Raw genomic sequence first — 288,358 nt, 5'->3', positions numbered from 1 at the left:
AGTGTCACACCCTACTACACTCATGCAGTGGTCAGGACAGTCAGGTGTCGTCCAAGTTAATCCTCCATTAGTATGCCCCAACAATAATGTTATCCATACATCTCAGCATGTGCATCCCCGAGAGACATTCCAAAACTGGTTCCATGAGGACTGCATGACCACTCCCAATTAAACAGGCTATTTGGACAGGGTCAACAGACAGCAAACAGACACACATGTGACATATGTGTGAACAACATGACTAACTTCATGTGACGTGACGGCAACACACATGTATAGCATCATCATGTGTTTCCAATTTTCTGTCTAGCTATGGCGTCTGCATATGTAGGTATGTTGTTTCTACATGACGTACTCCCTGGCCATTATGACCAGTGGAGTACAAATGGAGCCGTTCACGTGTTGCTTTTCTGACACAAAGGCAACACTACATTACATGCAGCTACAGGCATCTGGTATGTGTTGCAAAAATGATCCATCGGACTGGTAGCATAGGTCTTCATACACATTCTGCAACAAATACACATTAGGACACATATGTATACCTTTGTAGCGCAGCATTTGAAACATTTTGGGACGCAGAGAGGGGGCGACTTAGCATAATACAAATAGATGTTGAATTTATAAAGCTGTCATTGCGTGTACATGTGTTGCAAGAATGGGGATTAATGTGTATAACCATGGGCCTAGGTTTCCCTGGCATTACACACACTCAGCTACTTATTTTGCAGATTCGCTAACAATCATCACATGTTCACACACCGATTTCTGTCATTCCCATGTAATTGTTTTTTACTCACCAACATGGCCACCAATCTGGAGTCCCAGGTGGTCCAGCAGGTCCTGTTCCCTGGTGATCAGATCTGCCCAGCGGTGCTTGAGTTGGTGTACATTCCTGAGACTCCCATAGACCCGGACCAGGTGATGGCGCACCTTCTCCCACCGGATTTTCCTGGCCTCCGTGTGATACCCCTGTATCACACGGCCCCCAGCTTCCAGCATTAGTGGGAGGAAATGGCTTACGAGCCATATGAACCCCCCCAATTCATCTTCCCCCATCCTGGACAGGCGAGGCCTACCTGACATATTGAGAGGGATAAGAATGTACCAACAAAATATAAAATATAAAGGGGGAAATGGGGAAAGGTAGAGGTGTGAAAGAAAAAGGAGAAGTAGAAAAATAGCCCAACTAACCCCCCAAACTATGCTACCCACAACAGACTCCCACTGACAATACAAACTATCACAGGTATAGACAAAATAACACTAAACAGACTGAGACAATGTGATACAACAATAATAGATGGACACTAAGACAAAATACAAGGCACACAGGACACTACAGCAGTAAAACACACAACAACACCTTTCACACAACCACACAGTCTAGAGAAATCTGAGACTGCAAAGTGAAAGTGAAAGTTACCTCCCAGTACAGATTTTGTAAACAGGATATCCTATTACATCACTTCCAGCATAAAATGGCCGCCGTTTTTATTTTCCCGTTATGCGTCATATTTTCACGCATACACAGTTGTGCGTCAATTTTTTATGACGCATTACAGTGCACATGATGCGGAGTGAAAAAATATGATATGAATATTAATAATTAATACTGTACATGAAATGACCAATATATTGTGCATGTAGCGTCAATGTCACCACGCATACATCATGGGCGTCGTTTTTTTTACACGTACAGTGGTGCACATGATGCGGAGTGAAAAAATATGTTATGAATATTAATAATTAATACTGTACATGAAATGACCAACATATTGTGCATGTAGCGTCAATTTCACAACGCATACATCATGGGCGTCGTTTTTTTTACACGTACAGTGGTGCACATGATGCGGAGTGAAAAAATATGTTATGAATATTAATAATTAATACTGTACATGAAATGACCAACATATTGTGCATGTAGCGTCAATTTCACCACGCATACATCATGGGCGTAGTTTTTTTTACACGTACAGTGGTGCACATGATGCGGAGTGAAAAAATATGATATGAATATTAATAATTAATACTGTACATTTAATGACCAATATATTGTGCATGTAGCGTCAATTTCACCACGCATACATCATGGGCGTCGTTTTTTTTACACGTACAGTGGTGCACATGATGCGGAGTGAAAAAATATGTTATGAATATTAATAATTAATACTGTACATGAAATGACCAACATATTGTGCATGTAGCGTGAATTTCACCACGCATACATCATGGGCGTAGTTTTTTTTACACGTACAGTGGTGCACATGATGCGGAGTGAAAAAATATGATATGAATATTAATAATTAATACTGTACATGAAATGACCAATATATTGTGCATGTAGCGTCAATTTCACCACGCATACATCATGGGCGTCGTTTTTTTTACACGTACAGTGGTGCACATGATGCGGAGTGAAAAAATATGTTATGAATATTAATAATTAATACTGTACATGAAATGACCAACATATTGTGCATGTAGCGTCAATTTCACCACGCATACATCATGGGCGTCGTTTTTTTTACACGTACAGTGGTGCACATGATGCGGAGTGAAAAAATATGATATGAATATTAATAATTAATACTGTACATGAAATGACCAATATATTGTGCATGTAGCGTCAATTTCACCACGCATACATCATGGGCGTCGTTTTTTTTACACGTACAGTGGTGTACATGATGCGGAGTGAAAAAATATGTTATGAATATTAATAATTAATACTGTACATGAAATGACCAACATATTGTGCATGTAGCGTCAATTTCACCACGCATACATCATGGGCGTGGTTTTTTTACACGTACAGTAGTGCACATGATGCAGAGTCAAAATTATTGTGGATGTAAATAATATTTTGAAGGCGAAATATCAAGACACATTTGGATACATTTGTATCTGACTCTGCATTGTGTGCACTCATGTACGTGAACAAATTATGACGGCCATGCTGTATGCGTAGAATATGGAGCAAATTTATCCAAATGTCTTCATGTGTTTAGCTTTGAAAAGGTGATTTGTCATGGTCAAACGGTGCGATGTGAGACACATTTGTGTTTGTATATGACAAATGTCCGTACTTTTATGTATAGACGGCCTTCACACTGTGATGTTTGGGATACGTTAACTAATGTATTGACCATATTTGACAACATATTTGGTGTAATTGCTGATGGCTATTTTGAAATGATGTTTTTGATACCATTATGTATTCCGTCTCCAAAATGTGCCCACCTTTATGATGGGGATGCTTTTATCTGTAGTCCTAACAGAGAGTGGGAGAGTCACTTTCAGTTTTTATGGGGCTGACCATGTCCCATTATGATTTTGTGTTTCATATATGTGTAGGACTTGTGACATGGAGGCCACACATGTGCCTTATGCATGTGTTTAGTTCACAAGTACATGATTCTTGTATGTTTTGGGGGTGGTAGAGGTGGAGTTAGGCCCCCAGCACCCTAGGATTTGACCATCCAGAATAGCTACTGTATCCATGGAGTATTTTTATCATATCATGGCAAACCTGCAGCAGCGGGCGAATGTAAGGCCATATGGTATGAATGACTGTTGACCATTCATTCATCTAATTAGCCCATTTGACGTTTGCAGTAATGATGATTTGGAGCTAAGTTGCATACCATTTTCATATGACTAAGTTTGCAAGACTCTCAGCGTTCACGATGTGATAATGCGAAGATTTTTTTGCTTGTCTGTGTCCCTTTCTGCATAAACTGGTTTAGTGTCATGTTACAATCTTCCTGCTAGGTTCAAACTGGGACACAACTGTGATGGTCTACTTTCAAATATTAGGTTGGTTGTATGACATATGTGTACATGTGTGTGGGAATGTGGATCCAGTATGACCTGTCTGTGTGTATGTTGTCACTGTAACTTCAAGGTCTCCTCCTGAGTTAGTGGCAGCTGATGTTGTTGCAATTGTGTATTGCTCACATCATACACTTGAGAGAAGCCATTGATGACATGTTCACGTACACATGGATGGTCCCACCCTGTCTCTGAACACGTGTGATGTGACTTTCAAATGATCTCCAATTTTGGGCTGGATGAGAAACTGTTTCAGTTGTTTGGATCCGGCATGTGTAATTGTCACATTTGTACTCTTGTTGGGCTCTGTGTATGGTAATGTAACATGTCACATCCTACCCTCTGTGCATACAGTTGTGATGTTTATTTTTGGTGTGATGAATTTTAATGGCATTCTTGATCAATGAGACGACATTCATCTTCAGCTATTTCAAACTAAAGGTGGTCAGAAATGAATAGGCCAAAGCATGATGTGGTGTTTGTTATCTGTGTTTATTACAAGTGTGGAATACAAGTGATTATAATAACTTAAGTAAAAAAATTGTTCACAAGCTGTTGGCGCCTACGCACTCCTGCTGCGATGTTAGGTTGTTCCCCCTCCTGTTGCAGGCCAGCATCCTCCTCATCATCATCCTCAGGCATGTCTGGGTCCAGTTCAAGGAGGGGAATGTTCCTTTTTACACAAATATTGTGTAATATGGCACGAGTGAGTATGATCTTGCAGACCATCTCTGGGGAGTATAGTAGGCTTCCGCCAGTGATGTCAAGGCAGCGGAACCTTGACTTTAGGATCCCAAAGGTCCTCTCCACAATGCTGCGTGTCCTCTTGTGGGCGTCATTGTATGCCCGCTCAGCAGCAGTATTTGGGTTCCCATATGGTGTCATTAGCCAAGGCTGGATGCCATACCCCTGATCAGCTGAAAGAGAAACACAGAATGGTATCAATTAGATGTAGGAGGCACTGTTGTACGTATCTTTGATGGCAGTAGTTGTGTTGTGTTGTCTGTGACTATTTTGTGTACTAATGTGACAACCTATGGTTGTTGGTGGAAACTTTGGCATTGTTTTTTTTCCTTGGCTGAGCAAGTGTTTGTTGTCTAACTGTTTGTCAGCAGGATGTATTGGTTTCTCACGTACAGTGTGCCCTCCCTTGCATTGTGACTTGTGACACAGGTGTCCGTGTGTCCTCACTGGGGGTGTGATGATAGTTCCATGCAGAGTTGAAACATGAAAGGGTATTAGGAACGTTCATATGAACATACCCAGCCCATCCCATCCCTTAAAAGTTATGCATTGTATTAGTGTACAGGTTATTGTGAGACTTCCAATTTGCAAGGTGACATTTAGGCAACCACAGTCATGAATGTCTTCACACTAAGCTGTGGAGTAAATTAAAATGTGTGAGAGGTTCAATGGTGACTTGTGACACATGGCTAGTGATGTGAGTACCTCAGTGTGTTCCTGTCTAGGTGTTGCTATTGTGGTGTATGTGTTGTTTATCCTAGAGGGTTTCTGTGCAGTGAGTATATAAGTAGATTTTTGTCCTTACCAACAAGTAGTCCATTGCCATACCGTCCATCCTGGAAGTGTTGGTTGATGGTGCAGTGACGAAAGATGAATGCGTCATGTACACTCCCAGGATATTTAGCCACAATGTTGCTGATCAGTCCTTGGTGATCGACTATGGCCTGCACGTTGATGGAATGTGTGTGCTTCCTGTTGCGGTAGAGGTGTTCACTCGCAGCAGGTGGCACAAGGCGTACGTGTGTGCAGTCGATTGCACCAAGGACGTGCGGAAAGCCACTGATGGCGTAGAACCCCTGTTTTGTTTCCTGCTGCTTCTGCACTGTGTTAGGGAAGCAGATGTGGCGGGGTGTCAGTCCAATGATGGCATCCAGTACTTTAGGCAGGAATGCAGAGAAAGATGGTTGTGAGATTCCACCAACCAGGGCACCAGTTGTCTGAAACGAGCCACTTGCCAGCAGGTGAAGTACGGCAAGCAGCTTTGTTTCGGTTAGGATAGTGCATGGAGTCACTAAAGTGGGGGCCAATTGCTGTTCAATATTTGTCAGCAGCTGCTGAATGGCCTGCCAGTTCAACCGGTACCTCTGGATGATGTCTTGTTCCCTGAGGCCATGCAGGGTTGTTCTTGGGCGGAATATCATCTCCTGCCTTCTGCGCTGTCTTTGGGGTCCCTGCTGTTGTTGTTGTGGCTGCTGTTGTTGCTGCAGGGCTCTGCGTCTACGTGCACGTTGAAGAAAAAGCACCTCCATGTCTCCCTGTTGCTGCTCTGCTGCTCTGCTGCTCTGTTGTTTGTTCTGTGTGTTCTGATTAAGTACAGGTGTGTTTGCCCCATTTTAACGCCTGCCCTGACCCAGGCGTTAAAAATTCACGCTATTCGTGCTTTGCGCCATTTTTTTGCGCCGCCTGCTGCGCGGGAGTGATTTTTGCCCTGGAGCATAAATACCACGCACCGCTATGTGCGTCTGTTTTTGGACGGGAACGTCTACCCTGCATGTCATTAACGCAGGGCGGGGTGCCGCTTCCAAAAACTGGCGCATATATCGCCATTTTCCTGGTGCGCCGGATCGGGCGTCAGGGTATAAATATGGGGCAAAGTTTGCGCTGAAAGTGCGTCAAAATTTTTGACGCACATTCGGCGCAAACGGAGTATAAATATGCCCCATTGTATCCTCACTGCCGTGCCCAACAACACGACCAGAGAAAAGAGAAATGCTATGGGAAGGCTCAGAAAAGGATGTGGACTGAGAGCCACCGGAAACATTCTGAGGAGCCAGACAGAGCCTTCGGCACACACGGCACGGGAATCATGAGGTTAGAGCGCCTGGCAGACGGAGTAGGAGGACATCATCCCAATGGGAGTCTCCCTCAGGAAGGACTGCCAGAGTGGGCTCTAAGATTAATCTGTTATCGGTGCAGATGTTAGGCCTGGGAAATAATGACTGCTATTGTTTAAATTGAAATACATCACACAACCAAGTAGATGCAAACCAGAGGAGTGAGGTGCAATATTGTTTCACAGAACTGTACATAATTGACAAATCGAGGCCAGAGTGGCAAAACAAATTCAAACAGCAGGAAATATTACTAAGCAAAAAACATACAGGGGATTGAAGTGTGGAAGAAACCAATAAAAGACCAACCAATTGGAGTTTCAAGCAAACGTTTATTCAAAGGGCTATTGGAAAAGGAAATAACAAAGAGTTGGGAGAATCGTATTTACTCTTCCCAATCATTCAGACAGAATGCCTAAAATGCTAAAAGAATGGGGAGAAAACAACATGCAGTGCTCAAGGAACATAATGTTAATAATTATAAAATATATGAAATTAGATTTTGACGGTAAACATGAACTCATCAAGGAGATGGAAGAACAAATGATTGCTCTGGTACAAGATGAGAAAACCAAACTAAGATTAGATGAACATAAAACAGAAATAGATGCCAGAAAAAAGAAGGAAATTTGTCAGAGATAAACAAGATATTTAAATGGTACAATTTTAACATTCACATAGAGATTTGGCGATCTGAAGAAACAATATATATAAGGGAAATCCTCAACAGAGACAATGAGTGAATTGAATGAAGATCAAAGTGAAGGAGAAACATCTTTAAACAGTGTGGTAAAAACAATTTTTTTAGAAAAAATTAAACTACTATATATCAACCATCACACATCCAGGGACAGGGGAAGAGGGCATAGGAGAGGACATGCCCAAAAAACACATAAAAACCCAAAGAGGTTGAAGGAAGAAAGTGGTATTGTTAGACCTGACAGCCTTAGAGTGGTCATCCCCCAACTTTTTGCCTGCCTCCCTCCTCTTTTTTGACACTGGTTTTGCTGGTTTTAGGTCTCTGCGCACTTTACCACTGTTAACTGGTGCTAAAGTGCATATGCTCTCTCCCTTAAACATGGTAACATTGGTTCATACCCAATTGCATATTTGATCTACTTGTAAGTCCCTAGTAAAGAGCAGTACAAGTGCCCAGGGACTGTAGATTGAATGCTACTATTGGGCCTGCAGCACTGGTTGTGCCACCCACATACGTTGCCCCTTAACCACATCTCAGGCCTGTCATTGCAAGGTCTGTGTGTGCAGTTTCAGTGCAACTTTGACTTGGCATTTAAAAGTACTTGCCAAGCCTTAAACTCCCCTTTTTCTATATATGTCACCCCTAAGGTAAGTCCTACGTAACCCAAATGGCAGGGTGCTATGTAGTTAATAGGCAGGACATGTACATGTGTGGTTTATATGTCCTGGTAGTGGAAAGCTCCTAAATTGGTTTTTCACTACTGTGAGGCCTGTTCCTTTCATAGGATAACATTGGGACTACCCTCATAAATTGCTTGAGTGGTAGATTCTGATAAGAAAGGGGTAACCAGGCCATATTTAGAATGGTCAGAATGGTAATAGAAAAGCATGCTTATTGGTGAGGTTGGATTTTATATTACTATTTTAGAAATGCCACATTTAGAAAGTGAGCATTTCTCTGCACTTAAAGTCCATCTGTGCCTTACAGCCTGTCTCCAATCCACATCTGGGCTGGGCTGGTTGACAGTTCCCTTGTGCATTTCACCCAGACAACCACAAACACAGGATACTCAGTCACGCCTGCACTCATCGGCATACTGAATGGGTCTTCCTGGGCTTGGAGGGTGGAGGGCCTAACACTTACATTTCAAAGGCTAGTGGCCTGCCCTCACACAATGGACTGCCAAACTCCCTACTTGGACAATGGCAGACAGACCTGTACTGGAAGGGGACCTAGTGCACTTCAAAACCACTCTTTGAAGTCTCCCCCACTTCAAAGGCATGTTTGGGTATATAAACCGGATCTCTGACCCCACCAAACTAGACACTTCTGGACCTGAACCTGCAATCTTTCAAGAGGAATTGCCTGACTGCCCAAAGGACTCATCTAGACTGCTTTGCTGTTGAAGAGTGCTGCCCTGCTGCCCTCTGATTTTGCTGAGAAGTGCTCTCCAAGGGTGTTGATTGAGCTTGCCTCCTGTTTTCTGAAGTCCCAGGGCCAAAAAGATTCATCTCTTCAGGAAACCCCTTGTACGCCAAACATTTATGCACAACCTGCCTGAAATGACGCATAGCCTGCCCTGTGATGAGAAAATTGGCGCACAGCTGAACCGGAATGGTGCAGCTTGACATCTGAGTGAAGAATCGACACAGCAACTGCCTTGCAGCCGGAACTTCAATGCACATCTCTACCAGATCAACACACAGCCAAACCGGAATGATGCAGCCCAACATCCCGAGTGATGATTCGATGTAGCCCTGGAGGTCCGACAAAAGATTTGATGCTTCGCCTACCAGATCAACGCAACACCTGTGACTTCGTCCCGCACGCCTAAGATTTCCACGCATCATCCCTGGGCATCAAAGGGAAACCTGCATTGCAGTGAGGAACCAAGACTGGGCACCAGAAATCGACGCAAAGCCCCTTGCAGCATGGAAAGAAACAACACATCATCTGTGACGCACCGGAAATTCCTAATCACTCCCTATTTTTGCATGCAACTCCTCCTCTGCAGTCTCCGTATGTGTAATTATTTATGCAAATCAGGTACATTTGTGATACCAAGAGACAACTGTTCATTTCTTAGAATTTAAACTCTTTTTAACCTTTCAAAAGTGACATTTCAACTTGTTATTATTGAATCTTTATTGTTTTGACATTAATTTAACCAGATAAATATTTTGTATTTTTCTAAACCTGAGTGGTGTAGTTATGTGGTGGTTTCACTGTGTTACTTTATGATGTATTGCACAAATAATTTACACATTGTCTTGTAAGTTAAGCCTGACTGCTCGCTGCCAAGCTACAGAGAGTGGACACAGGATAATTTGGATTGTGTGTGACTTACCCTGACTAAGATTGGGGTCCCTACTTGGACAAGGGTGTATACCTCTGCCAACTAGAGACCCCATTTCTACACAATATCAGGTACAAGAGCATCAGAAAACATAGAGAAAACCTCCAAATAGGAATCAAATTAAGTAGTGAATTTATCGGACTAACAGCCTACTGAGGATAAAGTAAAATTACTTAATAAAGGACATTCTGTCCTAAAAGACACTTTGATTATACTGATACTTAAATAGGCACCTATAAATTTATAAGGAAAGTGAAACTAGCAAAATTCTTCAAAAAAAAGAGGTGAAAAGACAGGAAATAAATATCAACAGAGGAAATAAGAAACAACACTAATTTGACAGTTCAACAAGCAGAGTATGCAAATACTTCTTTGAATTGATGCATGATATAGATGAAGACACACTCACAATGAAACAGGTATTAGAAAATCAAGATATTTGAAACGATAAACATAAACATACTCCTTTTATATCAAAATCTAACTTTTGTCGATGTCTGACTCTAGGGAATAAAATGTATATATTTTATGGCCTAGTAACAACTGAGCTTGAGAAACTGGAGAAAAAACGCAATGAAGGAAAAACTGAAAAATTGAACAATCAATGGGCATCAACCTTTGGAACATCTGAAACAATAGACATCCCTAATAATTAAACCAGCAGATAAATAGGGGAATATAGTCATCAAGAATAAAGGTTACTACCTACAAGAGGCATATCGACAATAAAATGATGTTGAGAACTACCGAAGGACAAAAGAAAGTCTGATCAATAGATTGACAATTGAATTGAATGAAAACCGTATGAAATGGAGTGACAAAACCCTAAACAATGATGATGAGTACCAATACTTTTTAATAAGCTTTCTGATTATCCGTACCATATATTTCCTACCAAATATACACAAAACCCTAACTAATACATCTAGCAGACCTATAATCTCAAGTTGTGGCTTCCAGTTTGAAAAAATGTCAAGATATGTAAGCTTCAACCTTGCCCAGTTGATGCCAACATTGAGCTCTTATATCAGGAATACAGGAGATCTTCTTAGGATGTGTGATGGCATGGCGTGGCAAGAAGAATATCTACTGTGTACAGTTGATGTTGTATCATTATACACTTCTATTGATATTGAAATTAGTTTAAATGTGGTGGAGTGTTTTTTGAAACAGCGCAATATTCAGGAACTTGAACTCTTGCGGATGCTTCTGAGCATGATAAAATTATGCTTAAAGAGTAATATCTTTTTATTTTAACATGAATTGTTCAAACAGGTACATGGAACAGCAATGGGAATGTCCTTCTCTCCATGCTATGCGAATCTCACAATGGGATGGTGGGAGAGACAAATAGCTTGGGTAAAGGGAAAAAAGCAGCATGTAGAGAAGGTAGTAACCTGGCTCAGGTTCATAGGTGACCACTTCATCATTTGAAGTGGAACATCTGAGGAATTTGTAACTTATTTCAATATGTTGAACAACAACAACTTTGAACACAGATTGACTTCCTGGACGTAAGGGTTTATGCAGAGAATAAACTAGAAACTACTTTGTATTGAAAATCTACAACCATGAACAGTGTTCACGATGTCAGTTTTTATCCACAAACATTAATCAAGAGCACTCCATACGGTGAGTGCCTTAGAGTGAGGAGAAGTTGTTCAAATGATGATGAAAGGAAATTGAAAGAAGTCCAACAGAGATTCCAAAGAAGGGGTGAGCCACAGATGTATATTAAACAATGGATGGATCATGCTAGATCCACAAAAAGAGCCAAGACGTTACTTGAGACTATAGATAAATACAGTAAAAAAAGAAGATCATTGTATATGACTCATACTCACATATAGCAAGGAAAGTACAGAAGTACAAAGAATTTTCAACAAACATTGGCAGCTTCTGAGTAATGACCAAGATATAGGACATTGATGGGCAGGAAACCCATGATCACATATAAGAAAGTAGCATCATTGAAAGACATTCTAGTGAGAAGTTACTTCTCCAATGTATCACACCAGATCTGATTGGATTAACCAAAAAATTGCTTTGTAAAATGCCAAAAATTTTAAGCATGTAAGATTGTCTTAAACAAAAAATAAATCAATGATTATAAGGGTCAAACAGTAATGATAAAGCAAAGGATTACGTATGATACTACCGTCATGGTATACGTCTTGGAATGTGAGTGTGGACTCAAATATGTGGGCAGTACAATCTGCACACTTAAGAAAAGGATACTGGAACATATTAGAGCTGTCCATAATAGGGATACAAGTTTTACCATTGTAAAACATCATGTGCAGGACCATGAGAGCATTTGGATGACCATGCAATATTATAGTAAAGCTAGTATACCCAATTATGACCCTAGTGGGGTGAGAACTCTTAAACTCCGTAGATTGGAATCTAGATTCAACATCATGTTACATACAAATACTCCACATGGCCTTAATGTGGATGAGGAAGTCCACTTGCATTTGTGACCACAATGCAAACTAGTATGAGTTTATATTACAGTATTCTGAAAACAACGAAAACATTCACATATAGAGGGGTAATGACAAGGGATGAAATGAGGGAAATATGTCATGCTAACCCTCACTATGTAAGTAGTGGAAAGAAAGAGGGGTTGTCTGGAATTTCAGAAACGTAAAATTCACTATAAACAGTTATTGAAGAGTGTGGTATTGGTTTAAATGTGAGTATTCCAGGGTACTAAACATGTAATAAGCCTCAGTAATAAAATGTAAATGTATGAACTATAGGTATAGGCACTGATCCCACATTTGGGATACATAAATTAGGACATTAACCCTGCAGCTGTGACGTATAACCAAAATTCAACTTGAATGCAATTGTATAGTGGTGAATATATAAATAATGGTTGTAGGTATATGGGTCAAAAAATATGAGTTCAGCTGGTGAAATACATAATGGCACACAAGATAAATCATACCCCCAACCAATAATAATGGGTAGAAGGCGATTTTAATTGAACAGATGCAAAAATCATGTGAACACAATTTGGTGAAATAGTGACTACATGATCCATTATTCTTTGGGAAAGTAATACCTTTTGTGTATATAAAGATACATCGATGATGGACTCACTCACAGTAAGAGAGAATTTTGCAGTTGAAACGTGAAAGTGGTTTGGTTTGGGTTTTACAAATAATGAAAGTAATGCAGAAAAGATTGCCAGGAGTGCGATGCATTTATATGTATATGTATATATGCAAACATCTTCTGGGTCTGGGTCTGGGTCACAGACCCAGAAGGTGGGTCAGAGAATCCATTGCAGTGTGCCAGCATTACTACAGAGGGCCTCATTAAATGTGGTTTGATTAACGCTCAGTCACTCACTAAACATAGCCTGAAAATTAGGGGACTTATTCTAGATGGAAACTAGGATTGTTTAATTTTTAACAAAGGCTTGGGGAAAAGTGGACTAAGATCCCCCCATTGTATCTGCTCTACCCTTGGGATATGGTGTTGCAAGAATGGGCAGACAGAATAAAAGGGGTGGAGGGGTGGCAATCTTTTTAAAAAATCCACTGAACTGTAGCCTTGTTCCATTATTAGAGAACCTTGATGTCTGCCAAAGTGCACATTTTAAGATTAAAGCTGGAAATGTACCAAAATTTAGAAGGGATATTGTTATACTGCCCTACTGGACCGAAGAAGGTGTTTCTGGAGATCCGGGCCCAAATTATTGAACCCCTTACCTTGTTGGATCAGAATATAATTCTTGGTGACTTCAACTTCCACTTGAAAGATAGCGAGGATAAAGATACCTCCACTATTTTAGACTTTATGTCATGTTTAGGATGGTCCCAGATGGTCAGTCCTCTCACCCATTTAGCCGGCCATACTCTGGATGGCATCTACACTACAACTAACACTCTCCTCATAGGGGAATGTAATGAACTAGATTGGACTGATCTCAGTTTTATCTCATTTGAGATAATTCAGAAGGGCTAAAATAAATCTTTTCACCCTCATATCACGACTTATAGGAAATGGGATCAGATAAAGAGTAGAGATCTCTCTGCCATCCTAGAGGCTAGTCAGAGAGGGCCTTCGGAAAGAACTGGCTCCCAAGTTGCTGATTTTAATACCTGGATCAAGGATGCAATTGACTCGGTGGCCCCTTTGAGGGCAGTTTATCGCACAAAGGGGACAAGAGAATCTGCCCCTCGGTTCTCTCCTGAATTGAAGACTCTCCTAAGGGACTGAAGAAGACAGGAAAGAAAATGGAAACTCTATCCTAACTTGTCGGAAAGCATTAAACTGAAGGAAACGAGAAATCAATAAAAATCAGCCATTAGACGGACTAAGACCGCTTATTTTTCTCATAAAAATTTAAATGCTGCGAATTCCCACCAAGAACTGTTAAAAACGGTTAAGATCCTTTCCACTACCTCTGTACCTCCAAGACTAGACAACTCACAATTCTTCTCTGATAGGATAGCTAGTTTCTTCAACGACAAGATCACCAAAATCCATTCCGGTTTTCAGGACTCTCAATTACCTTTGATAGACCATGACTCCTGCCTCTACCCAGAGCAGAGGGAGATTCCCGCGCTGGCGAATTTTACACCATTAACTTCTGAACAAATCAAGACCCTCCTATTTAGGACTCACTCAAGGTCCCCCGCCAACCTTTGTCCTCCTAGGGCGCTACAGCGGGTCTGTGACTCGGTATTAGGACCGTTGGAGAAGCTGTATGCAGAAGTTCTTGAACAGGGCGTGTATCCATCGGAATGGAAAAAAAACAATAATTGTTCCCATAAAAAAAAGTCTGCGGGGTGACCCATAAGACCTTAAGAATCTGCGCCCAATCGCTTTTTTACCCACACTAGCAAAAAGGTTAGAGAAACACTTAAATCAAGAGCTTACTTCTTACTTGACAACTCATGACTGCCTAGACAGATCCAACACGGGTTCCGGAAACATCATAGTATGGAAACTGCCCTGCTGGCGACTACTGACTCAATAAAAAAACAGGTGGATGAAGGTAGGCCGCAATCCTAATCCTGCTGGATCTGTCGGCTGCTTTTGATACCATCTCGCACCTTAGATTAACTGATTGTCCCTCCCAGGTTGGACTGAGAGGACCAGCCTTAAATATACTTACATCTTTCTTCCAGGATAGATCACTATTCGTAAAATGCAGTGATTATATTTCGGCTCCATTTCAGGTCTCCTGTGGAGTTCCATAAGGATCCTTTCTAAGCTTGACTTTGTTTAATTTGTATGTTGCACCTTTGGTGGACTTGTGCACTCTTTTGGATTTCAGGTGTCCTCCTATGCAGACGACACACAAATTATTGTTTCCTTTCAAGACAAGATGCGGGACATAGCCAAATGTAATGTATGGTAGAAGTAAAAAACTGGATGGACCGAAACTGGCTTAAGATGAATGGGGACAAAACCGAGATCATTATCTTTGGAGCCAATTCATCTATTTGAGATTCAAACTGGTGGCCTGTGTCATGTGGGACATTACCAGTCCCCTCGGCCATAGTTAAAAATCTTGGAATTGTCTGTGACTCTGCCTTAACTTTCAATATCCAGGTTAATACAATCACCAATTCATTCATTTGGATTATTAAGAAGCTTAAGAAAATCCTCCCTTTCAAACCTCAGGACCTTGAAGTAATGGTAGTTCTAGCCCTGATTGGATTGAGGCTGGACTACTGTAATGCTCTGTATCTTAAGATCAATCAAGCATCATCAAATAAGTTACATCTTATTCAGAATCAAAGTGTGCATCTGGTACTGGGTTTAGACAAGTTCACATTCACCAAAGAGAGTTTGAATGAACTCCATTGGCTACCGATTAGGAAGCACATTACTTTCAAAACATTGTGCTTGTCTCATAAGGCCCTTTATTTACATGGTCCTTACTCACCTCTTCCATCTATTAAGTGGTACAAGCCTCAGCGGCCCCTCAGATCAGCCGGTCTTAGGTTAGCCTATGCTCCTAGAACTAAGAAAGTGAAATGGGGGACAGAGCTTTCTCAGCAGCAGCTGGCAAACTATGCAATTCCCTCCCCCTTAAAATTAGGAATACTCCCTTTCTTTTGCTTTTTCTCAAACAAGTCAAAACGTGTCTGTTCCAGCCTTAATTAAGAGCAGCAGTAGAATCCTTGTTTTGCCTCCTTAACACTTTGATACCTCCGGTCGAAATGCGCTTTACCAAATACACTATACATACACACGTACTTTCTGGAAGCTTCTAAGGGGCCCGATTCCTGGGGGGGGTGGAGCGTGTGCCAACGAGCACACCGGCAAATAAACATCAGACTCTCCAAAGGAAATGAAATATGCTCACTCGAATTGTAGGTGAGAAGAGTTCACTCTGAAAACAGATGCATTTTGGCTGTCACCGCGGCCTTGATCACATACCCAATTAGCGTTCTACATCGTGTATGTACAACATGTAAACAGTGAAAACAGATATATCACAACACCTAATGGTAGGAACCATTTTAAAGTGGATACATATCCGATCACAAACTTTAGAAACTTGAAGCAAAATACAAATCATAACTGTAGTAACATTGAATTGACCTGTGTAAGTGTACATACACATTTAACAAATCCTAGTAGGACACGGCAATGTGTCCTCACTGTGAAAAACATATAAAAGAAGTGAACCCTTTTCAGTGCAGCCCAAATGGGCAAATATAATTCCCTGAAATATATCCTGCCTAAGTGTAAACACAAGCTCAACACATCCTAAGTAGGAAATGGTAGAGAGTGTAATCACAATGAAAAAATTGTTGCATTTCATTACAGCCCAAGAAGGCAAATATAATACTCTAAAAAAATCGTGATCATTAGCCCCCATTCTAAAAAGAAATACTTGTTAATGTTGTTCTAAGACCACATTAGTACAAACAGATAAAAATAGAGTCTTTTCATCCAAGGTATTCCTGTCGAGAAACAGAGAAAAAAGAAATATCTAAAACATCCAAATAATCCAGAAAGATACTGATTCTCAGGCACATTGCCACTAAGGGGGTGATTCTGATTCTGGCGGGCGGCGGAGGCCGCCAGCCAGAATTCCGCCCCCATTATACCGCTCCGCGGTCAGAAGACCGCGGAGGGTATTATGAGTTTTTCCCTGGGCTGGCGGGCGGTCTCCAAAAGACCGCCCGCCAGCCCAGGGAAAAACTCCCTTCCCACGAGGATGCCGGCTCGTAATCGAGCCGGCGGAGTGGGAAGGTGCGACGGGTGCAGTGGCACCCGTCGCGTATTTCAGTGTCTGCAAGGCAGACACTGAAATACTTTGCGGGGCCCTCTTACGGGGGCCCCTGCCCTGCCCATGCCATTGGCATGGGCACGGCAGGGGCCCCCAGGGGCCCCGTGACCCCCCCTACCGCCATCCTGTTCATGGCGGCTTTCCCGCCATGAACAGGATGGCGGTAGGGGGGGTCAGAATCCTCATGGCTGCGGAGCACGCTCCACAGCCATGGAGGATTCAAACGAGCAGCGGAAAGTCAGCGGGAGACCGCTGACTTTCCGCTTCTGACCGCGGCTGAACCGCCGCGGTCAGAATGCTCGTTGGAGCACCGCCAGCCTGTTGGCGGTGCTCCCGTGGTCGGTGGCCCTGGCGGCCACCGGCCGCCAGGGTCAGAATGACCCCCTAAATGTCCAAAGTCTTATTAATAATACTGCCCCAATGGGCAATAAATAAAATCTCCAGGCAGCGCACAAAGGAAAAATAATCCCACTTTCTTCTCCAATCCAAATTCAAAATATACACATTGAGGTTCCTACATTACCCCTGTGAAAGCAAAACAAAATTTAAAAAATCTTATCTGTGGATGAGTGCAGACCCTTGTGTACTTGATGAAAGGGTAGGGGACTCCTTCAGAATATTCCAGTGTAAGAGAATAACCCCTCCTTTAATTCTGTAACAACACAAGCACAGCACAAAAAGACAGAGTTAAAAATTATTACTAGCACTATATGCAGCAAGCCTGAAATACCTACTATAACAACAAGTCACTGTAAATAGGAAACATGTGTCGGGAGCACTGCTAAAGGAAATTGCAAACTCATTAGATGCACCCAGAACCATCTATACATGCATACACTGTGAAGGAAACATAACTGTAGATGTACTTCATTGAGATTAAGGCTACCAGGAGTCATTGTATTGAGATCAATAATCAGTTTTAACTCTCACTGCCTCATTTTCAGTGTTCGATTCCGCCCTTTGGGATTGTGTTTCACTTGCTTAACCGCATAAAATGCCAATTTAGTGCAGCCCCCATTATGTTTCTCTCGAAAGTGTCGGGGAACTGGATATTTGCTCTCACACCGATCAATGGCTCTGAGGTATTCCTGTACTATATCCTTCACTGCACATACTGTGCTCCCTACATATCTCAGTGGGCAAGGACAAACAAGGATGTAGATGACAAACTGGGAGCTACAGGTGAGGAATTACTTGATTTTGCAGGTTTTACTTAGAAGGTTTCATAATCTTTTTTTGGATGACTATTTCTACAGACTTTACATTGGCAGCAGGGAAAGAAGCCCTGAAGGCCATACTATTTTAAATCTTTTGTTAGGGTAATGCTGTGGTGAATAAGAGTCCTTAGGAGTCTGGGCCTTCCGGTAAGTTATCAAAGGTCTTTCCCCAACCTCTTTGCCAACAATGTAATAACTCTTGGGAATATCCCAATGTTTTACTAAAGTCTGTCTGATGCTACTAGAGTTCCTATTATATGTCAGTATGACCCTTTTTGAAATTTCTTTGTAGGTAGCCTATTGTTGATTAGGATGGCCCCTCTATCGACTTGTGATTCAAATTTCATGGCCTTGTTAAGATCTCATAAAGGATGTCTCTGTCCCTTAAATCTAGATACCATGTTTTCCATTTTTGCAAAAGGCTTCCTCTATACTACAATTTATTTGGCCCTGAGTAGTTCCCCGTAGAGAATACTCCACTTCAGACTCTCAGGGTGTCCACACTGGCCATAGAGAAGGCTGTTACCAGCTGTAGATTTTCTATGTAAACCTATCTGTACCTCTTCCTCTGCTACCTACACCAGAACATCTAAGTACTCAATCCTAGTACTGCTGATAGCATGCATAAACACTGGATTCAAGGGATTGTTGTTAGGCTTTGCCATAAATCTTTGGCATTATTTATAGATCCCTTCCAAATAATGAAAACATTATCAATATAACTGAGTCAGAGAATCACTTGTTCCAAGTCCTTAGCTAAGGAACCATAACTAAAGACCTGTTCCTCCTAACCATCCCAGGAAAGGGTTTGCAAAGGTGGGAGCAAAACAAGTTCCCATCCCTGTCCACTGGATCTGTCTGTACATATTACCATCAAAAAGAAAAACATTTTCCAGACAATGTCTTATCATGTCCACAATCATGAGTGTTTGATCCAGAAACCTGATGGGTCTAGTTCTCAGGAACTGTTTGCATGCTATAATCCCTGTCTATGATCAATAATAGTATAGAGGGAACTGTCATCAAGTGTCATAAGAAAGAAATCAGATTCCCATGGTATACTGTTGATTTTACCCAAAAGTCTTTAGTGTCCTTCATGTACGAGGGGCGATTCTAAACGAAATCCCTCAGTACTTCAACTATATATTTAGACACAATTTCAGGTGCGCTCTCCCTGGATGATATGAATCGCTCTGCCAGAAACATTTTTGGGGTCTTTATGTATTTTACAGAGCAGATAAAAAGTGGGGAGTTTTGGTAACTCTTTTCTCAAGAAGCACTATTCTTCCCAACTCAGTACCTCCTGGTCTTTGCATCTTTTTAATTTATCCCACAAGGATACTCAGTGTTGTGGTCTGAATCCTGAGTTTGTACTTTTCCAGACCAAGCAATCTTAGAAAATGCCTACTGTCAGGAATCCCCAAGTTGTCTCCTGCGTTATCTGTCAACATCCCCAGGGATTAGGGTTAAATCATATCTCTGTTCTTGGTTAAAAATGTGCTGGGTTACACAATTGGTTTTTATCAATGCCTGTTTTGCCAAGGCTTGTTTGCTAATGTTTGCTAATGTGAGTAGGTGTAGACATGTGCTTCTGATTGGGTGTGGTGACGTTATTTTCATCCACACGTAGAAACTCAACTGGTTTCCTGATTGGCTATATTGGGATACAGGGTGCCTGGCTGGACCGGACGGCAAGACGTGGCAGTGTTTTGTCTCTTTCTGTTCCACTTCCCCTTTCCTTTTGGGACACCTGCCAGGGCTTCTGTGTCCACCAGGCAGTGCAGAGAGGTGTTCCAGGAGGTTGGGGGCATACCATCGCCCCCGCAGACATCCTGCTTTTCAGGTGAGTGGCCCCATCACAACACCTACCAGTGTGGACGACATGTGAATCCTACACCTTGCAGTCCCCTGTAAAGTGTTCCGACACCCTAAACTGGTATGAGAGGTAGTATAAAGCAAATAAATTACAGGTTACAGAGAGACTATAGAGGGAAGAGAGACCGTTTTGGTGTTGCTTCCTTTCCCTATCACATATTTATGGGAAAAAGCTTTCGCATATCTTTTGCACCTAAAAAATAAAAAACAGTAATCTCTTGGGAAATGTAGAATCTGACCTGAGGCAGTGGCATAACAAAAGCCCCCACAGCCCCCATGGTGCGGGGAGCCGAGCTCCAGGGTGCCCCAGCTGCAAAGTACACTAGCCTGGGACCTCCCAAATGAATCCAGAGAGGGTGCCCCTCCATGTACTATGCAGGAGGTTTACTCAAGAGTTGTTACGCTATGGACCTGAGGATTCAACTTTCCTAAATAAAACCAAGGATTGAAAAGTTAGTCGCCAAGATGCAGCACCCACCTTCCCATTGACATTTTTTGATTTGTGCATAGTTTCAATATAAGATAAATATATCTTTAGGAATTTGAGTATTTCTTTGGTGTGTACTTGTTTGTGTATGCTAGGGAGGTGTATGCACTACAAGTAGTATCACTAAAAGTGGCATGTGCACAGTTACTAGTATAAATCCTTATTTGACACAGCTGACAGGATGTGCTGGGGGGAGGTGTGCCAGGTGTAGGAGGCCAGATATGAAAACATCCTCCCTCCTTGCATGCTCAAATGGATACTGGGGATTTGGGTGAGTGAAGTGATGCACAGTGGAGATTCATGATTCCTTGGTGGAAACGCAGATGGTGTCTGAGCTAGGTGGGTCCCTGGTAGTTCAGTGTCTTCTAGGTATGTGGCTGAGCATCTTGAAATTCTAGTGCAATGTAAATCTCTGAGGTGATCTGTGATGTATATGCCACAAGGTACGCTGAGTAATAGTCTGGCAGTGATGTGTTAGATATTTTGCCTCATATGTAGCAGATGAGCAGAGATGCTCTAGTAGAGCTTACTGGTGTATTACGGTCAACATGTGATGATGGGCTGGGTGATGGCTGTACATATGTAAGGAGGGAGCCATATGTAGAAATGCCTGATAATGCACATAAGGTGAAAATATAATATTGAAGTTTCATAGTGAGATAGGTGTCCAGGATGATGGACAAGTGTCTGTGGTGTCTGGTGATTGGAGAATTAGGGTTTTGGGCCTGAGCATTAAAAAGAGTGACGGTGTGATGGACAGTCTGAGAGCGTGGGGTATTTTGGTAGAATTCAAAATGCTAAGAAGTGTTTTAAGCATTTCTCCCCATCTGGCTGTGAGGTGCATGAAAATCATGTGGTCTGATTTTCAGGTTCCTTTTCTAATACACAAATCAGTGTCAAAGGTGTGTTTCAGGGAAGTCTTTTAGTAGTCTGTGCCTGAAATACTTTGTTGTATTCTTGGAGCAGTTAGGTGGGTAATTTATTTTTAAGGTTTTCAGGCCTGATTTAATAGCCTGTGGTAGAGTGATCTGCCCAGTGCTGTTGTTGGTTTGAGTGGTTATACCTGTGATCTCTCTTAGAGCCAGGTAGGTATCTCAGCTAGTGTGAGTGATACTTTTCTCAAGAATTCTCCTCTACCATTCCCCATATTTCAGGCAATTCTGTACTCTTGAATGCTTGTGTTCCAGCTAGGTAGCACTCCTCATATGCTGCAAGTCAGTGGATGGATAGTTAATTCATGGGAGTCTGCAATTCAATTATGGGTCTAGTGTGATTTGTTGTTAAAATGCTGGACAACTCCTACCTTCCTTTATAGTGTGTGCCCTCTTATTTAGGATGTGCTAGCAGTTTGAAGAAATTATATATTTTACTTGCACAGTTTGTATACTGATAGCCCTGTTCAATATCTGCAGATTGTATAGTGATAACCATCTTCAATATTTTCAGACTTAGGGTCTGATTTAGAGTTTGGCAGAGTGTTTTTCTCCATCACAAACATGACGGATATCCTACCCTCTGTAATTCAAGTTCCAGAGGCTATAATGGAATTGTAATACAGTGGACAGGATATCTGTCACATTTGTGAAGGGGTAATCCCCTCTGCCAAACTCTTAATCAGGCCGCTAAGGCGGTGTATGGGCACTTTGCCAAGTGTACTCTCAACAGGCTCTCACATTTGTTCTTGCAGAGTATAACAGATCATTGAGAGAGCACTTGGCCTGCAGGTCAGGTCATAAATCTCATGCAATGCCTCAATTCTGTATATTAGTAGCACCACTTTTTTTTGTTCCATTCATACCCTTTGTTAGTTAGGACCATGTGTCCATGGAAAAAGCTTTTTTTGGCTTGTCTATATCTTTGTTGCTGTTTGACGAATCTTCATAAAATGTTCCAAAAAAAGTGTTCCAGAGAATCTTGGGGGGTCAGAAAAAAGTGTGTTTCCCATTACAGTTCCCATAGAGATTTTGAACACATCTACAGCCTGACTTGCTGAACGGAATTCAACCAAATTTGACAGAAATGTAGATTTTGGTCTGGAAAAAAGTATTTTTATAAATCCGTTCAGTAATTTTTTAGATAATAAAAGAAAAAGAATTATCGATATCTGAAGCTGTGAAGGCTTCATGAATGCTCCTGATCTAGAGCTGATATCTAATTGGCTAGGAAGTGTTGGCAGCCATCTTGGGACTCAGCTTCAGATGAGTCCCAGAAAAAATGTAAGTAAAAAAGAAAAGGGGGCAGAGTAGGGACACCCTGACCCCTTAACTCTTGTGTTGGCGTCCTAGAGAGGCCCCACTGGGACAAACAAGTATTTTTTTTAAATGTCACTGAAAATTGTGGATGATCTGTGAATCTGAATTAAAAAAAAAAAAACAAGCGGGGGCAAAGGGAGGGGGCCACACAACCACCCTCTACCATTGAATAGTAGTAGGCCCCAGGGATGGGGTCCCTGAGGCTAAAATCAGCCAGGGGAGGGGGGCAATGCAACCCCACTCCTGGACACTGGCAATTTACCCACCGAGGTAGCACTTGCTAACTAACCAGTAGAATGTACTCCAGTTGGATATGCATTTTGTGGAAAACTGTGGACTCTTTTGAGATAAACAAGTAGGTGAGCTTCCATTTTGTCCATGGTGCTCAATTCACAGAAATTAAACCTCAGCAGAAAGCACCTGCAAATATAAACATAGCAGGTGCCCCAGTTGAAGCTCCACTTCTGGAACGGACAAATGATCCTAACTCCCTAGCTTGGCAAATGCAAAGCAAGTGTGTTTAGTTCTCAATTCCATATTGAAACACTTTCTGAAATCCTTGGTAAAGTTGAATGCATCTTTCATCTGTTGGAGTGCAATCTGTATGTGACTGTGATGAGTAAACTCTTTCTTGTCCTCTCCTGGTGACAGGAGAGTCCATGGTTCTCCCTTTCAATTGCTTTGAGTATGCAACTGTGCAAATCACCTAGGAGCTCGGCCCACTTGGCCCCGCCCCTTCCACCTTGGAAGTATGCATAGGTCGTCCTCCCTTTTGCCAGGATAATGGACAGCTTACCAAGGTCCCCCCAGAGCATTTTCCTCTGATTTTGGTGTGCATTCTGGATGCCAAGGAATATGAGGATAGCCGCACCAAACAATGAAGCACTTATGTCATATTGCTAAGAGGAAGGACCCTAGTTTGGTGGAAATTCACTTCTTTGTAGTCTTGTTGGCTTCTATATTTAAGGATTCATGTTATCACAGAATTCTGGAGAAAGACGCATGAGAAACAATAACATTGCCAAATGCACACAAGTTCACTGGAGACATTTTAACCATGGTCCATTACGCAGCTGTAGTGTAGAATAAACACAGGATTTATCCAACGAGGTTGCACTTAGCAACTAACCAATAGGAAGTACTTCCATTGGAGAGACGTTTTGTGCAAATTGTGGACTCTAGTTGGATAAATAGTCAGGTGCAGTTCTTTTGTGGCTGAGTCACTCAAGTAGCTACTGACACACCCACACAGATACTCACTCACCCACTCACAGATGCACTCAGACACTCACTCAGACACACATTCGCCACTCACAGACTCATGTACTTAAACAAAGACCCACTCAGACACTCACACACCCTATCATAGACCCACTTAGACACTCATGCACCACTCACAGACCCACTCAGAAATTCACGCACAAACTCACAGTCCCTTTCAGGTATTCCTACACCCACTCACAGACTCACTCAGGCACCCAGTCAGAGACTTAGGCACTCACTCACAGACCCACTCAGAAACTCATGCACTCACTTACAGATCCACTTAGACACTCACGCACCCACTCACAGACCCACTCAGAGACTGATGCATCCACTCACAGACCTAATCACTCATACACCCACAGACAGACCCACTCAGACACTCTCACAACCACTCATAGACCTACTGAGACTCTTATGCACACACTCACACACTCACTGTCAAAGATTTTAGGTTACAGTTAGGATATAAAATTAAAAAATCCTTTGAAATTCTATCAAAAACCAAAGGTTACAGGGATGTTATAGATAGGAAAGAACGTTATAAAAAATATAGAAATTCACTTACAGAAACAAAGGTTACAGGGCTGTTATAGTTGGGAAATAGCATTTAAAAAACCTTAGAAATCCACTGAAAAATCCCAGGGTTGGAGGATCACATTTCACTCATACAAAACTAGTGAAATTTAGCAGTTACAGTTACATGAGCTAACTATAATGGACGCCCCCACAATGCACTTCTTATGACCTCACATGTCACATCACTCAGGACATGATCAGAGACATCACTCATGACATCTAAAATGACATCATGGATGATATCACTGACGACATCATCCAGTGAGTGTGAGGGTTTTCTAAACGTTTTTGAGTGTTAAAGCATATATACCAAGGTATTACAAAAGTTAAAATAGTATACTTTCTGTACTACTAATGAGTGATACTATTTCTAACATGTATTATGTGAGTGACTGTGTGACTGTGTGTATCTGTGTGTGAGTGGGTGTGTGAGTGCGTGTATGGGTGTGGGAGTGGGTGTGTGAGTGCGTGTATGGGTGTATATGTAGGGATGTGAGTAGCTGTGTACGTAAGTGAGTGGCTTTGTGACTAGCTATATGGGTGACTAAGTGGAGATGTCAGTGGGTGTATGATAAAGTGAGTGGCTGTGTAGGTGGGTGAGATGGTGTGTGAGTGACTGTATGGGTGAGTGACAGCCCCTGCCAATTAAAAGCAAACACTCTGCTTCCAGCAACCGGGAACTGTCAAAATGCTCCTGCTTGCTAGAGGCAGAGTTTTCAACTCTTTCCCTGCCTGCAGCAATGCAGGCTGGGAAAGAGATGAAACTATTGCTCCCGCACACAGAGAGCTGCATTTTCATCAGCTCCCTTCATGCAGGAGCAATGCTGGATCCTGCATGAGGCTGGGAGCCGGATGGGACCACAGGGGCCTTGAGGCTCCACCTGTGGTCCCCGACAAGAAAAAAAAAACAATCAAAGTGTGTTTTTTCTGCAGTTCCATCTTGAAAAGTTATTAGATGAAGAAGCTTGAGGAAAAATAACATTGGCAAAGTTACAGACATACAAGATCACTGGAGACATTACCATGGCATCTTTTAAGCAGCTGTAGTGTAGGAGATGTATTCTATTGTATATATACCCAACAGGGTAGCACTTAGTAATTACTCAGTAGAAAGAACTCCAGTTGGATAGACATTCAGCACAAAATGGTGGACTTTTTTTGGATAAATATGCAGAGCAGGGTTCATTTTGGCATGATGTTCATTTGCCAGAAACCAAACATCAAAGGGAAGCACTTACAGATATAAATAAAGCAGGTGCCCAAGTTCAAGGTCCACTTCTATAAAGTACTAGTCATCCTTATTTCTTCTGCATGGTCAAGGCAAAGGAAGTGATTTTTCACTGCATTTTCACCTTGAAATGTTATCTGTAACCCTTGATGATGGTGTTTGCATCCCTGCTTTTTTGAGAGCTATATCTCCTGTAATGACTGCTATAACTGGGTTCTTTCTTCTCATGGGCTGCTGAGACCAGAGATCGTTTTGTCCCTTTGATAAACTACAAGTATGTAAGATGGCCTAGAAGACCCACCCTTTTGTTTCCACCCCATATACATTAGTGGTATGGAATGTCTTCCTGCCATTTTCCCAGGATTATGGACAGCTTACTAAAAGCACTCCCCAAGCACATTTCCCACTGATTTTGGAGATGTGTTGTTGATCCATAGAAATATGATCACATCTCCTCCAAACAAAGAAGCACTTAATGAGTGGCGTGGTATTGGGTGGTCATAGGGGGTAGGCTGTATTCCCTGCGGCCAACCCCCACCATGTATGGCCAAAGGCCGTGCGTTGCACAGGGTTGGGTGTTTGAAAGGGGTAGGCCGCAGGAACTATCTGCAGGTCAGGCCTTGTGGCCAATTTCCTCTGCCCATGGTTGGAGGCCGTGCTTGATGTGCAGTTAGGTGGCTATAGGGGTTGGTTGCAGGGCCTGGCCAGAAGGTAGGCCCTGTGGATAATCTTCACTGCGCACAGCTGAAGTCCATGCCTGGCACGGGGTTCAGTGGTTATATAGGGTAGGCCGCAATCCCCACCACACACAGCAAAAGGGCAAATGTGGTGCAGGATCAATATAGAGGTTGGGCCACAGGGCCAGGCTGCCTTCTAGGCCCTGCACAGCCAGGCCTTGTGGAAAACCCCTATCTGCATTGGTTGGATTAATGAAAAGTAATCAAAATGACTTTACATTAAAAAAAAAAATTTAAATTACACATTCACTGAAAAGGTTACAGGGATGTTATAGTGAGGAAATAGAATTACAAAAACAGAAATTATCTTAAAAATCCAAAGGTTACAGGGATGTTGTAGTTAGTTTCTGAATGTTCCTACACAAAACCATAGAAATTAAGCTGTTATAGTTAGAGTTATTTAAAGTAACTGTAACTTGTGCCCTAAGGTAACCATAACTTGTGCACTGCAAACTACCTCATATATTACATCATTCATATTATCATCTATGACATTATTGATAATATCACTGAAACATTTGTAATAAAACATTTTATGAGGAAACTGTGCATGGCGGGGCATGAGTTAAAGCTACCTTAGGGCATATATAGAGCCACTTCTAAAGTAGGCTCTAAACAGCCGTAGGGTGGGGTGCATTGCATTTAAAAAATGTTTTTACATGTACTGATTGTGAAAACACCTACATTTATTTCACTAATGTAAGGGCTATCACTCCAATTGCATAACATTGAGTTATCTTGATACACCTAATATGTGCTAACATTTGATTGGGAACAGATACGGGAATCAAGTTTGAACTCAAGTAAACTGTCATTTAACATCCTCCTTAAGGATAGAGTTGTATTTTAGGGCAATACTCTGAACATTCCTCTTTTAGAAAGTTGATATTTTCTTGCCCTAACCATTTGGTGGCTGCTGCCTGTCTTCTGGCAACTTGGTGTTGGCAGAATTGGCCATCCTTCCAGGATGGGTGGGGCAGAGTTGATCCTGCCAATGGAACCTGACACCAGACTTTTGCTGCCTCAGCCTACATGGAGCCTTTGCTGGGGAAGAAGAGAACTTTCCAGAACCAGATGTAGAGGTGGCCAGGATTTCACCCCTAATTCAAAGGATGGCACCTCCTGAACTAGTTCTTCAGTACACTTCTGGACCTGTGAATAATTTCATGAAGATGGCCTTGTACTTCAGGGGGCTGCTCCCCTGCTACTAACAGAACAGTGTCCTGCTGCTTGAGGCCTGCTTTGTTCCTCAGATGACTGTTCTGCTACTTAAGGCATGCCTTACTTCTGGAGAGAGAGATGACCATCTCCTTGAACTCCTTGCACCCTGGACTACTAGAGTGACTCCAAGGGCTAGTTAGTTGGCTTCTTGTGTAAACGATGTGGATATAACAAACTCCAGAGACCTTGAACACTGCAGTTGGCCTCTGCTGGAGTGAGTCCTTCCCCTCCCCCACCAAGTGGTAACCCTAGGACCTGGATCTTTGTGGTGTTGAAGAAGCTGCTCATGCCTAAACCTAAAATACTTCGAAAGGTTTTCACCAAAAAGTGCAAGGAGAACAGACAGAAGACTCATACCTACCTGCCAGTTGCTCTGCCCAAAGGTGCATTGCTGGTTGCCCCGACTTCAGGGTAGCTCTTGCTATGCTTTCTCTAAAGCAGTATATCCTGTTCAGCAGGACCTCCAAGCAGTGGTATCTGGCCCTGTGGAGCCCTTAGCCGCTATGACTTGCAAATTTATTTCACTGGAAATTTTCGGATTCCAAAAATGTGTCTAAGTCTGAAAATAAAAAATTGGCATAGGACTCGACAGTGGCAGGTTCCCCATCGACAACAATGACCTCCTTGGCCTGTAAATGCAGCTTCTCCCTCTAATAGCTTTTTCCTACCATAGTTAATAGCTTCATCGAGACCTCAACCAGCCTTCCCCAGTGTCAATGACTACTCCTCAGACACAGCCTGCTGCCCCACTAAACGCTACCTTCTCCTGGAATGGTTCTCAGGATATTTTCTAGATTCTAAGGTAAGCCAAATCTGGCCTCAGTTCATCTTGTGTAGTTTGACTTTACCTGCTCACAAACCAGACCAGATGCCCAGGATTGGACTTAATTTGCTTTTGCATCATTTTATTTATTAACCCCTTCGCTGCCAGGCCTTTTCCCCTCCTGTGCCGAGCCTTTTTTTGGCTATTTGGGGCAGTTTGCGCTTAGGCCCTCATAATTTTTTGTTCACATAAACTATCCACACTAAATTTACGTCCTTTTTTTCCAACATCCTAGGAATTCTAGGGGGACCCAGAGTTTGTGGATTCACCTGAAGGAGACCACGAAATTAGCCAAAATACAGCAAAAAATGTCAGTTTTTCAAAAAAATTGGAAACAAGGACTGCAGAAGAAGGCTTGTGTTTTTTTTCCCTGAAAATGTCATCAACAAAGGGTTTGCGGTGCTACAGTCACCATCTTCCCAGCTATCAGGAACAGGCAGACCTGAATCAGAAAACCACATTTTTCAACACAATCTTAGCATTTTACTAGGACATTCCAAATTTTTACTATTTTTTGTGCTTTCAGCCTCCGTACAGTTAGTGACAGAAATGGGTGTGAAACCAGTGATGGTCCCAGAAAGTTAAACATTTCTGAAAAGTAGACAAAATTGTAAATTCAGTATGGGGTAATTTGTGTAGATCCTACAGGGGTTTCCTAAGAAAATAATAACTGAAATAAAAAAATATTGAAATTGAGGTAAAAAAACAGCAATTTTTCTCCATGTTTTACTCTGTAACTTTTTCCTGTGATGTCAGCTTTTCAAAGCAATATTTCATTACATCTGCTGGACTCTTCTAGTTATGGGGATATATAGGGCTTGTAGGTTCATCAAGAACCCTAGGTACCCAGAGCCAATAAATGAGCTGCACCTTGCAATGGGTTTTCATTCTGTAACGGGAATACAGCAATTCATTTGTTGAAATATAAAGAGTGAAAAAAAGGTATCAAGAAAACCTTTGTATTTACAAAATGGGCACAAGACAAGGTGTTGAGAAGCAGTGGTTATTTGCACATCTCTGAATTCAGGGGTGCCCATAATAGCATGTGAATTACAGGGCATTTCTCAAATAGATGTCTTTTTTACACACTGCATTACATTTGGAAGGACAAAAAGGTAGAGAAAGACTAGGGGCAATTACACTTGTTTTGCTATTCTTTGTTCCTCCAAGTCTCCCGATAAAAATGGTACCTCACTTGCGTGGGTAGGCATAATGCTCGCGACAGGAAACGCAACATGGACACATATCATTTTTACATTGAAATCTGATGTATTTTTTGAAAAGTGCCTAGCTATAGATTTTGGCTCCTAGCTCAGCCGGCATCTAGGGAAACAGAAAGTGACAGAAAGTTCTGGAACCTGAGAGGAGCCACAAATTCATTTCCACCCAGTGTTCCCCCAAGTCTCCCCATAAAAATGGTACTTCAGTTGTGTGGGCTGGCCTACCGCACCTGCATTTTTGGTCCTGGGCTCATCAGCCATCTAGGGAAACCTACCAAACCCAGACATTTCTGAGAACTGGACACCCGAGGGAGTCCAGGGAGGTGTGACTTGCGTGGATCCAACAATGTTTTCTTACCCAGAATCCTCAGCAAACCTCAAATTTAGCAAAAAAATCAAATTTTTCCCACATTTCTGTGTGGGATCACCACACACGGACAAATTTCCCTCGGTCTCCTGGAAAATATGATACCTCACTTGCGTAGGTGGGTCAAGTGCCTGTGACAGGGAAGAGCCAAAAACATGTCGAAATTGAGAGGAAACAAAAGCTGGTCCAAAAGGGCAGTTTGAAAAAAAAAAAAAAAATTAGGCTGACAAGTGCAGCAGAATCTTTATTGGTATAGATGAGACAATGCTGGTTGGTAGGAATTTTGTGGATTCCTGCAGATTCCGGAAGGTTCCATCACAAAAATGTGGGTAAAATGTATGATTTCCAGCAAAGTTGGAAGTTTGCAGAGTATTGTGGGTAAGAAAATGGTGCGGGGTGCATGAGAAGCACACCACCCTGGAATCACCCAGATGTTTTGTTTTCAAATGTGTCTAGGTCTTGTGGATTTTTCTACATGGCAGCGTCCCAAAGTCCATAAAGTGCAGCCCTCACCATTCCAAGTGGGACGATTTTGAGAGTTAGCCAAGCTCTCATGGCCGAAATGTAAAACCAAAACCCAAAACAATCAAATGTCCTCTTGCTTGCCATGGGATAAGATGTTTTAGTGTGCGGGGGGAGAGCTGAAAGACGGTTACCCCCTTCAATTGGGGTGGGGGCATAATCAGGCCCATACTGATCGGTAGCCACCACCCCACTATTTTTTGTTTTTTAATTCCCTGGCATCTAGTAGACTTTCTGCCCCCGCCCAGGGTGTGGTTCGGGGGTAATTTCCACATCTGCCCACTGGTGGGCAGAACAACTTTGGCCCCATTTATTTGTGGTGGGGGCATGGCCAAAATAGGACAATCTGCCCCCAAGGGGGGCAGATACAACATTGATGTGCCCCCATGGGGAGCGACCTTTGCCCAAGAGGCTGCCCCCCCAAACAAAACGCACACACCAATCCCTGGTGCCTAAGTGGTTTCTGCCCTCCAGGGCGGATCGGCCTAATAGAAATAAGCCGGTCTGCCCCCAAGGGGAGCAGAAATGGCCTGAAATAAATTTCCCCCCCAGGGGAGCGACCCTTGCCTAAGGGGTCATTCCCCTTGCATGAAATTGGTGCAAAAAAATAAAAATCCCTGGTGTCTAGTCATTTAGGCCAATCTGCCCCCAAGGAGAAGAGAAATAGCCTAAAATAAATTTCCCCCCTAGGGGAGCGACCCTTGCCTAAGGGCTCATTCCCCTTGCGTCAAATTGGTGCAAAAAAATAAAAAATATCTGGTGTCTAGTCATTTAGGCGTATCTGCCCCCAAGGGGGGCAGAAATGGTCTAAATACAATTTGCCCCCCAGGGGAGCTACCCTTACCTAAGGGGTCGCTCCCCATATATAAAAAACAAAAGTAAACATAAACAAAAATATAACCCTGGTGTCTAGGGGTTTCTGCCCCCCAGGGGGCAGATTGGCCTAATTATATTAGACTGATCTGCCCCCAGGGGGGCAGAAAAGGCCTAAAATATTTTGCCCCCTGGGGAGCGGCCCTTGCCCAAGGGGCTGCTCCCCTTATGCGCAAGTATAAAAACAAAAAATCCCTGGTGTCTACTGGTTTCTGCTCCCCCTTGGGCGCAGATTAGCCTAATAAAAATAGGCTGATGTGCTCGTAGAAATGGGGTAGAAATGGTCTAAATACAATTTTCCCCCGAGGGGAGCGACCCTTGCCTAAGGGGTAGCTCTCCATCTGTAAAACAAAAACAAAATCCCTGGTGCCTAGTGGTTTCTGCGGCCTAATTAAAATAGGCTGATCTGCCCCCAAAGGGGGCAGGAATGGCCTAAAATAAATGTACCCTCCCTCCCCCCGGGGAGCGACGCTTGGCTAAGGGGTCGCTCCCCTCGGGTGAAATTGATCTTAAAAAAAACCTCCCTGGTGTTTAGTGGTTTCTGCCCCCCTTGGGGACAGATTGACCTAATAAAAATAAGGGTCTAAGGGGTTGCTCTCCACCTCTAAAACAACAAGAAGAAAAAAAAAATATTAGTGGTGCCTAGAGGTTTCTAATAACAAAAGGCCGATCTGCCCCCGGGGGTGCAGAAAAGGCTTTGAAAATAATTGCCCCCCTGGGGACCGACCCTTGCCCAAGGGGTCGCTCCCCTTATGCCAATTTCCTATTTGAAAATGATCCCTGATGTCCAGTGCTCATTTCGCTTCACGATCCAGCTGCTGATATGCTCTAAGAGACTTCAAAGAGAAGGAAATTCCTTTCCTTCCCTTTGAAGCCTCTCAGGCCCCCATCACATGATTAATCGCTTTGGAAGCTCGGAAGGTGGCCTCAGATGAGGTCAGTGCGTGATTGCACGCTGACGTCATCAGACGTCACTGGGTGGGGTGGAAGTGGAAGCGATTCCCCTTCCAGCCCTGCCATGTGGGTGGGAGGAAGCCCGCGGAGGGCGCACTAGCGATCCCTCTGAGCCCCGGTGCCAGGATGTGATGGTTACATCCTCGGCACAGGAGCATTGTGCGCGGGACATAACCATTACGTCCCCGGCACAGAACCGGATAAAAGTTTCTCTATTTAACTAATTGGTGGGGATTTGTCTTGTTCACGTTATTGTTGTGTGCTGCATTAACACTTAAGTGCCTCTGAGTTAGACATGACAGGTTTTGTGCTAAGCTACCAAAGGGTTAAGCACAGGTTAATTTAGTCGCTTTTGTGGTTCGCCCTGAAAAGGACTGTGGTTGTTGCTTGAGAAGGGTTTTCAACCCTGTTTATTACACTAGTTAAGTAATTTATTTTAGTAAAGTCATTATTGATTTGCCACACTAGGGACCTTAGAATCAATAATGATGAAGTTTGTTTCAGGAGGATTATTAGTGTTTGATAAAAGAGCACCCATGTTCGTATTACCTGATGACAGTAAAATGATGCAACAGTAGACAAAGTGTTACACTTACCCTCTTATGCAACACAAATTCCGAAAGAGCAGGTAGCTCATTTTACATCTTTGCCTAGCAATCTACTGATGACCTAAATACAGAACATTATAGTCTCCTATTCAAGGAAATCTTTAGAATCTACTAACATTGAATGAATCCCTGGCTTCCTAAAACATAAATCAGCTTTTTTCATCAGCACTTCTTAATGCCTGGACTCACTTTACTCAACTAGTCATAATGTAGTGTTAGTTAAGCAACATGCATATTTTTCTACTTTCTCTGCATATCAAATGATGAATCAACTTTATTGCACCAAGTGCCTTGAACAAGCCTTTGTCTTTTCAGACACCATAGCATGAACACATGTTGGCTGAGGTTTCGCTGTACACTAGCAACAACTTTATGTTTATTCACTCACATTGTGTATGGTTTGTACTGTAACCCTTATACTGTATCTGCAGGAGTGATAACTAATCCACGTCTGTGTAATCACAGGCCAACTGTGACTGGAAGGTATTGGTTTCTGTCAGTTTTGAGAACTGCCATCACAGTATTGTTCAGTCCTGAGAGAATGATTTATCGTTACCACATTTGAGATATCACCAAGTATAGGAGAAGATGGCAGACCGTAATAAATGGTGCCTTTCATGCAATGCAGAATGTTAAAATCTTCACAGTTCCTCAGAAAGGGCCAAATTTGCGGCATCAGATAATGTGCTACCCTGCAGCTACTAGACTAGAAGGTGAACATCCCTCTTGCAGGTGCAGGGAATTGAATGCTACATTTTGGAGAGTGCTTTAAGCAATATGGACCAGAAGCATCCAGAAAATATACTTCTAACATTTTGTCACCACACTTCTCAGTACTTGATTCCTGCCTCAGTATGGAAAATGCACTTGTGACCATCTGCAAAAATGATTGTTAGTTTTAGAAATTGTAGTAGCTTTTTACAATAAGCAATTGTACAATGTTGGGGGAAAATTATTTCTAAACTTGTTCAGGTTTAGTGGTGCATCGAGTCATGATTGATGAATTAATAATGTCATTGAAATTAGTTTACTGTCTCACGTTGAAATGTACTTGATACTGTGAAGTACTTTTGCTAAAAAAAATTATGATGCTGTTTATTTTAGTATGGATGCAGATTTGGGATATCTTTTAATTTTGCTCCTGTTCATTCCCTCTCTCAGTCAGTCCCACTGGAATTCGTCTCTCCTCTCCTTTCCATGGACCATCGAGTAAATGTTGTCAAATATTCAAAAGTGAGCATTGTTCTAGGAAGTGTATAATGTAAATGAAGCTTCCATTGTGTACCCAAAGTATCACATTCAATGACTTCAACTGGAAGTTTACCTGAATGCATGTTAATTCTATGAGACATTGTTTGAGAAACAATGCATTTTGTATTGACCATTTCAAGAGTGCAGATGCTGTGACAAGCGATGGCATATTTCGGTTACCTTAACAAATGAGTTAGTGTTTATGATATGATATTACATTGATGTTTCTGATTTGCCAGTATGACCTTAACCATAACCACGTCATGCTGAATTTTCAAAATCTGTTAATAGAATGTGTGATATGTGTATACAAACTCTTGGGCTTTAGTTTTAAGGGATTTGTTCCAATTTTTGCAGGGACTCATATTTTCAGTTTTTTTCCAGGGGGTCATTCTGCTCCTCTAGGAGACTGTCCATTTTGACTTGATTTTATCAGGGATGTTGTCAGTACTATTGACGAGCCTGACACTTGGGAATTTGACTAAACCTGTTTAGTTGGGGTTACGTTTTATGATTCTGAGATTTCATGGCATTGCTATATATTATTCTTGTATCGCATTTACAAAGACTTCTTTAATAAATCTACCTTTACCTTTTCTGATCTAGAACTCATTTATTAGTATTTCTTCATGTATTCTGTTTTACTCTGTTGAATTGTATGTTTTTCCCTGAGTGTAGTCTCTAACCGCTATTGAAGAAACCGGAGATGCATTAATTTGTTAAGAATTGGGGTGTTCAACGTGTTCGCAGTTTTCAGGAACCATTTTTTCGAAGCCAGTGTTCACCATGATGCCCAAACGCTTCTGATTTATTAAAACTAATCTGAAGCTGTAGCCTTTCCACCATAGGTGCTAGTAGTGAGGCTGCACAGTGGAATCTGCACCTCATTTTTCTCCCTAATAACTTTGTGATTTGAGAAGACTGAGAAGCCATGTATTGGAGCTGGATAGCAAACGCAATATGCTTTTGACATAACACATTGCTTTGTACTGTCTTGGAGGAGCTTCAATCCCATTAGTATACTTAAACTGAAGTATGAACACTGATAATGAATCAGGGCAAGCTTTACTAGCCTTTCATGCAACGCAATGTAGCAAGGCAACTTGCTGTGCTGCTTGAAAAAGGAAAGAGAAGAAATGTGCCATATCTACTAAGATATGGCGCACTTCTGCTCTCTCGTAGCTCTGGCGCACTTCAGGCAACAAAGGGCCAGCGCAGGCACATTTGCGCCATGGTGCATTGGGACCTGTGTTAAAAGGAGAATTGTTTGTGTGCAGGAAATGGCTCCTTCCTGCTCAATAACAATTCTCTTGAGGCCTTTCCCTCTTATTATGAGGAGAAAAAAATATGTTTCTCCTCATTACGCCATCCTCTGGGATGTGTTACGATTTCACACAATCTCATGTTTACAAAACTTTGCAAATCTGTGATTGTGTGAAATCAATGGGTGACTCTATAGCAACGCTCATGTTCCAACTATGGGATACCTCTCAGGTTGAAATGTAACACAATAATGCGTAAGCCACTGCATTGCGTTACATTGTTTTTCACAAAGCCACACAAGGCAGCACCAATCAAGCCTTGCATGACTTTGTTCATATCTACTAGCATTTTGCATCATGGCTGACCCACAAAAGTGGTGCAACCATGACGCAAACTGTTAGTAATTCATACCCTTTATCACTAATAAAAATATTAGTGGGAACAAGGCAACCTTCCTTGTTGCTTCTATGTATTTCAAAAGTGTCAGGGAGAAATACCCCACAATCTCTCTTGGCAGTTGGTTGGGTATATAATAATTTCAATTTTGAAATAAAGTGCTGGCCCGGTCCCACTCTTCTCAGCTTTCCGAAGAGGTAACTTCCTTAACGTTTTAGTGTGAAAATTACACAAATTACCTAGTGATAGCTCTGAAAATCCGTAGTGAATAAGAGAAGGTGCGCTGATGGCATGACAAAATATGGCTTGATACAAAATCCATCTATTCATCATGTACCGGATGTAGTAGTACTTTTGTGTTTTTGCACCTTGGCCAATATTTTGATGTCAGCATTAATTCGAGATATTGTCCAGTAGGTGATATGGTACATAGAGTCTTTCCTTGGCGTGAGAAGAAGGAAGATTACAACTTTTATAAAGTCAAGCCATGGTGAAACAGAGTCCTCAGTGTCTTCAAATATGTTATAGAGCAGCGTTGAGAGTTATGACGAGCACACTGTGGAACTCACCTCCTGAAGAGGCTGTCCGCCCCATGAGCTTTGCAAGACGGCCGATCTTTGATGATTTCTGGGATTTAATCACCTGTGATCACACTATTTGACAACAATCTAGAAAATTAAAAAAATAATTACAGATTTTGGGCCAGATGTATCATCACGGCCCTTTGCGAGTCGGAAATAGCGATTTTTAAGAAACCGCTATTTCCGACTCGCAAAGTGTCATGTATCACATTTGCGATTCGGTAATAGCGATTTCTTAAAAATCGCAAATGCTATTACTGAATCGCGAATTGCGATACTGGCCCCATTCGCAGCTAGGGGCCTGTTGGCCCATTTCTGCGAATTTTTTGCATTTCCAAAAATTTCGATTTCTGAATCAGAAATCACAATTTTGGAAATGCAAAATCCCAGGGTGCTGGGGGCCTAAGGCCCCCTCTGCTGCACTCCAAAAATGTTTTGGGGGACATGTAAGGTGCACACATGCCAAAAGGGCATGTGTGCTTTACATGTTCAATTTAAATATGCATTTTAAATGCATTTTTAAATTTTGCACCAGGTTACCACCTGGTTTCTTTTCATGGTATTTTGCATGTGCAAAATGCCATTCTGCAAAAAATTGCAATTTGAGATTTTTTGCTGCATCTCCTTGCGATGTGGATTTTACGAATCGCAAATTGCGACTCGCAAAACCAGGTCGCAACGCAAAAAATCAAAATTTTTGCGATTTCTTACTTTTGGTCTGCAGACCACTTTTTTGCATTTGCAAACGGCCAAATTTTGCGATTCGCACCTTTTGCGAGCGCAAACATTTTCATACATCTGGCCCTTAGACGCACCAATAAAGCCTCGTCAGAAACAGAATTGCCCTTATTGTCCAACTGGTCCAGCTCAGTAATGTTAACCGATTTGCCAATGCAAAACAGAGTTTATGGCTGATTTTTGAAGGCTGTCTCTTAATAAGTTCTGTTTCTGAGCTCCTCAGATTTTAGATGTCCAGGGAGGGTTGTGGGTGTGATCTAAAACCATATAAAGTATACATACTTAGAGTCACAACTACCATGGTTAAATAAACATTTGTATCATACTTCAAAGTTGAAATTAAAAGGCACCAAACATATCTGACTAAACAACTTAGGGGCATATTTACAAGAAAGTGTTGCATCAGTACTGATGCACCAGTTTTCTTGCATCACCCCTGCCTCACCTAACAACACCATGGGTGTGTCGTATTTAAACTATGGTGCACCATAGCAGTCGTTAGGCCAATAGCATCAGAGTTGTTTACTCTACTGTGGCACTTTGCTGCACTATTGTCAAAAATGTTGACACTAGTGCAGCAAAGTGCAGGGAGTCCCATAGGCCATTTTGATGCCTGTTCTGAGCAGACGTTAAAAATGACGACTAAAATAGCACAGTGACATTTTGTAGACTTTACAGCACCATTTTTGTGGGTCTCCCAAAGCCAGAATGCCCCCCCCCCTGCATACATTATGCCTGATGCTGGCATAATGTGTTGCAAGGAGGTGCAAAGTGGTGCAATGCAAGCATTGCACCACTTTGTAAATACGGCGTGGCAAAAATGCTTCCATAACACCACATTAGCATACAAAATGACGTAATGTGATGCAAGGAAGCACTAAGAGCCTGTATATATGCCTCCTAATGTGTTACTAAGCCCTGTCTGCATGCTTGGGAAATAAGAGGATATATGATACAAGTCTTTATTTAGGAAAAAATTATATGCATTTAGGGCATCAAAGTTGGACGTTTTTAATTACTTGAGGACTAAAAGAGAAATTAATAGGTAGAGAAATAATGAATTGAATTGTTCACAGGACAGGACCTCCTGCTCCTTTTAAAACCACCCCGCATGTCTTTCTTGCTAATGCTCTATAAGAATAAATAATCCACAATGACAAGTTACAGCATTCCAAAATTCCAGGCCCATATTTATACTCTGTTTTTGGCGGATCCGCGTTTTTTTTTTTAACGCAAATTCAGCGCAAACTTAACTCCATATTTATACTTTGGCGCTAGACCCGTCCAGCGCCAAAGTTATGGAGTTTGAATCATTTTCTGGACGTGAAAACCTACCTTGCGCTAATGACATGCAAGGTCCATGTTTCCCGTGCAAAAAATGACTCTAAGGCATGTGCGCCTTATTTATCCTCTGGTGTCAAAATGACGCACAGGAGGAGGTGGGCCTTAAAACTTGGTGCCCAGCCGGATTTGTGCCGTTTTTAATGCCTGGGTCAGGGCAGGCGTTACAGGACCTGTGGGCTCATTTCCATGGTGGGAGACCATGAAAGCAGTCCACAGGTGCCATTCCCTGCACCCAGGGACACCCCCTGACACCCTAGCCCACCCCTGGAGGACACCCATGGATGGGGGTCCAATCCATGGTGAGTGCAGGTAAGTGCAGGTAAGTATATATATATATATATCTTTTTTTAGGTGGCATGGGGGGCCTAACTTGGGCCCCCCTGCATGCCACTGTGCCCAATGGCCATGCCCAGGGGACAGAAGTCCCCTGGGCATGGCCATTGGGCAGGGGGGCATGACTCCTGTCTTTGCTAAGACAGGAGTCATTTCCACGGGGTTTGTGCATCAAAAAATGGCGCAAGTCAGGTTAGAGACAATATTTTTGACTCTAACATGACTTGCACCATTCTTTGGCGCTCAACCCCCAGTCTTCCCTTCGACTCCGCTGCCTGGTTACTGTCATTTATTTTGACGCTAACCAGGCCGCAGCGCCGGCTAAGGTCATTCCATAAATAAGGCGCCCGGCTGGTGCGTTGGAATGGCATTAACCGGTGGTAAACATGGGCCCAAGTCTCTGTAATTTTCGACATTACTGTTTATAGATAAGCAGTTGAATACACTATCTGCCTTACAACATGTTATTCTCCACGCCTACAGTTTGGGTACTAATTCTTACGATCTTGCACTCTTAATCATCGAATAGTTCAAGAACCTTAACAGTTCTAATTTTAAAGGGAATAAATATGCATCTCTTGATGGATATTATTTTTCATCCTAAAAGTTAAACCCACAAAACTTTTCTTAATTGTGTTCCAGATACAAGTCCTTCTCATCAAAGTATGTTTTTTTCATTGACAATTCTCAGCAAAGGACATTTCCATTTTTATTTTATCTCATTGTTACTAAGGGCCAGATGTAGCAAAATGCAAAAGTGCGACTTGCAATTTGCGAGTCCATCCGACTCGCAAATTGCAAGTCGCAATTTGCTATGCAGTACGGTGTCTCAGACACCGACTGCGACTCGCAATGGGGTTGCAATGACCCACCTCATCAATATTCATGAGGTGGGTCGCAATTTGCGGCCCCATTGCGAGTATAGGCACTCGCTAACATGGAGGCCTGCTGACGTCAGCAGACCTCCATGTTCGTGACCTGCTTTTAAATAAAGCATTTTTTTTTTTTTTAAGTGTAGCCCGTTTTCCTTACTGGAAAACGAGCTGCACTTAAAAAAAATCCGAAACCTTTAGTTTCGGTATTTTTTCAGGGCAGGGAGTGGTCCTTTGGACCACTCCCTGCCCTGAAAAAATATTTTTGGGTCCAGTCACAAACTGGAAGGGGTCCCATGGGGACCCCTTCCAATTTGCGAGTGGGTTACCATCCACTTGAAGTGGATGGTAACTGCGATGCCATTTGCGACCGCGTACGCGGTCGCAAATGGTATTGCATCCCACAGCGACTCGCAAATAGGAAGGGGACACCCCTTCCTATTTGCGAGTCGGAAATGCATATTGCGAGTCGGTAACGACTCGCAATATGCATTTCTGCATGGCAAACCCACGTTTGCGACTCGCAAACGGTTTGCTACATCTGGCCCTTAGTCTCCAGAAATAGATATATCGAGAAAAAGAGAACACATCAGTGTGCCGTTTTAGGCAAAGAATAGTTATCACATCATTTCAATGGTGCTGACGTCAAATAAGAAGTGGCTAAGCCAATAGGGTAGGTTACAACAGAAATTAATGTGCTTCGTTAGTGACTAGCTAGTTATGTTGATAGGTGAATGGGCACGCGTCAACAAGTTCCGATTGTTAGATAGATATGCGAATGCGAGAAGATTTATGAATAGAGAAATGTGAAGTGAAGAGACTGGAAGAGTTGTAAGGAGCACGGTGATGAGAGGCAGCCATTAAATAGGACAGGTATAAGAGGGAAACGTTGATAGTTGAGATAGTTGGGAAATAAGAGAAGGGAGTGGAGCAGTTAAGAGGAGAAGATGTGCCTCTTTTTCAGCAGTAGACAAGCTCCCGACACACAACGATCCTTTTCGTTCCTCTTCTTACACAGGAAAAAAAAATAAGCGCTAGGTGGGTGGAGAGGAGGAGATGAAGAATAGCAAGAGTGCGCTTTGTTTCCTTGACAGGAGTGTGTAGGGACAGACTTAATGAAAGCAGAAGTGTTTCATGCTGTCATGGTATATACGGGGAGATGCAGTGGGAGACCCTTTGCACAGCACCCCGATGTAAAATAGCAGAGAAACAGCATCTCATACGTACGCAAGGGGATTGCGTAGATGCTGGCGGTGCAATCTTCATAACAGAGAACAAATACATCAAAAACGGAAGTAATGTATTATGGATGACACAATACAATTCAGCATGAGATTCATTTTTTGGGCTCACTCACACATAGAAAGTGGAACCGCGCATGCAGCGGCCGGTTAAACTTTCACTGACAGAACAGGGACAGCACATCAGCGGGGCATTAATATTTCAGGACCCAGGCCTGTTACAGCTCAAGCTGCAGGGTAAATGTTCATTGGACAAGAAGATTGGCAACAGCAAAGGGACAGACAGGACACAAGGCAGCCTCACACAGTGAACAGGTTCTGCCTGATCAGCATTACAAGCAGCCCTCATACGCAGTATAGGCACTGAGATGGCATAAGCAGTACTATACAACTCCACTTACACAATAGATATAGCATGTGCACTTGTGCAGCAGCAGTTCCAATTTACCTCAAGAACAGGACAGACAGAGCCTTAGAGCAACAGTACTAACGTTTGATGCATAGCAAGAGCACAATTGGTGCCAACCAGTTAAGCATCCCATTCCCAGGCACATGATATGTACTACACACGCAGATTCCTTAGAAACCTTTCTCAAACAGGAAGAACAGTTCCTGTCCTAGCAGAAGCAGTGAAAAAAACTAATTCACAAAGAATACATATGGGCAGAGAAGCAGCATGAATCAGTTTGTTGATAAGTAAGGTTTTCAGTTTGCTAATCTTTAGTGCCACTGCCTTGGTGTCAATTGCCATATGACAGCACTTATTTTGATGCACTTTAATATGAATGAACGAATGGATCACTTTATTGCTCAATTACTTAAAAGCATTGCAAAATGCATAAAACAGACAAAATACAGTAAAAAGGCTTCAACCCTGATAAGTATGTATTCACTGAATGCATAAAACAGATAAAATGAGTTTATCCAGGTAGAAATACAGTAAAAAGGCATCAAATCTAACAAATATGTGGCCACCAAAGCATTTAAGACGCGACAGCCATAGACAAGCCTGATCCAATAGGCACATTTCCAACTAGAGTTATAAAGCAGTCATTGAACCAAGCAGCGATTGCACTGCTGCAGGGCATATTGAATTTATAAAAATACTGGACTGTAATAGCATGCTAAAACAGACGAGTATGCTACAAAGGATGGTGGCAGTATTGTGCTAATTATTAAGGTAGCAAATAACATAGAATCATGAGTACACATATATGGTGCAAGATAAGGGTGAACATTGCCGCCTTTGACAGTAGTGGTGGTGTTGTCGTTGATATGATGCCAAATGATAGTAATTCACTGTAAATTTGTATATAGGCACTGTGTCTGATGTCCTGAGGAGGCCAGAAATTAAAAGGCTGAAACGCGTCGACCATGTTTTGTAGGAATGTCTTGGTTAATTTTGGAGCAATGGAATCATTAAAATAAAATGGTATCGTCCACAATTACTGGGAGTTATTACCTCTGAAAGAAAACGATACCAAGCATCTTTACCTCATGATTCAAGACTGCTTGCCACAGGATGGTCTAGCAGCTTTATTGCTAAAAAAGACTGATTGCAGTTCTTTGAACTATTTGTTTTTAATGATAGTTTTTTTTCACTTTTGTGTTCCTTGTTATGTGTTTAATCGCAATAATTATATGGACCATATGTATTATAGTATTCACGCAAATCCACTTTTTGATATGAGTAGAAGAGGAGACACAAAAATACTAATAATTATTAAAAATAAATTTAGGACAATAATTGTCCACAATGATTAATTGACATTTTCATTGTTAATTTGTTAACAGATCCATTTATCCCCATTGTATATTGACAATGGTTTATTGAGTGGGCCTCCCCCTCCTTGGTTTGGACACCAAACCATTTAAGATACGACAGCCACAGACAAGCCTGATTCAATGGGCACGACTCCAACTAGAGTTATAAAGCAGTCATTTGAACCAAGCAGCGATTGCACTGCTGCAGGGCATATTGAATTTATAACAATACTGGACTGTAATAGCACCTGCCTGAAATCTCGGGGACTAAGTTATTCTATAAAAACTGTGAATGTAAAAGAACAAAAACACTGAGGAAGCAGATCAGCTGCCACGTGTAGTTCAATATTGTATTTTGCAGGGTAATACAAAATACATGGAGTCTGAAGTGTGGTGTGCAAAACCAAGATGTTTAGTGTGAACATTTGCTATTAGGCAGGAATCATGGTAGCCAGTTCTTCTCTGTGCATGCCATTAGTTTACATAGCCTCCTATGCCCTTTGTCCTTACTGGTTGGGACCCTATTTGTTGACAAAGGCTATCCCTTGTGGACCCTGTACTTCACGAAGGGCCCTACCTGCTTCTGATTGGAATTTGCAAAACAGGCTAGGCCCATCTGCGCCTCTGCACTGTACAAATGTGTCAGTGTCTTTTTAAATTTTCTCAGTAAGTGCTGATGGAATAAGGGTCCTAGAAGTGTGTGCTGCTGTTGTAGTATGCCAGGCGGGCAACATACGATGTGAGCTACAGATTCCATGTGGTATTTGCACAACCTGCACTGTTTCTGGATTCTGGTTGACAACTTTCAATGGAATCTGTATTTCCATACCAGAAGAGTTAGAAGCCACATCAGCAGTGTGCTCTTGAACGCACAATTTACAATGGCCGCTTTTAGATATGGTTGGCAGCATGTGGCTTTGTGTGAGTCTGCAAGGCCCTGTCCCCCTTTAATGTTCCTAATATAGGAAATATCTGCAGTCTTTGAGACCCTCCTCCCTTGTACTTTTAAGGATCTTCTCATACGTGCCATCATTATGAGGGTATCTTCCAAGTAATTTGGAACCATATTTAGGATGGCCTGTGCACACCTCAGATAATTTTCCCAGTTGCTGGTAATGTCTACAAAGATTGCTTTCAGCGCCCCACACAGGGACTCTGATTCCGCCTTAGTCATTTGATGATGGAATTTGATTATATCCTTTTTACTCTCTATGTCCATCTTCACCAGGTCTGTCAAAAATGTTTTTTCTGGTTGGGTAGGGTATGCACCTAAGCCAGGCAGAACCCTCCCACTCTAGCCAGGGCAGGGGAGTTACACGTCCAAGATAACCCCTGCTCACCCTCTTGGTAGCTTGGCACAAGCAGTCAGGCCTATCCAAGAGGCAATGTGTAAAGTGTTTGCAGAACACACGCAACACACGTGATGCACTATCCCCACCACAAAGGAAACACAACACCAAGTTATATGAAAATATACTCTATTGTACACAACGCAATTATTAGACCCAACACAACATGTCAGTAATATCCTGCTACCTTAGCAGTTGTCAGAACGTTACACATTAGTTACTCTGCAGAACTAGCAGTAGTTACATATAACACACAGGTTACTTAGTATTCTGCAACATAAGCAGTAGTCAGGAATCACATTACTACACAAATGCACTTGTCATAGAAGTATCATAAATGTCCATATCAGGAACATCATAAAACTTATGGCAAGTCATGAAAACATATTAGTAGAGCATGTCCATAAAAGGAACATTAGCATACATGTATGAAATCTCATAAAAATAGGCAGGTACACATATCAACCCATAATGTCCATACTAGGCACATTTAGATAACATATATGTGTCCAAGAAAGTCCCTAGTTTTCATGATGAGGCACCTACAGTGCCAGGAAGATCCAAATGGGGCCCCCGGTGCTGCATATGTTCCCTCGTGGGCCACTTTGATGATTTGGGGGAGGGCGGGTGACACTCACCTTCTTTGACTTTATAATGGGCCCCTCCTGGGGCCCATGATCTCTGGGGCCCCCAGGTCCTCCACTGGCCCTTCCACAAGGGGGGCCCCACAACAATGCTCAAAAACCAAAAAGAGGCCTGGTGGCATGCGGAGCCTCCAATGAGGCTTCAACCCTGCCCGCCCTTTGAGATATTTGTATTGGGCCCCTCATGGGGCCTGTGATCACTAGGGGCCTCCACTGGCCCTTCAACAGGAGGGACACACAATGCCGGCGAGGGAGACTGGCGGCGCGGAGCCCTCTGGTGAGGCTTCTGCCCTGCCCGCGGTCTCAGAAGAGGATTGGGTTTCCGTTGGGGTCAGGGGGGGAGCCTCCAATGAGGCTTCCTTCCCCCCGCCCATCCACCAAAAACAAAAGAGGGCTCGGTGGGGCGGGGAGCCTCCGATGAGGCATCCTTCCCCGTCAGTCCTCTGGAACACAAAGCAGGGCTTGCCCAGGTCTGCGGCGGTGATCACCCCCAAGTTAGGGCCTTCTGGTGCCCCAGGGGTGCTCCTCGGAGCGAACCTCGCCCCACGGCACTGATAGGAGCACACTTGCTCTGGTTTTTTTTCCTTTCGGATTTTCCTTGTGCCCCGGGGGCACTGCAGCAGCGCATCACTCGTGCTTCAGGGCTTTACCACACCCGGGTGGTGGCGGTGATTCCCACATCAGCAAAGCGCTGCCAAAGCGCTGAGGGCACAAAAGGAAAGCGTACTCAAGGCGCCTGGGAAAACCAGCACAGTGCTCTCCAGGCAACACATCCACAAGGAAAAAGCGCTCCCAAGGAGCTACAAGCTACAAAAGGGAAGTGCTCCTCCTGCTCCTCCAGCAGTAGCAGGGGTTATGGGCCACCGCACTCTACCACTGGGGGACAACAGTCCAAGAATAAAAAGGAACACAGATGGCAGGGCCGAGCAGCAGGCCAGCACAAGGTGGATGCAGGCAAGTGGCAATTCCTTACAGTGACCAAGCAGGTCACAGGTCAAGACAGCAGCAGCAGTCTATCGCGGTTCCTGGGGAGTCCCTCCAGCAGTCTGTGTCCAGTTCCAGGTAAGTTCCAAGAGTTCCCACATTGTGGCGAAATCTCCCCTGTACTCATATTCACACAAACACTGGTGCATATGTCCATACAAGGATATCGTCATGCACTTCCACAAACATGTGCATGTGCAATGCCCTGCATGCTGATGTGAGCATGAACATCATGCATGTATATTCCTGTGCATGCACTTGCACATGTGTGTACCAACATATTTGCATGAGCATTCACTGTGCAAAGACCAGATAATAACTATATTGCATGCACACCCATAGGGTCACCAGTCTATTTACTCTCCTGGGCACTGAGGTTCTTCTCACAATTCTCTGAAATACAGAAAGAGAGTGCCACTCACACTTTCTCAGACGAGAACTCTCACTTTTGCACACATACATACAGATGCAAGCACTTCCATGCATAGTATCTCACAATGGCACCTGTACAGACTTTCTCTCTCACACACACAAGCCCATTTGCAAACATTCACACGCACACCCACACACCACATAAACTCTCACAAGGGAGGAATTCCTATTCTACATCATCTGTAAATGTGCTCTGTGAGCACACTTAGATTGGCGCCTTACACATGCACTCTCACAAGTGCACATTCAGAATCAACATTCCAAGCTTTTCAAAAGAAATGTAGTTTCCTTTTTAACTGGTGGTTATGAAGGTTACTGGTTGGTGTCTGAATTAAAACCTCTGATAGCCCGACCGGCATTTAGCATGGGCAAGCTGGGCGCAGGCCCAGGATACCAATAATCAGAGTGCAAAAAGAACTGCATACACATTCTGCAAACAGCAATGCATGTACCTTGGCTGTAGTGATTCCATTTCAAGTGCTTGTAATAATTTTATCCCCTTCACTGCCAGGCCTTTCCCCCTCAGGTGCCAGGCCTTTTTTTGGCTATTTCGAACAGTTCGAGCTGAGGCCCTCATAACCTTTTGTCCACTTCAGCTTCCCATGCCAAATTTGCATCCTTTTTTTAGAACATCCTAAGGATTCTAGAGGTACCGAGACTTTGTGGGTTCCCCTGGAGGAGACCAAGAAATTAGCCAAAATACAGCAAAAAGTTTTTTTTTTTTTTTTTTTTTAATAGGAAAAAAGGGCTGCAGAAGGAAGCTTGTGGTTTCTTCCCTAAAAATGGCATCAACAAATCATTTATGGTGCTAAAATCACCATCTTTCTTCTTTCAGGAACAGGCAGACTTGAATCAGAAAAACACATTTTTCAACACAATTTTGGCATTTTACTGGGACATACCCCATACTTACTATATTTTGTGCTTTTAACCTCCTTCCAGCTAGTGACAGAAATGGGTATGAAACCAAAGCTGGTTCCTGGAAAGAAAAAGATTTCCAAAAGGTAGACAAAATTCTGAATTCAGCAATGGGTCATTTGGGTAGATCTACAAGGTTTTCCTACAGAAAATTACACCTGAATTAAAAAAATATTGAAATTGTGGGGAAAAAAGAGCCATTTTTCTCCTCGTTTTACTCTGTAACTTTTTCCTGTGATGTCATATTTTTGAAAGCAATATACCATTACGTCTGATGGATGCTTCTTGTTGTGGGGATACATAGGGCTTGTAGATTCATCAAAAACCCTAGGTTCCAGAGCCATTAAATGAGCTGCACCTTGCAATGAGTTTTCATTGTATACCGGGTACACAACAATTCATTTGTTGAAATATAAAGAGTGAAAAATAGGTATCAAAGCAACCTTTGTATTTACAAAATGGCCACAGGATAAGGCCTGAGAAGCAGTGGTTATTTGCACATCTCTAAATGTGAATTACAGGGCATTTCTGAAATAGAGGTCTTTTTTACACACCGTCTTACATTTGGAAGGAAAAAATGAAGTAAAAAACAAGGGGCAGTAACACTTGTTTTGCTATTCTGTGTTCCCTCAAGTCTCCTGATAAAAATGGTACCTCACTTGCGTGGGTAGGCCTAATGCCCACCACAGGAAACGCAACATGGACACATCACATTTTTACATTGAAAACAAATGTGTTTTTTGGAAAGTGACTAGCTGTGGATTTTGATCTCTAATTCAGCCGGCACCTGGGAAAATCTACCAAACCTGTGCATTTTTTAAAACTAGACAACTAGGGGAATCCAGGATGGGGTGACTTGTGGGGCTCTCACCAGGTCCTGTTGCCCAGAATCCTTTGCAAACCTCAAAATGTAGCCAAAAAACACTTTTTCTTCACATTTCGGTTAGAGAAAATTCTGGAATCTGAGAGGAGCCACACATTTCCTTCCACCCAGCATTCTAGCAAGTTTCCTGATAAAAATGGTACCTCACTTGTGTGGATAGGCCTAGTCCCCACAACAGGAAATGCCCTGAAACACAACGTGGACACATCACATTTTCCCAAAGAAAACAGAGCTGTATTTTGCAAAGTACCTAGCTGTGGATTTTGGCCTCTAGCTCAGCCGGCACCTAGGGAAATGTTGGACTTTTTTTTCTTATGCAGGGCTATCCCCAATCTTTTTGCCTCCTGCCTCCTATTTTGTCTGACCTGTTGCTGTTGGCTTTTGAACTCTGAGCATTTTACCACTGCTAACCAGTGCTAAAGTGCATATGCTCTCTGTGTAAAATTGTATGTAATTGGCTTATCCATGATTGCCATATTTGATTTACTAGTAAGTCCCTAGTAAAGTGCACTAGAGGTGCCAGGGCCTGTAAATCAAATGCTACTAGTAGGCCTACAGCACTGGTTGTGACACCCACATAAGTAGCTCTGTAATCATGTCTCAGACCTGCCACTGCAGTGTCTGTGTGTGCAGTTTTAACTGTAAATTCGACTTGGCAAGTGTACCCACTTGCCAGGCCTAAACCTTCCCTTTTCTTACATGTAAGGCACCCCTAAGGTAGGCCCTAGGTAGCCCCAAGGGCAGGGTGCACTGTATGGTTAAGGTAAGACATATAGGGGGTTATTCCAACTTTGGAGGAGGTGTTAATCTGTCCCAAAAGTGACGGTAAAGTGACGGATATACCACCAGCCGTATTACGAGTTCCATAGGATATAATGGACTTGTAATACGGCTGGTGGTATATCCGTCACTTTACCGTCACTTTTGGGACGGATTAACACCACCTCCAAAGTTGTAATAACCCCCATAGTAATGTGTTTTATATGTCCTGACAGTGAAATATTGCTAAATTTGATTTTCACTGTTGCAAGGCCTATCCCTCTCATAGGTTAACATGTGGGCTACCTTTAAATCTGATTAAAGTGTAGATTCCCTCTGGAGCGGATGGACATGTGGAGATTGGGGTCTGTGAGCTCACAGTTTAAAAATACATCTTTTAGTAAAGTTGATTTTAAGATTGTGAGGGTCATTCCAAGTTTGGCGGGCGGCGGTTGCCGCCCGCCAAACTTCACACATCAAAAGACCGCTCCGCGGTCAGAAGACCGCGGGGGCCATTTCGACTTTCCCGCTGGGCCGGCGGGTGCCCGCCAAGGGAGCGCCCGCCGGCCCAGCGGGAAAGGCCCTGCAACACAGGAGCCGGCTCCGAATGGAGCCGGCGGTGATGCAGGGGTGCGACGGGTACAGTTGCACCCATCGCGATTTTCACTGTCTGCTAAGCAGACAGTGAAAATCATGCTGGGGCCCTGTTAGGGGGCCCCTGCACTGCCCATGCCAGTGGCATGGGCAGTGCAGGTGTCCCCAGGGGCCCCACGACACCCGTTCCCGCCATCCTGTTCCTGGCGGTAAAAAACGCCAGAAACAGGATGGCGGGAAGGGGGTCAGAATCTCCATGGCGGCGCTGCAAGCAGCGCCGCCATGGAGATTCAGCCCAGCCAGGGGTAATCCGCCGGATCCCCTTTTCTGACCGCAGCTTTACCGCCGCGGTCAGAATGGGCAGGAAAGCACCGCCAGCCTGTTGGCGGTGCTTTCCGTCAGTCACGGCCCTGGCGGTTTTTACCGCCAGGGTCAGAATGACCCCCTGTGTGTTTGAAAATGCCACTTTTAGAAAGTGAGCATTTTCTTGCTTGTACCATTTCTGTGACTCTGCCTGTTTGTGGATTCCCTGTCTGGGTCAGTTTGACAGTTGGGCTGGTTGCACCTCACATTAGACAGTGACACAAAGGGAGCTGGGGTGTAGACTGCATCTCCTGATGAGCCATCTGTGTTAGGAGGGAGGGGAGAAGTGGTCACTTACACCTGAAAGGGCTGTGCCTGTCCTCACACAATGCCGTCTCCGACCCATGGTGAGTGTCTGGGGTCTGGCCTGGGAAAGGCAGGATTTCACATTCAAAAGAGACTTTACTTTGAAGTAGGCCTACTTCAAAGAAGAAATTGGGTATAAGAAGGGCACCCAAAATCACAGACTTTAGATCACTTCTGGACATCAAGAGGAACCTCTACCTGGAGAAGAGCTGAAGAGCTGAGGAGAAGTGCTGCCCTGCCTGTGACTGTGCTTTGTGGAGATATCCTGTAGTTGCTGCTTCTGCCAGAGCAAGAGGGCAAAGACTGGACTTTGTATGCCTTCCATCTTGTCAAGAAATATCCAAGGGCTTGATTTAGAGCTTGCCTCCTCTTGTTTGAAGTCTCAGGGACAGCAAAGACTTCTCTCTGCCAGCACCTGGAGTCTGGAGAGACTCCTGCTCTGACAAGTGGTGCCCTATCCAGTCCCTGGGCCCTTGAAAGGAAAGCTGGTGGAAATCCAAGGAAATCGACTTTGGGCGAATTCTGACCGATGCAGCTGCTGAATCCGGTGACGCCTCCTGCAACTGACTCCGTGATCTTTGCTGGAACGCGACGACCTTCACAGGCCCAACGGTGCTGCAGCCCCGCTGAAGTCCACGACTCCGTGAAAGTCGCTGCATCACGTCGTGACCAACGCTGCTCTAAGTGTGCGGATTCAGCGTTTAGCACAGACACTGCGATCCCCGACTTCTTGCATCGACTTGTTTTCACTCTTTGCCAAAGGTACTGTGCTTGGGGGTCTAGGCGACTCCGTGTCCGGTGCCTCTGGTTTTGGCTTGTTGGGAACGACTCCGTCACGACGCCATGTTAACACCTCATCAAAGCATTTTGTGTTTCTAAGCGCTATTTATGAGTTTAATCTTAAACAATTCATAACTTGTATGTCGGATTCTTGTCGTTTTGGTCTTGTTTTGTTTAGATAAATATTTCCTATTTTTCTAAACTGGTGTTGTGTCATTTTGTAGTGTTTTCATTAAGTTACTGTGTGTGTTGGTACAAATACTATACACCATCACTCTGAAGTTAATCATACTGCTCAGCCAAGCTACCAAGGGGGTAAGCAGGAGTTAGCTGAGGGTGATTCTCTTTTGCCCTGACTAGAGTGAGGATCCTTGCTTGAACAGGGGGTAACCTGACTGTCAACCAAAGACCCCATTTCTAACAGGAAACCTACCAAACCTACACATTTTTTAAAACTAGACACCTAGGGGAATCTAGGATAGGGTGACTTGTGGGGCTCTCACAAGGTTCTGTTACTCAGAATCCTTTGCAAACCTCAAAATGCTGCCAAAAAAACACTTTTTCCTCACAAGGGTCGCTCCCGTAATCAATACAGGCCGATCTGCCCCCGGGGGGGGGAGAATGGGCCTAATAAAAAAATTGTCCCTGGTGAGCGACCCTTGCCTGAGAGGTCGCTCCCCTTATGCCAATTTCATTTAAAAAATAATCCTGGTGTCTTGTGTCTTCTGCCCCCCGGGGGAAGATCAACCAATTCAATATAGGCCGATCTGCCCTCCTGAGGCAGAAAGGCCTATTAAAATTATTGCCCCCTGGGTAGCAACCCTGGCCAAAGGGGACGCTCCCCTTATGCCAATTTCATTAAAAAAAAAGTCCTGGTGTCCAATGGCTTATGCCTTCCCTGGGGGCAGATCGGCCTAATCGCTATAGCTCAGAATGACATCGAAAGAAAGGAAAAGCCTTTCCTTTCCTTTGATGTTTCTGCCCGCCCCCTCCTCCCGAGCAGAAAAGAAATGCTTAGCATTTCTCTTCTGCATAGCACTGGAAGCGTGCTTCCAGTGCGATGGGAGATGACCTCTGATGAGGTCAGCATGGGATTGTGTGCTGACGTCATCAGACGTCACTGGGAGGGGTTGGGCTGGAAGGGGAAGCGATTGTAGTTGATGGCTGCGTAGAATTATAATGAACTATTGCACATATAGGGCCGGATTATGACTTCGGCAGAGGGGATTAGTCCGTCCCAAATGTGACGGATATCCAGCCTGCCGAATTACAAGTCCATTATATCCTATGGAACTTGTAATTCAGCGGGCGGGATATCTGTCACATTTGGGACAGAGTAATCCCCTCTGCCAAAGTCATAATCAGGCCCATAATGTACAAACATTCCATATAAATGTAAGCCTCAGGCTACACATGAATGCACTGATCAATATTCCTATTTTTCAGCTGTTAAGTGTATGATTTCAATTACAGGTCTAGGTACTAATAAGTTCACACTGTCCATGTATCCCTCTTTTCTAGGGAACAGTGACCATCCTGATGCTAGAACACTGTTGAAGAGTTACAGTTCTAATTCTCACACCCTCCCGCACACAGAGCTTTACCACTCCTCTCACTGCTTTGAAAGTGGCTCACATCCTCAGCCAAGCACCCCCCTTTGTAAACCCAACCCTACGTTCCCACCCTCTCCCCTTATTCTGCACAGAGACATCTTAAGGCAAAGGCAAAGTGGGCAATTGCCCAGGGCTCCCACCTTCCAAAGGGGCTCTTGACAAAGAAAATATTATCTCTCTTTCTAGCTCTCCTTTGTCTCTTTCTATATATGAATCTCTCCTCTTCTCTCTGCCTACTGCGACTTCTGTATCTCTTTGCCCAGTGTCATCTTATGGATTTTTCGGGTTCTCAGAAATAACCCATTTCTGAAAAATTGTTTGGCATCATACAGGCTACAATTAGCAGAAATGTAGGTAATAAAATTCAAAGGTGTGATGAACAGGGATCCCAAAATATTTCTGGCCCAGGGCCACAAAAATCCTTTAGACAACACGCATTGTTCTATGCCTCCTTGCCAAATCTCTTTTTACTTTGTGACTAGGTTTCCACTAAATACATTAGGTACATAAAGTCAAATATTCTCTACATAATTATTGCTGTTATCTAGCCCCATCAATGGCTATCACTATCGTGCACTCAGATAGATTTGGCACTAAGGGGGTCATTCTGACCCTGGCGGTTATCGACCACCAGGGTCAACGACCACGGAAGCACCGCCAACATGCTGGTGGTGCTTCCTCTGTTATGCTGACGGTCGCCCAGCCGTGTCCGGCGGTTTCCCGCCGGATTTCCCCCGGCTGGGCTGAATCTCCATGGCGCCATGGAGATTCTGACCCCCTTCCCGCCATCCTGTTCCTGCCGGTAAAACCCGCCAGGAACAGGATGGCGGGAACGGGTGTTGCGGGGCCCATGGGGGCCCCTGCACTGCCCATGTCACTGGCATGGGCAGTGCAGGGGCCCCCTAACAGGACCCCAGCAGGATTTTCACTGTCTGCACCCGTCGCACCCCTGCAACTCCGCCGGCTCCATTCGGAGCCGGCTTCCTCGTTGCAGGGCCTTTCCCGCTGGGCCGGCGGGTGCTCCTTTGGCGGGCGCCCGCCGGCCCAGCGGGAAAGCCAGAATGGCCTCCGCGGTCTTTTGACCGCGGAGCGGCCAAGTGGCGGTTCCCGCCCGGCGGGCGGCGCCCGCAGCCCGCCGGAATTGGAATGAGAACCTAAATCTGCTTAGTGCTTACAAAAAATATCTGTTCATACTATTCTAACAGTTTTTCCTTTTGAGAAAACAAGGAGAAAAATGCACTTTCAGAGTGGGCTCCATTCCCCTTGTACTTTAATGTACAATATGTATATGCATCCCCGTTCTTAAATTTACAATATACATATTTAGCCACAGTGAGCATGGGAGCCGGCTGGAGATGTGAATTGACATTCCCAATAGTATGCCTGAAAACCTACACCTGGAGAAGATTTCCAGGGGTTCTTCTAGAATGTGAAAACAATGGAAACTGAATTCAGACACAGATGTGAACCTCTTCACAAAACTTAGATTTTTTTGTGAATCGGGCCCTCAGTCTTGTACAATTCAGACAATTTACGCAGCTAGAAAAGATGCTTACTTCTCAATGCTCTGCTTCAGCTCTACAACAACAACATATGGGTAGCTATAAACAAAAGTGCTAATACACATCATGTGGCATATGGTCTGGCCATTTACCATCCTCTACACCCTTCCTTTGGCGGACGGAAATGGTGTTGTTTTAACCCCTTATGTTCCGCGGAAGTAATGGTTACGTCCTGCGGCACAGTGCTCGTGTGCCCAGGACGTAACCATTACGTCCTGGGCACAGAGCCCAGAGGGAGCACTAGCGCTCCTTCTGTGGGGATCCCCCCTACCCCACTATCCCCCCAAGGCAGGGATGGAAGGGGAAGACCTTCCCCTTCCACCCCGACGCCCACCCCCCCTGTGACATCAGTGCGCGAGCACGCGCTGTTTGTCACAAGGCCTCCTTCCATCGCGCTGGATTGGACGAGAAAAGCAAAAGCATTTCTCTTCCGATCACGTGGAGGAGGCCGAGAGACTTCAAAGGGAAGGAAAGTTATTTCCTTCCCTTTGAAGTCTCTCTCAGCGTTTTGGCAGCCGGGATTGCAAGCAATCCCGCTGTCAAAACGCCCACTAGACACCAGGAATGTTTTTTTGGAAATGAAACTGGCATTAGGGAGCATTCCTTTGGGCAAGGGTCGCTCCCAGGGGGGGCATTTTTTTGAAAGGCCTTTTCTGACCCCCCTGGGGGCAGGAACCTCTAGGCACCTGGGAGTATTTTTTTGTTTGTTTTGTTTTTCTTTTGTTTGATATTTTTGAGGTGGGGAGCGACCCCTTAGGCAAGGGTCACTCCCATTGGGGGGAAATTATATTTAGGCCATTTCTGCCCCCCTATTTTTATGAGGCCAATCTGCCCCCAAGGGGGACAGAAACCACTAGACACCAGGGAGGTTTTTTATTTTTTCGCGAATTTCACACAAGGGGAGCAACCCCTTAGGCGAGGGTCGTTCCCCTGGGGGGGGGCAAATTTGTTTTAGGCCATTTCTGTCCCCCTAGGGGGCAGATCAGCCTATTTTAATTAGGCCGATCTGCCCCCCTTTGAATCCACTAGGCACCGGGGATTTTTTTGTTGTTGTTGTTGTTTTACAGATGGGGAGGGACCCCTTAGGCAAAGGTCGCTCCCCTGGAGGGGCAAATTGTATTTAGGCCATTTCTGCCCCCTGTGGAGGCAGATCAGCCAATTTTAGGTCAATCTGCCCCAAGGGGGAGAGAAACAACTAGGCACCGGGGATTTTTTTTTTGCACCAATGTCAAGCAAGGGGAGCGACCCCGTAGGCAAGGGTTGGTCCCCAGGGGGTTGGGGGGTGCACATTTATTTTAGGCCATTTCTGCCCCACCTATTGGTATTAGGCCGATCTTCCCCCGGGGGGGCAAAAACCTCTAGGCGCCAGGGCAAATTTTTTTTTGTGTTTTTTTTTTTGTTTGTTTTTTTTAGATGGGGAGCGACCCATTAGGCAAGGGTCGCTCCCCTGGGGGCAAATTGTATTTAGGCCATTTCTGCCCCCTGTGGAGGCAGATCGGCGGATTTTAGGTCAATGAACTAGGCACCAGGGATTTTTTTTTTGCGCTAATGTCACGCAAGTGGAGCGACCCCGTAGGCAAGGGACGCTCCCCGGGGGGGTTGGAGGGGCAAATTTATTTTAGGCCATTTCTGCCCCCCCTGGGGGCAGATCGGCCTATTGTTATTAGGCCGATCTGCCCCCAGGGGGGGGCAGAAACCTCTAGGCCCCAGGGTGATTTTTTTATTTGTTTGTTTGTTTGTTTTTTAGATGGGAAGCGACCCATTAGGCAAGGGTCGCTCCCCTGGGGGGCAAATTGTATTTAGACCATTTCTGCCCACCTTGGGGGCAAATCGGCCGATTTTAGGTCAATCTGCCCCCACGGGGGGCAGAAACAACTAGGCACCGGGGATCTTTTTTTTTTGCGCCAATGTCACGCAGGGGGAGCGACCCCGTAGGCAAGGGTCGCTCCCCGGGGGCTTGGGGGGAACATTTATTTTAGGCCATTTCTGCCCCCCCGGGGCCGGCTGATCTAGAGGCCAAAATCCACAGGTAGGCACTTTGCAAAAAACACCTCTGTGTTCTGTGAAAAAATGTGATGTGTCCACGTTGTGTTTTGGGCTATTTCCTTTCGTGGGCGCTAGGCCTACCCACACAAGTGAGGTACCATTTTTATCGGGAGACTTGGGGGAACGCTGGCTGGAAGGAAATTTGTGGCTCCTCTCAGATTCCAGAACTTTCTGTCACCGAAATGAGAGGAAAAAGTGTTTTTTGGGTCAAATTTTGAAGTTTGCAAAGGATTCTGGGTATCAGAACCTGGTCAGATCCCCACAACTCACCCCATCTTGGATTCCCCTAGGTGTCTAGTTTTCAGAAATGTGCTGGTTTGCTAGGTTTCCCCAGGTGCCGACTGAGCTAGAGGCCAAAATCCACAGATAGGCACTTTGAAAAAAACACCTCTGTTTTCGGTGAAAAAATGTGATGTGTCCACGTTGTGTTTTGAGCCATTTCCTTTCATGGGCGCTAGGCCTACCCACACAAGTGAGGTACCATTTTTATCGGGAGAATTGGGGAAACACAGAATAGCAAAACAAGTGTAATTGCCCCTTGTCTTTCTCTACATTTTTTCCTTCCAAATGTAAGGCAGTGTGTAAAAAAGACGTCTATTTGAGAAATGCCCTGTAATTCACATGCTAGTATGGGCACCCCGGAATTCAGAGATGTGCAAATAACCACTGCTTTTCAACACCTTAACTTGTGACCATTTTGGAAATACAAAGGTTTTCTTGATACCTATTTTTCACTTTTTATATTTCAGTAAATGAATTGCTGCATACCCGGTATAGAATAATAACCCATTGCAAGGTGCAGCTCATTTATTGGCTCTGGGTACCTAGAGTTCTTGATGAACCTACAAGCCCTATATATCCCCACAACCAGAAGAGTCCAGCCGACGTAACGGTATATTGCTTTCAGAAATCTGACATCACAGGAAAAAGTTACAGAGTAAAACGTGGAGAAAAATTGCTGTTTTATCACCTCAATTTCAATATTTTTGTATTTCAGCTATTATTTTCTGTAAGAAACACTTGTAGGATCTACACAAATGACCCCTTGCTGAATTCAGAATTTTGTCTACTTTTCAGAAATGTTTAGCTTCCTGGGATCCAGCATTGGTTTCTTACCCATTTTGGTCACTAACTGGAAGGAGGCTGAAAGCACAAAAAATAGTAAAAATGGGGTATGTCCCAGTAAAATGTCAAAATTGTATTGAAAAATTGGGTTTTCCAGTTCAAGTCTGCCTGTTCCTTAAAGCTGAGAAGATGGTGATCTTGCCACCACAAACCCTTTGTTGGTGCCATTTTCAGGGAAAAAACCACGTGCTGCCTTCTGCAGCCCTTTTTTCCCATTTTTTTGAAAAAAACAAAATGTTCACTGTATTTTGGCTAATTTCTTGGTCTCCTTCTGGGGATCCCACAAAGTCTGGGTACCTCTAGAATCCCTAGGATGTTGGAAAAAAAGGACGCAAATTTTGCGTGGGTAGCTTATATGAACAAAAAGTTATGAGGGCCTAAGCGCGAACTGCCCCAAATAGCCAAAAAAGGCTCAGCACAGGAGGGGGAAAAGGCCTGGCAGCGAAGGGGTTAACATATCAAATGTTGCTGTCATGATTCAACCGAAAAATACAACTTCATCCAACATAGGGTGATTTACCTCATTTAGTAGTTCATGATGATTTCCAGCAACCACTGCGCCCTGGTGGAGTTTGCTTTGAAATAAATCGTTGGCGCTTTTCGGTCCCCGTTGTGAAACTTTCTCGTGAAGATTCAGATCTACAAAGGAACATGAGAGTAAGTAAATACCTGCCCCATATTTACAATCTCAAATGCACTTGTATATATAATAATTTTGCAGATTTTCTTTCTTGATAACATTATTTTGCTGTCCTCGTCTTGAGTGGTAGTAGTAATAGCAGTAATGATAATACTGGTGGAAATAATCTATATCACTGGTTTATGACATATGGTTAATCAGTTCGTTATCTGGTCTGGTGAGCTTGTGTGATATGTGCCTTAGGCATAATACCACCAGTTCTAGACGCCATTGCCGGTCTAACTTGTGGAAAGAAGAGGGAGGAGGAAGAGGAGGCGCATTGACATTAGATCGAGAAATTCCATTAATCATTACTGAATCTATGTCAAGATGCCATCAAATTCCTTTGCTCTGTGGTCCAGATTCGACTATTTGTTTACCTACTGAGACTAATAAACACTGGTACAACTGTATCATGTTTCAAACATTTCGGTACCTCTGAGTATTTCAGTGAGATAAAAAGTCCCTTCAATGTGCAGTCAGTATTTAAAAGAAATGTGAGGGGGCGACGTTGGCTCTGCTTCCTTGTTCATCATCTTCTTTACCGCAATTGATTGCTTCTGTGTGAGTACACCTACTAAGTAGTTCTATTGTTCATAACTGATGCCTATATTGAATGCACAGACAGCATGTGAACCAAACCAGGAAGGGGTTTGATGGTGTGATACTGTGAAAAAGAGAATAGGAAGCAGGAAGTAGGAGGTAGTGAAGAGCAAACAAGAAATGAAGGCAGGAGGTTTTCTACATCTATTCATCCAGGATCCAGATCATTCCTGTATCTACCAGAGACACCCAGCACTTTTCCTATTTAGGAAACAGCTGAAAACACACCTCTTTAATGACTGGTACATTATAAGTCAAAAAAGTCCACTTGTGCTTCCAAATCCTAGCGACTTCTCCAAACACATGTCGAGTGCATTTTGGCCTTTGGCACTGTGCAACGCTCCGTTTCCTTTTGGCTACTTTGACGCTATGTAAAAACCAGATGCATACGTAGGTACTAAAAAAAAAAAAAATTACATTGTGAACTATGGAATTGATACAATATGATAGAGTTTTCGATGTGAACTCTGAAAAGTTAGTAAGGGATTTTACATTACAAATGATTTGGTAAATATCACTTTATTGGGCTTTAACCCATCATAAAGTGAGAGACCTTCTTACACAATTTCAGAGAAGCTTGAAATTATTTTTTCATTGTATACATTTGCAATTTTCTGTTTAGTATTAATTGTGTGTGAATTCAAGTACATCTTCTTATTACTTTGTACAATAAATAATAAAAGACTCACAAAAGAGAAACAATTTTGTCTGGACAATGATTTATTAAGAGTTATTATGTGTTCTGCAGAGTCCTGACTCCAAAGTAAGCAAAAGCAGGGAAAGTGTTGGACTTTGGAGGGCATAAATTTACTACTCCAACCCTAATGCATGCAACAGTAAGGAAGGAGTTGGACTTTACAAGGGCTAGAGTTACTATTGCTCCTCAGATCAAAGCAATAGTAGGGAAGGTGTTGAACATTGGAGGGGTTAAATTCACTACTCCCACACCCACAAAAGCAACATCAGGATAAATATTAAATATTGGACTTTAGAGGATTTAGATTTATTATTCCGACTCTAATATAGGCACAGTTGGGAAAGTGTTGTGCTTTGGAGAGGTTAGATGCTTCATAACTGCCTGCCTAAAAGTATAGTCAGAAACACTGTTTTTTGGAAATAACTTCTCCCCAGAGACCTTTAATTGTGACCCAAAGAACTGAGTGTATCCTCTACCCCGGTTTCCACTGTCAGAAATGTGGCAGTCAAATTTGTTAGGGAGCTAACTTTCAAACCGTAGATTCAACCAATGAAATCTTCCTGTTTGGTTTATTAAAATCTTTAAAAAAAATTAAAATTGTTCCTTAATCACACAAGTAAATCAATAGTGCATTCACTAGTAACATCTCAGTTGGACTATGCAACTGCACTTTCCCTTACATTTCAAGGAACACTGGTCTGTAGGCTGAGGTTCATTTCAAAATGCAGCTGCAAGACTTCTCCCAAGAAGAGAGCCCATCTCCCCTCACTTGAAGCTACTACACTGGCTGCCAGTAGAAAACCTAAGACTTTTCAAGGCCCTAAAGGTCGCATTCAGAGAAGTTAATAATCAGGGCTCCATTTATTTAAGAGATAGATTCTTGGTTTGTATAACTTTCAGAATGTTTTGATCTGCAAATCAGGGCTTGCTGACTATACCCAAGATTTAGAGAGCAAGAAGGGTTGGACACTCTGGCCCATATTTATACTTTTTGACTCAAACCAGCGCCGGCGCTGGTTTGCGCTAAAAATGTTACCGCCGGCTAACGCCATTCCTACGCACCATGCGGACGCCTTATTTAAGGAATGACGTTAGCCGGCACTGCAGACTGGTCAGAGTAAAAAAAAATGACTCAAACCAGGCAACGCCGGCGTAGGGGAAAATGGGGGTTGTGCATCAAAAAATGGTGCAAGTCAGGTTTGAGGCAAAAATCATGCCTCAAACCGGACCTGCGCCATTTTTTGACGCACTACCCCCATTAAATGACTCCTGTCTTAGCAAAGACAGGAGTCATGCCCCCTTGCCCAATGGCCATGCCCAGGGGACTTCTGTCCCCTGGGCATGGCCATTGGGCACAGTGACATGTAGGGGGGCCCAAAATATGCCCCCCTATGCCACTTTAAAAAAATAAAAAATATATACTTACCTAAACTTACCTGTACTTACCTGGGATGGGTTCCCCCATCCATGGGTATCCTCCAGGGGTGGGTGAGGGTGGCAGGGGGTGTCCCTGGGGGCAGGGAAGGGCACCTCAGGACTCCTTCCATGGTCACAGACCATGGAAGTGAGCCCACAGACCCCTTAAAGCCGGCCCTGACCCAGGCGTTAAAAAACGGCGCACATCAGGCTCTGCGCTGTTTTTTAAGGCCCGCCCTCTCCTGTGCGTCAAAATGACGTGGGAGTATAAATAAGGCGCACATGCCTTAAAGTCTTTTTTTTGGCGGGAACGCCTACCTTGCATGTCAATAACGCAAGGCAGTTTCCCGCATCCACAAAATTACTCACACTGAGGAATTTTGACGTCCGTGGGCTCGGGCGTCAAAGTTTAAATATGGGGCAAGGTTTGCGCCGAATGTGCGTAAAAAATTTTGATGCACATTCAGCGCAAACAGAGTATAAATATGCCCCTCTATTCATTACCTCGGCAGTGAAACTTTGCAGTGATTTTGCTGCCATGATAAGGAAAGAAGCTGCTGAAGACATCTTTAAAAATGAACTGAAAACATTTCTGATTCACTAGACACTGGTAGTTTGCATTCCACACGTATGGCAGATTAGGGACGCATCAGTGGAAGCAGCTGAAAGGTGTGTGGGTTACAGAAGGTATTCATTTTTTTCATTCATTGGCGTAGGAGCACTAATTTGAATTTGACACATCTCCATATTTGGCTTAGGCCTCTCAAAAGTGCCACAAGTCAAGATAAGTAAATTAAACCAGTATATTGCACTCATCATGATCTCAAGGGCAAGCTCTGCAATACGTTCTCAGAGGAGATACACAAGGGTAAGGACTCTAGCTCTGCTCCTCACAGGCATAGATCAAGTCTGTTGACATCAGGGTCAACAGATGATGCTTTCATCCTTTTGAAACTGTTGCCTACATATACTACCAGAGTAGGAAGACCAAGCCCTGGATCTATGAAGGCATGCAATCATTCTCACCAGGGCTAAAGAGACCATTGGTGACTGCATGGCAAGCATGCAGTTGGTGCCAGTCATTAATCAGATCCTCAACATAACCCTTAACTGAAGGTAACAGAGAGCAATGAGCCAAAGATGCAAGGTTGGCTGTGCATGTGATTCGGATTCGACTCTAATCAACATTGAGTGACCCCCTGTCTGATTTTTGTACAATCTTTGCTTTTCAAAGGTTTGATTGCAAGTACTTCTCTATAAACATACACTGGGTACTGGGACTTTGGTAGAAAATTTGTCTACAAGGCTACGTACAAGCTGAGACAAAGTACAGCAAAATCAAATTAAAATAGTTGCAATAATTATGATAATGTCAAGCCAGAGTTGTTATTTTATGTAAAATTCTAACACATATGAATATTATACACTTAAATGACTGACGCATGATGAAACACATATAATTCAAATGAACAGAAACATGCAAATATAGTTTCAACACTCATTGTGATGGTCATGTACAATATGTATTGTTCATTATCAAAACTATTTCTTGTAACACCAAGGCCCTTCTGGCTGTTGATTAGCCCACACAGAGACCCCACATTGGTAATGCTAGTGTATACATGGAAAGGGGATGCAAAGTCTCAGAAAAGTGATAAAAGTCCAAATGTACATAGTGGCAAAGGGAAATGGTGTGCTCACCTCCACTGGGAGTCCTACTATCCTGTCTGCTGTGGAGGTAGAAGGTGCTTATTGGTGCTTTGTGTGTGTTTCTTTGGAATACTCCTAAGGAGGATTCAGCCAGCGTCATTGTAGGTCTTTCTAGAGCAATGTTCTGCCATCCAGGTGACTGCATTCTCAAAGTTTGTATTTCACACCAACTAGGTTTTGGTAACGATTCCCTCCTTTAAAGGTATTCCTTATCCTTCTCCCACAATTTACTTTAGTGTCTAGTACCTAAGTGCTGCCCAGTGGGTACAGACTCCAGGGACCTGGAAGTGAACTCTGAGTATTACTCTCAGACTTTCTCTGGAAACAAAGGAAACAGAAGGAAAAAGTGAGGCGTGGGAGTGTCTTTTATTTTTTGTGCAAAAGAGACATCTTCCATCTTGCACTTATTGTTTCACTCTCTTTAAGAGAGAAGCACTTACAATTTCACACTGTACGCATAATAATGATCATCTGTGTTTAACCCTAATGATAGATGCACCAAAAGGGATCACAATGATTCTTTCAAAAGCACTAAGGGCCTGATTCTAACTTTGGAGGACGGTGTTAAACCGTCCCAAAAGTGGCGGATATACCACTTACCGTATTACGAGTCCATTATATCCTATGGAACTCGAAATACGGTAGGTGGTATATCCGCCACTTTTGGGACGGTTTAACACCGTCCTCCAAAGTTAGAATCAGGCCCTAATTCTGGTATTCACAAGCATCACTGCAAACAACATACATATAATATTTGCAAACATTGCCATTCATGGCAAAAACTGAAAAAATACATGTGAACAGGCTGTATCTGAATCAAGTCACTGGAATTATTTTATATGGTAAGTAGGTCTCAGACATGGAACCTTAGATAAGGGTTGTACGCGCCTGAATGAAAGTTTTTGTGCATTCAGATTTTGGTGCATCATAACAATGTGCAGAATGTGATTTTACTCTTTATTAGATATGTGCACAGTGATATGGTGATATTGCACTTGAAACAACTTTCCTAAGACATACAGAAGCATTTTATCCAGACTCTTGACAATTAGCCCTCAATTTGGCCTTGTAGCCATCTTTTACAAAATAGATGCTTCCCACTTCACATTTCAAGGTTCGTTATTGTAGCAGCACACAGTCAAGCAGTTATGTGTGTTCATTTTTGTTGTTGTTGTTTTACTGAACTCCAAGATACTTTCAGATGATGACACAATAATGTTGCTTTTTTCAAGTATCTTCTGCTATTTCCCTGTGATACCTTGCACTTGTTCATGTATCTACTTTGTTCTACCATCTCCATCTGACATTAGCACAGACTGGGCAGAATAAATATTCATATAGTGGGATCGTTCTTAGGTGCTAAAGCTTTAATACATTTATTAAAATTGGTGCTTTGATTTTGCACTATTCTGTAATGACCTATTTGCTGAGAACCTTTTAAGGCAATCACTCTTCATCACATTTCTTCTGGATTTTTGTAACAAATCCTTTGATTTTATTCTGCTAACCTATAACTCAGTTTTTGTGTGAAACTTACTTAATGCACTGTATATTTACTATTGTGATGTGTCTGGAGATGCGCTACCTCAGGAGCATATTGCCTCATGAAATTGAGGCTTAACAATGTCTCCGATTCATCAATCCAAGGGAATATTGTTGAGGTAAAATTTTGGAGTGCAAGAACTGCAGGGGGCTACAGGTTGTCAAACCAACTGAAGTTTTTGACAATCTTAAATTACCCCTCAAGTGTCCTTTAGGCACTCCACGTCTCTAGCGTGAGAAATGTTTGGGGCTAAGGGATGAAAAGATGTGCCAGAAAAATAAGATATACAGGGGAACCTCAAATAAAAAACACCACAAATTTTCAGCACCTATAGTCCTCCCAACCCACCTTTGACGTTTTAGTGCAAATGTATCAATTCTATGAAAGAGTGTAAAACTAGTGTTTCTTAATCTCACCCATAAACAGTTGGACAGGGGAGCATGTTGATTTTGCGGGCAAGTGTGCTTAGGTAGAACAAATCGTGGGACCCTTAAGACCATTGTTGTTCTGTCTTTGGATCTTGTGTCATGACAGCTAAAGGATGGTATTGTCATCTTAGCCTGAATGCAAGAGCTCCCTATTTCTGATAGGTTCCATCTCTTTCACTGAATGTCATAGAGGCCTGTGTGCTCCAGACACTAGCATACCTTGACTGTGTCTGGCTAGTCAGAAGATGCTGAAATTTGCAGGCTGGCAACTGTCCAGAATATAAACCTTTGGGGCTATCTAATTTTCGTCAGTGTTTGTACTCTGAACAATGACTTCTGTCAGCCTTGTAAACAATCTACTCATACCACTGGAAACTTTTGAGCACCCACTGACAACTGCTAGTCAACCAGCTCAAACTCACTGGACTACTAGTATTCTTACTAAATTTCTAAGTGTCATTTGTCAACTGAAGAACTCCATGTAGGTTTCAGGCCCTGTTCCAGTGTGGTTTTAGATGTCTGTGGCCCTCATTACGAGCCTGGCGGTCTGTGACCGCCAGGCTCGCGGTTGGCGGGAGCACCGCCGACAGCCTGGCGGTGCCCCTTAGGGCATTCTGACCGCGGCGCTTTGGCCGCGGTCAGTGCAGGAAAACCGGCGGTCTCCCGCCGGTTTTCCGCTGCCCGTCAGAATCCTCCAAGGCGGCGCAGCATGCTGCGCCGCCTTGGGGATTCTGACACCCTCTACCGCCATCCTGTTCCTGGCGGTTCGCCCGCCAGGAACAGGATGGCGGTAGGGGGTGTCGCGGGGCCCCTGGGGGCCCCTGCAGTGCCCATGCCAATGGCATGGGCACTGCAGGGGCCCCCGTAAGAGGGCCCCGCTTGTATTTCACTGTCTGCATAGCAGACAGTGAAATACGCGACGGGTGCAGTAGCACCCGTCGCACCTTCCCACTCCGCCGGCTCGATTCCGAGCCGGCGTCCTCGTGGGAAGGTTGTTTCCCGCTGGGCTGGCGGGCGGCCTTAAGGCGGCCGCCCGCCTGCCCAGCGGGAAACTCAGAATGCCGGCCGCGGTCTTCAGACCGCGGTGCGGTATTCCTGCGGCGCAACTTTGGCGGGCGGCCTCCGCCGCCCGTCAAAGTTGTAATGAGGGCCTGTGTCTGTTGTTCTAGACCACAACAGTGGGGGCACTAATTTATGCATTTCTTTACTTAGTTCTTCATTTATTTATTTGGAAGTGTTTAATAATTCACTGTCTCTGTGAGGTTACTTTAGCGCACAGTACTGTTTGATGTGAAAGTTTAAGATTGTGGCAACAGGCATTCAGTTGTCTACAGTCCGTAGAGCATGACCAGTATCTGTTATTCCTGACTCACTTCTATCAATATTGTGTTGCAAGTAACATTTTTTCTGAATAGTTCAGTTTTGAGGATTTTTCTGAAGTACTGATAGGTTCAGCCCTAAGGGTTGGGTTCAGCACATTTTATAGCGTTAGGCCTTGAACTAATAAGTATATTCCTCCATGTTGTTGTTTTCCAAGTCTTTATTTTAGCTATCCAGTGAGTTGAATCTGACGGAAAATTTCTTTTTTTCCAGCATGAGTTATTTATCACACATTAAACTTTATACTCTTTTTTCAGTATTGCGTCAGTATGCCAGACCGTATGTGTTGGGAAATGGATTATTGGTAAGGGCAGGTAAGTAACTAAACTTAGCAACAGGCCACTAATCTCCACTTAGGCCCAGTTAGGTCTCAATACATTAAAACCAGCTCAAACCTTGGTAGCTTGGCAAAAAGCGACAAGGCTTAACTTAGGAGACAAATGTGTAAAGCATTTAAAAATCACAAAACAGTGAATAAGTAAAACACAATAAAAATCCAACACCAATTCATAAAACTAGATTATATTTGTATCTTTAAAATGACACCAAAATGATAAAAAGTACATAAGGGGAACTGGAGATATGAATTTTTAAAGGATTAATGTTTTCTAGCGCATAGAAGCAACTAGCAATCAAAGGGTTAAAAAAAAGGTCACACTGGAAAGGGACAAAGTCCAGAGTTCATGCCACCCATAAGGTAACACGGTCACACTTACTTTCAGAAGTGTTTCTTGATTCAGGAAAGTGGTCCACAGCACCAGCCAAGGGTTCAGAGGCTCTGGTTTGCCTCTTGGGGTATGGGACTACAACTCCCACAAGGCACCTCTTCAACTTATGAAGTTGCTGCAAGCGTCTCCAAACTTCTGGATCTTCTTCCAGAGGTGTTTTTTGGGTCCTTGAAGTGTCCACAACTTGATCCAAGGTTCTAGAAGCTCTGAGTTGCTCCTTGGGAGTTGGAACTTCAATTTCCAGAATGCACCCGGTCGGAATACTCAAATGGCCACTGGACGCTGGTCAGCTGGGCTCTGCTTGCAGGACTTTGATGCAGGGGGCTTTGGGCAGCTCCTTTGTGCCTGTAGCAAACAGGGAGTTCCTTCTTGAAGCAGTAGAAGACAGGCAAAGTCCTTTTAGTGGTAAAGCCCAACTGTGCAGCTGGTGCAGCCCTCCCGAGTGCAGTGTCCAGGTGCAGGTCAGGGGCCCAGCAGGGCAGTCCGTCTTCTTCTGACTTTCTTCCTTGTTGGGATCTGGTAAGGAACTGAGGTGTGGGTGCAGCTCTGCCATATTTATTCTTGCTCTTAGGTGAAAAACAGGGGGTCCTGGTTCTCCAATCAGGTGTAGGGTCCTTCCCCCTGTGATGATCACTTCCTGCAAGGGTGCCTGCATTGCAGGGAATAATTATGTGCAGAAAGATGTTTATTCCTGCACATAAACAATCAATAATGGTGATTTGCTAGTCCTATGTGTGCTGCACAATGCAGTAGTAGCACATCATCATTATTTAATGATTGTGTGTGTGTAGGAAGGGACACCTTCCTGCACATAAATAATCATTAATGCCATTTTGTTCTTCCTATGTGTGCTGCAGAATGGAGCACTCATTGCAAAAATAAAAACAAGGATAAATAAAAGTATTTCCCCTCGTTAAGCCATGCTAATGCCACCCATGGAGTGGCATTTGTTTTTGGGCTTCCTCAGGTTTACGAATCATTGTAAATCTGGGGCACCGTCAAAATGCAATGGGTGTTGCAGTGGAACGCCCACAGCCACACACATTGCATGCACCTTTCATGCAAAGTGATGCATGTAAAGAGGCCATAGTTACAAAGTGGCTTAATGCCACTTTGTAAATACGGGGCAGGGTATTGTGCCAAATACGCATACAATTGTTAACCAGGCAGTTGTGTTCATCCAAACTAAGCAGGGGCATATTGGCATTAGGCGTGTCATCATCAGGGCACTGGTGAGATAATCAAATATCTTATCCCAATCATCAACCAGTTCTCGACACTCACAAAATGTTATACCACCAACATCAAAGATTATCCAGCTATGTATATGCTTCCTTCCAGCAGGCAAGGATTCAATGTTATTGATATTGGTCCAAATATTGAATTTGGCAAAACTCTGATCACCAAATATCCTGACACTTGCTTTCACCTAGTTTCACTCATTCATCAGGATGTCCAGAGTAAACCTCAGCCAGTAGGTTAGGACTATTCCACAAATGGACAATAGTAAAGCTACACAGGTCACCCACTACTCTTTTGGGGTCTAGAGACAAGCAGGGGTCACAGGGTTAAAATGTAGGTGGTTGCAGCTTTTTAACATTGCCATCCTGTAAACTGACCTACTGTGGCTGTGCAATCTGAGAATCAAGTTACCCTTCAGCACTTAACTCTGGAGGAGTAGGGGGAGCAGTCCAAAGCCTCTCAGTGAGACACTGTGAGGGTACAGCACTGAGCTGTTGACAATCCCCCAAGAGAGTAGAATAAAGGTTCAATCAATCTGCCAATCAATATGTCTATAGCGTGGCTAACAACACTTGGAGTTTCAAAGCACTGTTCCGGGCTTGATCCTCAATCGAATAGCCAGGGCTTGAGGTCCTTCCTAAACTGCTTCAGTGATGCGGTCTGTCTGAGTTTGAGAGGTAGCGTGTTCCATGTCTGGACTGTAAAGTAGCAGAAGGATCTTCCTCCTGCTGTGCTTCTTTGGATTTTGGGAATAGCTGCGAAGGTGCACTGGGAAGAACAGAGTTGTCTGTTTGGGTATGTTGAAGGTGAGACGTGGTTGAGGTTGGCCGTCATGTTGTGTAGTGCCTTGTAGGTGTGAATCAGAGGTTTGGATGTGATGCGCTTGTTAACTGGGAGCCTGTGTAGGTATCTGAGGTGGGTGGAGATGTTCCTGTAACAGGGGATGTCCAGGATGATCCTGGCTACTGCATTCTGGATTCCTTGTAGTCTTGATTGCAGTTTCTTGGTGATGCCGGCATAGAGTGAGCTACTGTAGTCCAGTTTGCTACTGAAGAGAGTGTGGGTGACTGTCCTCCTCGTGTCAGTGGGGATCCACTTGAAGATCTCTCAAAAGAGTCGGAGGGTGTAGAAACATGAAGATGAGACAGCGTTGAGTTGGTGGGTCATGGATAGAGTGGAGTCCGGGATGATGCCCATATTGTTTGAGTGGTCAGTGCGAGCTGGGGTGTTTCCCAGTGCATAGGGCCTCTAGGAGTCGTTCCACGTGGAGGGGGTTGAGCTGATTATGAGGATCTCAGTCTTGCTGAGTTGAGTTTGAGGCAGCTGGCTTCCATCCAGGCAGTGACTGCTCTCAACCCAATTGGCAGATGAAGGTCAAGGGGCCATTCTAGTATTATTAGATCTATCAGCGGCGTTTGATACCATCTCCCCTCATCTACTGACTTTGTCAAGTAGGGATCAGAGAGCGAGCCCTTAAGCTTCTGGAATCTTTCCTGACCAACAGATGGATCACTGTAAGTTGTGGTGATTTTAGATCCTCGCCTTATCTTCTACCCTGCGGGATCCCACAGAGATCTTCTTTGAGTCCTACTCTGTTTAATGTGTATGTTGTCCTGCTGGAAAGTCTAATTCGATCCTTTGGATTTATCCCTGACCTCCTATGCAGATAACACTCAACTCATCATCCCAATTAAAAAGCCCTGGGAGGAGGTTGCGGATCGGTTCAACAATTGTATGCAAGCAGTCAGTAATTGGATGAAGACTAACTGGCTTAAAATGAATGCCGCCAAAACCGAAATCCTCTGTTTTGGGTCCTATGCAGATGACACTCAACTCATCATTCCAATTAAAAAGCCCTGGGAGGAGGTTGCGGATCGGTTCAACAATTGTATGCAAGCAGTCAGTAATTGGATGAAGACTAACTGGCTTAAAATGAATGCCGCCAAAACCGAAATCCTCTGTTTTGGGTCGGGAAAAGAGTTGTGGAATTCACGCTGGTGGCCATCAGACTGCGGTAGTCTCCCTGTTCCCACCACTATTAATAGGAATCTGGGCATTCTCTTTGATGATCATTTATCCTTTAAAAGTCAGGTAAATCATACCTTAAAGACATGCCTTTGGCTTATTAAAATGCTTAGGAAAATGTTTCCTTATCTCCAGCATGAATGGAGAGTCTCTGCTATTTTAGCATTGGTTATGCCTAAAGTAGATTATTGTAAAGCCTTATTCCTTAATCTGGACAAGGCTTTGATTAACAAGTTGCAATTGGTCCAGAATTCAGCTGCTAGAGTGGTTCTTAACCTCTCTCGGTGGGCATCAGTTAGTGGGAGCCTCAAACAACTACACTGGCTCCCGGTGGCTCAGCGTATTATTTTCAAATCGCTCTGTTTGACTTCCAAAGCAACTCACAGGAATGGTCCTTGCTCCCTTACCACCAGGCTCTGTTGGCATGTCCCTAAGAGAAATCTGAGGTCTTCCAAAGCCTACAGAATCCAGGTCCCCCGTACCTATAAAGCCAAATGGGTCAATAAAGCATTCACTGTGGCTGCTGCAAAATGCTGGAACTCGCTTCCTTTGAACATCAGGCAAGAACCCGGTTACCTAAGGTTTAGGAAACTGGTTAAAAAATGGCTCTTCCCCCGATAGCCTTTGCTTGGTTTCTGGCTTGTTCCCACAAGAAATTTTCTTACTCTCCACCATCTGCTTTTCTGGGTGGTTTCCTCAGCTTTTGTTTTCCCTTCTCTCTCACCTTCTACACCAGCGCTTCAATGCTCTTTGTGAGTCAAAATGCGCTCTATAAATACGATAAACATACATACATACATACATTGTGGAAATTTCTTTTGGCCTTTATAGGGTCTTTGGACAGGGAGAGGATCAGTTGGGTATCATTGGAGTAGGAGACGATGTGTAGCCCATGTCATTTGGTGATCTTGGCTAGCGGGCCATGTAGATGTTGAAAAGCGTCGGGCTGAGTAATGATCTATGGGGCATCCCGCAGCATGTTTCTTTGGGTTCTCATGTGAACATTAGTAGTCTGACACTCTGTGTTCTCCCGGTGAGGAGGGATCTGATCCATCCAGTGCTTCACTGAGGATGTTGCCGTCGTGGATTCTGGCGCAGAGGGTGGAGTGGGAGACAGTGTCAAATGCAGTGGAGAGGTCAAGGAGGATGAGTGCGGCCGTGTCTCCATGGTCTAGTATGTCTCTTTGTCATTGGTGGCTGTTAGAAGTGCTGTTTCAGTGCTGTGATTGCTCCTGAATCCAGATTGGGATGGGTATAGAAATTGGTGTGGCTCGAGGAATTTGATGAGTTGCTGATTGATGGCCTTTTCCGTTACTTTGGCTGGGAAAGGGAGTAGAGAAATGGGTCTGTAGTTTTTCAGCTCCCTTGGGTCAACAGTGGATTTTTTGAGTGGGTTGATCTTGATGTGATTCCAGTCAGATGGGAAGGTGGCGGTCTCAAAGGATCGGTTGACAGTCTGGAAGAGCTCAGGTACTATGGTGGTGCTGGCCAGGTTGAAGATGTGATGGGGACTCAGATCCGAGGGTGTTCCTGACTGGATGGAGTTCATGAATCTTTGGGTATCCTTTGGGGTGATGGGGGTTCAGGAGTGCAGGATCTGGTGTGGTGAGGGTCGTGACGGTATATGTGGGGGGTGCGGGTGGGTTTTGGTTCTTGAAAACTTCATATATGTTCTGGATTTTCCATTGGGAGAAGGTGGCAAGGTCGTTGCAAAGGTCTTTGGAGGGAGGGATGGATGAGGTGTCTGTTCTGGGGTTCATGAACTCTATGAAGATGTGAAGAACTCCTTGCGTTGTGAGCGCTGTTGCTGAGGTGTTCTTAAATTGGCAGTTTTTTTGGCAGCTCTTATGTTCTGGTGGTGTGTGGTGACTGCGTTCTTGTAGGCTATGCGGTCTTCGGTTGATTTGCTGCTCCTCCATTGCTGTTCCAGTCATCTGCAAGAGCGTTTGAACTCTTATAGGTCTGCCATGAACCATTTAGGGGTTTTCCTTTGTCGGTGCCCTTTGGGTTTCCTAATGGGGGCTCCGTTGTTAGAGCTTTCTGATATCAAGTGGTGTAGATTACGTGTGGATTCATTAGTGTTCACTATGACCGGTGGGGGGAGTGGCTGAGAGCATTGGTGAGCTGCGCTTCTGTGACTTTGTCCCAGTGTTTGCCGGGGTGGGGGGCATGGCGGCATGCAGTGTTCTTAGGAAAGGTAAGGTGAACACACTTGTGGTCGGTCCAATGGTGTTCAGAGGTGTGAGAGATTGTGATGTTGTTCCCTGCAGAGACGACAGGGTCGAGGATGTGTCCGGCTGTGTTGGTGGGGACATTGACAAGTTGTTTGAGGTTGAGTGTTGCGAGGTTGTCCAAGAGTTTTGTGGTGTTGGGGTCATCGTGGATATCAAGTTGGAAGTTGAGGTCACCAAGTAGGATGTAGTCAGTATAGGCAAGCACTTGAGGGGTGACGAGGCCGACAATGGCTTCACTGAATTGAGGTTGGGGTCCAGGTGGCCTGTAGTTGAGTGTGCCATGAAGGGGGAAGTTGGGGTTGGCCTGGATGTGGAAGTGTAGGTATTCATGGGTTGGCTAAATCTGTGACTCGATGGTGGTTGTCAGGCAGAGGATGTTCTTGTAGATTATCGAGATGCCTCCTGCTGGATGGCTGGCTATGTCGTTGTGGATGATTTTGAAGTTGTCTTCGATGGCCGTGGTGATGTCAGGGGCAGAGGCAGGGGTGATCCACTTTTCCATGAAGGAGGAAATGTCTGAGGCGGTCAAGGAGGTCCCTGACTTCTACTGCGTGCTTGACGAGGGAGTGTGTGTTGAGGAGTATGCACTTGGGGTGGTTGTCCATGCTTGGTTTGGGATTCGTGTGGTGGTCGGTTCAGGACGCAGGAGCATGCGCAGCATGACAAAGGTCCATGAGTGTTTCTCGGATCAACTAGGTGACAGGCTGAGGATCTTGCCGGATTGAAGGCAGATGGAGTGAGGACCGGGATCCATGGCACTGGGTAGGGTCCGTACACAGACGGGTACAGACGGTCTTGCCTTCAGCGTGGCAGTGGCACGGCTGTGCAGCAGCCACCCTTAAGAAGGGGAGGGAGGTGGAGGGTCTGGACAGCTAGGACGTTGGGAAAAGTGCTTCACAGACAGGCGCGGGCTGCAGGGGCAGGGGCTGGGGAGGTGAACGTGAGAAGGAGAGTGGCTCAAAAAGGGAAAAGCGGCAGAAAAAACACAAAGAGAGAAAACCAGAGAAAGCTGAAAGCAAAAAATAGAAAAAGAAAAGACAGAATTCAGAAAGACAGAAAGCAGACAGAAGCAGATGGGCACTAGGCCACCAAGAATGAGGCGCAGGCGTGTGCTTGGGGGTGAAAGTGTGCTTCGATCTCAGAGCTGGAAGCCTATTGAGAGGCTCGGTTACAGCAGCAGCAGGTGGAGCTACAAAGGAGAGAGAAGCAAATGCTGACCAGAAAGGTCAGTGAAGTTGTGCAATCCAGTACTCATAATTATCCTAATCATCACAAATAAGTAGTATTATCTAATATTACACAGAAAGCACCAAGGTTATGGGGTTCCAATTATGATTGATTGGAAAATGCACTTAAAAATCTAGCAGGCTTACAGTGAAAGATTCAAACAGATTGCTGTGTCTATAACCCTCAGGTGAGCTTCTAGGATGCTCCATCTCAGTTAATTTAGCTTGTGCCAGCTAATGCCCATAATCAGTTCGAGTTTACCAGCTGTCATGGCAGAAAGACCTTGGTACAAGATCCTTGATGTGGCTCACACTTCATAACCCCATCATATGTTGTAAAGAAGCACTGTACTATAGGCTTCTGTTGAGCTCCCACAGCGGATGTAATTTCCTCAGTTGTTTTTGACTTTGCCTTTGCCAGTCAACATTTCTATCAGCATTTGAGACATATTGATCTGTAGAAGAAAAAGAATGTGAAGCAGTACATCTAGCATGACAGTGGTGGTCAGTAGTAACCCACCACTCCCAGAGGCAGCAGTGTTGCTGCACCACCCAGGCATGTCACATGTTCTAATACTAGTGGATCATAGAATTTTTTTTTTTCCAATGTATTTATCCTCAAGACTAACTACATGAAATCCAAAGCAACCCCAAACCTCTCACCACACACAAAGTTCCATCATCAAGTGGACAAATCCTCATATCTTATTGTGCTCCAAAAACAGAAAACTTGAAGAGGAACTTTCATACTTTCTCTAGTTAATCATACTTTCTGTCCAGAGAGAACACAGGCACAGTAACCACTAAGTGACTTTTCGTATGTCTTAGGGAAAACGCTCTACCTGTTATCCAGAGTATCCCCATTTCCTCCCTTGCCTCTGGCCTCTGCACTGATCTCACCCACTTCTAGTAGATTTCTGGCAAAGGAGACAGGTTGGTGGAATAAGGTCTTCATTGATTAGCCTTTCCACATTTACGGGTGACAAATTTATGGGAGCATCGATGACTACTTACTAAAGGATTACCAAAGACTCTCCTCAATGAGACTCTTCCATTCTATTGTGAATCTCCAAAGATACAACTGGTCAGAACAAAAACGACTGGCAACACAGTCCAGTTTTCTGGTGGCTAAAGTATAGGCATCATCCCTATCTCTGAAAGTGCTCATCATACTGTTGTCTCCATGCCATGCCAAAGAAAACTACTTTAGTCCCTTACTGTTAGCAAGCCATACTTCTGGGTTAATCTAACAGGGAGTCTATCGTGTCAAAGCGACTGTCCACTGACATGGTGACTCGCACCACTGATGCTTCCCTGTTGATACTGTCTTTGGCTCCCCCCATGTCTCCCATGTACTTGTGCAAGTATACCTCACCCCTCCGAGTTTATCAAAAGTCACACTAGCCTGACAAGCATGTTAACAAGCTGACCTTAATCAGAGATTCACTAACTACACCATAGGATTGACACAGGTATTGAATCTGTCCATAAGTTACCAGCCACTGCAGGATGAACATGTCTTTCAGTTTTCACCTTCCTGATCGTGGTGCTCTGCAAGTTATCTACGTCCATCAGCTTCACATTCAGGAACTTATGGAAAATGGCCGCATTTGTACCATGGACCGTAGTGGTTGGCTAATGAAATAACCAAAGCTCTCTGGTGGATAACACTCACACTCAAGAGGCCCTTGGTGTAACCTCTCCTAAAAGATGTACTCAGATATGAGTCACCTGTAATTTCTAATTTGTGAGGGTGGATGATGCTGGTATGCATTTTTAGGGAGCAGGACTTATTTTTTATGGTCAGTCTTTGAGCCACAGCAAGCGAGAGCAAGGCACAAACTGAGAAAGAATGTGGAAGAGAAAGGTAGGAAAACAGTGACAAAAGGAAGAAGCAGGGGTGAAAAGGAATCCGGAGGAGTCACATAGAGATGGGAAGTGTAGCGGTGGTGGAAGAAAAAGTCAAGAGATTATATCAATTCTACAGAGGCGTGGCGTTCATTAAATATGGCATTCTGTATCACTGGTGGTGGTCTCCTGAGAAAAATATTGGACAGGGCAAGATAGGGAATCGAATCAGGCTTGGCAAAAATGTTCTAACCAGTCCAACATTGCAGTAAAGTGTGACTAGAATTAGACAATAGGAACATTAATATGTCATTGCAGACCATCCTACTCTAAAAGTAGCCCCCTAGCTTGCACCCCTCCAGGGCTCTGCGGATTTTCGTGGTTAGGCCTCATAATAAACATACATTGAAAATTCACTCTTATTTAAACTTTTTAAAACTATGCTAGACTACCAAATTTACCATGAGCATTCTTTCAGTTAACTGATATTAAAACAATTTAGACTTTTCTTTGTGAGCTCTTGAAGGAAATGTCATCCATCCATAGGGACTAAGGGCCAGATGTAGCAAAAATAAAAATTGCGACTCGCATTTTGCGAGTTGATGCGAGTCGCAAAATGCGAGTCGCAATTTGGAATGGCAGAAAAAAAAACGATCCGATTTTGCGACTCGCAGCCGGACTCGCAACGCTGTGTGCGAGTCCGCAGATTGCGAGGTCGCTGTTTGCGAGTGTGCAAAAAACGAACTCGCAATTAGCGAGTAGGTCTCGCAAATTGCGACTACCTTCAAAATTGCTTACAGGTGCAGCAGAACACTCCAGAAAGCACACCAGAACACTCTGTAAACACTTCCTGGCACATGATGATGACATCACAGCCAGGAAGTTAACAAATACACCTGGGAGGAGGCTGGACCACACCCTTTTATAACTGCCAGTCTTCACACTGAACAAGCAGCAGCAGCCATGGAGGGAACCCCACGAAGAAGAAAACTCAAATTTTCTGAGAGGGAGCTGGAGGTGCTGACAGAGGAATGCTGTCAGCACCATGATGAGCTTTTTGGGAGAGCAGCCCTCACTGTTCCTGAGGCCACCAAAAAGAAACTCTGGCAGGACATTCAAGAAAAAAATAATTCCCTGGGTGTGAGCCACAGGACAATTGAGGACATAAAGAAGAGGTGGTATGACCTCCGCTCCCGCACCAAGGAGAGGGTGGCAGAAAGGCTCCGGGAGATGAGAGGCACTGGAGGGGGACCATCATCTGTGCCACCACCCACACCCCTGGAAGAAAGGGTGAAGGAAACATTGGAGCAGGAGGCAGTGTGTGGATTTGGGGACCTGGACACCTCAGAGCCCAGTACATCAACCGGTGAGTACCATGTGATAAGCCTGTACCCCTATCAATGTCATACCCCACCCACCATGTACACAGGTGCATGCACAACCAAGATAGCTCCATTACAGGGTAGAAAAAGCCAGAATGATGCATTATGGGAAATGTAGTCAAATAGGCAGTTCATAGGCAAATGTTTATTAGGAATTGTGCAATAGATACTAGACACTGACAGTGTGTTCCCCATGTCCCACAGGTCTCCAGCAAGACACCCCCAACACCCCAACCACCCAGGCCCAGGAGGACACCCCAGGACCCGCCAGCACCCCCACCTGCACAGTCAGCAGCATTCCTGCATTAGTAACGCCTGCTGCAACAATCATGCCAGAAGCTGCCCCAGCAACAGGCAGGGAGGATACTGGTGGGAGCACAGGGCAGCCACCGCTGCGCAGGCGTCGCAGGGCAAGACCATCTGGATCCGGGATACTTCCTCCAACCAGCAGTGAGGCACATCTGCTGCGGGGTCAGCGCCTGCAGAACAGAATATTGGGCAGGATTAGTGGTGTGCTGCACCGCTTTGTTAGACACAATCATGCAAGCATGCAGCACCTCAACAGATGCATGGACATGATGTGCCAGAACACTGGGGACATTGCCCTTGCCATTAGGGAACTGGCGGGCGGACTGCTGGGCCAGGCAGAGGCTGGGCGGCGCAGAGATCGCCAGACAATGCAACGACTGGACAGGATGGCCACATCGATCAGCAGGCTAGCCATTAATACAACAGGCCTGTCGAGGAGGACAGTTGGCCTGCAAATAGAGATGGGCCATTTTGCTGGGGATGTTGCCAGGGGCCTGGGACATCTCACCCACATAATTGAACTTATGGAGACACGGGAAATGTCAAGGGCCACCGGGGAAACACCCCAAGACAGTGAGGAGGGCTCAACAGTGAGCAGTGTATCTGCCACTGACAGCAGGGTGCTGAGGAGTGGTAGGCACAACACCATGGACGCAGCAGGGACCAGCGAGGCTGGCAGGAGGGGCAGGAGAACATAGATGACACCCAGGACCAATAAATGTGGCACATGGTGTTAATGTGCCACATGACTGGTTGGCATTTCCCTGCCCATGGACAATTTCAACTTGTATATAGTTTCTCAATTACAGTAATAAAACAGTTATTTTTGTTCCACTTAACAAATGGAGTTTTTGGTTAATAGGTGAGTATGGTGGGAGTTGACACGTACCGTCCAAAATATTGTGTTGCAATGTGTTCCCGTCTCAGTCTGCCTTGATTAGCTAGACTCCTATCCCCATGATGGCGATGTGGTTGTTCTTGCTCTTCATCATCAGGATCTGGGTCTGCAGGGGTGAGAGGTAGCCCACGTCGGGTGGCTATGTTGTGGAGGATGGCGCATGCGACCACAATTTTGAATGCGGTAATGGGGGTGTATTGGAGTGCACCTCCACTGCGGTGGAGGCATCTGAATCTTGCCTTCAGGAGTCCGAAGGTGCGCTCTATCAGGTTCCTGGTCCTCTTATGCGCACTGTTGTATTGCCTCTCAGATTCAGTTCTGGGTGTCAAAAACGGAGTCATGATCCAAGGCCTAAGAGCATATGCACTGTCACCTGTTGGGCACAAAAAGTACACTGTTAGGAAGTCCAGATTGTCGTGCACAGTGACCTGTGTGTATGTCTGCAAGTGTCTGTGGCTCTACCTAGGAGGTAACCGTCTCCGAATTCCCCACGTTCCAGGCGTTGATGTATCCCACTATGCCTAAAAATTTATGAGTCATGGGTACTGCCTGGAAACTTAGCTACGATGTCCGTGATGACATAATGGGCATCACAAACGACCTGTATGTTGAGTGAGTGGGTACACTTTCTGTTGCGGAAAATTTGTTCCAGATTAGCAGGGGGGCATATTTGAATGTGTGTCCCATCTACACACCCTATGACATGGGGAAAGTGGGCAAAGCGGTAAAAGTCCAGCTTGGTGCTGTTGATTTCTGCCTCATTCCTTGGTAAGTATATGAAGTGAGACATGTGCGTGACTAAGGCATCTAGGAAGGCCCTGAGGAACCTTGACACTGCACTTTGGGATACCCCACCTGCCACAGCAATGACCCCCTGATAGCTCCCTGAGGACAAGAGGTGCAGTGAGCATAGTACTTGCACATGCGTAGGAATGGCGCAGCTACGCAGAGTCTGGTGTTCTAGCTGTGGTTTCAGTAAATCAATTAATTCTAGGATGGCTGCGCTGCTAAGGCGGTATTTGTCATAGATCTCCTCTTCAGTTTGCTGAAAAAGAGTCTGCCTGGTTCTATATATCTTCTCCTGTCTGTGGCCCCTCCTCCTCCTCTGCTGGGCTGCGTAGACTCTCCTCCTCACTGCTATCAGGTATATCTCCGCCATCTTGAGTAACCCAGATGGCTTCTGGGTCCCCTTTTATACTTTGGTAATGGTTACCACCTGCTCTGAGTTAGTGGTAAATGGGACATGCAAACTGGGCTTTTTGCGACTAGTCACAATTTGCGAGTTGCAATTGCATAAGGTTTGCGACTCGCAAATTGCGACTTGCTATTTGCGGGTCGCAAAATGGGGTCGCACCGGATGCGACTGGCAAACGGGTCCCATCGCTTTTTGCGACTCGGAAATGGGCTTTTTGCATCCCATTTCCGATTTTGCACTGTTGCAAATTGCGATTCTGCCCGTTTGCGAGCCGCAAACGTTTGCTACATCTGGCCCTAAATAACACAGATAAATAAATATTGCAGTTTGAAAGTACCATAGGAACACCATGGGTCCAAAATTATATCTTATATAAAATTGTAACATGATCTTCAGCTTCGAATATTGCGGTTTGGCGGTTTCAACAGGAGATGGTACCACATCCTTAGCTTGGTGTTACTTGTATTTTTTATATCCTGAGCCTTTGATCAGTGATTGCAGCAGCATTTGATATGCTACCTTTGAGCAAGGTCAGCATGTCATCAGGGATCAGGTTTCTTGTTTCTAGACTTGTACTTGATATCCAGCAGCTGCTGCTGTAAGTAGAGTGGGTCGGACAAAATTGTATGTTGGCATCATCTCTCATAATTTCTGGCATTTCATGTCATGATTGGTGGACAAAATGCCTACGTTTTTGCCACGAATGGGTCCACATTCCAAAAATATACGAGGACGCATTTCATGCTAAATGTAGTGCAAAATAACGCAGCTAATCTCGTGCGATTTTTTTGTACATTTTGTGTGATTTATGCAAAGAAAACGGGTGAATTCTATTCTGGCCTACAGTAATGTAATAGCTCATATCTGCACCAAGATGAAAAGAAAGGTGTGATGTGTTAAAGCCTGGCTGAAAATCACAGTCTGCGAACGGCGCAGGCTGCAAAATTAACCGGCTCCTTAGGGCTGAATGAAAATAATACTGCTGAGCGCACTGAATGAGAGCTCTCAAGGGCCCGGATAGAGCCTTCAAATGTCAGGTTAAGGCAAAGAGTGAATGACAGTAGATGCAACTGACAAAGGAACCTGCTGTGACCGGAATAGCAAGAGGGAACAGAGGCTCCTTGGCGTATGCTTTCTATTCAGGACCTGTGCGTCCAAAGACAAGTCTCTTTATCAGCAAGACGAACAAGGAGCGCTCCGTGTGCAGCAGACATCCGTGTTTTCTAACAGAGTGTAAAGCATCACTACTCGGGGATGGTGCTTTTTGGCCAGTGTTCTGTACTTTCTCTGCCCTTGTCACTGTAATGAGCTGTGCTGTCTGTCACTCATTCTGAGGTTATGGTGCAGTGCAGGCACCTCAACTTCTGTGCCTTTTTATTACTTTAGTTGGCTGGTTATTCACAGGTGAAAGCTAGACAGGTGTATAGAAATTTGTGTAGTCAAAGTTAAATGCTGGTGTTAAATTCAGAAAGAAATGGGTTAGGAGAAAAAGAAAAACAACTTTAATCCCACACTGCAACAAGAAGATCTAATCGCCACATGCACGTGTGTTCGCAGCATCCTGTTAAATACAACAGCAACTGGAAGAGAACTTGTTTTCTATGCGCCGCACACCACTTGTCAAAACAGATCATTGCTGCATCTTCTGCTGCTTATATTCTCGTTTCCTAAAGCCTCACACCAGCATCGTTCTATTTCCTTGCCCGTGAATCATACAGCCCGGCCAATGGACTTCTCTGCGAAGAAAAATTACGCGTTGCATGGTTGCAGCAAGCAAAGATAGTTTATCCCTGTAATCTATTTATGGACTGACGGCACTTCCACTTATCTTATTGGAAAAAAGCCGCCGTTATAGATTTATGCTTACCCCTTATCTAGCCAGAATGACAGAACTGATGGCACATTGCTGCCAAGTGGGGTCGTGTCATGTGTGATACCTACTACTAGTCCATGCTTTTTAAACAACGACTTGTTTCATTTTGTGACCTGCAGCTAAAATTTTAACATTATAAGTAAGGGCTCGGTAATCTCAGCAGGCAATGTGCTCTTAGCTTTAAAATCAGTACTAATTGAGGATGTCGCACATCAAATGCAGCGTTGTGACAGACATGAGTGAGATGTTCATATAAAGTCATGATACAAAGGCTGATAACTGTCATGGAGGACCATGCGTGTTAAGATATATTGTTCTGTTATGTGTTTTTTTAACCTGCACTTGCAAAGGTATCCTTGCACTGAGCAGGTGAGTGTACTTATGAGTGGGAGATCGTTCCATGCTGGAGGAACAATGTAAGAAACGCTCATCCTCTTGATCTGATTCTGTGTATGTGTGTGATGGGTGTGAATAGGAGTCCAGCTGAGAGGAGGATGGTTGGTGGAAGGGGAAGCAACTGTTAAGGTAGGTGGAGCCTGAGTTGTGTAGTGCCTTTGGTGTATGTGTGAGGAGCTTCAATTGAGTGTGATTGTCTATCAGGAGAATGAGGTGCGGTGTGAATGATGTGAGTTCTGTGTGGGATATCTGTGAAAGATAATGATCTATGCAGTTAACTGAGCATAGCCAGAGAGATTATTCAATGCCTCTGTCCATCCTTCATGGGAACTCCATTGAATACATAGGTGGAGGTCACCTGATTGGTCTTGATAGCATCCATCACAGGGGTCTTCAGTGAAGAAGACCCCTGTGGTGCCATGAGAAGGAGATAGGGCCGAAACAGCGAGGTCCAAATGGTGTCTGCTATGATGTTTTCAGTGTTTTGTCCCCAGGGAGAAATTGCCAGGGGGTGATGAACCCCGAAGAAAGAAGTGGTCTGTTGCAAATATTTAAGCTATGAGCTGGTCAAGGCCTGAGAAAGACGTTCTACAGACCACCATCACAAGTTGCAAATAATTTGTTTGTGTTATGGGAAGTTCAGGACAGGTTTAGTTCCATTCTAAAATGAAAAAAAAAAAAACAAAGTGGGAGAGAGGTCAAAATCCTTGTCCGTCCTCCCAAACTATTAGACACATAGGTGGTCATTCTGACCCTGGCGGTCTTTGACCGCCAGGGCGGAGGACCGCGGGAGCACCGCCGACAGGCCGGCGGTGCTCCAATGGGGATTCCGACCGCGGCGGTAAAGCCGCGGTCGGACCGGCACCACTGGCGGGGTCCCGCCAGTGTACCGCGGCCCCATTGAATCCTCCGCGGCGGCGCAGCTTGCTGCACCGCCGCGGGGATTCCGACCCCCCCTACCGCCATCCAGATCCCGGCGGTCGGACCGCCGAGATCCGGATGGCGGTAGGGGGGGTCGCGGGGCCCCTGGGGGCCCCTGCAGTGCCCATGCCACTGGCATGGGCATTGCAGGGGCCCCCGTAAGAGGGCCCCTACATGTATTTCACTGTCTGCTGTGCAGACAGTGAAATACGCGACGGGTGCAACTGCACCCGTCGCACAGCTTCCACTCCGCCGGCTCGATTCCGAGCCGGCTTCATCGTGGAAGCCTCTTTCCCGCTGGGCTGGCTGGCGGTCTGAAGGCGACCGCCCGCCAGCCCAGCGGGAAAGTCAGAATTACCGCCGCGGTCTTTCGACCGCGGAACGGTAACCTGACGGCGGGACTTTGGCGGGCGGCCTCCGCCGCCCGCCAAGGTCAGAATGAGGGCCATACTGTTAGAAATGGGGTCTCTAGCTGGCAGAGGTATATACCCTGGTCCAAGTAGGGACCACAATCCTAGTCAAGGTTTGTCACACACAATCCAAATGATCCTGTGCCCACCCTCTGGTAGCATGGCACTGAGCAGTCAGGCTTAACTTAGAAGGCAGTGTGTAAAGTATTTGTGCTATAAATCGTGCAATAACAAAGTGAGAACACTACAAAAAGACACCACACAGGTTTAGAACAAATTAAGATATTTAACTAAATGAAGGTCAAAACGATCAAGATTTGATAATCACAAGTTGAAATATCACTTTTGTAATGATAAGAATAGTCTGGTTCTTAAAAGCAACAATTGCCTCTTGCAAGCACAAACTACCTGGTTTGCATCAAAATTACACGCACAAAGACCGCAGAGGAGGAGATGCGTGGAAAATGAAGGATGTGCGTCAGATTTCCTATGTGCACACAGATGATGCATCAATTATTTTCCACGCGGCAAGGACTTTGCATCGAATACCAGCGCGCAGGCTTGAACCGTCTTTGCGATGCAGAATCTTTTGATGCCCAGGGACAATATGTGGAAATCCTGGGCGTGTGGGATGAAGTCACAGTTGCTGTGTCGATTCAGTGGGTGATGCAGCAGAATTTCTATCGCTCTGCTGGCACTGCGTCGATTCCTCTTGCAGGAAGTCCGGCTGCGTTGTTCCAGCTCGGCGATGTGTCAATCTGATGGGCTTTGCGTCGGAGTTCGGGTCGCAATTCTGGCACTGCATCGATCTCCACTCAAGGAACCGAGCTGTCTTGTTCTGGGTCGGCGATGCGGTGATTCTTTCACCGCTAGGCAGGCTGTGCATCAATTCCAGCAGCCTGTGTGCCGATTTTCTCTGCACAAGGAGCTTCTTTGCAGAGATTAAGGGGGTCATTCCAACCCTGGCGGTCGGTGATAAAGCGGCGGCCAAACCGTCAACAGGCAGGCGGTCAAAAAAATGGAATTCTGACCCTGGCGGGAACCGCCAACACAGCCCGCCACTTTAACACTCCAACCTCCACGGCGGGACAGACAAACAGCGCGGCTGTCACCGCCAACAGGCAGGCGGCAGACAATGTACCGCCCACCCTATCACAACTCACCAATCCGCCACCTTTTCCGGAGCGGGAGCCCCGCCGATAAAAACACGGCGGAAACAGACTACGAACGGGAAAACGCTCACCTCTACACACTCCACGAGGAAGGAGGACAGCATGGAACCCGAATTAAACATCCTACCAGCTATTGTCTACCTGCTCATCTACCAGGAGTACGAACGCCGGCGCAGACGATAACGGTGAGTACTGCACCTACGACACAAGGGAGGGGGGAGGAGGAAAGCTTACGGACACACACATACGCCATACACCCACCCCCCCACCCCAAATACCTACACCCCAATGCAGAGCAACAAGTCAGAGCGACACCCCCCAAACCCACCGGAATAATGCAAAGACACAATTAAAATGATCTATAAAATATATGTATAAATAGCTCCATTGAAGTTATGGGAAATATGCAATATGAAAGATACAAAATAAGGAATGAACATAGTTAAAAATATATACATAGGCAATAAGTCCTGCCCATTCTGTCAAAGTTCCATAGTCCGTGGGCCAATGTGCACAAACACATGGGCAAAGCCCACACAGGAGACCAGATACCATTGGAGAGAACACTGCTGGGGCATCAGATGATAAAACTACAGGCACCTCAGGGGGAAGGGAAGGGGGGGCACCTCAGCCACATGAGTCCACGATGCCAGATCCACGAGGGGCCTCCATGCCCACTGTCCCATCCTGGGGAGTGCAAAGCCACAGTCTCACAAGTCTCTACAGTGGGTGGCTTGCCCACTGTGCCATCCTGGGGAGTGCAAAATCGACAGTCTCTCAAGTCTCTACAGTGTGTGGCTTGCCCACTGTTCCATCCTGGGAAGTGCCAAGCCACAGTCCATCAGATGGATTACCGACTCCACTGTTAATGGAGAAGGCATGGTGCCCAGAGTGCTTCGTGAAGCCCTGCTCGACACAGAACCGGCACTGTCAATGGGCCAGCGGTGCTTGAGACGGCGTTGCCCAGCGGAGCGGTGCTTGACAGGAAGGGCCCAGCGGAGCGGTGCTTGAGACGGCGTTGCCCAGCGGAGCGGTGCTTGACAGGAAGGGCCCAGCGGAGCGGTGCTTGAGACGGCGGTGCCCAGCGGAGCGGTGCTTGAGATGAAGGGCCCAGCGGAGCGGTGCTTGACAGGAAGGGCCCAGCGGAGCGGTGCTTGAGACGGCGTTGCCCAGCGGAGCGGTGCTTGAGACGGCGGTGCCCAGCGGAGCGGTGCTTGACAGGAAGGGCCCAGCGGAGCGGTGCTTGACAGGAAGGGCCCAGTGGAGCGGTTCTTGTCACGGCGGGTCCCTGTTCAGTGGTGCTTCTCACGGCGGGGCCCTGTTCAGCGGTTCTTCTCACGGCGGGCCCCTGTCCAGCGGTGCTTCTCATGGCGGGGCCCTGTTCAGCGGTTCTTGTCACGGCGGGCCCCTGTTCAGCGGTTCTTCTCACGGCGGGGCCCTGTTCAGCGGTTCTTCTCACGGCGGGGCCCTGTTCAGCGGTTCTTGTCACGGCGGGGCCCTGTTCAGCGGTGCTTCTCCCGGCGGGGCCCTATTCAGCGGTTCTTGTCACGGCGGGCCCCTGTTCAGCGGTGTTTCTCACGGCGGGGCCCTGTTCAGCGGTTCTTCTCACGGCGGGGCCCTGTTCAGCGCTGGTTCTCACGGCGGGGCACTGTTCAGCGGTTCTTGTCACGGCGGGCCCCTGTTCAGCGGTGCTACTCACGGCGGGGCCCTGTTCAGCGGTTCTTCTCACGGCGGGGCCCAGTTCAGCGGTGCTTCTCACGGCGGGGCCCTGTTCAGCGGTTCTTCTCACGGCGGGGCCCTGTTCAGCGGTGCTTCTCACGGCGGGGCCCTGTTCAGTGGTTCTTCTCACGGCGGGGCCCTGTTCAACGGTGCTTGGCCTGTGTTTCTAGGGAGCCAGACCTGGCCAAGACTTCCCGCTCAGTCACCAACCGACCTTGCGGTCGCGGGGCCCTCCTGTGATGGAGTCCTGGGCCCGTGGGTGTCGTCCGTCACAACCGGAATGGGGCTGGTGGGGCCCTCCTGGGCAGCTCGCCTGCTGCCTGACTTCTCCGCCCTGCTGCCCTTGCCCTCCTTCGCTGAAGCTCTGTGGCCCTTGCCTCCCTTTGATGATGTGGCAGGTGACGGGGCAAGGCTACTGTCCTTGGTGGCAGCCGTCTCAGGCTTGTCGCGCCGGCCCTTAGTTCTTTTTGTCCTCTTCCCAGGGGGTGGGCTGGCTGTCCCCTTGCTGCTGGCCGATGTTCCTGCCCTAGGAGCTGGTGGACTCCAATAGCCCTGCACTATGGTCATAGTAGATGCAGGGCTGGTGGTGGCTGAGGTGCTTTTTTTACTCTTACAAGATGGAGGGGGTGGGTCAGTGATTGGAACGAGCTCAAGGTTGGAAAGGAAAAGCACTTGGGAAGGACAGGGACGGGTAGGTGTAGTGGGTATGGGAGTGGAGGAAGAGGATGTGGTTGTAGGAGAGTCAAGTGTGCTGTCTTTGGGTGCAGGTGCTTGTGACGGAGGCTGTCAGGTGGATGTCTGTTGGGTGGGTGGGTGGCTGCCTGCGTTTGTGTGGTTTGGAAGAGGGGGTGACAGACACACTGGGAGAGGACACAGGGGACCTGTAAATGGCAGTGGGGGTGGTGACTGCACGTGTGCGGACTGTAATGGAGGGTGCGCTGGTGATGGAAGTACTGGCTGATGGTGGTGTGCATGCAGGTGTGAGTGGAGATGTCACAGGGAGGGAGGAGGGAGATGAGGAGGTGGGACACACAGAGGTGGTAGTGACTGTTGGCATGTCTGCATCTGGATGTTGCTTGGGTGACTGCTTGTGGGATCTGTGGTGCTTATGTCTGGATGAGCTGCCCTTGGGTGTAGAGGTGTGTGCAGGCTGGTCTGATGGTGTGGATGGGATAGGCAGAGGAACAGGAGACTGGGACTGGGTGGAGGGAGTCAGAAGAGGGAGGCTGGAGACAGGGACAATGGCTGCCGTCAGTGCTGAGGCCAGAGCGTTGAACGATCGCTGATGGGCAGCATGACCAGAATGAATGCCCTCCAGGTATGCATTGCTCCGATGCACCTCCCTTTCTACACCCTGGATGGCATTCAAAAGGGTAGACTGCCCAACAATGAGCGTCCGCAGGAGGTCAATGACCTCCTCACTGAGGGCAGCAGGGGTAACTGGGGCAGGGCCTGAGGTGCCTGGGGCGAAGGAGATGCCCGGCTTCCTGGTCGAGCGGGCACGGGGCGAAGGCTGAGGGGCTGCTGGGAGGGCGGGGCTGGTGCGCTGGGTGGCAGCTGTACCTGTTGTGGCGGTGGGCACGGATGTTGCCGCCACCGCAAGGGAGCTCCCTTCCGAGGACGTGTCTCTCGGAGTCTGTTGCATGGCCCTCCGGGGCCATGTGAGATGCAGCTCCCTCGTGCGCCGATGCCACTTCTCCTCCGCCTGATGATGCTATTGTACACATGAACAGGAAGACAAAGAAAATGGGGGGGGGAGAAATGAAGACAGGTTGAGTGCATGCATTGGCAACACCGTTGTCGGAGAGGACAGACACAGAAGCCCCCTGCACTAGGCCGCGCAATCGGGGTACACTACTCAGTTATTGTGACTAGGCCTACAGGTCTATGGACGACAAATGCACACATGGGTGAGGCCGGACCATGGATAGCTGTACTTGGCACCCTACAGAGGTGGGGGGCGGGGGCACAGGGCCATGCCTAACGGAGGGGCCTAGCCTACAGAATGCGCCCTGGCCTAGAGATAGCCACAGCCCTCCTCCCCCACCCAGACACCTTCACTGCACGCAAAGATAGCAGAATGTGCTGATACTCACCCCCTTGTGTCTGCTGTGATGTCCTCACGCGCACATCCAAATCAGGGTAGGCCACCGCCAGGATCCGGGACATCAGGGGGGTCAATTGGTGGCTGGCACCCCTCCTACGTTGGGAGGCCATCCCCAGCAGAGACTCGGCGGTCTTTCTGGTCCCGCGGCGGATGTCCTCCCACCTCTTTCGGCAGTGGGTGCCCCGTCTGTTGTGGACCCCCAGGGCCCGGACGTCCTTGGCGATGGCACGCCAAATGTCGATCTTCTGATGGGCGCTGACCTATGTGACATGTACAGGGTGGTAAAGGAAATCTCATCACTTTTCTGCCTGGTCAATGAGAGTGCCCCCCCCCCCTCCCCAACCTTGCCATGTGGCACATGCTCTCATCTTTCGTGCGTTGCACTCCTCATTCGCTCCCCTCCCCACCATCTTACATACACCCCACTCAACACAGGCATAGCCCATTCAACGTGAACCCTGTGTACTAACCTGTTGGTCTGGAGGACCGTAGAGTAGCGCATACTGGGGGAGGACCCCATCAACAAATTTCTCCAATTCTTCAGAAGTGAAGGCAGGGGCCCTTTCCCCAGTCGCAGCAGCCATTGTATCTCCCAGACCGAGGTAACAGCAGCACTTGCAGTATCGGTCCTCTCCTGTGAATGATCAGGTCTCGAGTGATTAATCAGATAGAAAATGGCGGTCACGCCCGCAGCGGTGCGTACCACCGCGGTGCGTACCGTGACCGCAGGCGCACATCCTCATTGGCTACTGAAACCCATAGGGTGCAATGTTAACCAATGCGGCTTAGCACCGCGGTCTTCGACCACCTACCGCCACGGTGTGCCACGCCAGCGCATTGACCTCACATCCCACTGTCACACTTCACAGGTCAGGCAGCCGCCATTTCAAGGGCCCACATGGCATAATTTCTACTGCGTCACACAGGCCTAGGCCTTGCATTGCCACTCATACAAGCCTTTCAATGCATAGCGATTCGTGTACTGTGCAAGCTGTGTGAACGAACCTGTGGGTTGCTTGACTCTGTGCTCCATGTCGTCCTTCCTAGGCACCGTCCGCTGAGACTTGCGAGGAGAAGGATGAATCCTCCCGTGTACCGACCGCTGGTGGACCTGTCGACAATGGAAGAACGACATATCATACTTACATACAGGCTTGACAGAGCAACTATACATGAACTATGTGCCCAGCTGGAGCCAGACCTGATGTCCCCCATCCGCCAACCCACAGGGATTCCCCCTCTGGTTCAGGTTCTGTCAGTACTCCATTTTTTGGCAAGTGGGTCTTTTCAGACAACAGTGGCCATATCATCTGGGATGTCTCAGCCTATGTTTTCTAAGGTTTTGTCCAGAGTGTTATCTGCCCTGATGAAATACATGCGGAGCTACATTATTTTCCCTGAGGTGGGCGATTTGGCTACAGTGAAGGGTGATTTCTATGCCCTTGGACATATCCCCAACATCATTGGTGCCATTGATGGGACCCATGTGGCTTTGGTTCCCCCCAAAGAAAGTGAGCAGGTGTACAGAAACAGAAAAAGTTATCATTCAATGAATGTCCAGGTGGTCTGCTTGGCTGACCAGTACATCTCCCATGTAAATGCCAAGTTCCCTGGGTCAGTGCATGACGCGTATGTCATGCGAAATAGCAGCATCCCTTATGTGATGGAACAGCTACAGAGACACCGTGTGTGGCTAATTGGTGACTCTGGTTACCCCAACCTGTCGTGGCTACTGACCCCAGTGAGGAATCCCCGGACCAGGGCAGAGGAACATTACAATGAGGCCCATGGGCGAACTAGGAGGATCATAGAAAGGACCTTTGGGGTCCTGAAGGCCAGGTTTAGGTGCCTGCATATGACAGGGGGATCCCTAATGTACTCACCAAAGAAGGTGTGCCATATCATTGTGGCCTGCTGTATGCTTCACAATCTTGCTTTGCGACGCCAGGTGCCTTTTCTGCAGGAGGACGGTCCAGATGGTGGTGTTGTAGCAGCTGTGGAGCCTGTGGAGAGTGAAGTGGAGGAAGACGACGGGGACGACACGGACAACAGGGATACAGTCATACAACAATATTTTCAGTAGCACACAGGTAAGAATCACCCACGCCATTTTACCTTTACTTAAGGCCTCATGCGTCTCCACTGTCTGTGTTTCCCCCCAGTTCCTGCTAACTGATTTGTGACTTTCCCTTCCCTTTTCAGAGCTGTATGACCCACTGCGTGACTTCTGCTTTGTTTGCCCATGGACTAAAGCTTATTGAAATTGGTATGTTGTCATCACAAAGTAACTGGACATTATTGCACCGTTATGTGTAATACATTTGTTAAGAATACAAGCAGACTCCTGTTATTTTAAGTGCAATAAGTGATTTATTTTAAGTGCTACATATAGGTACATGATTGTAAAATGGTGATGGGTGGGGGTGGAGTAATGTCCATGGCAGAGTCCAGTTCTCAGTCGCACAGGTGCATTGTCCATATGCCTGTAGAAGGATGGAGCAGGGGCAGTTAAAGGTTGGACAGGGTGACAATGTGGGACAGTGGGATGACATCAGGGGGTATCTTAGGCTGGCGGGGGTCTTGCAATCCTACTCTGTCTTCTTGTGAGATCTCAGGTTCCGCTTGCGGGGTGGTTCTTCTTCTGCAGGAGGTGAGGTTCTGGTGGCCTGTTGTTGTGTGGGGGCCTCCTGTCCACTAGCGCCGGCGGAGGTGGTAGGCTGTTCCTGGCCTGGGCTAGTGACAGGGGCCCTTTGGGGTCCCACATGGTCCTGCAATGTGGTGACTATCTGGTTAAGGGCCACGACGATGGTCCCCATTGCGGAACCGATGTTCCTCAGTTCCTCTCTGAACCCCATGTACCGTTCCTCCTGCAGTGCCTGGATCTCCTGGAACCTGGCCAGTACCGTCACCATCGTCTCCTGGGAGTGGTGGTAAGCTCCCATGATGGAGGAGAGGGCCTCTTGGAGGGTCGGTTCCCTGGGCCTGTCCCCCCCCTGTCGCACAGCAGCCCTCCCAGTTCCCCTGTGTTCCTGGGCCTCTGTCCCCTGGACGGTGTGCCCACTACCACTGCCCCCAGGTCCCTGTTGTTGTTGGGGTGGTGGGTCAACCTGGGTGCCCTGTAGTGGTGGACACACCGCTGATCGACGTGTCCTGGAGACAGAGGCATGGGCCCGCTGGGTGGGAGCTGTGCTGGTGTTCCCAGAGGGGGTTGGGTCTGGTGTAGCCTGTGGCTGTCTGTGGGGAACCGACTGTCCAGAGGTCCCCGATGGGCCGGGCTGGTCATCTGGGTCCAGGGAGACAGAGCTGCTGTCATCGCTGGGGGCCTCTTCTGGGGGTGGGATGGACATCTCTGGACCCTCCGTGGCGGTGTGGTGGCGTTCGGGTCCTGCAGGGGTATAAAGGTATGGTTATTGCTTCTGTGTGTGGCATTTCGTGTGATGGGTGGGTGTCCGTGTACCCAAGTGTAGGCATTCCCTTGAGGGGCTTTTGTGAGGGTGGCTTGTGGGGGTGATGTGTGTGTGCAGTGGGCATGCTTTGGTGATGGGTGTCCATGCTTTGTGGTCGCATGCAGGGCTTGGTGTTGGGATGGGTGGGTTGTGATGGTGAGCCATTTGCAAGGAGTTGGTGTGATGGGGTGGGGGTGAGGGTGGGGGTATGATTTGGCATGCAGGTGGGGTGGGGGTGGGAAGCAGGAGTGAAGATTTGACCTACCAGAGTCAATTCCTCCGCCTACTCCTGCGAGGCCCTCAGGATGCAGGATGTGCAAGACTTCCTCCTCCCATGCTGTAAATTCTGGGGGAGTAGGTGGGGGTCCGCCGCCACTCTTCTGCACCGCAATGTTGTGCCTTGATACCATGGAACGCACCTTCCCCCGTAGGTCGTTCCAGCGCTTCCTTATGTCATCCCGATTGCGTGGATGCTGTCCCACCGCGTTGACCCTTTCCACTATCCTTTGCCATAGCTCCATCTTTCTGGCAATTGTGGTGTGCTGCACCTGTGCCCCAAAGAGCTGGGGCTCTACACGGACTATTTCCTCCACCATGACCCTGAGTTCTGCGTCAGTGAACCTGGGGTGTCTTTGGGGTGCCATGGGGTGGTGTGGATGAGGTGTGGGGTGGCGTTTGTGGTGATGAGTGTGGTGCGTGTGGTGGTGTGTGGTGTTTGGTGCGTGGATTCTGTGTGGGTGATAGTGTTGTGTGCCTCTGTGTTGTGGGATTGTCTATTCTGTGCTCTCTCTCTAGCCTTCGTCAATCATTTTGGGTCGTAGGGGTTTGTGGGTGATGTGGGTGTGTGTTTTATATTGTGTTGGGTGTGTGGGAGTGGTGTTAGTATGTGTATCAGGTGTGTGTGTTTCAAATTGACCAATGTGGCTGAGTTTTCTATGTGTGTGTGTATTTTGACCGCAGCGGTGTGTACCGCCAATGGAATACCGTGGTTGAAAGACTGCTGCGGGGATTTGTGGGTCGGAATGGAATGGGCGCATTTCTGTTGGCGTGACGGTGGAGGTTTGGTCATCGCCATTTTTTCGCTGACCTTTGGTGTGGCGGACTTTTGTGGTTGTCGGGTTTTTGGCGGTTTGCCAGTTGCGGGTCAGAATGACCGTGGCGGTTTACCGCGGCGGTGTTCTGGCGGTCTTCTGACCGGCGGTAAGCGCCTTTTACCGCCGAGGTCAGAATGACCCCCTAAATCTTTTTGGCCCTGAAACTTCAGAAACAGGAGGCAAGCTCAATCCAAGCCCTTGGAGAGCACTTCTCCGCAGAGCCAGAGGCCAGCAAGGCAGCAGGGTAACAGCAAGGCAGCAGTCCTCTACAGCAAAGCAGCCCAGATGAGTCCTTTGGGCAGCCAGGCAGCTTCTCTTGGCAGCTTACAGGTTCTGGTGCAGAGTGTCTGTCTCAGGAAGTATCCGAGTTGGTAGGGTCAGGGATTTTGCTGTATAAAGAATTGAATTTTAAAACCCTCTTTAATGGTAAAGTCATATTTTAAGTCACAATCCTGAAAATGGCACTTTTAGAAAACTGCGTACTCTTGTCCTAACCATTTGGTGTTTTCAGCCTGTTTCCTGGGACCAACTGCCAGCTATGTGTAGCTGGCAGCCAGTCTTTGTATATTGCTCCCAGATAGTGAAACATACAAGCATAGGGGTTGAGAGGATGGGCTATCTCTGACTTGTTGAGAGGGAGGAGCTGTCAACTACCACACTTTCACATGAAAAAGGCTCTGCTTGAACACAGTCACAAAGGGTTTGACTCTAGTCTATTGTGTTCCCAGAAAGTCTGTGGTCATGGCAGAGAGACAGGAAATTCCTTGCATCTCTGGGGGTGGAAACATCCAGAACCTTCTCCTACTTCAAAGTGGGCATCAGGAAAAATATTGTACCCCCAGACCCAACTGTTGAGTGCACCCCTGGATCTGTGGAAGTCTCAGAGCTTATGAATGTTACGGATAGATGGACATGCTGTGGGCTTGGTGAGGTGAGGAGTGAGGTGCAAGGCTATGACGCAGGCCTGAGTGTGTCGAAGCCTGATCCAGATCAACAGAGCCTGACCACCGAAGAGCACTGGAGAGCATCTGAGTGGCTGAAGTGGCCGAGTGTGGTGTGTGATGTGTGGTACGGGTTAAGCAGGCTGAGTTAGTTAAGCGGACCAAACAGGCACTTCTGCTTCTGCTCCCACTCTCCACCTCTCATTCTTTATCTTCAGTGCTGCTCCGTGGACGGTTGGTGGGAGTGGCTGGAGTATTTGTGAACTCACCTGACTGGCTGCCCTGCTCTAGCCTTCATTCAGTAGCTGAAGCCATCTTGTGTGCGGAAGTGAGGACAATCAGGCAAGCAAGAGAGATGGTGAAGAGAGTGTTCTACTCGTGTGAGCCCTCTGTTGAGGGGGTGTGCCAGGGGGGTGAGTGTGTGGGCTCCTGAGGTGGCCAAGCTTAGACTCAGTGCAGTTGGCATCCCTGCAACCCCCTGTTTTTGCCTCCTACTGTTCTTTTTGCATGGACTTTCACAGAGACGTTAGCTAATCCTTGCAGCAGCACTGGATTATTTACCTCTGCTAGGAAAAGTGAAGGAAACTATAAGGGGACTGGCCCATACGTGGAGCTGTGAAAGTACAACACAGGAGCGCTGAATGGTCAGATTGGGACTGGTTGTCCCCCTTCTAGTCTTTGGCGAAGAAGGACAAAACAATGACCTAAGAAAATTTAGCTCAGGCAGTCTGATTATGTGCAGGGACTGTGTTAAAACGAAATCTAGCCCATTGAGGAATGGATTGATCATATGAATGTGTTAAAGGGAAAGAATGATATTCTCTCTTTGGGGAAAAGAAAAAGCAACCCAAGAGGATTCAAACGTAATTTTGGGTGACCCACCTGGTCAAAGTGCTGATAATCTCTTTGTTTCCTCAATAGGGGAGTCTGGAACTATAATTTAAGAGGAAATGTCTCACTCTTTCAATGAGGTCATTACTCTTCCAGACATAGACCGGAGCTGAATTATAGGTTGAGTGTATAAGAAAAAGACAATAATCCATAAATGCTGCTTATGCCTAAATCGACAATCGGCCTGCAACTTTTCAGTAGTACACCTTCAGAGCAATCCACTGTAATGTCTCAAATATCGGTGACACATCATTTGGAAATAATGACCAATTCATCATGTAATCTTCCAGGCCGAGAGGTGCAAGTTTCAGACTCACTTCTCTATTCAGCGATAACTTTATATTCTATCTTAGCTCTCTTAGAAAAATCCTCAGTGGGATCGTATTCAATTCAGGACACAGTTACTATGATCCAAGAGGCATTAGCTAGTACTAAGAAAGATAGGGAAAAGGCTAATCAAGGCAAAGAAAAAGTTCCTTGCCAAAGGATATCCCTTAAGGCACCTCCAGAAGTTAGGGTTATTGTTGCTGCCTTTCAAGCTTCTAGGCTTGATATTTGCTCGCAAGCATGAAAGCCCTTTGTTAAGACCCCACGGGTCTTCCCTAAAACAGGATGCAATAAAATACCTCTTCGACACCTGCTCTGTGGACTCTGTGGCTCCTGGATCGAATGGGACTTCTTCAAATCTCAAACTCAAAATATTCCACATTTTAGGAGTAAAATTTGACTGCAGTTAAATGTGGTCACCCCAACAGAGAATACACAGCCAAAGCGCAAAGGCAAAACAAAAAAACAGCATGGAAAGAAAAAAACTGGTGAATCTCAAGAAAAGTACCTAAAAACTCCACTCTCAAGAAAAGAACACTACGCAAAAGTCTCAGGTATTTCACAAAGGTGTTTGGCAGGAAAGGTTCAACACAAACCCATCGACCACCATCATCTCCCCATGTTCAGTAAGCAACAATCTTGATCCAGTGATCATGCACCCCTCTTCTTGGTCTACTGCCTGTTCCTTGTCCCTCAGCCTAGCGGCTGCTTCATTTTTAGATCTTTGTAAAATATAAACATCTCTGATACCATCTGACCAGGAAGCCCATTCCTCTTCTTTAGCTTCTTGTAATAATAATATGCTAGACTTTGTGCCCCTTTCCTTTTTTATTTTGTATTTTGATCTGATTCGGAATCACACAGGTTCGCTTACATATTTTGCAGACATTAAGAATATAAATGTAATCCAAAGTAGTCATAGGTATCCTTCTCACGTATCAGGGCAAGGATAAAAACAAGGGCAACTTTTCACTCTAAATTTGGTGCTCCAAAAGAGTGAATTCTTACAACATAGAGGTATTGACATGTTTCTCACTTATAAAGAATTTAAATGTCAAGACAGAAATTTGGATAATTTTAATGGGGATGTTCTCCTAAAGGACCATTTATGGTGGGTCCAATAGGGTTGCAAGTTCATATAGGAACCTATGGGAAACATGTAACAAAAGGGAATCCTGTTAATGCTCATGCTGATTGTGTAAATGCTGAAATAAAAAAATGGAACTGGGTAGCAAGTACCTTAAATAGCACTTGTGTACCACCATCCGAAGAATGATACAATTATCAATTAATTAAAAGTGGTCTCCTGAAATGTGGCAGGAATTATGAAAAGCCTAGAGTAGCTGCACTTTTTGAGGGACCAAAATGCTGATATAATCTTTCTCCAGGAGACCTGGTACATTAGTGAGCTCTGGTGTGATGATTCTTTCTGTATAGATTGCAAAGCTGCTCTGTCAAAGAAAGACTATGCAAAAGAGGGGTTAGTGATCCTTCTCACTGATGGGATTGATTGAAACGATGCGATCTTTAAGGACCCTTCCAACCTATTTTTACCTATAATATTGTTCCCAAGTAGAGGGGGGAACACATCAGCCCATATTTTATTGATGAATGCTTCTACCCTGTCTAATGCCGCTTTTAATATTTTTGTGAATAATGTTGATTCCTGTATTAAAATTGTTTAAACAAGGAGAATGCCCTCCATTTAATTTTGGATGGGGACCTAAACTGCAAAATCTCCAATCAGCCTCTCAATTTATTTCAAGAGGTAGAACACGAGGAACTTTGGGTATACCGCCATATTTTTTCCTCCTAAAACAAGAACCGATTGGAGAGAAAAGATCCTTCTCCACCAACTGATTTTTTAATAGTGAACAGGAGATTGCCCTCTGAATTCCCTGCAAAATATACCCATAAATCCCTTTTGAGTGATGCCATTTTGGACAATCATATTAGTCGATATACCTCCTTCCATCTGCTAGATGATTTAAGTATAATTGATTCCATTCACAGTGATGACCAACTCTTGGTATTCACTCCAGAGGTGAATACAACCCCTGACGGCTGCTGGTAGTTCGACAGGGCCACTGCAAAATTTAACACAAAACCAGGCGTAACCCTGTGGGACATGATTACTACGCTAAAGGACACATTAGAAAAGGTGGTTACTTGCCTAGATTGTTGGAAGGTCAATGTCTTGCAATCCCCTAATCAACTTATGAAACAGAGTGTAGGAAGTTCTATCAAAAGACCTCCTGAGACTCCAATAAAGTCTGCTTTCCTTCCAGTTCTCCAACTGAATAAGGAAATAAATAGACTGGTTAGAAAACAATTTACTTTTAAAGAGAGACATAGTTGCATCTGTCTTTTAAAAAGGAGGGGAAGCCTTATAAAAGCAGTCCTCAAAAAGAAATCTGTTGTACGTACTTAGGTGGAGCTAAGAAAGGCGGCCTCTAGGATCTACATGAGGGATTTCTGGGAAATAGTGGCAGAAGGTTATGGGTAAAGGGTTAGGTCCACCCTTTCTCCTATTAGAGAAGATAGTTGGGTTAATTTAATCTCCATATTATATGTGGCAAATGGTAAAGTAGAGATCCCCTCCCAAGAAACTTGGACATCCTGTACATCTCCCTATAATCCATCTGCTATAAAGGAGATCAAATCTGCCACAATAGGAATGCTATCCTCTGCAGCTTTGGGTACAGACAAAGTTCTAATCTCTGTAGTTAAACAGAAACCTACCCTTTGGGCCACATTATCATTGTTGCTCCCAGTTTGTAACTTCTGCTGTGCGAATAGGACAGTCTGCACCTTCTGTACAGGAATTTCATCTATGCCATATACCAATTTGCCCTTAACTTAAGGTTATTACTTTCTCTCCCTGACCCACAACTAAAAGCCTGCTTCAAACAATCTTCTCATGTCCTAAGCTTTCTCTTGGACAGGGCGGCCTGTAGTAAGAAAAGGGGCTATCAAAAGTAAAAGAAATTACAATAATGAAAGTACCACAAACATACATAATATGGAAAATGCCCCATGGTGTATGTTGCCTTTAAACTGTTTAACACCTAAATGGTATGGAATCGCTAAAGTCTGTTATTCATGCCAGAATGGTGTTCAGGACTTCAATCATGTCTTATTCAACTATCTTGCTCTTATATTGCACCGTCGTAAATGGCTGCAACCTATTTTCCTGAAGTTGTCAGTTCAATTCTCTTTGGAATTTTTGCAGTTAATAATTGATCCCCATAATGAACAGTTTTGGTGCAGTATTTTTACTTTTTTAAATGTTTCTTAAATTTATACTGATCTTATTGGGAATACTGGGCTAGCGATGTTAATGCTTTTGTGCTCTCAATTATTTTTTTTAATTCCTTACTACTGTTTTTTAAGGAAAGTGCATATTGTATTGCACATTGTATAAAACACATATTGTATAAAACACATATTGTTTTATGTGGACCTCTTCGGAGTTCCAAATCGTGAATAAACTAAACTTGAAACTTGAAGGACTCTGTTCTCCAGTTACCTGAGTGATAGGACTAGACCTGCATCGTGAACCAAAGGTCACTAGTCTGACTCAAAGAGCTGATTGGCCTAATTTTTTATTTTTGGTGCTTTGGACTCAAAAACTGATCAAATATTAATTTAAATCTCTAAATTTGTGTTGGATTTTTTGTGTTGTGCTTTAACTTTTTTACTATTTGAAGTGCTGCATACATACTTTAAGCATTATATCTAAGTTAAGCCTGACTGCTATGTGTGCCAAGCTAGCAGAGGGTTAAGCACAGGTTAATTTGGGGGTGCATGGGTTTCACCCTGACAGGGACTTTGGTGGCTGCTTTAGTGGGATTTCACCCCACTCAACCAGTAATCCAATTTCCAACAACAAGTAGTTGAATAGAGGACTTATGCGACAGGAAGCCTGAGAGACCACCTAAGACACTGGCAAGAACAGGCCCATCAGCATTAGAGTGCACCCAATTTATGCAAAGGATACCAGGGCAGTTGATTCAAAGAAGGGTCTGCTGCCAGTGTGACTGGTACAGAGGCCAGACAGAGAGAGGCAGCACAGAAGGAACATAGGGACAGATGTAGCAAGCATTTTGCATGGTGCAAACTGTGAAAATCGCAGTTTGCGCCATGCAAAATGCCGAATGCGATGCTCATTCACAATTTGCGAGTCGGTACCGACTCGCAAATTGTGAATGCGACTCGCAAATAGGAAGGGGTGTATGCTATGCTATATTGCTTTGTGATCGCAAATGCGGTCGCAAAACAATTTGCAGTTACCACCAGTGTCACACTGGTGGTAACCCATTTGCAAAAGGGAAGGGGTCCCCATGGGACCCCTTCCCCTTTGTGAATGTTGCCAAAAAGGATTTTTCAGAGCAGACAGTGGTCCAATGGACCACTGCCTACTCTGAAAAACCGAAACCAAATGGTTTCGTTTTTTTATTTATTTTGCAACTCGTTTTCCTTTAAGGACAGCTAAGAGGCTGAGTGGTACTGAAGAGAGAAAAAAAATGAGGAGTTGGGTGTCTTCATTAAATGAAAGAAGACAATTAGAGGTGAACGATATGTCAGAGTGAAGGACATTAAAGTTGGAGATAAGCTGTGGTTGTGTTCATACCATGGAGTATGAGCAGAGACAGTGATGAAGAGGTGAGCATTACTAGAAGAGCTAGGCAGCATGGAAGAGCAGTGAGCACATGGTGGTGTGGGATAATAGAGCGACTAGAAACAGCTCTTACAGGCAGTATACCCAAGAGAAAGGAGGCCGTGGAAAAGAGACCAATGTGACAGGATTTCTAGCCACCAGGATGATGACAGTGAAACCTAGGTATAAGAGTTAAGTGGTAGGAGGTGTAAGGACAGAAAAGGGGACTGGTACTGAATGAAGGAGAGTGAGGCATATGAGATGGCATGGGAGGATAGGAGCATTATCTTTAGCCTTTTTTGAAAACATGATGAATGTCTTGGGATAAACTCTTGTACTGGAATGGACTGATGGAGACAGTGACATCCGAGAAAACATGAGTAGCAAATGGAGGAGAAAACAGTAGGAGGAAAGGGTTGCCTAGCTTTCCCAGATGGCATAGTCAACACATAGAAGAGGGGCTTACAAGTTTAATGACCAGCCAGATCGAGAAGCCACTAGTTGGTCAGTTGATGGCAAGTTTGAAGATGAAGATCTAAGGCAGCAAATATGTTGACATTTTCAAAGGTTTACATAGGTGAACAGCAAAGATGGTTTGAAAGCAAAAAAGGAGAGTTGGGAAAAGGGTTAGTGTGTCTACAAACACAGACACGTTTCAGTGTTATTCACCATTTATACCAGTATTTCCAGTGAGAATTACCCAGAGAGTAGTTTAGCTCTGTTCAAATGATTAGGATGGACCAAAAAAAACTTCAGAGGATAGATAAAAAGAAAAGTTCACACCTAAGAGGGGCAAGAATCATGAGGTCTTGAGGCAATATTGAAAACTAGCTTTGATGGCACCTGTGCATGCAGTCTGTGGCCTACCACTGCGACAAGTGCCCTTTCAAGACTGCCCCACATTGAGGGAGGGGGGATATAACCAAAGTGGATTGACCAGAGAATCTAACTTCAATAACTGAGCATGTTCCATATCACCATGTGAACTTCAGTAATAATGGCCAGGTGAAACACTTGTTGGTGCAATCCTTCACTAGGCAAGGGACAGGAGGAATGCTTTGCAGCACAGAGAATCAGAGAGGGTTTTTCAGTAAAGGCCAGTTCTCTAGGTAACCTGCAAGTGATGGAGCCACGGTTAATCTCTTAGTGGATAAAGTTGTGCAACAACTGACAGAAGATTTTTTACTGGATTTAGGATTCCCTAAGGAGGACCATGGCTGGGTTGTTGGAATAGCAGCTTATAGCTAGTCAAGGGCATGGCAACCTTGGTGTGAGAAAACTTCATTAATGAAGTATAAGGAGTTCTAATGATGGGCATTTTAGGAGATCCTGCTTCCAGGCCTTACAATATTACCAGTAGGTGTTGTTACAAAGAAGATAAGGGGTGGGCTCAGGGTGATCCACCACCTTTTGTGGCCAGTTTGAGGGGGGCATCTAAAAACTATGTTGATCAGAACACATGCTTTATGATGTATTGAAGAACTGGGGCAGCCGCTGTGATGGTCCAACAATATGAGATAGAAGGAGAGATGGAAAAGGCATAAATAAAGGGCCCGATTACGACCCTGGTGTTCTCATTGTGGTGGTCTGATGGTCGCTAAAATGGACCACCAGCACCACCAGATTTCCTCCACACATGGTCTGGTGGTGCTGGTGGTCCTAATCACCAGGACAGTGCTGCAAGTTTACAACACCCCTCTCTGACAGCCTTTACATGGTGGTAGCACCACCATGTAGAGGCTGGCAGAGACGAGGTACCGCGAGGGGCCCCTGCACTGCCCATGCACTTTGCATGGGCAGTTTAAGGGCCCACATGGCCAGCCCAGTCTCAAAGTTCACTGACTGCTTTGCGTACGGTGCTGGTGCACCCTACGCACTACAGTATTGCTGCTGGCTTGACTGCGAGCCGTAGACAATGGTGTAAGCCATTTCCTGCTAGGCCAGCAGGAAACTCATAATGGGGTCCACAGGGAGGCAGCCGCACTGGTGGCCACCGGCCAGTCGAGACTTCGGCAGACGGTGTACACCATCCCACTAAGTCATAATGACCCCCAAAGTTTGCACTGCAGTTATTAGTGGTTCATCCAAACATTTTCACCTTACTATAAGTTACATTTGAAAAAGAGATGGTTGTGGATGAAGAAATGTAAATTAGGTGAGAACATAATTTTTTTATGTCAGTATAATTTAGCAAAAGCTGATCTACCTGAAGAAGTGCAGTAGATCTTTAATGCCAGTGCTATAAAACAACTTGAAAACAATATTTTAAGTTCATTTTGTGTACTTAAGAGGAACATTTGGGTAACTTTTTAGCTTGAAAGGCCATTTTTCTTTTTCTTTCCCTGGGGATGTGCCATAGAGTCTGGGAAGCCACTAAATATACAGTATCAACTTCCTCCTACTGTTCTGAAGGCTTGCCCCTCTGATTTATTAAGTCTTTCGTTACATTGAGCGTGGATTTCAGAAGGAAACATTCCGTCTCTTTTGGTCAGCAGTCTTTGCTGCATCCACTCCTTTGCAATCTTTACTTTCTTGAAACAAATTTAGTAAGCCCAAAGCAGTACTTTACAAAATGTTTATCCTTTGAGGGACCACTATTTCTATTTCTTTTTTGGGAGTATTTCAATTTGTTTGTTGGTTGTTCGGAGGTCATAAGTTTGAAGTAGGGGCCCCTATCTGATTAAGGAACAAAGCAGAATTGTTGGATAGCAGAGGCCTGACATTATTTATATGTCCTCCACGTTGGTTTGTGAATTATGTCCAGGCTTGTAATATTACTGTGTTATTGATTTACTGTTTGGGGCCCGAGCTTGTAGAAGGTTGTGCATATATTTTTTCATGCATTTGTCACATTTTCACTGGTGCTGTACTCGAAGTGATTTTTGTCATTTTAGGGGCTTGTGGATGGCCATGTATTCTTGACAAATGTAGGTGGTTTTTCACATGTATTCGCCTTCTGGCAGCTAGGGCCAGGGCTGGTCCAGTAGACCAGACACACAAAACCAGACATTTTCCTTTGTTTTCAGCTGCCTTCTACCAAGGAAACATGCCCACCATTTGGCATTTGAGTCTGTGCATGTGCAAAAAGGTTGATTTTGTTATTTTTCCTGCAATATTTGGCAGATCTCGAAAGACTAAGCAGGCACATCTTGGTTGTTTGCCTACAAAAGCAGCCCAGGCCTGGCAATTTGTGTCTGATATTTAAAGAGTTCCTGGAGAACGGTAGCTGGAGGAACAGATACCTGAGGTGAGCAGAGTTATGAATGGATGAGAGATGCAATTTAGGATTCATTCTGCAACTGAGTATTACAAACATAATTCCACAAGAGGGTAGATGGCAAATTTTATTTAAATGTTATAAGGTAAAAATAAAGACTAAAGTGACATTTTCTTGGAACTGGGCAGAACTGATGAGAATTGTGAAAAGGTTGTTTTAGACAATCATGGGTGACAGAAACTCAAAGCAAAAATCTGTATGAAAACAGACACTTGATAAAGATGAAACCTAAGAATAGCTAGTACATTGGGTGTGAGTTAGCACCGTGTTGGCAATAAATCAGAGTCAAAGACTTATTGGGACATTTCACTCATCAATAACAAGAGCATTCATAGTAAAGTTTTCCAAAAATGCTCTTTGTCAGAAGGTAATAAAAAGAACAGTTTTAATTCTTAGTGAAAGAAGACCAGTTAGTTAACCAGCCAAGAGTGATATTGAACTACAGTCCTTACATAGATTTCTTTGACATGTAAATCAAAGTTTAGAATATTGCATGGTCGTCCTGAGAATCATGGATGTGTAACAATTTTTGTTTTCAATACTAGCGACTTACTGTACTTTTCTGATCACAGGTTTTACTAGCAGTACCCTCCCTAATATCTCTTCCCCTTGTCCAGCCACTCTGATATTCTGTAGAATATCCAATCAGAGTCAGAGGTGTTGGAAGTTGGGCTTCTGGGAGGTACTGTTCCCAGAGCACCCTCTTCTTGTGGAGAGTGGCACATGCAGATGATCTCCTCTATTCAATCTGAGTCAAGCAGTACCATAGACACTACCTGTTTTCATATTTTAAAGAACACAAACAACAACAGCAACCACCACCTCTATCTCATTCATAGCCCACCCTAAAGAAAGGCAAACACAACTACATAACTCCAGGTTCTTCAGCCACTGGCTCAATAAGTCCACTCTTCTCTCAAATGTGGTACTTATTTCTACTTAGGACAAATGAGGAGTACATTCTTGAATGCTCACTTTGCCACAAACCATTGTGTCATGGTATGCCAGTGGCTATTTGAGATGGCACTAATAGGCCCTCATTACGACCCTGGCGTTGAGTGATAAAGTGGTGGTAATATCGCCAACAGGCTAGTGGTAATTACGGCCAAATTATGACCATGGTGGTGATATCTTCAAAAGACAGCCAATGTACCACACTGACCGCCAGGGCGGAAACAACACTCACCACGGTGGTAACTGCCTACAGCCAGGCAGAAGACAAAGTTACGCCCACTATATTAGGACACTACAATCCGCCACCTTTTCCGGGGCAGTACCAATGCCATCAAAAGCCTGTTGGAAACAGAGCACAAAATTCAAAGGACTCACCATTGGAGACACAGGGAAGAACCACGCCGCCATGGAGCCCAAGCTGCACATCTTCCTGATGACCTTCTATGTTATGCTCCACCTGGAACACCAACGCCAGCGAAGATGACAGCAGTGAGTACCGCCGCCTAGCACACAAGGGAGGGTGGGAGGAAAAAGAGAGTGACACACACACGCACAACATACACCTGACACACACACGCCATACACACAACTAGATGCATTACAAAAACAATTTGACCCCGAAAAATTGCAGAATAATGCAAAGATAACAGGTATTGACGAAAGTGATTGTAAACATTCCAACAATAAAATCAACAAACCGATTTGGCCACAAAATAGATATGTACACTTGTATAAAAAAGGGACACTGCCCAGTCGATAGTTCAAAGGGCCCACATGGCCAAAGGGCACAGTCCAAGGCCCCACTGGAATCCTGCACCAATCCGGATAGAACACTGCCGGGGCAACAGTTGTCAAATAGGCAGGAACTTTTGGGGGGGGCACCTCAGCCGTATGCCGCAACAAGCCCATTTGTTCTGGAGGGGGCAACATGCCCATTGCTCTTTGTCCTGAGAACAGCAAGGCCACAGTCTCTCAAGTGGGTGTCTTCTCCATTGGTTCTGGAGGGGGCAAAATGCCCTGTGCTTTGTCCTGGGGAGTGCAAGGCCACAGTCTATCAAGTGGGTGTCTTGTGCATTGTCCTGGGGAGTGCAAGGCCACCGTCTCTCAAGTGGGTGTCTTCCCCACTGGTTCTGGAGGAGCACGAGTAGGTGGTGCTACCACTGGCCCCATGGACTGTTTGGCTGAGGTGCTGGGCTGGATCCTTGCTACCCTGCCCATCCATGCAGGACAGGGGTAGGGGCAGAGAAGAGTTCAATCATGGAAAGGAAAAGCTGTTTAGGGACATTGGGGCAGGAAGAGGGAGAAGTGATGGGAGTGGAGGATGACGGAGTGGTTGGTGGAGGTGTATGTCTGCTGGATGTGGGTGCAGGTGCATGGGCTGAATGCTGTTGTGAGGTGAATGGCTGTTGGGTGTCTGAGTACTTGCATTTGGATCCTTTGGGAGGGACAGACACAGTGGGAGAGGACATAGGGGACGCGTGCCTGGATGTTGTGGACATGTCAGCCAGTGAGGTGTGTGTTCTGTTTGGTGTGGTGATGATGCAGGTAGTGGATGTTGATGTAGTGCATGCAGGTGTGAGTGTAGATGTAACTGGATGGGAGGTGGAGGAGGAGGGGGAGGCAGTGGAGACAGTGGATGTTGTTGTGTATGCAACTGAATGGTGTTTTGTGTGTGCCTGTGGGATGAAGTGTGGTGCTTGTGTTTGGCTGTGCCACTCTTGGGTGTTGTCTTGTGTGCATGCTCGCCGTGCTGTGTGCTTGGGATGGGTTAGGGATGAGGAGAATGAGACTGGGAAGTGGAAGTTGGAGGGGGCACGACTGAAACAGGGACAACGGCTGTCATCAGAGAGGAGGCCAGAGCCTGAATCAATTTCTATTGGGCCTCCGATCCACCATGATTGCCCTCCAGGAATGCATTGCATTGCTGCATCTGGGATGCCAGCCCCTGTATGGCATTCTCAATGGTTGATTGCCCTACAGAGATGAATCTCAGGAGGTCAATAGCCTCCTCACTCAGGGCAGCAGGGCTCACTGGTGCAGGGCATGAGGTGCCTGAGGCGAAGGAGATGCCCACCCTCCTGGGTGAGTGGGCACGGGCAACTCTTTGAGGGGCTACTGGGAGGGCTGTGCTGGTATGGGGGTGGTGGTTGTAACTGCAGCTGGGGTAGTCACAGAGGTGTCCGCCACCACCAGGGAGCTCCCATCGGAGGAGGTTTCAGACTCTGTGTTGTTTCCTCCTGTCTCCGACATGGTGCTCCCTCACCCTCCATCCCATTGGTGCCCTCACCGTCGGTGGACTCTGCCTCCAGGGTCCTGTGGGATGCAGCTCCCTCTGTCGCTGGTGCCTCTGCTCCTCCACCAGATGATGCTCATGCACATAAGGACAGGATGACAAAACAAGAAAGGGGGGAGAGACAAAGAACACACTGGGTCAATGACTGCACCATCACCACATTGGTGTACACAGCACCCTCACACACAGGGAACAGGCCTACGCATTATGCATTGCACTAGAAGTGAAACGGCTAGTGTTGGACCTGGCTTTTTGACAGGGTAATCCCCAAACTTTTTGCCTCCTTCCTCCTATTTTTCTGACCTGTTGTTGTTGGCTTTTTAACTCTGAGCACTTTACCACTGCTAACCAGTGCTAAAGTGCATATGCACTCTGTGTAAATTGTACTGTTGATTGGTTTATCCATGATTGGCTATTTGATTTACTTGTAAGACCCTAGTAGAGTGCACTATATGTGCCTAGGGCCTGTAGATTAAATGCTACTAGTGGGCCTGCAGCACTGGTTGTGCCTCCCACTTAAGTAGCCCCTTCACCTTGTCTCAGGCCTGCCATTGCAAGGCCTGTGTGTGCAGTTTCACTGCCACTTCGACTTGGCATTTAAAAATACTTGCCAAGCCTAAAACTCCCCCTTTTCTACATACAAGTCACCCCTAATGTGTGCCCTAGGTAACCTCTAGAGCAGGGTGCTGTGTGGATAAAAGGCAGGACATGTGCCTGTGTAGTTTATATGTCCTGGTAGTGTAAAACTCCTAAATTCGTTTTTACACTACTGTGAGGTCTGCTCCCTTCATAGGCTAACATTGGGGCTGCCCTCATACATTGTTGAAGTGGCAGCTGCTGATCTGAAAGGAGCAGGAAGGTCATATTTAGTATGGCCAGAAAGGTAATACAAAACCCTGCTGACTGGTGAAATCGGATTCAATATTACTATTGTAGAAATGCCACTTTTAGAAAGTGAGGATTTCTTTGCACTTAAATCTTTCTGTGCCTTACAATCCACGTCTGGCTAGGTTTAGTTGACAGCTCCTTGTGCATTCACTCAGACACATCCCAAACATAGGGTACTCAGCCTCACTTGCATACATCTGCATTTTGAATGGGTCTTCCTGGGCTGGGAGGGTGGAGGCCCTGCCCTCACACAAAGGACTGCCACACCCCCTACTGGGACCCTGAGAGACAGGATTGAACTGAGAGGGGACCTGGTGCATTTCTTAGCCACTCTTTGAAGTCACCCCCACTTCAAAGGCACAAGTTAATATAAAACAGGGCCTCTGCCCTACCTCATCAGACACTTGCTGGAGAAGAAACCTGAACCAGAACCTGCATCCTGCCAAGAAGAACTGCCTGGCTGCTCAAAGGACTCACCTGTCTGCTTTCTCAAAAGGACTGCTGCCTTGCTGTTGGCCTGCTGCCTTGCTGAACTCTTGTCTGGCTGCAAAAGTGCTCTCCAAGGGCTTGGATAGAGCTTGCCTCCTGTTCCCTGAAGTCTCAGGACCAAAAAGACTTCTCTTTTTCATTTGGACTCCTCGTGCGCTGAAAATTTCGACGCACAGCTTGCTCTGCAGTGAGAAAATCGCCGCACGCCGATCCAGAAAGACGCCGATCGACGCGACGCCTGCGGTGTGACTGGAACTTCGACGCACGGCCTCGCATGGACAACGCCGCCCGCCATCCCGAGAGGAAATCAACGCGACGCCTGCCATGAGGAAGAAAATTCCATGCACAGCCCCCCGGAACAACGCACAGCTGGAAAACAAGCCAAGGAATCCACGCACAGACCCTGGGACATCAGGTAATCCCGCAACCCATAGAAGGAGACGGTCTGCGTGCCGGAAAACTACGCACGTCTTCCCCGAGTGAAAAATAACGACGCAAGTCCGTGTGTGAAGGGGCGTAACCGACGCACACACCATTTTTCCTCCCGTAGAACGACGCACATCTCCCCACATGAAAAATAACAATGCAAGTCCGTGTGTGAAGGGGCGTAACTGAAGCACACACCATTTTTCCACGCATCTCCTCTTCTGCGGCCCTCTGCGGAGATTTTCCACTCCAAACCAGGTACTTTGTGCTTGAAAGAGACTTTGTTTACTTTTTAAAGACTTAAGACACTTCATATCACTTTGTAGTGATATCTTTTCAAATTCATATTGCATCTTTGATCGTTTTGACCTGCAAATACCCAGATAAATATGATATATTTTTCTAAACACTGTGTGGTGTATTTTTGTGGTGCTATATTAAGTTATTGTATGATTTATTGCACAAATGCTTTACACATTGCCTTCTAAATTAAGCCTGACTGCTCGTGCCAAGCTACCAGAGGGTGGGCACAGGATAATTCGGATTGTGTGTGACTTACCCTGACTAGAGTGAGGGCTCTTGCTTGGATAGAGGGTAACCTGACTGCCAACCAAAAACACAATTTCTAACAGCTAGTCACCAAGGAATGAGGAGGAGCACACACCGCCAACTGCAGCACATATGGGACGCATGCAGCCCTGCCCAGAAGTGAATACTAACAAGCTAGGTAAGCAGTATTTCACATTCAGGGCCTCATTCTGAGGCCGGCGGGCGGCGGTCGCCGCCCGCCTGGCGGGAACCGCCTTATGACCGCTCCGCGGTCGAAAGACCGCAGAGGCCATTCTGGCTTTCCCGCTGGGCTGGCGGGCGACCGCCAGAAGGCCGCCCGCCAGCCCAGCGGGAAACCCCTTCCCACGAGGAAGCCGGCTCCGAATGGAGCCGGCGGAGTGGGAAGGTGCGACGGGTGCAGTTGCACCCGTCGCGAATTTCAGTGTCTGCTAAGCAGACACTGAAATTCTATTTGGGGCCCTCTTACGGGGGCCCCTGCAGTGCCCATGCCATTGGCATGGGCACTGCAGGGGCCCCCAGGGGCCCCACAACACCCCATACCGCCATCCTGTTCCTGGCGGGCGAACCGCCAGGAACAGGATGGCGGTATGGGGTGTCGGAATCCCCATGGCGGCGCAGCAAGCTGCGCCACCATGGAGGATTCCTGAGGGCAGCGGAAAACCGGCGGGAGACCGCCGGTTTTCCCTTTCTGACCGCGGCCAAACCGCTGCGGTCAGAATGCCCTTGAGAGCACTGCCAGCCTGTTGGCGGTGCTCTCGTGGTCGTTGACGTCAGAATGACCCCCTCAATCTCTTAGCCACCAGAGGACCTACACTGCTATGTCTGGCCTGGCCTAGGGGCACCCACTGACACACAACCACCACCCAGATACCATCCCACGAGCCATAAGTTGTAATGATAGCCACTGTACTCACCCCCTTGTGGCTGCTGTGATGCCCTCAAGTGCCCATCCAGCTCAGGGTAGGCCATCGTCAGAATGTGGGCCATCAGGGGGTTCAGGGTCCGACGGGCACCCCTTCCTCATTGGGAGGCCATCCCCAGCTTGGCCTCCGTGGTCTTCTGTGCCCAGCATCTCAGGTCCTCCCACCGTTTGCGACAGTGTGTGCTCCGCCTACCATAGGCCCCCAGGGTCTGCACCTCCTTGGCGATGGCACGCCATATTCCCTTTTTTTGATGGTTTTTGATGGGCACTGACTTGCAGAGGCATTACATACAGGAGAACACCATTAGACAAACAGTCTAGCCTGTCACACAAATGGCCCACCATACCCGTTTCCATCACCAGTGGAACACACATAGCCCAGCCCACAACATGTACACCGCCAAGATGCCGTCACCGCTGGTGTAGATCTCCATAGGCCACTGTACCCCATAGGGCCCAATACTAACCGATGAGGAATTGCACAGCTGTTCCTGACCGCCTGAACAGCAGAATTACCTCACTTCCACCTGTCCCTCTACACAGGACAGGCGGTCACCATTTCAGGGGGGGTGAACAGGCCTATCGATAATTGCTGCATCAATAGGCACATACTTCACAAATTACACTGTCCCATAACATGTTTGCACATTGTGGAATGTTGTTGTGGCTCCATTGTTAAGTTTGTGACAGCCTACTCACTCTTGTATCCCTTAGATACCTTCTGCTGCAGATGAATAGGAGATGGAGACCCTCCCCCGTGTACAGACCCCCGGTAGATTTTGGCTACACTGGAGGACAGGCACATAATAATAACCTATGGACTGGACAGGGCCACAATCACAGAGCTGCGTGCCCAATTAGAACCTGACCTGATGTCAGCTATACGTAATCCCACTGGGATTTCCCCTCTTGTGCAAGTGCTATCATTGCTCCAGTTCCTGGCAACTGGTTCTTTCCAAGTGACAGTGGGCTTGGCAGCAGGAATGTCACAGCCAATGTTCTCAATCGTGCTGACAAGAGTCTTGTCTGTCCTGATAAAACGCATGTTCAGCTACATTGCTTTCCCCCAGGTTGAGGATTTGGCCACTGTGAAGGCCGGGGTTTATGCAATGGGACATATCCACAATATAATTGGGGCGATTGACGGAACACATATTACATTTGTACTCCCCCGCCAGAATGAACAGGTGTTCAGGAATTATAAGAGTTTCTATTTCATGAATGTGCAGATGGTGTGCTTGGCGGACCAGTACATCTTCAACATCAATGCTAAGTATCCAGGGTCGGTGCATGATGCCTTTGTCCTGAGGAATAGCAGCATCCCAAATGTGATGTCCCAACTACAGAGGCACAGGGTGTGGCTAATAGGTGAGCCCTGGTTCCCACCCAGTATATGTTGGTGTATGCCTATGGTGTTGGCCATATAGGATAGTGTGTGGCTAAATATTGTCCCTCAATATTTGCAGGTGACTCTGGTTACCCAAGCCTATCATGGCTGCTGACCCCTGTGAGTAATGCCAGAACAAGGGAAGAAGAACATTATAATGAGGCACATGGGAGAACCAGAAGGATCATTGAAAGGACCTTTGGCCTCCTAAAGGCCAGGGTCATGTGCCTGCATCTGACAGGTTGATCTCTGTGCTACTCCCCCAAGAAGGTCTGCCAGATAGTAGTGACATGCTGCATGTTGCACAACTTGGCCCGCAGACGGCATGTACCCTTTCCGCAGGAGGAGGAGACTGGAGATGCCCCTGTGGAAGCAGTGGACTCTGAGGACAGTGAGGATGAGGAGGCAGAGGATGAAGATGTGGACAACAGAACATCAGTGATATGTCAGTACTTCCAATGACACACAGGTGAGACGGTGCAACTTCACATTTCTTTGAGTATTGGTGTATTCTGTGTATCATTGACATGCTGGCATTACGCAATTCTTTGCCCTACTTACTGTTACTTATGGATATAGTTTTTGCAGATGTTGGTGAATTGACAATATTCTCCTGGTATGATAACAATAGCCTGCTACAGGTCATTATCTCTTGCTCAATCTATGTACAGTTCATTTGCAATGGTTGTAGCTGTTTCAATCAATTCAGATTTGCAATACTTGAAATACTAGTGGTCGAGTTTTATCCAAGGGTATTTATTGTTGTGCTAAAATATAGAGGGGAAAGTGCAATGGAATGGGGTGATGATGGAGGAAACTCCAGGGTATTGTTCCACTCTGTTTGTAGCACAGGTGCATTGTCCATGGGGACAGGAAGGGGAGCAATGGCAGTTCAAGGTGGACAAGGTGACCGAGTGGGACACAAGGGGGACAATCAGGAGATTCTCATTTCCTGGCGGTGGTCTTGACAAGTGTCTCTGTCTTCTGTCTGGTTCACAGGGAACATTTGCGGGGTAGTTCACCTTCTGCAGGGGTAGGGGTGCTGGTGGCCTGTTGGTCCTATAGCGGAGCCTCTCGGCTACTAGCGACAGCAGAAGTGGAGGGCTGTTTAGATGACTGGCTAGTGGCAGGGGCCCACTGGTGTGCTGTTGCCTCCCTCATGATGTTGGCCATGTCTGCCAGCACCCCTGCTATGGAGATCAGGGTGTTGTTAATGACCTGCCAGTCCTCCCTGATCCCCTGATACTCTCCCTCCTGCAGCAGCTTGTTCTCCTGCACGGTTTCTAGGATCTGGCTCATCGTGTCCTGGGAATGTAGCTAGGCTCCCAGGATCTTGGAAAGTGCCTCCTGGAGAGTTGGTTCCCTGCTCTTATCCTCCACTTGGCGCACAGCAGTCCTCCCAGTGTCCCTGTTGGCCTGTACCTCTGTCCCCTGAACCATGTGTCCACTGTCACTGACCCCAGGTCCCTGATTGTCCTGTGTGCGAGGTGTGGCCTGTGGTCCCTGTACAGGTGGGCACACTGCTGATTGATGTGTCCAGGGGACAGAGGTGTGGGTATGCTGGGTGGATGCTGTGGTGTTGGATCCTGATGGGAGAGGGTCTGTGGTGGTCTATGAGTGGGCTTGGATGACCGGCTGTTCAGTGGTCCCTGATGGGCCAGGTAGATCGTCCAGATCCTGGGTTACTGTCATCACTGTGGGCCTCTTCTGTTGGGGGACTGGATAGTTGTGGCACCTCTTCTCCAGTGACATTGGTTGGGGTACCTGTGGGGATGTAAATGATGTATTATGCTTCAGGTGTCTGACATTTATACTTCTGTAGCTTCCCCTCTATGGTTGTTGTTCCCCTGGCAGCTTTTGCTTGTGTATGTTGGTGTATTGTGGTTATGTTAGTTTCCTTATGCTGTGCATGCTTTGGTGATGAGTGTCCATGCAGGGCTGGGAGGGGTGTCCATGCATTGGTACAGCATGCAGGGCTTGGCATTGGGATTAGTGAGATGTGATGGTGGAGTGTGTGGGATGTGGTGGAGTGATGGGAGTGAGGGTGAAGGTGTGTGATGACATGCAGGTATGGGGGTTGGTAATTGTTAAAAGTAGACTTACCAGCGTCCAGTCCTTCTCCAAATTCGGCAAGTCCCTCAGAATGCAGTAGTGCCAAGACTTGCTCCTCCCATGCTGTGAGTTGTGGGGGAGGAGGGTCCACCACCAGTCCTCTGTATGGTGAGCTGGTATCTTGCTGCTATGGAACGTACCTTTCCCCGTAGGTTGTTCCACCTCTTCCTGATGTTCTCCATTCTTGGATGCTGTGCCACGGCATTGACCCTTACCACAATTCTCCACCATAGCTCCATCTTCCTTGCCATTGATATCTGCTGCACCTGTGCTCCAAAGAGCTGTTGCTCTACCCTGTTGATTTCTTCCACCATGACCCTTAACTCCTCTTCAGTGAAACGGGGGTGCCTTTGTGGTGCCATGGGTGTCGTGTGATGTGTATTGGTGAGGGTGTGTTGGGTAATGTGGTGGGGTGTGTGATGTGGAGTGCATGAGGGGTGTATGGGTGTGAGTGGTGTGTGTGTCTAGTTGTCTCTGTGCTCTTCTTCTCAGTCTTGTTGTGGCAATAGTCGTTCCTAAAGGGTTGTGGGTAATGTGGTTGTGTGTGTGTTTTATAGTGGTGTGGGTGTGTGGGTATGTGGGTGTGGTGTGTGTATGGGTGTCAGGTGTGTGTTGTTTGAATTTTCCAATGTAGTGTTGTTTTGTATGTGGGTGTCCATTGTGAGCGCATTGGTATGTACCGCCAATGGTTTCCCACCATTGAATGTCTGCCGTAATGATTCGTGGGTCATAATTTGATGGGCATTGTTCTGTTGGCGTAATGGTGTGGGTTTTGGGACCACCAGTTTATCACTGAGCTTTGGTCTGGTGGATTTGTGTATGTGGCTGTATTCTGTTGGATTGGGGTGTGTGTGTCATAATATGGTGAACGAATGTTCGCCAGCGCAGCGGTAAGTTGGCAGCCGTCAGCAAGGCGGTAAGCACCATTTACTGCCAATGTCATAATGAGGGCCATTGTGCTTAGCAAGCTTGGCAAGGCACATGGAAAAGAGGGGCACAGCCACCCTAAATCCCTACCATCTCCCAGTAGCTCATTGGAGGATGTGTCCTCACAAAGAAAATAGTCACACCAACCCACACTCATGTTTATGTTCAGCAAGGAGTTGACACACCACCAAACCCATGATAATATCCCTTTGCACCATTAGAGAATGGGAGATGGCCAAAATGTTAGTAAATACCCTCCTGCCCTTTTCCTTAGAAAAAAAGGGAGGTTTATGGAATTTGTGGAGATCCTCAAGAGCCTGTTCAATCTGGTTGACCTCAACCGACTTGAATAAACTGTTCCAGTCCGACCACAGTGACTTTAGGATCGTAGAGATTTGGCAACCTGTAAGTTGAAGCAGTTTATTTATGTATTGTGGCCAGATTACTTTTAGATTTAGGTGATGGGCTTATTTGGCTTGCCCAGTGCCCTAAAAACTCATTTTCCCACAGCATTCCATTAGCTACGCCTTGAAAAAGCTCCAGGCTTCCATGCCTATAGGGGGAGGAAAACAGGTTCACTAGGAGCTTTTTTGCTTCTCTGCTTTGAGTATCCATTTGTATTAAAATAAATATAAATTCAATATAGTGCATCACTGCATCATAACTTTTATGACTGGGATTATCCTCTGAATCGTCAACCACATCATTCAGTTTTGTTCTGAATGATTTCAAGCATACATGTGTGAATGGGTTAGGGGTCTCCCATTCTGAAGTGACGAAATTCTTATCAATCTTACCCCATTACACAAGTGTGGCCACACCAGGAATTTCGACCTCCTTCTTGGATACAGATTAGTAACAATAGCAGCCTGCTGCAGGGTGAGTTGTTATCTCCCTTCTTCAGGAAGCCACTAAGGATGTTAGCCAAAAGGAGAGCATCAAAGGGGAAGCCACTTTTGGTAGGCAAATGCTGATCACACTCCTGAGGGGCTGCCATTTTTTCAGGTAGATGGGCTGTTGACAGGGACAGAGAGGGGAAACCACTGCACAAACCGGTTGTCCTGTGGGCATGTATCCTACAGATAGCCACACCTCTAGGGTAGTCTACCAAGCTCCTAACAGCAGTGGAATGGTGCAGACATCTTCCTGGAAAGTCATCAAAGGTTTGGGACTCTCCGTGATTCCCCTGGGACACTTTCATTGGAAAAATATGTTATCCCTGGCACCATGAACCTCAGGTCACATCGGAACTGGAACAAGGACCGAAGAAGGGCCCCCTGTTAACCCCTGAACTGAACAAAGAGAGACTGAACTGCCTGCTGGACTGCATCTACTGCACCTTGGTCTAGCAAAGATGGGACTGTTTTTTTTGCTCCTGGCTTGGGGAGAACCTATGTCCAGACCAAAGCAGTGACTCCAAGGTTCAGTTGGCTGACCTCCTGGAATCATCTCCAGGGACAAAAGAGCTGAAGTAGTCCAGACCATCAAGGCAGTAGCCACTTTGGAAGAATCACCACTGACTGCCACTGGACACCCCAAGAGACCAATCCTCATTGGCCAAAAGTTGCACTGAGTCATCTGGACCCAGAAGTGTCATCAGAGTTTACATTGGTTGCCCAAGAGGGACACTAGCCTCAGCAAAAGGATTTCACTCAGACCGATGGGAGACAGTTAGCCCAGCAATAGATGGCCTTCTACCACTTTAAATAGGATTTTGTGGGAACCTGACGTCTGTAGTCAAAGATGCCCCAGATGACCTGTGGAACAAGGATTCACCACAAAGGCACCCCTGCCAGCCATACAGCAACGGAGTATCTTTGAGCATCCTTTTATCCTGTATTTCCAGTGCCAAGACCACTCCATTAAAGTCAAAGGTAGTTGTGTTGTAAAGTTTGGAGCTGGACTTGAAAACAATCTGGTGGCCAGGTAACTATCAAAATCTACCCCACTGCCCTCTGCCAAACATCCATCCTTTTGGATTTGGTTGCCCATGTCGGAGCAACCAAACTAACGTTTACAAATGTTTAAAATGTTTACATACCTTTGATTGACCAATGCTTGTTTGCGGCTCAATTAAAAAGTAATAACATCTTTTAAATTTCGTGTCTCTGAAACCCTCAGGTGGATTTTGGTCATTTTTCACTCTAAAAATGTATAAAAATATACTGAATTTATGTAAACTGGTGTTTCTTTTGTTTACCATGGCTTTCTTAGTTTGCTGCTTTGTACTGTTAAATGTTTTATATTGAATTCCTTTGTGCAAGTCTTGCTGCTCAAAAGTTAGAGCTACCCAGGTCTGAGCTCAAGGTTTTCAAACAAGACTGTCTGAGCTCAAAACAGATTTTGCAACTGTATTCCACAGTAAGGCTGCACAGCCATGCCAAATAATACACCCAAATTCTCACAAGAAGCAAGTCACAGTTGTAGCTTCACCTGGGAGTTCAGGACAGAGTGTTCCCATGAACAGCAGGGCTGGTACTCATTTGTTAATGGCAGGCCTTTGTCTAGAGTGGCACAGCTGTTGAAAAATAAACTGGAATGCGACTTGAGAAATCTTCAATGGCTGAGATGAATTCAAGGATTCCATCCATCACCTTGTTTGTTGCAGTTGATGCCCTAAGTGTGACAGGTGTACCCAGCGCTGTTCCCATGCTCACTGTGCAACAGGACTCAAGCTACAAGCTAGTGATGAGCCACAGCTACAGTGAAAGCAGTCTATGTTCCTATGAGGAGCACAGTCTGTACTGATTTGTGTAAAGCAGGCTTTTGTTTAGAGTGGCATAGAGGAGAAAGAAAAATGGACTGTATTGTAGCCCCAGCGATAGCCAGTGGCTGAGATTAATTCAAGAATTTAGTCCACCACCTTCTTGCAATTGCCGTGTTTGCCCCAACGTAGGCCCTTTACTCACTGTGCCATAGGACTAAAGCTACACCCAACAGACAATCCCAAATTAGGGTGAAACTGGTCTGGAATTACTTGTTTTTATTTCTGGAGGAGGCCTTGTCTGGCAGTTTGGTATTGACTGTTCCTGTGAGGAGCTGATATGATAATGATTTGCATAATGTGGGTTTCTTTAGAGAGTTGCATGGTAGGTCAAAAATGATGGATTGGAATGCAACCCGAGTGATCGCTGGTGACTGGGATTAATTCAAGCATTTTATCTATCAGTTTGTTGCTTGTTGCAATTTAAGGCATGTGTGCTTGTAATCCCAGAGTTGATTCCAGGCTACGGTGCCATTGTACTCAAAGCACACCCTACGGATGAGCCCCAGCTAGGGCTAAACTAGTCTTGGTTGTTTGTGGTTCCTTCTGGTTAGGGGATCCTACTCCTCATTGGACAACCTGTTACCATGAGGAGCAGGGTCGGTACTGAATACAGAAGGTGGACCTTTGTCTCGAGTGGCATTGTGGGTGAAAAACAATGGATTGGAATAAAGCCCTGAGTGATTGGTAGTGTTTGAGATTAAGTCAATATTTCCATACATACCTTGTGGTTTGTGCAAGAACCCACCAGTCAGGCTTATCTAAAGAGGCAATGTTTAAAGTATTTGTGCAACACACACACACACACAGACACAGTGACACAATGAAAACACCACTAAAAACTCCACAAAGGTTTAGAAAAATAGACAACATGTTATAAAAAAATCAATACCAAAATGGCAAAAATTCATTGAGTAGAAGTCCATATGTGAATATTAGAAGAATAAAAGAGTTCTTGCACTTAGAAGCAAATATCGCTTTAATTGTTACTTAATGTAGCGCTGAACTAGGGTAAAGTCAAGAGTTCAGGCCATCAGTAGTTAAGTACAGTCCAGCTATAAGACTAACGCAGGGCCCGCTGAGCAAAGTAACTTAATCCTGATCGCACTCACAAGATGCATCAATTTTTCTCACTCAGTGCTGACAATGCATTGGTTCTGAATGCGACCCACAGGTGCTGCTATGTGTTGGTTCCAAAGCTGATGCACCGGGTTTCTCCACGCAGTGAAGGTATGCATTAATCTTCCTTAAGGAGTGACGGATTCGGTAGTTCTGATGCAATGTTGATGCGCTGTGTCTGAAGCGGATGTATCAGGTTTCTCCACAGTGAAGAGAGGCTCTGATCTTCCTTCAGCAGCGGCAGTGATGCGGTGGATCCAATGCAGCGATAATGCAATGGCAAAGCTCTTGTTTGGAATGCAATGGACCAGTTCTACTCCTGCAACAGGATCAATGCACTTCCAGCAGACAGGAAATATGTCGCTTCTGCTGGTGCAAGTATCCAGGTCCACTTCCAGTGAACCAGGCACAGGAGCAGGGGTAGAGACTTTGATATCCCTGAGTCTTTAGGAACAGATAGCAAACCAACAACCCTTAGAGATCAAGGTACAAGTCAGACGCCAGCTCTCCCTCAGCAAGGTCAGAAAACAGCAGGCAGCAGGGCAACACAGCAGAAAAGCAGTCCTTCCTTGTCAGCAGTCCGCTAGAGTGACAGTCCTTGGTGCTGCACAGCAGTTCTTCTGACAGAGTCCAGTTGCAGGTCTAGAAGTGTCTGGTTTGGTGGGGGTCACACCAAATGTGCCTTTGAAGTAGGAGTGACTTCACAAAATGGTCTCTGAAGTGCACAAGTATTGTTTCTCCCTCAGCCCTGACTCCAGACAATCAGTAAGGGGCAATCAGCCCTTTGTGTGGGCACAGGCACTACCTATTCAGGTGTATCTTCCCCTCCCATCCTTCCTGCCCAGGAAGAGCAGTCACAATATAGAAGAATGCAGATGAGCTCTCAGACACACCTAACCGTCCTGTGTTTGTGGCTCTCTAGAGGGAATGCACAAATTGTAGCTATCACTCACCTCAGGTGTGTATAAGAGACAGGCTGCAGGCACACAGTGCTGTAGGAGCAGAGAAATGTCCACTTTCTAAAAGTGGAATTTCCAAAATAATAAGTTTAAATCCAAATTTATCAGTGAAGAGTATTTATCATTAACATTGTAAAAGGTATGAACCATGACACATACACTCCTTTCTAATCAGGAATTGCAGTTTAAAAGTGTTGTATGGAATTCCCAATGTTAACCTATGAGAGGAATAGGTCTCACAGACTTTGGGAGTTTTTCACTATCAGGACAAAGTAAAGCTTAACGTACACGTCCTCGCTTTTACTTGCATAGCACCGTGCCCTAAAGGCTACCTAGAGCTACCATTGGGGTAATTTATTTGAAATAAAAGGGTAGTTTAAGGCTTGGCAAGGTTTTTAAATGTCAAGTCGAAGTGGCAGTCAAAGTGGACACACAGGGTCTGTAGTGTCAGGCCTTAGACATGTTTAAAGGGCTACTTCAGTGGATGACACAATCAGTGCTGCAGGCCCACTAGCATAATTTAATTTACCGGCCATTGATATATGGTATACCACTTTACAAGGGACTTAAATAAAATATGCCAATTGTGTATACACCAATGTTACCAGGTTTAGGGTAGAAGCACATGCACTTAAGCACTGGCCAGCAGTGGTAAAGTGTTCAGAGTCCTAAGGCAAATATATGAGGTAAGCAGGCAAAAGGTTTGGGGTAAGGCCACCGTAAGACCAGCAGGTCTAATAGACTGTCTGTCAAAACTACCGTGGTATCGTCTGGTTGAAATGATGTCTTCCCCATTTTCACGGAAAATAATTTAATTTGTTACCCAAAAAGAGAAGTTTCCAAAGTGCAATTTCAGCGAAGAAATAGTGGCTTTACCAGTTCTAGCATGCCTCGAGAAAACAGCATGCCTCACTGTTAAAACTCCTAGGGCTGCAAAAAATGCACAATCTGACTTTCAAAATAATTACATATCTACATGAACTTCTTCAGTTAGATTGCTGGCGCAGACTTAATAGCAAGGATGCTTGACTGTCATGGAAGATGAGAACTCTCCGTTTTAATTACACTTCTGCCATTTTTAGTAACTCAAATCTGATTAAAAATACCATTATTTTGGGAAAGCTTGATTGCATCAATCATTTGGCTATCTCCTCCACAGGTTTTAATTCAGATCTTAAAGGAAATATAATTAATCTCTATTTTCAAGCACATCAACATGTTCCGGTAGCTGTTTCGTGGTGTCACATGATGAGTTAAAATACCAATTAGATGGCGTTTCACTCCAGTTATGAAGCTGAAAAAACATCAGCTTTTGTACATCATTATCAGGCAAAAAGGGAGCATTTGTTAATTAAAATGTCATTATTTTCTGAGAATGAGCATCTAAAGACATATTTTTGAAATATGCTGTTGGTTCGTTTGAAAAAGCTTTCTCTGTCTTTGTACTGTACCAGTTCTCTGCTAAGTAACTGAAGTCTAGTGCAAGTTTGGTGCTTTAAGTGGGTTTGTTGTATAATGAAGCATACACTGTCCAATGTAAGGTACTAATGTACAACCAACTATTGCATAGTCAGTGGGTCAAAACTGGTCTGGGGTTGCGAGTGTTCCTGTCTGTAGGGTACCTTCCTTGGCGGTTCGGTATGGACTATTGCTTCTGGAGCAGGACCAAAAGCAGGACGAGGATTAATTTGCAAATGCAACGTACTGGAATGCAGCACCATGTGATCGCCAGTCACTGATATTAATTTGAGCATTCCTTCCATCATTTTGCTGTTTGAGTTTGAATGGAGCACTTGAAGGTTTGCACTAACATAGATAGCACTGCCCAGCAATAAGAACCATGCACTGTTGCTTTTAACCTCAGTAAGTGCAGTATGAAAAAAACACATTGGACCTTATTACAAGTCCCTTGTGAACTCCATGGGGAGACGTGAGGCCAGTGTTAATGATTTCAGCTGGTTTCTTCTCATGAATTAAAAGGGATCACAAGTTACCCAAAATCAAGACCAAAATGAGGAGTAACCAACCAAATATCAGGTCATTGTAAGCAGTGTAATGCTCCCATTTTCCACTTCAACTGGGGGTATATGCAAATGGACAACATCAAGTTGGAGCGCAGGGACCAGAGGGGAATAGGGCTCCCCCAGCATCTGAGGATTGGGGTGAGATGGTATTAGAAATAAGTTTCTGGTTGGCAGAGGTATGCACCCTGTCCAAGCTAGAACCACAATCCTACTGAGGGTAAGTCAGATACACACCATACATTAACCTGTGCTTACCCTCTGGTATCTTGACTCAGAGCAGACAGGCTTAACTTAAGAGGCAACTTGTAAAGTATTTGCACAACACTTCAAACAGTAACACAGTGAAAACACCACAAGAAGACTCCACATCAGGTCAGAAAATAGATTATATTTCTATGAACAAAAGAAGACCAAAATGACAAACTTCTAATGAGCTGAAGTTGAGCTACACATTTCTAAAGAATAAACGTGGTGGTACAGCTTAGAAGCATAAAGCACCAACCAGGGCTATGTGGTCATGTTAAACTGGGCTGAATCCCAAAAGTCAAGTCAACCACTATGGAGCACAGATTGGATACAGGGACTAGCCTGGTCCTCTGAAAAACAGCACCTTGGTTCAGAGGTGAGTCGACGTTGAGAATAAGATACAAGGAGGAGGGAGGCGATTCCTTGGTGTTGATCCTGAAGACATAGGGGATGCATGGGTTCCAAGCGGCACAAAATTGGAGGTGAATTGGAAATGGATGTGATGCGTGGTTCAGTCAGCAATGTCGTGCTCTCAATCCTCGCAGCAGTGGCGATGCTTCAATGACAACGGAGATGCAGTGTCCTTAATCCTTGCAGCAGCAGCAATGTGCCAGCGTCAATGAAGAGACACTGGTTCCGATCAGCACAATGGCACTGATGTGCAGGTTCTGACGGTTACTGCACTTTATACCCTTTTCTAAGTGCCCAGGACATGATTGGTACTGCTTGGCGGGGGCTGACTGGCAGCAAGCAAAATCCAGGTGCTATTGATGATGAGTGTGAGAAAACAGGGCTGATTGCAGAGGCCCCATAACTTTTTGCCCCCATTTTCCACTTTTTGCTGGTGTTTTCCTGACTTTAAAGGTGCCCTGGGTACTGCTAACCAGTCCCAGGGCCTGTGCTCTGTGTAAAATGGATATGCAAATTAGGCTAATTATAATTGGCTAAGTTAACCTACCTATAAGTCCCTAGTATATGGTAGGGCATGTAGGTTTAGGGACCACAGCATAGGTGGTGCACACCTAGGTGCATTGCTGAGGTGCCCAGTGTCATTTTAAAAGCAAGCCTGCCTTGCTGGCTGCTTTTAAATTAAAGTTATATGCAAATTCGACTTTGGAATTAAAGGTACTTCCAAAGTCTTAAACTACCTTATTTTTACATATAAGTCACCCCTAAGGTGTGCCCTATGTGCCCCTAGGGCTGGGTGCCATGTAACTATAAGCAGGGACTTTATAAAAATAGATTTATAAGCCCTGGTGAGGTAAAAACAGCCAAATTCGTTTTTCCCTCATTGAAGTAAATGGCCTTCATAGGCTAGAATGGGCAGACTTTATTTAAAATTGTAAAGTCTCCTTAAATGTTACATACCAAGAATTTGGTATCAAATTGATTGTTGTAATAAATCCCACAACTTCCAGTTGTGGGATTTAATATAACTTGTCCAGGTAAAAAGTTTAGACTTTACCTAAAAAGTTGCCAATTTCAGCTCTGCATTGTTTTTTCTGCTGTGCTCTGATTGGCCAGCCTGCAGCAGCTTTTGCCAGGCTGCCTTGATGAGGTGTGAAGTGGCAAGACTTCACACAAAGGAATGTGCTTGGGGGAGAGAATCTCCCCTCAGCAGATGGTGAGGCAGGAAGGGGGAGGGCTGCCAAACTGGTCTTCAAAGGCAGAGAAGGACATTTGCAGCACCCAGCAACACCCCCACATCCTGCAACCCCAGACAGCTAGGTGCCCCCTTGATTAGATTAGGAGAGGGCAGGAGAGGGGTGTGTTTATGATTTTTAGCCACACCAGTGGGTGGGCTCAGCCAGATGTAACCTCCAAAAATCAGATTCATCCATGTTGGATTTTTAGAGACTGTTGCCTTCTGGGATGGATTTTTGCCACACTTCCCAGGAAGTGGTCATCACAGGGGGACGACCCTGTCCCTGATTGGAGAACCAGGGCCCCCCTGCTTTTCACCCAGGAGCAAGGATAAAACTGGCAGACCTGCACCCACACCTCAGATCCCCACCAAATTTCAAGAAGAAAGAACTTAAGGAGAAGAAGGACTGCCCTGCTGGAACCCTGGCCTGCACCTGGAACCTGCACTCAGAAGGACTGCACCAGCTGCACACTTGGGCTTCACCACAAGAAGGACTTTGCCTGGCTTCAACTGGTTCAAGGAGGGACTCCCTGTTTGCTACAGGTAAAAAATTGCTAAACCAGAGTCCCCTGCACCAACTCCTGAAGAAAGCGACCAGCTGACCACTGTCCAGTGGCCAAAAAGGAGTTTGCGCCAGGTGCATTCTGGGAGTTGAAGTCCGCACCCCTCAAGGACCATCACAGAACTTCTGGACCCTTGGGGTGAGCTGTGGACCCCAAAAGAACCTTAAAAGAACATCTGGGTGAAGCCCCAGAAGTTTGGAAAAGATTTGAGAATTTTTGGAAAAAAGCTCCAGAGAGGGACCGACCCGCCACGGAAATTCTAGCCGGCTTGCCTCAACCGCGACCAGGCCTGACTTCGTGGTTCGTCCCGGTAAAGAAAAACATCCAAAAAAGAGACCCAATCCGAACGTAAAAAGTTGACCGGGACCTCCCAGCCATCGTATCCGAGAAGGGCTCCATGGACGTCGGATCAAGATCCAGGTTTACCCCGGTCGAAGGATTTTCATCTCGAAAAAACGACTAAGTCCGAAGGTAAAAGTCTCCACCGAGGAAACCCACATCGCGTATCCGGACAAGGGCTCCAGGAGGTCGGATTCAACTGGCAGGTTCGTCCCTGTGAAGAAAAACTTCAAAATAAAGACTAAGTCAGAAGGTAACTTTGTAACCGAGGCCTCCCGCGACCTGTAGCCGAGCAGGGCTCCATCGCGGTCGGCCTGAAAGTTTGACTTTGCCCCGGTCGAGGTGCAACCAGATGACCCGATTGGCGCTTTTTGTTTCTAAGCGCTAGAAAAGTAATAATTCTTTAAAAATTCATATCTCCGGTTCCCCTGAACCAATTTTAATCGTTTTTGTGTCATTTTAAAGATAAAAATATAAACTATTTTTATAAATTGGTTTTGGATTTTTAAACTGTTTCCTGTGTTTTATTTAATTACTGTTTTGTGATATTTGAATGCTTTACACTTTGTCTCCTAAGTTAAGCCTTGACGCTCGTTGCCAAGCTACCAAGGGTTGAGCTGGGATTAATTTACTGAGACCTAACTGTACCTATGTGGAGGTTAGTGGCTTGTTGCTAGGTGTAGGTACCTACCTGCCCTACCAATAACCCATTTTCCAACATAATTGGAAGCAGCGACGGGATCCTCTACTTGTGTTCAATATCACGTTACAGTTTTAGGTAAAACAAATTAAAAATCCTTTAAATTGTCCTAGTGCAAAAATTGTTTTTAATTTTTAATTTGGATTAATTTCAATTATTGAATTTTTGTAATTTTTCTAAATTCTTGTTTCCAATTTTTGCAAAAAGTTTTTGTTGACACAAAACTAGGGAACCATGGAGCTTGATCTGGCTAGCCTACCCACACTGACAGTAGTCCAGCTTAGGGGGTTGTGTATTGAAAGAGGGTTGCCTGCAACCACTGATCTCAGGAAGCAAATCCTGATCACATCCCTGACAGCATGGGCTGAGGCCCAAGAGGTAGAGTCAGAAGAAGCTCCAGAGGAGGGAGAAAGAAGGGAGGATGCAAGCTCTAACCACTCAGGGGAGGGAAGGCATCTGAGCCCAAGTGAGGATGAGGAAGAACGGTCCTCAGTAAACACAGTCACTAGGGGCAGATCCAAAGCTAGTGGTGGGAAGGGGGTCCTTTCAGGAGGAGAGAACCCATCCATCAGAGAAAGAGAGCTGGGGGCCCAGCTAGCATACATAGCTTTGGAAGCAGAGAAGCTGGCCCTAGAAAAGAAAAAGTGGGCATACAAAGAGAAAAGAGATGGAAGCAGCGATAAAGAAGCTGAGGTGTCCATGGGTGGGGGAGTTTGCCCCAGATTACCCAAGGGGGTGGTTCCTGCTTATGTAGAGGGGGATGACATAGATAAGTGGCTGGGGGCCTTTGAGAGGGCACTCCAAATGAGAAGGGTTAGGCCTCAATACTGGGGTTCCCTTTTGTGGGAGTTGGCCCCCAACTCAGGGAGGGATAGGCTTCTGACCTTAAGGGGGGAGGAGGCAGATTCATACCCTAGTATGAAGAGGTGCTTAGCCAAGAAGTTTGGTCTGACCCCAGAGCAATATAGAATGAAGTTCAGGGACACCCAGAAGGTCAGTACCCAGTCTTGGGTTGACTTTGTGGACATTTCACTAAAGGCACTAGAGGGCTGGATTATTGGTAACAAAGTAGATACTTATGAGGGGTTATACAATCTGATCATGAGAGAGCACATCTTGACCAATTGTACCCAAGAAAGGTTACGCCAGCATCTAGTGGACTCTAAGCAGACCAACCCTAGAGAGCTAGGGGAGGCAGCTGATGAGTGGGTGAGAACCAGGGTGGTTGTCAAGTCCCAGGGGGGAGACTCCAAGAAGGGGGGGACAGGTCCCCAAAAACCTAAGGAGGGAGGTGGTAAGCCCACCACAGAGACTCCCTCTGTACCCCAGAACCCTAAGAAGGAGGAGAGTAAATCCCACTCTAACCAGCAGAGACAATTAGACCCAGGGTTAAAAAAGCTCTTGGACAGTAGGGCTTGCTTTGACTGTCAGCAGACAGGTCACTTCAGAGGAGATGCAGCCTGTCCAAAGAAGGTGGTTAGCACTGGGCTGTCCAGTGTAGCCATAGAGGAGGATTCCTCAGATGATGAAGTCCTCCTAGCATTGAGCTGGGAGACAGGACCAGATGGTAAGCTGGTGATCCCTGAGGGTGGGAGTAAACACTTCCACCACATTCAAGTGAATGGGATCCCTACCACTGGCCTGAGAGACACCTGTGCCAGTCACACTATAGTGAGTGACCGGTTAGTGACCCCAAACATGTATGTCCCAGGAGAGACAAGGAAAGTCAGGATAGCCACAGGGGAGGTCACCTCCAAACCTGTAGCCATAGTGCCCCTAGAGAGGGAGGGTATCCTTGACTGGATTAGGGTGGTAGTCAGTGCTGACCTTCCCCTAGATTGTATTCTGGGCAATGACCTCCCAGAGGTGAGTCTGGTCACAGATGGGGTGGTCGCCCAGGGCGCCCCCCCAACCCAAAGTCCTGGGGAGTCAGTCCCTATAGTTAGGAGACAGATTCCCCAAGAAAAGGAAAGAAGAAAAGGAAGGGTAGGCCACTCTTAAAGAGAGTTCCAGGGAGCCAAAGGCCTTCTGCCCCATTAAGGGGGGAGCCCAGAGTTGGCACTGGTGAGGCCTCACCTGACCCCAAGGAAGTCCTGAGTAGTCAGGCAGCTGTCCAGATGCAAGGTGTTGCCCCTGCACTGACAGAAGGGAGAGTGGAAGGAGGGTGTCTGCCACAGGAGGTGGTAGCCCCCCACTCTAGACAGCAAGATGGGTGCCAGGACCCCAAAATTGCCCCTAAAGCAGCTCAGCCACCTGTCAGTGGAGAGCTTAGGGTGTGGTTCTGGGTACTGACAGCTGTCAGTAGCCTCTGCTGGGTGCTAGCCTTTCTGGCAGCAATGTACTTGGCCTGGGAGGCAGACCCCAGGGCCAATAGCAAAGTAGGCCCTCTGACCCTATTGGTCATGGTGGGGTTGCTCAAGTGTTGGGTGACCTCTTTGGGTAAGCTAGGTGTTGCCCTAGCAAAGTTTGGAGTAGGGGAGGTGGGCACCTCACTACCCAAGTTGGCAGAGAGAAAGGAAGAAGACCCCCCTAGAGGGAAGTTTCAGTTTGATTTGGGTCCTTTTACTGTTGGGATGGCTTCACTACCCAGAGGGAGTGACCCTGACAGGGGGATGTAAGGTAGAGTAGGCCCTGCAAAGGGACAGCCAGTTTTCTTCACTGTCTTCCTCGCCTAACAAGCCAGGAAGACTCTCCCAGGGTTGGGCTGAGTCTCCTGGGCGTGTGGGCGGGGGGGCAGGGGGTTGTGTGAGAAAACAGGGCTGATTGCAGAGGCCCCATAACTTTTTGCCCCGATTTTCCACTTTTTGCTGGTGTTTTCCTGACTTTAAAGGTGCCCTGGGTACTGCTAACCAGTCCCAGGGCCTGTGCTCTGTGTAAAATGGATATGCAAATTAGGCTAATTATAATTGGCTAAGTTAACCTACCTATAAGTCCCTAGTATATGGTAGGGCATGTAGGTTTAGGGACCACAGCATAGGTGGTGCACACCTAGGTGCATTGCTGAGGTGCCCAGTGTCATTTTAAAAGCAAGCCTACCTTGCTGGCTGCTTTTAAATTAAAGTTATATGCAAATTCGACTTTGGAATTAAAGGTACTTCCAAAGTCTTAAACTACCTTATTTTTACATATAAGTCACCCCTAAGGTGTGCCCTATGTGCCCCTAGGGCTGGGTGCCATGTAACTATAAGCAGGGACTTTATAAAAATAGATTTATAAGCCCTAGTGAGGTAAAAACAGCCAAATTCGTTTTTCCCTCATTGAAGTAAATGGCCTTCATAGGCTAGAATGGGCAGACTTTATTTTAAATTTTAAAGTCTCCTTAAATGTTACATACCAAGAATTTGGTATCAAATTGATTGTTGTAATGAATCCCACAACTTCCAGTTGTTGGATTTAATATAACTTGTCCAGGTAAAAAGTTTAGACTTTACCTAAAAAGTTGCCAATTTCAGCTCTGCATTGTTTTTGCTGCTGTGCTCTGATTGGCCAGCCTGCAGCAGCTTCTGCCAGGCTGCCTTGATGAGGTGTGAAGTGGCCAGACTTCACACAAAGGAATGTGCTTGGGGGAGAGAATCTCCCCTCAGCAGATGGTGAGGCAGGAAGGGGGAGGGCTGCCAAACTGGTCTTCAAAGGCAGAGAAGGACATTTGCAGCACCCAGCAACACCCCCACATCCTGCAACCCCAGACAGCTAGGTGCCCCCTTGATTAGATTAGGAGAGGGCAGGAGAGGGGTGTGTTTATGATTTTTAGCCACACCAGTGGGTGGGCTCAGCCAGATGTAACCTCCAAAAATCAGATTCATCCATGTTGGATTTTTAGAGACTGTTGCCTTCTGGGATGGATTTTTGCCACACTTCCCAGGAAGTGGTCATCACAGGGGGACGACCCTGTCCCTGATTGGAGAACCAGGGCCCCCCTGCTTTTCACCCAGGAGCAAGGATAAAACTGGCAGACCTGCACCCACACCTCAGATCCCCACCAAATTTCAAGAAGAAAGAACTTAAGGAGAAGAAGGACTGCCCTGCTGGACCCCTGGCCTGCACCTGGAACCTGCACTCAGAAGGACTGCACCAGCTGCACACTTGGGCTTCACCACATGAAGGACTTTGCCTGGCTTCAACTGGTTCAAGGAGGGACTCCCTGTTTGCTACAGGTAAAAAATTGCTAAACCAGAGTCCCCTGCACCAACTCCTGAAGAAAGCGACCAGCTGACCACTGTCCAGTGGCCAAAAAGGAGTTTGCGCCAGGTGCATTCTGGGAGTTGAAGTCCGCACCCCTCAAGGACCATCACAGAACTTCTGGACCCTTGGGGTGAGCTGTGGACCCCAAAAGAACCTTAAAAGAACATCTGGGTGAAGCCCCAGAAGTTTGGAAAAGATTTGAGAATTTTTGGAAAAAAGCTCCAGAGAGGGACCGACCCGCCGCGGAAATTCTAGCCGGCTTGCCTCAACCGCGACCAGGCCTGACTTCGTGGTTCGTCCCGGTAAAGAAAACCATCCAAAAAAGAGACTAAGAGGGTCATTCTGACCCTGGCGGCCGGTGGCCGCCAGGGCCACCGACCACGGGAGCACCGCCGACAGGCTGGCGGTGCTCCAATGAGCATTCTGACCGCAGCGGTTCAGCCGCGGTCAGAAGCGGAAAGTCAGCGGTCTCCCGCTGACTTTCCGCTGCTCTTTGGAATCCTCCATGGCTGCGGAGCGCGCTCCGCAGCCATGAGGATTCTGACCCCCCCTACCGCCATCCTGTTCATGGCGGGAAAGCCGCCATGAACAGGATGGTGGTAGGGGGGGTCGCGGGGCCCCTGGGGGCCCCTGCCGTGCCCATGCCAATGGCATGGGCACGGCAGGGGCCCCCGTAAGAGGGCCCCGAAAAGTATTTCAGTGTCTGCCTTGCAGACACTGAAATACGCGACGGGTGCCACTGCACCCGTCGCACCTTCCCACTCCGCCGGCTCGATTACGAGCCGGCATCCTCGTGGGAAGGTCGTTTTCCCCTGGGCTGGCGGGCGGTTTTACTGGAACCGCCCGCCAGCCCAGGGGAAAACTCGTAATACCCGCCGCGGTCTTTTGACCGCGGCGCGGTAATTTGGAGGGCGGGATCCTGGCGGGCGGCCTCCGCCGCCCGCCAGGGTCATAATGAGGCCCTAAGTCCGAACGTAAAAAGTTGACCGGGACCTCCCAGCCATCGTATCCGAGAAGGGCTCCATGGACGTCGGATCAAGATCCAGGTTTACCCCGGTTGAAGGATTTTCATCTCGAAAAAACGACTAAGTCCGAAGGTAAAAGTCTCCACCGAGGAAACCCACATCGCGTATCCGGACAAGAGCTCCAGGAGGTCGGATTCAACTGGCAGGTTCGTCCCGGTGAAGAAAAACTTCAAAATAAAGACTAAGTCAGAAGGTAACTTTTTAACCAAGGCCTCCCGCGACCTGTAGCCGAGCAGGGCTCCATCGCGGTCGGCCTGAAAGTTTGACTTTGCCCCGGTCGAGGTGCAACCAGATGACCCGATTGGCGCTTTTTGTTTCTAAGCGCTAGAAATGTAATAATTCTTTAAAAATTCATATCTCCGGTTCCCCTGAACCGATTTTAATCGATTTTGTGTCATTTTAAAGATAAAAATATAAACTATTTTTATAAATTGGTTTTGGATTTTTAAACTGTTTCCTGTGTTTTATTTAATTACTGTTTTGTGATATTTGAATGCTTTACACTTTGTCTCCTAAGTTAAGCCTTGACGCTCGTTGCCAAGCTACCAAGGGTTGAGCTGGGATTAATTTACTGAGACCTAACTGTACCTATGTGGAGGTTAGTGGCTTGTTGCTAGGTGTAGGTACCTACCTGCCCTACCAATAACCCATTTTCCAACAATGAGTTAGAAGTCTTTTGTGTCGCTGAGATGTCAGAAGAACAGGAGGCAAGCCAGCAATCAATCAATCAATCAATCAAGGTATTTATAAAGCGCGCTACTCACCCGTGAGGGTCTCAAGGTGCTCTGGGTGATCACTGCTGCTCGAAGAGCCAGGTCTTGAGACGCCGCCAGAAGGCGGGTGGTCCTGGGTGGTCCTGAGGTGGGCAGGGAGGGAATTCCACATCTTGGCTGCCAGGTAGGAGAAGGATTTCCCTCCAGCGTTGGTTCGGCGGATGCGAGGGACGGCGACAAGAGCGAGGCTGGTGGAGCGAAGTTGAAGGGTGGGCGTGTAGAAGGTGAGGCGACGGTTGAGGTATTCGGAGCCTTTGTTGTGGAGGGCTTGGTGTGCGTGGGTGAGGAGCCTGAAGGTGATCCTTTTGTTGACGGGTAGCCAGTGCAGGTGTTTCAGGTGGGCTGATATGTGGCTGTGGCGGGGTACGTCGAGGATGAGGCGTGCAGAGGCGTTTTGTATGCGCTGAAGACGTTTCTGAAGTTTTGCAGTGGTTCCTGCATATAGGGTGTTTCCGTAGTCCAGGAGACTTGTGACGAAGGCGTGGGTCACAGTTTTTCTGGTGTCGGCGGGGATCCAGTGGAAGATCTTTCGGAGCATGCGAAGTGTGTGGAAGCAAGAAGATGAGACGGCGTTGACTTGCTTGGTCATGGTGAGAAGGGGGTCCGGGATGAATCTGAGGTTGCGTGCGTGGTCTGAAGGGGTCGGTGCGGTGCCCAGGGCCGTGGGCCACCAGGATTTGTCCCAGGTGGACGGGGAGTTTCCAAGGATGAGGACTTCCGTCTTGTCTGAGTTCAGCTTCAGGCGGCTGAGTTTCATCCATTCTGCGACGTCTTTCATTCCATCCTGCAGGTTGGCTTTGGCGGTGGCTGGGTCTTTGGTGAGGGAGAGTATCAGCTGGGTGTCGTCGGCGTAGGAGATGATGTTGATGTTGTGTTTGCGAGCGATGTCGGCGAGGGGGCTCATGTAGACATCGAAGAGAGTGGGGCTGAGCGTGGAGCCTTGTGGGACGCCGCAGATGATATCAGTGGGTTCCGAGCGGAAAGGCGGGAGGTAGACTCTCTGGGATCGGTCCGAGAGAAAAGAGATGATCCAGTCCAGGGCCTGTCCTTGGATACCGTTGGAGCAGAGGCGGGTTGTTAGGGTGCGGTGGCAGACGGTGTCGAAGGCAGCCGAGAGGTCGAGGAGGATGAGGGCGGTTGTTTCTCCGTTGTCCAGTAGGGTTCGGATGTCGTCGGTGACTGTGATGAGGGCGGTTTCCGTGCTGTGGTTGGCCCGAAAGCCGGACTGGGAGGGGTCGAGCAGGTTGTTGTCTTCGAGGAAGTTTGTCAGTTGCTTGTTGACGGCCTTCTCGATGACTTTGGCCGGGAAGGGGAGGAGCGAGATGGGGCAGAAGTTCTTCAGGTCGTTGGGGTCCGCCGTAGGTTTCTTCAGGAGAGCGTTGACTTCCGCCTGTTTCCAGCTCTCGGGGAAGGTGGCAGATGCAAACGAGCTGTTAATGATGCTCTGGAGATAGGGGGCGATGCTGGCGTCGGCTTTCTTCAAGATGTAGTGTGGGCATGGGTCCGAGGGGGCACCAGAGTGGATGGTGTTCATGGTAGTTCTGGTCTTTTCAGCGCTGATGGGTGTCCAGGCGTTGAGGGTGATGGTTGGGGCTGTGAGTTCCGTGGTGGTCGGCAGGATCTGTGGTCCGAAGCTGTTGTGTAGGTCGGTGATCTTTCGATGGAAGAAGGTGGCGAGGGAGTTGCAGAGTTCTTGTGAGGGCGTGATGGAGTTGGAGCTGGCGTTGGGATTGGAGAGCTCTTTGACGATGTTGAAGAGTTCTTTGCTGTTGTCGGTGTTCTTGTCCAGTCTCTCTTTGAAGGATGCTCTTTTGGTGGTGTTCGCGGGTGGCGATTTTGAGGGCTGACATATTTTTCTGCGGTGTGTTCTTTGCGCCAGGTTTTTTCGAGGGTACGCCAGATTTTCTTGGATTCTTTGAGGGCGTATGTGAACCATGGAGGTTTCCTGATGTTGGTCTGTCTTGGGAGGTGTCTGAGGGGGGCGAGGTTGTCAGCGCAGTTGGTGATCCACTGTGTGAGGTTGAGGGCTGTGTTGTTGGCATCGGAGGTGATGGCAAGTTGGTTATGGTTGAGAGTGGAGAGTAGCTGTTCTGTGGAGATTTTGTTCCAAGGTCTGCGGGTGATAGGTTGTGTGCGAGGATGGTGAGTCTTGCGTCTGAAGGTGAAGTGGACACATCTGTGGTCGGTCCAGTGTGTCTCGGAAGAGTGGCTGAAGGATACGTGGTTGCTGGTGGAGAAGATGGGGTCGAGCGTGTGTCCAGCGATGTGGGTGGGGGTGTTCACCAGTTGCTTGAGACCGAGGTTGGCGAGGTTGGCGAGTAGGGTGGTGGTGTTGGTGTCGTTGTTCTTCTCCAGGTGGAAGTTCAAGTCTGCGAGGAGGATGTAGTCTGGCGAGGCTAGGGCGTGCGGGGAGATGAAGTCTGTGATGGATTCGCTGAATAGGGCGCGTGGTCCAGGGGGCCTGTAGACGAGAGTTCCACTGAGGGTGGTCCTGGGGTCGGTGTGGATATGGAAGTGCATGTGTTCGGCGGCGAGGAGGGTGTCTTCGGTGGAGGTAATGACATTGATGGAGCTCTTGTAGATGATGGCGATTCCTCCTCCGACTTGGTTGGTGCGGTCTTTCCTGGTGATCTTGTAGCCGTCGGGGATGGCTAGGGCGATGTTGGGGGCCGATGAGGTGTTCATCCAGGTCTCAGTGTTGAAGGCGACGTCTGGTGCGGTAGAGCCCAGGAGGTCCCATAGTTCAATGGCGTGCTTGTGGACGGAGCGTGCGTTGATGAGGATGCACTTGAGGTGGTTATTGGAGCGTGGGCTGGTGGACGGATTGCAGTCGCGGTGGAAGGTGTGCTTGCATGTATGACAAGCGAAGGGTCCATGGGTGCATTTTGGGCTGGCTTGGTACCAGGTGGTAGTTCGTCCGGGGTTGAGTGCGTGGAGGGAGGCGGCGTTGTAGCTGTGCTGGGGGTTTTGGGAGCGCTGGAGGCCAGGGGTTCTGGCGCTGGGCGCGGTCCAGGCGCGGACGGGCGCAGACGGGCTTAAGAGGGAAGGGTGGGGAGGAGGGGTCAGCTGGGAGGCAGGAGGCGGGAGGGAGGGCGACGAATGGGAGCGGGGGGCGGGGCCACATGGGTGGCAGCGGCGGGAAAGCGGGGAGCAGGGAGGCGGGAGAAGTGAAAAATGTGAGAAAAAAGAAGAAATTCACTGGAGAAAGGCGAGGATGGCAGGAAAAAATAGAAAAGTCAGAGGAGGAGAAAGCGCAGTTGAAGAGAGAGGGGCGAGATACACAGGAGGAGAAAGTGCAGTGGCAGAGTGTAGAGGGGGAAATTCACGAGGGGAGAGCCAAAAGGAGAGGGGAAAAAAGAAAAGAAGAAATGGACAGGAGAAAGTGCTAAGAAATTCCCGGGGGAGAGCCAAAAGGAGAGGAGAAAAGAGGAGATGGACAGAAGAAGCGCAAAGAAGGTCACAGGGGGAGAGCCAAAAGGAGAGGAGAAAAGAAGAAATGGACAGGAGAAAGCGCAAAGGAGCACCTACGGCCTACAAGAGGTGGCAGGGGCCTGGGCAGGTGGAGCTGCAGTGGTGGGGAAGCGACCTACCTAGCGTCAAGCCCTCTGAGTCACCCTGGGTTCAGGGGAGATGGGGCAAGCCCTTCCTCAGCAGGGCAGAGGGTAGCAGGCAGCAGGGCAGTACAGCACATAAGCAGTTCTTCCAGGCAGGCACATAGGGCTAAGAGCAGTAAAATGCCAACTTTTTAAAGTGAAATTTTTAAAACTTTAACAATAAATCTAACTTCAGTATTAAAGAGGATTTCTCATTACTGTTCCATAGGTAGTAAACATGACATTTCTACCCCCTTCTCAATTAGGAATTACAGCTTATTAAATGTGGTAAGGAATCCCCAGTGTTAACCTATGAGAGGGGTAGGCCTCACAGTTGTGAAAAATGAATTTGATAGTTTTTCACTACCAGGATGAGTAAAACTTAAAAGTATTGGCCCTGCCTTTTTATTACATAGCACAACATCCTACGGACTACATTAGGGGTGTAATTTGTAATAAAAGGGAAGGTTAAGGCTTTGGAAGAGGTTTTAATTGCCAAGTTGACATGACGGTGTAAACTGCATGTACAGGCTCTGCAACTGCAGGCCTGAGACATGTTTAAGGGCTACTTGAGTGGGTGGCACAGACCGTGCTGCAGTCCCACTAGTAGCATTTAATTTACAGATCCTGGGCACCCATACTACACTTTACAAGAGGCATATAAGCACATTAAATATGCCAATTGTGGATGTATCAAGCAAACCATGTTTAGGGAAGAGAGCATGTGCACTTTAGCACTGGTCAGCATTGGAAAACTGCTCAGAATCCTACGGCTAACAAATGAAAATTAGCAAATATGTGAGGAAATAGGCAAAATGTTTGGGGGAAGACCATCCTAAAGCTGTCAGGTGTAACAGGTGGGGTAAAGCCTGACCCTCTGCTAACTGTAGGCCACTGTTGTTTTCCTATGTATGCTTTCACACGTGGTAAGCACAGGCCCAGAATGTCCCTAACCTAACAATCCCGCCAGTCTGAAATACTGGTACAAGACATAATGAGACTTGTAGAAATACAGTAGTTTGGTGATTTGAACTACTGCACCTTTCAGAAATGTGCATGTTGCATGGAAAATACACTTACTTGTTAGTGGAGCACCTCCCTCCACTGATGGAAAGGTAATGAATTAATGGGTTTCAAGAGAAGTAAGGTTAGTAGAGGAAGTTATAATTATTGTGGTTTTGTTTTTAGATGAGACATCCAGAGGAAACATAAAATAAAGCATAATAGGATGAATGGTTACTCCTGAGGAAGGCACTTTGCCGAAATGTGCTTCGACAAGAGAATCCAAGTTAATAGCCATTAAAAGAGAGGAGAGAAGTCGAGTTCATAGCTGCACAAGACTTTTTTAAGATCCTTTATTTCTAGTGAAATAATCTTCTGATGTTAATGACACATCAAATTGGTCAGAGTTTGCAATAGATTTGCATGCTGACTTATGATAAAGGTTTTTAAAGTATGTGGTGAGGGTAGGAATGTGGTTTGATTTAAGATATGGTGTGTAGTTGGATGGTGTATGAAGTTTTTATAAAAATGAAATATTCTTTTCTGTTTTTCATGTTTCATGTGTTTACAATCTGTAGGATTTATCTGTGTTATATTTGGATTGACTGAAAGAGTGTGTGTGAGGCAACTTAATACAATCTCCTTTTCCTAAAGTTAGACTCCTCAGACTTGATGGACAAAAAACATGATTTAGCTTTTCCTTATTAGTGAACAATTGTGATTTCTTAATATAAAATCACAAAATGCTGTGTACAAAGTCACTGCTCTCTCATTGTGAAGTGAAATTTGTGAAATATCCTGAAATTTTGAATTACATAATTTTGCATAATTTGTAACATGGTAGACTGGTTTGCACAGGAACTGTCTTACTTAAGAATTAGTTTCTTCATGGTCCAGTTTCCTGTTGGTGCCATTACTGATTTTGATATGCGAGGCATTCTTTTGCATGAGATTTTTACTCATGACACCAGCACACTTCATTTTACATAATATTGTGTGATTTTGCATAATTTCCCTGAGGCCACACCGCCACATGAACAGCACCCTGAGGCCGGTCATCGGCAGCCCTCACTCACCACCAGGCTGCCTCCGTCAGGCAGCCTGGCGGTGGTCGGAATCATTATCCGACAGGGCAGCAATGCTGCCCCTCGGATAATGATTCCTCAGCCTCCAGCCTTTTCCCAAAGGCTGGCGGAAGGGGTGCACCGGGGCACCCCTGGGGGCCCCTGCACTGCCCAAGCACTTGGCATGGGCAGTACAGGGGCCCCTGTGCAGTGCCCCATCGCGCAGGTCACTGTCTGATTTTCGGGATGTGATCTACGTGACGGGTGCAGCTGCACCCACCACACAGAGGCATTGGCGGTGGCTCCATGTGGAGCCGCCGTCAATGTCCCGGCCAGGCATTCCTGTGGGTTGGCCCCCAGTAATGTTCATTATATGGCCGGTGGGGATCCGGGGACGCTGGCGGTCAGTGTTTTGACACCATCGTGAACACGGCGGTTTTTGACAGCTGTGTTCATAATGACTACCACAGTGCGCAATGACAGTGCAGGCATAGGTGGTCACAATATGTGCCCCCAGCCACACTGCCCAGTGGGTCCCCGCCATGAAAACCAAGGTGGAATGGCAGTTTGTAATCAGCACAGTGGTGCAGAGGATTGCCTCCCCTACCACCGCCACAACGGGATCCATGATGCTTGCGGTGGCAGCGGACTTGTGTCGGTCTGGCCACCAGCATCCTAATCTGGAGATTAGACCACAAAGGATGCAGAGGTCAGACCGCCACTGTGAGTATAGTAGTCCTGGGATCGCCAAAGATTGAGCCCTTAGACCTGAGGATGAACTCACAAACTGATGCTTAAAGATAACAAAGCATCAACAAACATTCCACATCAACCTCAATTTTACCGCATAGTGTGTTCCTCACTAAGATTGAGCCCTTAGACCTGAGGATGAACTCACAAACTGATGCTTAAAGATAACAAAGCATCAACAAACATTCCACATCAACCTCAATTTTACCGCATAGTGTGTTCCTCACTGGATTACAAGGATTATATAATAGACAATCTTGGCTAAGTAGTATCTTTACTAAGACCAACTGTACCTTGCTGGACTCATACAAATTATTATATGGTCTATATCAGTCTGTGCTCATTTTCTGACCCTATGTACTGCTATGTTGTTATCATTTGTGGTTTAGTCTTGTAGAAACCCATTATTCTAATATGTTTTCTTGATTTTCTGTTGCCTGACACAAAGTGCTTCTCTATACATAGGGCCTCATTCCGACCCTGGCGGTACAAGACCGCCAGGGCCGGGGGCAACGGAAGCACCGCCAACAGGCTGGCGGTGCTTCATTGCCCATTCTGACCCCGGCGTTAAAGCCGCGGTCAGAAAAGGGAATCCGGCGGTTTCCCGCCGGATTTCCCCTGCTTGGGCAGAACCTCCATGGCGCCGCCATGGAGATTCCGACCCCCTTCCCTTTTACCGCCAGGAACAGGATGGCGGGAACGGGTGCCCTAAGAGAGCCCCAGGGAGATTTTCACTGTCTGCATTGCAGACAGTGAAAATCGCGACGGGTGCAACTGCACCCGTCGCACCCCTGCAACACCGCCGGCTCCATTCGGAGCCGGCCTCTGTGTTGCAGGGCCTTTCCCGCTGGGCCGGCGGGCGCCCGCCGGCCCAACGGGAAAGTCAGAATGGCCTCCGCGGTCTTCTGACCGCGGAGCGGCCATTTGGCGGTTCCCGCCAGGGTCAGAATGACCCTCATAGTTCTTAATTATGTTTTGCAATGTTATAATCTTTATGGAAAATTATTAGCTAATATAATTTCAACTTCTTTTTTATTTTTACCGCCACAACTAAATTAATTAGAAATAGGGATGTGGTGTAGTACATATTTGCAGTTGCAAACCTTATGATTTATAAAATCACAAGTTTTGCAACCACAACAAATATCTACAAAATGCAACACACTTTTTTAAGTTGGAAAAATATTTCTGTGACTAATTCTGAATGGATGTTAGGAGCTGGTTCTTTTAAGGAACCACAGTAACTTGTATGAATGGTTTATAGCAATTGCAGCTTCATGTCATTCATCAGATGCTGACACTTGACTGGGATGGTATAGAATTCGCAATGAAGAATCTGTTCCTGGGGAAAGCTTCTCCTTTGAAATTTGTGCTGGGAGGCCCTAGGAGGACAAGACACTGGCCAATGGGAGTGCTGTTTCCTCCTTTTGCAACAGAGCACAGTGCACCAAATTTGGTTGCTGCAGTGCATTGCATAAAAAACTACTAAATGTGGCCCAGAGTGTCTTGAACACTACTAGGATACTAGGAGTTGCAAGCAAATTCAAACTAATATATTGGTATTAAGCGCTACAGAGGCTTAAATGTTTGGGACCATGGCGTTTTCATGCGTAGGTTCAGTGGGGCTTATATATGTGCAAGATATGCTATGCAGTGGACCATGGAAGTAAACAGAGCAAGCACACATTTTCAACATTGATAATTCCTTTTTCCCAAATTAAAGCCACTAAGGTTTTAGCTGCTGAGATATATACAACCAGAAAATATGTTTCTCCTTTATGTGTGAAACCTCAAACAGAGTAAACTCTATACATTGTGTTTCACTCAATTGCAGAATACAGTTATTTATGGCATGCTATGCATTAGGCCTCTTTTGTTTGTACATAGGTATTATACCATATACAATACCATATAAAATACTTGTGTCTCTCCTTTAACCAACAAGAAGATCTTTGACATATGTCATGAACCCAGAAGGAAAATGACAACCTTTATTCTTTTTAGATAATATTTACATTCTTTATTCATCTAGATTACTGGAGAGTTTCCAGTCTCTGTAGATGTGAGGAACCGGGTTGTTGGTTGGGAGGATGAACCCTTCTCAAGCAACAGCTTCAATGCTTTTCAGGGTGAACCACAAAAGTCACTAAATTAACATATGCTTAATCCTCTGGTAGCTTGGCACAAAAGCAGTAAGGCTTACCGCAGGGTCACTGTGTAAAGTATTCATGCAGTACACAAACAATAATAAAGTGGAAACACAACTGAAGAAAAATCCTACACCAACTTAGAAAAATGTAATAAATTATTTGACAATCAAATGAAAAAAATCAAATCAATAAGACTGCAGATTTACAATCTCATATTATTAAGGTCTGAGGCTATGTGGTTGTGATGGACCATGATAAAGTCACAAGTTCAGGTAACCACAATGGAGTGAGGGTGGGATACTGGGAACAGATTAGTCCCACTGAGTATTGTAACTTATGTCCTTGAAGCAGTGCATTGCGTCCCACTGTGTAATTTCTGATGAGGCGCTGTGAGGGCCACGATGAAAAGTACTGCATGTAGTTGTGCTGCGCTGTGTCAGTCCTGATGAGGAGCTGCAAAGACTGTTACACAAGGTCCTGCTCTAAGTTTCTTTGCGTTGTGTCGGTTCTGATGAGGCCACCAATCAGGACCTGTGAGATACAGCTATGAAGGTTCTAGCATCGTGCTGCGTCGACGTGTGTCATGTTGCATCACATTGCATCAGTTCCGAAGGAACCCATAGTTGGGCAGGAGGACGACACTCTGATGCCAGACAATGGTCTAGGACCTAAAAAGCATATCTTGGGGAACAGGACTCACCTCAACAGAGGCCAGCAGTGGGGCACAACCAGATCCAATTAATTCTGGGCAGCTGGGCAATGTAGGAAAGGTCTCTGGAGCTTGTTAGCTCCTTGCATCTCAGAACATGAGGCCAATCATATAGCCCTGGAAGTCACTCTTCTGGTTTAGCGTTCACAGAGCAGGTCAAATCTTTCTTTACCATGCAGCAGAGCAGCAGAACAGTCCTCTTTACAGGAAAACAGTCCTTCCAACAGTAGGGCAGCTGAGCAATCCTTCTTCTGAGTCTTCATAGGTCCAGAAGGATCTTAAGAGTGGGTCTGATTGTCCCACATTTGTACCTCATGCTAGATCTGAAATGTGAAAGGTTTCTGGAGTTTTTCCCCTACCGAAGGGTTTGGAATTTCCTGCCTCCTTGCCCTGGCCCCAGTCTGTCTGTAGTCACAATAGGGTAGTGTGAGGTTCTTTGTGTTTAAGCTGAGGCAGTGACATTGAAGTGCAAAGGTGGCAGGTGACAACTCCACCCCTATCATCACTTCAGCATGCCCCATCTTGCCAACACCCAGGCCCTCCATTTTGTATTTCCTCTGCACATTACACGAAGGTCAAATGCATACTACACCTCGTCATGTGACCAAGGAAACAGACTGCAGGCACCAAATGGTTAGGATAAGAAAATGTCAACTGTCTAAAAATTGCATTTTCAGAATTGTGACTTAAAATCCAACTTTACCATTAAGGAGGGTTTTAAATTACAATTCATGAGCTAACAAACATGACATTCCTACCTGTCCTAACACACAAATTATCATTTGATAGTTAATTAAATGAGTCAATTGGGTGTAAGACAGTTTGACCATGTTTAAATTAGAGAGCACAAACACTTTGGCACTGGCTAGCAGTTGTAACGTGCACAGAGTCCTAAGTACAACAATAATGATTTCAGCAAAGCTGGATGGGCGAAGGCAGAGAGTTTGGGAGTGACCCTGCTGAGAGGATCATGTCCAGCAGTATATTTCCTACACCTCCTTAACATTTATTAACACATCCAGTAACCCTTCACATCCTCCCAAATGTCCACTATAACACTCCAACCATTAACTATTATGTTGGCACTTGCCAGTGAGGCACACCTTCTATGTGACTCAACCCACATTAATTATTTGTGCCATTTCCTCCAATCTAGGTGTCATGTACCATAAATATGGACTTCTTTTAATTATGTATTTAATTGATTTGTACTGGGCAAGGTATGTCACCAAAATGCAACACAGCAGCACCTAATCAACAGGACAAGGGGCCAGATGTATGATTCTGGCCCATTGCGATTCGGTAATTGCGATTTTTAAGAAATCGCTATTAACGACTCGCAAAGGGCCATGTATCACATTTGCGAATCGGTAATAGCGATTTCTTAAAAATCGCAAATGCAATTACCAAATCCAAATTGCGATACTGGCCCCAGCCCATAGCTGCGAATTTTTTGCATTTCCCAAATTTTGATTTCGGAACCAGAAATCGCAATTTTGGAAATGCAAAAGGGCAGGGTGCTGGGGGCCTAAAGCCCCCTCTCCTGCACCCAATTTTTTTTTTTAACATGTAAAGTACACACATGCCAAAAGGGCATGTGTGCTTTACATGTTACATATAAAAATGCAGTTTTACTGCATTTTTAATTTTTGCACCAGGTTACCACCTGGTTGCAGACTATGGTATTTTGCATGTGCAAAATACCATTCTGCGAATAATCGCAATTTGCGATTTTTTGCAGAATTGCCTTGCGACCTGGATTTTGCGAATCGCAAATTGTGATTCGCAAAATCCAGGTCGCAACGCAAAAAATCGCAATTTTTGCGATTTCTATTTTGTGGTCTGCGAATGCCTTTGATGCATTGCAGACCACTATTTTGCACTTGAAAACGCTCGATTTTGCCGTTTGCGAGTGCAAATTTTTTGGATACATCTGGCCCAAGATTTCTAAATAGCCTTCTGAAGATTTAATACTGATAAAAAGGTACATGCTCCTATCTTCAACACACAGTTACTTCGATACTCTATATTAATGGAACACTTCTTTGACAACTTTTATTAATTTAAAATATGGTTGGCACTCCCCATCCATACTGAATGGCCCTAACATATCCTCTACTGCACAACTGTTCTTCAAATCTGCACTTCATGAGAACATAAATACCCTTCTGTCTTTTATCTACAACTTCTCACACATGCTTCATCTATTGATACTATTCAATAAAGCAGACTTTCTCTACTCTTCTCCCTTTTAACTGAAATACTCATGCATTTACTCATCAACTCATAATTTACCTTTGAATCTGCCACCAAATTTAGCTTTCTGCTCAGTCCCCTTCTATCAGGTATCCCTTGACACTCTCCAACCATGCTGAAGCTTTCTGAGACATCTTGTGGCACTCCGGATATACCTAGATGCCTGCTGAGTTTCCTGTATCCAGCCATACTTCATCTGCCTTGCCCCATCCACTCAGAGGTTCTCTGGTGTTTTGTGTCAAGCACTAACTTGTTTGTCCGACGGAGAAACAATGTTGACCAAGTTGCTTATTCCCAATTCCTCTTAGACATTACGTGCCTCCCACTTAACTGCACATGATTGGCATCGAAACACCCCGGGGAAAGGGGATGGATGAAAGGGAGAGAGAGACACTGGAGCCACAGGTCCAGATCCGAGCAACTGGTGATGGTCCTTGAAGAGCTGCGATTTCCTATGATAAATGACATATCAGTCAAACAGCTCATAACTCGTAACCATGTATATACTATTCTCTGACTACTGTATGCAAGCGAGGTGTACCTGTTAGGTTCTCCCTTCCCACTTTAGATGGCGCTCCCTCTCTCTAGGAATTTTTGGGAACTATGTGAATTACCTGTAATTAAATAAGATCCTTGAACGTCCTATAATATATATGACTACTCCCACTGCAAACCCAGATTGATCCCTCGTCACCTTAATTAATGCCTACCTAAATGTACTTGAAGTTCCATGGATATCTTGTTTGATGACCTTGGTGAGATTTCTTAAGATGTTGACTCACTCGACTACATAGACGATTAAATAGGTAACCAATAATGATAACAAATTCTCAGGTAATTAGGTTTGCAGACATTCATGGGTTAATTTATGCACTGTACGTAGAATTCCAAATAACACCCATTCGGTGTCTTTTGATCACACTGAAAACATAGAGTTAATATCAAAGATTATGGTGAAAATGTTGCATCACTCTGGAAACATAGGGTTACTAGTAAAAGATCACAGTGCAATGTTTGCACTACTCTAGGAACATGGGATTAATATCAAAAGATCACAGTACAATTTTTATTACACTCTGGGAACATGGGGTTAAAATCAAAAGATCACAGTGCAATGTATGTAACATTCTGGGAACATATGGTTACTATCAAAAACCCAAGCGACCCGGTTTATCACTGTTACATCACAGCGTAAATTAAGCATAGGAATGAAACTTTAATGCTATTCACAGAATGTTTTGTATTACCAGCACCAATTATGCAAATATCTAATTAAACTTAGCAACAGCAAACGTAGTCACAATACATCGTTTCTATTATGATTGCACAAAAGAATTTCCTTTCTACGGTATATAACAATCAACAACAATAAGCTTTATTAGTCGACTAGCGGTGAGGATCCCAGTGACCTGACGCGCCAAAGATGTGCCTTCTTATGCGCATCGCACTCTGAAACATCCGACTTTCAAATACCAAGTCAGCAAGTGTCAAGTTTTCACAATTAAATGCTTTTCTAGCGTGCACATCACTTTACCGCCTTTTAAGTAGTCAATGCTCCCAATCTCTTCAACTCCCTAGAAGCGTCATTCAGGATACAGGACTGAACATAAAGAATAAACGTGGAGAAACAGAGATTCCTTGTCTGCAGCTGATGACCTTTACAGCAAGCAATTCACTCAGGCAGGGTGTGGTTTAAATAACTGCTGCATCCAGAAACACCCAGTCTGAGTCATAGGGATGCTGGAGGCTTGAGCCACATGTGTCCTAAACAAGCACTGGCTCCAACAAACACTGGTCTTTATAAACAAGTGTTGGAATTTGTGAAACAACAAACATTGGTCCCTGCAAAGGCAGATGAATGATTTACGAGTTCTTTACTGGAGCACATCCAGGTTTGGAGGCCAGACATTCTGTTTCTATTTGGATGCAAACAAAATCAATGCAAATATCTTTTGCAAGTCTACATCAATCCAGATGTCCGTTGTCCAGTTTTCATCCATCCACTAAGTCTTTGACAGATAACTACTTCTGAGCTTTCCACTTCCTGTTTATCCATCTTTTTATGGTCATCCTTGACAGTGCTGTTGTTGCCAGACAATTATGTGACAATCACCAAAGAGTGGCTTTGAGTCTGCCCACAAGTTGGGAGACAGGAGCACATTGTGTGTTTCCCAAAACAGTGCTTGCCCTCCAAGCAACTGTGATGTTTATTAATCCAGTTGCCTGAGCCTGAACTTTCAGGGGGCTACATATCCGATGGTAATGGTATTAAAGAACTAGATTATAACTTATTGTTTTTATCTTTCTCTGGCAGCAGAAGAGATGGTAAGAGGGCAGGCATGAGGAATGCATCAGAGACCACTCCCTCCTCCTTCAACATTAACTTTAGATTTAAGGGTGCAGATTTAAGAGCACAATGAGATACACAGGGCTTCACTAATCTGCACTGATTAATAGGTCTAACTTGGCAGTGCAACTGTTGTCTGAATGTATGTTATCAACAAAAAATAACCTTCAGAGTATTATTGAAAAAGGGGCATAGGCCCCATCCATATGCTGATTCCCCTGAATGCAAGATTTGATTGAGACAAATGTGTGTGCTTTCACTTAAAAGACTGCTTGGATGACACTTTTTGGCTTATGGTAAAGCTTATCCTCGATAAAGCAGAATTCAGTTTGTTATGGTGCAGGCCAAAGATCATGGAAATAGACCTGATCTGTTTATTATGACATGTTATAATGAAGGCACTAGGCCTGACATATTTAAAGGAATTCAAGTATGGATTGTTACCACCGTATAAAAAAGCTTACAGATATGTATTTTGTTTTGTTATTAGTGTCCCACTCACACACTCTGTGGATTTTCACTCTGATGATTCTTCTTGGACACTGTATTTTGCTACAATTGTGTAAAGATATGTTTATTATAACATGTTATAGCAAGGCTAGTAGGCCAGGCCTACTTATTGTGAAATACCTATTAAAGGGTGCAGGCTTATATGGCTGGATTGTTATCATACTGTCCTAAAGCCTATAGGTACGTATTTTATTACATGGAATTTCACAGATTACCATAGTAGGCAAATTGTTTGGTGTTGGTGATTCACCTGAACAAACCATATGGATAGAAGATATGCACTACAATTATCCTTGGTATGCTCTCTTTGGAGAAATAGCATTTTTATTTTCCAACTGTAGTCTTTCATACATTGGTACTTTAAAGTCTGCATTCTGAATGGTTGCCTTGCAGAAAGCTTGCACTAAGTACAGTGGGCTTGAGTTGACTTTGGTGACATGCCAATGATAAAAGCTACAGTCCTGGTTGTTTATATTGGAAAGTTGCTATAAAGGCAGTAGGCCTGGCATATTAATTGTGAAGCGTATCAATAAGCGTTTTAAGGTGGGTTGTTCTGAAATAAAAACTACAGATTACTTTTGTTATTATGTAGGATCTGAGAGACTCCTTTAAGAGGGAATGATTTTGGTGTTGGTTACTGTCTCTGACAAACTATGGGCACAGCATTTTGCCAGTCCGATTCTAATTTTGTATACATTTGCAATTTTATGACTGTATGCCTGATAATTGCCTTGTGCAAAAGCTTACACTCCACACAGTAGGCCTCAATTTATTATGGTGACAAACCAATGAGAACAAACATTGGCTTGATTGGTGTGCAGGAAATATTATGTCAGAATCCATCTTTCAGGCCTGATTATTATGAAAAGATACTCCAACGTAGTAGGCCTGGCTTATTTCTTCTGAAAAGCATATGGTAAATCCAACAGGCCTCGAACAGTGGATTATGGTCACATTAAGTTACAGGCCATAGACCGGTATTTGGCTCCATGTATTCTCAGAGGTTACTTTACTAGGCAAGGATTTTAGTGTTGGTCACAAACTCTCACAAACCCTGGAAGCAAAATTTCCATGTGATGACTTTTGTTAAGCCAATTGAGACAGGTTTTATGTTGTTTTTCCAACTGTAATTGTGTACATATTTGTGACTTTACAATTGTTTCCTCCATGATTGCCAGTTTTGCACACTTCAGTATGCCTGTGTTGTACTCATGTCATTGGTGAAGGCTAAAGGTCTTATCAGCACGCTAGGAGAAGCTCTGTTAGATTCCGTAGGTGTGATCTGTTTATAGGAACAAGTTACGACAAACCGAGGAGGCCTAACTTATTGTAAAAATCATGCGGGCAATGCTATAGGCTCTACTGCAGTAGTATCAGAGGGTGAATGCAAGAATGAGTAGATTGATAAATGGGTGCATGAGTTTAACGATGAGAGCTGCAGTACATGTATGCTTTCTTAATTTTTAATACAATGCCATAACGTTAAGTATGTAAATTAGCACTTTATTGAAACCCTCTGTTGAGCCTCACATGAAATGACACCCTGCACACCAAAAGTAAGCCACAACTTCTTTACTATGAAGCCCTCATTTTGAGTTGCCCAGTTAACTGCACTGTGTTATCACTGAGTTAAGGAACATATCACAATTATGAATTTTCTCTCAGATCAAACTTTCCGAAATTTGTCAGGAGAAGACTGCCCTTACCAAAATATGTGAATCTGTGATAAATATTATTCTCATAAAGAGGGGTTTAGTGTACCCACCCTCTCTATGTTCACCATTCTATTACTATTCAAATACTCAAACAAAGACACCATAAAGTAGCATGCACAGTAACAGCGCATACTTTACTAGGAGCTACACGGAAAGTGCACTTTACAGCTTGACCTTCGCATGTTTATGTCATAAATCGTGCATTGAAATTCTTGTTTGCTTGGTTCAGGGTTGCAAATACTGCAGTAGAGTGGGTAGAGGGAAGCATCATTAATTTGTGTCTGTCCCTTGATATCGACCTTAGTCCTACGAGCGACACTCGAAAAAATGCAAATCTCCTCTGTACAGTAGAGTCGGGAGGCATTGAGACATCACTTGCAAGAGGCTATCAATACTTTATGCAGAATCTTAATTAATTTTAAATTAACTGTGCTTGTTTTACATTTTAATTACAGAGCAATCTGCATTTACTGATTACAAATTTATTCAACCTTATGTTGAATTTCTTGTTTTCTTCGCCGCCTGCATTGAGAGCGGTTTGTACTCAAGTCACAAAATCTGTTATTTTTTTATACTAGCACTTTAATCTTGACAAGAATATTTGCTTCAAGGGGATAAAAGACACTGATGCACTGTTGAGGAGTGAAGCCAAGTAGTTGAGAACACAGATGGTTTTCTGTTTAGAAACTGGGCCTCAGTCATCTAGGCCAGTGGTTCCCAACCTGTGGTCCGGGGTGCCCTGGGGGTCTGCAAAACCAAATCAAGGGGCCCGCGACTGCTTAAAAAAAATGTATTAACAGATTAGATCCCCCGCATTTCAGTAAAGACTCAGTGGGGGTGTGCCTGGATTCCACTAATGATTCAGTGGGGGTCCCTGGGCTCCAGTAAGGATAAAGTGGGGGGTCCATAGAAGTCAAAAGGTTAAGAACCACTGATTTAGGTATCAGGAGCAGCTTGCAGCAAGCAGGAGGGAGGTATTAAAATAAAATTAGAAATAAAAAAATTAAAAAACACCTCAACCCCAGGCGCTGCTCTGCTCCTCCGTTCCTCCATCTCCGTCACTGCAGGCACAGACTCCTAGCCCGCCCTGCGGCCAATCCTACCGCTGCTCAGAGCAGCGTTAGGATTGACTGGAAGTGCCCAGCTAGGGTGCTCCCAGGCACACAGGAAACCTTTGCAGGCTGTCTCCAGCCGGGCAACTGTGTTGCTGGGTTGGAGAGAGCCTACTGCACATGTGAGTTTGGCCGGCCAGAGACGGCCAGTCAAAACACACATGCGCTCTGAGGGGGAGTGCTCACTGCTCATCACCCCTGTGGACCCTGCCGCTGCTGGCGGGGGGGCAGGGGGCAATACTCCTCCACCCTAATGGAGGAGCCACCCCTGCTAGGCATATCACCCGAAACAAGTTGAAGGAAAGTAGGCAACTAATATCTAAAGGATCAGGTCCATGAGCTGAATAGATATTGGAGATGTAAATCAGTAGCATATCAACTCGAAACATATAAGCCTAACACAGGCTTGCTGCACCCCTGATTTTTAAACACACTGCTCATTTTAATCTTTTCAGTTGGGGGTAGGGAATTGTATTCCTTGCATTGTGTATCACCTCATGGCCCTCCTGTCCATTGCAGTCTGTGGTGTTTATGTGGAAATGGCTGTACTCGTGCTGCCACACTTCCTGGTTGAATCTTACTACATAACGCACCATCGTTTTTGGAGGTTGACATTCTAGTCTGAGGACTTTGCAAAGCCTATTTTAGGCAACTGTCAGATTGGTTGCGCAGAGGCCATGTCACTGGTGGATGTATGATGGAACAACGCATGCACTTACAACTCAGTAAGTATAATGCATGGTCATTACCACACATGCACTTACCACGTAATGTTTGTACAATGCATATGCTTCTACCACGAATGTCTTTACAACAAACATTTTTGTTGTAAAGGCATAGTTGGTAAAGGCATATACATGGTAAAAACTAGAGGTAAGTATAACATACTTTATATATCTATATATATATATCCATATATCTATATCTATGTGTATATATATATATATGTATATATATATATATATATACACACACAAACACACCTGTCCACACAAAACCCCTACCTAAACCCCCAAAATTACCTTACCACCCCAAGACCCTTAACCACCCGAAAACCTAAACACCCCTTATCATCCCAAACCCCATACCTACCCTAAAAACGAAACACCCCTTACCACCCCAAAAACATACCCACCCTAAAACCCTAAAACCTAAAAATGTTCTTACCACCCAAAAACCCATACCCACCCTAAAACCTAAACAGCCCTTACCACACCAACCCCCATACTCAACCCTAAAACCTAAAAATACCCTTACCACCCCAAAACCCATGCCCACCCTAAAATCAAAAAAAAACCTTACCACCCCAAAACCCATACCCACCCTAAAACCTAAAAATGCCCTTACCACCCCAAAACCCATACCCACTCTAAAACCTAAAAGTGCCCTTACCACCCTAAAATCCAGACCCACCTTAAAACCTAAAAATACCCTTACCACCCCAAAACCCATAGCCACCTTAAAGCCAAAAAATTTCCTTACCACTCCAAAACCCCAACCCACCATAAAACCTAAAAATGCCCTTACCACCCCAAAACACAGACCCACCCTAAAACCTAAACACCCCTTACCACCCCAAACTCCATACCCACCCTAAAACCTAAAAATACCCTTATGACCCCAAAGCCCATGCCCACCCTAAAACCTAAAAAACCCTTACCACCCCAAAACCCATACCAACCCTACAACCTAAAAATGCCCTTACCACCCCAAAATTCATACCCACCCTAAAACCTAAAAATACCCTTACACCCCAAAACCCATACCCACCCTAAAACCTAAAAATGCCCTTACCACCCCAAAACCCATGCCCACCATAAAATCTAAAAATGCCCATATATATATATATATATATCATTCAACCCACTTAATACTTACCTGTACTTACCTTTAAAAGCTTTACCACGCATACACCTTTACCATTCATGCCTTTACACAAATTTCGTTGTAAAGGTATGTGTGGTAAAGGTATATTTGTGGTAAAGGCATGCGTGGTAAAGCCATGCGTGGTAAACGCATATGAGTTGTAAAATCATTGTGGTAAATGCATTTTGTTGTATTCACGGTGATGTAAGTGATGTTTCCCATCACTGACACATCAAAGGTGCACCATAGGCAAACCCATCTGCACTCATTTGCAGCTGGACTGTGTCCTGTGCCAGTACCACTGGACATCTCCTCACCACTGGAAATGCTCTTGGAGCTCCGCAACCAAGGTAGGAACAATCTCTGTGAACTCTCTGACCCCGATTTTAATCGAGCTGTAAAAACTGTAACTTTAAATTCGTGACAAACAGTGCTTCACGAATGGAGGTGTGCATGATGTTGAACTCTCTTCAATTAACCCATAAATCCATTCCACCATCTGAGTCATTCACTTGTATTCTCCTTAAGTTGTATTCTCACATTAAAATTAAAAATAAATACAAATTGCAAGGTATTATCGTCCAGATATTGTTTTTGTTATTGGCACCTAGGTGCGATTTTACATCGGACCCTGATTTACAAATCACTATTCCAGTTGATGACAATATTTACAGACTGGACAGGCCAGATAAACCCAGTGGTGGGCTTGCAATACTTTTTCGTGACTATCTTAAAGCCTTATTTCAAGCTATCACACACTTGGACTGTGAAGCTATTATGTTTCATTTTAAATGCCTCTCAACAGTTATTTTAATCTATCTGCCCCCAGGCCAAGAGCAAAATGAATTCAACCTTAATTGAGTTCACACTAAATCATGAATGAATCTCCCTAACTTTACAATCCTTTGAGGTTTTAATTTTCACTTGGAGATTTTAGACAATAAAGTCACAGAACACCTAATTGATAACCTGCTTTCTTTTGGTCTCAATAAAATAATACATTTAGCGACCCATCTAGCAAATCACACCTTCAATGGGTTTTTTGCTCATAATCATGAGTTAAGTTTTGAGAAAGTGAAAAGAAGGGACAAGATAGCGACCAAGTAAGTCATGAAACTCAGAACTCTGGGCTCCTCAGCCTCATGGCAATAATCCTGTGCACCCCGAGAGCCCTGATACCCAAGACTGTGCCACCAAGATTAACCAACATAGTTGAAGGTGCACTGTGGCCCACTTACCTCTTTTTGGCTGCTCCAGTTCCTAAAAGCACTCACCCGCGAGACGACATACGATCCCTCCGCCGTTTCCATACTCGAGTTTTATCGATTCTTCAGGCCACAAGAAGACTGGCTGAAGATCAAAAGCAGAGCTAACATAATTCCCTCCTGCCATGGCAGTGTCTGGGGAAGACCATCTATGTGCGGCTTGTAGTCCCCACTGCCCATCATCATATTGAAAGTGAAAGGCATGGCCCAGCCTGCACTTAATCTGGCAGCCGACTGGCAGCACAACAGCACACTATGTGACTCCTATCAACTGCTGTGCCCCCCTCCTCTAGATTTGCTTACTTGCAGAGCAGTCGTCCCTTCACCGGCTGCCTCAGTGAGCAGGCAGTAGGAGGCCTGAGACTGACGGCTGGCGTAGGGTGCGATTTACAGCCTGGCCCCATGGAGCAGATGGGGGTCGGGGACAGCACGCACACAATCCCATCTGTTGCGCACTGCAGGTGCGGCATCACCTGGGCTCTCTTAGGAGGTGAATTCTGCCTCTCTAAGCCATAAATACCTCGGAAAGCCTGTAATGACGCTCCAAAGCGTCAATAGTCAAAGCACCACAACACCAAAATAAAAAGCAACAGGACAGGAGGAGCGCTTATAAGGCTGAAGGTTATGAAGGAGACAGGTTCACATTGTTATCCGGTCATGGCTGGAGATTTGAGTGGAGCGACTGTAAACACTTACAAGGGACATTTACTTCCCAGCCGGATAGTGAAGATCAATTTTGATTACATCTGTGAAACATCTCACCTGACATGGATGGTGTTGAGCATAGACCCCTTCAACTTCTGCATATTTGTATACTGGGGCCGCAAATGCTTCCCAGAGACAATACAGTGAAGGAGCCTAGACACTGCACCACCAGGGAATGACCCCAATCAGGCCCCCAATGACTTGCCTGTATCTTAGAACTGCCTCTCTCCTACAATCTGCATCCCCCGGGACCTGTCCTCACAAACATGGACTTGGTGTGCTATCAACTCACGGTGGCAAGACTGTACACATTCCACTTAGGAGGAGACCTTGTAGCAGCTGCCCACAGAGGGGATGCCATCCAGCCCCTGAATGTACACAGTGCACAGCAGGTTGATACATAGCAAATTTCATATTCATACTCAGGACTAGATCCTCAGTGGTTCATTTTCTGCCTGCAGCCAATGCCATCAAGCACCACGCTTGACGTGGTATGCACAAAGAACAACAAGACCTTGGTGCAGATTCTGAGCATTATAAGAATGGAGGGAGGAGGAGAGGTGAGTACCTCCAATGAATACCTGCCAAACACGTTAGCAGAGCACACGCACAAGTTTGATTAACTATTATCTGCAGTTCTTGATAATAAATCCACACTGGGATCAAAGATTGATGAGTTGCACATGCGTGAGGACCACAAGAAATTGAAAGAATGAGTAGACAGCACGGAATTGTTGCCTGTGATAACGCGTCCAGCCCTTATAAATTACCTGTACCTGGACACGTTGGAGGTCGTGAATCTTTTAACCGAGTCGGGCTCTCCTCATCCTAAAATAGTCGAGTCACTTAGATCAATAATCAATAACTATGTAACCGGTAGTCGATACTCAATTAATAGATCAATATAGCACATCAGAAATCAATAACAGTTGGTATTTCGGCGCACCATGACCTTTCAGTCATAAATAACCACACCAGTTTATTAAAAGTTAGTGAATTTATTTCTCTATATTAACAAAGCTAGCACGATGTATATATGTCTCAAAACCAATTGATATATGTATATGAACATTACTAGCTGTCCATAACGGCGGAAGAAACGCAATCTACGTAAAATCTGAATAATGATACACTCTGTTATCGCAATGCAAAACACCAATATGACTAACTGTATTTGACTAATTGCATACATTGGTCAGCATAACAAGATTTCAATTTAGCATGGTACATTGAATGAATACCTCGACTAACCTCTAATTAGCATTGGCATGTGGGGCTTCATGCAAAACGAATTTAGTCAACACAAATTTGGAAAACTTCTAGCTAGGACCCTATCAAAATTAGCAGTTGGTACCTAAAAGGAAAAAAAACACAATGCATAATACTATTTATCCTGTCATATTTACCAAATACAATCAGCATCCAAGAAAAAGTCTTCGTCCTTCAGGTACCGGTTGATCAGCATGGGGCAAGTTTCAAAGGGGCAAAGTTAAGGGCAAGCTCCCTTGCAGCGGCAAGGAGAATGGGGCAAAGTTACTGCATGGGCAAGACGGGGCAAATCAAAGTTAAAGTCTCTAGGGTGAGAATTCTTAAAGTCTCTTTCTCTCGGATAGAGAAAAGGGCATCAGGGTGTCGTCCAAAATGGAGTCTGGCATCAGGCTTCAAACTGGCATCGAGGAAAAATGGCTGACTTCTCTTTGTCCGGTGGGTTTAAGTAAGAAACATTCCAAATTCTGCAGGGTCTTCCATTGGAGGGTTCATAGGTTGGCTTCAAATTGTCCAATCAAAATTGTCTTTTACTAGCGCTCATTTATGCATACACTGTCCTTGGAGCCTTGGAACACAAATTGTAACATGGTTTGCCAATTATTTTACTAACTGTACCTTCATTGTCAGGACCTGCAGACTGACCTTGTATCAAAGGGGATGAAACCGGCCTAGTACGAAACCTTGGAGATAAGTGTATCAGTCAGCTCTACTGGAAAAATACAACTTCAAGCAAGAATATATGTTTCATTAGTTCAAGGAAAAAAAAACACACAGTTAGAATTTGAAACCAGGCAACTAGGCCAAAGCCTCTACTAAATTTAAGCTAAGCAAGACAGTTTTTAAACAAGAAATCATGGCATACATTTGCAATTATGACGGATTACTACATTTTCAATACTTCATGATTAATAAAGCTCGTTTACAATGATGGCGAACTACCCCGAGGGCACAATTTTCCCTTGTACATAATTTTCTTTACTAAAATCACACTTCATTATATTTTGATTACTCGATATGTATGAATATATGTCGGACCTTCTTTTTCTGCGTCATCAATCCCTCCTCTGATGACTAATTATGTCATCACATTAAATCTACGCACAAATTTTATTCCATTAAAATTCTGTATAGTAATTTGGCACTTCAGTCAACTCCCTTTTTCTTTTAGTCCCTTTTGACTTTTCCCTATATATTTCCACCATTTTGTTCTCTATTTTCTCTTCTCTTTTTGTTTTGTTCCTTGCTTTTAACATTTTGAAAGCTTTCCATGTTCCCCAAGAACCTAATAGACAAATCAATATTATTAATATTCCCTTTACTATTTTTAGTAACAATCCGTTCCAAACGTTGCTGAGCCAATTTCCCACAGAAGCAAATCCTTTTCCAACTTTCTCCCAAACTCCGGGTTCTTTCAATTCCTTTAAATCTACACTTTCTTTAGTTAAATTTGTAAGCATCGTTCTAATTTTTCCACTGCTGTCTGGTATATATGTACAACAGTGATGTATACCAAGCATTTTGCAAACGCCGCCATCCTTTGCTAAAAGAATGTCTAAGGCAAGCCAATTTTGAAGAGTCATAGCTCTTTCTGCAGCAAGTTCAGCATCCATCAGGATTATAGCTCCTGAAAACTTTGTCAGCATGTTATCCACAATAGTAGACAACTTTCGTATTTTGATTGAATTCAATATGACTCCTACTGAAGGAATCAATGCTCCAAATATATCTCCTACCACACCAGAAGCTGTCTCCCTTTTCTGAACATGATGTGATTCAGACAGCCTTGAAAATTTCTTTAAGTCGTCTAGTTGGTAAACCTTTGGGAACACTATTCCCAAATAACACCTCCCATACCATCCTTTAGGAAGACGATAATAGGCGTTGAGTCCACAAATATAATATATTCCAGGAATAACTGGGTCTTGTCCATTCAGCATGAACGTCCACTTAGGTTTGAATGCATACGTATGTTTGCATTCACTCGTTCCCACAAAAACTGTGTCATAATATGATTCAGCTCTATATGTACAAAATCCCCCTACGTGAAATGTATCTAAAGCTATTTTCCCTTGTGTCTTTATTGCAGCAAAAGCATAATTATCTACAGATGTTCTTTCGTGTAATTCCCTCTCTAATTTCTCCTTCATTTCATTCTTCCTATCATCAGTGCGGTCTAAAAATTCTATTTCTACTGGTGAAAGCACGCATGTAAGATTCTCTCTATGTGCGTGAGCTGTGTGAAAAGGTGACATTGGTTTGAAGAATTCCCTCATTAATTTGGCATACCAATCTCTAGCTATTTTACTTAGGTGCCCTATTATGGGGACATATGCAAAAGTAACATCGTAATTAGTATAGAAATAATGAATGTCCTTTTGACCATAAAACCTGGAAGCTATTATACTACATGTAATTCCATACGTAAGAGGCATGCTGTGATACGTTACCCCTTCCACTACTGAGGTAGGTATTTGTGTACACACATAACAATCTTTCGCATCCATGGTCTCAACATACTCACTCAGCAAGCGATAGAAAACGTTAGATGAAAGTTCCTTTTTATCATGCAAGTGTCTCTCATCTTGTTCTAGTCTTTTCAGAGCTGTTAGTTCAGTGACGATAGTAGGTTTAGAAGTAGTAGCACCATTCGTCTCATTCTCATTCTTCCCATGCATTCCAAGAACTATTACTACGATGATTAGTACGCATGCAGTTATTAAACCTATACACATGTATTTACAACACTTCATTTTACGCCCCTGTGTAGTAAAACTAGTCATGATCTGTATAGAATCAGAAAGTTGAAGACACCTTATCAAAGTGGTTTTGCAAGTATTTACGAAGCTGAACGAGTTCAATGTTCACACAGTTTTCTTTAGCAGCTTTTGTCTCTCATCGGTTAGCAGCGTTGTCTCAAGATCGGTTTCAAAGTCAATCAAGATAGCAATGTCTTAGCCGGTTGAAAAGTCAATCAGGTGATCAATGTTTTCAATCAACAGAGTCCATAAAGCTTTTATTTCCAAAATGAAGTTCTGCCTCTTCGTTCTCAAGACTGAGGGATACGAATTCGTCTGACCAATCGTTATTGGCTACGTATGCCCACTCCGGACCGGAATACCTCCTGCTTGGTATCCTTTTTCTTTTCAATTTTGCATCTCTCTTTGATTCTTTCTCACTGGTACTTTCCTCTTTGGCCAAGTCCTTTTCTTCACTTGGTGTTGGTACTACGACAGACACTTCCTTTCTTTTCTCTTTCACTCTTGGCCCTTCACTGTCTTTCAACGTTTCTCTAGTTCTTAATTTTACTGGTGATATGCTTGGTCTTCTTTTTGCACTGTGTCCACTTGATGGACCTGCAATCTCTTCTGAAGGAGTTTGAGCAGTTTCGTTCTGTTCTGCCTTGTCCCCCCCTTCTGGGGAGTCAATCGGGTTTTCCTTTTCTTTTTCTGTATCGTCTGCTTCTGGGAAAGCCCTCCTCTGATCAGGCTCTCCTGCTTCTTCACCTGTTTCGAGCCCTTTGTCACCGTTACTTTCTTCAGGCTCTTTATCAGCTGTTTCAGGCTCTTTGTTACCTTCAGCTGCTTCGTCGCTTTCTGAGGCTCCTCCTTGGTCTTCCCCAAGTGAATCAGTTGCTTCGTCCTCAGAGAATATTTCTCCCTCCTCTATTTCTGCCTGCTTGCTTCTAGTTCTTTTTCGCTCTGTCTCAGCGCTTGGCACTTTGTTATCAGGTACTGGTAACTTCAGCGCTTCAACTTCCTCGTCTGTGGGACACAATACCCTCTTTGTGTGACTGGCGTGAATCCAGTTGGGAACTCCCGCACACTTCACAGCGGTGGTAGTCGTCAAAATCACTTGAAAAGGTCCTTTCCAACGGGGTTCCAAACACGACTTCCTCACGTGCTTCTTTATCACGACCCAGTCACCTGCTTTCAGAGCATGTCCTGGACCTTGGATCGGTGGCAAGGTGGTTGCCTCCACCTGGTGAGAAAAAGAGCGAACCACATCAGCTAGACCTTTGCAGTAGTCTAACACCATATCATCTGTAATATTCAAAAGCGCATTTGCAGGAACTGCTGGAAGTCTCATAGCTCTGCCCATGAGAATCTCGTGTGGGGACAGTCCAGCCTTTCTGTCAGGGGTGTTTCTCATTGACATTAGTACCAAAGGCAATGCGTCAGGCCATTTCAAGTTTGTTGATGCGCATATTTTCGCCATTCTTGATTTCAATGTGCCATTCATTTGCTCCACTAGACCTGATGCTTCAGGGCGGTAGCTACAATGCAGCTTTTGTTCAATGTTCAGTGCTGCACAAAGCAATTTTATTACTTCGTTATTGAAGTGACTTCCCCTATCTGATTCTAAAGAGATCGGGAATCCAAAACGTGGTATTAACTCTCTCAAGAGTAGTTTTGCAACTGTGAGACTGTCATTTCTGCGTGTAGGGTATGCTTCAATCCAGTGGCTAAAAATGCACACAACCACCAACACATACTTCAAGCCTCCATGCACAGGCATCTCAATGAAGTCCATTTGCATCCTGCTGAATGGACCCCCTGCTCTTTCAATGTGGCTCAAATTTACTACGGTTCCCTTCCCTGCGTTCATCTGTTGGCAAATGACGCAACGGTGGCAAACTGCCTCAGCAACTTGACGGAATTTGGGGTTAAACCAATCAGTTTTAAACAATCTAATCATGGCATCCCTCCCAAGATGAGCTTGTCCATGGTAAAATCTGGCTATCTGTGTCAAAAGGCTGTTTGGAAGAATGAATTTCCCTTCACTTGAAACCCATAATTCATCTAGTCTCTTTACACATTGTGATTTGGTCCACGAGAGTTTCTCATCCTCACTGACATCATTCTGTAGGGATTTCAATTCGTCCATCGTACCTACCACCTTTAGAGCAAATATTTCGCTTGGTTCGAGTTCTGGTTCACTTATCAAATTCCATTCATCCCTAAGCAATATACAGTTCAATGCGCAAAACCTTGTGACTTGATCCGCATATCCATTTCCCAGAGAAACATAATCTTGTCCCTTCGAGTGTGCACTGCATTTTACCACTGCTACTTCTCCTGGCAGTTGGATGGCATGTAACAATTCTCTTATTCTTTCACCATTTTTCACTGGTGATCCTGAAGAGGTCATGAAGCCTCTCTGTGACCACAATTGTCCGAAATCATGCACTATTCCAAACCCGTACTGGCTATCAGTGTTAATGGTAACTTTCATTAATGCAGAGAGTTGGCAAGCTCTAGTAAGGGCTACCAATTCTGCTACCTGTGCAGAGTAAACTCCTTGAAGCTAAGATGCTTCCAAAACACCTGTTACTGTGCATACAGCATATCCTGCTTTCAATATACCCAGTGCATCTCTTAAACATGAACCATCAACAAAAATAATTTGATCATTTTCTTCCAATCGGGTATCTTTGATATCAGGTCTTGGTTTGGTGCAAAATTCAGTAACCTGAAGACAGTCATGCTCGATGTCTTCAGCGTTCTCAATTTCGGCATTTTCACTGGGAAACAAGGTTGCTGGATTCAACGTAGTGCACCTTTTCAGCTGCACGTTAGGTGATCCCAGAATTATTGTTTCATACCTTGTGAGTCTAGCACCAGTCATGTGCTGTGTTCGGGAACGTGTCAAGAGTATCTCGACTGAGTGAGGGACCATGACTGTTAAAGGGTGTCCCATCACTATTCCTTCACTCTGAGTGAGGCTGATACCAACTGCTGCTACGGCGCGCAAACACCCTGGCAGTGCTGCTGCGACCGGATCCAAAGTAGCTGAAAAATATGCTACTGGTCTGTTTACGCCACCATGGGCTTGGGTCAAGACAGACAAGGAACATGCATCACGTTCATGACAAAACAATGTGAAAGGCTTTGTGTAGTCAGGCATACCTAAAGCTGGAGCCCTGCACATGCATTCTTTCAATTCAATAAAAGCATCCATCTCATCTCCTTTCAGCTCAATTTCATCCAAAGCATCCTTCTGGGTCAGTTTCAGTAAAGGTTTTGCTAGGGTTGAGAAATTGGGGATCCATTGGCGACAGTAGCTCACCATTCCCAAAAACGTTCTCACCTCCCTCCTCGTCTTTGGGGGACTCATTTGAAGTACACTTGTTATTCTTTCCTTCATAATCCTTCGTGACCCTTTCTCTATTTGGTGACCCAAATATTTTACTTTCTTCTGGCAGAATTGTAATTTCGAAGGAGACACCTTGTGTCCATTCCTTCCCAAATGGTTCAATAGGGCAATGGTGTTGGCTGTGCAGTCACTTTCTGTCTTGGATGCAATCAGTAAGTCGTCAATGTACTGTACTAGGGTTGACTCGAATGGCAACTCCAACGCTTCCAAATCTTTCTTTAGAATCTGATTGAAAATTGACGGTGACTCCGAAAACCCTTGAGGAATTCGACACCAACTGTAAACTCTGTCTAAGAATTTGAAACAAAAGAGAAATTGGCTGTCCTCATGAAGAGGCACCGAAAAGAATGCTTGTGACAAGTCGATAACTGAGAATCACTCAGCATCACAAGGGACTTGAAACATTATCACAGCTGGATTCGGTACTACGGGACAACATTTGATTATTATGTCATTTATTTTCCTCAAATCCTGAACAATTCGGACCTTCCCACTCGGTTTTATTAGTCCCATAATTGGTGAATTACATTGACTGCTTAACACCTCTTTCAGTACTCCCTGTTTTACAAACTCATCAATGAGTTGGGCGACCTTCATGAGGGTGTCTTGTGCCATATGGTACTGTGGGGTCTGGGGAAAGGTTACATTGGGTTTTACAGTCACTTTCACTGGTTCCACTCCTTTCACCAATCCCACCTCTTTTCCTGTCATATCCCACACTTCTTTCCCAACTGTTTCCTGTAACTCAGCAGGAATATATGCTTCAGTGATCATTGGGTAAAGGGTAATCAGGGGATACTCTTCATCGACAGTCTCCATCTCATCCCCTTCTACACTGTCCTCTTCTTCCCCATCACTGCTCGTCTGAATTCTAATTCCATCGTTCGAACACATAATCGAACATCCCAATTTGCACAATAGGTCTCTCCCTAACAGTGATATCGGGCTTGAGTCACATACCACAAAATTATGTGTCCCTTGATAGTTACCAATTCTGACTTGTACTGGATCTGTGATTGGGTTCGTCAGGTACCTGTTTGCTACTCCCACTACTTGAACTGTTCTCCCTGAAAGTGGCAAATTTGGCACTTCAATGCTCCTAACAGTGGAACGTGTAGCTCCTGTGTCAACCAAGAATGAAACGCGATGACCCATAACTCTTCCCTCCACATACGGACCCTTTTGATCAACTTCCAAAGATGCTGGAAGCACACAATTTCCCTCCTCATCTGAACCTTCACTCTCCCATACATCGTTTATTCCATTCTCGCTGTGTAGTGGGAATTGGTGTACTGTGTCATTTTGACTCATTCCCTGACCCGTGGCCTGTTGAGGAAGCATTGCTTGCTGCTGATTCATTGGTGCTAAGGGTATTTGCATTTGCTGATTAGGTACCATAGGAAACTGCTGTTGCATTGGCTGCAATTGTGTCATTTGCACACGGGGCATTTGCACCTGTTGCGGTTGCATGGGTTGTAAACCCTGCAGCTGGTTCATATTGTTTTGGAAATTTGGGTTTGGACCTCTCAGTTTCGGTCCTCTCATAGTCTGGAATGCATTGACATCATTGTTTTGCTGACCTACACCTTCCTGCACCATCATTGGGCACTCCCGTTTCCAATGCCAGACAATTCCGCACGTGTGACATGGCATCACCTTCTTCATTGCCTGTATACCATTTGGAATCACAACAGTATTCAAATCAGGACCATTATTCACAAAACCTCCTCGGCCTCTGCCTCTCATCTGCGGCTGAAACATAGCATTTCCCTGCTGCTGCTGCTGCGGCATCTGTTGTTGAAAACCTTGCAAACCTTGTAAACCTGTCTGAGCTGCTCTGAGCTGCATCACCATCACCTTTTCTTTCAATCTTTTCTGTTTGGTCTCAATCTCATCACTGCAGTATTTCGCATAATTCAACACTTCATCGATCGACTTTGACTGCCAACAAATCAAGTGTGACTTAATCATCTGGCTAATTTCGGGTCTCAGCCCTTCCACAAACCTGAATACAAAATGGAGCATGTCCTTTGGCTCAATCGTTTCCGTGCCACTGTAATTTTTAAACGCTTTCAACAACCTCTCATAATACGCGTGTATAGATTCTTTAACCTCTTGGGCGGTCCTGTCAATCCTTTGCCAATCCACATTTTTCGACGCAACCTTGGTTTTCAAGTGCTCGATCACCTTGTGGTACAAACTCATTACCATAGGTGATGGCGCACCTGTGTCCCTATCTCTCTCTGGTTCACTTGTCGGCCAACCTACAGCCCTTTTACAATCTTCCCACAAATCTGCCGGAACCACAATTTCAAATAAAGTATTCAAGTCTTCCCAGAGACACTTCGCGAGTTTCACAAATCTATCTGTTTGTTGATACCACTCAATCGGCTTCTCTCTCAATTTGGGAAAGTCATCCGTAAAGGATTGAATATCGTACCTGTGCCATGGTACATGTACAAGTTTTCCCCCTGCTGTCTCTCTCATTGGTAACATAGTTATCAGATCGTCATTCTGTTGTTTTTTCTCATTATGCTATAGAGTATTTTCTTTCTTTTTGTCCTTTTTCTTAACCCATCTACTTTCCCGCTTGTCTAAACATCTCCAGACCTGTGCACTCTGCAGTATCTCCTTAAGGTGTGTTTTCATCCCTGCGGATCTCATGTGTTCAAAATCTTTTGTCTCAAAGTCTAACCTGTAACTTCTGCTCAGGTGTTTAGTCTTACCTATATCGATCTCGTTTCTGTCTGCAATTTCTTGTAACTTCTTATGTATGTTGCTCACTTCTCTTGTAATCCTAGGGCACATGTATCTTAGTTCTTCCTCTGTGTATGATTCTAATCTGTTCAAACCCATTGTTCCCTCTACCAGTTCATCTGCCTCCATACCCAACCTTATTTTATTCAGGTATTCTTCTCCCTTCCCGCTAGATGCACTCTGTGGGGATTTCAGGCTGTTGAACCATTGTGTTAACTGTTGCGCGTTCAGTCCCATCAGTGTAGCAGTTACATCAACTGCCACTGACGGTTTCTGTAATGTTTCAGTCTGTGAGGTTAACGGTACTAATAGTGGTGGATGTGACCTTACCACGGTTGACGGAGCACAAATTGGAATTGGACTAAATTCCGACAAGGACCCAGATCCATTTGGCAGTGCTGCTATCGGAGTTGTCTCTGGAGTGGTTTCTATGCATCTTCTCCCTGTCCCATTCTGTATCATTAGCCCTTGGTCGCTTGTGCTTGAATTTGCCTGTATGTACAGTGGTACTGGTGGACCTACAGTGATAGGTAGAGATATTGCATCAGGATTCTGTCTGTTCCCCGAATTCTGTGACATGTTAATCCCCACATTGTGGTTCATCATTGCTGGCATACCTAACTGGCTTTCCATTACTCGCACTTCTTGTGTCTGCTTTTGGGGCATCGAGAACTGTGTCGATTCAGCTTGAATCAATGTCGGTCTCTGATAGTTTTGTCCTCCCTGCGCCATTGAATCAGAAGTCATTCCCATGTTATGCTCATCACAACAGTGCCTTTGAACCTGTGGATGATAGTTATCAGCAGGTTTCAATGCAGGCACGTCTGGGTATACTCTCTGAATCTGTGGTATTTGTGGTGAGAAAGGCATGTCAGAGCTGCTCGGCCTCTGAGATATTCTCAAATTTGGTGTTACATTACCCTGTATTGGTTCTGGAGGGGAAGTACTAATGCTTGAGCCTTTTTCACTTTCCACATATGGTGGTGGGCGATTATTCAGCAATTGTATAATGAACTCTTCATCATCTGACTCGTCTCCCCTTTTCGAGTTTCTATTGCTCTCTCTCTCTCTGGACTGACTCCTGTTTGTCTTATAGGTGGCTTTCCTTCCTTCCGTCTCCACTTCATCAGTTATCGCTGGAAACAATTTAATCCCCTGCAATACGTCTGATCTCTAAACCTTTTGTGTGCTGTCCCATCTAGCATCCGCTAGTATCTTTTCTACTTTTCTTATTCTTGTCTCAAATTTCTTTTGTTGTTGGTTTCTAGCTATTAGCTCCCAAATTGCTAGTGCCTCAAACTGTGCTGGTCTTGGAGGTACTTTCATGTCGTATAGCGCAAATCTCAGATTTTCTAAAACTCTTAGATTAAACGACCCGTGGATAGGGAACGCTACACTTCCATGTTTCTCTGTTAATTTGCACCATTGTTTTAACCAAAGACATGGCGCTACACCCTTTTCTTCAATGACAATGTAAGCTGGTGTACCCTCAGGCGGTGTTTCTTCTCCTACATTTGCTTTAATATATACATCTCCCCTCATGGCACTCTTAAATGCTTTGAAAAATTTCATCTTTCCGTCTTTTGTTTTTCTAAAATATGTAATCAATAAGCGACTTTAATTCCCGGAATACTCTTCGCTTGCCTTTCCCCTTCCAATTGCGCTTCACGGACTGCGTCCAATCCGTGCGCGACCCTTCTCACCAACCGACCTATCCCAGCGGGCTCCTAGTGACGTCACTCTCACACACTGCGGCTGACAAAGTCCCGCGGCTTGTCCTCTTTTCATTCGGCTTCACTCATAAACAAATTTCTGCAATATAACGCGAGCACTTAACCAAAAGAATAAAACAGATCTGTCGGTTTACTACAGAAAAGGTAATGCAATCGCTTCAGAAACCTTAGGGATTTTTCACTAGCCTCAGCAGTTATTCCATCTTTCTCGGTTTCCCACTTTCACAAGCAAAATTTGACCCACAAACTTTACTCTCAACTGATCAATGAACTATTCTAGTGCACTTTAGAATTCGTCAAATCTCAAAGTCGAAGTTTTCTTTCACTCCGCAACATTCATACCGACTTGTTGACCACGCCCGATCAACCTATTAAACCTGACCAGATCACAACATCAAACAAGTGTCACATACACTTTTCAACATACTCCGGAGTCTCTTGACCTCGCAGGGCCCGTCTCAACATCAACAACCACGTGGACAATTTTCTGCTCAAAGCGCTACACACACGTGAAGTTCGACGACTTCCCTACTCTCACACCTTTGGAGTAACCCCCCTAAAATCCTCACAAACTTCTCAATTAATCTGCGGCAATAAGCTGTGCAAGCGCAAAACCCTAACTTCACTCATACCGTCTGTAGGAAAGTCCTTTTTTTTTTCCTGATCACCCCCACTCTTTCTGGATAGGTACTGGTGGTTACTGACTCTTGGCTGTGCCCTGGGTACTGCTTACCAGTCCCAGGGCCAGTGCTCTGTGTAAAATGGATATGCAAATTAGGCTAATTATAATTGGCTAAGTTAACCTACCTATAAGTCCCTTGTATATGGTAGGGCATGTAGGTTTAGGGACCACAGCATAGGTGGTGCACACCTAGGTGCATTGCTGAGGTGCCCAGTGTCATTTTAAAAGCAAGCCTGCCTTGCTGGCTGCTTTTAAATTAAAGTTATATGCAAATTCGACTTTGGAATTAAAGGTACTTCCAAAGTTTTAAACTACCTTATTTTTACATATAAGTCACCCCTAAGGTGTGCCCTATGTGCCCCTAGGGCTGGGTGCCATGTAACTATAAGCAGGGACTTTATAAAAATAGATTTATAAGCCCTGGTGAGGTAAAAACAGCCAAATTTGTTTTTCCCTCATTGAAGTAAATGGCCTTCATAGGCTAGAATGGGCAGACTTTATTTTAAATTTTAAAGTCTCCTTAAATGTTACATACCAAGAATTTGGTATCAAATTGATTGTTATAATAAATCCCACAACTTCCAGTTGTTGGATTTAATATAACTAGTGCAGGTAAAAAGTTTAGACTTTACCTAAAAAGTTGCCAATTTCAGCTCTGCATTGTTTTTGCTGCTGTGCTCTGATTGGCCAGCCTGCAGCAGCTTCTGCCAGGCCACTTTAATGAGGTGTGAAGTGGCCTGGCTTCACACAAAGGAATGTGCTTGGGGGAGAGAATCTCCCCTCAGCAGATGGGGAAGCAGGAAAGGGGAGGGCTGCCAAACTGGTCTTCAAAGGCAGAGAAGGACATCTGGAGCACCCAGCAACACCCCCACATCCTGCAACCCCAGACAGCTAGGTGCCCCCTTGATTAGATTAGGAGAGGGCAGGAGAGGGGTGTGTTTATGATTTTTAGCCACACCAGTTGGTGGGCTCAGCTAGATCTCTCCTCTAAAAATCAGATTCATCCATTTTGGATTTTTAGAGACTGTTGCCTTCTGGGATGGATTTTTGCCACACTTCCCAGGAAGTGGTCATCACAGGGGGACGACCCTGTCCCTGATTGGAGGACCAGGGCCCCCCTGCTTTTCACCCAGGAGCAAGGATAAAACTGGCAGACCTGCACCCACGCCTCAGATCCCCACCAAATTTCAAGAAGAAAGAACTACAAGGAGAAGAAGGACTGCCCTGCTGGACCCCTGGCCTGCACCTGGACCCTGCACTCAGAAAGACTGCACCAGCTGCACACTTGGGCTTCACCACAAGAAGGACTTTGCCTGGCTTCCACTGGTTCAAGGAGGGACTCCCTGTTTGCTACAGGTGAAAAATTGCTAACCAGAGTCCCCTGCACCAACTCCTGAAAAAGTGACCAGCTGACCACTGTCCAGTGGCCAAAAAGGAGTTTGCGCCAGGTGCATTCTGGGAGTTGAAGTCCGCACTTCCCAAGGACCATCACAGAACTTCTGGACCCTTGGGGTAAGCTGTGGACCCCAAAAGAACCTTAAAAGAACATCTGGGTGAAGCCCCAGAAGTTTGGAGAAGATTGGAGAATTTTTAGAAAAAAGCTCCATAAAGTGACCGACCCGACGCGGAAATTCTAGCCGGCTTGCCTCAACCGCGACCCGGCCTGACTTCGTGGTTCGTCCCGGTAAAGAAAAACATCCGAAAAAGAGACTAAGTCCCAACGTAAAAAGTTGACCGGGACCTTCCAGCCATCGTATCCGAGAAGGGCTCCACGGACGTGGATCAAGATCCAGGTTTACCCCGGTCGAAGGATTTTCATCTCGAAATAAACGACTAAGTCCGAAGGTAAAAATCACCACCGAGGAAACCGACTTCGCGTATCCGGACAAGGGCTCCAGGAGGTCGGATCCAACTGGCAGGTTCGTCCCGGGGAAGAAAAACATCAAAAAAAGAGACTAAGTCAGAAGGTAACTTTTTAACCGAGGCCTCCCGCGACTTGTAGCCGAGCAGGGCTCCATCGCGGTCGGCCTGAAAGTTTGACTTTGCCCCGGTCCTGGTGCAACCAGATGACCCGATTGGCGCTTTTTGTTTCTAAGCGCTAGAAAATAATAATACTTTAAAAATTCATATCTCCGGTTCCCCTGAACCGATTTTAATCGTTTTTGTGTCATTTTAAAGATAAAAATATAAGCTATTTTTATAAATTGGTTTTGGATTTTTAAACTGTTTCCTGTGTTTTATTTAATTACTGTTTTGTGATATTTGAATGCTTTACACTTTGTCTCCTAAGTTAAGCCTTGACGCTCGATGCCAAGCTACCAAGGGTAGAGCTGGGATTAATTTACTGAGACCTAACTGTACTTTTGTGGAGGTTTGTGGCTTGTTGCTAGGTGTAGGTACCTACCTGCCCTACCAATAACCCATTTTCCAACATAATTGGAAGCAGCGACGGGATCCTGTACTTGTGTTCAATATCACGTTACAGTTTTAGATAAAACAAATTAAAAATCCTTTAAATTGTCCTAGTGCAAAAATTGTTTTTAATTTTTAATTTTAATTTTTGAATTTTTAATTAATTTGGATTAATTTCAATTATTGAATTTTTGTAATTTTTCAAAATTCTTGTTACCAATTTTTGCAAAAAGTTTTTGTTGACACAAAACTAGGGAACCATGGAGCTTGATCTGGCTAGCCTACCCACACTGACAGTAGTCCAGCTTAGGGGGTTGTGTATTGAGAGGGGGTTGCCTGCAACCCCTGATCTCAGGAAGCAAATCCTGATTAAATCCCTGACAGCATGGGCTGAGGCCCAAGAGGTAGAGACAGAGGAAGCTCCAGAGGAGGAAGAAAAAGAGCAAGATGCTAACTCTAACCACTCAGGGGAGGGAAGGCATCAGACCCCAAGTGAGGAAGAGGAGGAACGGTCCTCACTGGATACAGTCACTAGGCGCAGACCCAAAGCTAGTGGTAGGAAGAGGGTCCTTTCAGGGGAAGAGAACCCATCCATCAGGGAGAGAGAGCTGGAAGCCCAGCTAGCCTACATAGCTTTGGAGGCAGATAAGCTTGCCCTAGAAAAGAAAAAGTGGGCAAGCAAAGAAAAAAAAGATGGAAGCAGCGAGAAAGAAACTGAGGTGTCCCTGGGTGGGGGTTTTGCCCCCAGATTACCCAAAGGGGTGGTTCCTGCCTATGTGGAGGGGGATGACATAGATAAGTGGCTGGGGGCCTTTGAGAGGGCCCTCCAGATGAGGAAAGTCAAGCCTCGGTACTGGGGTTCACTCCTTTGGGAGTTAGTTCCCAACTCTGGGAGGGATAGGCTCCTAACCATGAGTGGGGAGGATGCAGACTCATACCCCAGTATGAAGAGTTGCTTGACTAAAAAGTTTGGTCTAACCCCAGAGCAGTATAGGCTTAAGTTTAGGGACACCCAAAAGACAAGCACCCAGTCCTGGGTGGACTTTGTGGACATTTCAGTAAAAGCACTGGAGGGCTGGATACAGGGCAACAGGGTAAGTACCTTTGAGGGGCTGTACAATTTGATTATGAGGGAGCACCTTCTAACTAATTGTGTCCAAGAGAGGCTCCGCCAGTATCTAGTAGACTCTAGGTTGACCAACCCCAGAGAGCTGGGGGAGGCAGCAGATGACTGGTTAAGAACTAGAGTTAACCAGAGACCCCCAGGGGGTGATCAGAAAAAGGGAGGACATGGTTCTTCTCAGGGGAAGAACCAAGGGAAAGATGACAAAAAACCCAAAGAGTCCTCACAAGAGTCCCCAAAAACTTCTCAGGGAGGGGGAGCCCCGAGCCAATTCACTTTTAAAGGGAAAGGGTATCAGGGAAAGAATTTTGATCCTGCTAAAGCAGGAAAGTTTCAGGAGCTTGCTAAGGCCGGCAAGTGTTTTGACTGTTATCAGCCAGGACATAAAAGAGGAGATGCTATCTGCACCAAGAAGCCCCCCACTGGTGGGCAATCCCAGGGGATTGCTAGTGTAGGGTTGGGGGTGGAAGTTGGCCCAGGGGTGGAATCAGGGTACACTGAAGTCACCTTAGTATCCGTGGGTGGGGTGGACATTGCAACTATGGCCACCTTACCTCCCATCATGCAGAGGTATAGGCAGAGGCCTAAAGTCAATGGGACTGAAGTGGAAGCTCTGAGAGATACAGGAGCCAGTGTGACAATGGTCATAGAAAAGCTGGTTTCTCCAGAGCAGGTCTTACCTGGTGTCTTCCACCAGGTGACTTATGCAGATAGCAGAACCAAACTCCATCCCATGGCTATGGTAAGTCTGGAATGGGGAGGTGTGACTGGCCCTAAAAAAGTAGCTGTAGCTCCTGCCCTCCCAGTAGAGTGTCTGCTGGGAAATGATATTGAAGCATCTGAATGGTCAGAAGTGGAGAGAAGGGTCCATGCACAGATGCTGGACCTCCCTGAGTGGGTGTGTGCTGTGACCAGGTCACAGGCAGCACAACAGGGAAATGCTGGACACTTGGACCCTGGAACAATGGGCCAAGCCTCCAAGAAGAAGAGAAAGGGCACTGGGTCTGGCTTACCAGCCCCAACAAGTACAGAGGGTCAGGAAGAATCCAACCCTGAGGGGGAGGATCTGAACTCTGAGGGAGGGACACCTTCCCTGCAAACTCTGCCTGACTTGGCAGAACTGCAAGGGGCAGGTGGGCCCACCAGAGAAGATTTGTGCCAGGGACAAAGAGAGTGTCCCACTCTTGAGGGCCTGAGGCAGACTGCTGCCAGGCAAGAACAAGGGGATACCAGTGGTACCCACAAGGTTTACTGGGAGGATGGAGTTCTCTACACTGAGGCTAGGACCCTCAAAGAAGGGGCTACTAGGAGAGTAGTGGTCCCCCAAAAGTATAGAGAATTCCTCCTTACCTTAAGCCATGATATCCCCTTAGCTGGTCATTTGGGACAGACCAAGACCTGGAACAGGCTGGTCAACCATTTTTTTTGGCCTGAAATGTCAGAAAAAGTCAGGGAGTTTTGCAGCTCCTGTGTCACCTGTCAAGCCAGTGGCAAGACAGGGGGCAAGCCAAAGGCTCCCTTAATTCCACTGCCAGTGGTTGGGACTCCCTTTGAGAGGGTGGGGATTGACATTGTTGGTCCCCTAGACCCACCAACTGCTTCAGGTAACAGGTACATTGTGGTGGTAGTGGACCATGCCACCAGGTACCCTGAGGCAATACCCCTCCGGACAATCACTGCACCCACAGTGGCTAGGGCCCTACTTGGTGTGTTCACCAGAGTGGGATTCCCAAAGGAGGTGGTCTCAGATAGGGGCACAAACTTTATGTCAGCCTATCTGAAAGCCATGTGGGAGGAGTGTGGTGTTACTTATAAGTTCAGCACACCCTACCATCCACAGACCAATGGTCTGGTGGAAAGATTCAATAAGACCCTGAAGGGCATGATCATGGGTTTGTCTGACAAACTCAGGAGGAGATGGGATGTCCTCCTCCCATGCCTGCTGTTTGCCTACAGGGAGGTGCCACAGAAGGGGGTTGGATTCAGCCCCTTTGAGTTACTGTTTGGGCACCCTGTAAGAGGCCCATTGTGCTTGGTGAGAGAGTCTTGGGAAAAGCCTCTCAAGGAATCCAAGGAGAATGTACTAGATTATGTACTAGGCCTGCGGTCTCGCATGGCTGAGTATATGAAGAAGGCAAGCAGAAACCTGGAGGCCAGTCAGGAGCTCATGAAGCTCTGGCATGATCAAAAGGCTACCATGCCTGAGTATCACCCAGGACAGCTGGTGTGGGTTTTGGAGCCCATGGCTCCTAGGGCACTACAGGCCAAATGGACTGGGCCCTATCCAATCCTAGAGAAAAAAGGTGAGGTCACCTACTTGGTGGACCTTGGCACCCCCAGGAATCCTCACAGGATCCTGCATGTTAATAGGATGAAACCCCACCAGGACAGGGCAGACATGACCATGCTGATGGTCACTGATGAAGGGAAGGAGGAGGAGGGTGAACCTCTGCCAGACCTCCTGTCCTCAAAGGAAAAAGATGGGTCAGTGGAGGGAGTGGTACTCTCACCCAAACTGACAGATCAGCAACAACAAGACTGTAAGCAAGTCTTGGGACAGTTTGCTAGTCTGTTCTCCCTGACCCCCGGACTCACCAATTGGTGTGTCCATGATGTTGACACTGGTGACAGCTTGCCTGTCAAGAACAAGCTGTACAGGCTGTCTGACCAGGTCAAGGCCAACATCAAAGCTGAAGTGGCTAAGATGTTGGACCTGAAGGTAATTGAGCCCTCTGATAGTCCTTGGTCCAGTCTAGTGGTACTGGTACCCAAAGCTAATCCCCAAGGTGGGAAGAAAGAATTAAGATTCTGTGTGGACTACAGAGGTCTAAATGCAGTCACTAGGACTGATGCTCACCCCATACCTAGAGCTGATGAGTTCATTGACAGGTTGGGGGCTGCCAAATTCCTGAGCACATTTGATCTGACCTCAGGATATTGGCAGATTGCCTTAAGTCCAAGAGCTAAGGAGAGGTCAGCATTTTCCACACCAGAGGGCCACTTTCAGTTCAAGGTGATGCCCTTTGGGATGAAAAATGCTCCTGCCACCTTCCAACGGTTGGTGAATAGAGTCCTATCTGGGTTGGAATCTTTTAGTGCAGCTTATCTGGATGATATAGCTGTATTTAGTTCCACCTGGAGGGACCACCTGGTCCACCTGAAGGAAGTGCTTCAGGCGCTGCTTCAAGCAGGCCTGACTATCAAGGCAAGCAAGTGCCAGATAGGGCAAAGTTCTGTTGTATACCTGGGCCACCTTGTTGGTGGAGGCCATGTACAACCTCTCCAGCCCAAGATCCAGACTATCCTTGATTGGGAGGCTCCAAAAACCCAGACTCAGGTCAGGGCCTTTCTTGGCCTGACTGGGTATTACAGGAGGTTTGTTCAGAATTTTGGGACCATAGTGGCCCCTCTGACTGAGCTTACCTCCAAGAAACAACCCAAGAAGGTAATTTGGACCCCAGAGTGTCAGAAAGCTTTTGACACCCTAAAACAGGCTATGTGTTCAGCACCAGTGATACTGGCCCCTGACTATAGCAAGGAGTTTGTAGTGCAAACAGATGCTTCAGAGGAAGGGATTGGGGCAGTGTTAGCACAAGTTAATGAAGAGGGCCATGATCACCCAGTTGCCTTCATCAGCAGGCGACTACTCCCCAGAGAGAAAAAATGGAGTGCCATTGAGAGGGAGGCCTTTGCTGTGGTTTGGTCCCTGAAGAAGTTGAGGCCTTACTTGTTTGGCACTCACTTCCATGTACAAACTGACCACAGACCTCTCAGATGGTTGATGCAGATGAGGGGGGAGAACCCAAAACTGTTAAGGTGGTCCATTTCCCTACAGGGGATGGACTTCACAGTGGAGCACAGACCTGGGACTGCTCATGCCAATGCAGATGGCCTTTCCAGGTTTTTCCACTTAGCTGATGAGGACTACCAGGGTGTAGGTTAGTACCCATCACCTTTCATCTGGGGGGGGGCAGTGTAGGAAAGTCCTTTTTTTTTGCCTGATCACCCCCACTCTTTCTGGATAGGTACTGGTGGTTACTGACTCTTGGCTGTGCCCTGGGTACTGCTTACCAGTCCCAGGGCCAGTGCTCTGTGTAAAATGGATATGCAAATTAGGCTAATTATAATTGGCTAAGTTAACCTACCTATAAGTCCCTAGTATATGGTAGGGCATGTAGGTTTAGGGACCACAGCATAGGTGGTGCACACCTAGGTGCATTGCTGAGGTGCCCAGTGTCATTTTAAAAGCAAGCCTGCCTTGCTGGCTGCTTTTAAATTAAAGTTATATGCAAATTCGACTTTGGAATTAAAGGCACTTCCAAAGTTTTAAACTACCTTATTTTTACATATAAGTCACCCCTAAGGTGTGCCCTATGTGCCCCTAGGGCTGGGTGCCATGTAACTATAAGCAGGGACTTTATAAAAATAGATTTATAAGCCCTGGTGAGGTAAAAACAGCCAAATTCGTTTTTCCCTCATTGAAGTAAATGGCCTTCATAGGCTAGAATGGGCAGACTTTATTTTACATTTTAAAGTCTCCTTAAATGTTACATACCAAGAATTTGGTATCAAATTGATTGTTATAATAAATCCCACAACTTCCAGTTGTTGGATTTAATATAACTAGTGCAGGTAAAAAGTTTAGACTTTACCTAAAAAGTTGCCAATTTCAGCTCTGCATTGTTTTTGCTGCTGTGCTCTGATTGGCCAGCCTGCAGCAGCTTCTGCCAGGCCACTTTAATGAGGTGTGAAGTGGCCTGGCTTCACACAAAGGAATGTGCTTGTGGGAGAGAATCTCCCCTCAGCAGATGGGGAAGCAGGAAAGGGGAGGGCTGCCAAACTGGTCTTCAAAGGCAGAGAAGGACATCTGGAGCACCCAGCAACACCCCCACATCCTGCAACCCCAGACAGCTAGGTGCCCCCTTGATTAGATTAGGAGAGGGCAGGAGAGGGGTGTGTTTATGATTTTTAGCCACACCAGTGGGTGGGCTCAGCTAGATCTCTCCTCTAAAAATCAGATTCATCCATTTTGGATTTTTAGAGACTGTTGCCTTCTGGGATGGATTTTTGCCACACTTCCCAGGAAGTGGTCATCACAGGGGGACGACCCTGTCCCTGATTGGAGGACCAGGGCCCCCCTGCTTTTCACCCAGGAGCAAGGATAAAACTGGCAGACCTGCACCCACGCCTCAGATCCCCACCAAATTTCAAGAAGAAAGAACTACAAGGAGAAGAAGGACTGCCCTGCTGGACCCCTGGCCTGCACCTGGACCCTGCACTCAGAAAGACTGCACCAGCTGCACACTTGGGCTTCACCACAAGAAGGACTTTGCCTGGCTTCCACTGGTTCAAGGAGGGACTCCCTGTTTGCTACAGGTGAAAAATTGCTAACCAGAGTCCCCTGCACCAACTCCTGAAAAAGTGACCAGCTGACCACTGTCCAGTGGCTAAAAAGGAGTTTGCGCCAGGTGCATTCTGGGAGTTGAAGTCCGCACTTCCCAAGGACCATCACAGAACTTCTGGACCCTTGGGGTAAGCTGTGGACCCCAAAAGAACCTTAAAAGAACATCTGGGTGAAGCCCCAGAAGTTTGGAGAAGATTGGAGAATTTTTAGAAAAAAGCTCCATAAAGTGACCGACCCGACGCAGAAATTCTAGCCGGCTTGCCTCAACCGCGACCCGGCCTGACTTCGTGGTTCGTCCCGGTAAAGAAAAACATCCGAAAAAGAGACTAAGTCCGAACGTAAAAAGTTGACCGGGACCTTCCAGCCATCGTATCCGAGAAGGGCTCCACGGACGTCGGATCAAGATCCAGGTTTACCCCGGTCGAAGGATTTTCATCTCGAAAAAAACGACTAAGTCCGAAGGTAAAAATCACCACCGAGGAAACCGACTTCGCGTATCCGGACAAGGGCTCCAGGAGGTCGGATCCAACTGGCAGGTTCGTCCCGGGGAAGAAAAACATCAAAAAAAGAGACTAAGTCAGAAGGTAACTTTTTAACCGAGGCCTCCCGCGACTTGTAGCCGAGCAGGGCTCCATCGCGGTCGGCCTGAAAGTTTGACTTTGCCCCGGTCCTGGTGCAACCAGATGACCCGATTGGCGCTTTTTGTTTCTAAGCGCTAGAAAATAATAATACTTTAAAAATTCATATCTCCGGTTCCCCTGAACCGATTTTAATCGTTTTTGTGTCATTTTAAAGATAAAAATATAAGCTATTTTTATAAATTGGTTTTGGATTTTTAAACTGTTTCCTGTGTTTTATTTAATTACTGTTTTGTGATATTTGAATGCTTTACACTTTGTCTCCTAAGTTAAGCCTTGACGCTCGATGCCAAGCTACCAAGGGTAGAGCTGGGATTAATTTACTGAGACCTAACTGTACTTTTGTGGAGGTTTGTGGCTTGTTGCTAGGTGTAGGTACCTACCTGCCCTACCAATAACCCATTTTCCAACACCGTCACTAGAAACGCTGAGACCATTCTCATACCTCCATGTTCCTCATTCGCAAGCTCAGAGATTCCGGGAAAGTCATTGGGGACTTAGGGCATCATCATCTCTCCAACTTGTTTTATCAAAGAAAATTCTAACTTGACTCTGTCTATTGTTCGGATGGGGTCCCAAAGGGCTGAACCGTCCTCTGCTACCATCTACTGATAACGCATCCAGCCCTTATAAATTACCTGTACCTGGACACGTTGGAGGTCGGTGAATCTTTTAACCGAGTCGGGCTCTCCTCATCCTAAAATAGTCGAGTCACTTAGATCAATAATCAATAACTATGTAACCGGTAGTCGATACTCAATTAATAGATCAATATAGCACATCAGAAATCAATAACAGTTGGTATTTCGGCGCACCATGACCTTTCAGTCATAAATAACCACACCAGTTTATTAAAAGTTAGTGAATTTGTTTCTCTATATTAACAAAGCTAGCACGATGTATATATGTCTCAAAACCAATTGATATATGTATATGAACATTACTAGCTGTCCATAACGGCGGAAGAAACGCAATCTACGTAAAATCTGAATAATGATACACTCTGTTATCGCAATGCAAAACACCAATATGACTAACTGTATTTGACTAATTGCATACATTGGTCAGCATAACAAGATTTCAATTTAGCATGGTACATTGAATGAATACCTCGACTAACCTCTAATTAGCATCGGCATGTGGGGCTTCATGCAAAACGAATTTAGTCAACACAAATTTGGAAAACTTCTAGCTAGGACCCTATCAAAATTAGCAGTTGGTACCTAAAAGGAAAAAAAACACAATGCATAATACTATTTATCCTTTCATATTTACCAAATACAATCAGCATCCAAGAAAAAGTCTTCATCCTTCAGGTACCGGTTGATCAGCATGGGGCAAGTTTCAAAGGGGCAAAGTTAAGGGCAAGCTCCCTTGCAGCGGCAAGGAGAATGGGGCAAAGTTACTGCATGGGCAAGACGGGGCAAATCAAAGTTAAAGTCTCTAGGGTGAGAATTCTTAAAGTCTCTTTCTCTCGGATAGAGAAAAGGGCATCAGGGTGTCGTCCAAAATGGAGTCTGGCATCAGGCTTCAAACTGGCATCGAGGAAAAATGGCTGACTTCTCTTTGTCCGGTGGGTTTAAGTAAGAAACATTCCAAATTCTGCAGGGTCTTCCATTGGAGGGTTCATAGGTTGGCTTCAAATTGTCCAATCAAAATTGTCTTTTACTAGCGCTCATTTATGCATACACTGTCCTTGGAGCCTTGGAACACAAATTGTAACATGGTTTGCCAATTATTTTACTATCTGTACCTTCATTGTCCGCACCTGCAGACTGACCTTGTATCAAAGGGGATGAAACCGGCCTAGTACGAAACCTTGGAGATAAGTGTATCAGTCAGCTCTACTGGAAAAATACAACTTCAAGCAAGAATATATGTTTCATTAGTTCAAGGAAAAAAAAACACGCAGTTAGAATTTGAAACCAGGCAACTAGGCCAAAGCCTCTACTAAATTTAAGCTAAGCAAAACAGTTTTCAAACAAGAAATCATGGCATACATTTGCAATTATGACGGATTACTACATTTTCAATACTTCATGATTAATAAAGCTCGTTTACAATGATGGCGAACTACCCCGAGGGCACAATTTTCCCTCGTACATAATTTTCTTTACTAAAATCACACTTCATTATATTTTGATTACTCGATATGTATGAATATATGTCGGACCTTCTTTTTCTGCGTCATCACCTGCATCCCTTCTCCCCTACCGGGAAACATCGGCAGGCCCTACAAGATAAAGTCAACTTCCTTCAGAAATGGGTAGAAGACAAAAAGGGTAGGTCAGGATGCAATATTGTACAAATAGTGGGCCTCCCCAAACAAGTTGAAGGCCCAAGCATGGAACTATACCTGGAAGACTGGTTCACCCACACCATCCTAAAGGGCAAACAATCAGCGCTTTTCTCAGTAGATTGAGCCCATAGGGTCTCAGGCAGACCTCCTCTTCCAGGAGCTCCTCCCCACCTAGTGGTGGCTCATCTCTTTAGTTACAGAGACAGAGACCATCTCCTGTCGGTGTAGAGGACCAGTTGCCAGTGGATGATCAATAACTCTCAGGTAAACATTTTTCCCGACTTCACTATGGAAGTGCAATAGTGCAGATCCTCTTTCCTGGCCATCAAGAAATGCCTGTGAGACATCATCATTAAATATGCTTTGAAATTCCCCAACACTCTCAGAAACATTCACAATGACACAACCACTTTTTGTGCCACACCTGAAGATGCCTGCAATTGGCTAGAGTGCAAAGGCATCTCATCCACTCCCGGTGGAGGGAAAGATACACCCATTGAATGGACAGTGCAACACACACACAGGCTTCACCCCAATCAAAGTGTAATTAGCCCATCTAAGGAACAAGCAGCTAAAGAGAGAGCGCAAGTGATCACTGTGGAGGAGCAGTCAGCAGCAAATCCCCAAATCGAAGAATCTGACTTGGGCAGCATCATTGAGGGGCTTCTAGAGGCACCTGAATCTTTGACTGACACACTACTGGGAGGAGGCCCAGCAGTTACCCCTCAAACAGCTGAAGACTTGGCATAAATAGCTGAGTAATATATGAGGTTGACACTCTTCACTACCTCTTGTGCGTATGTATCAGGAGTGCAAACCATAAGACATGCAACTTATAGGATGGCTGGGGGCCGGGGACTCACCTACACAACGTGATAGATCCCTGCTCACATGCATTGCACCCCGCCTTCCAACACATGCCGTGACTCTAAAATAGACTGGCGGCTCCACTAGAGTTGTTTTTGCATCACAGTGCTTATCGCTGGGTGCCCGTTTGTCAGACCAACCTGGTTATGGGAGTTGGGAATTATTCACAGATTTTTATGGTTGATTGATATGTTTGTTGATATGTAACATTAATGGATGTGAAGGGTGAAGGGTGGGTGGGAGCAAGATTGGGGGCACACAGGGGGCACTGACTCATGGGAGAGTAAAGTACTACAATATCAATGGCTACTGATGACATGTCACAGGGGACACCTATCCTAATTGTATCCTGGAATGTGCATTTTTTGGCCAGTTACAAAAAATGGTACCAAGTCTATCAATACCTACATGGGTGCAAGATGCAGGTCATGTTACTACAGGAAATGCACCTCATGGCACCAGCCTTAGAAGCCATGCATAAATGTTGGAGGGGTACAATAGTCGAGACCACTTATTTCACCTACACTAGAGGAGTCCTAATATGGGTGGCACCTGTGGTGCCACTAGCGGTACTACATACCAAAATAGATGCAGGGGGCAGCTATGCAATTGTGGAGGGACTTCTAGATGGACACCCTTTGACAGGTCTCTCTCTATATGCCCCTAATAGAAGCCAAGCATTTTTTGTGCACTCCTTAACAGCAGCACTCCTGCAGAACGCCTTAGCCCCTTGCTATTGGGGTGGAGACTTTAATAGCGCTCTGGACTCGGATCTTGACCAATCCCTTCCACCAATTGCAGGAGCTCAATCCATTGCTCTTACACACAATTTACAGAGATGGGCTACTAACAACCAAGTTATGGAAGCCTGGCACAGATGATCCTGATATTAGGGAATACTCATAGTTTTCAGGCCTACACGTTCTGCATACAGGAATAGATCTTTTCTATTGTACCCTCATGTACTCCCAAAGGTTACATGGGTGGAATACCTTGGGAAAACAATATCAGACCACTGTCCTCTGCAACTACATTTGTGCTGGAGGCAATCACACCTCTGTATCCCAACCGGGAACCTCCCTGAGAATGCCTTATGTGACGCAGCATTTCACACTGTCCTCACTGGCTTTATAACACAGTACTTCCAGGAAAACGCTAACGTAGCTTCCAACATTGGTATCTAGTGGGACTCATTCAAAGCAGTAATCCGTGGGCATGTGATTTAAGTGGTATATGGGGTAAAATTATCTCTTCATAAAGATCTTCCTACACTAGAGGCCGACATTAGGTAATATGAACAACTTCTACTTGTTGACTAGATGGTTGCTGCCCCATTAGCTCTGTCCAAACTCACATATAAGGGTCACTGGAGAAATTGAGCTCTTTCACTATTGAGAATACCTGGCCAGAAAACACAAGAAGGGAGGTAAAGCCGGCAGACTGTTAGCATGGCTCCTCTGCTCAGATTCACCCAGATCCCCAATATGGGCAATTCAAGACACAACAGGACTACTGCCTAATGTACTGGAGGATATAAACACTGCCTTTAAATCGGATTATTCCAAACTATATGCAGCCCTACAGCAAAGAGATCAGACTGCGATCATTTCCTTTCTGGGGGAGTTAAATCTCCCACAGATACAAACCTCCCAATGAATGGCCTTGGAAGTGGCCCCTACAGAACCAAAAATAACTAAAGCGATTATACAAATGGCACATGGTAAGACGTCTGATGCAGAAGGCTGGCCATTGGAGTTTTACTCCAATTTTCAATCTCAGCTAGTCACCTCCTTAAGCTCTACATAGAAGCTTACACAGTGGACAAGTTGCCTCAAACCCTAAGGGAGGCAGTGTTGGTGGTGCTACTTAAGCCAGACAGGGATTTATTGTTGCTAGGTTCATACAGCCCGCTTTCAGTGATAAATACAGACTACAAAATCCTTGGTAAAGTGTTAGCCGACTATCTGATTACTGTGGTACAACACATAAAACACCCTAACCAAAATGGGTTCATACCTGGCAGGAACACATTTCTGAACCTCTGTTGCCAGATCTCACTGATGGATTGGGTACAAGAAACAGGTACACACCCCTGGGTTGGTTCCCTTGACAAAGAAAAGGTGTTTGATACACTGGGGTGGTAATACCTTAAGGCAGTTCTTCGCAGATTCAAAATCAGCTCCAGGTTCTTCAAATGGATACCATTCTTATTTAATTCACCAGTAGCCCAAGTGAAAACTGGTCAACTATATCAGACCCATTTATTATTGAAAGTGGCACTCATCAGAGTTGCTGCATGTCTCCGATCATCTTTGCACTGACTGTGGAACACCTGGCGTCTGCACCTCGAAACCAGACATCCAACTGGGAACTTTACTCAGGGAATCACTGGCACATAATCTCAATGTATGCAGGTGATGCACTAGTACACCTTTGAAATTATAGTGCAGTGATTCCACACCTAATGACATTGCCGGGGCGATTTGGAAACACCTCTGGATTGTGTCTCAATTGGTATAAATCTCAGTTATTCCCTCTGACATCGCTATCAGCAGAACAATGACAGATGCTCCTGCACACATTGCTTTCCTAGTCCTATTATTCAATTAAATACATAGGGATTTGTGTGTATCACGCACATAGGGATTTGGTGGAGGTCAACCAGGGCAGGGTAATAATAGGGGCTCGATCGTTCCTACTCTTCTAGACAGCCTTACCTCTCTCTCCTATGGGACGCATCACTGTATCCAAAATGCTACTGCTCCCTAGATTACTGTATTTTTTCCCAGCTCTCCCTATTCTAGTTCCCCAAAAGATATTAAAGACCTACTCTCACTCCTAATTGGCCTAATATGGGGAAAAGGAAGAAGACATGTTGTGCTTGCAAAATTATATACGCTGTTGGAAGAGGGTGGCTTGGTTTCACCAGATTAAGAAGACTACTATGCAGCTGAGCAATTCCAGTGGCCTACTCGCAGGGCAGATATTCATAACTAAAACTAATTGTTGGTTCTTACAGCCTTGGGGTGGTCACTCCCAACTTTTTGCCTGCCTCCCTCCACTGTTTGACTCTGTTTTTGCTGGTTTTAGGACTCTGTGCACTTTACCACTGCTAACCAGTGCTAAAGTACATATGCTCTTTCCCTTAAAACATGGTAACATTGGTGCATACCCAATTGGCAAATTTGATCTACTTGTAAGTCCCTAGTAAAGTGCACTACATGTGTCCAGGACATGTAGATTGAATGCTACCAGTGAGCCTGCAGCACTGGTTGTGCCACCCGCATAAGTAGACCCTTAACCATGTCTCAGGCCTGCCATTGCAAGGCCTGTGAGTGCAGTTTCACTGCCACTTTGACTTGGCATTTAAAGGTACTTGCAAAGCCTTGAACTCCCATTTGCCTGCATATAAGTCACCCCTAAAGTTGGCACGAGGTAACTCAGAGATAAGGGTGTTGTGTAAGTAAAAGGAATGACATATAGTGGTGTGTTTTATATGTCCTGGTAGTGGAAAACTCCTAAATTAGTTTAACTGCTGTGAGGCCTGATCCTTTCCTAGACTAACATTAGGGCTACTCTCATAAACTGTTTGAGTGGTAGATTCTGATTAGAAAGGGGTAAATATGTCATATTTAGTGTGGCCAGAATGGTTAAACAAAATACTTCTGACTGGTGAGGTTGGATTTTATATTACTATTTTAGAAATGTTACTTTTAGAAAGTGAGCATTTCTCTGCACTTAAATCTTCTGTACCTTACAGCCTGTTTCCAATCCATGTCTGGGCTGGGCTGGTTGGTAGCTCCATTGTGCATTTCACCCTGACAACCACAAATACAGGATGCTCAGTCACACCTGCACACATTTGCATACTGAATGGGTCTTCCTGGGCTGGAAGGTTGGAGGCCCTGACACTTACATTTCAAAGGACAGTGGCCTGCCCTCACACAAAGGACTGGCAAACCCCCTACTGGGACCCTGGCAGACAGGGTTGAATAGAAAGGAGACCTTGTGCACTTCAAAACTACTCTTTGAAGTCTCCCCAACTTCAAAGGCACTTTTGGGTATATAACTAGACACTTCTTGGGAAAGACACTCTGCACCAGAACCTGCAGCCTGCGAAGAGAAGCTGCCTGGCTGCCCAAAAGACTCAACTGGACTGCTTTTCTGTGAAGGACTGCTGCCTTGTTGTTGCCCTGCTGCCTTGCTGGCATCTGGCTCTGCTGAGAAGTGCTCTCTAAGGCCTTGGATTGAGCTTGCCTCCTGTTCCTAAAGTCTCAGGGGCGAAAAGACTTTGGCCTTCATTATGACATTGGCGGTAAATCCTGTTTACTGTTGAAGTGACAGACCCCAACATACCGTCGCAGTGGCGACTATCCGTTTTCCATATTATGACACACACACACACCAATCCAACAGAATACTGCCACATACACAAATTCGCCAGCCCAAAGGTCAGTGGTAAAGTGCCAGTACCAACACCAATACCGTAACGCCAACAAAACAACGCCCACCACATTACGACCCATAAATCACCACAGCGGACAATCAATGACGATAAACCATTGGTGGAACACACCAGCACGCTCGGAATGGACACCCAAATACAAATCAACACTACATTGGCCAAAACTGAAATCACACATGTGACACTGATACACACCACACCCACCCACAGAAATATAAAACACCCACCCACATTACCTACAACCCTTTACGAACACCAATTATTGCCACCAGACTGAAACGAAGACCACTGAGACAACTAGACACACACCACAAACACCCACACATTCGTCACGCATCCCACAACCCACACCCCACCACATTACTCAACACCCTGTCACCAACGCACACCACACCACACCTATGTCCCCAATAAGGCCCCCTGTTTCACAGATGAGGAGTTGCGGGTCATGGTGGAGGAAATAGTCAGGGTAGAGCCAAAGCTGTTTGGAGTACAGGTACAGCAAATATCCATTGCCAGGAAGATGGAGCTTTTGTGGAGAATCATGGACAGGGTGAACACCGTGGGACAGCATCCAAGAACAAGGGACGACATCAGGAAGAAGTGGAACAACCTACGGGGAAAGGTACATTCCTTGGCAGAAAGCCACCAGCTCGCCAAATAGAGGACTGACGGTGGACACCACCTCCTCCCCCACAGCTGACAGCTCACAGCATGGGAGGAGCAAGTCTTGGCAATACTGCATCCTGAGGGACTCACTGAAGTTGCCGGAGGACTGGATGCTGGTGAGTCAATATTTACTACTCATCACCCACATACCTGCATGCCATCACAACCCCCTCACCTTCACTCGCATCACTCCACTGCCTTTGCTCCCCTTCCTATGGCCCCTTGGACACTGGACCTGTGCTACAAACTGAAAGGAACCATACTCTGGACTTTCCTCTACCATCACCCCATTCCATTTGCACTACAATAAACACCCTTGAACACAACTTGACTGATAGTGTTTTATGTGATGAAAATGTGCATTTATGGAAACAGTCACATCATGTGCAAATGATCTGAAAACTGTGATAGCATACATTTTAAGACCTGTATCTGTCTGTAATCATCACATTTGTACACTGTTGTCATATTAACAACATCTGCAAAAAGAAATCATAGGTGACAGTAAGTAGAGGTTGAAAGGAAGTGAATTCCTTTCTGTTACAGCCACACAGATAAAACAATAATCAGAGGAATGGTCAGTAACACTTTCTCATCTGGGTGTTATTGGAAGTATTGATATTTAACTGATGTTCTGTTGTCCACATCCTCATCCTCTGCCTCCTAATCCTCACTGTCCTCAGGGTCCACTGCTGCCACAGGGGCATTTCCAGTCTCCTCCTCCTGCGGATAAGGCACATGTTGTCTGGTGCCAGGTTGTGTAACATGCAGCATGCCACTACTATCTGGCAGACCTTCTTGGGTGAGTAGCACAGGGATCCACCTGTCAGAGGCAGGCATCTAAACCTGTCCTTCAGGAGGCCAAGGGTCCTTTCAATAATTCTCCTGGTTCCCCCGTGTGCATCATTGTAAAGATTCTCAGCCCCTGTTCTGGCATTCCTCACAGGGGTCAGGAGTCATGATAGGTTTAGGTAGCCTGAGTCACCTGCAAGTATTGAGGGATAGACATTAGCCTTACACAACGGTATGGGGTTAACACCTGAAGGCATACAGTGACATACATTGGGTGAGCACTCAGGCTCACCTATTAGCCACACTCTGTGCCTCTTTAGTTGTGCCATCAGCTGTTGGATGCTGCTATTCCTCAGAACAAAGGCGTCATGCACCAACCCAGGATACTTGGCAGTGACGTGTGATATGTACTGGTCCGTCAGTCACACGATTTGCACATTGAGTGAGTGCAAACTCTTCTGATTCCTGAACACCTGTTCATTCTGGCGGGGGGAGACAAACACAATATGTGTTCTGTCAGTTGCCCCAATGATATTGGGTATATGTCCCATTTAATAGAATCCTGCATTCACAGTGGTCAAAATCATCTACCTGGGGGAAAGCAATGTAGCTGCGCATGTGTTTGATCAAGGCTGACAGAACCCTTGCCAGCACGATTGAGAAAATTGGCTGTGACATTCCTGCTGCCAAGCCTACTGTCACTTGGAAAGAACCAGTTGACAGGAAATGGAGCACTGATAGGACTTGCACAAGAGGGGGACTGACGGATACCTGATATCAGAATAGGCTCCAATAAGGCAGACAGCTCTGTGATTGTGGCCCTGTCCAGTACTATGTGAGTACTATGTGACTGTCCTACATTGTAGCCAAGTCCACAAGGGTTGTGTACACGGGGGATTGTCTCCTCCTCCTATTTATCCACAGTGGTAGGTATCTAAGGGACACAAGAACGAGTAGGCTGTCACAAGTTGAACAATGGAACTACCACCTCAGTGTACCTCGAGCATTAATGTGATGGGACAGTGGGAATGGAAATGTACGTGTAATCATCAGCAATGACTCAGTTATGGATTATATGAATGTTGTCCACTACCATGAAATGGTGACCACCTGTCCTGTATCTAGGGACATGAGGAAGTGAAGTAACTCCGCAGATGTTGGGCGTCATGGCGAAAGGCGGTCTCGCACTGCCGTGCAATTCCTCATTGGCTAATATGGGGCTATATGGAGTACGATGGCCAATGGGGATCAGCGGCAGCAGTGACGGTGTACACCATCACGGACGCGGCCGCTATTTTCTATCTAAATCCTCACTTGATCCCTGACTTTCCACAGGACAACACCTAAACTGCGTGTGCTGCTGCGTGTGCTGCTGTGACCTGTGTCTGGAACCTACCATGGCCCGTGTGACTGGGCAAAGGGCTCTTGATTTCACTTTAGAGGAGTTGGAACGTTTGGTGGATGGGTCCAACCCTAGTATGGACTGCCGTATGAGCCTCCAGGCCAACAGGTGAGTATACCTTGGGCATGTTGCATGTGGCAAGGTTGCATGGAGATGTGTGTGCAATCGTGGATCGTGTCATTTGGCCGGGTCGTATGTCTGTTGGTAGTGTACATGGTGGGTGCCGGGTGATGTGTTTGTCAATGGAGATGGGAATGGGATTTGTGGCCATATGTAGGACAGGCTTGATTGTATATGTAATGGTTTCCTTCCATCTGTATTACCTCTGCAGGTCAACGCCCATCAGAAGAAGGGATTGTGGCATGCCATCGCCAAGAATGTGTGGACCTTGGGGGTCTACAGCAGGCGGAGCACCCACAGTAGGAAAAGGTGGGAGGACCTGAGACGCTGGGCACGGAAGACCGCAGAGGCCCAGCTGGGGATGATGACTGGGGTATGCTTGTGTGTATGGGTGTTGCTATAGTGGTGGGTATTCAGTCTGTGGGTGAGCTGGTGCATGCATGTGTGCTGGTGGGTGTGATGACTGGAAATGTGATTGTGGTATGTGTGGATGTTGCTGTAGTGGTGGGTATTGTATCTGTGGGTGTGCTTGTGTAATGGTAGATGTACTGACTGGGTGTGTGACTGTAGTGGTATATGTAAGTATATGTTTGTGCTTATATTTTTGCTGTGTTTGTGTTGGTATGTGCTTCTTGTGGGTGTTGTGGGTGCATGTATGTTTGTGTGCGCTTTGGGATTTGAGATGGGGAAGGGGCAGAAGTCTGGATATGAGGTTGGGGTGGGTTGGAGACTGTGGTCAAAGATGAGGCCAGACCCTGGAATGGCCACTATAGGCCAGGCAAGGCCCTATGTATGCCATGCAGGTAAGCCAGCATCTGGGTGTTCTGGCCAGCCAGCCCCTGGATGTCATTCAATAGCGCGGTCTGGTCTACAGCAATCATTCTTAAAAGATCAATATCCTCCTCAGTAAGAAGAGCCTGGGACACCAGGGCAGGGGCAGAGGTGCCTGCAGCAAAGGTGACGCTGCCCCTTTTAGGGGTGCAGCTATCAGAAAGTGTGGGGCGAGCAAGAGGGAGCATAGAGATTCAAATGCAGTGGCAGGTAAAAATGCAGGTGTCACAGTCTCTCCAGGCTCTGCCACCACTTGAAACTGGTCTTCATTGGAGGCCTTACAAATCACTCCTGGCCAGTTCCCTCACCCTCCGTGCCACTGGGTCCCTCAGTGTCTGTGGTATCCACACCCAATCCCCAGTAGCCAGGTTCATCCCCTCTGATGCGCCCGCTGTCACCTTCGCCTTGCCAAGCTGATGCTAAAAAAAGATTCAAAAGTTATAGTGTATCTGTGAGAATACAATTGGCCATCAATGTGCATCACACAAAATTTGCAACAAGTTCAGTTATCCCCCATCTCAGCTCCGATATCATATATGCCTTTGTCACTTATGCACTTGTAGTTCACTCAATGACAAAGTATTCCAACAGCATGAGTAAACACATAAGCCTAGCTACATCTCTGAACCACTGCAGTACGTAGCTAAAATTGGTTCCTTTCTCCCAAGCGTAAGAATTTTAGATGGGAACTGTCTGACCAAAATAGGACACCACAGCATCTATGTAATATTACCTTTCACATGCAAATGTCCCTTTCAGTATCACATTGCTTTCCATCATCATTTCTCCTCTGGGCAGGAAAAGAACACCAAAATGTTGTCTGTGGGATATACAACTCTCTCACCAATGTGGATGTATTCCTGTCTGTTGCTTACAATACAGTTTCACATAGAAGTTCAAGTTGGCAATCACAGACTGGCTTACATGCACTTTTGTAAAGGACTAAGGACTCAGGCCCACCAGATAAAAACATGTGTCTGATAAGGAATGATGCCACTGTACAAAGAATATCAAAGCTTTGGGGCAGATGCACATTCTCACATTGTCATAGTACAAACTTAGCAATGTCAAGGCAATATATACCACACACAATATCGGCACCAGTCTGATCAACTTACATCTCCAGAAATCATCATGGGCTTACAATGTGTGTCCTCCTCAAAGATGATAGCATACAACTTAGCTTAACAGTATAGAGGATAAACAACAAAATATCTACAGACCATAACGTACCCTCTTGTTTGAATCTCTTATATTCCACTGCGTCATTTTGGCACCCCTCTACCAGTTGTACGCTTGCCTTGCATACATTATGCCTCTCGTAGGTACAATGTGGTGCAAGGTGTTACAAAGTGGCACGATGCATGCATTGCACCACTTTGTATTTCTGATGCATAGATTTTGGGCTGGTTGTGCCACATTAATATAAGAAATATTACGTTAATGTTGAGCAAGTGGCACCAGGCCCTCTTCAATCTAGGCCTCCGTTCCAAAGTTGTTGTGGTGTAGTCATGCTTTCTGAGATATGGGCAAGTTACAAATGGTTTGTGATGGTGATAATGAGTACACTATAAGCATGCTGAGTTAAACTGATTTTATTTAAATATTTAAATGGTGAATCTTGGAGTACAGTGTCTATGAGAAAACGTTGTGCACAATTGGTTCTTTCTGTGTACTCAAACAGCAGTGTTTGGTTGTTCCCCCTCCTCCTGTTGTTCCCCATTGTTGCCATCCTCCTCATTAAGGACATCCACCTGTTCATCCCAGGGGACATTGGATCACGGGGCGTTGCAAATAACAGGCTCCCTCCAGTTAGAGCTAAGCACCTGAACCTGGATTTTAGGAGGCCAAATGTCCTCTCCACCACATCCTGGTCCTTCTGTGGCTTTCATTCTGAGCCCACTCTTCATCAGTTGTAGGATCTCCTAAAGTGGTCATGACCCAATAGCTGGATGCTGTAACTTTGGTCCTCTGCAAAGGAATGTGTGAAAACATGCCAGTCATGCATATGTGTTATTTACTATGTGTCATGGCACATCATTTATTTAAGGGGAATGGTGGTTCAGACTTCTATCTGGTATTGTGTGTCTTCCTGTTTGGATGGATCTGTGCATTGGTATGTGGTGGTGCACTTTCCTATCAAAGGTTGTGCCTCAGGATCCTGTGAATTTTTTTTTAAAGTTCAGGTCTGACAGTTCACTTATGACGATTATGTGTGGTGTTGTCTATATTTGACCCTGAGGCACTAATTTAGGAGGACCTAGCACCTCCTTTTTGATTGACGCTATTGTGGCCCAAGGCCAAAATCACAGCTTCATGTTTACAAAGTGGCACAACTCATGCAGTGCAACACTTAGGCCCTCATTACAACCCTGACGGTCGGTGATAAAGCGGCGGTAATACCGCTAATAGGCCGGCAGACAAAAAAATTGAATTACGACCAGGGCGGAAACTGCCAACACAGACAAGCACTTTAACACACCAACCTACATGGCGGTAGAAATAAAGACCGCGGCGGTAACCTCCAACAGACAGGCAGAACACAGTGTACCGCCCACACTATTACAAGGCACCAATCCGCCAGCTTTTCCAGGGCGGTACCAACGCCATCAAAAGCACGGCGGAAACAGTCTTTGGGAGGGAAACCAATCACCTCTCGACACCCAACGAGGAACCAAGATGCCATGGTGCCTGAACTACAGGTGTTACCAATGTTGGTGTATCTTCTCATATACCAGGAGTACGAACGAACGGCAGCGGTGACGACTACGGTGAGTACTGCACCTAGCACACAGGGGAGGGGAGGAGGGAAAAGAGAGTGACACATGCATGCAAAACCCCCACCCGCAACAACACACACACACACAAATCCAATCACATCACAGATACACCCCGTCACCCCCTGGAAGAACGCAAGGACGAAACAAGTTTAACTAGTGTAATATTTGAACAATCAGATAGCCCAAGACAACAGTAAAAAATCAGTATATACAAATATTTACAGCAAGTACACAAGTCCGTACACTGTCCCATGAAATCTTTATGGACCAGTGGTCTCAAAAAGCATGGGCGAAGCCCACACATGACACCTGCCTCAAAACGGAGAGAATACTGCAGGGGCATCAGTTAAAAAAAAAAAAGGCACCTCAGGGGGAAGGGGAGGAGGGTCACCTCAGCCGGATGATGGGACGACGCCACTACTCCTCGAGGGGGCTCCATGCACACTGCCTTGTCCTGGGGACTGCAAAGCCAGTCTCTCAAGTGGGTGGTTTGCCCACATATGGTCCTGGGGAGAACAAAGCCACAGTCTCTCAAGTGGGTGACATGTTCCACTGGTTCTGGATGGGGTTTTGTGCCCAGAGTGCTTCATCCTGCCAAGGACGGGGTTAGTGGATGCTTTTCTCCACTGGTTCTGGAGGGGGCTTTGTGCCCAGAGTGCTTCATCCTGCCAAGGACTGTGTTAGTGGATGCTTTACTAAACTGGTTCTGGAGGGGGCTTGGTGCCCAGAGTGCTTCATCCTGCCAATGACAGTGTTAGTGGATGCTTTTCTCCACTGGTTCAGGAGGGGGCTTTGTGCCCAGAGGGCTTGATCCTGTCGAGGACTGGGTTAGTGGTTGCTTTTCTCCACTGGTTCAGGAGGGGGCTTTGTGCCCAGAGTGCTTCATCCTGCCAAGGACTGGGTTAGTGGATGCTTTTCTCCACTGGTTCTGGAGGGGGCCTTGGTGGCCAGAGTGCTTCATCCTGCCAAGGACTGGGTCAGTGGATGTTTTTTTCCACTGGTTCTGGAGGGGTCTTGGTGCCCAGTGATGCTGCACCTGGGGTGTGGCAGTTCCCTTTCCCTCACCTGGGTGTCTGAGCCACGAGATTTTCAGGGAACAGGTAGCATGATACTCCATTGAGGCAGAGCCACAGTCCATCCTGCGGCGACTTTGGCTGCAAACTGCTAGTAGTGCCAGTGCTGGTGGTGGTGCATCACGTAGTGTGTGCAGGGTCCAGGACGTCTCCTGCAGCATCGGACGCTGCTCACTGAGAATGCTGCTGATGTACGCTGTAGTGGCACTGGCTGGGGACGTGGCAGGGCAGGTGGCTGCGTCGGTGTCTGCGGCGGAGATGCTGCCGGTGCTGCCCGTGGTGCAGGTGTCTGTGGTAGTGGAGAGAGACAGTATGACATCTCCAGCAGCCTCAGACGGCTGCCCACTGGGAATGATGCTGGTGACTGTAGTTGTGGCAGCTGACTTGCAGGTGGTGGTGCAGATGGCTGTGCAGGTGGTACAGGTTGCTGACCTGTCATGAGAAATGGGGGTCACCAGTCCCTCACCAGGAGGCTCCGTGCCCTGAGGTGACTTTCCTTTGCTTTTGTGTCCCTTCCCCACCTTGGTAGTCGCTGCTGGGACCTTGGCACTGTCCTCTTTGGTTCTGGTTGAGGCCTTGCTGGGTGGGCGGTGCGTCTTTTCTCTTCTGCATGCTGGCCCCTTCTTTACCTTGGCAGGTGGCAGAATCGGGTGGTCCTTAGCTTCAGTAGGTGGCACACTGGCAGCCCTGATGGGTGCCCCCTTCGATCCTCCCGGACTTGCAGGGACCACAGTGGACACCGATTTGGTGGCTAAGGTGCTGGTCTGGGCTCTAGACATCCTGGCCCTAGGGGAAGTGTAGGGAGGAGGTCAATGTTAGCCAGGAAAAGTTTCTTTGACACACTGGGACGGGAAGATGGGGGGGTGTGGAAGTGTAGGACGAGGTAGTGGTTATATGAGGTGCACGTCTGCTGAGTTTGGGTGAAGGTGCATGGGCTAGAGGCAGTTGTGAGATGGATGGCTGTTGGGTGGGTGTGTGCCTGCATGCCTGCGTTTATGTACTTTGGGAGGAGGGCTCACAGACACACTGGGAGAGGACACAGTGGACGTGTGCATGTTTGCGGGGGTGGTGATTGCTCGTGAGTGGTGTTTTGTGATGGGCGTGCTGGTGATGGAGGCAGTGGCTGAGGATGTAGTGCATGCAGGTGTGAGTGGAGACGAGACAGGGAGGGAGATGGAGGATGTGGAGGAGGGGGACACAGTGGAGGAAGTGGATGTTGGTGTGTTTGCATAGGTATGGTGCTTGTGTGAGTGCCTGTGGGATGTGTGGTGCTTATGTTTGCCTGAGCCACTTTTGTTTGCTGATGTGTGTGCATGCTGGTCTGATGGTGTGCTTGGGATAGGCTGAGGTAGAGTGGATTGGGTCTGGTAGAGGTAGTTGGAGGGGGGAGGCTTGACACAGGGACAACGGCTGCCATCAGTGCTGAGGCCAGAGCCTGAAATGCCCTCTTTTGGGCCGCCACGCCAGAATGAATGCTCTCCAGGTATTCATTTGTTTACTGCAAATGCCTCTCGGCACCCTGGATGGCATTCAGAATGCCCAACAGTGAGAGATCTCAGGAGGTCAATATCCTCCTCACTCAGGGCAGCAGGGCTGACTGGGGAAGGGCCTGAGGTGCCTGGGGCGAAGGAGATGCCCACCCTCCTGGGTGAGCGGGCACAGGAAACACGCTGAGGGGCTGCTGGGAGTGCGGTGCTGGTAGGGGGGTGGCGGCTGAACCTGTTGTTACGGTGGGCACAGAGGTGCCCGCCACCGCAAGGGAGCTCCCATCAGAGGCCCATCAGAGGAGGAGTCGCTCTCCCTGGTGTCCCCTCCTGTCCCAGTTGTGGAGCTCCCCTCGCCCTCCATCCCACTGGTGCCTTCAGACTCCGTAGATTCACCCTCCTGGGCCATGTGGGATGCAGCTCCCTCCGTCTCTGGTGCCTCTGCTCCTCAGCCAGATGATGCTAATGCACACAAGGACAGGGTGATAAAACAAGATGGGGGAAAGACAGAGGAAGCACATGGTCAATGCAAGCAACACCACTACCGTTGGTGGACACAACACACCGGGAGCAGCCCTATGCACTAGGCCATTGCACTAGCAGTTAGTAGGAAAAACATCTCCCCATGGGGGACAATGCCTAACCCCATTTGCTGCACACCTGGAACCCACAGGAGGCTGACTAGTTGTAGATGGCCACTACCATTATTGGGGTTGGAGTGCCACATAACCTGCCTAACAAGGGACCTACCCTACCAAGTTCGCCCTGGCCTAGGGGAACCCACAGCCCACATCCCCGACCCAGACACCTTGTAAAGCGCACAGAGTCAGCTGAATGAGACTGTACTCACCCCCTTGCGGCTGCTGTGATGCCCTCAAGCACCCATCCAACACCTGATATGCCACCATCAGGATCCAGAACATTAGGGGGGTCATTGTGTGATGGGCACTCCTTCCACATTGGGAGGCGATCCTCAGCTGGGCCTCCGCCGTCTTCTTGCTCCAGCGGCACAGGTCCTCCCATCTCTTGTGGCAGTGGGTGCTCGTCTATGATAGACCATAAGGCTTTGCACTTCCTTGGCGATGGCAAATACCCTTCTTCTGGTGGGCGCTGACCTAGAGGAAGTATAGGATGATAGGAAATTACTCCCCCGTCTGGTTCCTCATACTCATTGCCCACCACTTCCCACCAATGCCCTGACACACATACACTCACCATCCTCTCATGCAGGCCTCAGCCCCCAACCCCACATGTATCTTCCATCCACACCACTCCATACATTCATGTCCCATGCATCATGCTCACAGTGTACTCACCTGTTTGTCTGGAGGACCGTAGAGTAGCATGTACTGGGGAGGACCCCATCCACTAGTCTCTCCAACTCCTCCGAGGTGAAGGCAGGCGCCCTTTTCCCAGACACTCTAGCCATTGTCGCTTCCAGACACAGGTCACAGCAGCACTTGCAGTGTAGGTCTTCTCCTGTTGAAGGTCAGGTATCAAGTGAGTAAACAGATAGAAAATGGTGGTCAAGTCCACGGCGGTGCATACCGTCACCGCCGACTTACATCTTCATTGGCTCCTGGAATCCATAGGGCCCAATGATAACCAATGCAGAATTGCATGGCAGTCTTCGACCGCCTACTGCGACGCTGCATAACGCCAGCGCAGTTACCTCATTTCCCATTGTCCGTCCTTACAGGTCAGGCAGCCGCCATTTCAGGGTGGCACATGGCATGGCACCTAACTGCGTCAGAGCACATTTGGGCAGAAATATGGACAGACAATGCCACACACAGATTTACTCAAATTACTGCAAAAACACTTGTGCAACCTATGTGGTACATGACCCTCTCCTCACAATTCTCCTCCATAGGGCACATCCGCTGGGGCAGATGATGAGATGGCGTCATCCTCCGGTGTGCAGACCCCTGGTGGACCTGTCAAGAATGGAAGACAGACACATCATTATCACCTACAGACTTGATCGTGCCACAATCCAAGAACTGTGTGCCCAATTGGAGCCTGACCTGATGTCAGCTATCCGCCATCCCACATATATCTCCCCTCTAGTGCAGGTCCTGTCAGTGCTCCATTTCCTGGCAAGTGGTTCCTTCCAAACAACAGTGGCCATGGCATCAGGGATGTCTCAGCCAATGTTCTCTAAACTGTTGACTAGAGTGTTATCTGCCCTGCTGAAACACATGCACAGCTACATCGTTTCCCCCCAGGTGGAGGATTTGGCCACAGTCAAAGCTTACTTCTATGCCCTGGGACATATCCCCAACATAATTGGTGCCATTGATGGTGCACATGTGGCATTTATCTCCCCCCGCAGGAGTGAACAGGTGTACAGAAATCGAAAAAGCTACCATTCAATGAATGTGCAGATGGTGTGTTTGGCAGACCAGTACATCTCTCATGTGAATGCCAAGTATCTTGGCTCTGTACATGATGCTTACATTTTGAGGAATAACAGCAGCTCTTATGTGATGGGGCAACTCCAGAGGCACCGGGTGTGGCTAATAGGTGAGCCCAAGGTCCCCACACAGCATGAATAGGTGTCTGGGTATGGCGTAGTCCCTAAGGGTTAGTTTGTGTCTTACAGATATCCATCGACATTTGCAGGTGACTCTCATTACCCCAGCATCTCATGGCTACTGACCCCAGTGAGGAATGCCAGGACAAATGCAGAGGAACACTATATGAAGGCACATGGGCGAACTAGGTGTATTATTGAGCGGACTTACGGCCTCCTGAAGGCCAGATTCCGGTGCCTCCATCTAACAGGTGGCTCCTTATACTACTGACCGAAGAAGGTGTGCCAAATAATCGTTGCATGCTGCATGTTGCACAACCTGGCATTGCAACGCCAGGTGCCTTTTCTGCATGAGGATGGGCCTGATGATGGTCTTGTGGCAGCTGTGGAGCCTGTGGACAGTGAGGAATAGGAGGCAGAGGAAGAAGATATTGACAACCAAAACAACATCATCATACATTACTTCCAGTGAGACACAGGTAAGAGACTGGCACTGCTCATCTCATATCTGACTACTGTAGGACATTGTATAAGTCAGCCTCTTAACCTCTGTGTATGGATCCCGACAGTTCACTTTGGCTTTCCTTTTCACAGATCTGGGTACCTCATTCTGCCTTCTGCTATGTTTACCACTGCCCAACAACTGTCATACATTGGTATGTGCAAATGAACATTAACATTGATATTTGTCGAAGAAGTTGTAATAAGACATTTGTGAAATTACAGACTGACTCCAGATTGTTTTGTGATTCAAGGGTGTTTATTTAAGTGCTAATAAGTAGAGGATGTGCAATGGGCTGGGGTGATGGTGGACGAATATCCATGGTAGAGTCCAGTCTCTTTGTATCACAGGTGCATTGTCCAAGGGGACATAGGAAGTGGAGCAACGGCAGTTCAAGGTGGACAGGGTGACAGAGTGGGACAGAAGAGTGACAATCAAGAGAGTCTTATTTCCTGGTGGGGGTCTTGGCAATGTTCTCTGTCTTGTGCCTGGATCGCAGGGAACGTTTGCAGGGTGGGTCTCCTTCTGCAGGGGGTGGGGTGCTGGTGGCCTGTTGGTCCTGTGCCGGGACCTCCTTTCCACTAGCGCCGGCGGACGTGGAAGTCTGTTCATCGTTCGGGCTGGTGTCAGGGGCCCGGTGGTATGCCACTGTCTCCCTCATGGTGTTGGCCATGTCTGCCAGCACCCCTGCAATGGCTACCAGGGTGGTGTTAATGAACTTCAAGTCCTCCCTGATCCCCAGGTACTGTTCCTCCTGCAGCCGCTGGGTCTCCTGAAACTTGGGCAGTACCGTGCCCATGGTCTCCTGGGAATGGTGGTATACTCCCATGATGTTTGAGTGTGCCTCGTGGAGAGTGGGTTCCCTGGGCCTGTCCTCCCCCGTCGCACAGCAGTCCTCCCAGCTTCCCTGTTATCCTGTGCCTCGGTCCCCTGAACTGTGTGCCCACTGCCACTGACCCCAGTTCCCTGATCGTCTTGTGTGAATGGGTTTGCCTGGGGTCCCTGTAGGGGTGGACACACTGCTGATTGACAGGTCCTGGGGACAGTAACATGGGCCAGCTGGGTGGGTGCTGTGGTGGTGTTTCCTGAGGGGGGAGGTTCAGTGGTGGTTTGGGACTGTGGCAGGAGAACTGACTGTCCAGAGGTCCCTGATGGGCCGGCCTGGTCATCTTGATCTGGGCGTGCAGAGCTGCTGTCGTCACTGTGGGCCTCTTCTGTGGGAGGATTGGATATGGCTGGCACCTCCTGTCCGATGACATTGTGTAGGGGTCCTGTTGGGGTGTAAATGCATTGTTATTGTATCTGTGTTTGCCATCTGGTGCAATGGGTGTGTTTCCCTCTACTACTGTGCTTGCAATATCGCCTTGGCCCTTGTGTGAGTGGTGACTGTGTGCCCTGGGCGAGTCTCTCCCTTGGACATGCTTTGGTGATGGGTGTCCATGCAGGTCTGTGATGAGTGTCCATGCATTGTTGTCACATGCAGGGCTTGGTATTGGGATGTGTGGGTTGTGATAGTGGGGTATATGTGAGGTGTTGGAGTATGGGTTTGAGGGTAGGGGTTGGGGTTTGTGATGGCATGCAGGTAGGGTGGGGGGATATAATAGTAAAGATATGACTTACCAGAGTCCAGTCCTCCTGCGAGGCCCTCAGGATGCATTATTGCCAAGACTTGCTCCTCCCATATCGTTGGTTGGTGGGGAGGAGGTGGGTGTCCACCGCCAGTCCTCTGTATGGATACCTGGTGTCTGGATACCACAGAATGTACCTTCCCCCGTAGGTCGTTCCACCTCTTCCTGATATCATTGTGTGTTCTTGGTTGCCGTCCCACTGTGTTGACCCTGCTGAAAATTCTCCGCCATAGCTCCATCTTCCTTGCAATGGATGTCTGCTGCACCTGTGATATGAATAGCTGTGGCTCTACCCAGATGATTTCCTCCACCATGACCCTGAGCTCCTCCTCAGAAAACCTGGCGTGTCTTTGAGGTGCCATGATGTGGTGTGAGTGATGTGTGAGGTGATGTGAAATGTGATGTGTGGGTGATGGGTTGGGGGTGTATGAGTGATGGTGTTGTGTGCCTCTGGATGCTGCTGTTGTCTTTGCTTTTCTCTCTCTCTGCTTCTTCCAAAAAGTTTTTTGTAAGGGGTTGTGTGTAATGTGGGTGAGTGTTTTATAGTGGTGTGAATGTATGGGTGTGGTGTGTGTATGTGTGTCAGATGTGTGTATTTTGAATTGTCCAAAGTGGTTGTGTTTTGTAAATGAGTGTGTATTTTGAGGGCGGCGATGTGTACCGCCAATGGTTTACCGCGGTTGAATGACCGCAGCGTTGATTTGTTTGTCGTGATAGTGTGGGCGTCTTCCTGTTGGCGTGACGATGTGGGTTTTCATACCGCCAGTTTATCACTGACCTTTGGTGTGGCAGACTTGTGTGGGTGTCTGTATTGTGGAGGATTTCTAAGTGTGGGTCATAATATCCGTATCGGATTTCCGCCACAACACAGTATGTTGGCGGCTGTCAGCACAGCGGTCAGTGGACTTTACTGCCAAGGTTGTAATGAGGGCCTTAGCGACCCTTTGTGCAACATTCTGCCTGTGCAAGGCATCATGTATGCAAGGGGGGGCATTCCCCCATTAGGAGGAATGCAGAAATGGTGCAGAGGAATGTAAGAGGTTCCAATGTGTCATTTTTACCAGATACTTTTAATGCCTGCACAGAGCAGGCATTAGAAGGAGGTGTACAATTTCATTAAATGGGCCCGCATGTACTGTGCACGATTTGCACAAAAAATGTGACACTAATCTTACCCAGTCCATCAATGGCATCCATTATCTTGACACTTGCACATACTCTATGCCATGGTGGGCAGTGTTTTGAACATGGCACATACATGGTGGCGGTAAGGGTGCGCTAAGTGACAAAATCAAAGTGGCGCTGCTTTAGATGCTGCACCACTTTACTGACATGTGTCCCTTAGTCCCTTCACTTTAGACCTGCAAGAGAGTGATGTAATGGTGTTTGTACCTATTTTGTGTGTGGTGTGCAAAGTAACAGGTGCAAGACCTCTGTCTGTTGCTTGTGAATCCTACCCCTTTGCCCTTGAAATACCTCCCTTGCACAATGTGTTGTTGTTGCCAATTGCTGGCTGGCATACATATGTGCATGAGGTTCATTTGCAAAGTGTGGCACAGTTGTATGTTAGGTATTGTGATGTATGCAATAGTTTTCAGACACCTGTGGGACAGAACAGGGCATGATGTGTTTTTCTGCACCGTCCTGCATCACCAGTCCAGCCCTGCTAAGTTCCATGTCTCCTACTTCATATGCTTTCTGGACTCTCCCGGTACATTTTCAGTAGTTCAGCTGCAACAGGCCACTTGTATCATGATGAGGAGAGGTGGGATTTACAAGTGTGATTGTTGGTGTGCTGTGAGGGTCTCCTGGTGGTGTGCTATCTGCAGCCATTGATTCTGTTCCAGGGTGGCCACGATCTGGCCCATCCTGTCCTGGGTATGGTGGTCTGCTCCCGGGATCTCATAGATGACCTCCTGGGCTGCAGCATCCATCCTTTGGCCTCCTTCTGGGCCACTGTTGCCCTCCCACTGGGCCTAGCCCTCTGTGCCTGTGTCCCCTGCACAGGTCTGGCAGTGCCACTTGTACTGGGGCCATTGTCTTCCTGCCTGTAGGTAGGTGGTGACTGTGGCCTCTGTCCTTGTGTTCCACCAATCTGTGGTCTGGATACACAGGTGTGGGGCTGGTTGCCCGGAGCTGATGTTGGTGGCTGGGTGGTAGGGGTGTCAGTGGTGTCCTGAGGGGGGCTGCTGGATGGTGACAGTACAAGACCGTGTGAATGGCCAGGGTATTCCTCACTGTCTAGAGTTCCCTCCCCAGTGTCCTGTGTGGTGCCTCTGTCTCCATGTGGGCCACTGCCACTCCTTGTCCTGTCCGTCAGGGTGGCATGGGTGGTGGTGCCTGTTGGGGGGAATGGACATGTATGTTACAATTGCAAAATCAGATGGGGGTGCACAGGGCAGGCCTATTTTGTACAGGGCTTTCACTGATGGGCCATGCAGGTTTCTTTTGTGAGGTTCCCATTGCATTTTGCTTGGGATGTGGAGGTGCATTGTGGGTGGTGTAGTGCCATTGTGATGCCTTGCAGGGGTAGGTGGCTGTGCACTGGGGGAGGAACATGGGCCTGTTGGTGGGGTGGTGGGCATGCAGGTTTACTGGATGTAGTGAGTGTGGCATGGGTGGGGTAGTGGTCCTGGTGGTAGTCGGAGGGGTGAGGTGGTGCATGCATTCAAGGTGTGGTGGATGTGGGGTAATTGTGGACGACTTACCCGAGTCCATTCCTCCAGTGAGTCCAGTGAGGCCCTCAGGGTGCAGGATGGCCAGTACCTTTTCCTCCTGGTCAGAGTAGTCTGGGGTGTTGTTGGAGGTCCTTCCCAGTCTTCTGTAATGCAATGTTGTGCCTGGATGCCATGGACCTCACCGTCCCGCACAGGTCGTTCCATCTCATGTGGATGTCGTCCCTTGTGCGAGCATGGTTTCCTACTGCGTTGACCTTGTTGACAATGGTCTGCCATAACTCCATCTTCCTGGCAATGAGTGTGTGCTGGACCTGTGCCCCGAATATTTGTGGCTCAACCTTGAGTATCTCGTCCACCATGGTCCTCAGCTCCCTATCAGTGGTGTGTTGTGTGGATATTGCTGAGGGTGCTGTTGTGTGGTTAGGTGTGTGAGTCGTGTGATGTGGCGTTCGGTGTCTGCCTGTAGTTTTGTCTGTCTGGCTTCTCCTTTTGGCAATGCAAAGGATTGTGGGGTGTGTCTGTGAGTGTTTTATGGTGTTGTGGATGTGTGTCAGGTGTGTGTCTTTCAAACTTGCCAATGTGTGCATTTCTTACTGTTGGGTCCACTTGCTGGTGGCTTTGATGTGCAGCTTTTTCGCCAACAAGGCCCTGGCGGTGACTGGTGGTAGGAATATTTTTGGTGGATTATGGGGCATATTTATACTCCGTCTGCGCCGAATGTGCGTCAAAAATGTTGACGCACATTCAGGGCAAACGTTGCCCGAGCCTGCGGACGACAAAATTCCACTGTGTGCGTCATTTTTGGGATGCAGCAACCCGCCTTGCGTTAATGATATACAAGGTAGGCGTTCCCTACCACAAAATTACTTAAACAGCCGTGCTTCGTATTTATGCTTTCGAGCAAAAATGATGCACAGCCGGGAGGCGGAGCCAGAAAATGGCTCACAGCCCGATTTGTGTCAAAAATGAACGCCTGGGTCATTAAAATGGGGCAAAAACACCTGTATTTAATCAGAACACACAGAAGCAACAGCAGAGCAGCAGAGCAGCAAAAGGGAGACATGGAGGTGATTCTAATCCAGCGTGCACGCAGACGCAGAGCCCAGCAGCAACAACAGCAGCTACAACAACAGCAGCAGGGACCCCAAAGGCAGCGCAGAAGGCAGGAGAGAATATTCCGCCCCAGAACAACCCTTCATGGCCTCAGGGAACACGACATCATCCAGAGGTACAGGTTGAACTGGCATGCCATTCAGCAGCTGCTGCGAAACATTGAACCGCAATTGGCACCCACTTTGCTGACACCCGCACCATCCCAACAGAAACCAAGCTGCTTGCCATACTTCACATGCTGGCAAGTGGCTCATTTCAAACAACTGGTGCCCTGGTTGCCGGAATTTCACAACCATCATTCTCTGCCTTTTTGCCCAAAGTACTGGATGCCATCATTGGTCTTACACCCCGCCACATCTGCTTCCCTAACACACTGCAGAAGCAGCAGGAAACAAAACAGGGGTTCTACCTCATCAGTGGCTTCCCACATGTCCTTGGTGCAATCAACTGCACACATGTACGCCTTGTGCCACCTGCTGCAACTGAACACCTCTACCGCAACAGGAAGCCCACACATTCCATCAATGTGCAGGCCATAGTCGATCACCAGGGATTGATCACCACCATCGTGACTAAATATCCTGGGAGTGTCCATGACTCCTTCATCTTCCGTCACTGCACCATCAATGAACACTTCCAGGATGGACGGTATGGCAATGGACTACTTGTTGGTAAGTATAAAAACCTACTTATATACACACTGCACAGCAACCCTCAAGGACACACAACACATACACCACAACAGCAACATGTGGACAGGAACACACTGAGGGCGTGACATCGCTAGCCACGTTTGATAGGTCTGCAGTGAACCTGTCACACATCTGAAATGATCACAACGTGTGGAGTGGGTTGCCTAAATGTCACCTTGCAAAATGTAAGTGTCTCAGTGATGTTTACATTCATCCATTTCATAAGTCTAAAGGTATGGGATGTCAGGGTACATTGATATGAATGTGTTAACAACACTGTCAATTTTAACCTGTGTATGGAACTATCATCTCACCCCCAGTGAAGACACAGGAACACCTGTATCACAAGTCACAATGCTAGGGAGGACACACTGTACTGCAAATCCCAAGACATACTGCTGACAAACGGTCAGCAGACAAACACTTGTTCAGCCAAGGAAACAACACAATGCAGATGGTACATCCTACAAGCCTAGGATGCACCATTATAACACAAAAGAGTCACAGACAACACAAGACAACTACTGCCATGAAAGGTCATTTCAATAGGGCCAGCTACATCAACATGATCCCATTCATTTTCTTTTGCAGCTGATCAGGGGTATGGCATCCAGCTATGGATAATGACAACTACTGGCAACCCGAGTATTGCTGCAGAGCATGCCTACAACTACGTACATAGGAGGACACGCAGCATAGTTGAGAGGACCTTCGGCATCCTCAAGTCAAGGTTCTGGTGCCTCGACATCACTGGTGGTAGCCTCCTATATTCCCCGGAGATGGTCTGTAAGATCATCCTAACATGTGCAATAGTGCACAACATTTGCATCAAAAGGAACATTCCCCTCCTGGAACCAGAGCCACACATGTCTGAAGAGGAGGAAAAGGAGGATCCTGGCCTGCAACATGAGGGGGAACTACAGAACACGGCCGCTGGTATACGCAGGCGGCAACATATCGTCAACAATTTCTTTAAAATATAATCACCATCACCACTTGAATTAAATAATTTAAATAAACACCTATAATAATCACCATATCATGGTCTGGCTAATCATTTTTGCACACCTTCATCTCTACTTATCAGAATAAGAGTGTTGCCTCATGGGGCATTGCTGATATACTGATTAGGACACTGAAAATCCCAGAGCTAATGTGATGCCTAACATACAATGGTCACATACACACACACTGTAAATGACATATATCATGTACATTTCTCCTTTTAAGGCCAATAGCAGAGGACCACACCTATTTCACACATACATGTTGAAATCAAGGTCCAACGCAGCGTATGGCACACAACTAAGACACCATCACTCAATAAGGGGAAAACAAGCCTCATACATGAGGCAGTCAATGTGCTTTTGCATCAGTAACAGGAATGTCTGACCAGACCCTTGACAGCAATAAGTCCAACTGCATCCAATATTTGCAAGGACTATCTGTGACCAGAGTTCCATAGAAGCAGAACATAGACAGCACAAGTGCCACTCATATGAGCAGCATTGCACACATGACATTCCATGTACATGTCAGCCCATTTCCTAACTCCTGACACACCCATGCACCTGATCACAACCCACCTGTCTGAAGAGGTCCCTGGAATACTAAGATGTGTACCCTGATATTACCTCCTCTGCACACACAGACTAACAATGGCAATCCAGTGTGCTACACCCTTTCCTATGTATGCCATTGTCATACAACATCTGACTGCATGGACGTCAGGTTAATTTATACACTGTCTTCTAGTTTCTAAGCCCTGTTAGCACCTGTAGATTGCTTCCTGTGTGAAAAAGTATGTTGGCCCTTAGAATGCAAATCTCACCTACAGGACTTGTGAGAAAGAGATGCAGCCCACACCTGTGATCACCTCCCTGCACACCACCCATTTCAACAAGCACTGCCCCTGCTGATGCCTGGAACAGCATAGGAGTTGCCATTATGTCAAATACACCGTTAAGCATTGATACTAAATAAGCCGTGTAACACAGCCCTTGGGTTCATTTGTCACCTTCAAAAACACAGGACATACACAGTTTGACATGTCTACTGTCTAGTTCGTCCTCCATACAGTCTGAGTCAGACCACTGATTATGTAACTTGTCAAATTGCTGGATCCTGAATCACCGTGCATTCTGACAGCCTGACTGGCATCTGTCTGTGCGTCACACTAAAGTATCCCTGTGTCTACATATGTACCACACTTGCGTAAGCAAACCTCTCATTCATCAGGAGGTATTGGGCATGCACTTCTTCAATGCATACACAAATACATTGCAAAGCATCATCTGCCTTTTAACTGTACCATTTGAGTTAAATCCTCTGGGAAAAGCAAAATTCATGGCCCATCCCTTGTCTGGGTCTCATCTATGCATGAATGACAAAGTGTGACAGTGTCCCAGGGCATTTTGCAGGGATTGGGTACGGGGCCTTCAGCAGAACCAGCAACCTCTGATAATGTCCATGAAAAATCCACACATGTCTGTACCCTGACAGTTCACACACAGAATCACAGTGCTCACAACATATTGATGGGCCGTGTGTGGTTAATAGCTGTGAGAATAATCAGCACAGAGGCTATGATGTTCCCAGATGCAGTGGGAATTGCAGAGGCTAACCTGTGTACAAATGTTGTAATGACACCTGCCGGAACATGACACCTGATACATTATCTCACTCAGCACACCAAGGTTGCCCTGTTGACTGTCTCATTACACATCTTTAGTGACAGGGTGGGACCATCCCCATGTAGGTTCACATATCCTCATCCACTTTACTCACATTGATCAACCAAGAATACTCAGTAGATACAGGAATAGCTGCCACTGACTCATGATGAGTCCTGGACCGAACTGTGACAAATTACACCCCAAAAAATATACAGGATAATCATTGGACCACACACATGAACAAGACACCTATGTGCAATTGATCACTGGAAATATGTGGACACGTGCTGCCTTGTATGCTGGTCCACCACAGCCACTTGAGAGTTGTGGCTCACTTCTTTGACCTCAACTGTGGTGTCATCATACATTTGAGATTCACCCTTGTCTGTCTGTGAAAACAACATGGTACCCACTTCCTCAATGCATGTGTATGACTCACTGTGGGAATCACCAACTAGTGCCTAGGAAGCTGTTACCAAAACTCTAGGACATAGGATGTTGAAAAGGTGGACCATTGACATGAACAAGCGTCTGCCATCTATCTGGTGCATGCTTTGTCACATGTGGTCTCTACGTTACCCTAAATCTTGGAAGTCCACATTATGGATGTTGCTACATGTATGACTAACACATGCCCTCTCTCAGTTCCACAATGACTTGCATCTAAGGATTGGACACATGGACGTTACATTCATACAAGGCATATGTGCAATAATGCTTCATGTGATACACACGCACTTAGTCAACAAATAGATTAGTTGTCAAAGTACGCACTTTGAGCCAAAGGCATTCAGGTATTGTACATATGTGCGTCACATTGCTATCCACTCCTTATGCCAAACATGCCCAATTTGTGCAACACATATATGTAGACCACACTTATGACCATCTATTGCGTCAGCCAACCGTAAAAATACTGTGAAGGGAGTAGTGGATCATGGTCCGCTGCAATATGATGTCACACATGTGAACATACACCATCAACACCATAGTGGGTGCAATCAGCCTATCTCTGATGTGTCCCAAATGTAACATAACATAAAAACAGAAAATATGCCCAAAACCAGTTCATGCACTGAAATTTTGACGTTCCTAGCGTTAGGCGTCATTTTTTGCCCACCAATATTGCATTTGCGTCATTTCTTTTGATGCACAGGAGTGAACATTAGGCAGCATCCAGATATTTGTACAGGCCATGTACTATTATTTGGATGCAGGCTAATTTTCACTCCTGTGCGTAAGAAAAAAATTACGCAAATACAGTAATGGTGGACAAAAAAAGACGCATAACGTGAAAAAGGGCGGACATTTCATTCAGGAAGTGATGTAATAGGATATCCTGTTTACAGATCATGTACAGTGGGTGTACTTTCACTTTCAATTTGCAGTCTATGAATCTTCTAGACTGTGTGGCTGTGTAGAGAGTGGTGTCCTAAGATTTTGTGCTTTTTTGTCCTGTGTGCTGTCTCTATTGTCAATTTGTGAAATAAATATTGTTTGTGTATACTGTTCTAGTGTGTTTTGTGTACATGTGTCCATTGACTTAGTGTTTTTGGTGTTTGTGGGAGTCTGTTGTGGGTAGTGGTAGTTTTGGGATAGTTGGGCTCTTTTAGTGGTTAAGTTTACTTTTCTTCTGTATTTGTACCACTACTTTCTCCCTTTTCCCCTTTCTATTTCTTTACCCCTTTTCCCTTTCACATTTCTAATATGCCTGGTAGGCCATGTCTTGGCAGGATGGGTGAAGAGGAGTTGGGGGCTTCATCTGGCTTGTGTGCCATTTCTTGCCACTGATGATCGAGGCAGGGGGCAGAGTGATACAGGTGTATCACACAGAGGCGCGCAGAATCCGGTGGGGAAAGGTGCTGCATCACCTGCAGCGTGTGTATGCCAGCCAGAGGAGTGACCACCAGCTGAAGCACCTGTGGGCTGACCTTATCACCAGGGAGCAGGATCTCTTGGACCACCTGGGAATTGTGATTGGTGGCCCTGTTGGTGAGTACTAATCATGTAAATGTGCACAATTAAATGCTCTGTAGTGACATCAGATGATTTGTACTATATCTGCCAGCTAACTTGCTGACTGTGTGTAATGCTGGGGAAACATACAGGGATAATTGATGCACTATGGTAAGGATCACAATTGCTAGCTGTCAGGTAGCACGTGGTCAGCAAACGTACAGGACACTTTTCCATGAAGTAAATTGGTGCGGCCTTTGTGTCAGACAACCAAACAAAATAGGAGCCAATCATGTCTATATAGGGCACTTTTGCCAGAGAAGTAAAGATGTACCAATATATTGGCTAACTTTGTTGACGCTATAGCTAGACTGACTTTAAAATCACAACATGATGCAGAAAATTAGTGCTGGCTTCATGTCAATTGATTATAGCAAAGGGGCTCAGACATATGTCTCATGTGAGTCTGGTGAGTGTGGAAGGAAAGTGTTCACTGAAGTACTATGAATGTTTGGGATTATTGTGGTCCTTTATATTTTTGGATACATGTCAGATCTGGATTTGAAAACATTGTGAAAAGGTGTAAGGTGCCCTCAGCTAACATCTTAGAATGTTTGTTTGAGTTAGTTGTGCCACATTCCAAATATGGATGGCAGTCCAAAGGTATGCACATGGGTTCACATCTCCATGGTTGGTGCAAATCACCATAGGTGGGCCACATCAATTGAGTCAAATGTAATAACAAGAGGGCTTACAAAAGTCCCTGCCCCTCCCTCTGTACATTGTACCTATGTGTAATAAATATGTCATGGCCACAAGGCATGTTTGACTGGTAATGCAGTCCTCAAGTAACCAGGCTTTGGATGTCTCTCTTGGATGCACATGATGAGACGATTACACTCCATATTTTTTTCTGGTCACCAATTACGGGGCATGTTTGCCACCACATGATAGTTAGGGCCAATGTATGTGTGCAGATATGTGTGTAACTGTCACAGGAGACCCATGCTATGTACCAGTTAGCCGTGATATATCAGATGCAGTATCATCATGTCTGAATGGCTGCCATTTCCTTATTCAGCCTACACATTGTATATGTTTATGACATTGTTGGTCTGTGCACAGATTTTGAGCATATTTCTTCCTTCCATGCCTTACAGGTGGACCGGCACTCTACACTGTGGGAGAGGTGGCGACATTTGAGGACCCCGACCACTCCAGTAAGTGTTGATATGTCTGTTATGTGTTGTGTTTGCTGTTTATGGACTCGTGTGTGTTGAACAGCAAGGTGTGATGCGTTGGGCAATCATTTCTCTTGTTCCATGAGTGGGATTTCAGTTTCTCAAATGTTTTGAGTTGGCCAATGCGTATCCAATGGTATTATCTAGAGATTGTAGGCCATTCCTGTAGGCCCCACTGTGAGTACTGGGGTTAGTCATGTGGATGACAATTGTATCAACTAGAGTCGCACTGGAAGTCAGCTCCGATTTAGTCCGCCTGTCAGACCCACATTCTCCAAGATTGGTACAGCAAATTGCTTTCCAATAGACTTCTGCTTCCCTATTTACCAAGGTACTTATGAAACTGTAGGTAGAACCTCCTAGCAGCATGTACTTCCACATTTAGTCCTACAAGTATGTGGAACTTGAGTGCAATGGCCTAGTGCTGCATGCTAATCATGATCATGGGTGTTCTTGCAACTCTGTGTCTGATGTAAGTCAGGCCTTACTGGAAGTATATGTTGTGTACCAAGTTCTGCATTTCCTGACATGTGTGGCCCTATGATTGGTCTAGGGTTTTCTGACTCCTAATTGTTGATAGACCTTACCTGTGGTGTGTGTAGAGCCAAACATGTGTGGAGTTTTCTACACACTCCTCGGTGTACATGTTGTTGGAAATTGATAGTTGTTTATCTACCCCCCACCCTCAAACAAGGGCATGGGTTTGTGAATGGGGTACCTAGTACTGATGCTACCAGTATGTTACACATACATGTGAATAAGTGACTGTTTGGTTGGAACCTAGTATACACACTCAGGTATGGCACTTGGTACTATACTGGCAAGTCCAGTTACAACTTGCAGACCATGTGGCTTTAGTTTAGCATTCCGTACACTGACATTTGTAGCCCAGGTCTTGGCGGAGGATATGCAGCATGATTCTTAGCTGATAACTGGCAGAACTCAGATGGCAAGTCAAAGCCAGTTGTTACCCATCTTGTAGGTTATGGATGTGCTATGTGACCTTTGTAGGCTGGCCTGCCATGTACTTCCTCAGGGACATTCAATGATCTGTATTGTGATATGAGATGTTACAAGTACCTTAAATGTATTGTTTGATTAACTTCTTGTGCCATTTCACACAATGCAGTTACAAATGTAGAATATTTGCATTTGTCTTCACAGCTGCAAACATGACTCCAGACCAGGTCTGTAAATCCCAGCACCGGGCCATGAGATACCAGCACATCCTGCTGGTGGAGTCGGGGTTCAGGAGGATGGCCCGTCGATATCGCCATGAACGGTCCTCCGGGTCATGGAGAGCCTTCCCACAGGGTGTGCCTACTTTGCCCACCACAGCCACCACGAGCACAACCACCACTTCAAGCCAGGTGGCCCCACCCACAGCTGGGACTGTTGTGCCTACATCTGCTGGATTTCCAGGCCCCAGCATTGCTACAGTTGCAGGACAGCCCACTGGCCTTGGCTCCACACACAGACCTCCTCCACCGGTACCCAGACTGCCACAGCTCCATCTGTTGACCCTGCAGCCTTCCACATCATGGAACGGAAGATGGACCGTGTGCTGCGCAAGTTATGCCACCTGAGCTGGGATGTGCGCCACATTAACCGGCGTGTTAAGTCAATCAAGAGGACCGTCTGCAGGGCCAACCTCTGGACTGGTTATGAAATGGACATGATTCCCTCCCCTCCCTCCTCTTTCCTTGTTCTTATAGTTAGTGGGCTTAGGGGGCTTAGTGTTAGGTTATTATAGGCTGTTAGTTTAGTTAGTGTTAGTAGGTGGGGGGTGGGGTTCCTGATTCTTTCTATTTTTACTTATTAAGTGTGTGGGTGGGTGGGTGGAGGGCGATGTTGGGTTTCTTGTGTGTTTAAAAAAAAATACAAAAAAAATATATTTGTTTAGGATAGTATAGTATGTGTTTAGGTTAGTATGTGTTGTCCTCCATGTTTCCATTCTCATAAGGGGAGTGGGGGGTGGATGTTTAGAACGTTTCGTTACATGTGATAAGTAAGTGTAGCTTAGGTTAGTTAGGGACAGTTGTGGGTAATAAGTAGTCTGGGTAGATTAGGGTAGGTAAGATTTTTCCCTCAGTTTCCTCTTCTGTGATTAGCATTTAATAAATATTTGGTTAACCCTTAACAGTGTGTGTTAAATGGTACTTGATCCTGGGTTTGGAATCAGTGTACATGAATTTTGTACTATTACATTTGTGTCCTATGCTACAAACAAATCCCAACTGAGCTGTACGATTGACAGCTACCCCAGAGCGACCTTGCAAAGTTTCCACCATTCGTTGCAACCACCAATCACAGTTAATATGGATGACAATGCGTTTCTGTTGATAAGTGTGTTTTCTACATCACAAACTGTGCTTCCAGACTTGGTATTGGAGGAACAGTTTTAGGTCTGACTGCAGCGTGATGATCAAGGACACCCTTATAAGATGAGTTCTCATAGGCACTCTTGTATTCTTGTCTTCATGACTCTCATACGTCATTTGTGACACAGTTCAGCATGATTACCTATTTGTATGTAAACTCAGACACCTTCATTTATGCAGTTTTTGTAGTGTTTGCTTAGATTAGTGTGCACTGTTATATGTGTTAGTATTGCATTATGACAACATTTTGCGGCCACTATTTGATGACTTAGATATCACTTGAGGAAGCATTCTTCTGTCCAACACAGCATGATGGTGTATGGTTTCTCACTTCATCAGATATTACCCTCAGGAAGGGCAGAGTATGATGCAATCATGGGCACTGTGCTGATTTATCTGACTACATAATGTCAGGACAGTTGTATTGACAAGCTACGTAATTTGACAGTAGGCACATTTCATTTATCTACTGCACAGTTGATATGTCACATTACCCAGAGACAGATTTGTTGTGTAAGTGCTATTTATTCAAAAGTGCTGTAGTGCTATCTGAACATTGTCCATGATTGTGAGTCCATTATAGTGACATCTTACATTGTGATCCTACACAAGGGGTTACGGAAATGCTTTTGACATGCTGGGGTTGATGTTTCAGACAGTGCAGAGGGAAAGGATTTGCCAATGAGTAGGAGAGAGACAATCACTGGGCTGGCTGACAAGATATACAGTGGTAAGCAGAATAGTCATTAAGTAGAGTTGTTGCAAGACTGGCAAGTTACAAAGCGCAGGACCTTGGTAATAGTTGGCCATGTGGCAGGGACTAGTGCTTCCGGGTACTTTTCCTTGTGAATGTGATCTGTTCCATGTCTTCTTTTCTGATGTGTGTGTTAGAAGACGTGGAGTCAGACATCCCGGTCGCTGCTCCCTGTGAAGGTCTTAAGGGCAGTACTGCAGCAAGGAGGATCTGCTGGTTCTTGAGAATAGCAGCCACATCACAATGGTAGGCAGCCAGGTTGGCCCTGAGGCGTTCAATGTTGCATTCGTGCACGTGTTGACAGGATTGCTGTTGTAGGTGTTGGGTCAACTGTATTATAGCTGTGCTGATTTCCTTCTGAGTTTTTGCAGTTCCTGCAAGATCAATGTTAGGGCTTGCATAGCTGCTGCCTGATCTGCAGATGACATCATGCATGAACGCACACCCTCTAGGCTGGCTGCCATAGTTTGCATCCCCACCCGCACCTCCTTGGCCAGCTCCCGCTGTACTCCAACTACAGTTCTCTCAAAGCTGGTGCCAGTGTCATCTGAGTCCTCAGCTGTGTTGGAGCTGGCCGGTCTTACAGTTGGGGTGGTGGGTGGATCCTCTGCGATGGCTGCTTGTTCTGTGTTCCTCCTTGTGACTGAAGGTGGGGTCTGGAGGGTTTTAAGGACCTTTTGCATAGTTTCCTGGGGAATGTTTATCGGCTTGACATCCATGTCATCAGGGTTATCTGGGGCAGGCATATCCGCAGGAGATCCATCTTCCTCTGCAAAGAAACAGGGTACAATTAGTGTGTCTGTGTTGTGGCATGGGTGATGTGACATGCCTGCCTTGTGATGAATTCACATTGTGATCTTGTTTCGTGTTCATTGCTCCAGTCCTTCAGATGGGCATTCTCCCAGGCCTATGGCCCACCTGCATGTCACATGTATGTTATTGAGTTATTAGACTTGTCGGCATCATCTCCTCTAGGTGTTGGTTTTGGCCAAATAGAGAATTGCCACCTTTTTGTTCTACTCAACCCTCCGTCTACATCCATTCTCATGGTGAGACCTTTCACTGGCTGTGGGTGTTCTGATGGCCCTGGCAGCACATTTAACAATCTGTACCTGCCCCAATCTCTGATCTTTCACATCCACTTAAATGTATTTGACATGTGGCATATCCTATGCAGAGCACTGTTCTGACACAATATGGATGTTGGCATTGGTAATGTGTACTGCTGATGTTGGGAAATGTGTGGTACATTGGATTGCCCTGATAATCGTATCAGTGTCCTATTTCCTCCTCTGACTGTGCAGGTGTATTTCAGTGACCAGTTACATGTGTCCCCCCCCCTCAATGCTGTTGTCTGAGCAGTCTGACTTTTGGGATGTTACATTGTGACCCAGGCACAGGATGGACCCTGACATATGCAGCATGGGTGTGTCCTTGGTGCTGTGTAGCTCCTATTGTTGTTTACATTGGCTGATGTTTGCGACAACTATGGGTATTGACATTTGACAGTACTGGGGCCTTTGTCTTGTTTCAGAGGATTGTTGAAGTTGTCATCCTCAACCCCCTAATTTGGGTGTGTATGGTCCATGGGGAGGTTACTGCCATTGGTTACTTGAGCTGCACACAGAGCGGAGGTGGTAGTGGCAACTGATGTCGCAGTTACATTCCAGTTGTCGGTATGGCTAGAGGTTGTTAAGAGGGCCCTAGTTAATGTAGGGGGTATGGTGGTTGACGTGTGCCGGGATGTCAGTTTGACGTTGTGGCCTTCCCTCCTTGCGTGGCTTTCCCTTTGCTCCATCGTTGGCATGACAGCATGCCCCCATGGGACTGTTGTTGGTGTAGTGTAATGGTGTGCCCCAGCTTCTGTTTGTGCAGGCCATGCCCCCATGCCGTGCCCCTTTACCCATGCCACTCCATGTATATGATGACTTCCATGCATTTTGTGGTCGGTATCCCCCCTGCTCACAGTTGACATTATTGCATTTTAATTCCCCATGCGACTTACCCTGCATGTGCATTGTCTCCTGGTAGTCCGTGCTGTCCTGTCCTTGAATCCCTGTGACGATCTCCTCAGGGATGACGGCTGCGACCATCTCCTCCATGTGGTCCAGGGCCTCCTGGTGTTCTGGACTCCCCCTTCCAGTCTGCAGTGCTGCCTTCCTGTTCCTGGCCATCTTTTCCTTTGTCCTGCGCTTGCAGTCATGCCAGCGTTTCTTGCACTGATGACTGTTCTGCGTACTTCTGCCACACTGTTAATCTTGTCAACAATTTGTTGCCATATAGCCTCTCTTCTACTGATTGGCAACTTTGAGGTGACAAACAGTTGGTGCTGGTGTTCCGTCACCTCTTTAACTAGAATTTCCTGCTCCTCTGCACTGGAGCGACACTTTCTTTTCTTCTTATTGGTGTCCTGGTTCTTGTGTGGGTCCTCCTGGCTGGTTCCTGGTCTGTTGTCATCTTCCTGGGGTCTGTAGTGGCATTTGGGATCCATTTTGGCTCTCCTCTGGTGAAATGGCAGTGTTTGCGTTTTTTTTTTACGCTATTGCGTCAAAAAACAGTGCATATCCGGTTTGCGGGGTCGTAAATCAACCCACAGTAATTTCCGCAGCGTTAACATCATTTTGCTTTACAACTTGACGCTGCGGTGTGCGTCAAAAATAATGACTCCCACCTGTGGTTTGCGCCACCGTGCGTCAAAGTATAAATTTGACGCCCGCATGGCGCACCAAAATGGCATTAGCCGGCTGTAATATTTTTGACGCAAAACTGTGCCGGCGCAGTTTTGCGTCAAAAAGTATAAATATGGCCCTATGTTTTTTGCATCTCTATATAGCGGGTTTCTGTTAACTGCTAGTGGGGGTTCTGTTCGACATCACCACGTGGGAGTCGGTGTTTACCACCATGTTCATAATGCCCCCCTTAGTGTAATTTTTTGTACTCAGTCCTATGTGTGTGTTGTTTTTCAATTGGCTTGTTATTATGGCACGCTGTAGCATCATTTTTTGGGAGGGAATGCCTACCTTGCATATCATTGTTGAACAATGATGCAAGGTTATGTGGAACTCCCAACGCTAAGCCAGAAGTTTTGTTGCTAGACTGCTCTAGCGATAGAATCCAAATATGGCACGGGGTTAGCGCTGCTTTTGGTAAAAAAAGGTGCAAAGGGGGCTCTAACTTTTCTTAAATCTGGGCCAATGTATTTTACTTCTATCATTGTAGAGATGCTGTAACAAAGCAAACAGTGTGGAACACAAGGGACAGATTTAAGAGCCTTTAGCACCAAAATCGCTGTGCTAAATTTACAAAGTGGCGCAATGCATGCATTGCACCACTTTGTAACCCTTTACGCTACATTGTGCCTGCGCCAGGCATAATGTATGCAAAGGGAGTCTTCCTCCATTAAGGGGGGACTAAAAAAATGGTGCAAAGAAGTCTAAGAAATGTATTTGTGTCATTTTTTTTAGCACTTTCGATGCATGCTCAGAACAGGCTTCGAAAGGAGGCACACCATTGTTTACAATGGGCCTCAAAGGGTTTTGCAGGATTAGCATCACAATTTTTGTATGCTAATCCTGCAAAGCTCTGAAGTTTTTTAACACTAGTTCCCCAACTACTGCCATGGTGTGCCACATCTTAGTTACAGTATAAACATGGTGGTGTTAGGGAGAGGCTAAGGGGTGCACGGGAAGTGGAGGTCCACTGATGCAGTGCCACTTTCCTTAAATCAGACCCAATGTCTTTTGTTTTCTCTATTCTGTTGCATAAAGAACATTAGGTAATGTAAATGTGCTTCGGAAACAACATTGGCATTGCAGTTGACTCCAGAGAGATTTGACAACTAGTATCCGACAAAAACAATAACTTATCAACTGCCTTGTTGTTATTCATTCCTTTCTTCTCAACAACACCACAACAGACCTTTGAGAGCTTTCATTCCGGCAGATGGTAGATTTTTCATAAACCGAATATTGTCCTAAGCAAAAAGCAAAAACACTTCTTATTTGGTTGTTCTCTTTTACACAACTTGGAACGACATTTACTTTACTGCCATCAAACTCAACAAGATACAAACTGGACAATGTTCTAACTCGTGATAAAGCTACATATGATATACCTTCCTTAAACACAGTACAACCTATATCAATAAATGCTGCTTCTGCATTTAATCCGTGAGATTTATGAATAGTCACATTACATGCTAGAGAAACTGGAAACTGCTTCCTCCAAACATACACAAACAAATATCATTCACTGGACCTTCCAATCTGTTTTACACTATCAGCCTGATCAAATTGTATCACTAGGTATTCAACCTCATTCCTATTAGGAAAGGAAATAAAATCAATCACTTTACCCATAGCACCATTAACTAATCCTTAAACTTTTGCTTCAAAATGGCTCTACACTGCTTACAAACACTTAAAATCTTCTCTAATCCTGCAGTTCTACAGTCCTTGTAGTTTTTCATTTAGAAGTACTGTCATACCCTGTTTTTCCATTTTGTTTATTGCTATAAGTTGCAAACATTATTTTTTCTCCAATTTTAGTAAGTCTTATTTAAAATAGCAGCACTCCTGATCAGTCGGGATTAGGCAGACCATGGATTTTACTTCTTGAATAAAACATTAGCTCTGCTGCTTTCTTGTTTCTAGGAAACAGTTCCATAACAAGTCCACTTTCTAAGAAATGCTTCCCCTCTTTTGTGAGAACATATACTTTAACATTGTTGAGAATATTTGCCTATTCAATATTTGCCTATTCAATGTTGGAAGCTTGATGCATATTCCTAAGTAGTTCTTTGTAATGAAAGTTTAATCTAATGCTAATTTCCAATAGGTCCCAAAGAATTTCAAGTTTCATTATGGAGAAGTGTATTGAACACAGTCTGTCCTTAGACCGGTGTCAGCTGTAGTAGAACGCAGAAAACAATCAAGTGCTTTCCTCCAAATATCACATCATAGTTTGTCCTTATCGATGTTACACACAAGCTTTATTCGGCCAGCAGGCCATCAAAGCAATACAATGCAAAGTAAAATAATCATCATAAAAGAACAATACAAATCAACCATTAACCAAATTTATGAAAAAAGTAAAATCCGTTCTGCCCAAACTAAAACCAGTTAAAATCATTATAGATAAAAGTTGCGTATACGCCATGCCTCTACTAAAAACTTGTTTACAGCATAAATTAACATACTTGAGTTGTGACTTCTCAGAATCCTCAAAGCTAAAGCACATTTTCTTAACTTCAATTCCCGACAAATGCCACGGATCCATTTAGACCTTGGAGTTAAATAAGCAGGACAGAAAATCATAAAATGCTCTACTGTTTCCGGGTAATTACCACACACAGGACAAGTATCAGATGTTAAATTGGATCCCCATCTGCTTATCAAGGCCATTAATGGTAATGTTCCAAAACGGAATCTGGCATTCAGTCCTTTGCCTAATAGGTCAGGTATTATATCTAGATATAATTCAAATTCTGGGTACCATTTAAAATCAATGAAAAGATTGGTTAAACGACCACTAGATTTGCGGGAAATATAATTATTCCGTACATAAGACCAGTAGGCCTCCTTCAATACTTTAACATGGGATTTCTCAAGTTGATAAGGGTTCTCCCATAAATCTCTCAGTCCCAATGTGCAAAACCAGCTGGATACATGTTTGACCCATGGGATAGAGGTAGAATTAGTACATTTTAACAATTCTAGAAGTGAGGACTTATATACGACCAATTCGGGGACTACCCATAGCCTCACCCAATACAACAAGGGTCGTAGAATAATTAAGTCAGCCATTCGTTTTAGCCCTAAGTCTAAAAATAAAGGAATTAATGGGGTGCTGATGGGGCATGCAAATAAAGCCCGAGCAAAGCTATTCTCAATTTTAGTTATTCTACTACTATCTGACATTCTCCAAATCTCTGCACCGTAGGCAGCAGCGCCCTGCGCCTTAGCCACATAGATCTTTATTGCTGGGGATACAGCTTTGGCAATCGTACTCCTATAAAGGCGAAATATGGATGCTGCCCGATGTTGCAAAAGCCCGGCACTCTTGCTGACCTGGTCCTCCCAATGAAGTAAATCTGTGAGCCTCACACCCAGGTAATCGATGGAGCTAACCTGGCCCAAAATAACACCATCTAGCCTTATACTGCATTTCTTCCGAGGTCCGGTGCGGAGCACCATCAGTTTAGTTTTCTTCAGATTCAGCTCTAGGCCAGAATTCCCACAAAACAAATTACATTTTTCCACCAGAATTTGTAAACCCATAGGGGTTTTTGAAATAAGTAAGGAGTCATCCGCAAAAAGGAGAATAGGAATTTTTTGATTGACTAAAGTGGGAGCATCATTCTGACATGCCCTTAATTCTTGCACCACCTCACTAATAAATAGGGAGAACAAGAGTGGTGCTAGCACACATCCCTGTCGGACGCCTCTTTTAATAGGGAATTTATTAGTCAATTCACCTTGTTTGCCCCACCTCACTTGCGCATATGTGTCTTCATGCGTGCGTTTCAATAAGAGAATTGTATGAGCTGGTATCCCTATTTTATATAGCACTTCCAAAAGTTTTCCCCAAGGGACCAAGTCAAAGGCGGAACGCAAGTCAACAAAGGCAACATATAAGGATTGCTTTGCCAGAACTACATATTTCCAATGTAAACAGCCAACCTAAAGGTCTGATCTACCGTACTTATTTTAGGCCGGAACCCCGCCTGTAACGGTGAAAGAATCTGCTGCTCCGTAACCCAGCTCGATAGTCTATATAGAAGCTGTTTTGTGAAGATTTTTTGCAGATTATCAATTAAACTAACCGGTCTATAGTTAGTTGGGAGATTTGGGTTACCATTTTTATAGATGGGGATAATTTCCGCACCCTTCCACGTCTCGGGAATCTGACCTCCTTTTATGATTTTTTTTGACAATAAGTTGATATACCAGGTCCATATAAGTAGCTCAGATTTATATAAATCGCCTGGGATTTTATCTGGTCCTGGGGCTTTACCAGATTTCAAAGAGTTAATAGCATCAGCAGTTTCTTCTAAGGCGAAACAAATATAACTCTCAGGGTCATTTGGTAAAGTGAGTGGGTCTAAACCCACATTTTCACAATCAAAGGCCACAGAGGAGGCAGTTTCCTCATAAAGAAGAGAGAAATGCTCCACCCAACATTCAGGTTGAATATGATTCCTTAGATTAGATCTATCCCCTCTCTCATGTTTAGTCAACAATTCCCAGAAAAACTTGTTATTATTTGTTTTTGAAGCATCCAACAACTCCTGCCAAATAGAGTCTTCCCAAGATTTCTTTGAATGTAAGATTGTCTTTTTGTACATACATCTTGCTTGTTTGATCACCCCCGGAGTCCCAACCTTTAAGGCCTTTTTTAGACTAGACTTGGCCCTCATACATGTATTGTTAAACCATCTATTGTTGTTCAAGGCCCTGCCTCGCGGGCTTACCTTTCTTAGTCTTTTTGTAAAAAATACTTTGGAGTTTAACCATCATGTCTGCATGAATACCAAGAATTGGAATAACCTCAGGGTCAAAATCTTCATAGGCTGACAAGTTATCAGAAAACATTAGGTAAATCTTGCGTAACAAATAAGGATTCAACATCACTTTTGGCCAGCCTACCTTTGAATAAGCATTGTTAAAAAATAGGGGGAGGGACAATTGTGGATTGAATGTTCGAGGTTCTACCAAAAATATTCCCAGAGAGGGTGAGTAACAGGGGATAATGATCGCTCTCGCACCTGGAATCCACCCTCATATCCCGCAATAGAGGCCAAAGTCGCACATCCAATAAAAATAATCGATAACACTAGTCAAAGAACCTCGTTGGAATGTAGGAGCAAGGTTTAAGTCAGAAGGAGTGCGCCCATTACAGGCCCTGAGGCCAAATTTCAAACATAGTGAGGCTAGCTGAGCTGCAACACGAGAACGTGGGCAGAGGCTATCACCATTCAGTTGTGCAATCCCCCAATAATTCATCCTCCTCCCTGGTTAAATCACTAAAGAACTCAAAGGGTTCAAAAGTACAATTTACATCCCAGCAATAATTAAATAACAATTAGTTTGTATAGTGTCTAAAAAATCTGTAAGTAAAGTTAAAATATGTGATTCTGATCCACGTGAGACAGATCGTGCGTATACATTAATACAAATTATGTTAAAATTCTGCTGGAAAGAAATTTGTAAACCCATCAGATCAGGACAATCGAATTTTAAAACCTTATACTCACATTGCAGTTTTAAATTTAAAAGAATTAAAAGTCCCCCTTTGCTTTCTCAGAGGGTAGTGCAGGGACATTAAAGGAAAGGAACCCATCTATACTAGTTTGACCCTCATCCCATGTTTCTTGGAAAAGACACACATCTTGGGACTTTATGTAAGTAACCCAATCAATATCGTCCAATTTCCTAGCGAGGCCAGCAAGATTCCAAGTCATTATGGATAAACCAATAGTGTCTGTTTTAGTATCATAGGTTGTGGGAGAAACATCCTTGTAGTTCAACTCATCAGTGGTCTTGTCAAATCTAATTATTTGAGCTTCCTCTAAAATGTCCCTATTAAAAGCTTCCTGGGCAGATGACAGTCATACAGAGTCATGTTGCATAAGTTCACCTTCCTCCCGGGAGTCTCTCCTATTAACATGGGCATTATGACCAGACACTGGGACCTGTTTTAAATCAACTAGTTTGGGGACTAACATAATGCCTTCTCCTTTTGGCCCCTTGAACTGGCACATGCGTGCAACAAAGTCAATGAGTTGGTCTGCCATGATTTTGTCTAAAAACACAATTGCAATTACATCAAAGTTTGACCCAGAGGGACTCCATCTTTCGGTTTTTAGGATATCCGAGCTTATAACTGAAAGACATTCCTGTCGATGACGCAACCAGTGGATAACCTTATTAAGCCTAGACTCTTGGTCCTCAGCAGACCTGTATGACAGCTTTGGAACATTAGTTAAGTAAAGAGTATTACCTCCATATCTAGAGCCTATGCTTGATAAAGGCATGTCTAAGGCACTATGAGCTCTTTGGGAGGGAATGATGCAGGTTGAGCCTTTAATCAGAGAGTTGATAGGATATCTATCAATATTAGGAGGAGGGCAGTCCATTTTCTTTAAAATATTGGTAGCGACATTATGCCTCGTAGTAAGATGGTGATTCGGTGGAGCAAGGGAGCTACCGACAGAGTCAACACCACTCGCCGCCATAGTTCCACCAGAAATGGAACTATTACACCCTATATAATTACTTTTAGGGTTTGCTGTATAAGAATTTAAATTAGCCTCTGTGGCGCCCAAATAGAACCCAGAGCTTTGGGAATAGACGGCCGGCCCCTTGCACACATTGATATTGGATGAAACTCGTTCGACTGCCAAAATTCCACCTTCCTCAATTGTCTCTAACTTTTGGCACTTACATCTCGGTTGCTGGACCATTTTCCCCTGTAAAAGTTTAGTTAGCTGCAATACTAGATTCCTAACTTCTTCTACTCTATGAAGAATTAGAGGCAAGTTAACTTTACTAGCAGGTGGTTCAGAGTACGTAACAGTAATAGGGGGGGGAGATAGCAGCCTCGATATCTGTCTTGGCAAAAAGAGGTCATGGGTCTCAATTAAATCGCCCTCCTCGGTCAAGAGCTCAAAGCGATTCCTGCATGGTATATTAGAGACAAGCCTTATCTCAGGACTCAAAGGTAGGGGAATACGTTCTATTTCCTCTGCATGAAATGAACCCTGGGTGTGTGGAGAATTGGGGGTACTACTATAAGCCACAATACCCTGCTGAATAGAGGGAATAGTGGCATTGACAATGGGCAGTTTTCCTGCACCATCGGTTGGTTCCCCAGAGACAACTATTTGGCTCTTCTGCTTCTTGTTAAAAAACTCCTGGATCTTTTTGGGATGGAGTGAAGGCTTCCTCTGAGGCAAGGTTTCGCGGGTGCCTAGTTCACTATTAAGTATGGCCTCCACCTCCTCAAATAATAGGTCAATCTCGTTAAGTGATTTCGGGCCACATTGTACGGGCTTATTAGTTAGTTTCCTAGGGCGCTTTTTCTGTTTTTTTATATCATCCAGTAGTGCTGGCGGGTCAACAGCTTTCCTTTTCCCCATAGTTTAAATATCAGAAATAGCCAAAAAAAGGAAAATAATAGTCTTACTTGAGAGCTCCTGTTGAGAAGACCGTCCTGTCCCGGCCTCAATCAAGCAATAACGGGCGAGGGTGGGTCCGTTTTCTACAAAACAGAGCCACTCATGTTAAACTGTGCAATTTTCCTGGATATCAACTAAACTCTTACTGCAGGTGAAAGAGGGGGGCCCAGCCCAGCCTTCTCCGGTCTCCGACGGGCACAGGACGGGCCCGCCCTGGGCCCGGGATTCGCCCAGGCGCAGCCCGCGCACGTCCCGCGAGCGGGAGTGCAAGCTGGAAATTTAAAGGGCTCCTGCCCTAATAACCCTGGTGCTGGTGCCGGTCTCTCCCACGCCCCCCTGGCTGCCATAATGCGCGTCCCGCGAGCGGGAGCGCAAGCTGGAAATTTAAAGGGCTCCTGCCCTAATTACTCAGGTGCTGGTGCCGGTCTCTCCCGCGGCCCACTGGCTGCCGTAATGCACGTCCCGCGAGCGGGAGCTCAAGCTGGAAATTTAAAGGGCTCATGCCCTAATTACCCAGGTGCTGGTGCTGGTCTCTCCTGCGGCCCCCTGGCTGCCATAATGCGCGTCCTTAGTATCTGTTGCATTCTCAAGTATACAAATGCAAGCATTAAGTTTGAGACCATGCTCACCTCACCAATGATTACAATTTTAATTTCTTTAGTACTCTTGAGACTTCATGACAAGGTTAATCGGACAACTTTTAGTACTATAGTTTGTTGTTATGGTCCACAAGCAGCATAAGAAGTTGATGTAAAGTGATTTCTTTAAAGTTGTGTGCTGCTAATCCAGTGGGTGCTGTTAATATACACAACAAATTGCACTCTGTAGTTTCCAGTAGGAAAGCAGTGAGAATTTCTATTAAAAAGCTTTTACCAGTGTTGGCTTAAATGATGTGCATGTACACTGTTTTTCTCATTCATCATTTAGTTGTCCAACTAACTCAAAAGTTGTGAAGAAAAGGGGGGAAAATCATAGGGATAGGCGCTAACAGAATATCACCAAAACATTTCTTTAACAATAGATAGTAAATGCGGTGCTCCCGAACGGAGGGTCCTCCCAGCACCTTCAGTGTTTCTCCAATAGGAAAAACCAAACTGATTCAAAAGGCCAGGGCACTCGTATGAAATAAGATAAGAGTCTGTGCAGTTAGGTCCTTGGTCTTCGAAGAATCAATATATAATCCAAACAGAGTTAAAGTTCAGTGTCTTTATTCTTGTGCGAGGTTTTCATACATGTTCATCACATCAGAAAGATTCCATATGTGGTCATCACAACAACATCCAACAGCCAACACGTGTTTCGTCTCAGAGAAATTAATCTCATTGACTTTCTCAGGGCAAAGTATAAGTAAGGTGTTAACATGAATAAATGGCTTATCCTAATCAAGTAAAACTCTTCAAGATAATGTACGATCACTAGAGAAAAAGTAGTGGGAATCACGTGACGGGGCAAAACACTATTATCCCTGAGTCTTCGTGAGGGAGTACTCATAAGTCAGCACGTATGGATCCAAAATCTTTTATGGTGCGATCTAGAAGAGAAGATCGCTATAAACAAAACAGTTCTTTTGGGTAAATTCTTGTGTTGGGGGCGCTGTGTCTTGCTCCCCGATAATTAAGCTGGTGTGTACGTAGAGAAAAAGGACGTGTAAGCCCTCTGTCTCATCTAGAAGTATAAGGTATAGGAGAGACACAAAGTAGGGTCACAGGAGTGTGTGTTGTCCAACTAACTGTTCTAAATCAAGACTTTCCTGTATTGCTTGGCGCATTGCAGTCTCCACTTCATTCATGGCAATGGCAGCTTTATTTTAAAAAATTGGTTGTCCAAGAGGATCTTCACTAAGAGGTCCTGAACTTTGGCTGCCTTGTGAACTCACACTAGCTATCTCTGCAGCAATTGTTTCTTCCTGTTCAATCTCATCATTTAACATTTTCAAATAGTTTGAAAATACTGAACACTGAATGCTGTATTTTGCAGCTTTGAAAGAATCTTTTTAGCAGTCAAAGTCTCAGAGTAATTCTGATTCAGAACACCAAGGCTTGAACAGTTGTAGAAATGCCAAATAGAAAGAAAATTCTTTTATCAGAGGTTTGGCAAACTAAGGGCCTTATTACGACTTTGGTGGTCGACACAGCCGACCACTAAAGCTGTGAAGAGGAGCCGGTCGCAGACCTGGTGGGCTCTCCTCCAAGCATATTTGATGTTTTTCACTGGGCTGACCAGCAGAAACCAAAGTTATCGCTGGTCAGCTCAGTGGGAAAAGTGCAGTGGCATTATTCTTGTCTAACATTTGAGCCAAGACCAATGTTGTTGCAAAGAGGGTGCACCAGCACCCTAAAAAAACAGACAGTCTGCACAGCAGACAGTGCACATTTCAAGGGTTCTGGGCAAGGGCATGGGCAGTGCAGGGGACCCCCATGGCCCCTGCACTTGTTTTCTGCAAGCTTTTTGATGTTGGGCCTTATTACGACTTTGGTGGTCGACACAGCCGACCACTAAAGCTCTGAAGAGGAGCCCGCCGCAGACCTGGCGGGCTCTCCTCCAAGCATATTTGGGCCCGTATTTATACTTTTTGACGCTAAACTGCACTAACGCAGTTTAGCGTCAAAAAATTTTGCGCCGGCTAACGCCATTCTGAAGCACCATGCGGGCGCCATATTTATTGAATGGCGTTAGCCGGCGCAAGCAGACCGGCGCTGCCTGGTGTGCGTGGAAAAAAACCACGTACACCAGGCAGCGCCGGCGTTGGGAAAAATGGCGTTAGGGCGTCTTAAAATGGCGCAAGTCAGGTTGACGCTAAAAAATCGTCTTAACCCGATTTGCGCCATTTTAAACGACGCCCAGACGCCATTTGCATGACTCCTGTCTTAGTAAAGACAGGAGTCATGCCCCCTTGCCCAATGGCCATGCCCAGGGGACTTATGTCCCCTGGGCATGGTCATTGGGCATTGTGGCATGTAGGGGGGCACAAATCAGGCCCCCCTATGCCAAAAAATATATAAAAAAAAAAAAAATGTTATACTTACCTGAACTTACCTGAATGTCCCTGGGGTGGGTCCCTCCAGCCTTGGGTGTCCTCCTGGGGTGGGCAAGGGTGGCGGGGGGGGCCCTGGGGGCATGGGAGGGCAGCTGTGGGCTCATTTTGAGCCCACAGGCCCCTTAACGCCTACCCTGACCCAGGCGGTAAAAAGTGGCGCAAATGCGGGGTTTTTTGACCCGACCACTCCCGGGCGTGATTTTTGCCCGGGAGTATAAATACGACGCATTTGCGTCGCCGTCATTTTTTTAGACGGGAACGCCTTCCTTGCATCTCATTAACGCAAGGAAGGCGTTCACACAAAAAAATGACGCTATTTGCCCATACTTTGGCGCAAGACGCGTCTAACGCCAAAGTATAAATATGGCGTTAGTTTTGCGCCGAATTTGCGTCGAAAAAAACCACGCTAATTCGGCGCAAACGGAGTATAAATATGCCCCTTGATGTTTTCCACTGGGCTGACCTGCAGAAACCAAAGTTACTGCTGGTCAGCTCAGTGGGAAAAGTGCAGTGGCATTATTCTTGGCTCATATTTGAGCCAAGACCAATGCTGTTGCACACAGGGTGCAACAGCACCCTAAAAAAACAGACGGTCTGCACAGCAACACATAAGGATGATGGACGGAGTGTTGAAACTTTTCAAACACTCACCCCCAGTCACAGATCTGGCTTTAATCCATTGTTCTTCTGCTCAGTATGCCACCCCAGTTTGGACACAGCCATATGCAAATCAGTCTTGACCTTGTTCCCCATGGGAACCATCCAGCCCGAACTGCCAGGCCAGGTCCTCCCTGGACCGGAAACAAGCATCCTAGGACTAGTTTCAGGGTATCACCCTTCATCAGCTAGGCCAGCTTGAATCCAGTGGCACAGTGAGCAAGGGACCCATGTCTGGGCATACCCTTCCCACTTAGGGCAACTTTACCAACACAAAAGGATGATGGACGGAGTGTTGAAACTTATCAAACACTCACCCCCCCAGTCACAGATCTGGGCTTAATCCATCGTTCTTTTGCTCAGCATGCCACCCCAGTTTGGACCCAGCCATATGCAAATCAGTCTTGACCCTGTTCACCATGGGAACAGTCCAGCCCGAACTGCCAGGCCAGGTCCTCCCTGGACCGGAAACAAGCATCCTAGGACCGGTTTCAGGGTATCACCCTTCATCAGCTAGGCTAGCTTGAATCCAGTGGCAAAGTGAGCAAGGAACCCATGTCTGGGCATACCCGTCCCACTTAGGGCAACTTTGGCAACACAAAAGGATGATGGACGGAGTGCTGAAACTTTTCAAACACTCACCCCCAGTCCCAGATCTGGATTTAATCCATCGTTCTTTTGCTCACTATGCCACCCCAGTTTGGCCACAGCCATATGCAAATCAGTCTTGACCCTGTTCCCCATGGGAACAGTCCAGCCCGAACTGCCAGGCCAGGTCCTCCCTGGAACGGAAACAAGCATCCTAGGACTGGTTTCAGGGTATCACCCTTCATCAGCTGGGTTAGCTTGAATCCAGTGGCACAGTGAGCAAGGGGCCCACGTCTGGGCATACCCTTCCCACTTTGGGCAACTTTAGCAACACAAAAGGATGATGGACGGAGTGTTGAAACTCTTCAAACACTCACCCCAGTCACAGATCTGGGCTTAATCCATTGTTCTTTTGCTCTGTATGCCACCCCAGTTTGGACCTAGCCATATGCAAATAAGTCTTGACCCTGTTCCCCATGGGTACTGTCCACCCCGAACTGCCATGCCAGGTCCTCCCTGGATCGGAAACAAGCATCCTAGGGCCGGTTTCAGGGTATCACCCTTCATCAGCTAGGCTAGCTTGAATCCAGTGGCACAGTGAGCAAGGGACCCATGTCTGGGCATGCCCTTCCCACTTAGGGCAACTTTGGCAACGCAAAAGGATGATGGACGGAGTGCTAAAACTTTTCAAACACTCACCCCCAGTCCCAGATCTGGATTTAATCCATCGTTCTTTTGCTCTGTATGCCACCCCAGTTTGGCCACAGCCATATGCAAATCACTCTTGACCCTGTTCCCCATGGGAACTGTCCACCCCGAACTGCCATGCCAGGTCCTCCCTGGACCGGAAAAAAGCATCCTAGGGCCGGTTTCAGGGTATCACCCTTCATCAGCTAGGCTAGCTTGAATCCAGTGGCACAGTGAGCAAGGGACCCATGTCTGGGCATACCCTTCCCACTTTGGGCAACTTTAGCAACACAAAGGGATGATGGACGGAGTGTTGAAACTCTTCAAACACTCACCCCAGTCACAGATCTGGGCTTAATCCATTGTTCTTTTGCTCAGTATGCCACCCCAGTTTGGACCTAGCCATATGCAAATCAGTCTTGACCCTGTTCCCCATGGGAACTGTCCACCCCGAACTGCCATGCCAGGTCCTCCCTGGACCAGAAACAAGCATCCTAGGGCCGGTTTCAGGGTATCACCCTTCATCAGCTAGGCTAGCTTGAATCCAGTGGCACAGTGAGCAAGGGACACCAGAGGGTGCACATTTCAAGGGTTCTGGGCAAGGGCATGGGCAGTGCAGGGCCCCCCCTATGGCCCCATGCACTTGTTTTCTGCAAGCTTTTTCATGTTGGGGAAACCATCATGAAAAAGCAGGTGGAAAACACAGTTGAAGTCAGCATGGTGGCACTGAGTGCAGCTTTGCCATGGCCGATCTCAACTGAGATCACATCAGCCCATCTGGAACTATGTCCTGGAGGTGACAGTGGTCCCCTGGTGGGTCTACCTGTCAGAGTTGTAATGTGGAGTCAGACGACAAGAATTGCAGCAGTCTGACCTCTTCCACGAGGCTGGCGGGCCAAGGACCACCAGTTTGTAATCAGGCCCTAAGTTTTCTGTGGTTTATTAAACTGCTTTTCATGTTTCATCCCAGACAACTTCCGCAACCAGATACTGCAAATTCCACCGCAAGGCTCACGGTCCAAGGACCGCCAGCCTCATAATCACGTCTTTAGTTTTCTGTGGTTTATTAGACTACTTTTTATGTTTCATACCAGACAACCATCTCAACCAGCTACTGCAAATTTCCCTTCATCTAGATTTTCTGGCACAGTGTTTCTACATCTGTAATGTTGACACATTTCATAAAAACACACATTTTCAAGAAGTGGACTCCTTCTAGGATAGAAAGAGTCCAACCTATTTGTTTTCACAATATTTGTACTATCTGGGTCAAACTCTGCAAGGTACTGAATTTCAGGAAAGGACTTCTACACTCTATTTAGCTTGCTTGCAAGACCTATACTTACCCAAATAATACCTCTTGACCTTCAGTATAAACTAGCTGAGCTTAGTCCATTGCACCACTCATAAGAATCAATTGCCTTGCGTGATGGTATGTTCAAATGAAAGCTGTACAATATTTCGGTTAGAGAGTTTTCAGCAGAAATCTTCTCCGACATCTCCTTCGTCTTCTGCTTCTCTGATTTTGTAACGTAGGAAGTCACATAAAGCTCAACAGCTATGGAATTGTCTGCCACAAATTGAATATCTACTTTGACATTCCATATTTTGAGAATCACAACATTATAGTCGATATTATATTTGGAGGCCTCTGTTCTTCTCAGGTTGCATGCATTTTGGGTGATTTTTTTGTATATAGCTCACTGCAGATAAAAAGCTATCCACTCTTCCTTTGGAAATTACAGGTCTTGGAAATCTAAAATGACACATTTTGTAAACTTTTCCCTTATCTCTGTCTTTTTGACGATAGTACTTCCCACATCCAAGCATTTGAAAGAACAGAACTATCTGTTTCAGGCCTTTTTTTCATCACTGCCTTCCTGGATGGCACATGTCACATAATGTTCTATGAATGAGAGTAGATATTCATCACTGTCTGTTCCAGATTTCTGTGCATCTTTTATCCATAACAGCATGTGAATATGAGGAGCACCTCTTGCTTGGTACTCTTGTTGTGCCAAAATAATTCAGTAACTTCTCCATGGAGGAGGATTTGTTTTGTTGCACATGAAAAATAGCGTGGCATACAACCTGTGGTTAAAATATCTACAAACATTAGCATGATCCAAAGAGCAAAATTCTCCTTGTGTCTTCAAAATGATGTTCTTAATGTTTGAGTTTGCTTCTCTCCAAAAATCAAGTAAGTCATCCTACGCATACTCAGCACAATTGAGTATCACTAACCTAATAGGTGCACCTGAAGTTCTCAACATAAATTTCAGTTCAGACACCAATACTTGTTGATCCCACATTGGCAAGCAATTAAATTAATCAAATTGTATTACATCTTTTCATCCTTTCCATTAACTTTGTCAACAAACCTTTTGGCTTTTTCAGTATGTGGTTTACAGCATATAATAGCCCAGACAAATCATTCTTAAATAACATTGACAAAATCTAAGGACCTCTGAATATAATCTGGTTGACCTATACTCAGTTGCTGGTATTTGCACAGGGTGGACATTATACCACTCACCTACTCCAGTTAGAAATAGTTGTGGAAAACAGTGTGCCTCTAATCTTTTCTCCCACACACTCATGGGAGCTCTTTTGCTTATTTCATTGAAACATATCAACAGCATCATCAATACCTTATTTTGAGTGGATGGATACTATTGTGTTCATATATTTCTTCTGATTTAGTTTTCCCCACTTTTCAATCTACAACAATACTGTGGCACTCGTTGCTATTACATTATCCTAAATTATATCTGATGTCAGTTATCAGTCATAATTGCAACAGTTTCTTCAATATCACATCATATACAAAACTCATTAGTAGTATGACCAAAGAAAGGCATTGACAGTTATATTACTAACTTCAGAGATTCTCCTAACATAAGATCTTGTTTCCTATCTTAATTCCTTGTCACATACTCCCTTCACAACAAAATCTTAATCAGAACTACATGCAATATATTAGTTCATAAATTTTTATTTCAAATGAAAATCATATCATATCTCCATTGTCAGTTTTGTGTCTTTCCACACTCTTCTTCAGATCAAAATTGTGGGTCCATTCTTTATATTTTAATCCGAAAAACAGTTCTGTATTGGCTTCCTAGTCCATTGTTATTAATACATCATTTCCAAGTCAAATTCACAGCTGTAATGTAATCCTAGTCATCAATTATTTTTCCATCATTTCCATAACAACCTCACAGCCAACAAGTGTTTCGTCAAATTACGACATCAGGGCTGAAGTTTGGTCGCTTCATCATATGAAAAGCCTCCTAAATATCAAGGCCACAAGAATAATCAATAATCACCATGAACCAATATATATTTAGAGTCCATTAGATCTAAAACAATAGAATAGAAAGAGTAAACCCCACTCCATTAGCTATTACCCAATATCAATCCACTATTACGAGTGATAAACGGTTAGTATTGAGATACGCCCGTTGTGAACTTTTTATAGACAAATTCATGTGCCACCGATAATTACCTCCTTCGAATCAAATCCCGGCTCCATGTAAACGCCAGCAGTCAGGCTCCCGATCCCCTGTACTCAACCGGACGCATGTACTCTGTCAGCGCCGCGCCCGTGTAACTCACAATTTTACTAAACGGACAAAACAATAGAAAAAGGACTTCTAGGACTCATCCTCTATGAAAATAGAAAAAGGACTCAATAAAATAATCCAGAATATTCGTACCAAATACAATCTCCTATACGTAAATGTAGATGATGATACCTACACCGAACTTAAATATTTTTATAAAATGGCTACCCACTGTAAGACACCGTGTGTCAGTAAAAGTGTTGTTCCATAAATATCGTTAAACAAAACCATATCGACCCAGAGTGAAGACATATAGATCAAAGTGAGAAAGAAGACAGGAAAATATTAAAAAGTGCCAAAAATAACAATCAAAAATCCAAAACATACAAATACAATATATAATATAAATGAAGAACAACATAATTGCATATTTGTTCTTAAACAACCTTCGTCAATTCCTCCTGCAAACCCACTGTCAGCTAACCCAAAATACCCAACTTAAAATTGTTCCAATATTACTATCACAGATTTCATAAAAATATTGTTTGCTTCAATTGAAATTTCTGAGGCTTTTTACATATATGATATACAAAAACACCTGACCATCGATATATTTCACCTAAAGTACAGTAGTGGGCACATTTAAAATACATACGCACAATAGTAAGTTGAATAGTGATTAGCAATTTCAATGGACAAACAGTCAAGTGGCTAAATATACCCAGAAAAAAACATTGCCAGATGGATTCCTTCAGAAAGTGAAATTCATGTTCCTAATCATGTTAATTCACAATTAACTTCAATGTTATGCCTGGACCTATGCTCCCAGGAAATACTCCAATTCCCTTTATGTATTTAACCCTTCTTCCACCGCTCTAAGACGCATTATCCACATTGCTTCCTTCCTCCGTAATGTCAATTCCCTATTTCCCCCTTTTGGATCTTTCGGTACATGTTCACAACCAAAGAACTCAAATCTGTTTTGTGTGTTTTGAAACTTACAACTCATCATGTGTGCAACCAATGGATATCTGACATCCTGTTGTGCCAAAGCTCTTGCATGTTCCCCAGTCCTCACTCTAAGAGGCTGAATTGTGCTCCCTACGTAAAATCGTTCACATTTACAAAGAACTAAATATACCACATAAAATGAGATACAACTGATACTAGATCTAATAGTAAATGTCTCACACAATTTATTGGAGAATTATTTTTTCCCATGGCAGGCCCATTTACAAAGTCCACAGTGTCCACCTTTGAAAAAGCCTGTTCTCTGGGCTGACAACCAATCAATATTAGGAGTCGTTTTTGGGAAGCTAGGACTGAGAATATCTTTCAATGATCTCCCCTTATGATAAGTGAATATTGGATCATGTGTCACAAATTCCCTCAATAATTCATCCTGGTAAAGAACGTGCCAATGTTTGGAAACAAATTTCTTCAATATCTGAGCCTTGTCTGTAAAATCAGTGACTAGTCTCACCTTTCCCCCATTCTTCTCTTGTTTGTCAGTGGAATTGTACCTAGACTTGAGTGTAATGTGCCTTGGCACACGTCTTGCCCTTTCTTGGGCCTTCTTGATAATATGTTTTCGATAACCTCTTACCTCAAAACATTTACCCATCTCTTCAATACAATCTTCAAATTCCACATCTTTACTGCAGTTCCTTTGTGCCCTTATCATCTCACCATAGGGAATTGAATCAACTTGATACTTGGGGTGTGCACTTCCTGCATGCAGCACAGACTTACATGCAGTAGACTTGCGGAATAATCTGCTCTGTATTCGACCATTTTCAATAAATAACTCAACATCCAAAAATTCGAACTGTTTTTCACTATAGTGGTGTGTAAATTTAACATTCATATTGTTGGAGTTCAAAAATTCAATAAATTCCATCAACTGATTGACACTGCCTGTCCAAATCATGATATAATCATCAATGTAATGTCCCTAATACAATATAAACGTTTAGCAGGAAGCTGCACCCTGGCCCCAGACCCACCTCTCCTCAAACAGACCCATAAAAAGACCTGCGTTAGAAGGGGAAAATTTGGAGCCCATGGCCACCCCCTGCTTTTGTCTAAACCAGTCCTGCTTGAAAAGGAAAAAGTTATTATGAAGAATCAAAGTGGTCATATCTAATAGCATTCTCGTATGTTACCATAGACTCGCAGATTTCTTATTTAAAAACCACTCAAATGCTTCCAAACCCACATTATGTCATATACATGTATATAAAGACACCACATCTAAGGTAGCCAGTAGCATATTCTCATCCCATTCCACATCACTAAGAATACTCAGAATATGCGTTGTGTCCTTTATGTTTGAAGGCAAGTTCTGTACAATAGGTTTCAAAAATACATCAACATGTTCAGATAGTTTTTATGTGGGGCCCGCAATACCTAAAACTATAGGTCTGCCCGGTGGGAAAGGAAATTCCTTATGAATTGTAGGTAAGGTGTAAAAGCACAGGAACTTTGGTCTTTCCACCTTAAGATACAAAAATTCCTCCCTGCTCAATAGATTTGATTGATACCAAACTTCCAATTTCTTGTCAATGGTGTCACTCAACCTAAGTACTGGGTTAGACCCAATCTTTTCATAGCATTGACTGTCATCCAACTGTGACTGTATTTTCTGTTCATAATCTATTCTATTCATGAGAACCACATTTCCACCTTTATCAGCTTGCCTAATCATAATACGATCATTTCTCTTAAGATCTTTAAGTGCTCGTTGTTCCTCCTGACTTAAGTTGGTGTTATTCCAGCGGAATCTGTTTCGAGATGCATGTAAATCAATATCCCTACATACCAGATAAAAGAAAGTATCCAAATTCCTATTATCAAAAGACTTGGGGACCCATTTTGATTTACTTTTCAGGCCACTACTTACACAAATGTCATGTGTAATATCCAAGTCCTCCAAGATCTGGGAAAAAACAATGGGGACCTCTTCCTGTTCAGAAATAGACAACAATGTGGCAGTGTTAATTACATCTTTTATGGAAGGTGTATTCATCCCCAAGTTCTGTACAGGATTACCCATGGTTTTTGGTCCTGTTGGATTCAATTTAAAGTATTTCTTCAATTTCAATCGCCTGACAAACTTGAACAAATCTATCTTAGATCTACATATGTCACCTCGACTACTAGGATAGAAACTCAATCCCCTCTCCAGGAGTGATATCGCTTCAGGTGAAATTGTGAAGTCCGATAAGTTGACTATATTAATACCTGAATCTGTCGCGGACCTCACATTCTTTTGTCCCTGGATCTGGTTCTCATGCCCACTTTCTCTGTTGGATCTTCCCTTTCTGCTGCCCCTTCTGATCTTCCTGTAGTTAACTTCCTTCTGCTCTGATCCCAATGACTCTGTTTCATCCTCAAGAGTTCCTGTAAAAAAACACAACTACTGTCCGATTGTGCGTGTAACAATGTACCTGCTGCCCCCTCCGTCTCACTCTTACTCGATACCGGTACACTTAATGAAGTGGAACCCAAAGATATGAGGTTTGAGACCCCCATCTTAAGGGGTTAGTATGTACCAAATGATCATATTTCCTAGCAAAAGTAAATACTCTGCCTGTTTGATAGTCTCTCTCATCCCGCTTAAGTGTCCTGGTCTTTCTCTGCGTGACCTCCTCCTGATATTTCATTATTAATTCCTCCAAAATTCTATAGTTTTTTTCGGTGGCTTCCAGAAGGTTCAACTCCTTTATTTCACCCTCCAAAGTGGCAATTTCTTTCTGAAGTGAGGCAACCTTCCTTTCTGAATTAGTAATCAGAATTTCTATCAGTCTCAGAGAACTGGAAGTCAGTTCCTTGTCCCATAAGTTAAATAAATCTGTATCAAGGTCCTCGTAGGTAGGAAAAATCTGGGACCCCAATCCTCTAGGAATTTGATTCAGTTTAATATATTGTTTCAGTGTGGCTCCATCCAACCACTTTGATAATTCATTCTTTTTCAACTTTTCCAACCTCATAAATTTACTCTTCAAACCCTCATTACGTGGACGGTTTGTGCTACTAAGTGTTATAGTATTGCCTTTCTCTAGATTACCAAAAAGTTCTTCAGCCAACCTGGTCCTATCCATGACTATTAAGCCCTACTTGTGCAGCCTTCCCTTTATAATTAGCTAATAAATGTTGCCAGGAAGGGGTGTCTCATAAGGGAAAAGTGGCGCACAAAGTACTTTGGATTATATTGGTACAACACATATATCTACAACGGTGCACAACAGTGGGGATTACATCCTCAAATACCCCTACATTGATTTGACTAGTCAATCAATTGAACATACAACAATACTGTGGCACTTGTTGCTATCAAATAATATTAAATTATATCTGATGCCAGTTATCAATCATAATTGCAACAGTTTCTTTAATATCACATCATATACAAAACTCATTAGTAGTATGACCAAAGAAAGGCGTTGAGAGTTATATTACTAACTTCAGAGATTCTCCTAACATAAGATCTTGTTTCCTATCTTAATTCCTTGTCACATACTCCCCTCACAACAAAATCTTAATCAGAACTACATCCGATAAATTAGTCCATGAATTTTATTTCAAATGTAAATCATATCATATCTCCACTTGTGAGTTTTGTGTCTTTCCACACTCCTCATCAGATCAAAATTGTGGGTCCATTCTTCATATATGAATCTAAAAAACAGTCCCGTATTGGCTTCCTAGTCCATTGTTATTAATACATCATTTCCAAGTCAAATTCACAGCCGTAATGTAATCCTAGTCATCAATTATTCGTCCATCATTTCCATAACGACCTCACAGCCAACACGGGTTTCGTCAAATGACTTCATCAGGGCTGAAGTTTGGTCGCTTCATCATATGAAAAGCCTCCTAAATATCAAGGCCACAAGAATAATCAATAATCACCATGAACCAATATATATTTAGACTCGATTAGATCTAAAACAATAGAATAGAAAGAGTAAACGCCACTCCGTTAGCCAATACCCAATAGAAATCCACTACTACGAGTGATAAACTGTTAGTATTGAGATACGCCCGTTGTGAACTTATTATAGACAAATTCATGTGCCACCGATAATTAAACCCCAAGAACTATATTAATCAATATGAAAACAGCATGCACAATTCCAATATGAATATAGTTCATTGCATTTGTTAGTATGTGAAAAAGACGACCACTTTTACTGTCACACTATGTGTAAAGTCCATTGAAACAACCTGCCACCATAGGTCCAAGTAATGGTTACCTATGACAAAAATATCGAGTACCTGAAAATTAATCACTTTGTCTTATCAAAAGACCACCTGTTTGTCAATGCCGAAAATTATCTCGGGGAAATGCTTACAATCGTTGTTGACAACAAAAAATAAATTGCAGAAAGTACAGTAAGTCTTAGTGATACTCAATATCGTAGAGACGGAGTAAAACGTGTACCATGTACAGGTCTACGCACTCCGTTATGTGGGCTAATTTATGGTTCTAATGTTTAATATAATTACCTCCTTCGAATCAAATCCTGGCTCCACGTAAACGCCAGCAGTCAGGCTCCCGATCCCCTGTACTCAACCGGACGCGTGTACTCTATCAGTATCTACTAGAATGATAAGCGGCTTCCTATATCTCTCTCTCTCTACACCCACATTTTTAGTATTCCATTTAAATTCTGAAGCTAAATAGACAACTCTACCTTTATGGCCTTTTTGAAGCTCTGTCAGTGGTAGTTTCTCAGACTTTAGTTCCATACAAACTATTGCTTGGAAAGGGTGAATAGATTGTATCAGTATTGATTCTCAATATTTAAATCTCAAAGTTCCTCTGGAATTGAAACCAATTCTAACTTGTTATGTATTGCTCTTTTGCTATCCTATAACTTATGAAAGAAATACTTACATATCATTTGGTGTGTTGACAAATCAAAGTGTTCCTTCACAAAAATTATACAACAAATTCTTGCCATTTATCTCTGTTCTCTTGTTCAGGATTTGAAAACAAAACAACATTTCGAGTTTGGCTTTTGTAGTGAATGTGTCAACATCAAATACAAACCCAGTTTGATTTCTAAAAAGAAACTGCATTACACTTTGCATTATTTTATGGAACGTTATCAATGCTAATACCTGTGTTCTGTTCCTCTATACTGGCACATACCAACCCTTCATTTTACCTAGACTGCTTTTCAGGATTAAAAAATCGTAACTTAACATCTACAAAACATTTTCTTCCTCTGATAGTGTACCACACAATAGAGCTTTATTCTTTTCTCCTAAATATAAGCACGACTTATCGCAAAGTAAAGTCTCCTAACTAAATTTAGTATTATAGAGTGATGAACAGCCAATATCCTAAAGTGATGAAAGGTGCTTGTGCACACTTTCTTAGATGGACATCCCAGTCCTGTAAAGTATTATATTTCCTAAGTATACATGGGCCTAATCCTTGAATAATAGCAATTTTCCTCTTCACATTTTTGCATGGAAGTCTAAAAGCAAAATAAAATAACACATTTATCTTTTCATTATACAGTATTAAGTTACATAGTTTATGCAATTAAGTGGCTACAAAAATACTTGTGTCACTGTGTGATAACCATGTTAAGGGGCATATTTATGGAAAAGTGGTGCATCATTCATAATGAGCCACTTTTCTAGTGCCCCGTTGCATGCCCCTAATCACATAATGTGTGCATCCCACTTACAATACGGTGCACCATGATGGTTGTGTCCACATTAGCATCATAATTTATGTCTCTAATGTTGCACTTTGCTGGATTAGCACCATAAATAATAGCTCTATTGCAGCAAAGCACAGAGAGGCCCATTGTTTTAAATGGGAGCATAATCTTAACCCCTGTCTTAGGCAGGCATTACTAATGATGCTAAAAATGGTTCAGTGAAACTTAGTAAAGTCCACTGCGCCTTTTTTCTGGGCCTCCCTACGTGGGAACTCCCTCTTGCATACATTATGCCTGGCGCAGGTATAATGTGGCACAAGAGTTTACAAAGTGATGCAATGCTTGCATTGCGCCACTTTGTAAATATGGCGTGGGGGAAATGTCACTTTAATGACACATCTATGTAAAAAAAAATGACACAAATATGACACAATGTGGAGCTAGGAGCGACATAACTGTGCCCCTAAGTGTCTTACTGTGCATGTATAAATGAGTGTCTCAATGTCTGCATCAGTGGTTCACTGGTTGTGTCAGTGTCTGTATCAATGTCTGTATGTGCTTCTGAGTGTCTGCATTAGTGTTTGGCTGGGAGTGCCATTGTATGCCTCAGTGTGTGCCTGGGTGTTTCAGTGCCTGTATTACAGTATGCCTGTGTGATAGGTGCTATATCACTGTTTGGCTATGTATTAGTGTCTGCATCAGTGTGTGCATGGGTGTGTGAGTGCCAGCATAAGTGTTTGACAGGATAAGTCAGTGTGTGCATAGGTCTGTGCATGGCTTTATCAGCGACTATATTAGTGTTTAGCGAGCTATATTACTGTGTGTGCATCAGTGTGTAAATGGGCATGTGAATAGTTTTCTTAGTGTTTTTCCATTGTGTCAATTACTGTATAGCTATACCACCCTTACGTTCATAAGTGATTTTCCAAGACTATAACTGGGTGTATAAGTGCAGCAGTTATGCAGTGTGTGACATGCACTGTATGTCTGTCACTTTAGTTTTCTACATAATTTTATGTGTTACTGTATTGATAAGTGACAAAGTGTATCAGTACTGGATTATATATGTAAGTGACTGTATGAGTGCCTCTCTGTTATATAATTTGTAAGTGACTATGTTAGTGTATGACTGTCTCTCATAGTAACTCTATGGGTCTCTAAATGGATATCTGAATGCCTCCATGAATTGCTTACTGGTTGCTTTATTGTGTGTTGGGGTATGCCATTTTGTGTGAAAGTGACTGTATTTGTTTTGGGTGGATAATCACTGTCTAGATTTGAGATTAAATCTGTAAATGCCTTTGTCATCATTTGACTGCAAGTGTAAGTGGCCATGTGGTTTTACAAATGGATATATCAGTAGCAAAATTAGTCAATAAGTAGCTTTATACTTGGATGTATGGTTCTCTACATCTGTCTGGAACAGACTTCTTTCACGATTCAGAAATGGCTATGGGCCTGATTTAGATGTATAGGGTAATGGTCCCATCAGTGGCTTTTTGATGTGAAACCCACTTGCTGCCTTGATGGTCTTCATGCCCTATACAAATGTCAGCAGGAGCACAGGCCAAAGATCACCAGCGGTCCACCATCACCGCCAATAACTTTCTCCTGCAACAACGGCACCATAGGCAACAAACAGCTGGCAGAAGGACTCCAGTCCCTTTTATCGCTGAGCTAATCACGATGTGCAGTCTTGCCAACACAACTGTGGCATCTAAACCTCCACACCTGAGTTGGCAAATTGGCAGCTATATAAACACAGCACTCACCTTTTGAAGGCTTTCCAGGTTTTCTGTCGCCATAAACCTGCTGCTCCCAGCTCTCCTGTTGCTCCTGGGCCAGGTCTAGGATGGAACCCCCGTTGTCACCACAACAAATGGTAAGTCATGGGCATTCCTGTTACCCTAGGACTTCTAGCTGCATAGTAACACTGAACTTGATCATGGCTCATTAATTTGTGTAAACACCACCATACTATTGCACAATGCTTACGTGTGTAATGTTGAAGCCTGAAAATGTATCAGAATACACCTCAAGATGTAAGTAGCACCCACCAATATCGCATGCACTGCCTACATGGAAATGGACACCCACACAAAATGTTTCAATAATCACACATAGGGATGTGTCCATAAAGGTGTGAAAGAATGTACCCAAAAGATCTTAAGTATCAACTCTAACAGTATCCCCAATTTTAACCAAACAATCCCAGGAAAACGTATCAATCACACTACAACATGCCACAGTTGGGTGTAAAGAGAATGTAACACAGTATTCACTAGAGACCTGCAAACAATTTTGAGATCTATGAAGGTCTCATATCGCCTTGGTGTGTGCAATATATCACAAACATAACATCACATTCAACTGTAAGTGACCCATCATCTGTGTAATGCATATTTGCATATTATTGGCACTTCATGTCAGAATAAACACACATGGATTCTCCACTCACAAAATCAGAAACACATATCAAAATGAATATGTCCATCACTAATGTGCAACACTAATGTATGCATTTAAAAAGAAACAATTAAAACATACAACCTGTGTTTTTCACTGTCAGAAATGGGAGTAAGTGCATGACTCACACATTCCTAGAAATAACATCATCAGCAAACAATTAGTAACAATTGATTAATAAAGCAAGGACAATGGTATTCTCAAAATAAAAGTCTTTATATAATGATGAGTTTAGATACTCATTGATATATTATATATTCATCATGTTTGGAAAATTAATGTCCCAGCCCATGTGGGCCACAAAGGCTTTCAGGCCCATCACTTGCCTGCTAAATTCACTACCAGAAAAAAACTCTCCTCTGAAAGGGGGCTCTCTGGGGCAGAGAGCAGACACCTCAATGATGTTACTGGGGGAGGAGGGGTCCTTGGCTTTTGGAGGAGTGGGTTTGGGTTTGGGAGAAATGGGTTCGGTAGTGTTGGTTTGGGATTTGGAAGGGGTCTGGGTCAAAGCAAAAAGAAGGTCTTCTTTGGGAAAATGGGTTGGGTGCTTGAGAGAAAGTTCAGGTTGGGAGGTAGAGAGAGTGGCTGTGTCTGTTGAAGGGGTGGGTACTTGAGGGTCTGGTGTATGTGCTGTATCTTTAGTTTTGTGCCTGTTACTGTTTGTCTGTTGGGTGCATGAGTGTGGGCATTTGTGTTGAGTGTGTGTGTGGATGTGTCTGTTGTGGGTGTGGTGTTTGTTGCTTTGGTGTCTGTGGGTGTGTTGGAACATACATGTGTGGTGGTGGATATGATGACTGGGGTGTGCTTGTTGTGTGTATAGGTGTTGCTGTAGTGGTGGGTATTGAGTCTGTGGGTGAGCTGGTGCACGCATGTGTGGTGGTGGGTATGATGACTGGAAATGTGATTGTGGTATGTGTGGATGTTGCTATAGTGGTGGGTATTGTGTCTGTGGGCGTGATGGTGGGGGTGTGCTTGTATAGTGGTAGATGTACTGACTGAGTGTGTGAATGTAGTGGTGTCTGTAAGTATATGTTTGTGCTTATATTTATGCTGTATTTTTGTTGGTATGTGCTTCTTGTGGGTGTTGTGGGTGCATGTATATGTTTGTGTGCGCTTTGGACAGGGCTGAGCTGAGCGATTTGGGATGGGGAAGGGGTAGAAGTCTGGATAGGAGGTTGGGGTGGGTTGGAGACTGTGGCCAAAGATGTGGCCAGATGCTGGAATGATCACTGTAGGCCAGGCAAGGCCCCGTGTATGCCATGCAGGTAAGCCAACATATGGGTGTTCTGGCCAGCCAGCCCCTGGATGTCATTCAATAGTGCGGTCTGGTCTACAGCAATCATTCTTAAAAGATCAACATCCTCCTCAGTAAGAAGAGCCTGGTACACCAGGGCAGGGGCAGAGGTGCCTGCAGTAAAGATGATTCTGCCCCTTTTAGGGGTGCAGCTATGACAAAGTGTGGGGCGAGCAAGAGGGAGGGTAGAGATTCAAATGCGGTGGCAGGTAAAAACGCAGGGGTCACAGTCTTGCCAGGCTCCGCCACCACTTGAAACTGGTCTTCATTGGAAGCCATACATATCATTCCCGGCCTCCTGGCCAGTGCCCTCACCCTCCGTTCCACTGGGTCCCTCATTGTCTGTGGTATCCACACCCAATCCCCAGATACAAAGTGGCTCATAATGCACATTATACTGTAATTTGTCATCATATGAACAGTGAAATTGTACTCATGCGTGGCTACTACTTCTGTTCAGCTTGTCACAGCACATGTTTGGATATCTTGGATTCACCAGACAATGAATAATATAAGCATTTGCATCAATTTAATGTAGATATGAACAGGTATCAACATGGTCGAGATACACAAGAAGTGATATTAAAATCCATAACATGATATGGAGACTGACGTATGCACTAGTTTTAAAAAAGTGTGCATATGAAAGTAAAGAACAGTGTAATGTCATGTCATTACATTCCACTTTTGTTTTTCAGATCCAATAACAGAACAGCATAGTGGTTGTAGTCATCTGTTGACACTATGAAAAATGCTTATTTGAAAATGAATTTACACAAATCACTTTCAAAGACTAGCTTAGAGATGAAAACACATTTTAAACTGGTGCACACATATGGATATAGTGTGACTAGGAGAAAATACAACTTAGGAACAGTGAGTCTTGCAGATGTTAACAATTGTCCAATTTGCAGCAAGTGTGGATACTAGTATCCAACCAATGGCTGCAGCCCTGGTACTGTATGGAATGGGCCCAGTGATGGAGTTCTGCCATCATGGGCCCGTAACTGACACACCACTAGCATAATAGTGTGATCAAAATAGGCGTGGCTGGATGATGCTTTCAGAATGCAGCACTCATAGAAAAAGTAAAAATGAGGCAAAATAAACGTATTTCTCCCCTTAGTGCCATGCTAACGCCACCCCTGGGGTGGCCTTAGTTTTTGGCCCTGCATGAGGCTTACGAATCCTCATAAATCCCGGGCAGCATCAAAATGCAACGGGTTTTGAAGTGCAACTCCCACAGAAACACCCATTGGACACCCCATTCACTTATATAATATATTCATATATATTATACTGTATAAGTCCAAAGCGATAGTGGTGCAAGCTCGGGCAAGGCTTCCTGCTATAATCCCTAACCCGCTGGTAACAAATGGCAGCTCTCCCCAGCAGCATAGACGTGCACTCCAGCGGTGTGTGTTAGCACTTAGGGGTTGGAATTTATACTATTTCAGCACCGCATTTGCATAATTTTTTGAAGCAAAAGCGGAGCAAACAAAATATAATTGAATTTTGTAAGTTTGCACCACTTTTGCATCCATAAATGACGCAAAAGGGGACCTAAAAAAGTAAAAATCAGACCCTTAGTCTTTATTTTGAATCGTACCGTGCACCAAACGGATTATTGCACCCTATGCATGTCGGCATACCTGGCACCTTGATCATGGGTGAATTGCCATAGAATTGCAAAGCATTTATCACCAAGTGCAAAACATTAACAAAGTATCATTGGGTCTCTCAATTACAGGTGCACAATGTAGCAGCCATCTTTACATTCCCTCAAATATGAAAGAACATTCATATATTCAAAATTGCATGGGGACACTATAATGTAATCACACTAAATCATCTCACAGCAAGAAAGCATTTTTTAAATGACACATAAGGAAATGTAATATTACATATTTTAATGTGTAATGCCAGAGACATCAATTCATACTTGGGGGGTTGGCAAATAGTGCTTGTCCCAACCTGCATTGTGCTATACATGTGTGAGCGCTAAATCAAATGAATCCCTTAGAGGGATAGTATAACATGGGCATAAAAAAAGGTTGCCAATTCATGTCTGCTAGTCCCATATACAGAGGCTGCAGACACCCATTAAGTAAAGAGAGAGTGTGTATTTTTTGCCCAAATACACTTCTTAATGCCCAAGTGGGGAAACAGCCTAAACTATGCGGGCACAGCCATGTATAGCAGACGGCCAAGAGCTAAACAACGCTTGACTGAACAACGTATATGCATTTGCGTGGTTAAGGCAGGCTGCCTATGGATTGTTCAGGTAGAAGTCTAGCTGTGCCGATGGGTGGGCATGCAGGAAGGAGCAGTAAGACAGATCAGTCGAGGTAAGTGAGGCTAGGGGAGTTTTTTCAATTTTACAGGTATGTGGGTGGGGGTTTAGGAGCTCAGGGCCGGTAGGGGGGGTTGGGGTATATTAAAGGGCAGGTGGGGCCTGGGGGTTCAGGGTAGTTTGGTCGATATCAGGGGGGATTGGGTAGATTAAAGGGCCAGGGGGTCAGGGTAGTTTGGTAGATGTCAGGGCCAGGGGGCGTTGTTTGGTTAAATTAAAAGGCACAGGGGCTGGGCAGAGGTTTTTAGGGTATATGCAGGAATTTAGGGCTCAAGGTGGAGGAGGATGGACCGGCAAGCAGGAAGGAGGATCGGTCGGGTAAGTGGGGGTGAGGTTGTTTTTAGAGGTGGGGGATTTCTTTTATTTTAGGCGTTCATTGAGGTGTTAGAACTCAGTGCCAGGGGGTGGGTTTTGGGCTAGATTTAAGAGTAGGCAGGCTGGGGGGTCAGGGTAGTTGGGTGGATTTAGGCCTCCAGGTGGGGGAGGAGGGTCGGGCAGTTTTTACAGGTGCATGGGGGGTTTTAGGGCTCAGGGCGGGAGAGGTTTGGGAATTTAGCATCAGGGCAGGGATGGATTTATGAGTAGTTTGGGAAGGCATTGAGAGGTGCATGGGGGTTGTTAGGGCTGAGGGTGGGGAATCAGGTAGTTTTTTGGAATATAGGGCTCAGGGCCGGGGGGTAGAGGTAGATTTGGGGGCAGGGGGTAGTGTTTTAGATTTGGGCCTCAGGCCAGGGGGGCAGGGTAGTTTTACAGGTGGGGTTGGGTGGATGGCTGATATGTTTTAGGGCTCAGGTCGCAGGGGACACAAGTAGAATTTAAGGGTAGGAGGGCCTGGGTAGTTATGAGGATTCATGTCTTAAGGCAATTTTAGGAGCAGGGGAGGTCAGGGTAGTTATTAAGGTTTAGGGCTCAGGTTGGGGTAGTTGTAAGTACAGGGGCGTGTTAGAGTACAAGGCAGGGGGGAATTTACCACGCGTACGTCTTTACCACATATGCTTTTACAACAAAATTCATTGTAATGGCATGCATGGTAAAGCCATGCGTGGTTAAGATGTGGTAGTAGTCCTGACCGTGTTGTTCAGGCATGCCTTGTTTTTGCATCTGTGGTTGTGTCATATAACCGCACAAGTAAGCACAGCCATCCTATGCAACCAATAAGAGAACAAAGTGAATGACACATTGCACATGACAGCATACACATGTCAAGTCTTTCAAATGAAAAGGGTCCAAGTCCCCAGTTGAAAGAATGGTCAATTGCTCACATTGGGTTAGACGTGCAATTACATCTGTGTCTCTAGGCTACCATACCATATCTCGCAGTCTTTGTAGAGTTTCCTTTGGTCAAGCTTTTAAGGGTGATCTTCATTTGTCACAGACAACTCTATTATGTTAATGTTTTATCTGTACATCTTGAACCATGCGTTGGTGCTTTTTTCTAATCTTGTATGCTTATTTTCATCTCCCCATTGCACGTTACAATTATCTTTGGAGTTGATCATTTTTGACCCAGGTATTCCATCTGTGGGCATTGTTTCCCCAGGATCCAAGGTCGAGGCAAGCTCAAAAGTTTCAATTACTGCAAGGCAAACACCATCCTTCTGAAGGTCAGTAAATTTAACACCACAGGAAGGTAATAGTGACATTTGTTATTTAAATAACTTGGAAACAGGGTGCAACATGATAAGCAATATAAAAATCCATAAGTATTATTAGTCTTGGTCCTTGATATCTTAGGGGCTCATTCACAAATATTTTTAGGTTGTTAGTTCCACTTTTAAACACAACAAGCTTTGACAAAGCCAACAGGTCTTGAAGAGTATGCAGAGAGCAACTACACTTCAACAGATATGAATAGGCAACAACCTCTTTGTCAACGCTGGATCACACGTACACAAACAAGACAACTGTGCCATAGTAAAATGGGCATTATGCATGCATCCCACAGGCATCATGCAAATGGTACATGTAAATGGATCTTATAATAGTGTTTCTGGTATGTGCATATACTAAGAAAAGATTATAGGACAAGTAGGCAAAAAAATAATACAATGCAAAAACATCACAGAAGAAATATAAATAAAAATATTGGATTTATATACTTACAATGTAAAGTACAGGAATATCAACTATAAAAATATCATAGTTCAATGCATCAACATTCCTGGGGTAAGAACATATAATTGACATTATAGTAATTTTAAAAATTAGATCATTTTTAAATGTAATGCAAAGAAAAAAGATACATATTTTACAAACAATACTGACTTTAATAACACAAAAAGTTCATTAAAAACCACGTGAATACAAAAAAATTAAAAAGTTATACAAGTAAATTGCTAAATTAAGCTATAAACTCTAAGTACCTGTAGTAAGTAAATAAATGTTCATGTAAAATATAAAGACAATATATAAACAATATTATATAGCAAAAACACTATGACTAGACTCAATTTTTATTCATTAATCAAAAATTAAAAACAAACAATGTAAATATTAAACTGAAATTATTTTAATACTAACTTAACAAAAGTAGCATATTTAAAAAGGAAAACATATTAAAAAATAAAAAAACAAAACTCAGTTTAATGACTTGGTTGTAGCCAGGTGAAAAAGTAAACAATTCACCACATTGTGGGCAGGGCAAACCCCAGAGAAACCAGTAAAGTGGCAGCCATGATGGATTTGGTTGAAACAAGGCAGCACACCCCCTCATGACTTCTTTACTTCTGGCTTGGTTGCTCCCTATGGGAAGCATGACATTTCCAGTACTACAGCCCCCTGCTTTGAATGACCAGCGAAGAGGAGGATACACCAATGGAGCCAGAAACTGAAGATAAGGCAGGTGCACCAGATAGAAGTCCAAATCTTCTTAGCATGATGTGCTTGGTACAAGTGCACTGCTCTCAAACAAGGGCATGTCCCATAATCGCTGTTGACAATATACCATTCTTGAAGCTCCAGGCTCCTCTGGATGCAAGCAAAGGGACCTTCAAATCAATCATGTAGCACAGACAGCAGTAGATGGTTCCCATGACTGATGATTGGTAGGGTAAGTCTTCCAACAGACCAAAAACTGCAATTTCCCATGCAGAATGTGAGAACGGCACACCCCAGATATGTCAAATTCAATAACCCCTTGAACAAGGGCAAAGTGAAGGGGCAGCCCAACTTGAAGGAAATTATCTGGGATATAGGGTTTTAGCTGCAAAACAGGGAATGCTGGATCTACCCTCCAACATGATTAATAACCTGAAAAATAGAAAAAGGCCACCCAAGAAGTGGTCACAATGGGAAGATAAACAAATCTTACCCACAACTGTGCAATTAGGGGCCGGATGGCAAATTATATCAGCTTGTGCTTTCATTCAGTGCCTCGTACTGAAACTAGATGTTCTATAAACTCTGAGGCAGCAGGAACAAGGGAGTCAGTTGGGACAAATTCAGGACACATTCTGTGATGGAGACCTTGTAAACAGTTTGAAGATGAGCCTCCAGTGGTGCTATGTGCTGATTTTTGTAGGAAAGTCTGCATAATGCTGTAAGGACACCCAGTCATTATAAGAAGCATTACAAAAACATTGCAGGGATTGTTGCAATGTTTGAATAGTAAGTTCTGTGAGCCCAATTGTCTGGGACTGAAATCCTGTTGATAAAGCTCTGAAAATTCCAAGGACAGAACAATCGGCTTTCCAAAACTTAGAACTAAATTATGGCCCTCTATCGGAAGTGACTGTTGATGGACGTCCATGTAAAGGAAAAACATCAGAAATAAAACATTGTTCTATTTCCATTAAAGCTTTTTTATGTGGGAAAGTCTAAAATAAAATCTAGTGATATGGTGTGCCAAGAATTAGGACTTACTGGTAATGGACAGAGATGATGGAAGGACTTAGCATTGGAAGCTTCAAATTGGTTACGAATTAGACAAGAAGACACACATTATTCTACATCCTTTACTACTGTAGGCCACCAGAATGACTGAAAGATCAAATCAAGGGTATTCCTGCTGTGGTGACCTGCACTTAAAGTGTCATGCCATAGATTTCAATTCTAGAACTGGAAAAAACAGAGCTCTCGTAAAGTAGTATAGGTCACTTTGTTTCTTTATTTTAAATGTTCATGAGCATTCTTCAGCTCTTCTTTACACCAAAAGTTACAGCCTTTTTTAATCTATTCTAAAGAGGAACAGCTAACGATATTATCTGTTTGGGAGCCAATAAGTTTTGTGGCTGAGTTTCCTGAAGAGGAGAATGCTGACGGGATGGACAATCAGCAAGTATGTTACAGGATCATGGATTATAGATGACCACAAAATCGAACTTGGAAAAATAATTTTCCCAACGGGTTTGTTAACTGTTTCAACACTTGAAGACTTGCAACATTTGAAAATTACGATGATCCACCCTGATCTCAAAAGGGTGATGGTCACCTTGAAGAAGGTGTCTGTAATTCCATTCAAGTTTCTCTCATAGCTAATCATTTTCTTTCTATCATGGAATACATCCTTCCCAAGGGTCACAAAGATCTTAAATGGTAAAAGATTGGATGTTCTAATCCATCATCTTCTCGTAGTTGCAGTAACACTGCTTCCATGGCCCTTCCCAATGCACCTTTTTCCTCCTTTCTTCATACGATCTGGTTGTTTAGCAATGAGGCATGAAGTAAAAGCTTTCTTTGAAGTATGAAAAGCCTATCTTAGCTTGATGATCCCAGTGAAAGCCAGTAATCAGGTTTTCCTTCTATAGTTGTCAAGAAATCTAGGAAGAATAATCATAGATGTTGTGAATAAACTGCCTATAAAAATTGGTGAATGCAAGAAAACTTTTGGTCTTCCTAGCAGATGGAAGGGAAGGAAATCTCAACAATGCATGAACCTTTTTAGGATCTGTAGAAATCCAAGTAGGAGAAATAATGAATCCCTGGTCTCTAACTTTAGCTTGTTCAAACAGGCACTACTCTGGTTTGCATTTTAGAGAATGATCTTGTAATCGTTGATGAATATATTTTGGACATGCTGGCAATGTTCTTCAAAGGGCCCAGACAATATAAATATATCTTCTAAATAGACAAATACACTTAGATTCAACAGATCTGGAAATATAGTTTCTATGAAGCAATGGAAAGCATTGGAAAATGAATTGTATTGCCCAGTATTCAATGTGCCCATATGGAGTCCAGATTGCCATTTTCTTTTCTTCTTCTGTCCTTATCCTCAGTAAAAGATGTGCCTGTCTAAGATCCAAATTAAAGTACACCTGATCCCCCCTTCCTGATTCCAAGGCACCCTTAATTAACAGAAGAAGATACCAATCCTTAATCATGATTTTGTCAGAGCTGTGCAGTCTATACAGGGTATTAAATTACCTTTTTCAACACAAAGAACAGAGAAGCCCAGCCAGGAGATGTAGATGGAACTATTAAGCTTATCTCTAAATTTTCGTTCAAATACTGATTTAGTACGTAACACTTAACTTATATAGCAGATACACCCCACCATATGGTGTTTCAGATCCTGATACTAAATGTACGGCACATTCACAATTGTGATGAGGAGGTAAGGTTTTAATGTTCTATTTTTCAATTACATTCATGATAATGTTCAGGGACTGAAGGCCAACTTGCCTCCATTGTTATTGACTTTGATTCCTCCCCTTTCGAATTGGCGCAGGGCAGCTTAGCAAAAATACTTGCAGTGTTTACATATGCCAATTCATTGTAAATATGCCCTTTCATTTCTTTTGAAAATCAGATTCTTTTGAACTAATCTCGCCCAAGTGTCACTTTAGTTGTTTTCTGACAATTGTTTTAATCTCATTTCTTCCACTCTCCTGTTACTCAGAATGTCTTTTTTTTCCTTGCAATCCTGTAGTGAACTTCTAACTACTACTGTCACTTTTACACTGTTTCTCACCTCACCTTTCACTTGCCTCATGTTTCATTTCCCTAGATGAGTCTCCACAGGTAAATCTTCACAGCAGTAGGATAGTCTGTTTTTCCTACTGGTGATGATAAATATAGTGGCATCATTTCAACCTATTTCACAACTTTATATTGTATCTTTCCCTCCTTGAATTCTACAGAGACTGGTGTTAAATTAGTAATGTTTTTTTATGTCCAAGTATTTTCTTTAGTTTTAGAATGAATCTTTGTAACAAGCTACCATGCAAACCAACCTTATTTCAAAGTGCAGCACTTGCTTTCCCCTCACTGGATGAGTTACACTTCATGAAAATGTGAAATTAGGTCATTGAATAAATAAATACATACATAATTAAATGTTCCATAGGAACAATAGGGGGTGTAGAAGTCAATGTTAGTCCAGATGAAATTTACAAAAATGGCCATCAGCGGTCACTATGACGCCACAAATGTGGAAACAATGGCTACCATCAACTTGTTCTGCTTCCCATAGGATAGATGGACATGATCTGGGAAAGTTACTTTCTTTTTGTGATGCATTTCTTTAGTAATTTTCTATCCAATCCAAATTGTCCCACTGTGAGGCCTACATATAAACGTTTGAACAAGAAAATACAAAATAATCTAATAGATATAGATGGAGGCCTTGCTAAGACCAGCAGAGAACAATTAAAGGGAAGAAAGTCAATAAAAATAAAATTAAAAAAGTGAGGGAACAGCAGGCACTATAACTTAAAGATTGCACCTCATTTAGTCATGGGCTTTCAGAGAGCCCAAACATGATCCAGGACTCCGCAAAGTTGAAACCCATGCCACAAATGGCGTTATAACAAAGACTGGTTTAAAAGGTGAACAGAATCATGATATCATGATACTTATACTGCGGTCAGTCACCTAACCTGCACCCACCCTATCTGACCCCAGAGTGGGTAGCAAAGATATATTTTGGTTTAGTGACATTGTTTATTTTTGGATTAGTGACAATGTTTATTGTTGCTAAGGCCGTAGTTCTTGGACAGATTCCCAACCCTCCTCTGCCCGATCCTGCAGTATTTTCCTGTCAGTTCCCCTCAGCCTACACTGCTTCCTGACAGTCCCTCCTTCCTCGCAGCACTATTTATTGAGGCTGCTGCATGGCCCTTGTTAGCAGGGGTTGACTCTTGCCAGTTTTGATGCTCCCACACTGCCCGAGCTTGCTCAGTCAGTTCTTACCTTCCCCTCCTAACCTATGAGTTTGATTCCACTGTTCTCCCTAAGCTCACCCACCCTCACAGAGCATTACTCTCACCTAGCTAGTATCATTACTGTTGTTATTTTTACATTGTGTTTGGTTTAGGCACACTGTTCATTTTTGGATTAGTGAATTTGTTTATTGTAGCTAAGGTTGTACTTCTTGGATAGTCTCTTACCCTTGCCCCACCTGATCCTGCTGTTTTCTCCCTCACGTATCCCTCTGCATGTCCCCTTCTCTGTTAGTTCCTCCATCCAACCAGAGCTATTTATGGAGGACCCTGTACAGTCGCACAGCAAGTGTGCCACCTGTGCACCAAAGGCAAACCCGTCTGCACCCGCCCATGTCTGGACTGCCCCCAGTGCCAGGATGGATCTTCTATCTCCCTCCACTACTCCAGAATGGAAATACTCATGCCCAACACCCACACCCCTATTGCTGCTATGCCTCACCACGCTCCTTTAAAGGACTCTTCTCCTGCTGTCACCGCCAGTTCTCCTGCAACACCAGTGCCTCACCTCGAATGAACACCAAGACACCGTCACCTAAGACCATACACTACCTCCTCTGCTGCCTCCGACTCAATGTTCTGCTCTCTCTGCAAACGTGCTACAGATGTATGGGACACCATCACCTCCCTTGCCTGGATGAAGCCTTCCTCACAGAGACCTGGCTCAACACCTCCTGGAGCCACGACATCGCCACAGTGACCCCGGATGGATATAAGATCATCCATGTGGATCACATAGGTAGGCTTGGAGACTGAGTCACCATTATTTACAAGGACACCCTCCCTGTTTCATGTCAATAGAGATTGATACCCAAATCATGGAACACCCACACTTACGGATCAGCCTAGCTGGCAAAACCGCCATCAAAGGAACCCTTGTATGCAGAGCCCCAGGACCATGTCAAAAGTTCTGTGAAGTCATCACCATGATGATCGCCACACAAGCCATAGACACTCAATACTACATCTTCCTCGGGGGCCTGAACTTTTACCTTGATGACCCCAATAGCACCAATGCCATCAATCTGCTGGACAGCATGAGCACAATTGGACTCAACCAAATTACCACTCAACCCACGAACATCTCAGGACACATTTTGGACCCCATTTTCACCTCCATCACACTTTGGCACTCACATGGACCAATCACTCCATTGTCCACTTCACCTTTGATAACCCATCACAACAGAGTCAGACCAGCCTGCGCATACCACAGTAGTTGGTACAAGGTTTCAGAAGCACAATGGTGAGACACCCTCAACAGTCACCACCTGGACATCCCAACAGACATGTACACAGCACTGAGGAACTTCTCCACATGGATCGCAGTGCAGACACATTCTCCCTCGCCAAACCATACAAGCCCAACAACCTCGCCAAGCAAGCCAGTTGGCACTCACCGCAACTCAGAAATGCCAAGTGCAAATGCAAGCAACTAGAAAGAAGATTTTGCTCCATGACCAATCTGCTTTTAAGTTTGAACTCAACCTTTACCACAAACACAACAATAATGCCAGAAAACAAGCTCTAGCCACCCAAATTCAGTCCAGCTCCAACCACAGCAAGGAGATTTTCAAGATTGTCAAAGAATTTGCAAACCTACCAGCTTTAGAAAACTGTAACACCCCTGCCCAGGGGCCCCGCACCTCCCTCGCCCCCTTCTTCCACGATAAAATAGCAACCATCTACAAAAAGACTTTGCTCCCCAACCCTCCAACACCATCAATCTGCTCACCCCATCAGATATCAACAGCCTCCACACTCCCCCAACCCTAGCACCAACTGCACAATTACCAAGTGCTAACACATCTCTATGAATTACACCACCAACCTCATGAGATACATCCACGCTGGAGCCCTCTTGCACCCCTCCCCTTACCACATGTTCAACCTCGGCATCAGCATCATTGCCAGAAAACTCACCAACTCCTCCATTAGCTCAGCCACCTACTCAGAAGATTGGAAGCACACAGGAGTCAAACCCCTGCTCAAAAAACAGATCCCAACAAACTCAAGAATTACAATCTGATATCCCTGCTCCTGTTGTTCCCAGTGAAAGTACTCAAAAAAAAAAAAAAAAAAACAGTTCACTGCCTACTTAGAAAAAAACAATCTCCTTGACCCCTCTCAATCCAGTTTTCGCTCTAACCACAGCACAGAAACCACCTTCATCACATACACGGACGACTATAGACTCCGTCTGGACCAAGGCAAGGTGGCTTCCCTCTTCGTCCTTGATGTCTCATAAACCTTCATCACAGTATTCCACCACACTTTGCTCACAAGGCTCCACTAGATATAAATTAGAGGGAACACACTTAAATGGATCACCCCTTTTCTTTCAGGCAGAACTCAGAGAGCCCACCTCTCTCCTTTCAGCTCAGTACCCAAGAATATTCTCTGTAGCATCGCACAAGGAGCATCTCTCAGCCCTGCCCCTCTTCAACACATACGTGATCCCCGACCGATATCACCAGGAACCACAGACTCAATATAATCTCATACGCAGATGATATGTATCTCGTCCTCTCGCTCTCCAATGATGCACCCACTGCTAAAACCAACATTAACATCCACAATTGCATGAATGGCATCGCAGAATGGATAAGAGATAAATGCTACAAACATAATACCAACAAGACAGGAGTACTACTGTTTGGCAACACCACTTCACCCTGGGAAGACTTCTGGTGGACAGCCAGGCTAGGACCCTCACCACCCTTGTAAACCAGGTCAGAAACCAGGAAATCATCATGGACAGCAAAATCTACATGAAACCCCAGTTCAAAGTGGTCACATTCACCTGCCTCCTCACCCTCCGTAAGCTCCACAAGATCTTCAAATGGCTCCCACTTGAAACCCAATAGAGCATCACCCAAGCCCTCGGAACCAGCTCACCTAACTATGGCAATGCACTCTACTCCAGGCTCACCACATGATAACTAAAAAATGCCAAATCACCCATAACTCAGCTGCCAGACTCATCCTAGACCTCCGGAAAAGAACACACTTCACTGAATATCTCAAAAACCTCTATTGCGCACAAGAGCTCTCTGTTCAATTTACTGAAGTTTGAATACAAGGCCCTCTACAACATTGGACCTCCCTGCCGCAACCATCATATGAATTTTCACCCCCCCAGAATCCCTTGCTCCATATTGCTCGCCCTCACAACCACCCTAAATGTTCAATGCACCACCGACGTAGAACAGCATCCCCCCAGGTAAGGGCGTCTCTATCCTTCCAGAAATTTAGAAGAGATCAAAGAAAAGATCAGTGACAAATTCTTGATTGATTGACTGATTGATAACCACCCAACCTCGTGATGTTCATGGCCTTCAGCTGTGGGCTGCGGAGGTTGGCCACAGAGCCTGGCCTGCAGCTAAGCCCCTCAGCATTCTCTCTAAATCAACCTTACCCCATTCCACTCATGAAGTGCTTCTTTGTTTGGTGGAGATGTGATCATATTCCTGTGTATCAAGAACATGTCTCCAAAAAAGGGGACAGCCACGCTTGGGCAGGTTCTTTTACTAAACTGACCATCATCCCGTGAAAATGGCAGGAAGAGGCTGCAAACCACTAATCTATATGGGGTAGGCCAAAAAGTGTGGGGCTTCTAGGCCATTTCACATACTTGTCATTTTTAAAAGGGAGAACATGATTTTTGGTCCAAGCAGCAGATGGATAGAAAGATTCCACTTGTGACACAGTCACTGCATGAGATAGTGTGCTCTTAAAAATCTAGCTTGCAAACACCTCCATCAAGGTTTACAGATAACTTTTCAAGGAGAGAATTTAGGAAAAAAACACTTGCTTTGCCTTGACCACGTGCAACAAATTATGATGATTAGTACTTTACAGAAGAGAAGCTTCAATTTGAGTATTGTTTACATCTGTGAGTGCTCTCTGTTGACGTTTAATTTCTGTGAAATGAGCATCACACCAGAATGAATCCAGAGCTGTGTGTTTATCCAAGAAAAAGCCACCATTTTGTATAGAATGTCTACCCAACTGTAGTACTTTCTACTGGCAAATTAGTAAGTGCTACCTCATTGGGTAAATGTATAGTACATCTCTGGCAATACAGCTGTGTAAAGGATGCCTAGATAATGTCTCCAGTGACCTTGTGTGTCTGTAACTTTGCCAATGTGATTGTTCCTTGAGCATCTTCATCAAATAACCTTTCAAAGTGAAACTGCAGAGAAAACACACTTGGATTTGTACTTTGCAGAAGTAAGCACTTCTTGGTTTGGTGCAGATATGATCATATTCCCATAGATATCTATGTCTATATATATATATATATATATATATATATATATATATATATATATATCTGTAAATATATGTGTAAATCAACAGAGCATTTAATCAAGTAATCAGGTGCCTGCAATCATTTGCTCAACCCAAGCATTTGGCCTGTGACCAAGGACGAGATGTCTGAAACGCGTAAGTCCTGGAAAATGTGTAAATGTGTAAAAAAATATTTGAATGTTACAGGCTTTGATGCTTTCCAAAATCAACTGCAACTTGTTGAGATTGCGCTCTTGTTTGTTTTGCATATATATATATACATATATATATATATATATATATATATATATATATATATATATATATATATATATACATATATAACAGGGACGTTAGGTACTGAAGAATTTACTCACACAAAACCAGAGAAATTAAGCAAGTTAGGGTTATTTCAAGTAACTATACCTTGGGCCCTAAGGTAAATATAACTCATGCCCTGCCATGCAGTTATCTGGTCAATAACTTAACTGCATATGTTACAGTGACATTACCAATGATATTATCACAGATCTCATGAGTGCTGTAATTTGTGAGGTAATTAGCAATGCGTGTCAGAGTCACCAGATCCTCGGGGTCTGTGCACGTTCCCAACACGTCCACCACTGAACAGCTCCAAGACTCTGATAGATAAATCACAGAGACTGAGAGAGTTCAACAGGGGAAGAGGAGATTAGGAAGGGAACAGCTGGGAAGGAGACCTGTAGAAAGAAAAAGGTTAGAACACAGAATAAGAAAATTATATCTCCTGAAATCAATACTAGACTATGATTCTAAGCCTAGTCACTCTGAAAACATGAACAATTTAAGAGTTAAGTTTAAAATGACCAAGTTTCAAGATGGCCGGATACCTGTAGGGGAATCAAGATGAATTAAATGAAAATTTTCTTATTCAAGTACTTTCCTTTACATGATAATCAAAAAAACATTCTGACTAAATTTTAAGCCAGTCATATAAATCCTGTTTTGAGAATGTATACTAGGACCATACAATATTGCATCTAGAAACTCTGGCCTTTTGTGTACTCTTAAAATGTTTCAACACAAAGTGCGCATATTGCAGATATATATATATATATATATATATATATATATATATATATATGTATAGTAAACCCCATAAAAGGATTGTGCACCATGAATAACACAATATGGATTCAGGAAACAAATCACATAACTTGTCAACTCAAATATTATATAAAAAATATCTTAGAATAGTGGCATTCAATAAACAACATGAAATAAACTCGAGGAGAGAATCGTGCGCCTTGCCGATTTGAGTGTCACCATGTAAAATACCAAGAAATGGTAGTACACAATGAATATCAAAGTCAAATCATCATTAATTGAATCGCGCGTCTTGCCGATTCATAAAACACAATGTAAATGTCAAGAAATAACAGCTCACAATGAATAACAAGATCAAAGTACAATGAACCGAATTGCGCTTCTTTTGCCGATTCTTAAGCCACCATGTAAATGTCAAGAAATGGTAGAGCGCAATAAACAACAAAGTTAAATCCTCATGAAACAAGTTGCGCGTCTTGCCAATTCATAAAACATCATGTAAATGTCAAGAAATAGTAGCGCACAATGGACAACAATGTTTAAACACCATAAAACGAATCGGGCGTCTTGCCAATTCTTAAGCCACCATGCCAATGTCAAGAAATGGTAGCACGCAATGAATAACTAAGTCAGACCTTTATGAAACAAATCACGCGTCTTGCCTATTTGTAAACTACCATATAAATGTCAAGAAATGGTAGCGCGCAAGTAATCTGTTACTCATTTATTTAAGAATTAAACCAAGAATATGAAAATTCTAAATAACGGTGTCTGGATAGTCCAACCACTGTCTTATCGCCTGGAACAATGATCACCAATGAAAGATGAAGGGCAGAAAACTGGAACATCCAAAAAGGTCGCCTGGACAGGAGCTCAGGAAGAAGCTGCTGCTCTGCACCGGGACCTCTGAATAGTGAGCACTAGGAGTTGGGCTGGCTCTCTTTTATAGAGACATGGCCCAGCCCAGAACAACGCCCAGGCATGTTGCAGGGAAAGTCTCTGGAAGGCCCTGGAAAGGGACCACACCCTAACACACTCTGAAAACCTGCAGCAATACATTGCAAAGGAACAGTATTTGTAAGCATATTAAAAATAAGTTTTCAGGATTGAACTCTGCAATGCAAAAGGTGAAACCACAACATATCAGCACAATGCATAAATTACATTGTTTTGAGAGTGCTGGGTTTTTGCATTTTTGTCGCCAATAGAGCGCGTACTGCTCTGGTGTTGACATGCGTGGCAAGGGTGCAAGTTATAGTTACCTTAGGGCTCCTCTATATATCCATATTTATTTTTCTTTTAATATCTCAAAAACTACTGAACTAATTACACCTATACCTCCAACGCCAGCTGCAACCACATCTCATCCTGAAGATACTTGTATTTTTTTGTGCTCAGAGGAACTTCACACCAATTTTGTGCAACCTTTTCCTGGCTGCTAAGACAATGTCAACACCCCCTCCAGTTGTGCCAGGACCCAGTGGGATGGGGCACAATGCCTCCAGGGTACAGGTTATTGGGGGTAAGGGTCAATGAAGGAAATCTGTAGGCCCACATAGTGAGGCCACTGGTGTTACTCACATACAGACCACAATTGACCGAGTCTTGGGAACAACACAACAGTCCTAAGATGAGATGGGGCGGGTCCTAACCTAGCTACAGGAGATTATGCAGGTGCAGAGGTGAGCTCATATCAGAAATCCGGAATCACATTGACAAAATGAGCTCATTGACAGGGATGCTTTTTGACACATACCATTATAGGTGCAGAGCATATCCGGTACATCAGTCCCTGTCTGTGGTCCTTCTACCATTATTTTGTTAGATCTTTTGAACAAATAGTTCAAGATATGACAAATATGTAATGTGTTACTATTTCATTCAAACATAACAAATCAGAATCAAAATGTATTGGTGTCATACATTTGTACTTAAAAAAATCTTTGTCAAAATCAGAGCTGATTTCCACAAACCATGCATATCGATTTAGTAGTTGACACCCCACGACTTTGACAACATGGAAGAAATGTCAATTTTCCAAAATCCAAATTCAATAAGCAAAATACAATTTATTCATGGCATCACCTGGAGCCAGACACCCTGCCTTCACAACAGGAATCCTACCATAAATAACATGCCTGCATCATGGCAATTACAGAAATTGGGCCACAGGACCATTTCAGTACACTGTGGCAGTATCTGGAGGCATGTCACAACCACCTTTAAGTGTTTTGCTACAAAACATTCTTGAAATTATGATGAGACACATCCACAGCTTCCGACACAAAATTGAAAATCTGGCCAATATGAATGGAGATTACTATGCAATGGCTTGATACATACATATGGTTGGAGTAATTTAAGCAGCATATTTTGCCATGGTGGAAACATCCAACAAAAAACAGGTCTTATACAATCCCAATAACTTCCATTAAATCATTGTGCAAGTTGTCTCTGTATAAGGTCAGTACATCCAAAGTGTATGTGTCTTTGTAGGAGGCTGTCTCTCTATATAGTGTCCGAAAAAGATGTGCAGAGATTCCAAGCCTTGGTTTACAGAGTTAAAAACTAGACCATCTAATGCCCTAATTTTTATAGTAGCCTGGTCGAATAGTTAGGCCAATCTTTGAGAAGTGTTAAGCATTTGTGGTACTCACCGTATCAATAAATGGGGACACACACTCAAAAGAATAACTTATGATTTTTCAAAGTTGAGCAAAAACACTCTTTGTGCGTAATGACACACAATAGGAATCAATGGGAGAAAACTTAAAAAAAGGGCACGAAATTAGTCAACGCATTTTCCAATGTCTCCTTCCATTTTTAGGTTGAGATCGTTGAGGGGTCCTGTGGGCCAGCCGCTGAAAGTTTTGGAGCTGGTGCAGGACAGGTGAGTGGAACCACTTGGAAATGAACTGCACAGGCAGACTTCAAGGTGAGTCTGGAGGGTCCCCTTGGAGTGGACTCTTATAGAACAGCTGGTTCTCTGCTTCCAATGCCAGTGAGGCTGGGTGTAGAGCAGATAGTTCAGCCAAGAGCTGTTCCCAAAGTTGCCCTTGGAATAAGGAGGCAGGTCACATAGAGGTAACTTGCAGGTATGCAAGGCCACGCTGGGGAGAGGTTCTTGGGTGTCCTGAAGTCCCTTGACTCCTGCTAGCTTCTGGTCCTCAGAGAGTCTGGAGTGGACTTTTCTTCGGGGTGTCTGATGTTGCAGGTCCAGCATACCTGGCTATTGCATGGTTCAGCTACTGGAAGTTGTAGAGCCATCAAACTTGGCATACTTTCAGGGTTTGTCCTCTGGGTCTGTCGGGTGGAATTTGGTCTGTCTGCTATGTCCGGTTCCTTAGTCAGTAGTCGGTCAGTGTACTGGCCTTCACTGGTTTCTGTTTCTTGGTTGCAGGGAGTGATGCCTTCACTCTTGAGGGAGGTCCATGGCAATTTTCAGAAGGTTGGAGGTCCTCTGGCACTTTGTTGGGTCTGTCCGATGTAAAGCCCTCAACGGCAAATGTCGAATACTGGGTGAAGCAGGCAAGTTTTGATGCCTTTTTCTTGGTGCATCAGGACTTCAGCTCTCCAGCGTTGGGTCTTTTTTGTTGCTGGCTTTCTTGTGTCCATCAAATCTGATCATCATGTCTAGGGATTCCCACTAAATACTGCATTCAGAGGGCATTTAGGGGAGTACCTAGTAACTGTCATTTGGCCATCTTCCTGTTGGCAGAGGTCACATCCTTATCCCTGATTGGCTATTTTCCTACCATGCAAGATGGAGGAAAATTAAATTGAGAGGTCACACAATCTGCAACACCTTGGGGTGGTGCTGGTTGAGGGTGGCCACTCCTCCTGGTCTTTGTGCATTTTCCTGCAGTTGCTCCCACCAATAATGCGGGTTTGCGAAGGGGACTGCAATCTGCTGTTAGCAGGAAGGCTGTGGGTTGACTTTAAGGGAGTCAAGCCCTTTGAAGCTCACAGTCAGGGCAGTACACATTCCTAGGTGAGAAGGTGTAATAACTGTGCCCAGGAAGGGCTTTGATGTCTGGTATCAGAGACCAAGGCCCCACCCCAGGGACCCTGAATCTTGTCTGGTGGTGGGAAGCTGGTTAGGTCCGGCTAGCAGCCATTCCAGGGTTTGTTAGCTTTAGCAGGGGTCACCATTAAGTTGGCCCCTGGGTATATACTTAAAATGTAGTTTCCCTTTGAGAGCAGATGGAAAAAAGGGGTTTGGGGTCTCTGAACTCATAATTTAAAAATACATCCATTAGTGAAGTTGTTTTTTAAATTGCTAGTTTGAAAATGCCACTTTTAGAAACTAGGCATTTTCTTGCTTTAACCATTATGTGACTCTGCTTGTTTGTGGATTCCCTGTCTGTGTCAAACTGACAGTTAGATTGTTTGTGAATCTCCTCTAGACAGCGACACAGAGGGAGCTGGGGTGTAGCCTCCAAATCCTGATGAGCCATCTGGGCTAGAGTGGAAGGAGGAGTGGTCACTTACACCTGAACGGTATGTTGTTCCTGCCCTCACACAGTGCAGTCCCCAACTCACTGGTGTGTGTCTGGGGCCTGGCCTGGGCAAGGCAAGATCCTGTAAACAACAGAGACTTTCCTTTGAAGTTTGCCTACTTCAAAGGCAGAAAGGAGTATTTATATTGGACCCAAAGCCCCAGACTTTAGATCACTTCTGGAACCAAAAGGAACCTCTGCCAAGGAGAAAAGCTAAAGAGCTGAGGAGAATTGCCGCCACTGCCTGTGACTGTGCTTTGTTAGGCTATCCTGCATTTGCTGCTTCTGCTTGTGAAAGGGGACAAAGTCAAGTCTGGACTTTGTTGTGCATTCCTGCTTGAAGACGCATATTCAAGGGCTTCAGCTCAGCTTTCCTCCTGTTTTGAAGTTTCACGGCCATCAATGACCTCCTCTGCCAGCATCTGGATTCTCTGCTGAGATGCCTGCCCTGTCAAGTGGTGCCCTATCCAGTCTCTGGGCCCTGGAAAGATGAAGTTAGCAGAATAAGGACTGAGATCCACGCACAGAATGCCGTATGGGCACATTTTTGACACCATCTGCAATGCAGCTGATTTACAACGTGCCACCTGCTTCGTGGCTGAACTGGACGGCACACCTGTATCATAGCTGGGAGATCAACGCATCACAGCTGAAGAAACAACGCAACACCCGCGTGCAGCTGCTGATAACAATGCAAACCCTATGCAGCACGTTTTTCTAACACAGTGCAACCAAATTTCTCAAGCATCGTCGCTGGGCATCAAAGTCATTGTGAACCTGCACGAATCAGAGGTGTCTCTGTCCAGAAATCAACACATCACTCTCTTGCGAGGGAGTCAAATGGCGCATACCCAACCAGACTGGAGAAGAAACAATGCAAGGCCTCACTTGCAAGTAAGGAATCAATGCATCGCTGACTTTTCCGGTGCATGCTCGCCCGTGCAGCTTCATTTTTGACGCAAACCAGGTACTTTGTGTAAATTCAACGTTTCCATTGTTTTCCATGGAGAAAGACCCTTATTCTTTTGAAAATTCATATATTGACTTGTGTATGTTGGTTTCTTGTCATTTTGGTCTTGTTTGATTTAGATAAATATTGCCTATTTTTCTAAACTGGTGTGTTGCCCATTTTGTAGTGTTTTCACTGTATTACTGTGTGTGTTGTTATAAATGCTTTACACATTGCTTCTGGGTTAAGCCTTTCTGCTCATGCCAAGCTACTAAAGTGGTGAGTGGAGGTTTCTCCTTTGCCCTGACTAGATTGAGGGTCCTTGCTTGGACACGGGGCAACCCCAAAGACCCCATTTCTAACATTGGTGATCAGCAGTGAGAACTGGACTTGTATTTGTACTTGACATACAGTGATTAGGTTTACACTACTGTTTTCAGTGCAGACCATTACGTGACCACATATTACTTGTTTTTGCTTTTTCTCTTTTTGGACTTTTTTTTCTTGCTTTAGTATTTTTGGTGATCTTTTTGTTGATCTTTGAACTTCTCATTGGGAACTCTTTCTTTCTGTCTTGGAACTTCGCACTTTTGACGTGACATCATGTCTCAATCTGGATATGCACTAGCCAGAGCTTTTTCTGAGTTAGGGAAACTGGAAAGTTGCACAGTTGCTCAACTGAAACAGTTCTGTAAGGATCTTGCCTGTCCCATTAAGAGTTCCACCAGGAAGGAGGAGCTGCAAAAGGCACTAAGGCCCTGGGTGACGGCCAATCATGCTGGGGGGCACACAGAGGAGGAGGATGAGAATGGTGAGGTGCATAGTGTTCACAATGGTGTAGTGGATGTACCTGTTATGCCTGGGGCGAGGGTCTCCAGGGGAAGGTAGCAGGGCATCATCCAAGGGTCTGACTCCTGAAGAGTTGCAGGACAGACAGGCAAAGTGTGCTCACCAGTTGGAGTTGAAGAAGCTTATGATGCAAAGGGAGATGGAAGAGAGGAGACTGGTCATTGAGGAGAAGAAGGTATTGTTGACTCATGATCTTAGATTAAGGGAATTAGATCAGAGGAGCCAGTCTAGTAGAGACGGTGGCAGCAGTACCTCAGTGCAACCTGAGAGAAGGGTACACATTCCAAAGGACTTAGTGAAGGATTAGAAGAGGGAGGATGACATATATGTGTGGTTCAAGGGGTATGAGTCTGCCCTCCACATGAACCTAGTACCTGAAGCACTTGGGGGACAGGTCTGTGGAAGCACTTTGAGTTAGAGGGGAGGGACGCTCTGACATCCTTAGGGGATCCTCAGGGACCAACCGACTCAATTATGAAGGACGCCCTACTCACAAGGGATGGTCCCACCACTGAGCAGTATTAGAACAAGTTTAGGTCCTACAAAAATAAGGAAGCCTAAACCTGGTTGGAATGTGTTGACTCTTTTTGCAGGTCACTGAGTGGTTGGGTGAAGGGTAGTAAGGTAACAACTTTTGGGAGGCTGTACAATTTGAATGCTTGGGTGCATTTGTATAGTCTTTCTTTTCCAGCGCTGCACCAGCATTGATTGACAGCAAGCTGACTGACCCCAGGAAGCTTGAACAGGAGCGGACCATTGGGAGAGCACCAGGCTCCAGTGGAGGTATGGGGGAGACCAGGCCAAATGTGGGAAGGGTCCCTCTCAGAAGAATAAGGGGGCTAAGGGTAAACAAGGAAAGTTCTCTAACGGGCCTCAACCTAGTTCCCTGGGTAAGGATTCCCAGGTCCCATTGGAACAGAAGTCTTGGTTTTCTAAAGGGAAACCTGCAGAGGCGGGTTCCTGCAAATGATGTGCATGTGACCAGGTGGGTCATGTAAGGTGGGACCCCAAATGCACACTGGCACCCACTGGTACTGAGTCACAGGGTTTGGCCAGTGTTGCGCTTGGGGAGGAATAGGTTCCAGGTGAGTGAGAACCAGCTGAGAAGACCCTTGTCCCACTAAGGGACAGTGAGATGGTCCAGAGAACCCTTGTGCCTGAAAACACTAAGAAGTACAGGTAGTGGGTGACTATCAACACACAGAGGGTGAAGGCATTGAGAGATCCAGGAGGCAGTATGACTACTGAGAGAAATCACCTGGTGTCTGAAGAGCAGAGAGATCCCCATGAATTTTACCAAGTAGTTGCGGTAGACAACTGTGCAGAGTGGCACAGGTTCCCTTTAAATCGGGGGGGGTCTCAGGTACATTGAGAGTAGCTGTGAGTCTAACCATGCCTGTAGATTGTCTGCTTAACTGTGACCTGGAGGATTCCCCTTAGAAGGAGGTGGAACACGGCTCTCACTTGGAGATGTTGTGTTTACCTGGGTGGGTGGGTGTTTACCCAGTCAATGGCAGCCTGTCAGGGTGATCAGGAGACACTGGAGCCTGAAAGAGTGGCCCAGGGCTCTGCCAGAAAGAGGAAGGGCAAGAGGTTCTGGAAACCTGCTCCAGAAGTTCCTACGGTCCAGTAGGAGGCTGAAACTGAGGGGGATGCCCTGGAGCCTACAAAGAAACGAGTGGCTGAACTGAGGGAGGTCCCTGAGCTGGCTCAGTGGCTGCAGGAAGGGGTCCCACCAAGAAAGCATTCTGTAAGGCACAGAAGACGTGCCCTACTCTGGAGGGTTTGCGGCAGTAGGCTGCAGACCAGGTGAATGGAAAGGAGCCTGAATCACACTTGATCTACTGGACGACAGCAACCTATATAGTGAGCCTAAGGTTGCTGAGCATGGGTCAGCCCGTATGCTGGTGGTATTTCAGAGCCTTTTTTCTGGGTCTGGCTTATGATGTGCCTTTAGTAGGTCATTTGGGGCAGGACAAGACCTTTGAGTGGCCGGTCACCCACTTCTACAGGCCCCAAATGAGCAGGCACTCAGATGCATACTGTAGGACTTGCCAAGCTTGTCAGACAAGTGGCAATAGAGCGGTAAAATGTAAGGCTCCTCTCCAGCCTTTTCCTCTTGTCTGCACCCCCTTTGAGAGGGATGGTATTTACATTTTTGGGGCCTTTGTATCCCAAGACAGCCATGTGCAACAGGTTCATCCTTCTCTTGGTGGACCATGCCACCCAGTACCCAGAAGTCATTCCTTTGAAGTCAATTACCTCCCCTGTGGTGGGACGTGTTTTGATGGGGGGTTTTACCCCCATGGGGTTTCCCAAGGAGGTGGTATCTGATAGGGATACCAACTTCATATCAACATATATGAAGTCTCTGTGGAAGGAGTGTGCAGTGTTATATAAGTTCACTACTCCTTACCACCCCCATAGTAACGGTCTGGTTGAGAGATTCAACCGCACCTTGAAAGGCATGATCATAGGCCTGTCAGAGCCCTTGAGGCGTAAGTGGGATGTCCTCTTGCCATGCCTTCTGTTCGCCTACAGGGAGGTGCCTCAAAAGGGTCTTGCATTTAGCCCTTTTGAGTTACTTTATGAACACCCTGTCAGGGGACCTTTGAGTCTGGTTAGCGAAGCGTTGGAGAAAGCCTCCAGTAAGCCCCCCCAAGAAGTATTCAGTCCCATTCTGTTTTTTAGGAACCAGACAGCCCACTTCAGGAAGCTCGCCCAAGAGAACCTGCAAGCAAGCCAGGAAGATATGAAACACTGGTACAATCAGAATGCCACTCTGGATGATTTCCAGCCTGGACAAAAAGTTTGGGCAATGGCCCCAGTGGAGCCTAGGGCTCTCCAAGATAGGTGTACTGCGCCTTTTGAGGTGGCGGAGCGCAAGAGTGATGTCACCTATCTGGTGAACTTGCAGACTCCGAGGAACCCTTTGAGGGTCCTGCATGTGAACCACCTCAAATCTAATTTTGAGAGGACGGCGGTAACAATGCTGTTGAAAACAGGTGATGGGGTGGAGGAAGAGAGTGAACCTCTTCCCAACCTCCTGTTTCTCAAAGAGAAGGAGTGGTTCAGTGGAGGGTGTGAACCTCTCCCCTTCATTGACCCAGAGCAACAGAGGGACTGTCGCCAAGTTTTGGGACAGTTTGCCTCTCTCTTTTTCTTGATCCCAGGGGTCACTCATCTGTGTAATTATGATGTGGACACATCATATGTAAACATAAAGTTTACAGAGTGACTGACAGGTTTAGGGCCAACATAGAGGATGAGGTATCCAAAACTTTAGCCCTTGTAGTAATTGAGTTCTCCATTAGCCTTGGGCCATTCCTAGGGTCTTGGTCCCAAAAGCTGCTGCTCCAGGTGCCACTTCAGAACTCAGGTTCTGCTTGGATTACCACAGACTCAATGCAGTCACTAAGATGGACGCACTTCCCATTCCCGAGCTGCTGAGCTCATTGATTGGTTAGGGGCTGCCAAATTTCTATGTACTTTTGACTTGACTTCTGGATATTGGCAGATTGCTCTAACTGCGAGGGCTAGGGAGAGGTCTGCATTCTCCACTCCAGATGGGCACTACCAGTTTAGGGTGATGTTCTTTGGGATGAAGAATGCCCCTGCCACCTTTCAGAGGTTTGTTAACCAGGTGTTGGCTGGACTGGACAATTTCAGAGCAGCCTACCTGGATGACTTTGCTGTGTTCAGCTCCACTTGGGCAGAACACTTGCAGTACCTCTGCAAAGTGTTGGAGGTCCTGCAGAAGGCAGGCCACACTATTAGGGCAAGCAAGTGCCAAATAGGGCAGGGTTCTGTGGTGTACTTGGGACAACTGGTGAGGACTGGCCAAGTGGCACCCCTTCAGCCTAAGGTTGATACCATTCTGGCTTGGGAGCCTCCCAAGACCCAGACTGAGGTGAGATCCTGTTTAGGTCTCACCGGATACTATAAGAGGTTTGTTAAGGGGTATGGCACTATTGTTGCTCCCTTGACTGAGTTAACCTCCAAAAAGGCCAGAATGGTGATCTGGACTGAGCCTTGCCAGACAGCTTTTGATGCCCTGAAGGCAGCCATGTACACGCCACCCATGCTGAAGGCACCTGAATTCTCCAAAGAATTTGTTGTGGAGACTGATGCTTCAGAACATGGAGTAGGAGGAGTGTTATCACAGCTAAATGAAGAGGGCCTAGCTCAACCTGTAGATTTCATTAGTAGAAGGTTACTTCCCATGTAACGTAGGTGGAGTGCAATTGAGCATGACGCTTTTGCTGTGGTCTGGGTGCTGAAGAAGCTAAGACCCTACTTGTTTGAGACTCACTTTTGGGTTCAGACCAACCACGGGCCCCTCAGATGGCTAATGCAGATGAGGTGATCCATTTCCCTACATGGGGAAGGACTTTACAGTGGAACACCGTCCTGGAACAGAACACGACAATGCTGATGGTCTGTCCAGATTCTTCCGCCTTAGTGAAGAGAATTCCCATGACGTTGGGTATTTCTTCCCACTTTCAGCTGGGTGACAGGTGTTTTATCCGACATCTCCATTAACTTTTTGCCTCTGCTTCCCAGGTTTTTGAATGTGTGCTGGACTCTGTTTCTGCTGTTTTTGTTACTCTGGACACTTTAGCACTGCTGATCAGTGCAAAAGTGCATTTGCTCCCTATGTGAAATTGGCTGTGTGATTGGCTTTTTCCTGATTGGCATATTTGATTTTCTAGTAATTCCCATGCAAATCAAATGCTATTAGTGGGCCTGTAGCACTGATTGTGCCACCCAAATAAGTAGCTCTGAAAACATGGCTCAGACCTGACACTACAGTATCTGTGGGTGCTTTTTTAAACTACCAATGTGACCTGGCGTGTGTACCCACTTGCAAGGCCCAAACCTTCCCTTTTCATACATGTAAGGCCTCGAAAAGGTAGGCAGGCACTAGTTAGTTCCATGGGCAGGGTGCTAAAGGTGGGACATGTACTGATGTGTTTTACATGTCCTAATAGTGAACTACTGCCAAAGGTGTTTTCCACTGTTGCAAGGCCTATCACTCTCATAGGTTAATATGGGGGCTGCCTTTAAATATCCTTAAAATGCAGTTTCCTTTTGAGAGCAGACAGAAAAATGGAGTTTGGAGTCTCTGAACTCACAATTTAAAAATACATATGTTAGTGAAGTTGTTTTTTAAATTGTTAGTTTGAAAAAAACACTTTTAGAAAGTAGGTATTTTCTTGCTTTAACCATTCTGTGATGTCTGAGTCAAACTGACAGCTGGGCTGTTTGTGAATTTCCTCTAGTCAGTGACAAAAGGGGAGCTGGGGTGTGGCCTGCATATCCTGATGAGTCAACTGAGCTAGAGTGGAGGGAAGAGTGGTCCCTCACACCTGAAAGGGCTGTGCCTGCCCTCACACAATGCAGCCTCCAACCCGCTGGTGTGTGTCTGGGGCCTGGCCTGGGCAAGGCAGGATCCTGTAAACAGCAGAGACTTTCCTTTGAAGTTTGCCTCCTTCAAAGGCAGAAAGATGTAGAAGTATTGGACCAAAAACCCCAGACCTTAGATCACTTCTGAAACCAAGAGGAACCTCTGCCAACAAGAAGAGCTGAAGAGCTGAGGAGAAATGCTGCCCCTGCCTGTGACTGTGCTTTGTTAGGCTATCCTGCAGTTCCTGCTTCTGCCTGTGAAGCGGGACAAAGACTGGACTTTGTTGTGCATTCCTGCATGAGGAAGCAGAATCTCCAAGCGCTTGAGCTGAGCTTACCTCCTGTTCTGACATCTCAGGGCCATAAAAGACTTCCTCTGCCAGCACTGGGACTCTCTGCAGAGACTCCTGACCTGCAAAGTGGTGCCCTACCCAGTCCCTGAGCCCTTGAATGGTGAAGTTGGCAGAACAAGGACTGAAATCCCCGCACAGAACGCCGAGTGGAGACATTTTTTACACACCATCTTTAATGCGGCTGATAAACGATATGCCACCCACTTCGCAGCTGAACTCAATGCTCCACCTGCATCGCGGCTGGGAAATCGATGTATCACAGCTGGACAAACAACACAACACCCACTTGCGGCTGCTAATAACAACACAAACCCCACACAGTGTGGTTTTCTAACACCGTGCGACCAGATTTCTCACTCATCGTCGCTGGGTGTCAAAGTCATTGTGAACCTGCGTGGATCCAAGGTACCCGGTCCGGAAATCGAAGCATCGCTCGCTTGCCAGGGAGACAAACCACGCACTGTTGAGCAGACCAGAGAAGAAACAATGCACGCCCTCACTTGACTTGTGTATGTTGGATTTTTGTTGTTTTGGTCTTGTTTGATTTAGATTAAAAACATCTATTTTCCTAAACTGGTGTGGTGTCCATTTTGTAGTGTTTTCACTGTATTACTGTGTGTGTTCATAAAAATAATTCACACATTGCTTTTGGGTTAAGCCTTTCTGCTTGAGCCAAGCTACCAAGCGGGTGAGTGGGGGTTAACTAGGTGTGCTTCTCCTTTGCCCTGACTAGAGTGAGGGTACTTGCTTGGACAGGGGGGTAATCTGACTTCCAACCAAAGACCTAATTTCTAACAGCAATAGACCTACTCCCTGGCATGTGGTGGCACCAAGGCAATATGCGTGCCATCTCTTGCTCCAACTTCATGTGGTAGGCCATTCAAAGCATAAAATTAACCTTTCACATTGGCCGAATCCTGTTGTCGTGGGGACAGGGATTTAGCTGTTGATGTGTCTCGGCATTGAAGAAAGAACTTCTTGTAGCACACTGCCGAAAGATGGTTGGGACATGCCTCCAGATACAGCCACAGTGTATTGGAAAAACCCTGTGGCCACAAAATGAAGTGCTGCATGAGTTTCACTATTTGTGTTATTGCTGTTGTATTCATGTTGTGAGGCAGTATATCAGGCTCCAGCTGCTGACACAAATCCAAGAGAGTATTTAATCTGATTTCTTTGTTTTGTATTTCCCTTACCTCCATAGTGCCAAGGTCTGGAAATGGTCTGAAGACTTCTTGCTGTTGTCTTCTACTCGTGCTTGGGTTCAAATGTCTGCATGTATGATGAACAAACTATAGGACTGATTTTAGAGAAGCATCTTTAGGTCCACACTCAGGGCAGATCTCCGTCCCAGGTGTGGACCTAATAACACCACTTGTAAATGCCCTTTGTGAATTCCCAAAGTTATCAACTTAGACTCTTGGTTTAAGTTTTGATCAAACGTCTAAGTTTACCTTTGTGATCAGGCCCCATCACTTTAAATGGTCACACCATACTTTGATAATCAAAAGCATGTATTGGCAGCATTAGGAATCTCATTTTGTCATGTATGTACACATAGTTTTATCAAATTGTTCCTTCTTCAAAGCCCACTCTTCTACATGTCGGATGTTTTAAATTATGTACAAATAATATATTTTAGGTGTATTATTGGCTTATTATTATTATTTATTTTTTTCTAAACACCGTCAAAGGAGGTATAACATACACTGCAGCACTGTCAATGTTAAACACAGTCACGGTTCACTTTTCAATGTGTCTTATGTTGTTAAAAATAGCGTTGTTCATATCTGACAATTTTACACAAACTATCCTCCATTTTGAGTGCTGGTGATACACAAACAATTGAAAAATTCACAGCTTCATGTCCTAAAATGGCGGGTGCCTGACCTGGTTGTTCAGGACAAGGGGCGTCAGTGGAAGTTAACCGCGTAATAGTTGACCGTGTAATAGGTTCACAACGGACACTGGCATAGTCTAATGTGTGTGATGGCTATCCTCGAAAGCCAATGTCTGTTTCTGTCTCCATCACAGATTGCGTAAACCACGTGGTTGTTTACGACGTAACAAAAAAAGGTCACTTGACTCCTAACACTGCAGCCAACGATACCTCCTTAACTTTTGCTGCTGTGACTGACCTCTGGGAGCCAGGATGCTGGGCGAAGCAGTTGACAAGACCCCTGCCTTCTCCCCTGAGGATGAGGAACTCCTCACCACAGAGGACCTGTCCTTTTACAGCCAGGTGTATGGGAACCTAGAGAAACAGGTACATGTTTCAGTGGGTAATGTTTGGAATAGTAATGAGTTCCTTCTCTGTCCAGAGTCTATTTTGTCCTTTTTTGTTCATGAGTAAAGTGTTGTGATTGGAGTGTATTGAACTGAATGATTTAACTGGGTGCATAATATTGTTTCAGGATTTTAGAAATATCTGTGCATTGAATTGAAAAGTCACCTAAAAGAATTAGCTGTTTCTTCAGTTCATGTGAGCCACAATTCCAGATTTCGTCAGGCAAACTACAGGTCCCTTGCTTCAAGTGGCTACTAAGCACTGTACAACTAGGTTAAGTGGAAACATACAGCCCATGTTGAAAAGAGAGAAATGTAAATTCCAAGTAGAATCTTTAAAGTTGTGGAGTTGTCTGATGCTGTTCTGTCAAGTGAATTTACAGCCCATGTTTTGGAATAGGAGTATCTGTATGTTTTAAATATGCCATAGTGCCACACATGGGGAAAGTTATTTCCTATGCTGCCAGTCTAAAGGAAACAGGCTCTCAATCAGCCATACAAGTATGTCCTAGTACTACACATACTTGTTCATACATCACCCAAAACCTCCGCCCTTCCATACTGCCATTAGTCACTGCATGTGGTGCAAACCATCATATCTGATTCTTAAAAGATTAGGCATGCACCCAATGTAGCTGTGTGTGGGGTTATGTGCAAATAATGTCCAGGTTGATTAGCCTTTAGTCGCTCACAATGAGTTGGACTAAACAGGAGTGGGTCCCACTACAGGAAATATTTCCTAGCCATGGCCTAGATGAAGTTTGTGTCTGGGATTGGTAAAATGAGGAGAAAGAAAGGGTACTCCACAGATGAATTAGTATTTCTTTGGAACTTTTAATTGTTTGTAAGTATTCTGTACTGACTGTTCTGGGAATGAATGCGAGATATATAACAAAATTGTGTCACTGCACTACAGACAAACAAAATCACTCAAAATATCTTTTGCTGTAATTTGTTCTCATCCATACAGGTCACCACCCAACAAAAGCAGAATAAATGGAAGGCTTTTGCAAAGAAGGTGCAGTCCCTGGGGGTCCATAAGCAGCACAGCTTGCATTGCAGGAAGAGGTGGGAGGACCTTCGATGCTGGACTGGAAAGCCAGCTGAAGTCCAGCTTGGCCAGGTCTTCCAATGAGTCAGTGTGTGCACTGCACCCTGATCTCCCTAATGGCCCGCATCCTTACGGTGGCCTACTCCGAGATTGATGGGCAGTTGAGGGCCCAACACCAGTATCAAGAGGTTGAGCTGTTGTATGTATCTGTTCTTGTTTAACCATTTTTATTTACAGCAATGATGTTTGGCATCAACATGACTGTTGATACACATCCAACACAGACTTCTGTAGATGTAAGTTTTTCAGACTGTGTCTGATGCTGTGCTTGGTGTATTGTTTTGTGCAAAAGGTTGTCGCTAGATTCCTCATCACAAGTACTGTTTTGAGCAGACACATGGCTGTATGCGAAAAAACAGGTCCCTGCATTTTCTCCATGTTATGAGGGACATTTTACCAAACATGACCCATCTGAGAATTAGGTCAGGTCTGATGCCCCATCACAAATGTGAGTAGGTAATGTAGGTCCTTTTACTAGTCACATGGCATAATAAGCACTTATGATACGATTGATGTTTTACCCTTTACATTGGTAATTTTGTACAATGACAATATGATCATGAACATCTGCACTAAAAGGACTGGAAACATGTGTACAATGGCATCATACCTTATCTGAAGTATGTTAAAACTATGTTTCAACAGCAAACTTCAAGTCAGTTCATGTAGATAGTAGCAGATTGTCATGAAGCCTTAATCCTCCCAAATGTGCATGTAAGCTAGTCTTTGCCAACCAAAATGGATTCTTGTGCTAAACTGTATTGATTGAAACAGATAGGAATGGGTCCACATTGGTGACAAGGTTACACATACCCTAAATGACATTTAAGTGTTCTTAGTTATGTCCAAATGAGAAATCATTGATAGTGAAAAAAGTGACACATGAAAGAACTTTTTCCAATGGAAGGTTACGTCACATAGATTTGGAGTAACCCTTATTGGTAAGTCAATATCAAGCTAACACATTAATCTTTTGTAAATGTGGACATGGTTTTTCTGTACTGATGTGGATTATGAATGTATTAAGGCTAGCCTATGTATGTATTCATGCTGTTGAGGCCATTTGTCAAGCAGAGAATTTTAAGGTAGATAAGACACAACAGGCATGCATGATATGGGAGCCAACATGGGGAATTTTCACACTTTGAGCAAATGGTTTGTAGAATTGGCACAGATGCTAGCTTACCTGAATGACATTCACAGTGCCATGTCTGGCCCAGAGAGGTCATTCCAGGGCCTGGTTTCCTCAGTGACCACAGCCTACCACCCATCACAACCTCCTGCTCCAACTCCCACCCCGTCCCCATCCCAAATTCCTCTTCCTAGCCCTTCCAAAGCACACTACATCCTTTGCATGCACACACACAAGGAGCATATCCACACATAAACACAAACATAGACACACATATATAAACACACCACCACAAGCGTACCAACAATTACCACACCCACCATAACTCAAACATCCACATCCACCTCCACCACACCTGCAGACAACACACCTACCACAACACAAACATCCACATCTACCATCACCACACCTGCAGACACCACACCCACCATGACACAAACATCTACACCAACTACAACCACACCTGCAGACACCAAACCCACCATGACTGAAACAGCCACACCTACCTCCACACACATGCAGCAGCCTACCCACAGGCACCATAGCCACACACCGTACCTACACAGAACACCCATCCAAATGCCCACATACATTGCACGTTACACATATTGTACACAAATGCCCACAATCACCCATACAAAAGACAACCAGTAAAAGCACATACCAAAACATACACCACATACACCAGACCCACAGGCATCCACAAATCAACAGACACACGCACACCAGACACTGCCATTCCCTCCACCTCCCAACCACAACTCTCTCCCAAACGCCCTACCCATTTGCCTAAAGAAGATCTTAGATTTGCCCTGGTCCTTACCTCCTCCTCATCTCAAACCACCCCTCCCAAACATAAAATCACCCCTCCCAAACATCTTCCCACCCCTTCCACACCCCAATTCTCTGTTTCACATCCCATCCCACCCCTCCCCAATGTAAAACCACCCCTCCTAAATGTCTTGCCACCCCTTTCACATCCACCCCTCCCAAACTCCTTGCCAACCTTTTCACACACCAACCCACCCCTTCCACATCCTACACACAACCAAACTCGCCACTCCCAAATCCAAACCCACACCTCCCAAGTCCAAAACCACCTCTCCCAAACCCAACCCATCTCTCTCAAACCCAAGGACCACCCCTGAAAGTAAGATCATTGGGGTGTCTGCTCTCTGCCCAACAGATGCCCCTTCTGGACGAGGTTGATTTTGCCAGTGCGAATAGGAGGCAAGTTTTGAGCATGCAACCTAGGCTTAGGACATTTGGGCTTTGACCCTTTGTTACATTTATTCTTCATTTTTAATTTTGACTTATCTCATTTTCCTAAAAAAATCTATGACAATATCTTTTACCTGACCTTATTTTTCAAATGTTACTAATCATTTGCTGATGATGTTATTTCTGCTAATGTGTGTGCCATGCACTTACTCTGATTTGTGACAGTGACAAGAACAGGTTTTATTTTTTTTAGATATGTTTATAATGAATACATTAGTGTTATACATTTGTGATAGACAAGTTCATTTTGGTGCAAGCATTCATCACGTTACTGGACACTTAAGCCAAACTTATAGGTGTTTCTGTTTTCATGACTGGAGAATGCATGTGTGTTTATTTTACCATGATGTGTCAATAATATACATATATGTATTACACAGGGAATCTGACACTTTAAAGTAAAATGACATCTAATTGTTGTCACAAAAAACACAAACCCAAAGAGACATGCAACCTTCATACACCTTTGACATGTTTGCAGTGTACAGGTAACATTGGTTGTACAGAGGTAGCAGACAGCAAGGAGAAGTTTTTTGCAGGGTGCTGCTGCTGCCGGGCGCCTAACTGCTGACTAAGGCCATGTAGAGGGCGCGATCCTTGAGCCCCCCATTCCTGAGCCCTCCAGCGAGCCGCAAGATCAGTGGGTTTCATGGGGGGCCCGGGTGAGACCGGTTGAAACCGGGCGAGCTGGTCGACTGGTCCGGAGCCCGGAGCCCAGGGGCCCAGAGTCCAGAATCCAAGCTGCAGTGTAAGCTGCAGAGTAAGAGGAGGAGCGGTGCTGGAGGAGGAGGAGGCCTGAGGAGTGAAAGTAAGAACAAGGATTAGAAGTTCGGAGAAGGAGGTGGTGGAGACCGGAGTGACCGGAGAGCAGGACACAAGTGTAGGAGGGCAGAGGCCTTTGGCCTTTGTATTAAGGTAAAGTGGAGAGGGGGCTGTCTCGCCCTCACCGCCCTGGTGACTTGGCTGCCTGGTTGCTGGTTTTTCCAGCTCGCCCATCTGCCTGCCTGCCTCACACCACCTCATTTTCACCTCTCACCGACCTCCATTGATTTTCATTGTCTCGTAGGAGACTCGCAGGAGACTTAAAGGTACTTTTCACCTTTCTATGACTTCCATTGACTTTCATTGACTCGCAGGAGATATAAAAGATATTATAGTTACTGTGATTGTTGCTTGGCTTGGCTGCTGCCTTGAAGCCCTAAGCCAAAAGCCTACGGCAGGGGGAGTGGATCAGGAGTGTTGAGAGCTAGGAGGGATGGGAGTTATGTTGGTCTTTCCACTTCCGCCCTCCTTGTTCCTGTCTCCCTTTTTTCCCCTGATGACATTGTGAATTGGTGGTATTCTTCTACTATCTTTGACATTGCTTATATAGGAGACTGTGGTGTGCTTAGGACCACTTTGCAGCAAGAGTGTGATCAAAAGAACAGGATCAACAGAATGACATCTAAACGTACATGAAGGAGTAGGTCTTTTCTTAATCGAGCTTGCAAAAAAACTAAATCAAACCCCCTGAGAAACAAGGGGGTACATCAATTAAATACAAAAAGTCTGAATTCTATCCTACAATTCCTTTCAAAAGATCTTGGTGAGAAAATAATGGTTAAGGCAGGAAAAACATCTGGTATTATTAACAAATCTTCTCAAGGTCCCGTTCAGAGCAATGATTTGAATGCTTTATGGGTGTGGGCTATATCGCTATGGAAGAGTCTACTGGTTTTGCTGTTGCCCCTCCCGTGAGTGGGCCAAATCAGGTCAAAGTTACAGATTTTACACTCCCTGATATAGATCCGGATGAGGTGCTTGGCTGCAGATTAGCTCCTTCAATTACACCAACGAGGCCCGTAGAAGCACATTCTATTGTCGAATCCCCCATGCTAAAACTATTCAGTATTACCCCTTTGGATCACTTGCTCTCTGACTTAACTTCATCAGATACCCTGGATCTAGTGTGTTCACCTGCACAACATGTAGTCCTCTCCGAATCTCTCAAGTGCCTTGAAAGAATTTTAACATCGATCCTGGAACTTTTGGAGAAAACTGTAAAACATTCAGACCATACTCAAGACATTCTGGTTTCTATTTTAAAGTTACTAGCAAATCAAAATACAAGACATTCGTCTACAGAGTTGCCTATGACCACTAAACAAGAAGCATGTCAGAGCTTAGGCCTGAACTCAAATGGTATTAGCCCGCAGTTTTTAAGTGTTGAGGACTTGAAGATCGTAGGTGATAAACTCTCTCACTTTGATAGAGGAACTCAAGCAGGAAAACCACAGGTGGTCGAAGGAGCCACTACTACAGTAATTCAGTCCTCTGAAGAGAATGAGATATACTCTTTGGACAATCTGTTCACCAATACAAACTCATTTCTTAATACTTCTCCACTGACTCATGTTACCCAGATAAAGGAAGCTGTCCCTATTCCCAGCGCAGCACCATTTCCAATTTTCCTTCCTAAAGATCACCCACCCATAAAGCATGCGTAACAAATTGAAACCGAGATGGGTCAGGTCAGCAGAATATCTGAAATAGGAGGGAAAAAGACTGGAAAGGAAAGAAACTGGAGAATCATAAAAAAAAGGAAGGTTAAGTTTGAAGAGAGAGAACAGGTAGAATATACGGACACCGTGGAACAGGTCCCCCCATCGAAGAACTCTCAGAATGGGACTGAGTGTGCGTTAGTAGTTGTACAATCACAAGTCTAGGTTCAGACGGATGAATCAGTGATTCCAGAATTTCCATGTGCTAGATCTGACTCCACCATCATGTTCCCGCCTGATCTTGTCCAGCCTGTGGAAAAGGAGATTCATCCTGGATTAAGTACTCAGAATGTGGGAGGAAAACTAAGAGGGGATAATGCCCTTGATGAGCTGACAGACTTATCTGACTATCTGGAGTTCTTGGCTTTATTTGACCCAAATGTATGCTTAAATAGGTTGTTCCTGTTGTCATGCTTTTTGGAAATAGACAAGCTCAATTTAATTGAAAGTACCAATATTGTGAGGGTCTTTCCTGACCACAGTATGGGCAAGAGTAAGAGAAAGTTTTATTTTTTTCCCAAAACTATTGTGAAATTAATCTTGGCTAATTGTGCCCAACTACAAAGCAGGGGTATAGATGTCATCCTAGTTTGAGAGAAGAGAATGTATTCTGGCGGGCTATCTAAGACTCACAGATCAGTTTCTACAAACTCAGTCATGAATTCGGGGGGAAAATCGTTGTGGAAGGGCCGAAATTACAGGGCTACGGTACCAATCAAGAAAACTGGCATTGGCTAGCGGGGGCGCTGAACAGACCTAATCCTAGGGATAACTTGAAACAGCCATGTTACTATCACTGGCCCTTCCTTGGTTTCCTGGAATGTTGCAGGTCTAGGGAAGGATCAGTGTAAATTACAAGTCTTGTGTTCAGTGATGATTGATTTGATTTGCATCCGAGAAACCTGGTGTTCAAAAGAGTTCACCTGTCCGGGTTACACGGTTTTAAGCAAAAAGGCACTCCCTTTAAAAAAAGGGCATGCTAAGGGGGGCATCACTAAGCTTTTAAGTGACAGATATAATTGGGAATATGTCAGCCTCCCTGACTCTACAAATTTTCATCAAATAGTACGAGTACAAGTTAGGGGGGAGAAGGGTGGGAAAATACCCATACGATTGTAAATGCATATATCCCTCCCGAAAAGGAATGGGATACTATATTACAACAACTCTTTTTACAAATTCGTGCTATAAGTAATCCCATTAATCTAATTGTAATGGGGGACCTAAATTGCAAAGTTTCAAATACTATACTATATTCCTTTAGTAACTTAGATAGGGAAAAAACGCTGAATATCCCTTCTATCAGGTTTCCTTCTAGAATTAGGACAGATAAAAGAGGAATACGCTTTTTGAAAGGCTTAAGGGATTGCGGCTGTATTATTCTTAATGGGCGCTTTAATATGGTTTCAACTGCAGCCCCCACCCATAAGCCATTCAAGAATAACTACATCTGTGCATCGTACAACTTACCTCAAAAAGTCGAGAACATGGCGGTATTAGACACTCCATACAGCGACCATAAAATCTTAAGGCTCTCTTTAAGCTTAAAGTTAGGGGCTACAGACTCGTGGTCTATAAAAGGCATAAACATATGTATTAATGGAAAAAACAGGAGAATGTCCGGGACACGGGCAAAAATGTTATTGATTAAGCCGTTATTGGAGAACATCACGGGAAATTTTGAAGTGTGGGAGAAAGATGTTTTAATACAATTTGCCAACTTAATAAAGCATATTACTTCATGTAAGCAGCCTGAGCGTAAGATAATAAGAGTGGAAAAAGTTCAGCTTCCTATTCTGAACCTGAATAGAGTAATAAATATGCTAGTACGACGACAATTGGAATACGAGTCTAAGGAATTGAGTAGGGAAATAACAAAACTAAAGAGAAGAAGAACGCGGTTGAAACTGACAATTCAGAAAAAAGAAGAGGACCATAATTGGGTGGTACTGAGGGGAGTGGCTGAGAAACCCCAGATCATTTTGGGCTATTATTTCAAAGGGGTGCGGAAACTGTAAATCCTTAGCCGCCACCCGATAGCAGAGGAAGAGTGGAAATTGTATATACAAGAACATGACACTGAAAATCAGGCCGCTGATCTGGGGAGAAAGGAGACAGTAATAAACAGAGGTGGAGAAATGGGTAACACAGAGGCTCCAATAGTGGCAGAACTAGAAGGGATCATAACATCAATGTGCTCTTCAGGTGCCTTGGGCCCCGACGAGATTCCAATAACCCTAATTAAAATGGATCCTTTGCTATGGGCAAAACTATTACAACCAGTTTTTGGCTCCTGCTATGCCCATGGTAAAATCCCGGAATCATGGAAGGGTAGTATATTTCTTCCTCTACATAAAAAGGGAGATAGATCAATCCCGTCAAATTACAGACAAATCGCCCTATTAAATGCAACAGGAAAGAAATTTGCGAAAAGCATCCTCCTGCAACTGAATGATTGGGTGGAGGAAAATGGTATCTTACCAGTGGAACAGGCAGGCTTTAGCAAATGCCCATAATACCTTAGACAATATCTTGATTATGCAAACTCTAATTGATAAGTATGTTCAGACTAGGGGAGGTATTTTGTATGCAGCATTTATTGATTATTCCACAGCATTTGACAGAGTGGATAGGGGAATACTGTGGAAGAAACTTCAAGACCTAGGGGTTCCATCTGGACTCCTACAAATGGTAATTGCCCTACACGCATCAACCTGGTATAAGATCTCAATGGGGGGAGAACAGGGATTGTCTTCAAAAGTATTAATAAAAAATGGCCTGAAACAAGGTTGCCTACTGGCCCTACTCTTTTCTCTCTCTATATTCATGACCTTCCCAAAAGTCTCAGGAATTCCTCCGGCAGTGCCCCTGCGGTGGGGGGCTGGCCAACTGTGTGCTTAATGTACATGAATGATATAGTAGTGTATGGCCTTACACCAAAAGGCCTAAATCATCACTTGGCCGCCCTAAAAATCTACTCAGAGAAGCACTACCTGAAAATTAATACAGCAAAGTCACTGGTGATTTGCTTCTCTGGAATGATAATTAGAAGTAAAGTATTGTATCCTTGGGCTATGGTCAACACAATTTGGAACAGCAAGTTTCTTACCAGTTTCTGGGTAAGATCTTTTCGGCTTCAACAAAAGATCATAATCACATTTGCCATAATACGAATAAGGCTCTTTCACTTGCCCAAGGCCTGTCTGCCTTTCACAAGGCAAATGGTAAACGTAATTTCTTTCACTTACTATCTGCCTATCAGGTCAAGAACCCTGCAACTCTTTTATACGCGATAGAGTGTATTGATATAACCAAATGGGATTTTCTGGACAAGACAGAAGGCCGCATTCTGAGACGCATGGTTTCTTGTAATCACGCAGTCTCAGGGGCTGCATTACATCTTGAATTTGGCACTGGGAATATCTTTGTGCAAGCCCTGGTGGCAGTGATAAGAATGGTGCACAACCTCATGCATAGTGAGAAAGTACATTGAGAAACCTGACCTACAGTGAGATCTTTAACAATCTGAGGGAAAAATCAGATTTTTTAGAAATTACATCAAAGCTATTCGGCTCTTAGAGCTTGACTTGGACCTTTGTCCAATTCCCTATGCATCGCTGAAAAAAACTATGAAAGAAGTGTCATGGGTCAAAGGCTTTTTGTTGGACATGGATGTGTGTCACCAAAGAAGAGGTCTAGAGAAGCTAACTAACTCTGTAACTATGAAAATGGTGCAACCTTATTTGCCTTGGAATTTAAACCATGGGGTGAGGTGATTGTGTATGCTGCTTAGACTTAATAGATTGCCACTGAGAGATCTTACCTCTAGGTGGGATGGCTCGACTAGCATTTGTGATATGTGTCAAGGTGGGGTACAATCTCTTTCACGTTCTGTTTATCTGTCCGGCTCCAGCCGCTCCAAGGAAACTTTGGTTGAAACCCCTCTTTTTGCAGCTTAATACTAGATCTCACAGAAAGGCGTTGGATTCATGTTACACACCCCACAATGAGAGATTTTGTTACAGGATTTGTATGTTTTTCTAATCATTTTTGCAGATATTTTGAATTATTGTGTTTGTGTATTATGTATTTATATGATCTGCCCCTTTTAAGAAATGTGTATCATTCTATGTTGAACTTTTATGATTTTGTATCACTATTCATGTGTATCTCTTAGGAATTCCAAAACATGATAATAAATAAATTGAATTGAAAAAAAAGCAATGGTTGTACATTTTGTGTACACCCATTTGTATAATTTTGCAGTGCAATTGCTATATTATCATGGATTATGTAATTCATATTTGGTATACTGCTTATGTATATGATAAGGTAATTTAGGGAAAATTGTTGCAAACAGCTGTATGGCCACGCTTCGATTTGGAATTGATGTGACTTTTTATGTAGGTGTGTATTGCCATGGAAATAGTTAGTACCAGAATGGTGAGTGTTACTGATATATCAAGGTGTGTTTTTAAACATTTTTTTAGAGGGCGTGGCCTGACCGCCGGGCAAGATGGCCGTCACTTCGTGAGGCTCTGCCTGGCCCGGGGCCGTTTATCCGACTATTGTCTCATCAGACGGTGCTGGCGGGCGTGAACCTGGCGCGCTCTTTTAAGAGGAGTCCCTGAGCTGCCTACGGCGGCTCGGGAGCAGCGGAGCGATTGGAGCAGCTAAGAAGGGACGCGGGCGAGCCTGTTGACGGCCGCGCTCGTGCGGGTAGAGCGTGGAGCGGGCGGACGAGCGCGGAGGTCTGCAGCAGCTTCTGAGGGGAGTGGCCGGGCGTGGAACTACGCAAGGTGCAGAGCGGGCGGGTGGAGGTGAGGCCCGCAGCTGCTCCCGGAGGTACGTGATCGGGTGCAGGGCTGAGCTTGGGGGCCACTCGGTGACGTGGTCACGTCGCGGCCCTACAGCACTCTTGGCTCTGATGGCGCTGACGCGGAGGAGGCTCGGATAGGCCCCGAAGCTATCTCTGGGCCCGGCGGCTTAATCGGGCGAGGAGGAGGCCCGTACGGAGACAAGCCGTCGAGGTAAAGCCTTGAAGGGGCCCTCGAGGTTCGTAGCTGCTCTTACTTGGCCTCTGAGGAGAATCGGCCGAATATTCAGGTGGGCCCCTCGGGCCGCTAATTCAAGGATATGAAGTGAGGCCCGGCGGAGGGCGTCGAAGGCTGTGACTGCGGTGGCCTGAGAAGGGTGCACGAGTGGCGACTATCCGGCTGGGCAGCGTGGGCTGATTGGGCCTGTGAGGATAGGCTGTTGTTCTGGGATCCCGCTCCTTGACGATCCCTGCTGCTGGAGTGAGGGCCCACGTGAGTTCTGCGCTAATTGGAGGGGTCACTGGAGTCTGGGCCTCCCTTTACTTGGCTCTACTTACCTGGACCTGGTCGGAGGTGTTGAAGCAGGGTGGAATGATGGGAAAGGCTGATCAACGTCAGGCCAAACTTACTTTCGAGGGGGGGGGGGAAAAGAACGCTGCTGCCAGCTCCCAGCCCTGTGAGGAGCCGAGTGGAGAGGATAGCCCTGAGGCATCGGTGAAATCCATGATTTTGGAACTTAAGGCCAGCCTGGCTGGCATCGACGCTAAGCTGGACCATGTCACCGAACAGCTTGATCGCATTAGGGCGCGTGTAGATGATCACGTCACAAGGCTTGAGGCCACGTACATCTGACATAGAGGATGCACGCCAGGGTGACAGGGATCAGATTGCACGTATGGATCGAATACTCTAGGTCATACGTAACAAGAACGAGGACTTGGAATCAAGATCCCGCCGCAATAACATTCGAATTGTGGGACTGCCGGAGGCGACCGATATGGGGCGAATGGAAGACTTTATTGAGCAGATGTTATCTGAGTTGTTCGCTGGTGAGCTCTCTCGGATGTTGGTGGTTGAGAGAGCTCACAGATCTTTGGGACCCCGACCCCCTCCGGGGACTCCCCCACGTCCAATTATTGCACGTCTATTAAATTACCGTGATCGTGACGCTGTACTACGCCTGGCAAGGGAGAGACGTCCGTTACTTTATAAGAACTCAGAAATAAATTTCTTCTAAGACTATACACTTGGTGTGCAGTCCCAGAGACGTGCCTTCTTGCCGGTTAAGCGACTGCTGTCTCAGGCGGGAGTGAGCTTTGCCCTGTTATACCCTGCTAAGCTGAGGGTGCGCCATGAGGGTAAGATGCACTACTTTACGGACTTGAAACAAGCGACCAAATTTGCTCGGCGGCTGCCAAGGGAGCGAGAGACCGCAGAGCGCCATGGACGTGGCAGTGATGGTGCTGCCCTGAGTGACAATGACTTATATGCTCCGATCGACCTGATACCCATTGTTGGAACTGATTGGGCGTGCTGGCTGCTCCTCGCCTGGTCCCGTCTGCTTAGTGACTGGTAGTTGGCCCACGGGCCTCTCTCTCCCGATGCCATCTGGGCGGAGAGATACTAGGCCGGCCATAGCCCCTGGGATGAGTCCTATTATTCACTGTTCTTGTTCTCGAGGAGGGTTCTGGGGTCAAGATGGGTGGGTAAATGGTTGGGTCCGATTGGTGGGCCTGAGTGGGTGGGGGGTGGGCGGTTTCTCACCTGTTTGTGGGGTATTGTCCCTTCTTTTATGTATGGATGTTCTATTTGTTTCTTGGCGAATTTTATGGCAGTTGGTGGCTGGCCTATGCGTGCAATACTGGCTGATTGTGGATGGGGCCGAGGGGTGAGGAAGTATCTGGGATCAGATGTTTGACTTGGAATGTACGAGGGCTTAATGATAGTAGGAAAGCTCGACTTGTGGCTGCATATGTTAAGAGACATGCAATTGATGTCTGTATGCTCCAGGAGACGCACTTAGTGAGGTCCACAACACACAGACTAAAATCTGGGTGGGTGGGTGAGATACATTGCTCCACGTACTCGGGTTATTCCCGTGGAGTCGCAGTCCTTATCCGTAAGGGTCTGCAGTGGCGAACGAAAGAAGTTCTGGTGGATCCAAATGGCAGATACGTACTGATGAGTGGTGTGTTACTGGACAAGGCGTGTCGCCTAGTTGCTGTGTATGGGCCGAATGTTGATGATCCAGGTTTCTTTCTGGAGCTGTGGCGCCTGGTAGAGTCGTTGGGGCCGGGTGCGGTGCTTTGGGGGGGAGATTTTAATGTCGTACTTGATGCCAAGTTGGACAGGGAGAGCAAGGCCAGGATACAACATGTTGCGGCGGCTAAGGCCTTGGAGGCCGTGATGCGTGATGGTGCACTAGTTGACCTGTGGCGGCAGCGGCATGGAGTGGCGCGAGAGGGTCTATATCTGAATTATGTGCATGGTAGCTGGTCTCGAATTGACCGCTGGCTGGGTTCCAGGGATATGCTAGCCTGGACTAGGGCGGTTGAACATCTTCCTCGTACGCTGTCGGATCACTCGCCGGTGTGTCTGGAATTGGAGATGCCGACTGAACTTGGTAGATCTGTTATGTGGCGGCTGCCTAGGGGGGCGCCTCGCGATGCGGCCTTCCGTGAGGAATTGCGGGAGGCGATTAAACTGTACTTTGCAGAGAATCAGGGATCGGTGAGGTCCCCAGGTACCCTCTGGGAGGCATTTAAAGTTGTTATCAGAGGGGTCTGTATCTCGAAACAACACGGTATAGTTAAAACTCTGAGACGTGAGATGGCTGAAATTGAGTCACGACTCGCTGAGTTGGAAAGGCGACTGGAATCTAACTGGTCTAATGAAGTCCTTGCGGAGATCCGTCAAGTGGTATCGCTGTATGAGGAGGTCTCTCTTAGGGAAATCTGCTTCCTCTGGAGGGAGGCTCGCGCACGTCAGTATGGGGAGGGTGAAAGGGCTGGACGTACGTTGGCATCTTTGCTTCGTAAACCTTATGCCAGTGACTATGTCTCCGAGGTCATGGATGGAGGGGGTGAGAGTGTGTCGGGATCGGGAGGAATTATGCAGGTGTTCACTGATTTCTACGCTGGGCTCTATGCGGCTCCGGCGGGAGCTGGTGTGACTGATGCACAGATGCCCTTCGAGGATATCGCTCTAATATGGTTTGATGAGGTGCATAGGAAATACTTAGATTAACCATTTTCAGCAGAGGAGGTGGCTGCGGTCATATGTCGCTTACCTGGAGAGAAGTCTCCCGGTCTGGATGGCCTAACCTCTGCGTTCTATAAAGAGTATGTGGATATATTAGCCCCTCGACTATTGGAGGTCTATGCAGAAGCCCTGGAGACTGGGTTGCTTCCGACCTCGCTCCGGGAGGCACTGATAGTGACGATCCTGAAGCCTGGAAAGGATCCGACTTGATGCGACTCGTACCGCCCGCTTTCCATGATAAATATTGACAAAAAAATCCTAGCGAAGATGATTCCGGCGAGGCTACAGCCTCTTCTCCCTAGTTTGGTGCTTCCGGATCAGTCGGGTTTTGTTCCAGGAAGGTCTACGGGCCACAATTTGCGCACCTTCTTCGCGGTGGCGGGAACACTAGTAGAGGATGGCAATGTGGCAGCTGTTTTCCTGGACGCAGCTAAAGCGTTTGATTCCTTGACATGGGACTATATGTTTGCCCTGTTGGGTCGGGTGGGACTTAGCGCACGCTTCCTTCGCTGGATTAAATTGCTGTATACATTGCCCACTGCTAGATTGCGCCTCAATGGGAATGTGTCTGCCCCATTCCCTGTTGCACGCGGCACGCGCCAGGGATGCCCGTTGTCCCCTCTCCTTTTTGCTGCGGCAATGGAGCCCCTGGCCGCCCGGCTCCGACAGAATTATAACGAAAGAGGATTGCAATTCCGGCAGCGACCAATTTTGATATCTCTGTATGCAGATGATATTGCATTATATGTACGGAATCCTGACCAGAATCTGGATATACTACTTGATGAGATCGTGCGTTTTGGTACCTTTTCAGGCATTACTATTAATTGGTCTAAATCGGTGGTGCTGCCTTTAACCCCCAAGGTGCCGCGATATGACTCTCGATACCCTTTGACGTGGGCGGATGGGCCGGTGCGGTATTTGGGTATACAGCTGAGTTGTGATGTAGAGGAGTTGTGGTTGGCTAACTATGGTGCTGCTCTGACATGGCTGCAGGGGAAGGTATAGACCTGGCGAACCCTCCCGTTGTCATTAATAGGACGTATTGCTATTGCAAAGATGGTAGTTCTACCAACATTTTTGTACTTATTTGTGAATCTCCCTCTCCCGCTTCCGAGAAGTTACCTGAGGCGTATGCGCTCAGCGCTGATCTGCCTGGTGTGGGCGGGCCGACGCGCGCGTATTTCATGGGAGAGGCTGACGTTGCCGCTCGAACTTGGTGGGCTCGCTGCGCCGGATATGGATCTGTACTATCTATGCACTCAGGCGCACTTTGCGTATTACTGGCTGAATCCTATCCGTTATCTGCCGCACCTGGCGCCTGAGAGCGACTCTGTGTGGCCGGACGACCTGGCGAGGGCATTTGGTAGACGTGTTCCGCCCCGGGTGCGGGGAATTGACACGGTGGCATGTACGATGCGGGCGTGGGGTATGTTGATGCGGCGGTCCGGGATTGCGGCCCCGTGCGCTCCCTCTTTACCGGTAATGGCGATAGCGGACGGGCAGTTGTACCGTGACGGTGGAGTACGCGGGTTTCTCCGAGATGCCGGCCTAACCGAGCTGAGAGATTGGATGATGGATGGTCGCTTGCTTGATGTATCTGAGATACTGGCTGGTCGCGAGTGCACGGCGCTCCAGCGTATGTATGTGATCCGAGTTTGTTCTTTTTTGCGGAACCACTTGTGGAGTTTGGAGGAGGCCCCGGTGGAGTTCCGCGCGCTGGAGGTTCTCTGCTGTGCGCGGTCGCCTAATAGGCTGGTCACTAAATTAAATAACTGTATGCAGGAACAGAGGAATAATCTCCGGGAGCCATCTAGACTAGCATGGGAGGCGGATCTGGGAGAGTCCATCTCGGAGGCTCTGTGGTGGGCCTGCTGTGCGCATATGAGAGCGTTGACACCAAATTACAGGTTCAGATTGCTGCATTTTAAATTTTTGCACAGACTATATTATACCCCAGTGTGGTTGCACTCCTTGGGGCTGCGCGAAGATGCACGTTGTGCGCGCTGCCGGACGCCGGAGGCTGGTTTTTTACATTTGGCGTGGGAATGTACGGAGGTTTACGCCTACTGGGTGGCAGTTTTCAATGCAATCTCTGAAATGGTCGAAATAGAAATCCCTGCCACTCCTAGAACCGCGCTGCTTGGGTGTGTGGAGGACATCAGTGCAACACACAGACTCTTGGTGGGTCTACTATTGTTGTTGGCCAAGCATAGAGTGGCCATGTGCTGGGGCGGGACGAGAGTGCCGCGCCGTTCTGAATGGCTAAGAGATGCTGCTTTCTGTCATGATCAGCTTATGGTCTTCTGGAGCCTGATGCCTGAAGGGTCTAGACCCAAAGACATTTGTGCCCCGCTGAATAACTTCTTAGCGGCCCAAGACGAATGAGTGATATAACCAAAGAAGCCCGGACTGAGTTACTGACCCCTCTGTGTGTTGGCATCTATGCCAGGAAAGGTGAATGGTTGTAGATGTATGGCTGTGTTCCCCACCTGCTCCTTTCGTCCATATCTGTTGATGTCCCCTATTTAACTGTATGTTATCACTACAGCATATCTGGTAGAAAGCTGCCCCGTGGAAATTCCGTACGGATCTTGTCCCCAATTAATGAATGGGAATTTAGAAGAACAAACTAGATTGGAAGGATCAATGTGTACCTGTCTGATTTCTCCTACACGGAATGTATGTTAATATTGCAGTGGGTGGCTATTGCTCTTTAGATATGCTGCTCTGAAGGGCTGTTGCTTTACTTTTATATGTTTGATATGATAAAATCAATAAAAATAAATAAAAAAAACATTTTTTTAAGTACCACATTACACATGTATGCACTGCACATCATTGTACTATTTCTTGCAAGTATTTTTTAAACATGCACATGTTCAGTGCTAATTTACACAGACAATTCTGAGAATGATGGTGAAAGAGTGACTTACCGTCTGTTCCGGCGATGATGGGGTTGATTTCTATCTAGGTCCAGTAGCAGCAGCAAAGGTAGTATTTGTACGATTGGATTCATGGTGATGGGAAATGGAAAAAGTAGACAAAGGTAAGTTTTGTTCTTATGTCCCTCCCAATCTTCCAACTCAGTTGTGATGTTTTGGCCACCACAGTTAGGTTGGTGGGAAGGCACATCATGATTGACTCAGCAGTAAAAAGGACTGGACTCGCACTGGCAGCCACTTTTGCCTATTGCGTCATCAACACAGGTGGTGATTCCTGAAGGTGATGGCAGTTCATCTGCAGTCTTTCGTCTATGGACCTACCAACATCTAAATAGAGTGGGTCGATCACCAAATCAACAGACAGGAAACTGCTGGAAAATCAACAGCAGGACTGCTACCGCCAAGACCTAAATCAGACCCTTGGTTACTCATGGGACCATGATTGTGAAATTAGTTCTACATCAAAAACTTGAATAGATTCAGAGCGATTTTTTTTACTTAACTCTGCCAGATTGCAAAGCTGTCTTGACAGGCTGTCCAAAGAGGCTTCACAGTAGGCCATGAGCCAGGACCCTAAATTCAGACCACTGGGGGATAGGGTCTAACATGATGTTTTTACAAGGTCTGGATGCGTAGACATGGAAAATATGTGATATCAAATCATCACTGTTTGCCTTTTTTCTGATAATATTGGATTAGCAACCATAGTCGAAAAAATATGTGGAAATATAAATCTAATTCCACCAGATTGATTAAATTCAATAAAATGTAAAAATAATTATGATTAATAATTGTATTAACAATACAGTCTTTAAAATTATAACAATACAACTTCATAGTATTCCTCATATATTGATGTAGATTGAATGCATAGTTTCCACTTACAATTTCAAAAAATAATAGTTGTCCCATCTTACACAGGCAATGTATGTCATGAGTAAACATAAATACAAGTTTGTCATTCACATTCATCATCATCATCTTCTTCTTCTGAATAGGTGTCATCTTTCTCTGCATCTGTTTGATTTTCACAGGCAGGAATTTTGCACGTCAGTGCCCTTGAGGTCATTTAGACTGCTGACGCATGTTGACAGTTTGCAGTTCCTAATGCAGTTGCAAGTTAGGGAATCGAACACAGCCTGAAGTGGTGGCTGTCCCTCCATCCAGTCCACTAACATTTGCTCTGCTCCCTCTTGTTTTTCCAACTTCCACCCTCTCCCAATTGCACTAGGTGTCTGTGGATCATTCAGAAGAACCCTCTTGTTTATAGCGTCTTGATAATTTGCACGTTCGGCATACTTCTTCAGACAGTCCCTGCAAGGTGGAAGTTGATGACTGCCTATCTCACCTTTCTTTGTTCAGAATAGGAGATATTTTGAGTCATTTACTTGATGAACTGAAGATTTTGGTGCATACAGCAAAGACGGGAAATGCTCCAATGGGTCCATTTGTACTTCAGTGAGATCCCATTCATCTAATGTCTGTTGCAGACAGGATTTTGAATGCACTTACTTTTCCTTTTCCCGCAAATGCACTTACTGTGTCACATCCAGTAAATGTGTGGAGACCTATCATAGCTGGATAAACATGTTCACCAAGAGTGGAAGCTATTTTCTGAATGTCAAGGACTTGCATGTACCACGTTTCAGAAACAATTCAGCCACAATTCTGTCATGGGATCCCAAACATATAATAAACACATTGGTATCATCTGAGCTTATCATTACTGCCTCAGAACCCTCATTAACAGTGTGAGCAGCATGCAAACAGCTATCTATTTCTTTGTGAATACTGTTGAGATCGGGCACTTCGTGGCTCCCTTCAGATGTGATTTTGTAGCATTTATCGTCACAGTACTCAAACAGTGTTTTATTTGTAAGTTTTACACTATATTCCGGTTTCCTCCATTTGTTAGCAAGAAATGCAATGAGGGTTGTTTTCTTCCTTACGTGACTTAAGAATTTCCTCCCCTGTCTGACAATCTTTGAAGGTGAGATGCTCTGTAACTGTTGCCTGAGTTCTTCCCCTCTGATTGTCCTTTCACTGTTTGTAATAGATGTCTCGTACATATCAAGCACAAAATCGATTCTTTGACACCTATTTCCTCCCCAAAGCCATGGGTGGGACAGACATGACCCCCTCACCAAAGTTTGATTCTTCTTCCTTTACTCTCTGACCAAGAACCATACCATCAATCAGTGTGGCAGAGAACAAGGCAGATATGGAATAGCGGAGCTCTGCTACACCCCTTCATTATCGAGGGGAAATCTCCTGTATGACAGGCCATCCATCTTTCAACTTACCGTGCACAGTGAGCTCCCAAGCTGGGCTGCTGCACAGAGCCTCCAGCGCACCTGCATTTGCACGATGCAGTACAGGCCACCCTAAGAAGCTGGGACTCTACATGGCATGGCACACTGGCCTGCTTCCAGACTGCTATTGAGTGCGTTGCTGCCTCGTGCTCTGGCAGTACTGTGGATCAAAATAACCAACATCTGCTGAAATCGCAGGTGAAGTTGCACTGACCATGGGATGACGGTGGGGTATCACGAGCGGAGCTGTGATCGGTGGGGCAAGCCGGGGCTGTGGATGAACTGTGCCACTTCTGGTGCACTGTGGTCACTGTGAGCTGCGCCCCACGGGCATCGCTCTGGCTCTCCATGAGGCCCGACGGTTGAGTGGAGGGCGGCAGAGGCTTGGGACTGTGACCCACTGTCGATGCTGTGAACTGAAGTGAGAGCTGCTATTTACATGAGTTGTGAGCCAAGGGCTCCTGATATTGACATGTTTCTGAGGAGGGGGTTTTCTCCTCACCTGCAGGCTACTGGTAACAAGGCACCCCACCTTTTTGGGTTCCCCTCTCACTACAGTCCTCGCTGTCCCATGGAGTACAGCATATGGATGCCATGGGGAACTATGCCCCTACATCGTGAGTAGTCCCCAGGATTAGTGTTGGTGCTGTTATGCTGGGGCCCCGTGCATGTGACACTTCATATACAGTTCTGCCAAATGGGAAGTGTCCCTAAACTGTGGCCTCAGACTTTTTTGCATGGCCGCCAGATTTGGCTGGAGCAGCGACGTGACCCTCTGATTGTACAATGGATAGTGGTGCTTACACCGCAGGTAGGGCGATGAGGGCGGTGTCGTAAATTATTGCCATGGTGCTAATCTCGACAAATTTGGCACCTCCACCTATATGCAGTTATTGTGATCTTTGTCATGAAACCTGACACACAGCTGACTGTATCTTTGTGTGAGGGGCATCTGAACCGTCCGTGCAGTGGTGAGAACACTCAACTGGGTGCCGACCCAGTGTGTGATGCTATACTTTTGCTTCTATATCTGTCTGCAGCACCAGACAACATGGCGGATCTGGACATGGGTCGCCAGTGTGGTGTGGGCCACTTGTCCGCTTCCCAGTCCCTGATGCCCACTCCGCAGCCACCATCTGCTGAGACCAATAGAACACACTCCAATACACTGAAGAACAAACTCAATGCCACAATGTTGGCAATAGAAAATACATAGACATTGTTGGAGTCCAAAATAAACATGGTTGACTCTGATCTCAGCCTTCTCCAAGCAGACCATAGAAAGCTAGCAGACAGAGTGAAGGCAGCAGAGCAAACTATTACAACTCTACCACCTAGAACACATAGGCCCACATTATGACTTTGGAGGTCTCTGAGTGAGACTGCCAAAGCCACGGGGGACAGTGCTGGCAGTCTTCCATGTAATGGGTACTGCCGGATTTCCGCCACACTTTGGGCGGATATCTTGCAGTAGCCATGTTGGTGGGCGGTGGCAAACTGGCGTTGCTACCACCTGCAGAAGGATGCCGCCAGCCGTACTAAGACCATAAATATGACCTGGCAGTGTCCTGCTGGCGGGGTGCAGCTGGCAGTGGCAGCGCCCCTTCCTGTTCCCTGCCATATGACCTCCTCGCCGGACAAGGTAAGTGGGCATCTGACAGGGGAAGGGTGGGGGTGTTGTGTGTGCGTGTCTGAGTTTGTGGTGTCTGTTTGTGTGTGTATGCATGTGTGTGTGTGTGAATGCAACTGTGAGTGTTGTGGTGTATGCATGGTTGTATGCGTGTAAGTGAATGCGTGTATGAATGTTGAAGTGAGTGTGTGTCTGCATGTCAGTGTGTATGCGTGTGAGGATTCACGTTTGGATGTTTGTGTGTATGCATTCCTGAATGCGTGTGAGTATGTGTAAGCGAATGCGTGGATGGATGCATGTGAGTAAATGCGTATATGGATGAGTGTGAATGGATGCGTTTCTGGAAGTGTAGGTGAGTGGGTGTATGCGTGGTGCGTGTGGGTATCTGTGTGCATTTATGCAGGGAAGGGGATGGGGCACAATGTGTGTAGGGGGTGCTATGTGAGCAGGGGGCACTATGTTTGTAGCGGGTGTGGTGCTATGTGAGTGGGGGGTGAGGGCCACTATGGCCCTTATTATGACATTGGCGGAAAATCCCACTTACCGCCACGCTGACTGACGCCAACTTACCGCCACTGTGTCGGACTTCCGCTCACCATATTATGACACACACCAATCCATCACTATTCAGCCTCAGACACAATGCCGTCACACCAAAGGTCAATGATACACTGGTTGTGTCCAAATCCATACCGTTACGCCAACAGAACAACGCCTACCATATTATGACCCATGAATCACAATGGCAGACATTCAATGGCAGTAAACCATTGACAGTACATACCGCCGTACTCTTAATATACACACTCAAACAACACCAAATTGGACAATTCAAAATACACACACCTGACACCCATACACACAGCCCACCCATACACCCACACCACTATAAAACACACACCCACACTACCTACAACCCTTTACGAATTCAAACCATTGGCACAAGACAGACACCATAAGAGACAAGACCAGAACCACACACCACCATCACCTATACACCACCCACGCACCTTACATCACACATCACACATCACAACATATCACCCTACACTTCCTCACCCAAACTACTCACACATCACCCATGACACCACAAAGACACCCCCGATTCTCAGCAGAGGAGCTAAGGGTCATGGTGGAGGAAATCATCCGGGTAGAGCCACAACTATTTGGAGCACAGGTGCAGCAGATATCCATTGCTAGGAAGATGGAGCTATGGCAGAGGATCGTGGACAGGGTCAACGCCGTGGAACAGCACCCAAGAACCAGGGAGGACATCAGGAAGAGGTGGAACAACCTACTGGGGATGGTACATTTCATT

The sequence above is a fragment of the Pleurodeles waltl genome, chromosome 7 (assembly GCF_031143425.1).
Source record: "Pleurodeles waltl isolate 20211129_DDA chromosome 7, aPleWal1.hap1.20221129, whole genome shotgun sequence".
NCBI classification, from domain to species: Eukaryota; Metazoa; Chordata; class Amphibia; order Caudata; family Salamandridae; genus Pleurodeles; species Pleurodeles waltl.
Note: the sequence above shows the minus strand (reverse complement) of the source record.